At 39.0% G+C, this 288,358-nt stretch overlaps 11 protein-coding genes across 19 annotated transcripts; 7 read left to right on the top strand and 4 right to left on the bottom strand.

The window, feature by feature from the left end:
- Window positions 1-12,530: 12,530 nt before the first annotated feature.
- FBXO45 (F-box protein 45) lies at window positions 12,531-26,839 on the bottom strand. The gene is made up of 3 exons (XM_043473266.1): window positions 26,189-26,839; window positions 20,663-21,019; window positions 12,531-16,133 (listed from the first exon to the last, which is right to left on the bottom strand). Exons 1-3 carry the CDS (start codon window positions 26,489-26,491, stop codon window positions 15,948-15,950), a joined length of 846 nt encoding a protein of 281 aa, XP_043329201.1. The 5' UTR covers window positions 26,492-26,839; the 3' UTR covers window positions 12,531-15,947.
- Window positions 26,840-26,875: 36 nt separating this feature from the next.
- WDR53 (WD repeat domain 53) lies at window positions 26,876-36,711 on the top strand. 3 transcript variants are annotated; one of them, XM_043473263.1, is made up of 3 exons: window positions 26,876-26,958; window positions 32,598-33,093; window positions 36,088-36,711. In XM_043473263.1, the coding sequence occupies exons 2-3, from the start codon at window positions 32,614-32,616 to the stop codon at window positions 36,682-36,684; spliced, it is 1,077 nt and encodes a 358-aa protein (XP_043329198.1). In that variant the 5' UTR covers window positions 26,876-26,958; window positions 32,598-32,613; the 3' UTR covers window positions 36,685-36,711. The 3 variants fall into 3 exon arrangements, with proteins under 3 accessions (XP_043329198.1, XP_043329200.1, XP_043329199.1); XM_043473264.1 differs by lacking the exon at window positions 26,876-26,958 and adding an exon at window positions 27,542-27,581; XM_043473265.1 differs by lacking the exon at window positions 32,598-33,093.
- A 26,049-nt stretch (window positions 36,712-62,760) lies between these two features.
- On the top strand, window positions 62,761-68,944 carry SMCO1 (single-pass membrane protein with coiled-coil domains 1). The gene is made up of 3 exons (XM_043473261.1): window positions 62,761-62,926; window positions 65,688-65,837; window positions 68,026-68,944. Exons 1-3 carry the CDS (start codon window positions 62,877-62,879, stop codon window positions 68,468-68,470), a joined length of 645 nt encoding a protein of 214 aa, XP_043329196.1. The 5' UTR covers window positions 62,761-62,876; the 3' UTR covers window positions 68,471-68,944.
- RNF168 (ring finger protein 168) lies at window positions 65,729-91,700 on the top strand. Of its 3 annotated transcripts, none has more exons than XM_043473259.1 (7): window positions 65,729-65,837; window positions 70,953-71,289; window positions 74,849-74,925; window positions 77,655-77,834; window positions 80,179-80,300; window positions 82,031-82,112; window positions 86,305-91,700. In XM_043473259.1, the coding sequence occupies exons 2-7, from the start codon at window positions 70,989-70,991 to the stop codon at window positions 87,259-87,261; spliced, it is 1,719 nt and encodes a 572-aa protein (XP_043329194.1). In that variant the 5' UTR covers window positions 65,729-65,837; window positions 70,953-70,988; the 3' UTR covers window positions 87,262-91,700. The 3 variants fall into 3 exon arrangements, with proteins under 3 accessions (XP_043329194.1, XP_043329193.1, XP_043329195.1); XM_043473258.1 differs by lacking the exon at window positions 65,729-65,837 and adding an exon at window positions 70,471-70,638; XM_043473260.1 differs by lacking the exons at window positions 65,729-65,837; window positions 70,953-71,289 and adding an exon at window positions 73,167-73,390.
- A 2,379-nt stretch (window positions 91,701-94,079) lies between these two features.
- LOC122445289 (40S ribosomal protein S29-like) lies at window positions 94,080-94,628 on the bottom strand. The gene has a single exon (XM_043474324.1). It carries the CDS (start codon window positions 94,594-94,596, stop codon window positions 94,339-94,341), a length of 258 nt encoding a protein of 85 aa, XP_043330259.1. The 5' UTR covers window positions 94,597-94,628; the 3' UTR covers window positions 94,080-94,338.
- A 23,812-nt stretch (window positions 94,629-118,440) lies between these two features.
- Window positions 118,441-176,675, top strand: UBXN7 (UBX domain protein 7). Its single transcript, XM_043473257.1, has 11 exons — window positions 118,441-118,594; window positions 137,659-137,806; window positions 141,166-141,233; window positions 149,838-149,903; window positions 151,411-151,523; window positions 160,160-160,306; window positions 161,723-161,813; window positions 162,462-162,589; window positions 166,428-166,821; window positions 166,937-167,016; window positions 168,334-176,675. The coding sequence occupies exons 1-11, from the start codon at window positions 118,522-118,524 to the stop codon at window positions 168,493-168,495; spliced, it is 1,470 nt and encodes a 489-aa protein (XP_043329192.1). The 5' UTR covers window positions 118,441-118,521; the 3' UTR covers window positions 168,496-176,675.
- A 6,567-nt stretch (window positions 176,676-183,242) lies between these two features.
- TM4SF19 (transmembrane 4 L six family member 19) lies at window positions 183,243-192,753 on the top strand. 2 transcript variants are annotated; one of them, XM_043473255.1, is made up of 7 exons: window positions 183,243-184,060; window positions 186,910-186,991; window positions 188,348-188,549; window positions 188,958-189,035; window positions 190,952-191,121; window positions 191,373-191,556; window positions 192,702-192,753. In XM_043473255.1, the coding sequence occupies exons 3-6, from the start codon at window positions 188,370-188,372 to the stop codon at window positions 191,551-191,553; spliced, it is 609 nt and encodes a 202-aa protein (XP_043329190.1). In that variant the 5' UTR covers window positions 183,243-184,060; window positions 186,910-186,991; window positions 188,348-188,369; the 3' UTR covers window positions 191,554-191,556; window positions 192,702-192,753. The 2 variants fall into 2 exon arrangements, with proteins under 2 accessions (XP_043329190.1, XP_043329188.1); XM_043473253.1 differs by lacking the exon at window positions 192,702-192,753 and having other exon boundaries at window positions 183,411-184,060; window positions 191,373-192,468.
- A 3,909-nt stretch (window positions 192,754-196,662) lies between these two features.
- Window positions 196,663-219,966, top strand: DYNLT2B (dynein light chain Tctex-type 2B). The gene is made up of 5 exons (XM_043473256.1): window positions 196,663-196,938; window positions 199,638-199,771; window positions 204,516-204,585; window positions 211,984-212,047; window positions 219,820-219,966. The coding sequence occupies exons 1-5, from the start codon at window positions 196,796-196,798 to the stop codon at window positions 219,865-219,867; spliced, it is 459 nt and encodes a 152-aa protein (XP_043329191.1). The 5' UTR covers window positions 196,663-196,795; the 3' UTR covers window positions 219,868-219,966.
- A 1,365-nt stretch (window positions 219,967-221,331) lies between these two features.
- On the top strand, window positions 221,332-271,783 carry PCYT1A (phosphate cytidylyltransferase 1A, choline). Of its 4 annotated transcripts, XM_043473250.1 has the most exons (11): window positions 221,332-221,652; window positions 221,877-221,941; window positions 241,103-241,229; window positions 249,569-249,668; window positions 257,577-257,693; window positions 258,850-259,001; window positions 261,361-261,439; window positions 261,867-262,009; window positions 263,466-263,654; window positions 264,405-264,591; window positions 271,523-271,783. In XM_043473250.1, the coding sequence occupies exons 3-11, from the start codon at window positions 241,113-241,115 to the stop codon at window positions 271,657-271,659; spliced, it is 1,221 nt and encodes a 406-aa protein (XP_043329185.1). In that variant the 5' UTR covers window positions 221,332-221,652; window positions 221,877-221,941; window positions 241,103-241,112; the 3' UTR covers window positions 271,660-271,783. The 4 variants fall into 4 exon arrangements, with proteins under 4 accessions (XP_043329185.1, XP_043329182.1, XP_043329183.1 ...); XM_043473247.1 differs by lacking the exon at window positions 271,523-271,783 and having other exon boundaries at window positions 221,336-221,612; window positions 264,405-268,528; XM_043473248.1 differs by lacking the exons at window positions 221,877-221,941; window positions 271,523-271,783 and having other exon boundaries at window positions 221,336-221,652; window positions 264,405-268,528.
- Window positions 230,857-231,521, bottom strand: LOC122444671 (60S ribosomal protein L7-like). Its single transcript, XM_043473251.1, has one exon. It carries the CDS (start codon window positions 231,505-231,507, stop codon window positions 230,857-230,859), a length of 651 nt encoding a protein of 216 aa, XP_043329186.1. The 5' UTR covers window positions 231,508-231,521.
- A 1,987-nt stretch (window positions 271,784-273,770) lies between the features above and the next one.
- Window positions 273,771-284,841, bottom strand: SLC51A (solute carrier family 51 subunit alpha). The gene is made up of 4 exons (XM_043473252.1): window positions 284,619-284,841; window positions 283,971-284,065; window positions 274,312-274,466; window positions 273,771-273,893 (listed from the first exon to the last, which is right to left on the bottom strand). Exons 1-4 carry the CDS (start codon window positions 284,654-284,656, stop codon window positions 273,822-273,824), a joined length of 360 nt encoding a protein of 119 aa, XP_043329187.1. The 5' UTR covers window positions 284,657-284,841; the 3' UTR covers window positions 273,771-273,821.
- Window positions 284,842-288,358: the final 3,517 nt, after the last annotated feature.

Here is a 288,358-nt window from a genome sequence, read left to right as displayed (position 1 = left end):
AACAAACACTCCTAATTTCTCTGCCTCTTTACTTATTTTGCCTCTTGGAGTACTAAGTGTTATTAAGTAGTAAATTTAGGAAGAATAATCTGGACATGCTAGGTTCAGTTCTATTTTTCTTCTTCTTGGGGAGCAAATTGCTGACAGTGTTCTGTACATAGCTATATCTATGAGATCTTTTGTATAAATCTTTTGAATGCCTACTAATATTTAGTACCAAGAACTTGACTATCTGACCTAAAACTATCTTCTCTAATCTGGTCTCTATCAATGAAACATAGTATTTTTTGTCTCCTAAGTACTACTCCTTTATTTCTCAATTTTTTCCAAATCCAAGTGGAAAACCCTATCTAATTATCATACACTCAAAGATAATACTGAAGGTCATAAAAGATGACAAGATATACCATGATCATGGATGAGAATACACTTTATCATAAAGAATTTTTTAATATTAGTTCTTCCCTAATCTGTTAATTAAACATGTATATTGATTTATATTTTCTAACATCACAATAGAATTTTCAGGTAACTTGACAGGTTAGATATAACATTTACATGGAAGAACAAAGGACCAAGAAAAACCAAAACAATTCTTAAAAATCACAAGGTTAAAAAATAATAATAATAAAAATTTTAAAAAAATCACAAGGTTAAGGAACTTACTCTTTCAAAAATGAAGATTGACAATAAAGTAAGAGTAAGTATGAGTATATGGTATTAGCCTATTGTAGAGATATAAACCAAAGGAATAGAAGAGGGAGCCCTCAAACTCATTATGTATGTATGAAAACTTGGTAAGTGATGAAGGGGATATTATTGCAAATCAATGGAAGAAAGCATAAGCTATTTAATAAATAGGACTAGGATAATAAGTTAATCATATTTTTTAATAATAAAGTTTCTACTTTCTCCAAAACAAAAAATTCTCAATAAAGACCTATATTAAAAATGTTAAAACACTCTTTCTTCCTTTGAATTACAGATATGGACAAGAAGTCTGAAAATATCTTTTCTGTCTTTCATAGCCTTTGATGCGTGTTTGTGACAATGTTGTCAACCAATACCTTCCCTGTGTCAGGAGTCCTATGTTTAACAAGCCTTCGGGGCCAGAGGTGTAACAGAGAGAGAGAAACCGACCGTCCACTGGATGACTGCTGTAAGCCTCTTTCAGGTAGCCTACCAGTGAGCAGGCTCTCAGGGAGGACCACAAAGCCTGGTCTACAAATTTTCTGAATTATTGGACTGTTTTTGATGCATTACTCATGCCAGCAAGGCTAAAATCTTAATTATAAATACAGCTTGCTCAGATGATTCTGATTCCTCCATGCTCCTCTGCAAATGTGTGAGGTCACAGGAGTGTGCAGTCCCTCTCCTGTATACAATGCATAGTGTGCCCAGCTGTGCCTGGCCTGAGCACACTTCCTCAGGGAATGGTCAGCGTCTGTGGTTCCACATGCATAACCTGCATTCCCTTATACCTGCAGGGTGAAACACGCCTGTACCATTATCTGTGGGGTTTGACCTTCACTGCTTGATAAACAGAAATATTGCTAGTGAGAGTAAATTGGGCCAAATGTTTTGATAATTAATTAGGCAATACTTAACAAAGGTGAAGATGAGTATAACCCATAGAATGCCATTTCTAGTAATATATTCTAGATAGACTATAGCATATATACAGAACGCATTCAAGCTTTGTTTGTAATAATAAAAAATTGGAAATAACCCAAACATTCATCAACAGAAGAATGAATATATTGCAGTATATTTGCAAGATGAATACTGTAGAGTAATGTAAAATGAGTTAACATCTCTATGTTTAGGTATGGATAAATCATAAGGATATAACATTATAGAAGGATGTAAACAGTATTATATGTATGTACATACATATATAGTTTTTAAATATGCAAAACAATCCTAAACTTTCATGGAATCATGTATATGTAGATAAGTATAAAAATAAACATGGGAATGAGAAGTCTTAGATTCTGGAAAGGAAAGGAATCAAATCACAGGCAAGGGAACACAGGGGCTTCAACTGTATCTATAATATTTTGTCTCTGGGGAAAAATTATGTTAAGCACATATGGCAAAATGTTAAGATTTGTTAAAGCTAAACAGTGGGTGTTTGTTGTCATTCTTTTTATTATTCTGCTTATTTCAAAAATGTCAAAATTACACAGGAATAGTCATAAGATAGAGAAAGCTTCAAGCATGTGCCTGCAGAAAAGTGTGTGGGAATCAAGTCAGCAGAGACGCAGAAGCCCAAGGATATGAAGAAATGAATTTAAAATTGGTTGGAAGCTATTCATCAGAAAGGAGAAGGTTCAAAACAGTATTGTATCAAGATCCTGAACTCCCATCATCCCATGGGCGCAAGAGATCTACAACTTCATATGGAATAATTCACTCAGTAGGAGATCTGAAAACTGGATGAATAGAACTTATACAACAAAGGCTAAAATGACAGCATCAAGACAGGTCATAGAAGCAGAGAGATGGGCTCATCAAGGGAAAATGCACACCCCAGCTGCAGTGATCCTCACTCAGAGGGATCACAAAGGTATGAATCTTTTCCCCAAGGAGCAAGGGATTGCAGCTCCACATCAACCCTTAGATCCTACATTGGAGAGAAAGTCAGTCAAGCACCCCAAACACTTGGCTTTGAAAAACCAGTAGAGAATATGTTCAGGAAAACTATAGAAATGCAGGTAATGGAAAACCCACTTTTCTCCTGTTTTTTATTTAATTGAAGTATAGTTGATTTACAGTGTTAATTACTGCTATACAGCAAAGTGATTCAGTTATACAAATATATACACATTATTTTTAAAGTATTCTCTTCTGTTATATCAGAGGATATTGAATATATTTCTCTGTGCTATATAATAGGACCTTGTTGTTTATCCATTCTATTTATGAAAGCTTATATCTGCCAACCCTAACCTCCCACTCCACCTCTCCCCCAACCCCCTCCCACTTGGCAACCACCAATATGGACAGTGCATTTGTGTATGCTCAGTCATGTCTGACTATTTGTGACCACATGGACTGTAGCCCGCCAGGCTCTTCTGTCTGTGGAATTTTCCAGGCAAGAATACTGGAGTGGATTGCCATTTCCTTCTCCAGGGATCTTCCTGACACAGGGATCAAACTTGCATCTCCTGTGGCTCCTGCATTGGCAGGCAGATTCTTTACCACTGAGCCACCTGGGAAGCCCTCCAATCTGGAAAACCCATTTTTAAAGGGCTCATGCACAGACTCTACCCCAAAAACAGTGCAAAATTACCAGATTGAAAATCACATGAACCATAGATGATGGGGGTTCCACTTACTAATCTGCAAATTGGTATAGCCACTATGGAAAATAATATGGAAATTCACCAAAAAATTAGGAATAGAACCACTGTATGATGCAGCTATTCCATTTCTGGGTATTTATCTGACGAACATGAAAACACTAATTTGAAAAGACATGAAAGTTGCTCAGTCATGTCCGACTCTTTGCAACCCCATGGACTGTAGCTCCCCCCTGCTCCCAGCCTCCTTTGTCTATGGAATTCTCCACACAAGAATATTGGAGTGAGTAGCCATTCCCTTCTCCAAGTGATCTTCCTGACCCAGGGATCAAACCTGGGTCTCCTGCGTTGCAGGCAGATTCTTTACCATTTGAGTCACAAGGGAAACCCACACTGTATGACCCAGCTATTTCACTTTTGAGTATTTATCTAAAGAACCTGAAAACAAAAATTTGAAAAGATGTATGCACCACTAAGTTCATTGTAGCATTATTTACAACAGCCAAGACATGGAAACAAGTATTCGTTGATGGATGAATAGATAAAGAAGGTATGGTACATATACAATGGCATGCTATTCAGTCATAAAAAAAGAATGAAGTCTTGCCATTTGTGATAACATGAATGGGCCTTGAAAGTATTATGAAAAGTGAACTAGTCAGATGGAGAAAGACAAATATCATATGATTTCACTCATACGTGGAACCTAAAAAAAACAAAATGGGTGAACAAACAAGATGAAACAAGAATAGATTCACAGATAAAGAACAGATTGGTGATTAGCAGAGAAGGGGGCTCAGGGGAAGGCAAAACGAGTGAAGGGGGTCAACTGTGTGGTGATAGATTGCAGCTAGACTTGTGACAGTGATCACTTTGTAATGAATACGGATGTCGAATTATAATGCTATACACCTGAGGCTTATACAGTTTTAATACATTAAAAAAAGAAAATTGGGTGGAAGAGAGAAATCAACTTTATGATGTTTTTGACATCTTGGACATGAACATTGCCTGAGATGTTTTAAAATAATAATGAGCAATATTTGGAAGCCTTGGTAAAACACAATTTGATACATATTCTATAAACAGTTAAAACAAGATTTTAGTGAAGTGGTGGTTTGACAAACTGTAAATTTCTATTAATGAATTAGTGTTCAACAATTTGTTATTTAGTAAACTGAGAGATGTTTGAGTACTATTTATCCTTTGAGGGTATGTTCAAAAGACACCTCCTCCATGAAGGTGCTTGGGTTGAACCTCTCCCTCACCCACTTCTTCTAAAGTCCCACAGCTTTCTCTCTGCACTTCCCTCAGGTGTTATCATTTTCTACTGTACATTACAGCTATTTAAGCAGATCTTGGCTTCCTTGGTCGGTCATGAGATCCTTGAGGGCAAAGTTTAACTCATCTCTGCCTGCCTGATAGTGTGGTAATCATAGTAGGTCCTTAGTAAATATCTGAATAGGGGAAAGGATAAAGAGGGACCAGGAGTTCTAAATGAGGAAAGGATCAAGTAACCAAAAGCGCCTGCTTTTTGCAACCTACAAAGTGAAAGGTATTTATAACAATCTGTGCTTTGAGTTTAGGCCACAGACTTCCACTGTTCCAACATTTTCTCCTCTTGGGCCACGTCCTTTGAGATGAAGTTCTGCCAATTTCTACCTGCATGCTCTGCCTACTCTGCCAGCCTGCCAGTGTGGTGCCAGGGAAGTGCTATCAGAGGAAACAAAGCAAGAAAATATGATGAGAGCTTTTCTCTTCAGCAGTAGCAGACCCCACTCTCATGCTGGGGCATGTACAACAGCAGATGAGGAATGCTTGGGTGGAGCCCAGGGGCCCAGGGCCAGGCTGCCATCAGGATGCTACACAGAAAAGCCAAGAGATGAGAAAGGTATGGCTGCTGACAGTCAGGACTAAGCAAGAGGTCTGTAGATGGGTTTAAAGTTGTCAGATTTAGCAAATAAAAATGCAGGACATCCAGTGAAATTTGAATCTCAGATAAACAATGAATAATTCTTTAGCATAAGTATATCTTATGCAACATTGGGGCATACTTATACCAAATTATTCATTTATCTGAAATTCACATTTCATTGGGCACCCTGTATTTGATCTGGCAACCCAGATACAGGTCAAGGGTTATGTAGTTATTGCTGATCATAACTACCAGGGGATAGTTCATAGAGGCGAGAGAGGAAGCACAGATCCTGCATGTGGCTAGAGAGCACGGATGTGAGTTGTGCCCATTCCATCTCCTCCCCACCCGGGACCCCCACCGTCCTGACGAATAAAGCAGCTGTCAGAGTGTCTCTGCGATCTAGCCACCACCACTATTCGTGTCTGCCTCTTCAAGTATACTCACCTGGTTATAGGTTGTTTATCTTTTGACATGAACCTGCCTCTCCCCCTTGAGTGGAAAGCAATCAAGCTTTTGAGTCAGAGATCTGGGTCCAAATCCCAACTCTGAAACTTAGCGAGTCACTTATCCTCTGAGAGACTCGGGTCTCTCTTGGGAAAGGGCACCATTGAGATGTTGTGATAAATAAATGAGAGGATGAAGGGAAGGCACACCACAGGTGCTCAGAAGCATTGAGCACAACACCTGTGACGATGAAGCGTGCAGGGACGGAGTCCTAGCACAGCACCGTACAGGCGATGCAGGAGGCGCTCGACAGATGTGCGAGAGCTGAATGGACCTCCAAGTGAGGGGGGCAAGCCCCACATTAATTCCCTACGCTAGAGGCTCTTGGTATTTAATTCTTGCTTCTCGTCATGATTCTGATGGAAAAAGAGATAAGAAAGACGATCATAATTTTCCAACAGCCACCTCAGACAGGGCCCTGAATGAGAGATGCACAGAGGACAAGACTTTGTAATACACTCATCCTTTACCGTACATTTGTGCTTCCTCACAGGAGATGCAGCTGAGTGCTAATGAAGCCAGATCAGCCAAAGTAAAAGCAGATCCCAGAGCTTGCTTTCGCTTTGAATTTCAAACTTCACCAGCCTTTAGTCTCTCTTTAAAGCAGGGAACAGAAGCATGAGGCAAGAATCATAGTTTCTTTTTTCAAGATCCAAAAGACCTGAGCTTTTTATTCTTGCCCTCGGTTTAGCACACCAGCTCCTGCTAAGGTGCAGCCCCTGCTGCCCGGGCAGAGTCTGTTGCCTCTCAGGGCTGGGTCTGGCGTGGAGCCGCCTGTCCTCTCCCTCGGGTGCTATCTCACTGTGAGCCTCAGCCTCCCTACGGAGCTGCCCTGCTCTCTCTGTATCTCATTCTCCTCACCTCTTTCTGCCTCTTCTGTTTTCCCCCTCTCAGAATCCCTAAAAGTGCTACTCTTCATATGGCCAAAGCACATTTGTTAGTGTTTGTGTGGTATCCAACCTCTCTTCGCTGTGACCCTGCCCACCCTCCCAGCCATTGGATACAGAGTTGGGACCCTTGCAGCTTCCGGGGTATTAGTGAACCCCCTTCCCACCCACCACATGATCACAGCTGACTGGACACCTAGGAGTGGGAAGTGGAGTCCCTATCTTTGGGATTTGGTATTGGGACTAAGAGTCCCATCTAATTCTTGGAAGGAGCGACATGGGCAGCCATTTTCCACAAAGTGAACAATGCAGAAAAGAAAGAGACGTGAAGAGATGTCTCAGAGGCAAGGAAGAGGTGATACTGTCAAGCATCTAATTCTTTTCCCTTGCCTTGTCCAAGTCCCTTATGAAGTTCAACTGCCTTTTTGCAGTTGACCTCTTGAAATACCCCTGTATCTGTCTCATTAACTTCTTTTGCTTAAACTACCTGAAGTTTCTATTGATTTGAATATTTTATAATATTCCTTATTTTAGGGCAAAATGAGTTAAAAAAATTTTTTTACACACACACAGGAACACACAAAAATTGCTTTTCTCTTATGATTGACTCCTAATGTTATTTACCTATTATATAGTATAGAACAATAATGACAATGAGAAATGTACTCAATGCTTACTATAATATGTTCTTGGTGCTGTTCTAAAGCAGCTCAATATGTCTTTCATTTCAACCTCACAACATCCTTTAAAGCAGGAGTCCCCAACCTCCGGGATCTAATGCCTGGTGATTTGAGATGGAGCTGGTTTAATAATAATAGTAATAAAGTATACAATAAATGTAATGTGCTTGAATCATCTCGAAACCATTCCCCACTTCCTGGTCCATGGAAAAATTGTCTTCCACGAAACCAGTCCCTGGTGCCAAAAAGGTTGGGGACCACTGCTTTATAGGAGTTAGCACCCTCTTTTTACAGGGAAGAGAACTGGGGGCATAGAGAAATCAAATGTCTTCTCCAAAGTTACAGAGCTAGTAAACTGTAGAACTGGGGTTGAGTCCAGGTAGTCTTGACTCCAGAATTCATGCCCTTAACCACTATGCTATGTACTTTACAAACACTGAGTTACTAATGAAACCTGACAAAAGACCTTCCAACGAATCTATAACACCATCGAAAATAGTTCCTGGCCTTTTCCCTTGATCCAGTGAACAAGAGAATACAGCATCAAAGTTGCTCCCAAAGAGAAATAAGAAAATTGGTGGAGCAAAAACTTACCAAGTATATTAGTTTCCTAGGTCTGCCATAGCAAAATACCACACACTGGGTAACTTAGAAATTTATTTTCTCTCTGTTCTGGAGGCCAGAAGTCCAAGATCCAAGTGTGGGCGGAGCTGGTTCCTTCTAAAAGTTGGGAGGGAGGAATCTGTTCCAGGCCTCCTCTCTCCTAGCATCTGGTAGTTTTGCTGGCAATCTTTGACATCCCGTGACTTCTGCTGAATCACCTAATCTTTGCCTTTCTCTTCACGTGGTATTCTCCCTCTATGCATGTCTGTGTCCAAATATACCCTTTTAGGTAACAATCACAATGGTTTAGAAGCCCACCCTATTCCAGTATAATCTTAACTAATTACACCTGCAATAACCCTATTTCCAAATAAGGCCACATTCTGAGGCACCTGGATTTTGACATATGAATGTGGGGGGTGAGGTGGGACACAATGCAGCCCATAGCACCAGGTTTTATCATTTCTTTCCTGTAGCAATTTTCAGTGATTATATATACCTTTTTTCAGAGGTAAAAAGTTTGACTCTAACATGTGACAAACCACAGGTGCAGCTTTTCAGGTTTGGTTTAACACTCAAATTTCATGATCACTCTGATTCAGGAAGGATACTAAATCCACTGTCCCTGAAAGAATCCTACTAAGGATGCTGACCTCTTTTAAATGACTGCCTAAATTTGATTCACTAAAGATGACAGAAGGATCAACAGAAGATATTTTAGATGCCATAGCTCTAGCTCAGGGTCTGCCACTGACTTGTTCTCAGTATACGACTAGAGTTTTATAAATGCATACAACATAAGGGCTTCTCCAGTGGCTCAGTGGTAAAGAATCTGCCTGCAATACAGAAGACACGAGTTCAATCCCTGGGTTGGGAAGATCCCCTGGAGGGCATGGCAACCCACTCCAGTATTCTTGCCTGATAATCCCATAGACAGAGGAGCCTGGTGGGCTACACAATTCATGGGATCACAAGTCGGACATGACTGAAATGACTTAGCATGCACACATGCATACTACATAAATTATATAAACAAAAACTGTATCACATAAATTATATATTTTTTCCTGGTCATAAAAGAGATTTTGCCACCACTCTCAGTTTCTTCCAAAGTTGGTTGCAGACTTCCATGGTGGTACAGATAAGAATCCACCTGACAATGCAAGGGACATGGGTTCAATCCCTGGTCTAGGAAAATTCCACACGTCATGAAGCAACTAAGCCTGTGCTCAACTATAAACCTTCGTGATCTAGAGCCCATGAGACTCATCTACTGAGCCTGTGAGGTGCAACTACTAAAGCCTGTGCACCCTAGAGCCTGTGCCCAAAAACAGTAGAAGCCACGGCAATGAGAGGTCTGTGCACCAGGAAGGGTAGCTCCTGCTCACTGCAACTAGAGAAAGCCAACAACAACAAAGACCCAGCAACAAGGAAAGGCAACAACAAAGACCCAGCACAACCAAAAATAAACAAACAAACAAAAGAAAAAAGTCAGTCCTGAGTGGTGATTTCTAGTCAGGGGAGAATTACCTAGGAACTAAAGAAAAAGCAGGGGGATGACAGAGGACAAGTTGGTTGGATGGCATCACTGACTCAATGGACATGAGTTTGAGCAAGCTCTGGGAGATAGTGAAGGACAGGGAAGCCTAGTGTGCTGCAGTCCGTGGGGTCGCAAAGAGTCAGACAAGACTGAACGACTGAGCAACAATAACAAAAAAATCTAGTGATATTGATACCTGAGTGCATCCCTTGTCCATCTAATTTACTTGGGCATCTTATCATTTAGAAGTTTCCCAGGTATATATTATCTTGATGGTGATGGGTGTATACCTCTGTCAAAGTGCACACTTGAAATAAGTGTAGCTTACTGTATGTCAATTATATCTCAATAAAGTTGTTCAAAAAATTAAAAGCTTCCCAGGTACCTAGGAAATCTCATGGACAGAAGAGCCTGGTGGGTTACAGTTCATGGGTTGCAAAAGAATCGAACACGATTTAGTGATGAAACAACAACAGGTGATTCTACTGAACATCCCAAAGTGAGAACCATTGAGCTAGGTCAACCTCATCACTGAAGCACGTAAGGAAGCAGCCCTAAAGGAAAGAAATCTGCTCCAGAATCATGTCACAGCAAGCAGGACTGCCAGGACTCAGAGCTCGTGACTCCTGTATTATTTCAGTGTTCTGGACTTAAAACCAAGATGATAAAGCATTACCGAGCTCCTCAAAACATTTTAAAAGAGGCACTTGTAAAATCTGAAGTCCAGCAATTGTTACACAGAGATGTAAGCCATGAGTTAAAACCAAATAACCGTACCAGCCTTTACTTGGTGGTTCAGTTCAGTTCAGTCGCTCAGTTGTGTCCGATTCATTGTGACCGCATGAACCGCAGCACTCCAGGCCTCCCTGTCCATCACCAACTCCCAGAATCCACCCAAACCCATGTCCATTGAGTCGGTGATGCCATCCAACCATCTCATCCTCTGTTGTCCCCTTCTCCTCCTGCCCTCAATCTTTCCCAGCGTCAGGGTCTTTTCAAACGAGTCAGTTCTTTGCATCAGGTGGCCAAAGTATTGGAGCTTCAGCTTCAACATCAATCCTTGCAATGAACACTCAGGACTGATCTCCTTTAGGATGGACTGGTTGGATCTCCTCGCAGTCCAAGGGACTCTCAAGAGTCTTCTCCAACACCACAGGTAGAGTCACTATTTAAAAGCATAGTTGGTCCTTTCAGTCTACTCCAGGTATACATTCCCCTCACTCTGTCCACTCTGTTGTGAAGTCTAGCGGGGTTGGTAGAGCTCTGGACAATTTGGTTGTGAACTACATATATCACTCTCTGGACTGCCAAAGGGGGAGAGGAGTGATTGACCTCCCTCATTCCAACCCTAAGTATCCTTTCTTTCAAAAGTAAAGGTAACCAACAAAGGGCACAGATGAGTAACAGACCTTTTGAACATTGGTTGGAAAACATGAAACGTTAGCTACATTAAAGATATCTGGCCTACTTCTATTACAATATGTTTCTAATTAATCTAATTGGATATTAGCATTTTAATAAAATTATTTCAGGAGCCTTTCTCAAGGGAGATAGGACCTCACAACTATTCCCATTACTCAATTTTATCCTCCATTTCACTTATAAAGAAAAGGAGGAGCAGAAAGACAATACAGCTTCCTAGGTGTCTACCACAGAATAGACAGAACTTGATTTCCCTATCTTTCTCTTATGTTTTCTTCTTTAAAAAAAAAAAAACAGAAATTAAGGACTGTCAACAGAATGACCTAAGAAAAACTCCCTAAATGATTCTTGCTTCTTGAGTCACTCATTCATCGTGAAATCCTATACACACAAGCTGAATGATGACAATCTTAAATCTTGAGGGGCTAATTCTTTTAACAAACCATATTCTGAAAAACATAGAACATGTTGCTCTCAACAATTTTCTAATGAAGACATTAAATAAAAAGCAAATGGCTTGGGGGAAGATTCATAAAAGAAATTAAGACAACAGACTGGTTAAGCTGTTCTTGGTATCTCTTCCCACTAAACAAAAGGATAAATACAGAAGTTCTGCACCTACTGAATTTTCCTTTAGCAAATTAAAACCCTTTAATTGTAACATATTATTAATAATACATCAGAAAAAAAAAATACATCAGGCAACTTTTAGCAACATGATCAACTGATTCTTGTAAGCTTTTGGATCACAGGAGCCATTTGTTCAGCCATTCCTAACTCTTGGAGAACAACTGCATTATCAAACAGCTGTTAGCTGGGGGTGGAGGTGAGAGCAAACAGGACCCTAGTGCATTACTATTCCCTACTGTCTAGGCTCCATTTCAGATGGGAAATGCGGCTTCCACTGTTAAACACCATGGAATTTATAGGTAAATTCCATATGAAGGTATCCTGCTTTTCTTTCTGACCAAAGTATAAAAAAATTCCTTGTTTTAAATGTAAGCAATCACAAATAGTTAATGTTTGTTTAAACTTTTATTAAGAAACTAAAGCAAAGAAGAATTTCAAAAAATTAATATACAGAATTCTAATTTTAATTCTAAACAAATAAGAAATCTACACCAAGAACTAAATAGCAGAGTTTACCAATATTCAAGAATAAAGGGGAATGGCTAAAATGCATTCACAGTCACTATTTCTTCCTTCAAAGCCTCAGATTTGGACAGAATACAAAAATTTGGACAGGATACAAAAATTTTTCTCATCCATCTTTTGTTATTATAGCCTATAAATTCAGAGAAGGTGTTTTCTTCCTATAGCAAATATGCAATATGCAAAGCCTATAAATTCAGAGAAGGTGTTTTCTTCCTATAGCAAATATGCAATATGCAATTCCCTGCCTACTGGGTTTGATGACATGTGAGTCCATCAGAGATTCTTTCTTAATGTGTTTAGGTAAGATAAGATATCAACAAATAATAAATATAAATAAATTTATACAAGTTATAAAGTAATACAGCATGAGTTATGTATAGATAAATACAAAGACTAGGAAATTTCAAGGAGGAAGAGATTACATTCAGCTAGAGAAACTGAGGAATGCTTTACTAGAATAACATTTGGGTTGGGTACGGACTGTTCCTTCTCAGAAGGCTTTATAGTGGTTCTGACTGTGGTGGTCTTAATTTCTAGAAAGTAATCTCAATACTGATCTTTAAAACTCAAGTTTCTATCTTATCAAACTGTTCATTTTTTGAAGCGATCAAAAATGTAAACATTACAGTCTATATAAACAGCAGTTTGGGGACATAAATAAAAAGTTAATTATAATACCTACTATGTGGGTTAGGGCTCCATTATTTTCAAAACTCTCTTTCTCTGATCAAATCATATCTAAAAGGCAGAAGATGCTTAATCATAGAACGACAATTTTTAAGTATTCAACTGAGCAATACCTAATTGCTTTACATGCCTTATCAAATCTATATTCAAAATTACAGGAATAAGAATGAAGGAGATGAAATCAATGGTTTAACATTCAAAGGTCAGACAATGAAAAAATAATGGCAACTAAGAAATGATATATATTAACCACAGAACTCTTTGTATGAAAAGTTTTAATGAATTGTGAGCCATTGACCATTACAGACTTTAAACCTTAATATTTCTTCTTTCCTGTGTGAAACCAGATAATTAAACCAGTCTATCTCAAGTATGACAGAAGACCATAGTATGAATAAGAGTAATGTTTTCTTACCCATCCGCATGCTTCACTAAAGTTAAGAACCAAAGAGAGTGCTCCTGGTTTCCCAAGTCAACAGAGCAGATCCAATTACACATTTCTTCCCGATCACAGTTTCAGTTGAAATACAACAAATACAACTTTGCCTTTCAATAGCACTTTTTATCCACAGCACAAGCACTTTCCCATTATTTTCTTCTTTACCCTCAATATCCTTGTGAGGTAGTGAAGGGAGGGAGCAAGGATTTTTTTTTGCAGATGAGATAACTTAAGGTGAATTTTGATCAGTGGTTCTCAGCCTTGGCAACATACTGAAATCATCTAAGAAGTTTTTTAAAATCCTTATGGTCATGTCATACCCCAGACCAACAACAGAATCTTAGGGTATGGGACCCAAGTATCAATATTTTTCAAAATGCATATGACTCCAAAGTATAGCTAAGGTTGAAAACCACTGGTTTAGATTATTTGTATTTAATATTCAGATGCAACTGTCTTCTACTTAAGTGCTCTCTCAGTAGCAGTGAAAAAGAGACTCCATTTCCTCAAACACTGTAACAGTTTATCTTAGTATTCTATACAACTACTATTGGTATCCGTAACAATTTACCCGGTTATAAACAAAAGCTCCTTACTCCCCTGATGCTCATGCTAAATAAGAACCTCCATTTTATAAAATTTGCAAATCAGATATTAAAGAATTTAAATCTCTAAGAATGGCTTTTTGTTAAATATTTAGGCAATTATTTGATTCTAGGTTCAATATGCAATAACCATGTGTTTCTGTTTTCCATTCAGCACCTTCAAAACTTTGTTACAAATTAATGTTTACTAATAAGACAAAACATAAGATATAAAAAAAAACTCTGAGCAAAAGCTCTTGGAATTGTTCATATCCCAATCTAGTTTTCTAATTAGTTCAATATTTTTTTCCTGAATCAGATATCTTCTTTAGTTAAATTTTAAACTTTGCAAAACTGAGTTGTTCCACACCAAGAAAAAAAATGCATTTCTGTAGCAGCTATATTCTCTAATACATTTAACATATAATTTCACTCTAGTATTAAATATGGTTTCTAGGAAGTTTCTTCCTTGATATGGGTATCAAAAAGGATCTTTTACAGATTTCACCTTTAAGCAACATACCAAATATACAATAAATACTTGTGTACACCTTTCAGGTGGCAAAAATGAAATCATTGCTCATGACTGAAATCCCTTGCTTCATGAGAGTACTGATAATATTAACTCTCAAGGAGCAACCCAAGAACCCCAGCCAACTGCTTGCTGTCCCTAATTTTATTAGATGCAAAACAAAATATGCATACAGCAAAACCTAAAAAGTACAAAGATTCCACTTGCCTTAGTCAATTCTTATCACAAAGATGTATCTGAAACCATACAATTTATACTTTCATACAGAAAGATATTTGTTTCTGTTTCTTTTCTAACAAAAGAAAATTTCAGTTCATGTATGTTGAATTATTAATTTGAAAAAGTATTAGTGAAATCAGATTTATTAGTCAAAAATTCTGAATAGGAATTAATGTTAAACTCTTCTACAATGAAACCTTCAAAATATTGCCAACCTGAAGTTTCCAGCATAAGATGTTTTATTTCAAGTCCCATGGGGGCAATTATCTATAATGAGATTAAGAACATTCTTAAGCTGGGTTCAGGCTGGCACTGTTTCAGGTGGCTGAGTAAACATTTTCTTGACAACCCCAATGACAAGTTTGAGGCTTAGACTGTTGCATGATGTAAACAATATGAACTTAAAAAGATTATAATATCTACAGCATTATAAAGTTACAAAATAAAAGGGTCATTGATCCATTATTTTCTTAAGGTCTGTGACTAACAACTTTCATATCTGAGGCCTATAAGAACAAATGGCAATGTTCTTTATTCTTACAAGACACTTTCTCAGAAGGTCAAAAAAATAAAACCAGATGCACATTATTATTATTACTGATATATGTATGATTAGAAATAGATTTGCCTTCCCTCAATCTTAGCCTGGAGATGAGGGACATTTACAATAATTTTGATGGTTAAAAAAATAAATCAGACTGTAACAGCTATGGAAACTGTAAGCCAAATATAATACAAAACGAGCCAATACAACACATCTCTTAAAATCCTCTTCTTTGTAGTTACCAGACTGTCCCTAATGTTGTTCTAATTTTGTACCATGTAGTGGTTTTTAAGAAACTGAACTAGAACAAAGCAACTCCTTTGCCCTGTTTTTTTTTAAGTTTTTTTTTTTTTTTTTACACACATACTGTATATACAACTTTTAAAATAGCTGCACAATTTTATATCTCACTGTTAAGAGAAGTGCAGTCCAGGCAGACCATGCTTCTCAATATATTAAAAATATTAAATAAAACCCAACCAGTTTCATACTTTTCCAATAGTCAAGCTGGTTGGAAAAAAGGGTCTGGAGAAAAAACAGGCAGTTGTAAAACAGGATCAATCTTTCTTCACAAACACACTACTTAAAAACTCTTGCTAGTTCCTTATCTTATCCCTTTGACACCATCTCTATGATCTCACCTTAAAAGTTGGAAATAACACATTGCTAACTTAGAGACAAAATCTGTTGAAACATGCATATGTCAACTGCCCACTCAACCAACTGCAACCCTGAGGATTTTTCTGGCCCAGTAGAAAGAGGAAACACTAAGATCATCTCTGCTGTAGAGTTGCTTCTCCAGTTAACAATATCATGTGTTTTTCAGGATGTTTCTTGGGCATGCATGTATGACACTGTCACTTCATGATTCTACTTCCCACAAGCAGATATCTCCTCCACTCTGTCTTTCATCCCAAGAAAGCCACTGTCATCCATCCAAAGGTTTTCCAAGGTAAACCAAAGTCACTTCCGTGTTGCCATATACAGCAGAAACTGCTGGATATAAGCAGACCTTTGGAAGTCCTCTAAAGGCAACCCCCAGGAATTCATATCCACGTTCAAAAGCTAGAGTCTTATCTTCCATGTCCAAGATGACTCGAATTCTTTCTCCTATCTGCAAACAGACATCAAAAGAAGGTTAGAAGAAACCCATCAAAGGCATAATTAGAGGAAATCAAGTTGAAAATATTATTAAGAATATGCATCTCAAAAGTTATCTAGAAAAACCAACAAAGTTATTCGGTCAGGGAGAAACATCGAGAAAAAGAACACACATCAATTGCATCACAAATGTTTTGATAGTCTTTTTTTATTTTAATTTAATTTAATTTTATTTTTTTTGATGGTCTTTTTTAAACTTAAGACTTGTGTGGGATCAATATTTAATACTGACAATTTTAATATTCTTTCTGAACAGTCCCAAGATTTTATTTATTCTTTTTAAGGGCTTTTTAAAGAAGGTTACCTCTAAAACCTATAACTTGGCACATTTTACCAAAAAAAGGCACTCTAAATTTTCTCAAAAAATAAATAAATAAATAAATTTTCTCAAATTACTACAGTAAATGCATACAATGGAATGTTTTCCAACCTTAAAAAGAAATTTTAGTATGTGCTACAACATGAGTGGACTTTGAAAACATTATGCTAAGAGAAATAAGCTAGACACAAAAATACAAGTATTATACTATTCCACTTATACCAAGCACCTGGAATATTCAAATTCACATAGACAGAAAATTGAATAGAGGTTACCAGAGGCTGGGAGAGGAAGAAATGTGGAGTTATTGTTCAGTGGGCACAGAGTTTATGCTGGGGATGATGAAAAAGTTTTGGGTATATGTTGGGTATACATAGTGGGGATGGTTGCACAACACTGTGAATGTATTTAATGCCAATAAGTTATACACTTACAAATAGTTAATAATAAAGACTGTTGTGTATATTTCACCAAAATAAAAAAAAACACTATAATAAAACACTTAGCCATTAAATTATACAAAGCAGTTCTACATACAATATGGAAATTATATAATTATGAATTGTCAAATCTGGCTATAGGTTCTAAAGACACAAAATACACTTATTAAACAATCACTTTGTGGTCCACTAATCTGAAACACCTGTTTGTTAAAAAAGGAAAAAAAAGCAGCACTGATTGTTAAACTGAACATAAGCACAATTATCCAGTTCTTTTCACATATGGAAAAGTAAGCAAAGAAGTAGCATGCTATATCCTTATAACATGCATATGTTAGAGGTTGTTGCATCTATATACCTGGAGGCAGAGAGTCCTAACACTTTTCAATCACAAATCATAATTGAACACTTTCCGGTTATGATATCCCCCAACTGCTATCATTACCTTCCTTCATTGTATTTCCTATCACAAACAACTACAAATATCTTTTTCTCTCTCTCTGCCCAACTCACAGATTAATCCCATTTTATGGACCTAAGAACTTCCAAATTACCAACATCACTATTTTACGAACAAAGCACAGATAACAACAAAAATTAGAAACAAAAAGCTAATATTCTGATGAGTATTTGTTGAGTGATTTTATATTATCTCATTTAATTCTCACATCACTCCTAGGAGTTATCCCTATTTTACAGAAGATGAAAATAAGAAAACAGAACCACTCCCCATGAAATTTTCAAGTTTGCTTTATCTTTGAGCATATAGCATGCACACAGCACAAGGAGTAGAAAGGCCAAGTTTTAGGTGTCAGAGGACAAAATTTAGAGATAGCAGCACCATTAGAAACTTAGAGGAACACAAGAAGCAACAAAACCACAAAGAGGATGAGCCCCAAAATAAACTCTGCCCAAATCCTTGTGTGAGGACTGCATTACACAAACACAGGGAAAACCCTCAGCGAACCAGGCAGAAAAAGCAGCAGCTAGAAGCCAAAAAAACCGAACAAAGACATTAACTGCTATATACAGTTTCAGTCCAGGCAAGTTAACTGCCTACTAGAACAAGAAAACCCACAGTTTTCAGAACAAAGCAGTTTCTAAAGGAACAAAACATTCCAGAGTTATTGTATTGTCTACCAGGTCCAGTTTTCAGTTAAAAAAATGAATGGATATGGAAAGAAGCAGGAAAGTACAACTTATACACGTGGAGAAAAAAGAAGTCAGTAGAAACAGACTCCAAGTGGGCCCTAGATGTTGGATTTGGAAAAGACTTCAAAGTAGTTATTATAAAATATATACAAAGAACTAAAGAAAAACACAGTACTAATAAATAGACAGACAGAGATCTCAGTGGAGAAATGGAAACTATAAAATGAACCAAATGAAAGTTTTAGAGCGCAGGGGCACAATAACCAAAATTCACAGCCTGACTCAACAGTGTTGCAATGACCGTGGAGCTTAAATGACAAGAAGAAAAAAAAACTATGAACTTAAAGATAGAACAACAGAAATTAACAAATCCAAAAAACAGAGAGAAAAAGGGACATAGCTCCAGAGGCACAGAGACAAGGAGAATATCAAGCAGTCCAACAATTACATTAAATATAAATGGACTAACTACTCAAATCAAAAGATTGGGTTAGATAAAAAGAAAGATATAATTATATTTAAAATGAGTCCCCCAGACTGCTTATAAAGACAGAATAAATGTAAAAGGATGAGGGGAAAGAGGTACTCGACAATAGTAAACATAAGAAACTTGGACTGGCTGTACTGACATTAAGACAAAATAGACATAAACACAAGGAATATTACTAGAGTCAAAGAAGGTTATTTCGGGTTTCTCTGGTGGCTCAGTGTAAAGAATCTGCCTGCCAGTGCAGGAGATACGGGTTCAATCAATCCCTGATCCTGGAAGATCCCACATGCTGCAGAGCAACTAAGTCTGTGCACCACAACTATTGAGCCTGTACTCTGGAGCCCAGGAGCTGCAACTACTGAGCCCACGTGCCCCAACTACTGAGCCCACGCACCCTAGGGCCCGTGCTGCACAAGAGAAGCCACTGCAATGAGGAGTCCACACACCTCATCTAGAGAGTAGCTCCTGCTCGCTGAAACTAGAGAAACGTTTGTGCAGCAATGAAGACCCAGCATAGCCAGAAATAAATAATAAATTTTTTCTAAAAAAAGGTCATTTCATAATGATAAAAGAGTCAGCCACATAGGTAGATATAACAATTATAAATATGCACATAATAACAATTTCAAAACACATAAAGCAAAAACTCACAAAACTGAAAGTATAGATAAATCAACAATTACAGTTGGAGATTTTAATACTCCTTGGTAAATGACAGAACAGGTAGAAGAAAAACTTAGAAAGCAGAAGACATAAATATTGTTAACCAATTTGACCTAATTGTCTTTAATAGATTATTCCATCCAGCAACAGAAGATATTCAAGTACACATGGACATTCATCAGGATAAACCGTATGCTAGGAATAAAACATCTCTCAATAAATTTAAAAGGACTGAAATCATATAGAGTATGTTCTTTGAAAAACAAAAAATAAAGGACTTTCACTATAAAATCACGGGTAGTGACAGAACTTTATCTTCAATGATTATTAAGTCCAGACATCCTTCTCCTTAGTGTACCTGTATAGCCTGAAAGAACAGTAAGGAAAGGATTCTATGAAAGAAAACCTTCCCTACTTTTATACCTCAGGAAATGGGATATATTTTTAGTTCTTCTACTTTATTATGCTTGACTTGAGGTCAATAGTAAAGCTAGAGCTTTCAAACCACATGTTCCTCTAAAATGCGCAATCTATAATTCTTTAAAATTTCCAATTTATAAAAAAAAAAAAAAATTTCCAATTTATCAGATTATTATTTTTTAGATTCTGCTGAATCTATGGTGATCATATAGCTTTTACAAATAGGAACTATAATTTTGACCCTATAATAAAATGAATATGGCTGAAGGTTAAGATGAAAAGAATTTTAAAATGCAGTAGTTTGGTCCAGTGGTTAAGCTTCTGTGCTTCCACTGCAGGGAGCAGAGGTTTGATCCCTGGTCGGGGAACTAACATCCTACATGCCATGTGGTGGGGCCAAAAAACAAAAATTAAAATAAAAATGTAGTAGTTTGCCTGAACTTGCCTATCTTTATAGAAATCGTTGACACCTCCAGAGGCTTTGAATACAATCCACAGGTAAGTAGCAGAGAAAAAAGTATGTATATACTCGCACAAAGGTGCATTTGTGGGGGTGAGGTATATAGAAAAAGTAATTTAGATGTGCCATGTTGTAAGATTATAATCTAGAGTACAAGATGGCAAACTATGGCTCCTGGGCCAAATCTGGCTTGCAGTGTATAAATAAGTTTCTACTGGAATAATAAACAACAGAGTTGAACAGTTATGAGAGACAGTATGGACCACAAAGTCTAAACATTTACTATCTGACCCTGTACAGAAAAAGTGTGCCAACCCGATTTAAAGTAAAGACAGATTGCTCAGACTGAATATGTATAAGGAAAAAATATTAAGATACTAAAAGATAATCACAGTAGCCAAAAAAGGCCAGTTACACTATTTATTTAAAAATTACCAAAAAGACAAATAATGCTGCTATATAAAACTTTGTAAATTTAAAACAAATTAAGGCATGATTTAACAAAGGCTCACTTTTCAGAAAATACTTGGTTTCTCACCTGATATTTTGGTGCATTGTTGCACTGTGGAAAACTGCCATTGACTTCTCCATTATGTAGTAGATTATTGTCCACTAGATTCCAGCCCCAGCTCTGGTCATCACTGCCCAGCAATGCCACGTAACCTTGGCACTGCATGGGGGCTCGTTTTGTAGCAATTCCAATCACTGCCACAGTGCCCAGGGGGCCCTCCCACCACACTTCCCATGCATGGCGGCCCTCACTGAAACCAATCTTGGTCCTTGCACCATCAGTGCTCTGAGCGATGGGGTTTCGATGTAAAGTAAAACCATTCTTCTTAATGTAGACATTCCTGGAGCAGTCATTAGTGCTGAAAGCATGTTGGAAAGCACGTATCTGAAAAGATGAAAGACCAGAGAAAGAGAATTTTATTTTTCTTAAACATTAAAAAGTACCCAAACTTTAGGGTACATGTCTTTAAACAATAAAATTATATATTTTAAGTAATACAATAAGTATTTCTCAAAGATGGCTCATTTTTGGGATGAGACACTAACATAATAAATTATACAACATTAAAGATACAACTGCCAACTGTTTCATTATTGACCAAAATTCTAAATCGCTGTATAATTTAGTAGACTTCTTAAGACAGCAAAAGATATACAGAGAAATCCTTATATTTCAGAGAGAATACAGAGATGTTTTTGGGTGACATAATGATATTTGGGAATTGCTTTGAAATATCCAAGAGTGGAGTGGGAGATTGGACAGGGTAAACATGAAACTAGACTGCCCACGAGTTAACCACTGGTAAAGCCTGGTGATGGGTATAGGGAGGTTGTTTCCTCTACTCTGGTTTATATTTCATATTTTTACATTAAAAAGTTCAAATATGCACAGCTTTCATGTAGGCAATGCTGTCATCAAAAAGAACGGTATTTTAAGTAAAACAGGGAACTTAGTCACATTAGCTATGAAAAATTTTAATAACCACAAACTATCTTAGATCCTCTGGCCTCCTTGCTAGGTATTACTCATACACTAAGACATCACCACTCTTATTTTACCAAATCAAATAATCCCCTAGATAGCATCTAAATTCAACCACTAAAATTTATAAACAGATAGTCATTAACAGCAGCTACCATTAACAGGTTAGTTGACTTTCAGTAATCACTAGTCTTTTAAACTTCCAAAATAAAGACAGTAAGAAAATTGTTATTACTATACCATTTCTCATGTTTTAATAACTTATAGCTTTTTGGTCTGTATGTTTTTCAGAAAATCCCTTCTTTACTCAAACTGTGCAGAAGCAGTTGAAGGCTAGGACCTACTGCTTTAGTTAACCTGAGAAATCAATTCCAGAATCATAGAATTTCAGCATAGGAAAGACCTTAAGACCTTTACCTAGTTAAACTCAGGAATTAGGACACAGGCGTAAAAGTCATGTAGTTAGCATAAGAGCCTCAATAAGTCAAGCATCCAGTCCCCTCATCCAGTGTGCCCTCCCCTTTATCGTCAGTGAGTGCTTCACTGTTTAATTGTTGTACACCATCAGATCACAGATTAAAACGAAAACAAAAAACCTCTTTGGTTCAGGTGTCCCATGTTTTCATAAGGGGTATGTAAAACTGAAGTATATCTAATTTTTTTCTGTATCTATTCGTATTATAACAACCTGAAAGTGCTATACATATCCCAACCATTTGATTCTAGCTAAAAGTATCTTAAAAAAAATCTAATCTAATCTAAATTTATCAAACTTTTACAGGAAATACAGAGGACAGAGAACATGTTAAGCAAAACCATACGAATGAAGTCAGCAAAATCCAGACTGAGGATTACTCTCTACAGGGTAAACACCTGGGTTTCTTCAAGAAATAAAGTGCAGGGGTGAGAGGTGGGAGAGATGGAAGGTGTATCTGCAGACAAAATTAGCCTTAAGAGACATATCAACTGTCATGAGAACCTTATATAGATAGATCTTGCTTATATAAACTGAAAATTAAAGATACAACATTTGACATTTTTATGAAAAAACTGGAAATTTGAATGCCACACTTCGTATATTAAGGGGTTATTTATTTATACTACAGATGTAATAACGGTATTGGGATTAAGTGTCCTTATCTTTTAGAGATAATGTGAAAAATCAGATAAAATGGAAAATACACAAATAAAAACAGTCTATAGTTCTTGCTATGTAGTCTCATACACAATATGGATTTTGCATTATAGCAAACAGCTTTCAATCTCTAGTTTAGGATGTAAGTTTTAGATTTAGAGAATTACAATTAGATGTCAAGTATGACTGGAATAACTAATGTTACTTGGTAATATGTAAAATACGAACTTCTAAAAAGAAGTCAAATCCTAATTAGACTGACAACTCCAAATGCTTTCCAGTTTTACACTGGCCCAAGCCTGTTCTTATCCTTTTCTCAGCTACCCTCACTCCCTGGCAATCATATTTGACTGTTCCTTTTTCTTCATCCCAACTCTGCCAGTCAGTTGTCCATCTATGTGGACTTGTTTTCTTGCAATTTCTCTCCCAGTTATCCTCTTCTCTGCTCCATACACTTATTCTGGTCTTGAATACCTCTGGCATAGAAACCAACCCCTGCCTTCTTGAATTCATCTTATGGACTACTAGTTTTTCTAAAGCGCAGCTCTTACTTTGTCATTCCTTTGCTCAAATTTCTGTGGTTTCCAGCTGTAAAACAAAGCCTAAACTACAGACTGAAGCCTGTATGTCAAAGACCTCCATGATATCTCTAGTTTCTGCTTACCTTTACAATCATATACAATTACAACCAACTACAATTCAATCTAACTATTTTATATCTTTAGCCTTCCCTCTAAGCTACAAACCATAACAGATGCCTATCTGAAAACTCTTGATGTCTTAACACTGTAAATTCTGTGCTACCAAAACTGAACTCATTGTTATTCCTCCAAAATCTAGCCCAGGTAATCCCTATATTATGTAAGCCAGATACCTAGAAGTCATCCTGAGCACCTCCCTCTTCCTCATCCCGATTTCAAATCTACTGCCAAGTCCTGTAGCTTTTATTGCCTAAATTTCTCACCATCTCTTGTTCTACATACTTATGACTATATATATTTCCAAGGTTCCCCTCCAACTGGTTGTTCATTCTTAAGTCATAATAACCTCTTAAAAATGGAAAACTATCATATCACCAACCCCCAAACTCCTAACTCTCCTTTGCTTACAATTTAAAATGGCTTCCTTTCGTTTGGCTCCAGTCCACCTCTTCCATCTTTATCAAACTTGCCTCAATTTTGCTCTCTGTGGTCCAGTCACACTGATTATTTTCTGTCACTCATACTCACCAGGTTCCCTCCTGGAAGGCTCTTCTCTCTCTCTCTGGCCTATTTATCCTTTTTTCTGGTGGGGGGGGGGGGGGCGGGGTCGGGTCTCAGCATTATTTTCTCAGACAAAGCCTTTCCTGACCTCGCTGCTTAGGTCAAATTCTCCACTACTGACATTCAGAGGACCATGGATCTAACCTTCATAGGACTCATCACAAATGCAATTTTACAACTGTGTGACTATTTGATCAATACCCACTTCCCCCCACTAGATTAGTGCTATATGGGAAAGCATCCATAAGCGTTTGTGTTTTTATTCAGCATTGCATCTGCAAAACTGAGCATAGTACCTAACATGCATTTTTTTTTTAATAAAAATATATACTATTCAAATCCTCTGCTTTCCACTATCTTGCTTTTTGTTCAGGGTATTTCCTCTTAGTAAAATGTTCATATACTTCCCATCTTTAAAATTCAGCTCAAATACAATCTCAATCCTTCTAAAACTGTTCACTCAACTTGTGAATCTCTTTCACTAAACGTCTAGTTTCTAACTAGTAACCACTAGCTATTTCTATACATTTTCTTTCCTCTTCTCCTAGACTGAGAACTTTCCTACTAGGCTATGTATATCCTTTTGAATTAATCTTTTATCTTCAAGATATTCAAGAAAAGTCCTGCAACATCTGAATGCACAAGTCTATAACACCTACAGTGCAAGTAGTACAAAGGCATACAAAGTATTAAAATTTATAACCCTCTGCAAAGATAAAGAAAAACAGGTAACATAGGCTGCCTCCAATCTGGATGGTGGGGGTATAAGGACTAAAGGAAGACATTTTGCTTCTTTTGAACACTGACTCACATGAATAGATTATTTATTACATATTATTACATGAATCTTGAATCATGTGAACATGTCTATTACAGGCCAACTACAAAAATGTCTTAATTTAAAATAAGTAAAAATAATAAACTTTATGGAAAAATAAAAACTAAATAAGAGTCATGAAACCTATATGTTTATTAGGCACAGTGAGACAAAATTGCAATCTTCTGCCCTCTACTATATGAATTACAATTATTATCCACTGAGCATCTACTAACTGTCCTGGCGACTCAACATGTTATTTCACTTAATAGATAAACAATTTGACATATTTAAAAGTAGTAATCCTTATCCTAACCTTATTAAACTGAAGCCTATTTTATTACAGAAGAATATATTTTACATTTATTTCACATGGAAAAAAAATTTTCTCCTTACTCTGGCCCCACTGGCAGTCTAGCATTAAAAAGATATGCTTTCCCTCTTTTAGCTGTTAATGTATTTTTATGTTTACCATATTCTAGATCAGACTTTATCCTCTCTCATGTATACTCTTGGTGACTGCAATCCTAAATAGCTGTATCCATCCAAACTGAACTCAAGTTTACAGCCATTTGTTTACATTGCTTGAGGAATGCTCTCAGTCCTACCAAGATCTGCTACTTGACATTTTTATTTGTATATGAAGGCAAGACTAAGCACAAGAGTCTGGCAGCGGGGGTTAAAAGGCACCAAAAATGGAAACGGCATGTTGGATGACAAACAGAACAAAAGAGATACACCAGCAAGGTGGAACTATGAAAAAGTTGGCAAGGCAATAGCCAGTAATAGTGGGACATGGCAATATTATGACTGTTAAGTGGCGCCAATGGTACGATGTTCTATTCAAAGCCTTTATCTTTAAAGTTAGCAGGATGCCTTGGACCACACTTATTTATAAGCCTGTAACATAGCGGAGGGAATTCAAGGTACTTCGGCAAAAATAAAACATAGTTATAAATCAGAGCTTGGAAAACGTGAGGTGAAATCAAAAATCTTAGAAACTAAGTAAATAAGGCAGCCGAGATGATCTAATAAAGGACAGAGAGAAAAATAGGATTAGAGTATTGAAAGCTACAACAATGGCCTGTTTTTAAGGGGATAGGCGGTGGAAAGTAGAATGACTGATGGAAACCAAGGATGGAAAACCATCTGATCCTTTAAAAAGTGCATCACGGAAGTGGGGTGGGTTAAGGAGCAGAACTTCAACCCAGAGAGATCTTTATGGCGGGGGAGGCGAGGAAGGGTACTGACTGGAGCGGTGGAAAGGCACTTCTGACTCAGAAGCTTAGCTGAGAAACGCTGAGAGCTGCGCGGAGAAGCGGGACAGGGGGCAGCGGCGTGGCGCGGGGCTCCCTCACCTTGGCCTTGTAGCTGGGCAGGTTGCAGAGGATGTCCGTGCGCAGAGCCTCCTCTGCCAGGCTGCGGGCGCACAGGCTCCGCCACACCTCGCTGTTCTCATCGCCGTGCAGGCAGCGGTACCAGTGCTTGCACACCAGGGCGCAGCTCCGCAGCTCGGACAGCTCCAGGTAGGAGAACACCAACTCCAGCACCCGGCTGGGCAACCGGCCCCCGGCCCCAGAGCCCGAGCCGGCGCCCGCACCGCCGCCGCTACAGCCAGCGCCGCCCGAGGCTGCCCCAGCCCCCGGGGCCGGCGCCGCCATCGCCTCACCAGCCGGCCCGAGGGCCGCCGCCGCCGCCGCCGCTTCCCCCCGTCTCTGCTCCAGAGGCCAAGCCTCGCCTTGAGACCGGAGCAGCTCGCTCACCGCCCCTTTCACAGCTAACCGCCCGGCCCCTCCAAACCACTCCCGCCCCTGCCCGGGGGCGTCCGCCGCGCGCCCCGCCTCACTGAGGGCAGACGCACCGACTGCACGGGCGTCCCCCGCCCCTCCCCCGCGGCTCAGCGCGGTCGCCGGAACCGCCCGACTCGTACGGCCTCCCCGCGGCGCGCCCGTGGCTCCGCCATGCGGGTTGAGGGCACGAAGCAAGGACGCACGCCCAGCTCGCGCGGTTCCTCTCGGCCCCGGATGTGACTATTTGGCTGCGGCGCCTCCCGCCCTACGCTAGACGGGATTGGGCGCTCGCCGGTGAGGTCATCGCCAGGCGCCTAGGTGGGAAGCGGGAAGCGCAGGTATGAGGTTGGCGCGGGTGGGTTTCAGGCTATCCTCCCTTTTTCCCCCTTTTTGATATAGTGACCTCGCGTTGGCTTTTTTGGTCCCCTTTTCCTATAAGGTTTACCTGGGTCATTTGCGTCCCTGCTTGACCATTCCAACCTAACGCAGGAAGCTTCGCTCTCCTTACTAGCCAGTCCTAGCTCCGCCACCTTGAGTTTGAGTTAGATCTTCTTCCTTTTCCTTCGCCTGCTGAGGTCGTGTTTTCCTGGTCAGGCGTTCATGTTCTCCCTTAGTACCAGTGCTTATCAAAACGTGTGTGCTAGCCTGTATATAGCGTGTGAGGTCGCCACATCTGAATATCTCCCGCCCCCCTCCCATGTTTGGGTAACCTTAAAGTACTCTTTAAGTGCTACATTATTTTGGACAAAATATGGCCTTTCCCAGTCTTTCCTACTAACCCACCGATTAGTAGGCGAATTGAGGTGTGTTTTTAACTAATTAGACATTCTAGTAGGGAGAATGACATGGAGGCTATAATTAAGAAAACTTCTTGGAAGGGAAAGAATTTCAGCATTATTTAATCATACTACGTTTTCCTAGGTGGCCAGAACGTTTTCCGACAGCCTTTAAAGAATGCTTGGTAAGGGAAAATAACCGTCATGTGAGACAGGCAATCTACTGGGGCCCTTTACGGGAGAGTTTATATAACTCTCAAAGCAACACTGCGAAGTAATTGTTATAATAGTAGGGCTCACAGATTACCTTAGTAGTCAATGCCACTGTCTTTCCTTTATGTCGTAAGGAATCTTTTCGAAAGCTCTCCTACTGTGAATAATCCATTTCTTGTTTTCCAGTAAAAACAAAAGAACAGCACCTACCATCTGTTAAGTGGTGTTTGATTACTACTTGCCAGTCCCTTCTTAGATGTTTTTTCCTCCAAGCTTAGTCACTCAGATTCTTTTCTTTCTTACTAGTGTCAGTGCCACAGCCCTTCAACCACTCACTTTGGAAAACTGAAATGTGTGAAGAAAAGTTGACCAGTATACTTACTACAATGATAGTGACTATCATATTATTTAAACCTCAGGCTAGGGAATTTATTATTCATTTTTCAACTTTCAACCATCCCAGGAAGGCAGCCCATGTTTTGTCTGGAAAGGCACTGAAGTTTCTTTTACATCTTCAGGGATAGAGTTGGTCCATCCAAGAAGGTGACAAAGAAGAGACAGAATGAACAGCTTTAAAGGCACAGACCCTTGAAAAGTCAAGTGGATAATGGAGATATGACAGGAGCAAGAACTTAGCATTCAGTTATTAAAGACATTGGCCTCTATCCTGTCTGCCCTGGTATAAGTGAGGGAGAGCCTCTGAAGGATCTGATGAAGTAAATCTAGTCCAGTCAGTGAGGTAACTTTTTTTAAAAAAGTACCCCCAAGTGGCTGAGGTAGGATTTCAAAGTAGGAAAAGCTTTCCTTTATCACTACCTCCTTTTTTCTTTCTTGCCTGCTCATCACACTCAGGACCATGTCCCCTCCCCCCATGTTCAGTACTTTCTTTCTGCCCTTTGGCTGCTTAGAACTTCCATCTTGCACTCCACCCTTCATAAATATGTTTTCAAAGTACCCCACCTTCCTCATCCCCACACTCCATAATCTCATTAGGTGTTGGAAGGAAGGCATCTATTATCTAATTAAACTAATTCACAATAGGAAATGGTTAATTCCTGTGCTTGATTCTTTAGGCTTCTACCTTTGAGAAGAGAAGCTTGTTGACTTGATACCTGAGTGGAGATAGTGGCACTTAGCTACTTCCAGGTAGCTCTCCAGTCCCAGTGAAACAAAAACAAGAAATGGCAGATTGCCAACTCATTTCTAAAAGATTGTTTTGATTTAACCTATATGTAGTTAATTTTTCCCACTACCTTCTACCACAGCAGTCTGATTAATACTTTTTGATTGAATATTTCAAATAATAGCAAATAACTTCAATTTTGTAGATTCAGTAAACAAGTGATTTGGCTCGGGGTGGGTGGGGGGTACGCTGGTTGAATCCCTGATCAGTATTCTGTATGATTACATTAAATGCCTCGAAATGTATGGATTTCTGGAACTTTCCCAGCTCTTTTTCCTAATATTTCCTGTAATAGGTCTCTATTTTAATTTTTCTGACTAGCTGGGTAATCAGTGAATATTATCCATGTGGTGTAGAGATTAGAAGTTTCATTTATTCTTTACTCTGGTGGGTAGATATTAAGGTAGAGCTGACCTTGGACTTGTGGGGAATAACAGTCCAAGAGTTACTACTGCTTCCATTATGGAAAATTTTACAGGAACTGTATTGTTGTCTATAGTAGTCTCTTGAAGTGCAAAATTCATTTATTGCCTAACCTCTTACACTTTGGGGTGGAGTTTAACCATATTTATCTTTAAAATTGAATTAATCTTTTCTGGAAAAGAGTTACATTAGGAAGAAAACCAAAACTTTTGTCTGCAAGTCAACCTTTACTTAGGTCCTCTGTGGGTAGATGTGTGGTGGAGAAATAGAAGTACTAGAAACCCTGCTTTGTTTTTGTCTTAGTGAAAAACCTAATATTCCAACACAGATCCAAAACCTTTATGGACACAAAATCCTAAAACTATAGAGGGCAGACTTCTAGACTTTTAAAGTTAATTCACTGTAGAACAATTAAAACTCTGACTTAGGAATAAGTGATCTATACTCTAAAGATTCATGACATAGATAAACTGTTTGTAACTTAAGTAGCCTTTTCAATGATTAATTCAAAATTCATATTTTTAGTTAGGATATTGTCTTTATCATGTGAGTCAATAGTCATCACAAATGACAGTTCCTAAGCCTGAATATTAATACCTTTCATTTTAAATTGTGTTGTGTGTCCTTTTTCCTTGGTTTATCTGGAACGTTTGGCAGAAGTCCTTGTTATGGTTTGTTGTTGTTCAGTTGCTCAGTTGTGTCTGACTCTTTGCGACCCCATGGACTGCAGCATGCCAGGCTTCCCTGTTCTTCACTATCTCCCGGAGTCTGCTCAAACTCATGTCCTTTGAGTAGATGCTGCCATCCAGCCATCTCATCCTTTGTTGCCCTCTCCTCCTCCTGCCCTCAATCTTTCTCAGCATCACGATCTTTTCCTTCGAGTCGGCTCTTCGCATTAGGTGGCTAAAGTATTGGAGCTTCAGCTTCAGCATCAGTCCTTCCAATGTATATTCAGGGTTGATTTCCTTTAGGATTGACTGGTTTGATTATGGTAGAAAATTATTTAACTACTATGTCAGTACTTGTCAGCAAAAGTCAAATCACCAGAGTTCCCTGTCTTTATCTGCTGGAGTCGTTTCCTCTCCAAACCTCTCCTTTAAAATGTATTTGCTTCAGTCTCTATTTAATTAGTTTCTTCTGTTTACTGATTGAGTGCTTCTGCTAAAATTTTTTAAATGTATCTTTGTCTTTTTTTGTACTTTGTTTTGTATATGAAAATTGCTGTATCTGATTTTGTGATTATGTTTCTGTTACTTTGATTACTATTAGATCAGTGTTTGTTTTTTTTTTTTTTTTTTGGCAGCCTAGTTAGTGATTTTGTATGTGTGTGTGGCTAAAAGTGGGAGGAAACAAACTTGTGTTGGGAATAGAAACTTTAAGCAGATTAAATTATTCTTCAAAACAGTATTTGGAAATTTATCTTTGTACAATTGAACTAAATTCAGGTATTATATCTGAAAATAGTAAAGCAACTATTGCAGTTTCTTAGTAGATAAAACTCTCCTTTGTCTTGTGGAATGAAAAATATAATTTGTTCAGATAGATTTGTTTGCTTCCTTTTGTCTGATCATTTAATTGTATAAATTGCCCCAATTTCCTTTTTTGCTTTACCCAGGAGGTAATTGGGTTTCCAGGTGTCGATAGTGGTAAAGAACCCACCTGCCAATGCAGGAGACAACAGACACAGGTTCTATCCCTGGGTCGGGAAGATCTCCTGGAGGGGGGCATGACAGCCCACTCCATTATTCTTGCCTGGAGAATCCTATCCACAGAGGAGCCTAGTAGACTACAGCCCAGTTGGGGGAGGGGGGCGCAAAAGACACACATCTGAAGCAGATCATAGCACACATCATAGCAGCAGCAGCAGCAGCAGGAGACAGTTAAGGTAGGGGGTAGTATTATGTGGCAATTCCAGTTTAAAGAAACAGGCTGCCTAGCATATCAGGAATCTAAATAATTCACATAGATACTACTGTTATATAAGTGCAAGTAGGTGATAATGTGATTTTTTTTAATGTGAGTATATTTAGAAGCAGTAATGAATTATTAGTAGCTTTTGGTCATTTTCTGTACTTTCAAATACTAACAGGTTAAACCTGTTATTAAGTAGAATTGTTATAAAAAGGTCTTCATTATTTAGAAATTTAGGATTGTTTTATTCTAGATCCTAAGTACAAATCCTGAACGGGTGACTTTGGGAAAATTATTTTAAATTTCTGAGACTCAATTTAGTTATCTGTAAAATGGAATGATACCAATCAGAAATGTTGTTTTGAGAATAAAATTAAAGAATGGACTGAATTAGTCTCCAATGAGAAGACCCAAGGGTTTGCATTTTTAATCAGTTCCCCTCATGATTAGTGGTATAGTACAGGTTCTCAATGGCTTCCGTGGTGGCTTAGTGGTAAAGAACACATGTGTCATGCAGGAGATGCAGGTTCGATCCCTGGGTCAGAAAGATCCCCTAGACAAGGAACCTACTCCAGTATTCTTGCCTGGGAAATCCCATGGACAGAGGAGCCTGATGGGCTACAGTCCATGGGGACAAAAAAGAGCTGGACTCAGCTTTGCAACTAAAACAACAGGTTTTCAAATTCTAGCATACATCAGAATCACCTGGAGGACTTGTTAAACCACATTGTTGGGTGCTGACATCAGAGTTTCTGATTCAGTGGGCCTAGAGTGGGGTCCAACAATTTATATTTCTAAAAGTTCCTAGGTGATGCTAGTGCTGCTGGAGACCATACTTTGAGAACCATTGGTGTAATATATATGATGCCACTTTAGCCTAATAGAAGTAGCCAAAGTGACGATGATAATACTTTTGTTGAGTTCTCATTACATACCAGGCACTGTTACATGCATTTGACATTTATTATGTCATTTAATCTTTTCTGATCTCATGAAATGGATGTTATTATTACCCCCATTTTATCGAGACGAAAAGTGGGTCATAGATTCAGTAACTTGCCCAGCTGATAGGTAATAGAGCTATTCAAACCCAAAGAGTCTAATTCCAGTGCTCATTTTCCATAAACATTATTCAGATAAAGGATATAACCTGATGATTGTGTGGCCCTTTCTTAAAAAGGACTTTTCTTAATTTAAAATAAGTGTATTTATTGTTTATTCCTATGTGAGCCTCACATCAAAGGCTGGAGGACCAGACTTACCTCGGTACCTGATTGCAAGGAAAACACATGTAGGCATGTGCCAGCCACAGTTTTGTATTAACCAGGCTTTGTAGGCTTGATCTTCAAATGTCTTTTTTTATTGATTGAGTTTTTTAGATGTCTTTTATTTTTTAAATGAAATATTGAATTTGTGTCTTACGGAGTTCTTATGTAAAACATGAGATTATAGTTAACCCCCCTCTTCACAGAGTTACCTGGGTCATTATGGCAGTCAAGTGGACTGGTGGACATTCTTCTCCTATTCTCTGCCTGAATGCAAGTCAAGAAGGGCTCGTGGCTTCTGGAGCAGAAGGTGGAGATCTCACGGTTTGGGGTGAAGATGGGACTCTTTTAGGACACACGTGCTTCCAAGGGGCAGAGGATGTTACCAACGTCTTATTTTCTCCATCCTGCCCCACCAAACTCTATGCTTCACATGGAGAAACCATTAGCATACTGGATGTCAGGTCTCTTAAGGAACCCTTGGACGATTTTCATGTGAATGAAGAAGAAATCAACTGTCTTTCATTAAATGAAACTGAAAACCTGCTGGCTTCTGCTGATGACTCTGGAACAATCAAAATCCTAGACCTGGAAAATAAGAAAATTAGCAGATCACTGAAGAGACATTCTAATATCTGTTCTTCTGTAGCTTTTCGACCTCAAAGGCCTCAGAGCCTGGTGTCATGTGGACTGGATATGCAGGTGATGTCTTGCAGAGAGTACATGGGTAATTTCTAAATGGGATTTGCTAATAGAATCAAATTATTGATCGGGCTAAATATATCTTGGCATTTTCTGTTCTCTACAGACATGCCTTATGTATTTAGGAACTGTAAACTTTATGTCTACTGAGTGTTTAATGCTAACTTGACAAAGTCTAGTAGATTAACAAAGTAATTATTAATCTTTTACTTTTTCTCTATGCTTTAAGACATTCTTAAAACATGAGAATTTGAATATTTGATTCTAAACATCTGTTTAAACAAACCATACTAAAGACAGAGTTTATCACCCACCCACTCTCCATAAAGTTTGTAGTTTAAAAAAAAAAGTTAGAGGGCCTGGATCTATTATTGGTTTTACTCTAAATCACTGGAGTGAGAATAGGCATGGCTTCCCTTTGGTGATCACTTACCACTTTACACTGCTTTACATATATTAGTTTTCTTTCTAATCACACCCTGATCATACTGTTTCTTTTTTATAAATGAGGAAACTGAGATTCAAATTGAGTTTTCCCACAGATGTCTGAATTGGAATTCAAACCTCAATCTCTCTGACTTTAAAGCCTATATTTATTCTCTGTGACACCAAAGATATTTATTTAAATAGATGATACGTGTGCCCAACTCTGTTCTAGGCATTGATCTACTTTCTCAACTACTTATAGTATCTTATAAGACTCCTGGTCACTTCCAGGCCAGTGATCTTTACCACTTCTCTATCCTCCACACCTCCTTATAATTTAGAAATAAATGAGACTAATTTTAGTTGTTGTCACTCTGACTGCCACCCCGACCCCAAGCTACTGGTCTTTTTACTAGGAAGAATCAGTGGATGTCCTGCTGCACTGGGGCAGCCCCTAAACAATTAAAAATTTTCCTACCAAAAATTTGTAGTGCCTCTGTTGAGAATCATTTTACACCCACAGGGCACAGCGATCCCATGACATCAAAATTCCTTTTCTACTCCTAGGTCTTGCCCAAAACTTTAATAAATCTACATTTTTCTACACTAGTGAAGATAATCTGCTTACTTTGTTGGGCAGAAAGACCTACACAACCAGTCAGACATCTGTTTTAAGTAGGCTGATTGTACAGTGTCTCTTTGACTACTCATTCATTCATCCTTAAGCTATACCAGTTTTCAATCACTGGTTCATTAACTGTGTTAGGCACGGCAGTCAACCAGTTAAATGTATAGCAGTCACAGATTAGATAAGAAGCAGGCATCCAGAATTTACCATTTTACCTCCAGTTCTAGATGAGAAGGTTTAGTGCCAGGCAGGTGTTAGAGAATACTATAAGAAATAAATATATTGTGAAAAGAAGTCTTTTGCTTTTTGATTTGTCAAGAATTGCTAAAAATTCACTGTAGATTAACTGCTGCATTGGTTTGTGATATATAACAAAAGTGACTAAGATAGTACAGTCATTACTTCTAACTGAAATTACTTCTTTAACTGGAGTTGAAACTATAATTTCTTCCAGTTTGCTTCTTAAAATCTGGTTTTCTGGTATTTTTCTGAACTTTAAGAATAGCCAGCGTATGGAGGGGTCCAAGAATGTCGGTATGATAGTGGAAGGGAGTTTTTATCAGATTAATGAGAATAATTTATCTCTGAACAAGGTGTTTTATCTCAAGGCAGGAACTGAATTATTGCCACACATAATAGAGAAATTCAACATACCTATCTTTGTTATTAGAGAAATTATAAAAATTAGATCCTTTGATTTAGATAGGTTTAAATAGAAAAAGTGATAGTGAAAGGGCCTTTTTTTCCCCCTTGAAAATGAATCTTTTATGTGGAAAGAAATGTTTTTGTATGAGAAATTTTTTAGCAGGGTCACTTTGATATGCTTGCATTCACTTCTGAGTGTCACCTCTTTTGAAAGTAGGCTGAGTTGAAGGAAGTTACTTTGAATAGCAAACCAAACCTTAGTATAATCAGCAGTGGTAATATTGTCAGTTCAGATCTGTGCTTTTAACTAAACAAGGTCATGCTTATCCTAGTGTCCCTTTTAAATCATGAGTCATAATTTAGGGATGGTACTAGATGGTAAAATAAAGCTGTCTGTTCTCTCTGAAAGTATGAAGAATATTTTCTTTTTCAAGTTGGTTGCTAACAGGAAGACAGTTGCTGAAGTTTGGAGTGAAATCAATTCACAGAACTTACTGCTTTGTTTTAAATTTTTTTTTTCCTTTCTTATCACATTCTTTTTTAAATTAATTAATTAATTGATTTTAATTGGAGGCTAATTACTTTACAATATTGTGTACAATTACTATACAATATTGTGGTGGTTTTTGCCACACATTGACATGAATCAGCCATGGGTGTACATGGGTTTTTAAATCACATTTTATCTAAATCCACTTAGTAGGTCCAAGATCATGGTAGAGAACAACAGTAAAAAGCCAAGTATACCAGGATGTCAAATTAGCAGATTTGTTTAGAACTTCTGCTCTTTTCTCCAGGTACTATGCTAGGCATTAAGCTTCCCTGGTGGTGCAGACGGGAAAGAATCTGCCTCCATTGTGGGAGACCCAGGTTTGATCCTGGGTTTAGTGTATTTAGTTGATAGGTATTTCTACTTGTAACAAGCATAGGCTAAAATTAATAAATTTCCTCATTTTCAGTTTTACTCATAGCAGTTAGGGTAGGATGACTTAAAGAAATTGGCATCTGCTTAAGAGTTTGGGTTACACATTAAAGGGTTTGTTGATCCAGAGTTACTCAGGAGCTTGTTTTTAGATTATACCTTCCTTGCTGCCCATTGGCATTCTAGTCTTGGCACCAGGGTAGCATCCCACTGGCATGCTGTGGTGCCATGTGAATTTTTGTTTAATATTGCTGGGAATGTATCCTGCTAATCATTCTCAGACTACTTTGGTGATTTTGTTAGAAGCAGAATAAGCATGTTCGTGAAACAAACTGTTTAGAACTCTAACTGTGTAACTTCCTCTTATTTAAAGGTGATGCTGTGGAACCTTCGGAAAGCCCGGCCACTCTGGATTACAAATTTACAGGAGGATGAAACAGAAGAAATGGAAAGTCCACAATCACCTGGTCAGCTTTTAAACCCGGCCTTAGCCCACTCTGTGTCTGTGGCATCGTGTGGCAATGTTTTTAGTTGCGGTGCAGAAGATGGTAAGGTTCGAATCTTTAGGGTGATGGGAGTCAAGTGTGAACAGGAACTGGGATTTAAGGGCCATACTTTGGGGGTTTCCCAAGTCTGCTTTCTGCGAGAATCCTATTTGCTGCTTACTGGAGGGAATGATGGAAAGATAAAGCTGTGGGATGTAAGCAGTGAAATTGAAAAAAAACATAAGAGTCCAACCAAACATACTCACAGGAAGAAAACCAAAAGGGCAACTTACACCAAGCAAGGTAGAAACACTCATGCTTCAGTAACAGGTGAAGATGAACATGGCAAAATTTTACCAAAGTTAAGTATTGAACATGGAGAAAAAGTGAACTGGCTGTTAAGTACAAAAATAAAAGGGTACCAAAATATATTGGTAGCTGATCAAACTAGTTGTATATCAGTGTATCCCTTAAAAGAATTTTAAATCCAATAAAACATTTGAAAAACCACAGCGAAACATTTCGTAAATTAAAAATAAATCCACATTCTTTGTTTAAACTCTTTGTCATACATGGAATAATACCATTCCATAACATGTGAGCAAAAGGAGATAATTGGATAACACTTCATATGGTAAGTGACATATTAAAATTTGGGGAAAGAGAACAAATATTCACTGAGTCCTGATTGTACTCCAGCATTTTACATGTGTTTCATTTCATATTCCAGATTAATGAAGTGGGTGACTTCCTTCATTTTATTGCCACAGGAATCAAAACTCAGAGATGTTAAGTAACTTGAGGATCCAAGAAAATTGCAAGCACAATTACTTACCTGCAAAGGATCTTCATTGTCTTGTCAAGCCTCTTGGCTTAGGAAAGCCCACATCCTGATCCAAACGTGGTCACCACATTAGTTATAACATTAGTAATTCCAGGATGTCATAAGGATCTTTACCAAGTTGAAAGAGGAAACCTGTTCTTGCTTGTTCTGTGTAAAGCCCAGAATATTTTACTGACAATTGCCTTTTGCTATTTCTAAGAAAAGTGTTCCAGGGTCAAATCAGGTTAGGATATTATGCAGCCATCCAGGCTGTGATGCTGTTAGGACCAAGAATAAGCTGAAGTTATGAATAAGCAGAAACTCTGACTAAGCAGAAGATATGAGGTAAATAGAAGAGGTTGAGAATAGAAGCCAAGACATTGTGTCTAGAGTAAGTTTTCATCATGCCCTGGATTGCTGATTTTTCTGCATGTTCTTTCAGCTTCTGCTTTAACTGCCTACTCTTATATTCAGAGTTTTAAAGAGAGAATCTGATTAGTTACCATTATACTGGTTTGTGGAGAATTCTTTGATAAGCTCAATTTTAGAATGCTTGCTGCATATGACAGAAACCAAATTCAAATTGACTTAAGGAAATAAAAAGGAATTTTTCGGCTCATATAACAGAGAAGTCTAAGACTAATCAGGTTTTTACAGCTGAGGTAGTTAAGCTGATAGGATGTCTGTAGGTGCCTCACCTATGAAAAGTCTTGCCTAGGGATGGGGAGAGAGACTCCTCATAGTAATGTTGAGCCTAGAACCAGCTATGCCTGAAACAAGTATATTCCTAAAGCCTTTTTTTTAAAACTCGTTAACTATTAATAAAAGAGTCCTGACCAATTATGTGGGCAGTCAATAAATATTGCTTAATCTTACTTGAAATTTAAAGCAAGGAGACTACCATCTTGGCCCTGAAATATCCATTGACAGGACCTCGGTCTGACTATTGACAGAAACAAGTTTCTAATCCCAGAACTGGGCAAAATTCTTGGCCATTTTGGGCCTTGAGTTCCTTACTTGAAAGTATAGAGGTTGAATTAGACATTCCCTAAGGTCCCTTCCATGCTACTGTTTATGAAAGGAAACCAACATCATAGTAATATTGTGTTTGTCCAGTGATTCTAATATGTATTAAAATGTCAGGAATGACTAATAATCATGGGTCATCTCTGGAGATTTTAGAGAAATCTTTTGGGAAATTACCCAAGTGCAGCATTATTTTAGCTATTAAGCTTTAATAATGTTATGGGAACAAGGTGAGAAGTATTTAAACCAGGATTGAAACATTAATTTTAAACTTCTTTTGGTTGCTGATAACAGGTACCCATTGCCTCAGTGAAAAGGGAAATTTACTGTGGGGGGTAGAAGTGCAGAATTCACTCAACCCAGAACAAAAATGTAGCTTGACTCTCCATTTCTAAACAGGGAAGCCGTCAAGAACCAAAACACCTATACTTTCTGTCTCTCAGTCCCTGTGGTCACTTATCTCTGCTTCTTTCACCTGACAAAAGATGGCCTTCTAGGGCTACATCAGCAACCTTTTTCAATTCCAGAACCCGAGTGAGTAGTGTCTAAGTTCCAAGGCCCTGAAGATAATCTGATTGGTCTCACTTGTCATGGGCCTAACTCTGATACAGTCACCTCTGATCAGGAGGATGTTGTCATTTAGTATCAGTATTGCCAAAGGGGCCCCCACATGTAAGGGAGCTAGTTCTCAGGGAAGAAGAGTATGGGTTGAACTTATAGACCCCAAAGATCTACAACCAACTATTGATATTTTGGTAAATTTATGATATGAAAATTGAGTGCAAAGTGAACTCTTCTTAGGTCAGTCATTTTGCTACAGTTTGACTTACATTCTCAAGCAATAAGGTATAACTAGATTAGTTAATGAGAGCTTAAAGAAACACTGGTAAAGTAAGCAAAAGAAAGTGCCATAGAGAGAATCATACAGAGAATCAGGATACTTTTTTTTTTAACATGGTGCAGCGTGCAGGAAATTGGTTCTCCAACCACAGATTGAACCTGTGTCACCTAGTGGAAGCATGGAGTCTTAACCACTGGGCTCCAGGGAAGTCCCAGGATACCATTTTTAAATATTGCTTACCTTGATTAGCCAGCCAGCCCTCAGATAACTGAGTAAGAACTTAAGTGGCCTCACCTTCTAAGTGGGCTTCCAAAGTCCCCAAATCTATAGAAGGCTGAAAATGTGCCCCAAAATACCAGGTTCTAATCCCTGGAACCTGTAAATGTTACTTTATTTGGAAAAAGGTTATTTGCAGATAAACATTACAACTAGTAAAGGATTATGTTAAAGGAACATAATCAAGATAATTATATACTTACCTTTTTACTTTATTAGACTGTAAGATGCTTGGGGGCAAGGGTCTGCCTATTGAATTTCAGAACTTGTGGTTTGGCCTGTCCCAGATCCCCCAACTCACAAACAATAATCATTAAGTATTAAATGAATCAAGGGAGATCCAGAAGGTGAAAATGTTAAGAGATGTGGATAGAAAAAAATAAAAATAAAGGTCAGCTTGAAGGGAGCTGGCAGCAGGGTTGCCTGGCAACCAGACTGAACCCTTTGCTTATGCTTTAGGTTATTTTTAATAGCAGTTATGAGGGCTACACATAGCTCTCCCAACCAGTGCTCAATTTACAGATACCCAGCCATGCTCATTTCACATTTGATGTTCTCCCCAAATTACAGTCAGTTTGGAGTCTGGGATAGACAGTCCTGAAACTGATGCAGTGCCACCCAGTTGCTTCTCCCTGCCAAGAGCAGAAATACCTTCAGGATTAATCAATCATCCTCTGGCATAATTATGTATAATTCTGATGCCTTAACCTATGAATAGCTCTTCCATCATCTCAGTTTTCCTGTTTATAAGTAGAGAATTAATGAAAAACAGTATGGTACTGCACATGTGTTCAATGAGTGTATTTGGTTTTCTGAACTATTTGAAAGTGAAATACTATGACACTTGACCTCAAAATAATCAGCATGTATCTCCTAAAAAGGTCACTTTTCAACATAACCATATCACTGATACTATGTCTAAGAAACTTAGCAATAATTCACATTCTTGCTCTTAGCCAGCCAATTGTGACTAATATTCTTAACTAAAGTCTGATGGTGAGAGAGGGTAGCAACCAGGACTGCAGAAGATTAGCCTTGAGCAGGTCTCACAGAGATGAGAGGCAGAACAATAAGGATCTTGTGGCTCAGTCTGGAGTCTGAACAGAGGTAGGTCTCCTTCATAGCCAACCCTCTTCCTGTGGCACACTCCCAGTGAGGAATGTTGCCCCTTGCACTGGACTAAGGTTCATTTTAGAGACTAAGTTGTCAGACAAGAGGGAAATTGTGAGACATTAAGGACATGAGTCAACTGAAATGAACAAAACATGCTGTCACCACCACCACCACCTGGGCCATACTCCAACCAAAGAAGCAGGATTTAATCTAGCCCAGAAGAGGATGTGAGAGAATTCAGAACCCCTCATATACCTGGAGAGCCCCTGCTGTACCCTAGTACTCTTAGTGGAGAAAAGGACTGAGCTGAGGTTTGATAGAGCTCCATCAGGTCTTTTTCTCTAAAGCCATAAAAATGCTTGAGGAGAGTGACCCAAAGTTCACTTCAACATGATTTTCCTATAATCATTCTAGGCAGTGAATGAAGACTCATCCAAAGCATCCAGTGATCAAGTAAAAACGATAAATGTTGATAACAAAAGGTCAAAATAGGTAGTGACATGAAAGTTGAATGCATTTTTTTGTTATGAACAAGATTGTTAATCATGTTACAAACCAATGTGTGGCTCGATAAATGCAATGTTGATATTTTATTAAAAATCATTAAGATATAAAAGACTCAACTAGGGACTTACCTGATGGTCCAGTGGTTAAGATGCCATGCTTCCATTGCAGGGGGGTGTGGGTTTGATCCTTGGTCAGGGAACTAAGATGCTTCATGCTGTGGGGTGTGGCAAAAAAAAAAAAAAGACTCAACTAAAAAACTGTTGAATCAGTAAAGTTGAAGGGTTTAAAATCACTACGCCAAAATGAGTTGCTTTTCTGTACAGCAACACTACAACATCTGAAAACAGAAGTGTCTCCTATTCACAGTAGGATCAAAGCAATAAAACACATGGGAACAAGAAAGTGAAAGATCTGTAAAATGAAAACTACAAGACTTTGCTGAAAGAAGTCAAAGAAGACACAAACAAGTGGAGGGACATCCTGTGTTCACGGACTAGAAGAGAGTATTATTGTTAAAATGTACATGCTCCACAATGTCATCTATAGATTCAGTGTAATCCCTATCAAAATTTCAACAGCATTTTTCAAATAGCAAAAAATAATCCTAAAAATGTAGGGCACTACAAAAGGCCCCAAATAGCTAAAGCAACCCTAAGAAAGAAAGAAAGCCATCACATGTCCTGCTTTGGGACTATACAGTAAAGCTGTAGTAATTAAACCAGTATGGTACTGGCATAAAAATGGACACACAGACCAAAGAAGAAAATAGCCCAGAATTAAACTCCTACATATATGATCAGCTGTTACTTGATAAGTGGGGAAACAATAGTTTCTTCAGCAAATGGTGTTGGAAAAACTGGATAATCACATGCAGGAAAATTGGATCCCTATCTTACACTAGTCACAAAAAATTAAGTTGAAAGTCTTAAACATGAGACTTGAAACCATAAAACTTACCTCAACAGGAGGAAAGAAGCTCCTTGATACTACCCTTCACAATGATTTTTTGGACCAAAAGCACAAACAACGAAAAGCAAGCAGAACTCCATCCAATTTAAAAGCTTCCACACAACTAAAGAAACTACAAAATAAAAAGGTAACTATAGAATGAGAGAAATTTTTCTTCTAATCATGTATTGGATACAGAGTTAATATCCAAAATTTATAAAGAACTTGTACAACTCAATAGCGAAAAAAAAAAAAAACATGCAGAGGAATGAAATAGATATTTTTTCCAAAGAAGATATCTAACTGACTAACAGGCACATAAAAACGTGCTCAGCATCACTCCTCAAGAGATACCTCACCTGTAAGAATGACTATTATCAAGAAGAGGAAACAAGTGTTGACAGGGGTTTGGAAAAAAAGAGACCCCTTCTGCACTGTTGATGGGACTGTAAGTTGGTATGCAGAGTCCTCAAAAAACTAAAAATGAAACTAACATATAATCCAGTAATCCCACTTCTGAGTATATGTACAGAGGAATGAAAACTGGTTATTGAAAAGACATGTCTGACTCTGTGCGACCCCAGGGACTGTAGCCCACCAGGCTTCTCTGTCCATGGGATTCTCCAGGCAAGAATACTGAAGTGGATTGCCATTTCCTTCTCCACAAAGAGACATATAAACTCCGTATTTATTGCAGCATTATTCACAATAACAGAGAAACAACCTAAGTGTGTATCAAAGGATAAGTTAAGATGTGGTACATATATGCAATAGAATACTATTCAGCCAAGAGAAAAAGAAGTTCTGCCTTTTGTAACTGTGGATGGATCTTGAGAACAATTTGCTAAGTGAGATATGTCAGAGTAAGACAAATACTGTATAATATCTATTATATGTGGAACCTAAAAAAAACAAAAGAATAAGAGAGTAAAGTGGTGGCTACCAGAAGCCAGGGGTGGGGAGAAGGGGAGAGATGTTTAAGGGTACATATTTGCAGCTAGTGTATAAATAAGTCCTGGAGATCTAGTGCACAGAACAGTGATTACAGACAACAGGTTGTATTATAAACATTCAACTTGCTAAGAGACTATACCTTGGTTGTTCACAGTGGTGGAAGAGTTGATAACTATGATGAGGTTGAAATGTTAGCTATTGCTGCAGTGGCAATCATATTACAATATAAATGTATCAGATAAATGTGTTGCACACCTTAAACTTATACAATGTTATATGTCAAATGTAGCTCAATTTAAAAAAGAAAAAGTTGGGATTTCCCTGGTGGTCCAGTGGCTAAGTAACTGCCTTCCAATGCAGGGGGCGCAGGTTCCATCCCTGGTGCCAAGGGGCAACTAAGCCCATGTGCTGCAACTAGAGAGGCCCACACGCCCTGATGAAGAGCCCCCATGCCGAAATGAAGACCCAGCACAGCCAAAAATAAAGAAGAAAATTTTTTAAATTAAAAGAGAAAAAAAAAATTACTGGGACTTCACTGTAAGTCCAGTGGTTAAGACTCTGTGCTCCCAATGCAGGGGCATGGATTCGATCCCTGGTCAGGAAAACTAAGATCTTATTTGTCACATGACACAGCCAAAAGAAAAAAGGAAAAAATGATTAAGATGTAGTTGAATGTCATTATGTCAGATACAGTCTATATAACCATAGACTGATGAGGAGAGCCTTTTTTCTGTAGCTTTTTGTGTACTCATGAAAGAATGAAAATTGAATAAATTGGTATTTGAACTGAACATATTTTTCTGAAAGACTAAAGCAAACATCTGTGACACAGGATCCTGGCTTCATCTTGCCATTTGATGACACTTCTCTGGGATTCTATCCCTCCCTCTGAAAACAGGAAGTAATAGATGACACCCATACCTACCCAGGATCATTCTTGTATCTTGTGGTCCTTTCTCAGCCAAGCTCTGAGGCTGGCCGAAGTGTTCACAAGCACCCCAACTATACCTCTCAGATTCAGGAGCTAGACAGAGCTGCAAACGGTATAAGCATATGCAGACATATGCTGACATTATGAATTATAAAGACACAGGTGATGGCAATTTCCTCCCTTCTCGATTATTTCTTGATTATTGGTACATACACGTGTTTGGAAAGAGGAATTAAAGCTATGAAAAAATTTTGTTTCTAATATAAAAATACAGATATGCAAGGAGAATTTGGAAGGTCACAAGGCTAAAGTCCTGTAATGTGAAGGGTTTGGGGAAGCAGCAGGCCATGTTCTAACTGGTCAGGTGGTACCCATGTAGCAGGAGGAAAACCAGAGAGCGAAACTGAGGTCTGACTGCATTCCCAGTGATCTGCAATTCTCCATTATACTTTCTGTTTACTTTAGCTGCTTTGGCTTATGTAATTGACATCAGTAAAACTAAACTTTTTTTTTTGTCTTAATGTGCTTTTGTGTGTTTTGTAACTAGAAAAAATTTTATTCTAACCATGTAAGAGAGGAGACAGCTACTCTTTCAAACACTGGAAGTAATTGTTTTATGGCACCAGTAGAAACAAGAATATAGCCTTAGAGAGCAAAAATTTTAAATCCATAATTTTGAGGGGAGTTTTAAAAAAAAAAATTAAGGTATAATTCAAACTATATAATTCACCCAATTAAAATGTACAATGGAATGGTTTGTATTAAATTGTAACACCATCACCACAACCTGATTTTAGAAAATTTCTCTCCCTCCCTCCCTCCAAAGGAAGCCCTGTACCCATTAGCAGTTACTCCCCATTTCTCCTTAAACCACTGTAGGCAATCATTAACCTACTTCCCATTTCTGTAGCTTTGCCAATTCTGGACAGTTCATATAAATGAAATAATATGTGGTCTGTATGACTGGCTTCTTTCACCTAGCATAATGTTTCCAAGATTCATTCATGTTATAGCATGTATCAATACGTCATTACTTTTTATAGCCAAATAATATTCCATTATATGTGTTTGTATACAAGTATATACATACACACAAATATATGTATATATATCACATTTTTTATTCATCAGTTGATAGATGTGTAAGGTAGTTTCCACTTCGGGGCTACTGTGATTAATGGACTCAGTAGTAAAGAATCTGCCTGCCAGTGCAGACGCAAGAGACTTGGGTTCAATCCCTGGGTCGGGAAGATCCCCTGGAGGTGGAAATGGGAACCCACTCTAGTATTCTTGCCTGGAAAATCCCATGGACTGGACAGAGGAGGCTGGCAGGCTACAGTCCTTAGAGTCTCAAAGAGTCGGACACAACTGTGCAGACATACATACACACACACAGTAACTATGTATTTAATATTTTGAAGAATTGCCCAATTGTTTTCCAGAGTTACTGCAACATTTTATATTCTGAGCAGTAAATTATGAAGATTCCCATTTTTCCACATCCTCACCAACATTTGTTTTTTCTTTTTATTGTAGCCATTGGAATCAGTGTGAATTATTTCATTGTAGTTTTGATTTGCATTTCCTAACAACTTCTGATCTTGAGCATCCTTTTATGCACTTATGGTCTTGCATGTTTATGGCAAACATTTTCAGCAAAGTAATTCAATGTGGTATTTCCAATATCATCATCCAACATGGGACACAATCTAATTATGGTCTTTCCAACAAATATTGCTGGAACAATTGGATGTTATATGCCAAAAAATGAACCTCAGCCATTACTTTATACCATAAACAATGGATCATAAGAGCTAATACTGTCAGTTCAGTTCAGTAACTCAGTTATGTCCAAGTCTTTGTGATCCCAGGGCCTGCAGCATGCCAGGCTTCCCTGTCCATCACCAACTCCTGGAGCCTGCTCAAATTCATGTCCATTGGGTTGGTGATGCCATCCAATCATCTCATCCTCTGTCGTCCCCTTCTCCTCCTGCCTTCAATCTTTCCCAGCATCAGGGTCTTTTCCAATGAGTTAGTTCTTTGCATCAGGTGGTCAGAGTGTTGGAGCTTCAGCATCAGTCTTTCCAATGAACATTCAGGACTGATTTCCTTTAGGATGGACTGGTTGGATCTCCTTGCAGTCCAAGGGACTCTCAAGAGTCCTCTCCAACACCACAGTTCAAAAACATTAATTCTTCTGCACTTGACTTTCTTTATAGTCCAACTGTTACATCCATACATGACTACTGGAAAAACCATAGTTTTGACTAGATGGACCTTTGTTGGAAAAGTAGTGACTTTGCTTTTTAATATGCTATCTAGGTTGGTCATAGCTTTTCTTCCAAGGAGTAAGCATCTTTTAATTTCATGGCTTCATTCACTATCTGCAGTGATTTGGAGCCCAAAAAACTAGTCTGTCACTGTTTCCATTGTTTTCCCATCTATTTGCCATGAAGTGATGGGACCAGATGCCATGATTTTAGTTTTCTGAATGTTGAGTTTTAAGCCAACTTTTTCACTCTCCTCTTTCACTTTCATCAAGAGGCTCTTTAGTTCTTCGCTTTCTGCCATAAGGGTGGTGTCATCTGCATATCTGAGGTTATTGATATTTCTCCCCGCAATCTTGATTCCAGCTTGTGCTTCATCCAGCCCAGCATTTCGCATGATGCTAATGCTATAAAAAAGTAGGAAATATAGAAAAAGATCTTGTGGCTTTCAGTTAGACAAAGGTTTCTTAGGACACAAAAAGCATGAACCATAAAAGAAAAAAATGAAGTCCAAGTTGGACCTCACCAAAATGGAACACTTCTGCTCTTCCCCCCTCCTCAAAAAAAAAAAATTTATGAAAATAAAAAGGCAAGCCATAAACTGGGAGAAAATATTTGTAGAACACATATCTGTTAAAGGACTTACATACATATTCGTTAAGTTCTTACAACTTAATGAAAAGACAATCCAGTTTAAAAATGAACAAAGAATTTGAACAGACACTTCACCAAAGTGAATTTACAAATAGCTAATAAGTACATGCTAAGGTAAGAAGATATGGGCTTCCCTCGTAGTTCAGTTGGTAGAGAATCCGCCTGCAATGCGGGAGACCCTGGTTTGATTTCTGGGTCAGGAAGATCTGCTGGAAAAGAGAAAGGCTACCCACTCCAGTATTCTTGGGCTTTCCTTGTGGCTCAGCTGGTAAAGAATCTGCCTGCAATGCCAGAGACCTGTGTTTGATCCCTGGGTTGGGAAGAGACCCTGGAAAAGATAAAGGCTACCCACTCCAGTATTCTGGCCTAGAGAATTCCATGGACTGTATAATCCATGGGGTCGCAAAGAGTTGGACACGACTGAGTGACTTTCACCTCACATGAGAAGGCAGCTGATATCAGTAGTCACTAGGTAAACACAATATCACAAGGTTATATCTATACGTATCCATCAGAATAGCTAAAATCAAAAAGACTGACAATGTTGGAAAGGATGCAGAGCAACTGGAACTCTCTTATATTGTTAAGAATAAAAAATGGATCAGCCATTTTGGAAGAAAAGTTTGGCAGTTTTTATGAAGTCAAACATACTTACCCATGACCCACCAAGTCCACTCCTAGATATTTGCCCAAGAGAAATAAAAACTTAGGTCTATACAAAGGTCCCTACTCAAATGTTTATAGCTACTTATTCATTATAGCCAAATTGAAAACAAACCAAATGTCCATCAACTGGTAACTATTTAAGTACATTATAGTATGTCCATATCAGTGGAATATTATTGAGAAGAGGAACAAACTTGATACATGCAAGAAAATTTCAAAAGCATTATGATACCTAAAGGAAGTCAGACCAAAATACTGTTATCATTCTACTTATGTGACACTCTAGAAAAGGCAAAGCAGAATGCAGATCAGAGGTTACCAGAGGTCAGAGGTGGGTATAGAATTGATTGCAAATAAGGGAACTTTTGGGAGTAGTAGGGGTGATGTTCTGTGAGGTTTACCATGATTGTGGGGGTGGTCACATGACTATAAACATTTGTCAAAACACAACTATCTGTGCTTCTCAAAAAATTATTTTATTAAAAAAAAAGTTTATATTTTTTTATTTTGTCTGCTCTGGGTCTTCACTGCTGTGCGCAGGCTTCCTCTGGTTGAGGAGAGCACGGGCTGCTCTCTAGCTGCAGTGAGCAGGCTTCTCATCGTGGTGGCTTCTCTTGTTGAGGAGCACAGGCTCTAGAGCCTGCAGGCAGCCGTGGTACACGGGCTTAGTTGCCCCACAGCAATATGGAATCTTCCCAGACCAGGGATTGAACCTGTGTCCCCTACATTAGCAGGCAGATTCTTCACCATGAGACCACCAGGGGTGTTCCTGTATTTTTTTAAATTTTTGAATTTTATTGTACATAAATTATATCTCAAAACTGATGTTTTAAAGATTGCTTGCTATAAAAAGTACATTTTCAAGACAAGTTTCTTAGTGTTCTTTTCAAACCTATTACTTAATAACTAGTGTCCTTGTACATAGAACATTTGAAGCTTTCATGCCTCTGAGGTTTGTCTTTCATTGAGTTATCACTAATTTTTCACTTAAAATTAGAATTTTTTCCCCATAGATTTTACATACTTTTTACATGCTTTCTTTTTCTGGTTTGAAAGTTGTGTTAGAAATAATAGTACAAACAAGGGTTTAAACTGGGCACATTTTCAACAGAAACAGTTTGGTTGTTCAGCAGGCACAGGTCCCCCAGAATCAAAAAAGTCACTCAATATGTGTCAATAAATCCCCTCCCCAATCTTCCATCATCATTGCTCCACTCATCAACAGCAGTAGCAGAAGTAACAGGAAAAACATAGCTTCTAAATCATGTTGTTAACAAGGGTTCAAAGAATGGAGACCTAGTGGAGGCAGAAAAAAAAAGAAAAGCTTTTATTTGGGGTTTGTTAGGACTACAGCCTGGGAAGCACAAATCTAAGAAAGCACTTGAAATGTGTTCTTCTGGACTACAAAGGAAGCTTATACAGGCAAAAGCTGCAACGTCACAGCTAGTTACGTAAATTGTCAAGAATCACGATTGGAGCTGGCAAGAAGTAAGGGTGCTTGTTAAGCAAGGATTAGTTTGGGTTCAAGACGATTACGTAGTTGCTAAGTAGAGCTGGGGGGCTTTGAAACTACAAGGTTGCATCTAGGAGCTGCTAGTAGATATTATTTTGAAAATGGCTGATGGTGTCCGAGTTATATACAATTCAGAAGGTTCAAGTTCTCAGTGATACAGGAACATGTCTAAAACCACATCCACAATGGCCACCCAGCTCCATCTTGGATGCCTGAACCATAGTTACTCCCATTTTAATTTTTAAATGACCTTAAATATGTCATCAGTGTCATGAGTATCTTTGCCTTGGAAAAAACTCATAAAATCTAAAAATGTTTCAAAATACATGGCAGGTGTAAATATTCAGGTTATTGTGTTTCTTTCCATCTAAAATTCACGAACTAAGAATGCATGCACTAAGTGAGGGATGTAGTTCAATTACAGAAATGTTTTGTAATTGAGTCATTACTCTGCCCAAGGTAGTATCCATTTGCCAAATGCAAAAATATCTCCTCTAAAGCAGTTAGTGCCAAATCCATGGTATTAGAGGTGATTTAGTTTCAGCAAAATAGCATCAGCCATCGTAATAAGTTAATACTGGCAATTTTATTAGTTGTGATTTGGTTTGTGTTCAATATGTAGGTTTGTTTTGATTTTGTAGTTACGTAAGAGTTGTAAGAATCTCATACCTAATATTGGATTTGGACAAACAATTTTGGTATGATAATTAAATAATTAATAATCAATCATAGAAGTCTAATAAGTTTTCTCTTTTGAAAGTGGACAGTAATCAAACCTGAATGCATTGGCTTGTACACAGAGTCCTGAAAATCCTCTTGAATGGTCTTTGGCATCTCTAGGTAAGATTAAATCAGTAAGGTTGCTGGGGAAGGTGGGGAAATAGCAAAGTTAGAACCCACAGTGTGTTCTGAAGAGCGTGTTCTGAAGGAGCACTTTTCAGTATAAATTCTAAGGTAGCCAAGTAGAATAACTAGTCACATTTTCAGTAAGAGATTTGGAGTCAAGAAGGAAGCCCAGGTTTCCGGTTTCGGTGACTGGGTGGATCCTAATGTCATAAATCTAGGTAAGGAGCACAGGAGGGTGAACAAGTTTGACTGCTTAGACCTGATCTGCCCTGACTTGCCCTGACGAGCACTTCTGGTGTCGTTACCATCAGTTCTCCAAAATGACACATAGCCACAATTATCTGTCAGTACTCTTTGGCTGCACAAGACAGAATTGCACTGGAGAGGCAGGGGTGGTTTGGGGTCTGTTACCGGAATAAGCCAGAGAGAGGACTAAGCAGACACTTCTGTTTCTCTTTGTTTCCTTTAAACCTCTTACTCCTAGACTTGCTCCCTTTTGAATAACATATTCTAATTTTCTGATTGATGTTACTGATTTTCATGAGGCATTACTTTCTTGGTTCTAAGAATTTTCAATATTTTCCCTTGCTGCATTGCTCTACAGAGATTTAGCTCCCCCTAGAGACACAATCCTGTGGCTGCAGTCCCCGGGGTCGCAGGGAGTCGGACACTTTCTCCTTTCTGGGTCAACCTAGTTGGAGCAAATCAAACTGTTTTCCCTATTTCTTTCATACATCATCATTTAAGATCATCAAGAATTCGAGTTCCAGAATCTGCCCTTGTCTCCTTTTACAATATCTGTTTATTTCTGGACAGCTTTCAGAAAGGAGAACACTTTTGGCAGGTTAATCAGGGAAACTGCACAGGCTGACAGCAACAGCAATGAAAGTCTCAGGAACATGCATGCGATTGGCTTCTGCATGGAATTACATGCAAAATCGTGGAGCTCTGAGTCACCTTATTTGTAAAGCTTGAAACAAACGGAAACAGCTATTTGATGTTTCCCTTGAAGACACTTCCAGCTCTGGTTTCTGTTTCCCAGAGGCCTAATGTTACAATCCTCATGGTGTCTATGATGTTTATACTACCACCAAAGGTCAAACAAGAGGTAAACAGACATTTTAGTAGGTTTACTGCTATTTTGTCTCTTCTTTGTTACCCACAGTACTTTTATAATAATCCTATGAAAAAAAAAAGAAGAAGAAGAAGAGGGGAGGGAGAGAGGAAGGGAGAAGGAAGGAAGGCAGGCTGGCTCTTTCTTTGTAGGATGCCATTTCCTTCAAAGCTTGTGTCTTTTGAGACCAAGGTATCACCATAATTTTGTTTGCAAATCAGATTCACCAATGATTATTTTTAAAATATTTAGATGCCTGTACCCTATCTCTCAAATAACTGATTCAGTACCAATTTCTATTTCATTAGTTCCTTTATTATTCCCTTCATTCTACTATCTTTAGGTTTGATTTGCTCTTTTTCAGACATCTTGAGATGGATACTTAGAGCTCACTGATTTTCCTTCTAAGTGTGGTGTTAGCGGCATCCTTTCAGCTACATGTCACACTTTCATTATTGTTCCAATACAACATTTTAAATTCCACCGTGATTTCTTCTTTGAGATATGGATTATTTAGAAACATAGTAAAATATTAACATGTTTTCCCCTGACGTTGGGAACAAGATAAGAGAAGGATATGTCCATCCTTCATTTCTCTTTGACATCCTCTGGAAGGTCCTTAATAGTATAAGGCAAATAAAAGAAAAAAAAGGCTTAAGAATTAGAAAGTAAGAAGTAAAATGGTCACTCACAGACAATATGGTTGTGCATGTAGAAAATCAAAAGGATCTACAGATGAATTACTAAAATTAAAAATAAATTTAGGGTGCTGAATAAAAGGATAAATTTATAAAAATTGCCAATATTCCTATATAACAGCAGCAATAGGGAAAAATTTTTAAATGCCATTTACAATAGCATCAAAAAACATCAAATACTTAGTATTAAGTCTAAAGAAATACATGCAAAAGGTCTATAGAGAAAAGTGCAAGACGTGATTGAGAAAAACTGAAGAAAATTTAAGTTTTTCTCATATTTATGAATTAGATGACTAGATATTATAAAGATATCAATGTAATCCTAATCAACATCCCAGCTAGTATTATTATAAGAATTAGTAAACTTGTTGTAAATTTTATATGAAAATGCAAATTGTTCAGAACAGCCCAGATATTCGTGAAGAACAGACGTAGGAGACTCACTATATGATATTAAGGCTTATTATATAAAGCTACAATAACTAAGACTCTGGTATGGGCACAAGAGTAGATAAACAGATAAATGGGACAGAACAGAGGACAGAAATAGATGCTTATAAATATGGAAACTTGATTAATGACAAAGGTGCACTGCAGACTAGTGAGAACAGGACAGTCTTGGTAATAAATGGAATTGGGTCAACTGCATATCCATATGAAGAAAAAATGAGTCTTGATCCCTTCTTCAGACTCATCAAAAAGCTATTTCTAGGTGCGTTGCAAATCTAAATGTGATAGATAATGTAATAAAGCTTCTAAAGAGAAAAAGAAAAAAAAAGAAAGAGAAAAAGAACATTTTCATAACCCTGGGAAAAGGAAAGATTTAATATGTAAGATGAAATGAAAACATTGATAAATTGGACTACATTAAAATTAAAAGCATCTGTTCATCAAAACATCATTAAGAGGGCAAAAAGGCAAGCCACAGAGTGGAATAAGATATTTGCAATGTGTATAACTGACAAAGGACTCTGAGTAAATAATTAACTGATCAATCAATAAGATAAAAAAGCAAATCCAATAGTAAAATGGGCAAAAGATGTGAATGGGCCAGTAGATATCCAAAAGAGCAACAATTATATGAAAAAGTGATCAGTTTCATGGAAACTAGAAAACAAAATAAAACACACCCACCAGAATGGCAAGCATCTTAAAAACTGACAATATGAGGTGCTGATGATGTATGGAACAACGAGACTCTCATACACTGCACCTGGGTCCCCTATATTGGCAGGCAGACTCAACCACTGGACCAACAGTGAAGTCCAAGCTAGTAAATTTTAAATTTAGATTTTGCATTTTTCAGCTCTAGGAATTCCATTCGGTTCATGCATTAGTCTACTGGGGCTGCCATAATAGAATATCACAGATTGGATGGCTTAAACAGCAGAAAATTATGTGTCACATTTCTGGAGGCCAGAAGTCCGATAACAAGGTGTTGATAGGTTTGGTTATCCCCTGGAACATCTCCCCTTTGCCTGCAGATGGCGGCCTTCTCTCCGTCCTCACATGGACTTTTCTCTCCTGTGTGTGCCTCCCTGATGATTCTTCTCCCTGTAATGACAGTAGTCACATTGGATTAGGGCTCCACCCTTATAACACTGTCATAAAATTGTAATGATCTCTTTAAAGTTCCTATTTCCAAATCACATTGGGTGTTAAGGCTTCAACATGTGAATTTACAGTGGGAGTAGGGGAAACAATTCAGTCCGTAACATTGTATAGTGGAATATTATTTGGCAATAAAGAGGGAATGAAATAGAAATACAGGCTATAATATGGGTGAACCTTGGAAACATTATGCTAAGTAAATGAAGCCAGTTGCAAAAGAGTACATATTGTATGATCCCATTTATATGAAATGTCTAGAACAGGCAAATCTACAGAGTCTGAAGATAAACAGTTGCTCATGCTGGGGGCAATGGGGTGAAGGATTGGGAAGGAACAGGTAGTGACTGCTGAGAGATATAGGGCTTCTTTTTGTGGTGATGTAAATGTTCAAAATTGATGTAATGATAGTTGCACAACTCTGAATATGCTAAAAACTCGTGAATTGTACATTTAAAATGAGTCACTTGTATGATATATGAATTACATCTCAGTAAAGCATTACAAATACATACTGTATGATTCCATTTGTTAAAAGTTCAAAAATAAGCAAAACTAATGTTTAATGAGAGATTGTGGTTATCTTTTAGAGAGAGAGGAAAAGCAATAAATGAGAGGGGCCACAAAGGCCATGACAAATCTGGCATGTTAGCAATATTCTTTTTTTTTTTTTTATTTAGCTTAAGGTTACATGAGTGTGTTCACTTTGTGATAAATCACTAAAAGGAAAAACACCATTTCCTCTCTATATGCAATTCTTCTGACATCAGATGTTTGGGGTTTTCCACACCAAACAATTCTCCAGTTCTTGGCAGACACTGGCTGGATGTCCTACAATTTAACTCAGTTCTAAAACCAACTGCCTGGAGTTGGCACAGACTCACAGTTAAGAGCTGAGTCACACAAGATTGTCCCCACTTCAGATGCCAATCAAAAGTCCCAAAGTGTAACTTGTACTTCTGAATAACTGGCTATATATCAGGGGTTCCTGTGACCCCCTCAAGTTTGGCGATTTGCTAGAATGGCTCACAGAACCCCGGAAAACAGTTTACTTACTGTTGCCAATTTATTGGGGTTTCCCAGGTGGCGTTAGTGGCAAAGAACCTGGCTGCCTATACAGGAGATGTAAGAGACGTGGTTTCAATCCCTGGGCTGGAAAGATCCTCTGGAGGAGGGCATGACAACCCACTCCAGTATTCTTGCCTGGAGACTCCCATAGACAGAGGAGCCTGGTGGGCTCCATAGGGTCGCAGAGAGTTGGACATGACTGAAGTGATTTAGCACGCATACACGCACCAATTTATTACAAAGAATAAATTAAAGAATACAAATAAATAGCCAGATGAAGAGATACATAGTGTGAAGGGTCCTGAGCATAGGATCTTTTGTCCCTGCAGAGTTTGGGGTGCACCACCCTACTGGCATATCGATGGTGTTCTTGTTCACCAAACTGGAAACTCCCCAAACCCTTTGATTAGAATTTTTATGAAGGCTTCATTTCATTGGCATCAGTGATTGCCTTAACATTTAACCACTTTTCCTTCCCCAGAGGTTGAGGGGTGGAGCTGAAAATTCCAACCCTCTAATCACATGGTTGAGTCTCCTGGTAACCAGCCCCACATCCTTAGGGGCTTTCTAAAACTTGCCTCACTAACATAAACTTGGGTACTGTTGAAAGTGACTTGCCATGAACAACAATGGACACTCCTTTCACTTTTATCACTCTGGAACCATTTCAATAACTGGGAATAAAACCAAATATTATAATAAAAGATGCTTCTTTTACCTGTTTTAGGACCTAAGGACAAAAAACAATTATAACAAGAGATGTTCTGTTACTCTTACCACTTAGGAAGTTATAAGAGTTTTAGAAGCTCTGTGCCAAGAACCAGGACAAAGACCCAATAAGTATTTCTTATTATATCATAACATCACAGTCATCAAGCATACTGATCTTAAAAATAAAAGTTATTTTACTAGCAAAAAATGGGTTTAGTTGGGAATAACAGAGAGCTGCAGTTCAAGACAAACAAGCCACAGCAAAAACTAAAAGCAAGTTCAACAAACAAAGGAGAAGAATATTATTTTATACAGAAAAAGGAGGAAGTAGAAGATTATTACCATGAATGAAAGCCCATTGGAGAAAACTGGGAGTTCAGGGTGATGACAGTTTCTCATTGGTTAAGTTGCTGGGGTAGCTGATTTCTTGTAGGATACTCAACATACACCTTGTCTGTTTAGGGCCTGTAATTGACGATTCTTTCCTGTTGGTGATTCTTCTATTGGGGTCTGTAATTGACAGTTTTCCTGTAGTTAACTGACTTTGAGTGGTACTGCATAAAAGCTCCCCGCTTCCAGCCTCTCAATGCCATTTTAGTGACAATTCCCTTTATTAATTTTCACAAACTTATGATACACAGTGTTCTCTGTGTGTTACACTTCAATGTTTTAAAAACACTTATTCATTTAAAAAATACCAATATATTCGAAGTGGGTAAACTATTTGTATGTTTTTCACAAGTTCCTTAATGGAAGTTTCTGTAAGAACCCCACTGTCTATGAGTATGCCTATCACACTGACACATTTGGAGATCAGTAGCCAATCTAGCAAGGAGGGTCTGCTAAGATTCTTTGAGATTAATATTTGAACAAGAAATGTCATACAAAAAATAAAAAATAAAGAAATGTCATACAGGTATAGAGGTGTATTCTTAATTTGGTATTCCCCAGAGCAGGACCTAAGATGAGAATTGCATTTGGCGTGTGAGATGATTCTGTTACCTAACTCAGGTTCGGCTGCAAATGGCTCAAGAATCCCAGAGAGAGAGAGAAGTTCTGGGTAAAAGGAAAGATAGGTTGATGGAGGAAGCTGGCAATCCTGGGAAAGAAGTAGACTCATGTCCAAATAAACCAACTCCCTACTCCCCAAAAATTATTTAGGGAAAAGAGGAGGATACATGCTAAGAGGGGTTGTGGGATGTGTGATCAGCTCATTGACATTCTTTTGATTGGTTGGTGGTGAGATACTCAGGAGTCAACATCATCAACCTTCTGGTTCCAACCAGTCTGGAGTGTACGTGCTTGTGGACAGGATGTAATTCACTTCTTCCATCTGGTGGGGGCTTCAGTGTCTGTAAAATAACTCAAAGAATATGGCTCAGAATATTATCTAAGTCCTCGAGAAGGAACTAAAGTTCCTTGACTTTGCTTGATGGCTAAACTATTATTATTTTGTCTTGTTTGTCTGTTTTCCTTTGTTTCTGCGTTTTCTCACTTCTCTGATTAAATTTATTCTTCAGAATTCATGGAAGGCCTAGGAGGCTAAAATTTTTCTACAAACAATAGACAGGCAGGGGACCTCCCTGGTGGTCCAGTGGTTAAGAACCTGCCTGCCAATGCAAGGCACATGGGTTCTATCCCTGGTCAGGGAAGATCCCACATTCTGCAGAGCAACTAAGCCCATGTGTGACAACTACTGAACCAAAGTGCTGCAACTATTGAAGCCCGCATACCTAGAACCCGTGCTTCACAATGAGAGAAGCCACCACAGTCAGAAGCCTGAGACTGCAACTAGAGAGTAGCCCCTGTTTGCCACAACTAGAGAAAGCCCACTTGTAGCAATGAAGACCCAGTGCAGCCATAAACAAATAAATAAAAAGGCAAGTGTATGGGGGCATGGGTAGTGCTGTGTCCTGGGAAGGCCCCTTAGGGTCCTACTCAGTTATAATTCCAGGAAGCGACCATAGTACAGAAGTAGGAAAGTGAGACAGAGAAGGGAAGGAAGCCGGGCACAGAGTACAGGTTCCCTCTATGGGTAATTAAGGGTCAATCCCTCTAAAGTCCTTTGATAATGGCCTCTATTTTAAAATACAGAAATAGGGGCTGAGAGATATTAAGTAACCTGCACAAGCTCACAGATCTAATTTGAAGTGGTAGAATAAGAATTTGTACCAATCTGATCAGAGCCCAAGGACAGTTTGGCCTGAAGGACACCAAGGTTTTAGAAACTGGGATTTAGAAATAAGAGGAAAGAAAACCAAGCAGACTGCAAGCAGATGGAATGATTGCCTGGAATCAATGCTGTTGTCTGGATCTTGCTTTTATCCAATGACTGGGCCAGGTGAAAGGTTGAGTCTGGTCATGGACACGATAAAATGTATGGAATTCTCTTTCTAGAATATGAACTCAGACATACTCAATGAATACTTTTTGTAATCTTTATAAATTTGCAAGTTAAAGAAATCTTCTTCTGATGTACATCTGTAGGCAAATATCTGGACTGAATGCACTTCCCTGAAGTTTATACAGTGAGCAATCTAAAAATGTGGGAAAAATCAGGTTGGCAGCCCCCTGATAAAGTGTTTGATATCATTTTAACAAGTCCTATTTCCATCCACATGTACTACTCTTACAAGAACTTGTAGAGCAAGGAGGCTATTAGCAAACTTTATGGTAACTTAATATCTGGCAAAAACTCCTGGGTCTTTTCCGTGAGTCAGAAATAACATTACTCACTTAGCATCTGTACTTTGAGTTCAGTACTCAAAGATAGTACTCAAAGTATTCAATTGTTAGTACTTGATTCAGCTCTAGGATAAACAACAAAAACCTGCTGCTTCTTTAGATGCTTATTTCTCAGATGCTTGTTTTCACCGACCAAAATACTATTTACTTCTCAGCACTGCTGTTTAGTTCTTGAATACAGTGTTCTTTCAAAGATCTGTACCCTGCAACAGAAAGCAGGTAGGAATCTAGGTTGCAACTTTGCTATAAAAAAGGTTTGTGGAAAAAAAATTTTTTTAAGATACAATTGATAAAGAACTATTGTTCAAAATATACAAAGAGCTTTTAAAACTCAACAATAAGGAAACAATCTGACTTTTAACAAGGCAAAACCATTGGACAGACATTTTACCAAAGATGGCAAGTAAGCACAAGAAAAGATATTCAGCATCATTTGTCATTAGGGAATTGCAAAGTAAAATAATGATATACCACTATACACTTATTAGAATTGCCAAAATCCAAAACAATGATGACACCAAATCCTGGCAAGAATGTGGATCAACGAGAACCCTGATTGCATTGCCGGTAGAAGTACAAAATAGTACAACCACTTTGGAAGACAGTTTAGTTGTTTCTTACAAAACTAAACAGACTCTTACAATGTAATCCAGCAATCAAGATCTTGGTATTTACTCAAATAAACTGAAAACCTATGTCCACACAAAAACCTGCACATTATTTATAGCAGCTTTATTCATAGAGACCAAAACTTAGAAGTATCCAAGATTCTTTCATAGGTGAAAGGATAAAAGAACTGTGATGCAGACAGTGGAATACTGTTCAGAGCTAAAAAGAAATGAGCTATCAAGCCATGAAAAGACATGAAGAAAATTTAAATGCATATTACTAAGTAAAAATAAGTCAATCTGAAAAGACTACATACTGTATGATTCCAGCCATATGATATTCTGGGAAAGGCAAAATTATGGAGACAGTGAAAAGATCAGTGGCTGCCAGAGGTTTGTGGGAAGAGAGAGAAGAATAGACAGAGCATACAGTGAAACTATTCTGTATGACATTCCAATGGTGAATACCTATACTGTATTTGTCAAAAACCATAAACTAGACAAGCCACCAGGGGGTTTCCCTGGTGGCTCAGACTGTAAAGAATCTGCCTGCAATGCAGGAGACCTGGGTTTGATCCCTGGGTCTGGAATATCCCCTGGAGAAGGGAATGGCTGCCCACTCCAGTACTCTTGTCTGGAGAATTCCATGGACAAAGGAGTCTGGCAGGATACAGTCCATGGGGTTGCAAAGAGTTGGACACAACTGAGCAACTTGGCACACACACAGACTGGACAACACTTAGAGTGAACCTAATGTAAACTAGAGACTTTGGGTGATAAAGAGGTGTCAGTGTAGGTTCATCCCTTATAACAGATATACACTATGGTACAGGTTGTCTATCATGGCGGGGGGTGGGGGCGGGCAGGTGTGGTTAAGTCTGTGTGAGGGCAGGGATATATAAATTTTATCTCTGAACCTAAAACTGCTATAAAAAAATAAAGTTCACTAGCTAAAAAAAGTTTGAAAGCCAATATGACAGGGGACAAGGAGGGTGCAGAAGGTGAGCCTGGCAGAAGAGATCAGGAAATTCAAAATATTGGGCAGACAACAGGCCAAATAGCAGAGAGGCAATCCAGGATGGAGTGATCAGCAGGTCCTGTTTAGGTGTGCATAGACAAGAAGCGTCAATGCAAGTGTGAGAAGGGGACAAGTATTGCATCTGGATAGGCAGGCAGCATCCTGGAGGAAGCGGCACTGTGGGTGGAATTGCCAGGCTCTGATCCCACAGCAGAACCGTTTGACCTCGACCCTGTTTTAAACGTTCTTCCAGGGCCTGGGGGTTGGTTCCCCAACAGCTTATTCTGAGTGATCTGAGGACAGAGATGCCAGGTTACGTCAGTTTCCACCCATTCCTCTCTTCCTTCCCTGTTTTATTTCCTTGTCAAGATACCAGCCACAGGTCTACCCGTAAGAAAACTAATGTTAGCTCTAGAGAAATGAAGTGCTTCTGAAGAAACCCCAGCAAAGAAGAATCTGATATATAAGGTCTCCTTCACAGAAATCCCTGACTTCCAGTGGTTAGGACGCCACACTTCCACTGCAGGGGGCCTGGGTTCAATCCTTGCTCAGAGAACTAAGATCCTGAACGCTATATGATGGGCACCCCCCCCCCCCCGCCCGACACACACACACACACAGTCTCCTTCATTTGCTGAATTCCTTAAGGACCAAGTCTGAACTATAAAAGGCTTAATCAATAAGGCAAAGTCATTACTCCTCATAATAAGCATACTAGCAATGAAACAGTTCTAGGGGAGATTAATTCAGTGAAGCGTCTTTCTTCTTTTTTATTTAACTTTACCCTTTTCCCAGTCTCTTTCTTCCCCTGACTCCAAGTCCCTGGCAACCACTTTTCTACTGTTTCTATGAGTTGAACTTTTTATTTATTAATAAATTCCACATATAAATGATACCGTGCAGTACTTGTCCTCTCTGTCTGGCATTTCATTTAGCATAATGCCCTCAAGGTCCATCCATGTTGTTGCAAACATCAGGATTTCCTTCTTTCTTGGACACTTAGCTTGTTTCCATATCTTGGCTATTGTGAATAATGCTGCAGTGATCATAGGCATGCAGGTCTCTCGTGGACACCCTCTTTTCATTTCCTTTGGATATGTATATCCAGAAGTGGGATTGCTGGATCATACAGTAGTAGCTCTATTTTTAATTTTTGAGGAAGTCCCTGAGCCAGTTCCCCTCATGGCTGTTATAGCTTGGATGCTGCAGTCCTAGGCATCACGTGAAGGAAGACCCAACAATATTGAGGGGTTAAGAGAGCATTTTCTTCCATGTATTTCTTTTTATCTGGGAAAACTTTCTTTTTTATCTGGGAAAAACTCTTCTCCCAGTCACAAGAGGACATGATTCCCCTTATATAAGGAGCTAGAGTAGTCAAAATCATAGAGATGAAAAGTAGAATGGTGGTTTCAGGGGTTAAGAAGAGGGGAGAATGTGAAGCTGGTATTTAACAGGGGCAGAGTTTCAGCTGGGGAAGATGAAAAAGTTCTGGAGATGGGTGGTGGTGATGTTTGGACAACAGTGTAAGTGTTCTTAATGTCACAGAACTGTACACTTAAAATGGTCAAAAATGGTTAAACTTTTAAATGGAGATATAACTGACATATAATATTGTATTAGTTTCAGGTGTAAAACATAATGATTCAATATATGTATGTTTACATAATAATCACCACATTGAGTCTAGTTAACTCCATCACCATAAATAGTTACCATTTTTTTTTCCAGCGATAAGAGCTTTTAAGATCAACTCCTAGCAGCTTTCAAAAATACAAAACAGTGTTATTAGCTATAGTCACCATGCTGTACATTACATTCCTAGACTTATTTTATTATAACTAGAAGTTTGTAACTTTTGACTACTCTCCTCCATTTTTCCCACCGCTCTCCATCAAAAAAATGGTAAATTTTATATTATGTGTATTTTATCACAAGTTAAAAAAAAAAGTTTTTTCTCAGAAGCCCCACAGTAAACCTCCTCTCACATTTCATAGGCCAGAATTCTGCCATCTGCCGCTTCCTAAACCAATGATAATGGCAACATTAATGAAATTACTGATTGGCTTGTTCTTATCAAGATTTACCCTCCTTGTGACTGGATAGGGTGGATCTCAGAGTCCCCTGAAGCACACAGTTGCCCAATACTTGAACAATATTTGGATTTAGATTCTGTTAATAAGGAAAAAATAGCGGAGGTGGGGAGATGTTGGGGACAATGGCTACTAGGTAGGACACAAGATCCTGGCAAGGTTTTCCCACTGAGGCAAGGAAGGACTTGATTCCTTCAGGACACCCAAGCTTTTCTGAAGATTCACATGAGACTTACTGACTCCAACCCCCAGGGGTCCTTGAGCAGTTATATTGTCTCTCAGATCTGCCTCTTTGCTGAGGACAGACATTGTAATCTCATCACCTCACAGCTGACTGTGATATCAGTCTCCTGAGGGACATCTCTGCCTCCGGTTTTATTCCTATTTGGATCCATCTTAAACATCCATACTAGAATAATTTGCAGAACCAAAACATATGTCCAGACTCCTTACCAGGCTATCTGGAACCATCCACTTTTTTGCAATCCTTGTTTTCAGTCTCCCTACGAGTATGCTTCTTAGGGTAAGGATTCTGCCTTACTCTTCATTTTATTCACAGTACCTAGACTAGTGCTGGTCAATCATGCATAGGTTTTGTCCATCCAACTGGAATTTATGGCATTCAGCAACTATTGAATAAATGAGTAAGTTATTCAATGAAGGAATACATCCATGACCTGACTCTTAATCAGTTTATAAATGCTGTTGTTTTTCTTTCTCTCACATGAATTTTTTGCTTGAGAGACACTCACTCATTGTTCCCTGACCACATCACGTAACCTTGCCACCCACACGTGTAATTTTATCCAGTTTCTCCGGTTTGTAATACTCTTCTCTCTCTTCTCTGATAATCAATGACCTACATTTCCTCTAAGGCCAAAACCAAATTTCACCTTCAATGTGAGTGATAATCAATTATCCAAGGCTTCAGTGACATACTCTCTCATCATATATGATTTTTATGGTCTGTATCTACTCAGCACACAGTACTTTCATATATTTTTTTTCTTTTCAATATATTTATCTTTTAAATACCTCCTCAGTTAGTATTTAAACCCCTTGAATTCAGAAATCCTGTTTTATGCCTGTTTTTATTTCTAATATCTAATCTAATACTATAAGCTTAATAAATATTTATTAGTTTCTAAGGACGGTTAGATTTTTTCGCATTGATATAATTCATCATAAAAGGTCTGAAGCTTCTTTAAAACTAATTTAAGTTCTAAGTGAATAATTAAGCTCTTAAAATTTGAGAGTAGTATTTCCATCAAATTTAATCCTAGTTTATGTATACATTTGTGTACCTATATATCCATTTACCAGAATATACACTGAGTCACATCTGGTTGTTTTACTATGGGTCATTTACATAGTACATCTATTTGATGTACTATGGGTCATTTTTCAAAGGCAAATATTATAGTGCATCCCAGGACACCTGTGTTCACACGATCAGTTCTTTGAAACTATATTTGGATGTACAAGCTATTAAAAGCTTCTTGTACTGAGTGACCTTTCAGGCAGAATTTAGATCGAATACTCACACTGCTGCTGCCTGTTGCTGAGTGGATAGCAGCAGAAAACCCTGGATTCAAATCTCTGTGGGGCTTTTGTTTTGCTTATTTTGTTTCTTTTCATTTTGCCTTAAGAAGATGAACAATGAAACCACAACCCTGATATCCTTGAAGGAGGCAATGAAAAGGTTGCTAAGGGCTACAGGGAGGGAGCAAGCATGGGTCGGCTTTTCTGGGAAGATGGGTAGGAGAAGAATGAAGAATAAAAACAGGCAAAGAACTACAGGCATGCTAATTAGAATTCTTTTTCTGTTAATGTGTTCAGGTTCAAAAATTGTGTCCATTAATAATAAAGAAAAATCTCCTCCTAGGTGCTATATTCCATTCGATTAATGCATGCGCTATATGCTGGGTTTACAAAAATAAGTAAAATGTGGTTTCTCTGCTCAAGGAGCTCACAGCCTTTGGAATAACAGACTTATTAAAAAATGTTTACAATTTAACGTGACTGACCTTATAATGGTGATGCCCCTAAAGGGCTATGAGACATGAAGAGAGGAATGAATTTTGCCTTTGATATTAGGAAAAGGAACCCTTCAGAAAGGGACATTTAGACTGGATCTGAAAGTGTGAGTAGGAGTTTGCAAGAAATAAAAATATGGGAAGGAATTCTAGGGTGAGGAAACAGTACATGTAAACCACAGATGCTTGGACTCATACCCTATTCAGTCAGCAGCTAGATGTCTCATGTGACTGGTGACTAAGTTGTGCAAGAGGACTGGCAGAGGATAGGGGCAAAGGTTAAAGAGTCTACAATTCCTGCTGAGGAGTCCAACTTGACTCCAGCAGTATCACTAGGCAAGTCAGGGCAGCATAAGATGTATATAAAGTCAAGTTATGAGAACAGAATTGTGTTTTAGAAGAATAGCTCTCGGGGATGGATTGGAGGTGAAAAGCAGAAATCTGGTTAGACTACTGTAATCCTAGGTCGAAGTGAAAGATGGTGATTAACTGACTTACTAGAGATAGAGAGGAGGGAATAGATTAGAGACATGTTGATGGAAAGAAAGGGGGAAAATAGTGAGTTATTTTGAGATTTCTAGTTCAAGGAATTGGGTGGATGGTGATCCCATTCACTGAGCTGGACAACTGTCACAGAAATGCAAATTTGCAGACATGTTCCTTAGGATTTATTTGAAACGATCTAGGAATGCCTTTTGGTGAAAGGATTCCAAATAATTGCTTCAATTTATATAAACCTTTATACTGATGGACAAGCTAGAGTTTATCTCTAGAGTTCAAGCTGGAGATGACTTATAAGAAGTATGTTCTTAAAGGTCTAAAAGTTAATACAAAGAGTTTATCAGATACAGTAGTTTTGACATGTGGACAGAATGCTGGCATATTAGGTCATGTAGGCCTATGTTCCTATGAAAATGCATATACAGAACCTTGAAAAAAAGTGAAAATGTTAGTTGCTCAGTTGTATCTGACTTTTTGCAACCCCATGGTCTCTACACTGCCAGGCTCCTCTGTCCCTGGAATTCTCCAGGCAAGAATATTGCAGTGTAGCCATTCCCATCTCCAGGGATCAAACCCAGGTCTCTCGCACTGCAGGCATATTCTTTACCATCTGATCCACTAGGGAAGCCCAAGAATATTGGAGTGGATAACCATTCCCTTCTCCAGGGGATCTTCCCAATGAAAATGCACATTTCATACAGAGCTTTATCTATATGCGTATAGAATCCAGAACAATGAGAAAAATCCATTGCTGAAATTTCTGAAGATAGAGTGCAAGGGGAGGGGTTTACTTAGTAAATTCAGCTTAAGACAGTTGAGTCTGATACCACCATCTAAGTGGAGATGTACAAAACATAGTTGAAAATTCAGCTCTAGAGCTTAGGAGAGGGGTGGTACCTGAAGCTAATTAACCTTGGAATAAAGTGAAGACCAAGAAGAGAAGATGGTCAAGGACAGAACCCTAGGCAACCACAACAGTATTCAGGTCACTGGGGACATAGAAACTCAGGGAACTGGCTGTGTATCACTTCATGAAAGACAGTGTGGGTGACTTCAAACAAGTGAGCTGTGGGATTTCAGTTCTTTGTGGTTCAGTTAGACGTAATTTTGGTGCCACAGCGCCCTCTAATGATCAGGGTTGTTCAGAGCAACTCAGGTCCCCCTTTTGTTGTTACACTGCCTAGCGTTTCACTAATAATGTCATAGAAGACATGTTTTATTACTTCTGTGTAAGACCTCTGCTAGATATTGGGGGACAAGCATAAAGATGTTCAAGAAATAGTCTATGATCCTTTCTCTTCAAGAGTTTACAATTTAGATCACGAAAAGCTAACTCTAAAAATAAAGGAAGAGATGGGAGTGACAAGTAATAGAGACAGTGTCTGTGACAGAGAAGCAGGCAAAGAGCAGATCTCCAGATAGAAAGGCTGAGGGATTCAAGCAGGCATGGAATGAGCTTATCCTTGATGGATAAGACTTTGATAGTCAGAGTAAGGTAGAGAAAGCCACCTTAATAAATATGGGTCTCAGCACTTGTTAATAGCTATATGATGGTTAAATCTTGATCTTTTTGAGACTCAATTTCTTTATCTGTAAAATAGTAAAAATGACTGCTTCATTACTTATGGTTATTGTGAGAATCAAATTAAAGTTTGTATAAAATACTTCTTAAAGTATGAGGTACAATATATTAATAAAGATGAGGCAGATAGTTGAGATAGACAATTCACATGTTCGGCAATATAAGGAATGCAAGAACTAGGATGATGACTAGAGAGAATGGCAAATGGGAACATCTATCCATAATTGTAAAATTTAAGTAGCTACTGATAGTGACTGTAAATAGTGTATTGTAGGTTTATCTTCAGGCGAAATCTTAGTTTTGTACTCTGACCCAAATTAACCTTTGATTCTGTTATCCTGTAGAGTAGACCACAAACTCCAAGCTTTAGAAGCACACTTTAAAGAACTGGACTTCATCAAGGATAATCTGACACAGAAATTTGAAGATCATAGCAAGACTTTGGCAAACCAGGGAGCCCAAGATGAGCTATGGACAGCAGTTCTGTCACTCAAGTGAGTATCTAATCAGAAATCAGTGGAATTATGTAGTTTCATGAGAGCTTGCAGTGGTCATTCTAAAACTGGGTTTCTTAATATGGTTCCAACAATGGGTTGTGAAGAAATCACATTTTCTCAGGTTCATTCACTCAAAAAAGATTGATTTGAGTGCTGGTTTACTTGCCATACTGTGGTACACATCTCAGAGTCCCTTGCTTGGCAAAGTTTTAATAACACAGAGATGCATAATATAAGTGCTTTGCCATTGAAAAATTTGTAGTATGAGTGGCCTGAGATCTAAGCTATCCAGTTGAGTGCAAACCCTATTTCTTTTCTTTTTTAAAAAAATTCTTTTAATAGTATGTATCTGTTAATTCTAAATTCCTAACTTTCCTATGGTAATCATAAAATTATTTTCTGTGTCTATGAATCTATTTCATAAGTAAGTTCATTTGTACTGTTTTCTTAGATTCCACATATAAGTGATATTGTGATGTTTGTCTGTCTTACTTCACTTAGTATTATAACCTCTAGGTCCATCCTTGTTGCTGCAAGGACATTATTTCACTCTTTTTTATTGCTGAGTAACATTCCATTGTAGATATACACCACACCTTCTTTAGCCATTCGTCTGCTGATGGGCACTTAGGTTGCTTTCACGTCCTGGCTTTTGTAATAGGACAGGCCCTATTTCTAAAGTATTTCCTAAACTACAACAGCTGTTTCTGTTCCGAACCCAAAAGCTGGGTTGGCCTCTTGGTGGGTGTTGGGCCAAAAGACACAGCCAAGCCAAAGATTTGGACAAGGAAGGATTTATTACTTGCAGCAAGTAAGGAGAACAGCAGGGATCTTTCCCTAAGCAGTGTCTTCCCAAATATCCAAATCAGGAAGTTTTAAGTTAAGGATAGATGCATATTCATGAAGGAGCTTGAACAGAGACGACCAGCACAGAACTGGGGCAAAGGTTGACAGAATTCAAGCTTTAGTGATTGAAGTCAAAAGGGTCAGAAAAGGTCAATATCATCATTCTACCCTCCACTCGGGCTCCACCTGTGGATGGTGACTGCAGCCATGAAATGAAGACACTTGCTCCTTGGAAGAAAAGCTATGACAAACCTAGACAGTGTGTTAAAAAGCAGAGACAATACTTTGCTCACAAAGATCTGTCTAGTCAAAGCTATGTGACAGTTGGACCATAAAGAAGGATGAGCACCAAAGAACTGAGGCTTTCGAACTGTGGTGCTGGAGAAGACTCCTGAGAGTTCTTTGGATAGCAAGAAGATCAAACCAGTCAATCCTAAAGGAAATCAATCCTGAATATTCATTGGAAGAACTGATACCAAAGCTGAAGCTCCAGTACTTTGGCCACCTGATGCAAAGAGCTGACTCATTGGAAAAGACCCTGATGCTGGTAAAGATTGAAGGCAGGAGAAGAAGGGGTGACAGAGGATGAGATAATTGGATGACATCATCAACTCAATGGACATGAGTTTGAGCAAATTCTGGGAGATAGTGAAGGACAGGGATGCCTGGCGTGCTCCAGTCCATGGAGTTGCAAAGAGCTGGACATGACTGAGTGAGTGAACAACCACCACCGCGACCACCTGGGTGGGGCCTTAGTTCCTGCAGAACTCTAAGATACATATCAGATTGTTACCTATATCCTTTTAGGAAGAACTGGGCTTCCCTGGTGGCTCAGATGGTTAAGAATCTGCCTACAATGCAGGAGACCCAGGTTCAATCCCGGAGTCAGGAAGATCCCCTGGAGAAGGAAATGGCAATCCATTCCAGGATTCTTGCCTGGAGAATCCCAGGGACAAAGGAGTCTGGTGGGTGACAGTCCATGGGGTCAGGAAGAGCTGGATACAACTACGCAACTAACACTTATCACTGATCTATTGTTTCTTGATGGCCTTTCCTTTGTTCCAACATTCCATCACTTCCCTTAAGATCATGAATTACTGAGGCCTGTTCCAGGGCAAGCATTGTGGCCAGGCTTAGATCACAAAACTGCTTAGATAAACAATGGCTTTTCTTATGTCAAGAGATTCAAGTCTTGTTCTCTTTCTCTGGAGACCTCTAACCCAATCTGTTTAAAGTTCTCCTAGTATGTTTATAATTCTTTGAATTATCCTAATAAAATTCACTTTATGGCTGTACATAGAGAGTTCTACTGCTTAAGAAGTGCCCACATTTTTTGTAGGTTCACTTCAATGGAACTGAATATTTTATACAGCTACGTCATTGAAGTACTTGTCCACTTGCACACTCGTGTGCTTGAGAAGCTGCCAGATCTGGTGAGAAGTCTTCCCACCTTAGCCTCCATCCTTAGACGAAAAGTCAAGAACAAGCGCATCAGAGTTGTATGGGAGTCTGTTCTGGAGGAGTATGGGTTGCAAGAAGGAGATATCACAGCACTGTGTATCTTCTTTGTAGCACATGGTAACAAGGCAGAACACTACATTGCTAAAGTAAGGCAGATGTATATAAGAGATATCAATTTCATGATCTCTAATATGGTAAAGAACCAGGCTCTGCAGGATGGTTTGCTGAAGGCTGTTCAGATCATTGAGAAGGGGAAAGCAGAGACGGCCCCCAAAGATAAAAAGTCACCCCTAAAAGAGTTGATACCACCAGTCAAAAGCTAATCTGTTACACTGGTCTCAGAGATTCCATGTCTAGTATAATTTATCTTGCAAATGGGAAGCAATACATATATACAATTTATTACAAGCTTATTTTTATAGCAAAAGTGAGAAGAGTATTAAATTATAATACATTGACACAATGGATACTTTCTGTGTAGCAATATAAGAGAATGAAAAAGCTTTCATGTAACTGTATAGTAACACAGAGTAATCACCAAGATGTGTTTAAAAATATTTCCAACATTATTGCTCAATGGGAAAAAAAGGGCAAAAATAAATACATAGGCTACTATATCTATAAACTTCTGAAGAAATACATTAAAGAGTGGTAGCATTGGTTGTTTTAGGGAAGAAAACTAATTCGAGGCTAGGGATCAAAGGTAGGAAGAAGTCTTTTCACTGTTAATTCATTTTGTACTTTATGAATTTTTAAACATGTGAATGTATGATGTAGTAAAGCAAAAAAAAACCCCGGCTATATTTTGTATGTTGATGTGCATTTTCTCTCTGGTACAGTTCCACAGATTATTTTATACTAGAAAGGGAATTCCCACACAGTGATCATATATTTTATAATCTTTTTTGAACAAATGCCATGCAATATGTAGTGTCAATAACAGAAACATTTTAAAATGTGGATCCTGCCCTACAGGCAAAAGTTACTTTATTTGGAAGGTACAAATTCAGGACAACCAGAATGAGTAACACCTTGGAGGGAAGTTAGGTAGAGAAGGATGAGAAGTAATAGAAGGTGTGTTACCTTGCTGGTTCCTTCTTGAAAATAGGTTGGTTGCCAGATATATGCACTCAGTCTTATCCTTCTCCAGACACATTGTTTAGAGAAACCATGCCACAAAAGAGAGAGAGACTGGAACTGTGTCTTGGAAGTGTTACTAAACCAAACGTGGGTCTGCAACAAAGCGAATCTACTGACATGCAGTTGTGTTAAGGGAAAGTACAGCATTTATTGCAGGGCACCAAATAAAGAGAACAGGCAGCTTGGGCTTGAACAGACAGCATTACCAAGTCCCAGCTGGTTTTAGTCACTGACCAAGAAGATGGCAAACTAATGTCTCAAAATAATCATCTTATCTGGGTCTGGATGCCAGGTTCTTTTATAGAACGTGTAGGTGGAGGGGCTGGGGTGAGGAAGAGAAGTAAAAAGCCCCTTCATCTTGCAAATATCTCCTAGAATGGCAAGCCTGGGGGAAGGGATGTGTCAATTTCTTCCTGTAGCCATCCACAGGTGAACAGGGTCCTGAACAAAGGTCCTGATTTAACAGTCAGGCAGAGGGGCAAGGTTCCCTGAGGCAGGCCATCATGTATGAACAGTACAGAAGGGTACTACAGAAAGGCAGGCTGAGGAGTATGGAGGGAAGAATTTTCAAGTTACCGCTCGGTTCTTAGTCTGTTTTGAGGTTTCCCTTTTTCCGCCCAGAGACCAATCTTGCGACACTGCCCGGTTTCCGCAGTCCCCGGGAGCAGGAATCGAGCGGGAAAATTAGAGCCACAACGGCCCGAGGGGGGCGGTGGCTCACCAGTAAGAGAACCCGGCAATGCAGGAGCCGCAAGAGACGGGGGTTCCATCCCTGGTTTGGGAAGATCACCTGGAGAAGGGCATGACAACCCACTCCAGTATTCTGGCCTCAAGAATCCCATAGACAGAGGAATCTTCCGGGCCACAAACGATAGTGTCGCAGAGTTCAAAAGGACTGGACCAACTCAACACGCAAGCACACACGCCCGCGAGGGGAGGGGCGGGCTCTCTCTCGGGCCAGAGGGGCGGGGCCAGCGGGTGGGCAGTGCGCGCGCAGGCCCGGAAGTCCCATCCCGCGGAATGTTAGCGCTCTGTATCCTTTGTCGGTTTTCTATGGTGGGTGGGGCCGTTTTGGCGGGCAGTCGTGACGCCACTAGCCCTTGCGGGATTCTAAGGCACCGCCGCTAAGATTAGGCTTTCTGGCTGACTTTAGAGAGAGGAAGGGGTGGGCTCAGAATCCGGGTAAGGCGCGAGCGCGGACCCACAGCAGCGGTGAAACGGAAGTCCCGCTCCAACGGAGCCCGCGTCCAGGGCGGGGGAGCTGCAGTCTTCTTCGAGCGATGGCCCGAGGGCTGTGCGCCGCGGGGGCCTCCGGCTTGGCTGCCGGGAGCTAAGGGAGCGTCCTCACCTGGTAAGAGGAAGGAGGGGAACTTGGCGCGTGGCTCCGGCCGCGCCGGAGAACTGGAGCCCACCTTCCGCCCTGCTGCAATAGTTGTTAATGCCTGGGAGCAGCGAAGATTCATTTGTTTTCTTTCCGGATGTTCATCTTAAGCATGGATAATACACCGCCTTCCAGGGTCGTACTGTTTACCTGACCTTACTTCTAGACATCTGATGCGTTCAATCTCTGAATTCTGCCAGGCTGCTGGGCATAATATTTAAAACGCGAAACTGTTACTTTGCTTTTTCCTACTCGGACCGGAAACAAGATTCTTTCTCTTTCAGGTGTTGATGTTGAATATGCCTTATTAGCATATTAAAATGGCTGTACCCAAAGACGCCATCCCTTCCTTGTTAGAATGTCAGTGCCAGATCTGTGTGGAAATCCTCTTTGAGCCTGTGACTCTGCCTTGTAACCACACGCTCTGTAAACCATGCTTCGAATCGACTGTCGAAAAGGCAAATTTGTGCTGTCCCTTCTGTCGCCGCCGTGTCTCTTCGTGGGCTCGGTACCGTACCCGAACAAATTCTCTTGTTAATATGGAACTGTGGGAGATAATTCAAAAACACTATCCAAAGGAATGCAAGCTAAGAGCCGCTGGGCAAGAATCAGAGGAAATTGGTGAGTAGAACCCAGCGCGTTTGTTGCCTAAAAACCAAGATCATTTTGAAAGCCAACCGCCACTAATCCATTTTTAAAAGGATAAAACAGAGAGCCAGTTACTAAAATTTGTCCAAAATTTTCAGAGGTGTTTGGGTTTTTTTGGCCTCAAAATATTGATTAAGGTCAATGGCAATATTTTGTTCATTGTTATAATGCCCAGCCTGTGTTCACTTGGTGTTTGTTCAATTAAAAATTGAAAAGGAAAACCCCAAAAGAAAGAATTGCCCGATAGAGTCTTCAGTCATGAAAAGTTACATAAATAGTCGCAGAGGAGCCACAATCGCAGTATAGCAACAGCAGAAGTAAGGAGACTACTGGATTCTTGTGTTAATGTCTTTTTCACTTTCAATTACTTTCTCAACTTGCTTGCCTGTACATTGCCATTCATTTAATTCTTAAGTTTGCAGGGAGCCTAAAATAGGTTTCTGTGGCCATCTAGCTCAGCCGTTTTTATTCAGAGGTCCTCCACAGTGTGGACTCCTCTTTTTGCCCCAAACTGAACACTTGACTCTAGCAGCTTGATCATTTATGTGCTCAATAAGTCATGTGATGTTTCTTGTTTAGGCTTTGAATGTGATGCTTAATGCTGTGGTGTACTTTTTTTGGAATTCTTTTTACTTAGTGTCAATTCGTTCACTCAGTCATGTCTGACGCTGTGACCCCAGGGACTGCAGCACGCCAGGCTTCCCTGCCCATCACCAACTCCTGGAGCTTGCTCAGACTCATGTCCATGGAGTCAGTGATGCCATCCAACAATCTCATCCTCTGTCATCCCCTTCCCCTGCCTTCAGTCTTTCCCAGCATCAGGGTCTTTTCCAATGAGTCAGTTCTTCTCATCAGGTGGCCAAAGTATTGGAGTTCAGCTTCAGCATCAGTCCTTCCAGTGAATATCCAGGACTGATTTCCTGTAGGATGGACTGGTTGGATCTCCTTGCAGTCCAAGGGACTCTCAAGAGTCTTCTCCAACACCACAGTTCAAAACCATCAGTTCTTCAGCGCTCAGCTTTCTTTATAGTCCAACTTTCACATCTATACCTGACTCCTGGGAAAACCTTTGACTCTACAGACCTTTATCAGCAAAGTAATGTCTCTGCTTTTTAATATGCTGTCTAGGTTGGTCATAGATTTGCCATTTTAACCATTTTTAAGTGGACGCGGTAGTGTTAATTACATTCACAATGTTTTGCAACCATCACCACTATGTTTCCAAAACTTTTTCATCACTCCAGACAGACTCTTTAACCATTAAGCTATGACTCCCATTCTTCCCCTCCCCCTTTCCAGAGTTCTCTGTGAATTTGCTTGGTTTTTTTAATTTCTGTGAAGCCCCAGTAAAACACACACACCACCTGTTTAGCAGAATTAAACATCATAGACATCATTTACCACAGAATTAGCTCATAAAATGTTCCCATAAACCCCAAAAGATACCAGGACAAATCACCAAAATCAGATCTCCATGGTATAAGCAGAAGGAAGCATCTGGGCTGTTTGATAGATCTGAGAACAAAAGAACTTCAGAATAAGCAATAGGTATTCATTGGGAAGGGCTTCCTAGGTGCCTGGGCAGTAAAGAATCTACCTGCCAATGCAGGAGATGCAGGCTCAATCCCTGCATCAGAAAGATCCCCTGGAGAAGGAAATGGCAACCCACTCCAGTGTTCTTGCCTGGGAAATCCCGTAGACAGAGGAGCCTGGCAGGCTACAGTCCATGGGGTCCCCCCAAAAATTAGACACAACTTAGCGACTCAACAACAGCAACAAAGATAATATAAGTGTATTCATAAAATATGTGATCTGTTGTGTCTGGCTTCTTTCACTTAGCATAATGTTTCCAAGGTTCATACAAGGTTCTATTATGTATTAGTACTTCATTCCTTTTTAGGGCTGAATAATTTTTATGTATATATTTTTTTCATTCATTCATCGATGAACATTTGGGTAGTTTTCACCTTTTGGCTGTTTGAATAGGTGCTGATATGAATACTCATGTACAAGTATTTGTTTGAATATGTTTTCATTTTTTGTGTTTGTGGGAGTGGAGTTGCTGGATCATATGGTAATTCTGTTTAGCCTTCTGAGGAACTGCCAAACTTTTTCACAGATCTGCATCATTTTACATTCCCTTCACAATGTGTAATGGTTTCAATTTCTGCATATCCTAAGCAACACTAGTTCTTTCTGCTTTTTAAAAAAAAATTTTTATAGCCATCCTAGGAGGTGTTAACTGGTATCTTAGTATGTTTTTTAAATTGTGGTAAAGTATACATTACAAAATTTACCATTTTAACCATTTTTAGATGTTCAATTCAAGGCATTGAGTACATTCACATAGGTGTGCAAGCATCACCATCATCCCTTTCCAGAACTTTTTCATCTTCAAAAACTGAAACTCTATACCCATTAAACAATAATTCCTCAGTTCCTCTCCATCCAGCCCTTGGCTACCACCACTGTTACTTCTTGTCTCTGTGATTTAACTACTTTATGTACCTTATAGAAGTAGAATCATAGTAGCTATTTGTAGCTTTTTTTGTCCCTTCCCTCCTTCCCTCCCTTTCTCTTTTTCTCCCCTCTTTTTCCCAGTATGGGCAATTTGGCGCCTTCATTAAAAAAAAATAATCCAAGTATAATTACCTTACAATATTATATTAGGTTCACTATTTCACAACAGTAATTCAGTAATTTTACATAGTACAAAATGATCACCACCTTCTTTCACTTAACATAAAGTCAGACTTTATGTTGTAGCATGTGAATGAATTTCATTTCTTTTTATGGCTAATATTTTATTGTATGTGTTTACCGTGTTTGTTTAACCTTTCATCTGTCAATGGATCATTGGGTTACTTCCATCTTTGCCTTCCACCTTTTGGCTATCGTGAATTAACATTGGTGTACAAGTGTCTGTCCCTGCTTTCAACTCTTTTGAGTATGTATCTGAAAAGAAATTGCTGGATCATGTGGTAATTCTGTGTTTTAATTTTTTGAGGAACTGCTGTACTCTTCCATAACAGCTGTACAATCTTAAATACTCCCGCCAGCAAGGGCAAGAGTTCCTTTCTATGTATTTGTTAGCATTTGCTACTTTCTGGTTTTGTTTTTTTTTGTTTGATGGGGTAGGGGGGAGTTGCTGTCTCATTGTGGTTTTGATTTATATTTCCCTAATGACTAGTAATGATGAGCATCTTTCCATGTGCTTGCTGGCCATTTGTATATATCTTTTTTGGAGAACTATCTGTTCACTATTATTGTGGGATTGCTTTTTTAAAATTCCTTTACTGTTATTTTAATGGTTTCTAGAGAAAGAGCTAAGTATACGTATTTGTGTGCCATTTTGAACCAGAAAACCTCTGGCCTTTTTTAAAATGGAATTCCATATTCCTATAGCTGTTAATAATTGTACACTTATTTTAATTTTGCATTTTATATTAATATGGGTTTAATGGAAGCTCAAAGCTAGCTATAGAATTCTGTAATTGCCTGTAATGTAATTTTCTCTCTTGATCTGAAACAGTTGATGACTATCAGCCAGTCCGCTTATTAAGTAAACCTGGGGAATTAAGGAGAGAATATGAAGAGGAGATAAGCAAGGTAGGTCGTAAATGTTCTTTTTTGGAAAAATTTTCTGCTGTGGTTTTGCATACAGTTTTATGTGCCTATATAAATAAATAATAATATATACTGAAATGTTAATGATTTTAATATAGTTTATAAAGGCTTCAGTTTTTTTTTTTTTTAAATGTGGACCATTTTTTAAAGTCTTTATTGAAACACTTACAGTATTGTTTCTGTTTTATGTTTTGCTTTTTGGCTGCAAGTCATGTGGGATCTTAGCTTCCTGACCAGGGGCTCAAACCCTCACCCTCTGCTTTGGAAGGCAAAGTCTTAATCTCTGAACCTCTAGGGACATCCCACAGCTCCAGTTTTTACATGTGTTCAAAATAGTTAAAATTAGCTTTAGTTTATTTATACGTGTTTGGTGCTCTTCCTATGTGATAGTGATCTGTAAGCATTTAAGTGTGAAAGAGACTTTAAATTTCCCTGAAGCTTTAAGCATAAAGGATGGGAAAACAGTGGTAGTTTATGGTGTCTTAAGTTCATTTAGGCTCAAAAACACCATAGACTGGGTGAATGAAGCAACAAACATTGATTTCTCACAGTTCTGGATCTGGTGTTGGGCAAGGGTCAAGGGTCAGTTTCCTGGCTTCTCAACAGCTGCCTTCTCACTGTGTTCTTAAATGGCAAAGAGAGGGAGGGAGAGATGGATCATCTCTCTTGTGTCTCTTCTTCTAAGGCTACTAGTCCCTTTCATGAGGACTCCACCCTCATGATCCTATTACCTCCTGAAGGCCCCACCTCTAAATGTTACATTGAGGAGTTAGGGCTTCAGTATATGAATTTTAGAGGCACAAACAATGCTTTTAGATGAGGAAAGCATAAAGGGCTAATTGTGAAGTTGTTTTTCAGTCTTTCAGTCATGTCCGACTCTGACATCATGGACTGCAGCACACCAGGCTTCCCTGTCCTTCACCATCTTCTGGAGCTTGCTCAAACTCATGTCCATTGAGTCAATGATGCCATCCAACCATCGTCCTCTGTCATCCCCTTCTCCAGCCTTCAGTCTTTCACAGCAACAGGGTCTTTTCCAGTGAGTCTGCTCTTTGCATCAGATAGCCAAAGTATTGGAGTTTCAGCTTCAGCATTGATCCTTCCAATGAATATTCAGGGTCGATTTCCTTTAGGATCGACTGGTTTGATCTCCTTGTTGTCCAAGAGACGCTCAAGAGTCTCGCCAGCACCACAGTTCAAAAGCATCAATTCTTTGGTGCTCAGTCTACTTTCTTTGTCAAGTACCTAATTAGGAAAAGAGGGCTCTTTGGATTTCACTAGTACTAGGAGAACCTTAGTACTCCTCCTACCCTGATTAGTCTAGAGCAATGTTGTCCAATAGAAATATGATGTGGGTTCATACATAGTTTCCTATTAGTCACATTTTTTATTTTTTAAAAAACATGAAATTAATTTTTATAGATATTGTATCTAAAATATTTTATTATGTAGTCAATATAGAAAGTATTGATTATTCTTATTTGGTCTTCAACTGTGTATTTTGTACTTATACTACATCTCAATTTGGACTAGTCACATTTCAATGGCCACATGTAGCTAGTGGCTACTGTATTAGACCATGTGAGCTCTACAAGAGCTAGTAAATAAACATAGTAGTTAATTGTAAGCATGTTGTCTAAACAGTGTCTTTAAGTAAGGGTTTAAGGAATAATTTAATGTTCACAACAATGTAGTGAGAACAGGTTTTATCAGGATGATTTTGGGTACAGGTGAAAAAAACTGTAATTTATTGGAATTCCAGAGATTAGTAGGGACTTCAGGGTTGGTTTTCTCCAGAGCTCTAGTTCCATTTCTTTACTGACTTCTGTCACCTGGCTTTATCCTCAGGCTAATAGCAAGACCGCTGCACATTTCTGAACCTCGGTTTCATATACAATGATACGCAGAGGAAGAAACAGCAGTCTCTTCCAATGGCTTTCCTTTAAGAGCAAGAAAACAACAAATCTTTCCTCCTGTTTCCTTCACTTGAATTGAGTCAAGGACTTATTTTCGAGTCAGGTCCTTTGAATTTCTAAAGTAGTTCTTCTTAACATTATTTCTTTCAGGAAGTATAGTTTAAATGCCCACAAGCATGGTCTTAGGTCCAGAAAGCTGAGTTTGAGCCCCCACTTTTCCACTTACTGAGCTAAGAAAGTTAGACCACTTACTGATCTATTAAAAGTTTTTCTGTGTCTTTCCTCATCTGTAGATCATATAATGACCATTGTTGTTTTTTCAGCAACTACTGCACCCCTGCCCACTGTGTTTGGAGATTCATCCCAACTTCAGGGAGAGACCCTGATTTAGTTTAATTCAGTTTTTATCATTCCATTCCCTTGCTAGTGTTTGGTTCAGAAACCTATGCCAAAGTTAGTCAGAACGTGACCTTCTATTACCTAAGGAAAAATATCCCCTAGGAAGACTTCCAAAACTGTATTATAGTGTAATAGAAACTGTGATAAGGACTGAAACAAGGAGGGATGAGGCTTTGATCAAGGTTTCATTGGACTAACTGGGGAGGCTTCCTAAAGGAGACTTCCTAAACTACAGGAAATCGCCTCTCCAGATTTGGCCTTCATTTGAGGGATTTTAATTCCTGCCAATTTGTTGTTGTTTCTTTTTCTTTTTTTTTTTTACTATTCTTATTAAGAAATATTGCAAGTGTACTCAAAAGTTCAGAGAAGGATTGTACTGTATTAATCATCTTTAAGGTAGAGGCAGAGCGGCGAGCCTGTGAGGAAGAAGAAAACAAAGCCAGTGAAGAATACATTCAGAGATTACTGGCAGAGGAGGAAGCGGAAGAAAAGAGACAGGCAGAAAAAAGGCACAGAGAAATGGAAGAACAACTGAAAAGTGATGAAGAACTGGCAAGAAGACTAAGCCTTGATATTGTAAGTTTCAAGAAAGAACTTTGAAGTATTTCCATTACTGTTGCTTTGTTTTATTTTGAACAGTCTAAAGAGGAAGCATTCACCATGTTATTTTCATGTTTTGTTTTTTTGCCATGAGGCATGTGGAATCTTAGCTCCCTGACCAGGAATCGAACCCATACTCCCTCATTGGAAAGCAAAGTCTTAACTACTGGACCATTGGGGAAGTCCACCAAGTATTCTATAAAAAACTTATTTTTTATAAGTAAATTTAGTTATGTAGGAAGCTGTTCAGTGGAAAATGAAAACTCCATTTCCCCCTCCCACTTCTCCACTCCTATTCTTATTCCATTACATCATGCTCTTTCCCCAAAGGTTAGCACTATTAATGGTTTCTTTCTTATAACTTTTTTTTTCACCTAAAAATGATACATGAATCACACTGGGTTTTTGGGTTTTTTTTTCTGACCCTTTTTTTTTCTTTTGAATGTTGGTTTAGTTAGTATTTTATGTTCACAAACTTCTCCTTTATCATTTTACATGTAAATGGGAAATGGCATCAGTCAGCATTGCAGAGGTAACAGATGATCCCCATATCTCAGAGGCTTTTAACCACCCACATTTATGACTTGCTCACAATTCATGTCAGCTGATTTGGTGGTGTTCCATGTGAAGAGGGAGTCCTCTTTAGGCCATGCCGTTCTTAACGGAAGAGGAAAGAGAATAAAAGCCAACCCTGCAGTGGCTCCTAACGCTTCTGTTTAAACATCATAATAGTTTACATGCCATTTAATAAAATCACTTGACTTGGTCCAACATCAAGGGGCAGGAAGACATTTAGCCTCAGAAGAAACTATTTCCTGACTTTTTTCACTTGATATTTCATAAGAGATTTTTCATATTGCTACATATAGTCTATAATTCTTTTGTAATAGAGGTAAAATATTCCATTGTATGGATGCCAATCACTTTTTGAAAGTGAAGCACATTAAATTCTTTTTTGTCCATGCTGAGCGGCTTGTAGGATCTTAGTTACCTAATCAGTGATTGAACCCATGCCCCCTGTGTGGAAGAATGGAGTCTTAAACGCTGGACTACAAGGGAAGTCCGTAAATTCTTACATAACATATTAAACCTGGATTTTGTTATCTTGCCATGGTTAAAAATTACTGCCTAGGGGACAATGAATTAAGGGAAGGATGATAGAACACATACTGTAAGACCAAAGGATACAGTGAGACCCAGTGATTTGAGAGGACCTGGCAGAATCACTTGAAGTTCTTTTAAAATACAAAATCTCTGGGGATGGGATTTAGGGAATACCACTCCCCTCTGGGGATATGTGTGCAGCTTTGAGAGCCTCTAAAAACAATTCTTCTGCTTTCAAACAACAGATACCTTAAAATATACTTACCAAAGTAAAGTATATCCAGAATTGATATTTTTCCCCCATTTTTTGAGAGGCTTGCCATTCATAATATAACTGAGTTCTACAATGTACACCCTTTTAAAAAATTATATTTCCTTTTAAAATTTAAGTGAAATAGCTTCAGAACTTTACACAATTGAGAAATTAAGTAAAAGACATAGACCATGGAACTTCCCTGGCAGTTCAATGATTATAACTCAGCACTTTCACTGCCATGGCCCTGGGTTCAATCCTTGATTGGGGAACTAAGATCCTGCTAGCTGAGCTGCAAGGCCAAAAAAAAAGACCAATAGAATAACAAATGGGTAGGAAAGAAAATATATCAAAGAAGAAACCCTGGGGTCAACTTTGTCTTTCAAGAATTATTGTTCTAATTCTTGTTTTCACATGGGATTATAAGAGCAGATCTATTGATATTTTAGAATAAAAGTTTGGTGGTTCAAGGCCAAATGTCAACCACCACCAAGTATGTTAATTTTTCCAATGACATAGTAGGAAACTTATGGGTCTGTCATGAGATAGGAAGTAAATATTCGTGCTATTTATTGGTATGCCCTTAAATTCCCAAATTAAATTATTTTACATAAAATAACTTTTATTCCAGGTATAGCCCCAGCTTTTTCAATGTTCCCCTATAGGTTAAAGTAGTTATAAATAAATGAAATTATTCATTAGAAAAATATAAAAATGATCAGTTAATGAGATTAGTATCATTATGCTCTTTGTGTTTATCTAACGTAGGGTAATAATGCAATTTACACCAACTTAGAGAAACTTAATCTTGTTTATACTAATTTTTGCATGGTCAGTATTATTTCACAGGATATATAGAATTTAAGCATAATGAGCATAATTCCTGAAAAATTCTATTGTGGATTCTGAGTTAATAGCATATTTTATTTAAAGAGGTTTTTTATGCTTTTTCTGTTGTCGAAGAACAATTTCTGTGAGGGAAGTGTTTTGGCTTCGCCTTTGAATTCCAGAAAATCTGATCCGGTCACAACCAAATCACAAAAGAAAAGTAAGAACAAACAAACAAACACTGGAGATATTCAGAAGTAAGTGACTATAGATTACTGCTGTATCAATATTTGGCCCATCAGCTCTGCATGAAAACCCTCCAGATGGTCTGAGATTGATGTAAAGTGCAAATAAGAGAGATGCTCACATAGCTTAGATTCCTGGCTAGCATGAAGAGAGATGTGAAGCCTTTTTTTATCTTGACTGCTCAGGATTTCCATGTTGGTCCCATTTTCTCAAAATCAAATAGTTGGATTCCTTCTTCTCTTGGTTTAGATTCAAGTGGAAAACAAAAAAACAACTAGTCCAGTATAAGGTCATCGTCATTGAAAGAGTTTACAGTTTGGCATCTAGATCTTATCCCACTTTGTTTTTCCCAGTTTATATATTACGTTTCTTCCCTACTGTGCAAAAAGCATGAGTCAGGTAGTCAACAATGGAGTGAGTTTAGTTGCCCCACTGTGCCCCTCTTAGCAGCAAGATGAGTTGATAAGCTTTCCCAGAGTAATTCGTAATCGAAGAAGTTTATCAACTACAATCTAGACTTCAAAAACATGTAAGGGCTTTTGGTTCAACTAGATAAATATGTGCAGGTGATTTACCCCCTTCCAAAATTCATAGAAATTTAGGATTTGAGATGGTGGAAATTTGGGACAGGGAGATGAAGATTTATGGGGAGAGGGCAGCGTTACAAGAGGTGGTTGCTATTAAGAGAAAAAGCAGACATGTAGCATCAATATTATTAATGTTGATATTATGTAAAGTAGAAATCAAGAGAGCCATTAAAACAGAAAAGCGGGGATATTTCAAATTGATATATTATTATTCTGCATAAAGGATATAGGGGGCTTCCCAGGTGGTGCTGTTGGTGAGAGAACCCACCAGCCAATGCAGAGACATAAAAATGGATAGGCTCGATCCTTGGGTCAGGAAGATCCCCTGGAGAAGGAAATGGCAACCCACTCCAGTATTCTTGCCTGAAGAATCCCTTGGACACAGGAGCCTGAGAGGCTATAGTCCATAGGGTCACAAAGAGTTGGACATGAGTTTGAGAAGCGACTTAGCATGCACACACATAAAGGATATAACTGTCATTAAATCTCTGTGAATCTAAATATATACTTTGAAATATATAAACATAAAAATTTATCAGAAATACAAGATTAAACTGATGCTTAGATAGAGATGTGCTCTTACGCTAACATATTGATAAATCTTTTTTGTCTCTAATCAGATAGTTGATACAAATTTGTATGTAATAAAATCTCTAAACCAAAATGGTAAAGAATCTGATCATGGACCATTTTTCAGAGACTAAAAATTTAGAATTTCTGACATTAAAAAGAAACTAACATATTCCTTCTCCTGATTTAAAATGTCATTTCCATTACTTTTGGAAAGACTACACAGCCTTAGGTTGTTTTGATGCCAGGACCTACCTACTTAGATTCTTTTGAGAATTAAGGAATAATTTAGATTTGACTTTTGCTTCCTTTTCTTCTGTTTTTCACTAAATATCAATACTCGGACTTTTAAGTTTTGTTCCAGAGCTAGACCAAAATACCTGAGACAGGGAGATAAAATAACACTTTTTCTGAGAAATCAGCCAAGTAGCAAGCTGGACAACTTTCAGCATAAATAGCTAACCTGGCTTTATTTCATTGGATACATGCCACTTGTGTTTCAAAGATTCAAATTTTGGCAAACTTTTTTTAAATATATATATTTTATTGAAGTGTAATTGGCTTCAAACTCTTTTTTTCTAAAGGTATTTGTCACCTAAATCTCAACTTGGGTCAGCATCACAGTCTGAAGTTGTGCAGGAAGATGGAAAAAACTCCATGTCTAAGGTTTGTGGATGCTAAAGTATTCTTGACTTGGCAAGTTTATTAATGCTATAGATCGTTAATACTTGTAGTTTCCTAACTTTTTTTTTAAAAAGTCACTGTAGTAAATGGAATACACCTTCTTAATCAGCTTAGTCTCACCTAACTTAGGAGTCAGCAGATTTTTTCTCTAAAAAGCCAGACAGTAAATATTTTAGGCTTTGTGGCCCAGGTAGTCTCAGTCAACTATTCAGTGATTTGTTTTCACGTGGAAGCATCCAGAATAAAATGTAAACAAATGAGCTTTTTTTGTTCCAGTAAAACTGTTTACAAGAAAAGACACCAAGCTGAATTTTGTCCATTGTGGGGGAGGAGCTAAGATGGCGGAGGAATAGGACGGGGAGACCACTTTCTCCCCTACTAATTCATCGAAAGGACATTTGAACGCTGAGCAAACTGCACAAAACAACTTCTGATCGCTAGCAGAGAACATCAGGTGCCCAGAAAAGCAGCCCACTGTCTTCGAAAGGAGGTAGGACAAAATATAAAAGATAAAAAGAATTTTGTCCATGGGCAAAATTTGTAGATCCCTGACCCAGATAATCATGATGGTATGATCACTCACCTAGAGCCAGACATCCTGGAATGTGAAGTCAAGTGGGCTTTAGGAAGCATCACTACAAACAAAGCTAGTGGAGGTGATGGAATTCCAGTAGAGCTATTTCAAATCCTGAAAGATGATGCTGTGAAAGTGCTAAACTCAATATGCCAGCAAATTTGGAAAACTCAGCAGTGGCCACAGGACTGAAAAAGGTCCGTTTTCATTCCAATCCCAAAGAAAGGCAATGCCAGAGAATGCTCAAACTGCCACACAGTTGCACTCATCTCACACGCTAGTAAAGTAATGCTCAGAATTCTCCAAGCCAGGTTTCAGCAATACGTGAACCGTGAACTTCCTGATGTTCAAGCTGGTTTTAGGAAAGGCAGAGGAACCAGAGATCAAATTGCCAACATCTATTGGATCATCAAAAAAGCAAGAGAGTTCCAGAAAAACATCTATTTCTGCTTTATTGACTATGTCAAAGTCTTTGACTGTGTGGATCACAATAAACTGTGGAAAATTCTGAAAGAGATGGGAATACCAGACCACCTGACCCACCTCTTGAGAAACCTATATGCAGGTCAGGAAGCAACAGTTAGAGCTGGACATGAAACAACAGACTAGCTCCAAATAGGAAAAGGAGTATGTCAAGGCTGTATATTGTCACCCTCCTTATTTAACTTACATGCAGAGTTCATCATGAGAATTGCTGGGCTGGAAGAAGCACAGGCTGGAGTCAAGATTGCCGGGAGAAATATCAATAACCTCAGATATGCAGATGACACCACCCTTATGGCAGAAAGTGAAGAGGAACTAAAAAGTCTCTTGATGAAAGTGAAAGAGGAGAGTGAAAAAGTTGGCTTAAAGCTCAACATTCAGAAAACTAAGATCATGGCATCCGGTCCCATTACTTCATGGGAAATAGACGGGGAAACAGTGGAAACTGTCGGACTTTATTTTTTGGGGCTCCAGAATCACTGCAGATGGTGATTGCAGCCATGAAATTAAAAGACGCTTACTCCTTGGAAGGAAAGTTATGACCAACCTAGATAGCATATTAAAAAGCAGAGACATTACTTTGCCAACAAAGGTCCGTCTAGTCAAGGCTATGGTTTTTCCGGTGGTCACGTATGGATGTGAGAGTTGACTGTGAAGAAAGCTGAGCACTGAAAAATTGATGCTTTTGAACTTTCGTGTTGGAGAAGACTCTTGAGAGTCCTTGGACTGCAGGGAGATCCAACCAGTCCATCCTAAAGGAGATCAGTTCTGGGTGTTCATTGGAAGGACTGATGCTGAAGCTGAAACTCCAATACTTTGGCCACCTCATGCGAAGGGTTGACTCATTGGAAAAGACCCTGATGCTGGGAGGGATTGGAGGTGGGAGGAGAAGGGGACGACAGAGGATGAGATGGCTGGATGGCATTACCGACTCGATAGACATGAGTTTGAGTAAACTCCGGGAGTTGGTGATGGAGAGGGAGGCCTGGCGTGCTGCGATTCATGGTGTCGCAAAGAGTCGGACACGACTGAACTGAACTAACTGACCCAGATCATCAGACTCACAAAACTAAATAGGCTACCCCTGGTACCAGCTTCACTTAAAAGATAGTAGAATGGGAAATAAAGCGTACTAGTAGGGCAGCATCAGGCATATCTGTTCAGCAAGAATCCTCACTGCAGAGCTTCTAAGTGATGGCCTGGAAGTGAGACCATGCAGAGGAGTGTAGTCACCACGAAGATTTAGAAGTCCCATGCCCCATAAGAGTTGATTATTTACTGTAACAACTCATGGGTGTAGCTTCCAGAGGTCCTGGTAAAGAACACAGCCAGTCAGAGTTGTAAGTCATTTACCAAAGCCCTGAACTTTGGCTTCCTATAGGGGGTTAAAGATCCCTCCTAGGTTTCCTAGTACAGATGCAGTTCAACAATAAGGGTCATTTTTATCATAAACTATGAGGCCTAGTAATACAAGTGACATTCTACCTCTATCATATTTGCAGGAAAATAGCACTAGAAAAAGTGAGCTGACACCAAGATCAATGTCCTACATAGAAGTTTTGTTAACCAAAGTTTTGTTAATAGGTTCCTAAATTTTTTTCAATTCACATTGGTGGTTTTATAGTACCTAACACTTAATGGACATTTATGTGCCCCAAATGCACATACATAGATTTATGTGCCCAAAATGTATGTATTTTCTTTAATCTTCATCACAACCACCAATTTTGTAAGGTATCCTTGTATCCAATTATAATTGAGAGAACCGAGGCATGCAGAGGCAAGACAATTGCTCAGAGTCCTATAAAAGTGAAAGTCACTTAGCTATGTCCAACTCTTTGTGGCCCGGTGGACTGTACAGTCCATGGAATTCTCCAGGCCAGAATACTGGAGTGGGTAGCCATTCCCTTCTCCAGAGGATCTTCCCAACTCAGGGATCTAACCCAGGCCTCCCACATTGCAGGCAGATTCTTTACCAGCTGAGCCACAAAGTTAGTCCGTTAAGTAAAGGTAATAGAGGAAAATTCAAGTCCAGATAGTCTGGCTTATGCTGGGACTAAAGATTGATGGAAGAAGGCACTGAAGCCTGGGATTTTTTTCCCCCATCCTGATATTAATACTCACAGCAAAACGTGGTAGGCAACTTAGAATTTGTCCAACCCCGACTACATTGGTTCACAAGAAATGTTATGAGGAACAATAAATGCAAAGCAAAGTAGGTAAAATAACAGAGTTAAGATCTTGAACAAGAAATAATTTTTGTCTTGAAGCAAATTCTCACTGAAGCCTTTCTTAAGGCTTTCCCATGGTCAAAACTAATCCTAGATCTTAACATACCCAAGACCTGTAAGTGAGAAGAATTATACTGGTTAAAGCAAGGGTTCTTAACCTAAGGTCCTGTGGGTAGAATCCATAGAGTAAATAAGAACCTGGATAGAAGAAAAGGTTTATCTTCTGCCTGACCTCTCATTTTAGTTGCCTTTAGTCATGAATATAAGCAGCAAACCATAATACTGTCAACAGTACCTGTGTCTTTGTCACCAATAACATATTACATTTGTTGCAGATCTCTTGAAACATTATTTATACTCATCCCTCCTTCAGTGTTACAAATTACTAGACTTGTCACCAGATCTTATTATTTAATGTATTAATGATACACATTATTATAAGATTTTAATAATTGTGTTTTAATATAAATTGATACCTATGTATTTACTTTTATGTTTTAAAATATTATTCTCAGAAGAGATCTGTCAGCTTCACAAAAATGCCAAAAGGAGGAGGGTTTGTGACACAAAAAGGGATTAAAAGTCCCTGGGTTGGCGGAAGTTTATCAGATGAGAGGTCAAGTCCTGGTGCCAGCTGCTGGCCATACGTAAAACTGGCCTGTGGGTTTTCATGGGAGTGAAAATGAAGAAATACCTTAAGTTGGCACACAGAACAAAAATACTATTAAGAACTAATATATCTTAGTAGTAATAATCAGGTAATTATAGTATATAGTGACAACTCAGTTTTGGTGTCAGACTTATATGACTTATATGTTAATAAGACTTATATGTTATAACTTGATGGTTTCCCTTGGTTCGTTCAATCTTTTTCTGTTTTCTACAGGAAACTGACGACAACAGTGATGTGAAGAGCCCTACATGGCAAGACACAGACATTGAGGAAGACATGCCGACGCTTTCTCCTCAAATACGCCTTCCGATTCAGGAACAAGGTGCAGAATCTTCAGTGGAGTCACCTATGCCTCAGTTATGTACCAGTGCTGGAGAATGGTGCCTTGAAGGAAAAGTTGAAACAGGACCAAGCAGTCGTGAAAAAGGGTTATGTGTCATAAATCATGAGGAACCTAAAGCCAGATTTCCCTACTCTGGAGATGCTGCCACTAAGCCTTATGGTGAAACAGAGAGTGGGTGCACTGTATCAGGTATGACACAGTTCATTAGAAACAACATGGCTGAGACAGAAAATGAAGAGTCTCACCTACCGCTCAATAAAGATACCTCCAAAAGAAGAAACCTAGAACCTCTGTCTGAAGCAATTAGAGAGCCATGCTTTTCTACAAAAAGAAGAAAAATGTTCCCCAAAGCCTCCTCAGACCAAGAGGAAACAGAAATCAGCTTTACCCAAAAACTGATAGATTTGGAACATCTACTTTTTGAGAGACATACGCAAGAAAAGCAGGACAGGTTATTAGCATTACAACTTCAGAAAGAGGTGGATCAAGAGCAAATGAGGCCAGACAGGCAAAAAGGATCCCCAGATGGGTATCAGTTACGGACTGTGTCCTCACCTCCAGACAAATTACTCAATGGACAGAGAAAGAATTCCAGAGACAGAAACTCCAAAAGACAAACCGAGCTAAAGCAGCCAAAACCTCGGACAGACTCAAAAAATGAAAATCAGCAACCTTCTTTTAAGATCCAGTTGAAATGTTCGGTTAATGGAAGAAAGATAGCAAATTCTACTAGAGAAAATTCTAATGTACCTAAAACTGCTCATTCCCTACAGCCTAGTAAGTCACAGAAAAGTATTTTTCAGATGTTTCAGAGATTCACAAAGTAATGCTTGAGTAAGAAGAGTATTTTATAATCCAATAAGGCTGGGTTGTGAAGCTTTCTATCATAGGTTCTTTATAAATTTTTCATTAGCTCTGCACTGTGGACACAGTCATTGTCTCTAACTAAAGGACCATGTGATTACAAAGGAGGAATATACAAATGTGTTTCTGCTGGACTCAGTTGTAAGCAAGAGTCCCACTCCTTTCCCGTTTTTTTCTTTTTTCCTTCCCTTTTTCAATAACTGATGTACTAAGTATAGGCTGACAGTCTTTACAGATATAAAATTGCATTTGCCAACTCCCAGGAAATCTTCAGTTCTGTGCATTTCCCCAAAATGCATATTTATGGTCTTTGAGTTTCTTTTTGTCCTGACTAGTAATCAAAGCAACATTAGTACCAAGTAGCTGAGGGATCCAGGCAGAGTTTAAAAGCTGTTTTCTTGCAGCTTTCCCATATATTTGCAGAGCGCTTGACATACGTCTTTCATAACACTAATTTCCATCTCTGCTTTAATTACTTTAAGTATTACAATATTTTCTTTGACTTAAAATGGGTTGGGGTCAGTGTGAAATCAGAAAAATCTGGGTTTTCTGGAAAACTAGGACTTAGTTGACAGAGGAAACCAGACTTGATGCAAAGGAGCTTGTCTTGGGATGAGGCTGAGGGGGGTAGATGGACAGTGAGGGATGATCAGACGGCTGAATCTATGGAGTAGCAGGTGTAGTCTGGCAGAGTGTTCTTCCTCATCCTTTCTTTGCTGAATGTCACAAGAAACATTCAGACTTTATAGTTTTACACACCATACTATCTAATCGACTATTCCAGAGGAAAAAATGGAAAGTTATGTCACAGTATCCTATATCGTAGAACCTGACTAACCATGTGTTTATTTCCTTAGGTTATCATACTGACTTATTTTGTGTTTATGGACAAAAATAGAAAGTATGATACTTGGGTTTTGCCCTGTCTTACCCCTGAAAGTTAAATAGGAAGGCAGCAATTTCATTTTATGAAATTTAACTTAGAGATCTTTTGTTTCAGTAGTATGAACAACTTTGAGCAAGTAACAGGTTTAACAGCATTTCTGATGGATGTCTAGTTAACCATCCTGTTAAGGTAATAACATAATAAAATGTCCTAGAGTTAATAATTGTAGCTTAAATTTATCAGTGCTTTTGGACATTGATTTTTTTTTTCCTCCAAATTTTGTAACCAGAATTCTGTAATCTGCATAATGATGGCATCTCCTTCAATATTGATTAATTATGGGTAGAATCCTGATGCTAACTTAAAATTTAGTTTGCCCTTTCTCAAAAATGATTGTCTCCTGAGTAATGATTGTGCTGAAATGAAGTGAGTGTACTTAGAAACTAACCAAATTTGTCTAAAGTAGACTAAAATATTTTCATCAAACCAATATTTTTTTAAGACCAATTTTGCTTTACATTTTAGGGATTCCTCAAATAAAAGTTGCGCAGTTAAATATTCCTGGAATAGTCCATGACCAAAAAGGGAGAAAAATAGTATAATGTATTTAGGATTTACGTATATAACCACTTATTTGTCTGTGAAAAGTCTTCCTGACTAAAATTGGCTTTAACACAAATTTTAACTTCTTAGTCTTTCTGATACTCCTACCGTGTATGCATCTTTGTGAGAAACTAATAAATATTTTGTGTCATTAGAATGTATTGATACTTTTCCGTCCATTTTTATGGAAGGGATATGAGAGTGTTTAATTTCTCAAGGAGTGCTAGAACTGTGCAGAGCCTGAGAATCTGAAAATTAATTGTTAAAAATTAAAATGGACTATATGTTTTATCACAGTTAAAACATGAAAATAAGTTCTGTGTAAAAACTACCATAAAGGAAAATTGGAAGCCATGGAAGACTAGGGAAAAAGTAGATACAGTTCACCATGAAAAGCTAATTTCTTTTTATAAAGTGTCTGCCAATACATTAAGAAAAAGACTAATAACTCAAAAGAAAAATTAGAAAAGTTTATGTTCCTAAGAAACAGTTCCCAGGAAAGGAAATATAAATGGCTCTTGAATGTGTGAAAAGATGCATAATATCATTTACACCAATGCTCATATGTTTTTCCATCCTTCATTAGTAAAGATAAAGGAGCTTTTTTGGTTTTGTTTTTATGTGCGTATGGGTTTTGGTTTTGTTTTTGTTTTTTCCAGTCTTGGCAAAAGTGTAGGGAAATAGGCACTCTTATATGTTGCTTGATATGAATAGAAAATTTTAAAGTTTTAAAGCCCTGGAGAGGTAACCTTGGCAATTTACCTCTAGTGATTTCTTACTGTTTTACATATATGTAGAATGGCATGCACAAAAGATTTTTGTATGGTATTGTTTGTAATAACAAGTTAGAAACAACCTTAAGCATATCAAGAGACAATAAATGATGGTAAAATGGAATACTATACAGCAGTTAAACAAAAAAACCCACTTTACTGATATGAAAAGCACTATAAGATATAGAGTAAACAAAAAATACAAGTGTAGAATAGTATGCAATTTATCCAAAGAAGAGAAATATATATCTATGTAAGAGAGAGAAAAACAGTATTGCCAGCAGGGAGAGAAACTGGGTGGCTGGGAGACAGAAGTGGAAAAATGAGTTTATGTTTTTATACTTTTTGAATTTTCAATCATGTTGAATGTATCATCTACTCAAAACTTAAATGTTCCTAAAATATTATAAGATTAATGATATGTATGCATCTAACTAAGCCTATACCACTCTAGACAGTCCTTTTTTGCCTTTAAATTCTAAGAATCATAATTTAGGAAGATTTTTCAGTGTGAAAAAAAAGTAACTGAGTTTTTGCAAATAGCATTGTGAATGAATATGCTTAGCTTTAATGTACTATTTTTAAATTATCTGCAAAGTAAAGCTTATGCTTTTCAGGTAGCAGTGCTGTAGACCTGCAGTCCTGCTGAAGACAATGAGAAGAGCCAGATAAAAGTATAAAATTTTCTACTTAAAAACATCAGAAAGCTACTGAAACAATGAGGACTAATTTAGGGGCTAAGATTCTAGAGGGGAGATGTGAGAGGTGGATTGATGTTCACAACCCCTCTTCCACTTGTAACATGTGCCTATTCTGAATGCAGAATGAGAATGAGGACTTCTGCTGGTGAACAGGTCTGCTCTACTGGCAGAACTCTTGGCCAGCTCATGAAGCTGGAGTTTTTAGAGACTTGAAGGTCATCAGACACAAGTTCCACTTTCTCATCAAGATAACTACAGTTTTGAAACTGTTAAGAGCCGAGGCTAAAAGGCTGAAAACCTCTGAAAAGCAGAGAGGAGTTGTCATCAGGCTCACACTGCAGATGAGATAAGAACAGAATTCAGGACCTACCAGGGGAAGGAAGCTTGTTGAAGCCTCAACTGAAAGGACCCCAGCACAGAAGTCTGCAAACTAAATCCCAGGAGTCAAATCTGCACTCTGCGATACTTGTAGAACATGTGAATGGCTTTAAACAGACTCTTAGAGGGACTTATCTGGTGGTCCAGAGGCTAAGACTCCATGTTCCCAATGCAGGGCGCCTGGATTCGATCCCTGGTCAGGGGACTAGACCCTGCATGCTGCAACTAAGGAGTTCACATACCACAACTGAAAGATCTCACATGCTGAAACAAAGTTCCAAGAGCCCGTGTGCTACAACCAAGACCTGGCGTAGCCACATAAAGAAAGAAAAATAAATAAATACTTAAACTAAATAGCTCTTAGATTCCTTAGTTCACATATAAGGAACAGAACTGTGGGGGTAGTAATTTGTGCATGAGTTTTGGACCACTAAGGGGCATGTGGTGTAGGAGGGAAGAAAATAATGTCCTCCTTAACTTGGTCTCTGCCTGTATGACCTTAGGCGAGCTACTTAATCTCTCTTAATTTGTAAACAGGAATCAATGTAACCAAGAGTTGCTATGGAGAATTAAGGGAAGTAATAGAGCAACTGGCACAGGCCCTGACTCAACAAAGAACCTTAAATGATAGTGTCTCTCCTGGCTCTCCTCCAGTCCCACTACCCCATCTGATCCCACTTTTGGGAGAGTCACTTATCCAGTGACTTCGTGTCCCGTAAGTGCCCATGTGTATCATCCAGTAAAGTGCAGTGGCCTTCTGTCTACTCATAAACACTAGGCACCTCTCCCCTACCGGATATATTTTTAGCTCTGTGTCACAAGAGACCCCTGACCGTGAGTTTCCCTGTGTTACAGTTCCCAGATCACAGGTGACTTCAGCCTCAGAATAAACCATTCCTCAAATATCTTGTGGCTTCTTCAAATTCCTCTACAAGTTCTATACATTTGGTATGCATAAAGGTGTGTAAAACAAACTGCAACAGGGAGGTGAGTGTCTACTGTATGTTTACCCATATCTTGATTCCTGTGTAAAGATCTTAATAAATAATCATTACTTTAAATTTTGTCTGTTTTTTTTTTAACCCTTCAATGTAAGTTGCCTTGTGGCAGGACTTGGAGCAACATGGACCCTGAACTCAACTGAGAGGACCCTTCCTTCTCTTACTTTACATTTCACTTTACATTTCTCTTCAACTTGGCTTTTGTGGTCCCAGGCTGCTGCATTTAGGCTCTGTCTGTGATACTAGTTCAGTCCAGGTTTTCACTCAGGGATCATAAATTGAGTTTATCCACTGTTTGTATCATTCCTCTTCATCTCTTAAAACCCATAAAAGGTTTGGGTGTCTGTTTTTTACTACAGGATTAGAATCCCACTTTCTGGTCAGTTTATACTAGACAGATGTAGGTTATACTGGGTTTATGGGTCACAGTCCACTGAAGAAGAAAACTAATAGGTATTTGAACAGAGTATGCAGTATAGAAAAATGGTTCGACAGGTGTTGGAACAAAAGGGAACACAGATAGCCCAAAAATGATCACTGGGAAGTGGCTACCACCCTCAAAGCTGGGAAACACATGGGAAGGATTCTGGTTACTAGAATGGAGGTGCTCAGGATGTGCGGGAAAGTGAATTCTGCAGACTTGGTGTTCAGATTTTTGAGAAACACCTCCCAGCTACTGCTGGGGCTCTGAAAGGGTTCTAGAGGAGTTGAAGGCATTTGGAAGCTGGGATCAACTGCCAACACTGAGAGGAGCCGCAAAGAAATGTCCCCTTTCCCCTTTCCTCCTAGTTACCTCTTAGTAGCACTTAACAGGAAGCTTGTGGTGAAGGAGTCTGGAAAAGTGGGGTTGGGGGTTTTTGTCCTTTGTTTCTTCAGCCTGGCAGCATGTGGGATCGCTTGAAACCTCACCCACTGGACTGCCAGAGAAGTCCCTGGAAATGGTGTTTTTTATATCCCAGGAGAGTTTGGAATGACAGGCTTCAGAAAACAGGCAGGAGATAAGCAATAAGAGGAGGGAAAACAAGCACAACAGTTTTCCTTTAATGGGTTCTGGGACAAAAACGTCTTGAAATCTCTAAGGCACGAAATTGGAAAGCTATCCTGACAAGATGGAGTAATGCGTATGGGAAATGATGCTCAAACACAAATACCTAGGAGAGGAAAAACCTCATTAAGAATGTATGGAGGTAAACTGGAGAAACTTCCCAAGCACCTGTAGAAAGCCCTGCCGGTTGTTCAGTACCTATTGCTCTGATTATACTTGAGTGTCCTTATCTCAACCAGAACTGATGATTAGAGAGTAAGGTTTCTCAAGTCTGTTATACACAGACTAACAATCACCTGAAGCCACCACTGTCCTGAGTCCCTACAAGCTTTCTGATTCTTCACCCACAGGAATACCAAGAACCCCTCTCTGAAATTTCCTCTACAGAAAATTAAGGCCATCAGACATCATCACTAAATTTCTATAGCTCTTAGGAGGATATCCTAGAAATAATAGAACACCAGGATAAGATTTAAAGGAGGGCATTTTAGTAATCGAAATAGATCATAATGAAGTAACTCTCCAGAGTAATTCTAGACTGCAAAAAAAAATTAGATGACAAGAATTGTGTAATAATCTTAGCAAGAGGCACTAAAATAATATTAAATCAATTTGCTTTTAATGTGAGAGAATCTACTTCCAAAGAGCTTGATGTGCTATAGTTTATGCAACTGCATTCTAAGTTCACTGACTTGAAAACAGTGTTCAAAAATCTCAAGATCTCAAAAACGATTCTGCTTGGAAAAGCACGTTGTAAACAAAAAATGTACTTGATTCTATTGGAAAATGCTTAGAAACGTACATTTAAAGCTTTTACTTGTATAAAGCTAAAAATAACATGAATTTAACTAGTTTATTTTTAGAAGTTTCTTTTTTTTTTTTTTGGTGCTGATAGTAGGTCACACACCAAAAAGTAGAGAAGAGGTCTAGTGACCTAAGACTCAGGTCTCTGGTTGGGAAGAAGTGGTCATTTTAATTTTGCATAATAGCAAAAGCTACCATGGGAGCTGAAACACAATCATGCCTCTTTTGGCTTAAAAAAATAATTCATGCATTACGTATTTTATACTGAAACATTTATTCCAAATTTAGTGGCTTCTTGGGCAGAAGGATAAATTAGAGGCTGGGGTTAACACATACACACTACTATATATGAAACAGACAGGCAACAAGGACCTACTATATAGCACAGGGAACTCCACTCAATATTTTATAATACACTATATGGGAAAAGAACTTGAAAAAGTATATATATAATATATATTAAAAATATATAACTGTTCTGTACACCTGAATCCAACACCACATTATAAATCAGCTACACTTACTAACATTTTAAAAAATAAATTAAAAAAAATTAAATTTAGTGGCTTCTGCATTAAATTGTCTCTAAATGTCAAAAGTTATTTTGACAGTTTAATTTTACGGAATGTGGTTGTGTTTTTCTCCAGAGTCTTGACAGCAGTTGCTACAGGAAACATTTCTTTTTTTTTCATTTATTTTTATTAGTTGGAGGCTAATTACTTTACAGAAAACATTTATTTTAAGTGAGATTGAGGTTTTTTTTTTAAGTTTTTAAAACTTCTATTTTATATACAAAGAGCTAGTATTGTTAAGGTAGATGTGCTGGATGATCCATTTAAGGAAGTTCACTTAGTCCAACTTAATGAAGCCAATGTCCTTCACATACTGGTGGAAACACTGGCAGCACATATTGAGGCTGTATTTCCGGATCAGATGGTGCCGGTTTGAGCAGACCCGGCAAGAGCGAGAACCCTGGACGAATTTTCTCAGATGGCTCCAGTAGAGCTGCTGGTGACCTATGTTGCTTTCTCGGCTGCAAGGAGGCAAGAGGGAGGGGTTTTTTTCTTCAGTGTTCCAAGACCATTTGTATTTATTTTCTGTTTGCATTTTTTGCTTATTTTTCTATTGGTTGTTAGACTTTCTTCTCCATTCCTATGGGCTCTTAATGTAATTAAGAAGATTGACCTTTTCTTAGTAATTAGTTACAAAAAATTTCTCTATAGAAATGAGTCCTCCTGCACAGGTAGGAAAAGATTGATTGTTTGATAGTCATGGTAATAAGTAACCACCAGAACCGGTTATAAACCTGTCTAATCAATCAATGACAACTTGGTTCATTGAATACATATCTGAAAACCAACCAATCAGTGACAGCCTCATGCTTTGAAAGTCAGCTAATCATCAGTGGTCTCAGGCCAGTAAACACTTCCTGCACAGACATCACCATCACACTTCCCTATTTGCTTCGAGCAATGCTAATCACCTGACCACCGTGACACCGGTATGTACTAACCACCGGACTGCCAGAGAATCCCCAGGTCTTGTATTTTGACACCAGTTTGCCATTTATCATTTGACTTTAATTACAAGGCTTTTTTTTTTTTTGCCATGCTAAAGTTTTTGACTTTCAGATAGTTTAATTTTTCAGACATTTGAAAAAGTGGATTGATTTTTTTGTTGTTGAAAGAATTTTCTTCACCCTATAAAAATGTTACCTTTCCCCATTAATACATGTATATTTTATACGGTTTTATTTTTTTACATTTCAATATTTGACTCATTAGATGTTTAACCTGGTGTAGGGAGTATTGTCCAACTTCACTATTTTTTTTCACTGTCTATTCAATCTCCCCAACACCATATTTTAAAAACCCATTATTAAAAAAAAAACAAAACCATTATTGCCACTAATCTGAGAACCTACTTATAAGCTAAGTTTCCATACACATTAGAATCTATATCCAGATTTCCTGTTTAGTTTCACAGGCATGCTATCCACTCAGGCCTTGATAGCACATTATTTTAGTCACTGAAGTTTTATGATAGAGTAAGGCACCTCCCATGGCTCTTTTTTTCTCTCACAATATTCCAGCTACTCTTATTTTTCCCTATCAACTCTAGAATCTCATTCTGTTTCTGGTAGTCTCTTACCCCTTTCATGTCCTTCCTTTCCTTGCTCACCAGCAGCTGCTCCCAAGAAATACTGCCTCTGCTTTCTAAAGGGATTCCCTCTCTTAAATCTGCCACCACTGAGCCTATGTAATTTTTTGACCTTTCCACCTCCCCCTGCCACCCTCTCCAACGCTCTTGCCTTTGCCCTTCTCTATTTGTTCTGGGATCCACTCATGAGGCTTCCAACTCAGAGTGGGCCCTCACCTTCTACAGATGAACACTTGCTGATGTTTTTCTGGGATCTGCTACTTCTGAGACCCCTTAGTACTTCTCATTGTTCCCCTTTGTACCTTTTTGACTTCCCAGATTGATTATTCTGGTTAAAAAAAGTGTTTGAGGCCACGCCTCACGTGGCAGGGAACTGTGAATGGGCTCCAGAAGCTGAGGGCACCCTCCTTCCAAGAGTCAGCAAAAAATCTCAAGTTCTCTGTACCACAACTGCAAGGGATGGAAAGCTGCCAACAACCATGCAAGCAGCGGAGTGGATACTTCTCCCAGTGGAGCCTCCAAACGAGATGAGCCCTGGCCAACACACTGACTGCAGCCTGGTGAGACCCTAGCAGAAAACACAGCCATGCCCAAGCTCCTGGCTGAGATAATATAGGTGTGTCATATCAAGACACTAGGGTTATGTTATTATTCATCAGGTTAATTAATAGGGGTCCTATGGCATGTTTTGGCGGGCTATGCCTCTCAACTGAAAGTCATAGTTCCTGTGAGGGCACACCCTTCACACCGTCTCCCTCACACCAGAGCCTCTTCCTGGGTTCTGGTGGCTGCTTCCTCCTTTCTGCCGAGCAAATGGAGTGGGAACAGCTGTCTGGCCTTGCTACACGGAACCATCTTGTGCCTTCCCTACACCACGCCCACGCCTTGGTAAACAATCCCTCTTCTCAAATTATCCAGTGTAACTGGCCATCTATTTCTTGCCAGGCCGCTGACTGGTACTGTTAGCTATACTAGGAAACATACCAGATATTAAAAGTCATGTAAATGTTCAAATATCTTGAAAACTCATTAAACAGTACTCCTAAAATGGATGCACTATTATTGCATGTAAATTACACCTCAGTAGATTTTTTAAAAATTAGCCCACAAAATGGACCCGTGCCCGCTGGTTCCCATGGCTCTCTGGATGATCTTTTGCATATTTCCCATGACACAAGGGAGCCCACCTACATGCTCCCCGCGACTCAGGAGACCCCTGAATCACAGAGAAAATTAGTTAACAGAGGAGGAAAAATCATTCATGGCTTGCTCAAGTTGTTAGACTAGCTTCAAATATTTGTTCTAAATAAAGATGTGTATATGTGTGTGTGTGTACATATATATATATAATTTTTAGTTGGAGTATAGTTGATTTACAATGTTGTGTTAGTTTCAGGTGTATAGCAAAGTGATTTAGTTATATATAGTCTTTTTTAGATTTAAATAGACCTTAGGAAAAGGTAAATTTTTTAAAGTTTGTAATCTGAAAGTACTAAGAGAACTGAACCTCAGCTGCACGGGTGCTTCTCTATTTCTTCTTCCTGCCTGCAGATCTTAGGAAATGACAGTCTTTAAGTTTGGAGACTGTCATTTGTTTCCTTTGCCTGCTAAGTCGCTTCGGTCGTGTCTGACTCTTTGCAACCCTATGGACCGTAGCCTGCCAGGCTCCTCTGTCCATGGGATTCTCCAGGTAAAGATTGGAGTGGGTTGCCATTGCCTTCTCCAGGGGATCTTCCCGACCCAGGGATCGAACCTGCATCTCTTATATCGGCAGTCAGGTTCTTTACCAGTAGCACCACCTATTTCCTTTACTCTATTAACTCTCATTTTAGCTATTTTCAGTCAGTAGTTAGGAGAAAAAGACACCTATCCCTATGCACTGTTATGTAACTACCTACTGTATTCAAAATATTATTTATTAATTTCAGTGACAGGCATTTGAAGAAAAGTTAAAATTCAGACCATTTCTGGAAATGTGTTGAAAAATGACCTTGCCTGGGATGCTACCAGTATCTGCTTTCCCTCTCAAGCCACTTTCTCCAGAATTTCAGCTTTTCTAAACACCTCTTGCATTTGTGCATCCCTGGGCTCTCATAAATGTCCAGCAGTGCTTACTATGGTAACAGGGCTGTAGCTGAGGGGCCTGCAGGAGCAGTATCAAGGAAGAAAGAGACTGCGTGGTCTTTTGTGTTTTATAACTTGGACATTAGCCAAAGACTGCACTATTAATATCACATACATTTTGATATAAATATAAGAATGTTAATTAAATTTAAAAATTACTAAATTTCTCTGCCTCCTTTCTAAAGAAAATAAATCAACTTAACATTATGTATATTTTTTAAAGTATTTGTTTGGCTGCACCTGGTCTTAGTTGCAGCATGAGGGAATTACAGACTTCGTTGTGACATGCGAGTTCTTTAGTTATGAGCTCTTTATATGCTCTTTAGCATATGAGCTCTTCACTGCAGCATGTGGGGTCTAGCTCCCTGGCTAGGGATTGAACCCAGGCCCCCTGCATTGGGAGTATGCAGTCTTAGCCCCTGGAACACCAGGGAAGTCCCTCACCACATATTGTTAAAATCCCAATTGCAGGCATCAAATGTCTGGGTTTGGGATTAAGATACTGTTATGAATCACACGCAGGATTCTAGTTTATTCTGATATTATTATTGTTGTTGTTTAGTCACTAGGTCTTGTTTGACTCTTACGCAACCTCATGATCTATAGCCCACCAGACTCCTCTGTCCATGGGGTTTTCTAGGCAAGATTATGGAGTGGGTTGCCATTTCCTTCTCCAGATCTTTGTGACCCAGGGGTCAAACCCGAATCTACTGCATTGGCAGGCAGGTTCTTTACCAATGAGCCACCAATGATGCCCATTCTGATACTAGCCTTGGTAAAATATGTGCCAAGAACCTCAAGCTATTCAATTTCATTCTAAATTATGCCTTGCTTGGGGAAAACTGGAGAGCTTCAACTAATTAAAATTGAAATATGACTGCATAAAGGTGTGAGATGATCATGTTCCCAAGAGTTAACATTTAGTGAAAACTAATTATGGACTAGGCAAGGGCACTGAGTGCTGAATTTCTCATTTAATCCTTCACCATTTCTGCTAAGGAGACACTATTACTGTGCCTATTTTACAGGTGAAGGAAACCAAAACTCGGATTTGCCCAAGCAAGAATGAGGCCAAGTCAGGATTTAAACACAGAACTATTTGACTCTGGAGACTGAACTCAGACTACTCACTGTTCTATTCTGTTCAGAAAGGAAGTAAGCTAGGATCTGATTTATAAGAAAAAAGGAAGGACTTGTATGCAGTTTTAGACACATTTTTAGACAGTTCCCATTTTAGTCTCCCATTTCACATTCCACACAGTTTTAGAAACTTCCCATTTTATAGAAGAAGAGATCACGGCAGGTGTCACTGCCCAAGGGTATTTTGACAGTAAGTGGAAAAGGCCAGGATTTGTATCCAGATTAGAGTCTAAAGGCCATGTTCTTTCAAGCAAAATGTGCTGCCTTGTCAAATATAAATTATATAAGGATTAAATGTACTTATTTAACACCTGAAATTTGTAAATCTTATCTATTTCTGATTATTAGAACTGAGGGTATGGTAAGAAAGAGAGGTGGCCCTGGGCAAGTCTTAGGACACAGTGAATGGCTGATAGAGAGGAATAAGCTGCAGAAGAGGGGAGGATCAGGAAGATAGGACAAAAATCAGCAGTTGTGGCCCCAGGAAGTCAAGAGTGAGACTGTTTTAAGAAGGTGTAATAAGGAAATGCCAAATTCTATTGAAAAGTCAATTGAGATAAAGACTGATACATGTCTATAGGAATTAGCGTTGAGGTATTGGGGGACCTCAGTAAAAGTGGACTGGTGCATTGTGAGCAGAAATCATATTAGAGTGTGTTCTGAAGTGAGCAGGAGGGGGAAAAATGGAGAATATTCTAGAATCAGATAGATGTGGATTTGAATTTTGCTTCAATCTTAACCGCTGTTTCTTCAACTGCAAAAGAGAAACAAAAAGACCTTCTTAAGAGTTGTTGAGATGAAATGACATGGCAAATGTGTGTCAGGATAGGTTTTTGGAATATTAACCAATGTTTTACCTGGTCCTTGCATTATTTGGTCCTTTCCAAATAATGAAAATAAGCCCATAGTCAGATGGGCTATTGGACATTCATTCTTTCGGGAATGATTCAGCTAGGAAAAAGCAGAGGAAAAAGAAGTTCTACAGAGTCTCAAAATCTACTCCCCAGAGAGAACTCAACACAAGAAGAATACATTTGTAAAAATACCTGATGTTGAGTGAAGGAATCAGAATTTGCCACCCCAAAATATGCTATTTGGTATAAAGATTATTTTAAGCTGAAAACATTTGAGATTTAACAGATGCAGAAAAATAGATTTCTCAAAGCCTCCTTATGTGACTCAAAGCAATAATATTTTGGAAATAAGGCTGCCATAAGTTACTCTTCAGGGCAGATCTATTCGTGAAAGGGAAAATGAGAATAAAATCTACCCCAAATTCCTTCTCCAGGGCAATTTTATGGCCCTGAAGGGGACAGGAACACTCATACCTATATAAATGTAATAAAGATTATTATGACTTTCTTATATCCTGTTTATTCTCCTAAAACCCCCAACTTTAAAAATCTTTCCAAAAAGTCATTTATCTTGCTATAATTCCCTTTCCCCACCCCCATGTTTACTTACCTGGATGCTATCTAAGCTCCCAATTCTAACTACTCCTCCTCTGAGTTACTCATCACTGAGTTTTCCTACATGTATGTGCACTGCATGTGAAAAAGAAACATTTTTTCTTCTGTTAACCTGTCTTTGTGAGTTTAATTTGCATGACCTCAATGACTGAACTTAAGGATAGGGGGAAAGGTTTTTTCTTCCCCTACATGATTAAGCTAAGATTCCCTGACCTCAGCCCAAATAAAGACTGTCTGGGCTGGCAAAAGGGAGGAGAAGTGTGACATGTTCAGGCACAGTATGCCTCTAGAGAGGGAAACTTTGTCCATGTACATGCTTGTCTCAGAAACATGTTGTTTTGGCCCCTTGTGGAATAGAAGCGGTAGGGCATTTCTTGTTTGCTCAAGAGTGACACAGACATGTGGCCCTAAGAGCTTTCAGACTCAAAGGAATCCTGCAGATGGGAATGAGGGAGAACCACATGGTGCTTGGGGGCCACTGAAGAGCACATGGACTGTGCCAATATCTCAAAGATGCTGTATGAAATGGATGACAACCAAGGACCACGTATATCCCCCAAGGGAACCAATCAAGACACCCTAGAACTTACGAACAATTCGGGTAAGGCAATAGGAAACCAACTTAACTGAAACTTGCCATCCCAGATGACAAGGGCTCAGTAGAAATTAAATTGAATTATAGAAAACTAAGGCAATTCATGGGTTTCCCAGGTGGCATAGTGGTAAAGAATCTGTCTGCCAATACAAAAAAAACAGGAGATGCATGTTCAGTCCCTGTGTCAGGAAGATCTCCTAGAGTAGCAAATGGTAATCCACTCTAGTATTCTTGCCTGGAGAATCCCATGGACAGAGAAGCCTGGAGGGCTACAGGCCACAGGGTAGCAAAGAGTCGGACAAAACTGAGTGACTGAGCATGCATGCAGTACACACACAAGGCTATTCTACAACTACTTCTTGTTCAAGATTAGTATCAGCTATTTGTGGGGCTCATCCAGGATGTCTTACAATTCTGGGGTAAACCGTATCTGCTTGAAGACTGAGTATTAACCCTAGAGTAGGACTAGAACTGAGCCATCCTGAGACAAAAACCATGATCTGGTTGGAAATTTGATGTAGAGGTGGTGTGACCTCTCAGAAGTGTTTGTTGATTTCAGAAGTACCACTGGACAGTGATGAGACCAAGCATTAAAGAATCCTAGAGAATGATTAAATTCCCTAGACAGACATAGGGTGATTAATAAAAGAGGGTGATGGAGTTTGTGTTTATGATTAAATTTTCTAAATCAGCGATGAGTGAGGTCCTTGTTATTGATTGAATTATGCGGCCTCCCAAAATACTTATATGCTGAAGTCCTAAACCCCCAGTACCTCAAAATGTGACCTTATTTGGAAATAGGGTCATTGCAGACATAATTAGTTAAGATGAGGTCATACTGGATTATTTCAAATCCCTAATCCAATGTCACTGGTTTCTTTACAAGAAGACAGCCATAAGAAAATGAAGAGACACATAGGAAGACTGTCATTTGCTGGCAGAGGCAGACATTAGTGTTATATAGCTCTAAATCAAGGAATGCCACAGATTGCTGGTGAAGCCAGAAACTAAGAGATAGGCAAGGAGTAAATTCTGCCCTAGAACCTTCAAGAGAGCATGGTCCTGCTGACATCTTGAACTTCCAGTCTCCAAAACTGTGAGAGAATAAATTTCTGTTGTTTTAAGCCACCCAGTTTACGGTTATTTGCTGCAGCAGCCCTAGGAAACTATTACAGTTATTATAGTTCCCTTCTCCCAGGATGTCCTGAACCTCTTTTTAGGTAAAGAATAGCTATTTCAATGGCACTAACCCCAGTTTCCAGAGCAGAGAGGCACTCAAAACCCTTCCAAAACTGGTGTATCTCTTAATCTGCTGTAAAACTGGTGACCTGGATATGTGTAAGAAAACGAGTTTTGAAGGATGAAGCTAGTCTCTATAGCACTGTCCAGCCCCTGGCTGGAATTATTTAGGACCTTAATATTTCTGCTAAGAGTTTAGTAAAGTGCAAACATTTCTCTCCCCACCCCCTGCTATTGCTACTTTGTGATAAAAATAGACTATTCCTAATTTCACAAAGAGAATCTATTTAAGCAAAAGCTAAGAGTCATCAGCCCTGACTTCACTGAACCAGGACCAGTCTGCTTACCCCTGGACATCTTGGTATGTAAGAGAAACAACTCTTTATTAAGCCAGTGATATTCAAGCTTTCTGTTATTGATAGCCATTACTAACTATAGTGCCAATAACAAAGTAGAAAACAGGAAAAAGAAAGTAGTCAATTCTTGTCTTTTGAATTTTAAAACCTAGATGTCAGGGTGGTAAAAAACCACTAACAGCCTCAGGCTATGGGCAATAGGTTTGGAAGATTAAATGATGGCTACTCAACCCCCAGGCCACATAAATATTCCTTGGTCTGGAAATAATAAAAAATAAATTGAGTTATGGAAAATATAAAATTGCATTTCTTGTGACATGAGTTTGTACACTAAGATTTATACTTACCATATGGTAACTCTCATTTGACTGAAAATGTTATTCCCGTCTTACCCTATGAAGTCTTACTACCACTCAGAACAGTACTCATGGTCGTTATAAAAAATGCACTTCTATTCTATACTTCTTAATAGAAATCACCATTCTTTCTCTTCCCAGACTTGAAGACTTGAGGTTGTCCTTCACTTTTCCATCTTTTTTGTCTCAGAATAGATCCATTATTTCTTGCCTTTTCTTCTATTTCTCTTTCCTTCTCCCTCTCTCCCACTCTCTCCCCTCCCTCTTAGTCCACTTGCCTCCCTCTCTCTCCCCATTTTCTTCTTGAGGACTTCCATTATTGGGACTGCTGACATTTTTAGTACATTAACTCTTTCCCCTAAATGGAACTTCAGCTCCAGCAAAGCTGAAGCTGTGGAGGGAGGTGTTCAGGTACACTGACCCACAGAAAACAACTAAAAATGCTGGATACTATTTTAAAACAAACAAAACTTCTTAAAACCATTAAAGAGAAGACAAGATAATAAGAAACCATTGGGCCAAAGTCAATGTGGAATCTCAGAAACAGAAAGGGAGCACAGAAATCTCTTCTCTTTGAGGATGTATGACAGATCCAGCAAACATGAGCTGCCATTTTCACAGCCCCTTGGGGTCTGGAGTAAAGAAAAAAGCCAGGGTCATGCAATGTGGGTAGTGGTACTGGTAGGGCTGCCATTACCAAGTACCACAAACAAGGCAGCTTGAACAACAGAACTGTATTTTCTTCACAGTTTTGGAGGCAACAAGTCCAAGATCAAGGTGTCCACAGGTTTAGTTTAACTCTGAGGCCTCTCTCCTTGGCTTACAGATGGCTATATTTTCTCTGTGTCTTCACTTGGTCTTTCATCTGTGCATGCACACCCCTGGTGTCTTCTTTTGTGTCCACATTTCCTCTTAATGAAGACACCAGTCAGGGAATTCCCTGGAAGTCCACTGGCTAGGACTCGGTGCTTTCACTGACAGGGCCTGGATTCAGGCCCTGGTCGGGAAAATGGGATCCTGCATGTCACGCAGCATGGGCAAGGGTAAGATGGTAAATTGTTCTGTGTATTAAAAAAAAAAAAAAAGGAAAACACCAGTCAGAATGTTTTACAATCACCCTAAGGACCCAGTTTTAACTAACCATCTCTTTCAAGTCCCTGTCTCCAATTACAGTCACATTCTAAGGTGCTAGATATTAGACCTTCACATGCAAATCTGAGAGTAACACAATTTAGCTCATAAAAAAGAATACAGTATAAAACACCCCCCATGCATTTGACCCCTCTAATGACAGAGAACCAGAAGTAAATAACCCTTCCACCCTCTGTCACCATGGAGATGCATGCATAATGAGGGGTGAGGGCTCTTTCTGAGAAGCTGTAGTCCCAGACCTGCTCTCACTAGTTGATTAGCAACCCCAGTTCATTGGTTCAGAAAGTCTCATGAGCTTAATTCAAATTGGTCCTGCTGTAGTTGGTAGTGCTGGCCTAAAGCAAACAAACTGCCAGGTATTTCTCCAGCAAAGATGGGTTTTTGCAATTGGGGGCCTACAAATGTGATGAGCCATGTGCAAGTTCCCACACAGCACGGGAAGGAACAGCTTTTATAGAGAGGAAAAGGAAGTTGGGGGGGCTAGAGTAATTGAAGAGCCCATGGCTTCTCATTGGTTGAGTCCTCACCATGAAAGAAGTTCTTCTTCTTCCTGTTGGAATCTGCTATGGCATGGGACATGAGTGCTCCCCCTTTTGGTTTCCAGACTCTTACTCAACTGAGATTTCTATTTATTAATTTTTAAATAGCAGTGCCTTTAGATGGTTGACAGGATCAAAATAAATCTCTAGAGAAATGTAACTTCAATCTTAAATTTTGAAGAATTTTTAAAAGTCATTTTGCAAAAAATAAGCACCTCAGGGTAAAAAAAATAAATAAACTAAGCAAAGTGCTGCACTCAATATGCCAGCAAATTTGGAAAACTCAGCAGTGGCCACAGGACTGGAAAAGGTCAGTTTTCATTCCAACCCCAAAGAAAGGCAATGCCAAAGAATGCTCAAACTACCACACGATTGCACTCATCTCACATGCTAGTAAAGTAATGCTCAAAATCCTCCAAGCCAGGCTTCAGCAATACGTGAACCATGAACTTCCAGAACCATGAACTTAAAGCTGGTTTTAGAAAAGGCAGAGGAACCAGAGATCAAATTGCCAACATCTGCTGGATCATCGAAAAGGCAAGAGAATTCTAGAAAAACATCTACTTCTGCTTTATTGACTATACCAAAGCCTTTGACTGTGTGGATCACAATGAACTGTGCAAAATTCTGAAAGAGATGGGAATACCAGACCACCTGACCTGCCTCTTGAGAAACCTGTATGCAGGTCAGGAAGCAACAGTTGGAACTGGACATGGAACAATACACTGGTTCCAAATAGGAAAAGGAATAGGTCAAGGCTGTATATTGTCACTCTGCTTATTTAACTTATATGCAGAGTTCATCATGAGAAATGCTGGGCTGGATGAAGCACAGGCTGGAATCAAGATTTCCAGGAGAAATATCAATAACCTCAGATATGCAGATGACACCACCCTTATGGCAGAAAGTGAAGAGGAACTAAAAATCCTCTTGATGGAAGTGAAAAAGTTGGCTTAAAGCTTAACATTCAGAAAACTAAGATCATGGCATCTGGTCCCATCACTTCATGGGAAATAGATGGGGAAACAGTGGAAACAGTGGCTGACTTTATTTTTCTGGGCTCCAAAATCACTAGAGATGGTGACTGCAGCCATGAATTAAAAGACGCTTACTCCTTGGAAGAAAAGTTATGACCAACCTAGACAGCACATTAAAAAGCAAAGACATTATTTTGTCAGCAAAGGTCCATCTAGTTTAAGCTATGGTTTTTCCAATAGTCATGTATAGATGTTAGAGTTGGACTATAAAGAAAGCTGAGCGCTGAAGAATTGATGGTTTTGAACTGTGGTGTTGGAGAAGACTCTTGAGAGTCCCTTGGACTACAAGGAGATCCAACCAGTCCATCCTAGAGATCAGTCCTGGATGTTCATTAGAAGGACTGATGCTGAAGCTGAAACTCCAATACTCGGCCACCTGATGCGAAGAGCTGATTCATGTGAAAAGACCCTGATGCTGGGAAAGATTGAAGGCAGGAGGAGAAGGGGATGACAGGGGATGAGATGGTTGGATGGCATCACCGACTCAATGGACGTAAGTTTGGGTAAACTCCGGGAGCTAGTGATGGACAGGGAAGCCTGGCATGCTGCAGTCCATGGGGTCACCAAGAGTCGGATACAACTGAGCGACTGAACTGAACTGAACTGAAGCACACACAGAGAGATTCAGGCATCCTGTATAAGAAGCAGGATAAATAACAGTGAACGAACATGCAATGTCTTCAGATACTGAATTTACCAGACAAGGATTAAAAATAACTGCGACTACCATGTTTAAAGAAATAAAATGAAAGTTTGAAAGCACCTGCAAGTAACAAGAAATTTTTTAAATACCTAATCAGATTTGAAATACAAATAGAACTTATAGAAATAAAAAATACAATAATTAGATTTTTTCCAGCTATTTCATACATTTTAAACAAACACAAAATCTGAAAGAACAGCTGTACACTACTACTTATATTCAATAATTGTTAACATTTTATCATAGCTATGTTTCATATTTTTAAATTTGCTGAACCATTAAAAAGTAAATTGCAGACATCATATAGTTTACCCCAAAATATGTTAGAATGTACCTCTGTGAAATAAAAACATTTTTTCATAACTACAATGTCATTATCTTATTTAAGAAAATTAATAATTGCCAAATGTCATCTCATATTGAGTCCATATTAAAATTTTCAGTTTGCAAAAATTTTTTTATAGCTACTTTATTTTTTGTTATTTTATAACTAGCATCCAATGAAGGCATTGATTTTGGTGGTTTCCTTTTCGTTCCCTTTTCATCTAGAACAATCCTCTTGCCTGTTCCCACCCATGACACTGATTCTTTTGAAGAGACTAGCATGGTGAATGCTTACATTCTGGATTTACCTGAGTGCTTCCTTATAGAATTCTTTATTTTTTGATCTTTCTTATAGTCTGGAAATTAAGCCTGGAGGTTTAAGTTTTGCCAAGAATATGTCACAGGTGATGCTCATTTATTTCTTAACATATCACATTAGGAACTTCCCTAGCAGTCCAGGGGTTAAGACTGTACTTCCCTTGCCAGAGGCATGGGTTCCATCCCTAGTCGGGGAACTAAGGTCTCACATGCTGTGCAGTCAAAAGAAAAACGAATACAATATATTATTCTGTCCCATTCTTAGTAATATTAATTAACTTTAATGATTTGGTTGAGGGGATGACTGCCAGACATCTTCCCTGAAGTGAAATTTTAAAAATATCTGGACAGTTTATCAATTTCTTATAAAGTTAAACATACCTTCACTATATGACCCAGCAATTCTACACCCAAGTATTTCCCAAGAGAAGTGAAAACTTATGTTCCCACAAAAACTTCTACATGAGTTGGTAGTAGCTTTATTCATAATAACAACTGGAAACAACCCAAATACCCTTCAACTGATGAGTTGTACCCTTACAACTGAATCCTATTTAGCAGTAAAAAGGAATGAAATACTGATATAGACAACATATGGGTGACTCTTTTTAAAATTTATTTCTTTATTTTTGGCTGCATTGGGTCTTTATTGCTGCGCGCGCGTTTTCTCTAGTTGCAGCCAGTGGGGGCAACTCTTCATTTGATGTGCAGGCTTCTCATTGCAGGGGCTTCTCCTGGTGCGAGGCCTGGGCTCTAGAGTGCGGGCTTAGTAGTCGTGGTGCACAGTGTTAGTTGTTCTGTGGCATGTGGGATCTTCCTGGATCAGGGATTGAAGGATCAAATTCATGTTCTCTGCATTGGCAGGTGGATTCTTAACCACTGGACCACCAGGGAAGTTCTGCATGAATCTTAAATGCATTATGCTAAGTGCAAGATGCCAGACTCAAAAGGCTCCACCGTGTATATTCTAGGTACATAACATTCTGGAAATAACAAAAAAAGTAGGAACAGAAAACTCTAACCCTAAACCAAAATACCAGTTTTTAAATCTCATATTGAGAGACAGAAGTTTCCAATGACCAACATACTCACACATTCCTGGTATGAAGGAACCTAGAAAGGTAAAGTATCATTGGGAAGGATTCCAGGTAAAGGTAAAATCAGAGCAAAGGAGTACAGGGGTAATTCACCAGGCTCAGAGTGAAGCTTTATGAATGGAACAGATTCTGACAATTGCCTAATTAACACCCATTCCCCTCCTTCTTCCTAAAAGGACCAGACTTCAGGGAGGTATCCACCTTCCTCCACAAAGCCATATGCTTTACTAAAAACCAGTTATGTTTATCTCACATTCTTTGGCAGGGACAGCTTTAGGAACAGAACTGTGACTCAATTCAGACCGATGAAATCTGAAGGAAAGTCTCTCAAGGGACTTCTAGGAAATGTTTCCTTTCTCAATTAAAAAAAAAGAGAAAAAGGCAGAAGAGATGAGCTGGCTCTTCTTCCTCTGGATGTTATTGTATCTGGATGTGATGCTTGCAAACAGGTGGATTCTCAACCACTGGACCACCAGAGAAGTCCAGACATTTCTAGTTATAGTATAGTCAAATTTATCACTTTTTACCTTCATAGTTTGCAATTTTATGTTTTAATAATTTTTTCACTTCTTTGATCAAAACCTGCTGATCCACAACTTTAGGGCACTAAAGCCTCTTGATGAAAGTGAAAGAGGAGAGTGAAAAAGTTGACTTAAAGCTCAACATTCAGAAAACTAAGATCATGGCATCTGGTCCCATCACTTCTTGGCAAATAGATGGGGAAACAGTGGAAACAGTGTCGGACTTTATTTTTTTCGGCTCCAAAAACACTGCAGATGGTGATTGCAGCCATGAAATTAAAAGACGCTTACTCCTTGGAAGGAAAGTTATGACCAACCTAGATCACATATTAAAAAGCAGAGACATTACTTTGCCAACAAAGATCCGTCTAGTCAAGGCTATGGTTTTTTCAGTGGTCATGTACGGATGTGAGAGTTGAACTGTGAAGAAAGCTGAGTGCTTAAGAATTGATGGTTTTGAACTGTGGTGTTGGAGAAGACTCTTGAGAGTCCCTTGGACTGCAAGGAGATCCAACCAGTCCATCCTAAAGGAAATCAGTCCTGGGTGTTCATTGGAAGGACTGATATTGAAGCTGAAACTCCAATAGTTTGGCCACCTTATGCGAAGAGCTGACTCACTGGAAAAGACCCTGATGCTGGGAGGGATCAGGGGCAGGAGGAGAAGGGGACGACAGAGGATGAGATGGCTGGATGGCATCACCGACTCGACGGACAGGACTTTGAGTAGACTCCGGGAGTTGGTGATGGAGAGGGAGGCCTGGCGTGCTGCGATTCATGGGGTTGCAAAGAGTCGGACACGACTGATCGACTGAACTGAACCGAACTGAAACTGAATCACCCTCTGGCCTATGTGAATGACGCCCCCTGGAGCACTAAGTACATGGCATCCCTTTCTTAAGTTTTGCAAGGCAGTCTGACCTTAAGTCATTAGGAGAAGCCCCTATAAATATGCTATCATGAAAGTTGCAAAGCTTTGCTCCTCTTACTTAAATCTTGAATGAATCTATCATCTATTTTTGTCTCTAAGGTTAGAATCTAATCATATTTAGGTCCCAGGGTTATTGATTGGTTAGTCCATCCTTTCCCTCACTGGTCACCATGACCTCACTTCTGTCATGGTGTCCATATACGTTTGTGTACGGACTCTTTGTTGTGTATTCTGTCTATCCCCCACCCATACCATACAGTCTTAGTTACTGTACCTTATGTCTGGATATCTCGTAGGCAAAACTTCCACCTGTTCTACTTAAAAAGTGTCTTGATTATTACTGATTCTTTGGTTTTGAATTTTAAAATCACCTTATTAAAATGTTGGAGACATTCTGTGGGATTTTGATTGGAATTACATTGAATTTATTGATTATTGTATAGAAAATTAGCATCTTTATAACACTGGGTCTTCCTACACATCAATAAACTTTATCATTTTCTTTATAAAACCTTTTGCATTTTTGTTAAACCTATACTTAAACATATTTTATATTTTTAGTCGCTCATGAATGGGATATTTTTAAAATTACATTTCCAAACTATTTGCTGTTCATCTTTAGGAATACAGTTTTAAAATATGCATTTTGGTTTTATATCCAGAAAAATCCTTGAACTTTTCTGTTGGTTTTGAAATTTGTCAGTTTGCCTAGATTTTCTGTGCAAATAATCATATAATATACAATAACAATTTTTTCTTATTTAAAAAAAATTTTAATATATTCTTTCTTGTCTTACTACTATGGCTAGGACTTCTCATATATCACTGAATAGAAATAATGTTAGAGTGCATACTTACCTTGTTTTTGACTTGAAATGTTTTATTATTAGTTATAATACTGTTTACTCTGTGCTTTTAGTAAATATACTTCATTAGGTTAAGGAAGCTTTTTTTTCTACCTAGAACATTAAGGATGTTTTTAGTTTTGTTTTGTGGAAGGATACTGATTTACATTAATGTTTTTTCTGTGTCTGATCAAATGGATCAAATGGTTTCTTATATTTAATTTATTCTACTATTGAAATTACATAGAAAAAATTTTGTTATAAAATTATACCCGCATTCCTGAATAAATCTAGTTAAAAAGCAATGCATATATATGTGCGTGTTATTGGATTTCTAAATTTTGGTTTAGTATAACATTTTTATCTTGATTAACCATGAGTAAGGCTGAGTTTTCATTTATTGCTTTGTTCTCAGAAGGAGTTATTTGTCCCTATTGTTCCTTTTCTGGAATAATCTGCATAAGTTTAGGACCACCTGTTTCTCGTCTTCTTTTTTTTTCCTATTCTTTTTTCTTTCTTTCTTTTTGGTAGAAATCACCTGTAAAGTCATCTGGGTCTGGTTGTTTATTTGTGTAGTTAAGTCAATTTTATCAATTGTCATAAGTCTACTCACAGTTGAGTCAATTTTGGTAAATTATATTTTTCCAGGAAACTACCATCTATTTCCTAATTCATTGGCATAATGTTGTTCATAATATTCTCTTATTTTAAAAATCACTGCTCTATCTGCTATGTCCCTTTTTTTCTTAATCTAATTCGTAAAAGGATTTCAATTTTACTTGCTATTTCAGAGAACTAGCTTTTGTATTTTGTTTTCTATTTTATTGATTTCTGCATTTTCCCCTTTAAATTTCCCTGGGTTAATTCTGTTGTTCCTTTATTAACCTCTTGATTATTGAGGCGCTCATTTTCTAACCTTCTCTAATATACCCATTAAGGTTGCAAACTTCTCCTTTAGGTACTCTTAAAACTGTATTTCAGAAATTCTGCTATGTATTTTCTCGACAATTCAGTTTTAAATATTTTTCACTTTCCATTTGTGCCTATCAACTTGCCTTTGGCTCTCCAGACCCACTCACTGTCTTCCCTCTTCACTCTACTTTCTGCCCCACAGGCTGTTGTGTCCTGTGTCTTCCAGTTGAGTCTCTCAGAGCTATCTGAGATCTGCCTCCAGGGCTGCAGCCCTCATTTTGCCCCAAATAAAACTTAACTCAACTCTCAAGTTGTACATCTTTTTTTAGTCGACATTCTCATCAACTAGATTTAAGAGTTCCATTTGCTTTACATACTCTCTAACACTTGGTATAGTAAGTCATTTAAATTGTAATCATTCTGATAAGTGTGGCATGGTATTTTACTGCATTTTTAATTTGTATTTGCCACAGGGAGGCCTGGCGTGCTGCAGTTCACGGGGTCACAAAGAGTTATACACGACTGAGCGACTGAACTGAACTGAATGACTAACAGGGTTTCTTTGGTGGCTCAGACTAAAGAATCTGCTTATGATGCAGGAGATGTGGATTCAATCCCCGGGTCCCTGGGTTCAATCCCTGTGTCCAGAAAATCCCCTGAGAAGGAAATGGCAACCCACTCCAGTATTCTTGCCTGGGAAATCCCATAGACAGAGGAGGCTGGCAGGCTACAGTCCATGGGGTCACAAAGAGTCGGACACAACCAAGCAACTTCACTTCACTTCACTTCACTCTCACATCCATACATGACTATTGGAAAAACCATAGCTTTGACTCTACGGACCCTTGTCAGCAAAGTAGTCTTTGCTTTTTAAAACGCTGTCTAGCTTGGGCATAGCTTTTCTTCCAAGGAGCAAGCGTCTTTTACTTTCATGGCTGCAGTCACCATCTGCAGTGATTTTGGAGCTCAAGAAAATAGTCTGTCACTGTTTTCACTGTTTTATCATGTATTTGCCATGAAGTGATGGGACAGGATGCCATGATCTTCATTTTCTGAATGCTGAGCTTTAAGCCAGCTTTTTCACTCTCCTCTTTCACTTTCATCAAGAGGCTCTTTAGTTCTTCTTTGCTTTCTGCCATAAGGCTGGTGTCATCTGCATATCTGACGCTATTGATAGTTCGCCAGGGATTCTTGATTCTAGCTGCGCTTCATCCAGCCTGGCATTTCCCACGATGTACTCTACATATAAGTTAAATAAGCAGGGTGACAATATACAGCCTTGAAATACTCCTTTCCCATCTGGAACCAGTCCGATCTGCCATGTCCAGTTCTAACTGTTGCTTATTGACCTGCATACAGATTTCTCAGGAGGCAGGTAAAGGTGGTCTGGTATTCCCATCTCTTGAAGAATTTCCCATAGTTTGTTGTGATCCACACAGTCAAAGGCTTTGGTGTAGTCAATAAAGCAGAAGTAGATGTTTTTCTGGAATTCTCTTGCTTTTTTGATGATGCAACAGATGTTGGCAATTTGATCTTTGGTTCCTCTGCCTTTTCTAAATCCAGCTTGAACACCTGTAAGTTCTCGGTTCATGCACTGTTGAAGCCTCACCTGTTGAATTTTGAGCATTTGCTTTGCTAGCGTGTGAGATGAGTGCAATTGTGTGGTTGTTTGAACATTTTTTGGCATTGCCTTTCTTTGGAACTGGAATGAAAACGGACCTTTTCCAGTCCTGTGGCCACTGCAGAGTTTTCCAAATTTGCTGGCATACTGAGTGCAGCACTTCCATAGCATCACCTTTTAGGACTTGAAATAGCTCAACTGGAATTCCATCACCTCCACTAGCTTTGTTCATAGTGAAGCTTCCTAAGGCCCACTTGACTTCAGACTCCAGGATGTCTGGCTCTAGGTGAGTGATCACACCATCGTGGTTATCTATTCATTAAGATCTTTTTTGTATAGTTCTTCCATGTATTCTTGCCACCTTTTCTTAATATCTTCTCCTTCTGTTAGGTCCATACCGTTTCTGTCCTTTATTGTGCCCATCTTTGCATGAAATGTTCCCTTGGTATCTCTAATTTTCTTGAAGAGACCTCTAGTCTTTCCCATTCTATTGTTTTCCTCTACTTCTTTGCATTGGTCTCTGAGGAAGGCTTTCTTATCTCTCCTTGCTATTCTTTGGAAATCTGCATTCAGATGGGTATAACTTTCCTTTTCTCCTTTGCCTTTTACTTCTCTTTTCTCAGCTATTTGGAAGGCCTCCTCAGACAGCCATTTTGCCTTTTTGCATTTCTTTTTCTTGGGGACGGTCTGGATCACTGCCTCCTGTACAATGTCATGAACCTCTGTCTATAGTTCTTTAGGCACTCTGTCTGTAAGATCTAATCCCTTGAATCTATTTGTCACTTCCACTGTATAATCGTAAGGGCTTTGATTTAGGTCATACATGAATGGTCTAGGGTTTTCCCTACTTTCTTCAATTCAATTTTCTTGAATTTGGCAATAAGAAGTTCATGATCTGAGCCACAGTCAGCTTCCAGTCTTGTTTTTGCTGACTGTATAAAGTTTCTCCATCTTTGGCTGCAAAGAATATAATCAATCTGATTTCAGTACTGACCATCTGGTGACGTCCATGTGTAGAGTAGTCTCTTGTGTTGTTGGAAGGGATTGTTTGCTATGACCAGTGTGTTCTCTTGGCAAAACTCTGTTAGCCTTTGCCCTGCTTCATTTTGTTCTCCAAGGCCAAACTTGCCTGCTCCTCCAGGTATCTCTTGACTTCCTATTTTTGCATTCCAGTCCCTTATGATGAAAAGGACATCTTTTTTTGGTGTTAGTTCTAGAAGGTCTTGTATATCATAGAACCATTGAACTTCAGTCTGTTTGGCATTAGTGGCTGGGGCATAGACTTGCATTACTGTGATATTGAATGGTTTGCCTTGGAAATGAACAGAGATCATTCTGTCATTTTTGAGACTGCACCCAAGTATTGCATTTTGGACTCTTTTGTTGACTGTGAGGGCTACTCCATTTCTTCTAAGGTATTCTTGCCCACAGTAGTAGATATAAGGGTCATCGGAATTAAATTCGCCCATTCCAGTCCATTTAGTTCACTGATTCCTAGAACGTTGATATTCACTCTTGCCATCTCCTGTTTGACTACTTCCAATTTACCTTGATTCATGGACCTAACATTCCAGGTTCCTATGCAATACTGGCACCGGATATTTACAGCATCGGACTTTACTTTCATTACCAGTCACATCTACACCTGGGTGTTGTTTTTACTTTGGCTCCATCTCTTCATTCTTTCTGGAGTTATTTCTCCACTCTTCTCCAGTAGCATACTGGGCACCTACTGACCTGGGGAGTTCGTCTTTCAGTGTCATATCTTTTTGCCTTTTCATACTGATGTTTAAGTTTGGGATAGTTGCTCTTTGTCATCTAAAACTTTAATTTTCCATTATTCAATGTACAATATTTTTGCAATTTAATTTCCTGAGCATAATCCATATTTTTTAAAGAACATATTTTCTTGTGATTCTAAAGAACTTTCATATTCTTTAACAATCCAAAAAAACTGTCAAGGTTTTGTTATTAATTTCCTGTCTCCTTTCTTTTAGTTTATTTTTTAAAATCTTTCCTAGAGTCGTGGATACCACAGTCTTTACCACTTTTTCATAAGATTTATTTAAAAATGACATCATGATATCTGAACTCTAAGACTTAGGAAATAAACCTACAGATGTCATTGTTAGCCTCTCCATTTAATGAGGATACAGGAATAATTGCACATAGTTTTTGTAGTCAGTTGTGTTAGACTATCTTATTTGGAATCTGATTTTGCATGGTGGCTTCAGGGACACAGACTTTAGGATTAAGGCCTTTAGGAAGGAAGGGTCACACTGTTCTTGCTCTGGTTTTTCCTCTCCTTTTTTTGCACCTCTGTGTGAACGTGAACCAGTTTCCCAAATCCACGACTGGTTCCTGGGCTTCCTCAACCCACCTAGAAACTGCAGCAACCTGGAAGGTGTGTCATTTAACTGACAATACTCTTGATTAGGACTACAGGCCAATTATATAACCCTATGGTTACTTTGATTTGACTTGTTTTTAAAATTCATCTCAATAGCGCATTTACAGACTGTTCAGTTCAGTTCAGTCGCTCAGTTGTGTCCGACTCTTTGCGACCCCATGAATCGCAGCACACCAGGCCTCCCTGTCCATCACCAGCTCCTGTAGTTTACTCAAACTCATGCCCATTGAGTAGGTGATGCCATCCAGCCACCTGTTGTCCCCTTCTCCTCCTGCCCCTAATCCCTCCCAGCATCAGGGTCTTTTCCAATAAGTCAACTCTTCGCATGAGCTGGCCAAAGTACTGGAGTTTCAGCTTCAGCATCAGTCCTTCCAATGAACACCCAGGACTGATCTCCTTTAGGATGGACTGGTTGGATCTCCTTGCAGTCTGAGGGACTCTCAAGAGTCTTCTCCAACACCACAGTTCAAAACCATCAATTCTTCAGCGCTCAGCTTTCTTTACAGACTGTTAGAATGGGTCAATTCTCCAGATGACTCATCTCCTCTTTAATTGGGCCATTTTTCTGTGTAGATGCAAAATATGTAGTTGGGAGGTAGGTTAAGAGCCTAAATTGAGTCTCTTTAACTTTATTTTCAAGGTAAGGGATCACCAGATTTAAGCATACTCCTATAAAGTTTTTAAACATACTTTGAATCATATAATTAACATAATATATTACCTTTGCTTAAAAATAAAGGATGCAGAGTACATCATGAGAAATGCCAGGCTGATGAAGCACAAGCTGGAATCAAGATTGTCAAGAGAAATATCAATAATCTCAGATATGCAGATGACACCACCCTTAAGGCAGAAAGTGAAGAGGAACTGAAGAGCGTCTTGAAGAATGTGAAAGGGGAGAGTGAAAAAGCTGGCTTGAAACTCAACATTCAAAAAATGAAGATCACGGCTTCCGGCCCCATCACTTCATGGCAAATAGATGGCGAAACAATGGAAACAGTGACAGACTTTATTTTCTTGAGCTCCAAAATCACTGCCGATGGTGACTGCAGCCATGAAATTAAAAGACGCTTGCTCTTTGGAAGAAAAGCTATGCCCAAGCTAGACAGCATTTTAAAAAGCAGAGACATTACTTTGCTGACAAGGGTCTGTAGAGTCAAAGCTATGATTCTTCCAGTAGTCACATATGGATGTGAGAGTTGAACCACAAAGAAAGCTGAGCACCGAAGAATTGATGGTTTTGAACTGTGGTGTTGGAGAAGACTCTTCAGAGTCCCTTGGACTGCAAAGAGATCCAACCAGTGAATCCTAAAAGAAATTAATCCTGAATATTCATTGGAAGGACTGATGCTGAATCTGAAGCTCCAAGACTTTGGCCACCTGATTCAAAGAACGTATTCATTAGAAAAGACCCTGAAGCTGGGCAAGATTGAAGGCAGGAAGAGAAGGGGACAACAGAGGATGAGATGGTTAGATGGCATCATCGACTCAATGGACATGAGTTTGAGCAAGCTGGGGTAGATGGTGAGGGACAGGGAAGCCTGGCCTGCTGCAATCCATAGGGTTGAAAAGAGTCAGACATAACTGAGTGACTGAAGAAAAAGAAAGGGTTGATAAAGACCCTCAAAGTCCCCTTTCACCATGCCCTCCATTCCTCCTCTCCAGAGGTAACTATTATCATTCTGACCTTTCCAGTGACCTTTCTACACATTTCTTTTCTATTCTACTCATTCTATTCTATTCTTTTCTACACAAATACACACTTTTTTTCCCTTGCATGAGGAAACTGCGACCTTGAGGGGAGACATGTTGCAAATTTATTGAAGGAAAGCAGACTGGACAATCGTTTATTAAAACCTACAATGTATGAGAAGGAAGAGGAGGAAGAAGAAGATGCTGCCGCTGGCCAGGCCAAGGATGAGCTGTAGGGGCCACCTCTGCTTCCAGGGCTGGACTGAGGCCTGAGCGCTCCTGCCGCAGAGCCGGCCGCGCCAAATAATGTCTCTATGAGACTGGAGAACTTTCATTTTTTTCCAGGCGGGTTCCAATTTGGGGTGGATTTTGTTTTTGGCTCCTCCCTCCCCCCCTTTTAAAATTTATGTTTCTTTTTTTTTTACTGGCATTTTGTCTCTGATTGTCCTGTAGCCCTCACCCCTGGCCTTCATCTGTCCTGATTGACATCTTTGCTTTCTTCTGTCTCCTTCACTCCAGATCCCTAAGTTCCCTTCCAGCTTGGGGACTCAGGGTGGGATGTGGTGTGGAGGAGAAGCCCCAGGCCCAAAGTTCCATCTGTTCTCCTTCCTGGATCCCAGAGGGTGGGGTAGGAGAAGAGGGTGACATCCCCAGCCCCCCAGCACTGAGGAAGAATGAGGCTCCTAAGGCCTTAGCTCTGATCCCTTCCCCTTTCTCCCTGCCCCCAGGACTGGGCCACTTTTGAGTGGGGCGGTGGGTTCTAGCTCAGCTCATGCTGAGAATGTAAGAGCTACAAACAAAATTTCTATTAAATTAAGTTTTGTGTCTTCAAAAAAAGAAAAAATAAAAAAAATAAAAAAAAAATAAAAAAAAACAAAACCTACAATGTGTCAGACTCTGCGCCCAGAATTTTATTTGCACTAATGAACCTGGTATTTTACTTCTGCTGGATGGGCTGTCGCACTAATCAGTTTGAAAGTTGGGAAGCAGGTGCAAAAGTCGCTTCAGTGTAGTTATACAGGATATGGGTTTTGTTTGTTTTTTTTCAGGATATGTATTTTGATGTCAGTTGCAGGAAACCTAGCAGAGGGCTCCAGAGTTGCAAAAACAACAAAATACACTGTCATCCGAAGTTGGGTCTGTCAAAAAAAAAAAGCTTGTGAAGTTGAAAAGCGAAACGTCTACTACTTACCAAGACTTTCGGAAACTTATGAAGCGATAACGCATCTATGAGATTAGTCTTGGAGCTCAAAGAAGGCACCAGAGGTCGCAAAGGATGCGGTGGCAGGCAGCAACAGAGCAGCCAACCGGGAGAGCCGAGAGCGTTCCCGGACCGGTCTGGAAGTGCGCCTGCGCTGATCGCCGCGGGGAGGCGGGGCGGGGGGGCGGAGCTTGGGGTGGTCAATGAGCCTGCGCAAGCCGTGAGGCGAGTTGGGGGAGGGCGTTCCGTGTGTGTCTGTGTTGTTGTTCGGCGGCGGCGGCGGCGGCGGTAAGATGGCTGCCCACGGGGGCTCCGCGGCGTCGTCGGCGCTGAAGGGGTTAATTCAGCAGTTCACCGCCATCACCGGTAAGAGACGCGGTTACCGGAAGGTGGAGAGTGGGGTCTGGAGCGGGCGGCCGGTGTGCCCAGGGCTTCTCTTTACCTTCATGCATTCTTCCCTCGGGCTTTACCCACAGCTCCCGTCCTCCCTCCTGAGGAAGAAGCGACGACGGCGTCGGGTCTCCGGGTTCAGGCGGGAGACACCCCCCCCCCAATCCCCGCGCACCCCACACCTTCATTCTCGGTCTTCTCGCAGTATGGAGGAGATCTCCCCACCCCCTTTCAGCCTAGACTCGGAATGGGCCGAGCCCATCCGCCCCCGCCGGCCCGGGGACCTGGGGGCGGGAGAGGTGGGGGGCCGCACCCGGGCCACCGCCCTCCTTCATCATCATCTCCTCTTCTGTGTGCAGCCTTGGGGTGCAGCGCATCCTCTCACCCCTTTTCCCCTTTTTTCCATGGCCAGGTCATTCTTCACCCGTCCCTGGCCTGCCCTTCCCCTTTCTGGGCCCCTCGGAGCCATCGCTGTGGCCCTGGCGTGTTCGGGCCCTCCCGCCTTAACGGCGAGGCTGGTGGGTTCGGCAGCGCCTTTACCGATCTCGGGGGATAGGCCGCCAGAAAGCCGGGGGTGCTGAGGAGTACCCTCCAGACTGAGGTTTTAAGAGAAGAATGAGGGGGAACCCCCCAACCTTAGTTGGAAAGACCTGGAGGAATCCTTGGTGGCGTTTCCCACCTCCCCATAATAAAATAATAAAGACTGAAACGATGGCGCCCAGGCCTCTTGCTGATAAAATAGGAATGACGGCAAAAACTTCTTTGAGACAAAATCGGTTTTTGGATGTCAGTATCCCATAAATCCTCGGTTTTTCTTTTCGTTTGGACCCCTGCGAAGGGCACACGCAGATCCTCTTACTGCCTGGAGGAAAGGCCCTAAGCCATTCTATGAATTCTCTGTGTCTTGTTCTCTCTGATGGTGCTGAACTTTTTTTGCATGAGTTATTAGAGGGCGGAGCAAATGATGAAGTTCTCTGTGGAGTGATTTGAGAGAAGAGTACTCCATGTGCCTGAGTGTAATTTTGCCGTTCTAGTTTGTCCTTTTGGAAGGAGGTCAGAATGTTAGCAGATCTATACTTTATCTGGTAGTTTGTTAGATGCAGAGAACATTGCCATTTTTAGTGTATCCAGGGTTTGATATGCAGGATGGTTAAGTGAAATTTCATATTTTAACCACTGCCGGTTGTTTGCGAGCTGCCGTTCCATGGTTAAAGCTAGTTTTATTTTTTGCTTTGCAAGGATAACTAGATGTTCGATGCATTGTCTGGCTTGTGGGCATGAAGCATCAGGTCAAAGTTGATAAACTAAAATTTGTAACAAAATTGGGATGAAGAATGGAATGATAACTTTTCTTAATATTTTAAAATTGTGTTTGGAGTGTTATATTAGAGATATAATGCATTTCCCAGTGTGTAAGCAGTTCATCATTGGGAAACTTAAAAAATGATTGTGTATATAATACATTGTGTTTATACAGAAAAATCTTTGTAGTGAATCAGATATAAAGGTGATTATTGTTATCGTTTCTTTAGATTTTCTAGAGATGGTTTAAGATACCACCTATTTAATTCCAGTTTTTTGGCTAACTGCTAACTACCACTTCAGGAATTCAGATTGTGTTAGACTTAAATTATTTTTTCTAATGCAACATTTTTGGTAGGTGTAGACAAAACCCAAATGTGGTGAGGTGAAGTGACTCACATAATTGCTTTAATTCTGTTTCTGTCTGCTAGTCTTCATGGCTCCTTTCCTGGTCACAGGCCTTTCTCCTCCTGAATCAAGTTGGAGACCCTCAGTAGACAGTGGTATCTGGAATTCTGCAAAAAGGATAATACCTTAGATTGTTCTTAATGTATTATGGATTTCTAATAATAATTTTTTACAAGATTGTAATTAATTATTAGAAACACATAATTGACCCCTTTAGTCCATTTCATATATCTTAAAAAAATTGGTGGGATCTGCCCACATATATTTTAGATTGTAATATTCATGACAAAAAGGTATTTGAAATTTATTTATTGCTAGATGAATGAAACTGACCTTAAGAACTTATACTCTATTTCAGAAAGATTTTACTTATTTGGAAGCCCAACATTCTGATAAAAGCAATGCATTTTCAAAAATGTGAGTCTTACCTCTTCTGTGGCATTTAGAAGTAGAAGAGAAAATTGAAAGAATTTTAAGTTTTATTTCTCACTAAATAGACCAGATTTCTCCCTAGGATATGTGAGTATGAAATAGTGATTCTGACTTTTAAAAAGTACTAAAAAGACATCTAACATGAACTAATTTTGAAAAAAAAAAAAAATCCATTCTCACAATAGCAATATTATTTCACATATTATCTTCCAGTTCTTACATACTAATTTTATGTCTTAAATTACTTTAAAATTATTCTTACATTGTGGATCAAAATATATATAATTTAGAATCCTGAAACTTGATTAACATTACATCCTAAACATTTTTCCTATTATTAAACTGTTTTATAAGCAAATAGCCAGGGAAATGATGGTCTTCAAAGTGATCACACTGAGCAGTTTTGTACCTTTACTTTGATGCCATTTGTATTATTTCAGGCTACATAGAAAACCATCCACTTATTTATTTATAGTCTACCACATTTTATAGTATTGCACAGTTTGATCTCCCTTAATATTCTCATACATGGCTTTGAATGACTGCTGACTACTTTCAGAAGTTATATCAATTCTCAAAACCTGAGGAATGAATGTGTCACTGGATCTGAAGGTAATTCCAAAAGAACAGTTTTTGAAAATTTTTTTGAATCATGGCAGTATCCCATTAATACCAACTTGGGCTGAGATCCAGCCATACATACACAGAATGCATAGATGTAACTGGAATAAATCATGAGATGAAGGATACATAGATGCTATATAGTGGGTAAAAATAAATACACAATCAGAAAGTAAGACTGAAATGTGAGGGAATAGAAAGTGAGACTGAGAAGAGTACAGGTGGTTGCTAGTATAGCATTCCTTCATAAGGCGTGGTGTATAGTAGGCATTAACCAACCTTATGAAATTATAGAACCACTTTCCTTTACTCTTTCTTTAAAATTGTTGAATGAATCCATATTTGTTAAAGAAATTAGAAACTCGTATTATTTGGATTTGTGGTCCATTTCCATTCATATTCTGTGCAATATATTTTTCTGGTTAGTATTTGAGTTCTCTGAAGAAAGGTGGTTGCCAGTGTTCTAGATATAAAATTTTGGAATTTTAAGAACTATTTCAAAGAATGTTAATGAAGTTTGAGTAGAAATTTAGGGAGGGAATATATTTTTTTGAGTTGTGAATAGACTCTTACTAGTAAACTCAGTGTTTATTAATAGCCTACTATGTGCCAGGCATGGTTCACGTCTTGGGGATACTGCCATGAAAAAGAACGTGGTGAGGCTGTCCTGAAAAAAAGCTTGATAGTTAATGGGAATACAGACACATAAATAGGTATTGTAATAACCTATTGAAATATTGAATACATATTGAAATTATGGTAAGGAGCAGTTAAGGTAGCACAAAATAAGGCGGTCAGGAAAGGCTTCCTAGAAGAAATAATTTCTTAGCTAAAATCTGGAGGAGAGATAAACATGTGCAGAGACCTGGATGAGAGCGGCACAGATATACATATAGAGACAAGAAAGGAGAGACAATAGGTTGAGGGAATTGATGAGAATTCCCGATGAAGCGAGCATAGCTCGTGGGAGATGCAGTAAATAGGGTTGAAAGGTAAGAGGGTACCAGATTAGGTAGGGCCTTACAACTCATGTTAAGAAATCTTGGCTTTATTCAAAATGTTGTGGGAAGTTAGTGAAAAGTTTTAATTAGGGGAGTGACACAGTCAGATTTGAGTTTTTTCAAAAGTGCTTGGCTATAGTGGAAAAGAGGTTAGGCATAGAGATCAGTAGAAGACTGTTAAAATAATTGAAGATACTGATGTCCTGAAATAAGATAAGGAAAGAAGTCAGGGGAGTCAGAATGAAGTTTAGGATTCTGTTTTCTACATCTAAGCATATATAGTACAATTTGTGAAGATATAGAATAGTGGAAGAGGTTTAGGGAGATGATTAGTTCAGATTTAGGTAAGTTGCTGTCTCTGGGACTTCCAAATGGGGCTGTTCAGTAAGGAAATGAATATTTGGATCCAGAAAGAAGAGTGACATCTAATTAGTCATGTTGATGGCAACTGAAGCTATAAAAGTGGATGGCATCTTGCAGGGAGAGTGTCGTGTGAGACTATAACAGGCTATAAAGCTAAAGAAACTCATCAAACAGACAGTAAAAAAGAAAGTGCAAAGACTAGAAGAAACTAAAGATGTAGGAGGAAAACCAGGAGACTGTGGTGGTATTTCAAACATCAGGAGTAGAGTAATACCTCAGATAGTACGTAGGCACTTCAGGAAACTAGAAATTATAGATTTTTCTTGGTTAGGGTTGGAAGACATCTTTGTAAACATGCTGACCCATTTCTGAGTTAAAATGAGGAATGAAGGCCCAGAGAAGTAAAACAATTTAAGGTTATATGTCTAGGTCAGTGTGTCTCAAACTTATTTGTAGGAAGAATCCCCTCCTTTAAAAAAAATCTTTATAAAACAATGTAAATTTTTGGCCATGCCACATGTGGCTTGTGGGATCTCAGTTCTCTGACCAGGGATCAAACCCAGGCCCTCAGCAGTGAAAGTGTAGAGTCTTAACCACTGGACTGCCAGAGAGTTCCCCATTGACCAATACTTTTGTAAAACTGCAACAAAACTTAATTGCTTAAAAATTGAAATAAAAAGAACACATAAAAAGTATAAGCCTAAATTATGTTTTTTTTTAAAAAGGTATAATTTGCATGCAGTAAAATTTAATGTTTTTAGTGTATGATGTTTTAATAAGTGCATACAGTCGTAAAACCACGATCAAGATGCACAACAGTTCTGTGCTCAGGAATTTCCTCCTGCCCTTTGTAGTCAGTCCCTCTTCTTACCTGTAACCTAATGTTTTTGCCTATCGTCTTCTTTTCCAGAATGTCATATAAATCAGTGGTCCCCAACTTTTTTTTTAGCACCAGGGACTGGTTTTGTGGAAGTCAATTTTTGCACAGACCAGGGGAGCAGGAGATGGTTTGGGGATGATTCAAGCATGTTACATTTACTGTGCACTATATTTCTGATCTCATGCTTATGGCCTGGAGATTGGGGACCCCTGACATAAATAGGATCACCATGTGTGGTCAGGTTTCTTTTGAGTCTGGCTTCTTTTACTTAGGATACTGCATTTGAGACTCATTCATGTCATTGTGGTATGAGTGGTTCCTTTTTATTGTGAATAATATGCCATTGTATGGATATACTGCACTTTGTTTATGCAGTGATTAAATGAATGGATAATTGTTTCTTGTTTGGGAGATTATATAAATAAAGCTGCTAAAAATGTTAGTGTACAGTGTATGAATATAAGTTTTCATTTCCTTTGGATAAATAACTAGGAGTGGGATTGTATGATAGGTGTGTAATTTTAAGGAATTGCCGTACTATTTTCCTGAGTCTTAACCATTTTACGTTCCTGTCAGCAGCGTATAAGAGTTCCAGCTGCCTTTCTGGTATTTTTAATTTTCTATAACTATTTTAATAGATGTGTTATTGTATGGCATTGTGGTTTTTTTTTAAATTTTTTAATTTTTATTATTATTTTTTTTATTATTATTATTTTTTTCCAGTGGGTTTTGTCATACATTGATATGAATCAGCCATGGATTTACATGTATTCCCAATCCCGATCCCCCCTCCCACCTCCCTCTCCACCCGATTCCTCTGGGTCTTCCCAGTGCACCAGGCCGGAGCACTTGTCTCATGCATCCCACCTGGGCTGGTGATCTGTTTCACCATAGATAGTATACATGCTGTTCTTTTGAAATATCCCACCCTCACATTCTCCCACAAAGTTCAAAAGTCTGTTCTGTATTTCTGTGTCTCTTTTTCTGTTTTGCATATAGGGTTATCGTTATCACCTTTCTAAATTCCATATATATGTGTTAGTATGCTGTAATGTTCTTTATCTTTCTGGCTTACTTCACTCTGTAGGCATTGTGGTTTTAATTTGCATTTCCTTAGTGACTAATAATAATTCTTTTTTCATATGATAGTTTGCCATCCAAACATCTTTCAAGCCCAACTTTATTTTATTAGAGACAACAAACATAAAATTACTCTTAATCAGATTGCTATGAAAGTTTCCATGTCCCCCTGCATTGTAAGGTGTATTACTAACCACCAGGGAAGTCCCTATATTCATTCTTTTTTAGATTCTTTTCTCATACTGGTTATCACAGAATATTGAGTATAGAGTTCCCTGTGCTATACAGTAGGCCCTTGTTGGTTATCTGTCTTATATATAGTAGTGTGTGTATGTTTATCCCAAGCTCCTGATTTATTCCCTGCTCCCCGCCAGCCCACATTTCTGCTTTGGTAACCATATGTTTGTTTTCAGTATCTGTTTCTATTTTGTAAATATGTTCCTTTGTATTGTTTTTTTTTTTTTTTAATTAGATTCTACACCTGAATGATACCTTATGATATTTGTCTTTCTCTGCCCAACTACTTCACTTAGTATGATAATCTCTAGGTCCATCCTTGTTACTGCAAATGGCATTATTTCGTTCTTTTTTATTGCTGAGTAATATTCCATTGTATGTGTGTGTGTGTGACGTATCTTCTTTATCCACTGCTCTGTCAGTGGGTATTTAGGTTGCTTCCGTGTCTTGGCTCCTATAAACAGCACTGCAATGAACATTGGGGTGCATGTATCCTTTCAGATTATTGTTTTCTCTGGATATATGCCCACGAGTGGAACTGCTGTATCATATAGCAGTTCTGTTTTTAAGGAACCTCCATACTGTTCTCCACAGTGATCGTATATAAAATTTTAAAAAATATTTTCTATTCCTCAATGCTTAAAAACTCCTGGATGGAAACTGATGAGGAGGTTGAACTTGCATTTTACTTCTTGCAACTATCACAGACTCTCATTTCCTTGGTAGATTGTCTCGCTTACTTTGTTATCATTTCTAAGGGAAATGTAGAACCAAAAAGTAATCACTTTGTGTCCCTGTCATTTCTGTGCTCTAACCCTTTGGGCAAGAAAAGGTCTATAGCGGGAATTTTTTTTTTTTTTTTTCCTTTTAAAAAGTCTCTGTGACTGCCATACTTAGGTTCCTTGATAATAGTGAAGAGACTATTTGGGCATTGAAAATAGTGTAGAGAATAGGTATAAGGGACTACTAAAGTTTGGAATGTCTCTTGATCCTTCCAGCTGTGGTATAGACATAGACTACATTATATATTTGGCGCTCTTTCCTATATTATGTCATTAATAGAGAAAGTGTGAATTAAGAGGCAGCAAGCAACAAGGAGATGGCCGCTGATAAATTGTGTACCAAAGCTGGGTTAATGCCCTTTGGTGCCATTAGCAAGCTAAAGCATATGGAAAAGGTAATGGATAGGTAAAAAGAGTACATGTGGTGAGAAACAGTAAAGTGAGACTCCTGCTGTAGATATGATTACTGGGTTTTATGGGCTGAATTTTTGTGTCCTTCCCAAAATTCATATTTTCCTGATTACCCTCTTGCCCAGTGTCATGGTATTAGGAGGTGGGGCCTTTGAAAAGTGGTTAGTTCATGAAGGTGGTGGGGTCCTTATGAATGGTACTAGTCCTTAACAAAGAAGGAAATGGCAACCCACTCCAGCATTCTTGCCTGGAAAATCCCATGGACAGAGGAGCCCTACAGTCCATGGGATCACAAAGAGTCGGACATGACTTAGCAACTAAACCATCACCACTAGTGTCCTGAAAATAGAGACCCCAGAGAGTGTCTGGCCCCTTCCACCGTGCAGGTACACACTGTGAGCAGAACTGTCTTATCAACCAGGAAGCGGGTCTGCACTACACACCAAATCTGCTGGAGGCTGACCTTTGACTTCCCAGCCTCCAGAACTGTGGGAAATAAATGCATGTTGTTTAAGCTACCTGATTTATGATATTTTTGTTACAGCAGCCTGAACAAACTAAGACACAGCAGGATTAAGCCATCCTGCTGCTACCTATAATATTGAGACCTCAAACTAAGCCCAGAACAACTTTATAGATAGTTTGAATCTACAAGCTTCTTTGTTGTTGTTTTTGTTTTTTTTGCCACAATATAGATCATGTGGGATCTTAATTTCCCAACCAGGGATTGAACCCATGCTCCCTGCAGTGGAAGGGCAAAGTCTTAACCACTGGACCACCAGGAAGACCCTGCAATCTTCTTTTAAAGGTTCCCCCCTTCCCCTATTAAAAAAGATTTGTTCTTCATTCTGAATGTAATAAGAAGTTAAAATTTTTTACTGCTGACTCATCAAAAATTGTTACTACCTCTTAAGTATATAGGTAAAATTTGTAACTTGATTAAATTTGTCTTATTGCTGTTCCTTTCCTCTATATCATTTAGTCCTCCTCACTTTTCCTCTGCCCTCTCAGTTAACTTTCTGTTCATTGTTTAGCTAAGTGGAAGTATTGTTGGCATTTTGGCTAGAACAGTGTTTTGTTCTATAGGTCTGTTCTATTCATTGCAGAAGATTTAGCATTTGTATTAGCATCCTGTGGCTGCTATAACACATTAATACAGACTACATTGCTTAGAATAGTTACTCTCGAAGTTCTAGAGGCCAGAATTCTGAAATGAAGATGTGAGCAGTCCTTAGGGGAGGAGGGACATTTTCCAATCTTCTGAGGCACACCTGGCTTCTCTAGTAAACGCCAGTAGTGCCCCCAGGCCCCTGCTCATGAAACATTAAAAATGGTGTCTCACATTCCTAGATGCCTCTGGTACTTCCTGACGTTAAGAGCCACTAGAACCTTTAATTATCCTTCAGTTATCTTTTGTTTCTAAAAGGATACACTTTGTGACACAGCAAGTGATAAAACTTAGAATGCTTGATTATACAAGCACAGATGGCTCAGATAATAGGACTTTATTTTAAAAAGTGAATTGTGTACTTTGCTTCTTGAGTCCCTCTCTAATACTGCCTTCTTCAGTCATGCCAGGATTTAGCATGTGCTTCTTTTTGAAAAAATCTAATAGGTAGAGACTCTTTCTTTGGGAAAGCTCTTAGGTCATCCTGACAAGCTCCAGTGTTGGAAGTTACCCTGTCAAATTGTCAACAGATATACAATAGGGCCCTCTCTAGGATATGCTGCCTAGATTCTAGCACTAAATGGTCAAGTGAGGATTACAGAAAGAAACGGCAGTTCCGAGCCCTGAGTGTTGACACCTTCTGTCCACAAATGTCACAGTTATTATTTCCTTTATTATAGTTTTAGTGTCTTCAAGTCATTCCTGGTATAATCCCTTTTAATAAATTCTGTTTTAATCTGTAGTTCAATAGATCTATGAAATGCTCACTTACATGTTTATTACAGTTTCCTCTGTCTCTACATCCGCTTTTTTTTTTTTTTTTGCCGCACTGGCTTGTGGGATCTTAGTTTCCCTACCAGGGATTGAACCTGGGCTCAGGGCAGTGAAAACCCCAAGTCTTAACCACTAGACTGCCAGGAAACTCCCTGCATCAGCTCTTAATGGCTTCTCAGTCACACTGGTATGCTGTCTAGTTGTTACAGATTTTTTTCAGAGCAGATCCCTTTTGTGTATTGTTTTATTCTTTATCCATAGCATTCATTTTTTTAGAGTAATGTTTTTACTTCCTCTGTTACACTGCTTTAAAAAAAATGAATGTTTAACATGAATGAAACATATGTTCATAGCAGCAGATGAACGAGGGAAAGAAAACAGTGAAATGTCTTACTCTGCCTATTTACTCTCTGATGTAATGTGGTTCTCCATAGCTATAAATAAATGCTTCATACTTCCAATATCTTTCATTTTATTTCATTGATGTATAGCTTTGACTGGTGACTCAGATAGTAAAGAATTCGCCTGCAGTGCGGGAGACCTGGATTCGATCCCTGGGTTGGGAAGATCCCCTGGAGGAGGGCATGGCAGCCCTCTCCAGTATTCTTGCCTGAAGAATCCCCATGGCCAGAGGAGCGTGGCAGGTTACAGTCTGTGGGGTCACAGAGAGTCAGACACGACTGAGCGACTAAGCACACGGCACACATCATATAACTTGAGACAATCTACTGCATCTACTGCAGCCCACTAGGCTCCTCTGTCCGTGGGATTTTCCAGGCAAGAGTACTGGAGTGGGTTGCTGTTTCCTTCAGGGGATCTTTCCAACCCAGGGATCGAACCTGGGTCTCCCGAGTTGCAGGCAGATGCTTTTTTTTTTTTTTTTTTTAAACCATCTGAGCAACCAGGGAAGCCTAGAGTCTTGGGGTCGCAAAGAGTTTGACACAACTAAGCAACTAACACACTTTTTTTTTTTTCCAATCATGCTTGCGTTAATCCGCATTCTAAAATAATGGTGGTTGTTCACTCCCTAAGTTGAGTCTGACTCTTTGCAACCCCATGGACTGCAGTGTGTCAGGATTCCGTTCCTTCATTATCTCCTGGAGTTTGCTCATACTCATGTCCCTTGGATCGATGATGCTATCCAGCCATCTCAACCTCTGTCACCCGCTTCTGCCCTCAATCTTTCCGAGCATCAGAGGCTTTTCCAACAAATTAGTCCTTCACATCAGGTGGCAAGAGTATTGGAGCTTCAGCATCAGTCCTTCCAATTAATATTCAGGACTGATTTCATTTAGGATTGACTAGTTTGATCTCCTTGCAGTCCAGGCGACTCTCAAGAGTCTTCTCCAGCAACACAATTCAAAAGCATCAATTCTTTGATCCTCAGCCTTCTTTATGGTCCAACTCTCACATCTGTACACAACTATTGGAAAAACCGTAGCTTTGACTATATGGACTTTTGTCGACTAAGTGATGTCTCTGCTTTTTATTACTCTGTCCAGGTTTGTTATAGCTTTCCTTCCAAGGAGTAAGCATCTTTTAGTTTCTTGGCTGCAGTCATCAAATGCAGTGATTTTGGAGTACAAGAAAATAAAATTTGTCACTGTTTCCACAAATAATTGATACATCCTTAACTCTTCGGTTAAGTGTTTATACTTTCAAAAAGGATGTTTGTTTACCCAAGTTAATCTCTTAGGTGGTAGTGTTTTAGGCAGCATCATAAAGTGAAAAAATTTTTAGGTGTTTAGGAAAAGACTTTTGGGATAGGCAGACCATATTTTGATGGGCCAACTTGCCTGAGGATTGGTTTTAAAGCTCCTGATTTTCATGGCATCTTCTATTTTACTTCAGAACTCACAGGTTCTCTAAATGGTTTCCATAACAGGGATATTGAAATTCAGATAGTTGAAGAGTGATGAGAAGGATGACAACAACCATTTGAATGCAGTGGTCATTTTTATTTGTTTGTTTATGCTTTGCTATGCCTCGAAGCTTGTGCGACCTCAGTTCCCTAACCAGGGATTGAACCCCTGTCCCAGTATTGAAAGGGCTGAGTCCTAGCCACTGGACTGCCAGGGAATTCCCAGCAGTGATCATTTTTAAGATGAATTTCCTTATGAAAAATTTCAAAAGGAGTGAAAGCAGCCAGGATTGGTTGCTGTTGTAGTAGAAGAGAATTCCCCATCAGCATGTTCTTTGTGCTTTTTGTGGTGCTTTAGTGCAATGTGGTGAGCACCTCGAGACAAGAGCCACAGTGGTATAAATTTCAGCCACTTAATTCTCTGAAAAGAAAAAGATCAGTAGATGTCATTCAGAAACTAGTTTTATGAGGCAAAGGTTACAGTTCATTTATCTCTTGCTAGAGTAAACAACCAGAGTAGTTTACCTATGTGAACCTTTTAATTTTCAGAAACTGCTGTGTAGATGAGTAAATTAAAATGGCGGAGTACAACAGACACTGAACTTTTAGACTAGCATTTAAGAAATTTAATAACATAACCCAGTATACCTGGACACAATGTAAAAATGCTAGAAAAGCACTGAAACAAAGCCTTAGGTTTTATGAGTAATAATATGGAAAATTTTCATCAAATTTGTGCTGTTTATGCCCCCAGTGAAAGTGAAAGTTGCTCAGTCGTGTCCAACTCTTTGTGACCCCATGGACTGACATATACAGTCCATGGAATTCTCCAGGCCAGAATATTGGAGTGGAACTGGAGTGGAGTTTGTATGTAATTATCTAACTTACAGTTGTCTACTAGAATATTTGAACTCCTCTTTTCCTTCAAAAAGTTGAATTTGTTTTTGTTTTGAGACTTCATTTTTTAAAGTGTTTTCTAATGGTGAGAATGTAAATCTATGCATATTAGAACTTGAGAACTTATTTAAAAATTACTTTATTGAAATATAGTTAATTTTTACATAGTGTACAGCAAAATGATTCAGTTATACATATTCTTTTTTCATATTCTCTTCCATTATGTTTATTACAAGATATTGAATTTCCTATGCTATACGGTAAGGCCTATTGTTTATTTTATATGTAGTTTAGAACTTGAGAACTTTTGGTTTAGCCTGACTGAGAATTTAAGGAGAGAGCTGGTTTGAGAAAAGTAAGAACTGGCCAGTTGAGTGAGTATCTAAAGGCTGTAAGATAGAAGAACTAGCAGAGGCAAGGATAGCAATAAAGCCTTGTGGAAAAGTAGTGTCTGTTCCTATATCTACTTCAGAGTGAGGAAGGGGGGTCACAACTTAGCAGGTGCGTATTTGGCATATTGTCAGGAAAAATGAGGGGGACTGATTTGACTGCTCTCCCTCTCCATATCATGCAAAGACATGGCACTATAAAGTGCCACCGAAGGATCTGCCTTGGTTACAAAGACATCTGCAGCCGGAGGAAATGGTACAGAGGGCTTAGTTACTCTGTGGCATGTGGGATCCTTCCAGACCAGGGATTGAACCTGTGTCCCCTGCACTGGCAGGTGGACTCTTAACCACTGGACCACCAGGGAAAGTGAAAGTGTTAGTTGCTCAGTTGTGTCCGACTCTGTGACTCCTTGGACTGTAGCCCCCTCAGGCCCTTCTGTCCTTGGGATTTCCTGGGCAAGAGTCCTGGAGTGGGTAGCCATCCCCTGCTCCAGGGGATCTTCCTAACTCAGAGATTGAACCCGGGTCTCCTGCACTGCAGGTGAATTCTTTACTGTCTGAGCCACCAGGGAAGTTCTTTTTTTTTTTTTAAGCTAGCATCTTAGATGTGTATTTGTCAGCTTTGTGACAGAGCTTTAGCTACTCTATCATCTGATGATTTTTTGTAGCTTATGATTATCACTTTATTTTGAGATAACACCATTTTAAAAATTTGTATGTGATGCTTTAAGTGGAAGTTTTAAGTTCATTTTTCCTAAATACCCACTTGCTATTAGTAATTTCCACAGTGTAACCATATCACTTTTATAAGGGAAGTTTAAAACATAAATATATGTGGTTTAAAATTCAAAGAATAGAGGGATTCTCTGGCAGTCCGGTGGTTAGCATCCAGTGCTTTCACTGCCAGGGCCCTGGTTCAGTCCCTGGTTGGGGAACTTAGATCCTGCAAACATTTGGCTTGGCCACGAAAAAAAAAAATTCAAAGGGTATAGAAGGCTTTTTTTGACTGAAGTCTGGCACTTCTTTCCCAGTGTACTAACTGGTTAGCTGAAGTACTATGAGATAGTTCCGAGCCTACTGGATGTTGGTAACATGGAAGCAAACAACAATGCTAGGGCTGGGGATACCAAGACAGAAACGAATCCCTGTGTTCAAGAAGCTCCTGTTCTTCTGGAGGAAAAAGAAAGTAAACCAGCATTTAGTGCTTAGTAGTATATCCACGTCGGAGAAAGCAATGGCACCCCACTCCAGTACTCTTGCCTGGACAATCCCATGGGCAGAGGAGCCTGGTGGCTGCAGTCCATGGGGTCGTGAAGAGTCGGACATGACTGAGCGACTTCACTTTCAGTTTTCACTTTCATGCATTGGAGAAGGAAATGGCAACCCACTCCAGTATTCTTGCCTGGAGAATCCCAGGGACAGCGGAGCCTGGTAGGCTGCTGTCTAAGGGGTCGAACAGAGTCGGACACGACTGAAGTGACTTAGCAGCAGCAGCAGTATATCCACATATGTAGTAGAGTATCACAGCGGTGAGAGTGGGGAGGAGGTAGTATAGAGAATGCTCAGCATGGGAATTGACAAAAGTAATGCTTACAGTGATTCTTGAGCATGCATGAACTGGATGAAGGGGGAGATAAGGAGAATAAAGACTTTCCAAACATGTAATTTGGTGTGGCAATACTGAATTTGTAGTATGGTGAAGAGGAGAGGCAAAGCCAGAGAGATAGGCTGAGGTCTCATCATAAAGGACTTGCCAGATCATAAGGACTTTGAAATTTATACTATAGGTATCAGAGAGCCATTAAAGAATTTTAAGCCATTTGTGTGTATTTGTGTTTGTATTTATGTGTGATAATTGCACTTGTATTTTAGAACATAACCTCAGCAGCAAGGTGGAAGATGGAATGATGATCAGTTAGGAGTTGAGAGTTAAAGACTTGACTTAAATATTTATTTTTAAAAATCTTTGAATATCCCTCACTGGGCTGGCAAGGAAATAAAGAATATTCAGAAGCTAAATATTAAATGAAATTGGGAATGAGACATTAGCTAGGTTTAAACTTTCACCCTGGTTGAATTTGCCCAAACTGGATGGCTTTGAATTTCTCTTTTGATAGCCTCATAGGGCACAGGAAACAAGCCTGTTGCCTTCCTAAGGAGAAGAATCTGCAAGGAGACCCCTCCCTCATGACACTGGGACCTTCGCATTTGGGGAGTGGTAGGAGAAATCTTCACTGAGAATTTATAGCAAGGGTTCTTACAAGGTCACATTTCCCCTGTGATCATATAAAACTTCAGGTCAAGAATGTATTTTAAATAGCCCCTGTTTGGTAGTGCCCTCAGGTACTTTACAAAATCTGTTAAATCATTTTCTCTGAGAAGGAGTGTACCTTCAACCCAGGCTTTATAAATCTACAGATCTTCATAAATCTATAGATTAAAATTCTGAGCCACTTGAAATCACAGTCAGAAAAGTCACAAAATGCACAAGAAACCATGGCACAGTGGGCAAGAGCCAGCAGAAACAAGAGACAGTGACCACTAGAGACTGCAGATAGTTTATCTTTTGTCTTTGTAATTCCTGTAGGTTTGATTATATATTAGAATAAATGAAAAAGATCGAAGTAAGAGTATGAAGTAAGGGTCTCTGAAACATGACCAAGCAGATTAGAAAAACCCAGAACTTCTAGTTATAAAAAATTAAAACTAAAAGTTCAGGAGGGCTTCCCAGGTGGCACTATGGTAAAGAATCTGCCTGCAATGCATGAGACGCAAGATTGATCCCTGGGTCAGGAAGATCCCCTGGAGAAGGAAATTGCAACCCACTCCAATATTCTTGCCTGAAAAATCCCATGGACAGAGGAGCCTGGCGGTCTACAGTCCAGGGGGTTGCAAAGAGGCAGATGCAGCTGGTCATAGCACAACACAAAAGCTCGTGAACAGGTGAAAGACAAATTGGCAGGGACTTCCCTGGTCCAGTGGTTAAGAAATCCGTCTTCCAGTGCAGGGGACACTGCAACAGAAGGTTGATGCATGCCTCAACTAAGACCCTTAAAAGAAAATGTCTGAGAATTTGTCAGAATTGGTAAAAGATAAGTCTATGGTTGAAGTCCAATGAATCCTAAGAAGGATAAATAGAGTCAGCAAATCAGAGTGAAACTGCTGAAGACCAAAGACAGAGAAGATCTTAAAAGCAACTAGAGAGAAACAACAGATTGCTATAAAAATGTTTTTCTTTAGTCTGGCAGCTTACTTCCCACAAGCAGTAGCAGAAGCCAGAAGACACCGGAATGCTATCTTCAGTGTACTGGGAGAAAATAACTGTCAGCCTTAAAATAGAATATCCACTGAAACTGTCTTTCAGGAACAATGGCAAAATAAAAGGCGTTATCAGATCAAAAACAAAAAACCAACACACCATCAGTCTTGGCTGGAGGAGACTCTAAGGGACAAAATTCAGGTAGAAAGAAAATCATCTCAAATGGAAAGTCTGAGATGCTTTTTTTTTTCTTTTCCATTGTGGTTTATTATAGGATATTGAATATAGTTCCTTGTGACCTGAGATGCTTTTTAATGCTCACAGAATGTCCCACCAAATAGATTTACAATTTAGATTCTACTGCTGTTAGCCATTTATGTTGTCCAGTTTTTCAGTATTAACTGAAGTTATATTGGACATGTATATAGACATGGTTATGCATGTATTTTATATAGATTTATTTAGACTAGATTTATATAGATTATTTAGACTTCTGTAGGTTTATTTAGACTACAAGTCCAAATTACTGGGTCAAAAATTGTAAAGGGTATTTTTATGTTTCCTGATAACATCTTATAAAATTGATTTCTTAGGACTTCCCTGGTGGTCCACTGGCTAAGACTCTGTGCTCCCAATGTAGGGGGCCCAGGTTCGATCCCTGGTCAGGGAACTAGATCCCAAATGCTGCAATTAAGAGTTCATATACTTCAACTAAAGATTCTGCATGCTACAACAAAGATCGAAGATTTCATGTCACACAACTCAGACCCAGTGCAGCCAAATAAATAAATATTTTTTAAAAATTGATTTCTTAAAGGGCTTTACCAGTTTACATTGCATCAGACAGATTATGTTTGCTACAAATAAATGAGTAACTGTGTGATAGGACCAGTTTTAAATGATGAAGAGTGACATTTTGTAGCAGATTTTTATTTAATTATATCTTTGACAAAAAATGTAGCATTTCTCTTCTCTCCCATTATTATGAAAATGCTTCCTTTCTGATAGAAATAGAAACTGCTAACTGAACTGCATTCTTTCTAATGAAGTAGTTCTAACTTTCTAGGATATAGTGTTTCATTTTATTTTTCAGTTTATTAACAAATATTGAATATATAGTTGATTTATTTAAAGAAATGGCAAATAAATGCTTTATTTAGTTTTTGTTTTATTATGAAGGAAGACTACTATTTTAATGCTGCTGCTTTCTTTTCTAGTTTTATATATTTCACACTAATCAGACAACAGTGTAGAATTAAATAATTATTTAAAAAAGAAAGCAAGATCCTCTATGACTCATCTCCTAGAATAATGGAAATAAACAAGTGGAACCTGATTAAACTTAAAAGATTTTGCACAACAAAGGAAACTATAAGCAAGGTTTAAAGACAACTTTCAGAATAACAAACACATGAAAAGATGCTCAATATCGCCCATTATTAGAAAAGTGCAAATCAAAACTACAATGAGATATCACCTCTCACCGGTCAGAATTAGTCGGTTAGTCGTGTCTGATTTGTGACCCCATGGACTACAGCATGCCAGGCTTCCCTGTCCATCACCAACTCTTGGAGCTTGCTCAAACTCAATGTCCATTGAGTCAGTGATGCCATCCTACCGTATCATCCTTTGTTGTCCCCTTCTCCTCCTGCCTTCAGGCTTTCTCAGCATCAGAGTCTTTTCCAATGAGTCAGTTTTTCGCATAGCGGGCCAAAGTATTGGAGTTAGCTTCAGCATCAGTCCTTCCAGTGAGTATTCAGGACTGATCTCCTTTAGGATGGACTGGTTGGATCTCCTTGCAGTCCAAGGGACTCTCTAGAGTCTTCTCCAACACCATGGTTCAAAAGCATCAATTCTTTGGTGCTCAGCTTTCTTTATGGTCCTACTCTCACATCTATACATGACTACTGGAAAAACCATAGCTTTTGTCTAGACGGACCTTTGTTGGCAAAGTAATGTCTCTGCTTTTTAATATGCTGTCTAGGTTGGTCATAGCTTTTCTTCCAAGGAGCAAGTGTCTTAATTTCATAGCTGCAATCACCATCTGTAGTGATTTTGGAGCCCAAGAAAATAAAAGTCTCTCACTGTTTCCATTGTTTCCCCATCTATTTGCCATGAAGTGATCGGACAGGATGCCATGATCTTAGTTTTCTGAATGTTGAGTTTTAAGCCAACTTTTTCACTCCCCTCTTTTACTTTCATCAAGAGGCTTTAGTTCTTCTTTGCTTTCTGCCATAATGGTCATTCTCCCATAATGGTCATTCTCCCGGTCAGAATGACCATCATCAAAAGGTCTAGAAGCAGTACATGCTGGAGAGGCTGTGGGGCAAAGGGAACCCTCTTGCACTGTTGGTGGGAGTGTAAACTGATACAGCCACTATGGAAGACAATATGGAGATTCCTTAAAAAACTAGGAATAAAGCCACCATATGACCCAGCAATACCATTCCTAGGTATATATGCTGAGGAAACCAAAATTGAAAAAGACACATCAATGTTCATTGCAGCACAGTTTATAGTAGCTAGAACATGGGAGCAACCTAGATGTCCATTGACAGATAAATAGATACAGCAGTTGTACATACACACAATGGAATATTACTCAGCCATAAAAAGGAACTTGTTTGAGTCAGTTCTAATGAGGTAGATGAACCTAGAGCCTGTTATACAGAGTGAAGTAAGTCAGAAAGAGAAAGATGAATATCATATACTAATGCATATATGTGAAATCTAGAAAGATGGTACCAAAGACTTTATTTGCAGGGCAGCAGTGGAGAAACAGACATAGAGAATAGACTTAAGGACATGGGAAAGGGGAGGAGAGGGTGAGATTTATGGTGAGAGTAAAACAGGTAGCCAGTGGGAATTTGCTGTATGTCTCAGGGAACTCAAACAGAGTCTCTGTATCAACCTAGAGGGGTGGGATGGGAAGGGAGATGGGAGGGAGGTTCAAGAGGGCAGGGACACATGTATACCTATGGCTGATTCATGTTGAGGTTTGACAGAAAACAACAAAATTCTGTAAAGCAATTATTCTTCAATTTAAAAATAATTATAAAAACATTCATTCTAAAGAGGGAAAAGTACTATTCCTTGGGCATTCTGTCTTCTGATGTGAATTGAATGTAAGAAAATGTCTTTGTTTAACTTTTTTCTTGTTTTTATACTATTTCAGGTGCAAGTGAAAGTGTAGGGAAACATATGCTTGAAGCCTGCAACAATAATCTGGAGATGGCAGTCACTATGTTTTTGGATGGTGGAGGAATCGCTGAAGAGCCCAGTACCAGTTCAGCAAGTGTCTCCACTGTCAGACCACACACAGAGTATGAATTTAATATTTATTATTAGGAGCTACCTGCTGCCAACATTGAGCAGTTAACGTTTTTGTCAATTAGGTTAATTCTCTATTTTGAACAAATAAAAAGTTGAAAGCATCTGAACGTGTCAGGTGACAATTTTTATGCTATGTGCTTTAAGTTCTCTAGAGCACTGTCAATTCTCAGAAGAATCCTATAGGTGGGTATTATTATCCACGTTTTATAGAGGAAGCTGAAGAATAGCCATTTCCCCAAGCTATGCAGCAATTAAGTAGCAGATATGCAAGTAGAGCCCAGTAAAGGTCAGATTTCCCATTTTTAGATTTTCCTACATTGTCCCAGGAAAGTTTTGAGTTGTCATGAAAAAGTTTTGAAAAAAATTCTAATTCTTTATACCTTAGATAACTATAAGTATCTAATCTTTAGAAGCACCTTCAGCATATAGAACTGTAATATATGAAGAATAGTAACAAATGATAAGTACATTGATGTTTTCTGCCCTTTACATTTGATACCAATGAGAGTTTAAAATGAATATCTATTAGGCAAAATTCCAGTAGTCTTTGGAAAGTATTAGAGGTGAATGATCCTCAAATGAAAAACATTGATTTTTGAGTCAAAATTTCAAAGATCCTTAAATAAGATTTTAATACAGATAGCCCTTTATAACTCTTTAATGTTTACAACATGAGATGCTAAACAAGAGGGAGCCCCTTAAATAGAATAGGCCAAAGGTGCAGATTTTATATTTACTAAATTAGATATAAAAAGCCACAGAAACATTCCAGGACATGTTGCTTTTTTTTTTTAAATCTAGTTCCAGATTCTAGATTCCCCACAACCTGTGAACTTTAAAGGTTTTTATCTGTATCTTACAAAGTTCTTTCCATCTGTATTGGCTGTGTATTTCAAGTTCAGTAATCCAATCTCCACCAACATAACTCAAATCTTTAATGGAAATAAATATGAAAATATGATTTAGTTTATAACAGGTATTCATAGCTGACTTGGGGGGACATATCAGTCTTCACTGTTTAAAACAGGTTTTCTTAATTGTACTTAAAAATACTTTGATTAATGAATGTCTTTTCCTACTGAATTACATTATAATTTGACTTAGATTATTTGTATTACTAATTGATTAACCTTTGATAGTGGCATCTACTTCCTAAGCCAGTGTCAGTGGCTCAAATGGTAAAGAATCTGCCTGCAGTGCAGGAGACCCAGGTTTGATCCCTGGGTGGGAAAGATCCTCTGGAGAAGGGAATAGCAGTCCACTCCAGTATTCTTGCCTGGAGAATCCTCTGAACAGATGAGCCTGGTGTGGTCCATGGGGTTGCCAAGAGTCAGACACAACTGAGTGACTAACACCATAGCCTGCTTTATCTAAACAGGTTTTCTTTCTATACAGTTCACCTTCTGTTCCATTCTTCCATTTCATTAGGTAGCCAGCAGTCTTGGAATAGATGACCTAAAATGTGTCTTTCTGTATGAGGACTGCTAATTAGCAATGACCTTAATTGGTGTATTTCATCAGATTTAAGACTTGTTTCTTGAGTAATTAAATTGCCTTCTGTGTGAAAGTTGCTCAGTTTTGTCCAACTCTTTGTGACCTCATGGACTGTGCAGTCTGTGGAATTCTCCAGGTCAGAATACTGGAGTGGGTAGCTGTTTTCTTTTTCCGGGTATCTTCCAATCCAGGGATCAAACCCAGGTCTCCTGCATTGCAAGCAGATTCTTTTTTTTTTTTTTGCAAGCAGATTCTTTACCAGCCTAGCCACCAGGGACGCCCAAGAATACTGGAGTGGGTAGCTATCCCTTCTCCAGGGGATCTTCCTGACCCAGGAATCAAACCGGGGTCTCCTGCATTGCAGGCAGATTCACCAGCTGAGCTATCAGGAAAGCCTTGGATTGAGATAATTCTGTACATGCACACACATTCACATAAAATGTAAAGTGGAGTATACCAATAATGGAAAGATCTATTCAGGTAAAAGTTGTCTGTTAAGATATCTTTTTCTTAAGATAATGGCCTGTTCTTCTTTGGTGAAAGAGATTTAATAGAGCTTCTTCTTAGAGACACATGTCTATTTCTTCAGAGTATTGCAGTTCTGTTTGTGAGCAGTGACTGAAATCCAGTAAGAAAGAGTTCTTAGTGTAATATTGAGTTATCATCATTTATGCTTCACTCATTTGGCTTATTATAGTTTTCTTTGTCTGACTAGTTCTTCTTTATTTACAGTATGTTAGTTTTTATTGACAAATGAGTATTGATACTTTATTAAATAAAGCATGTTTTGATGTTTCAACTTTTAGGTGTCAAAAACAGAGCCTTAAGCTCAGTTATTACTATTAGAAACACCTGAATGAAAAACATTGGCCTAAGTTAAATTAACATTTATTTTAAGAGCAACATATTAAATTTGGAACCTACTACATGCTATGAACATTAATCAGCAGTTTTGTATTTGAGTTAAAGCTAAAATAACTAAATGGTATATAAAGAGATGTATCATTTTTACAGCATATCTAAATGAGTATTGTTCACTAGAAGAGACGGATTATTAGTAAACCCTCTGGAGGTAAACTCTGAAGAATTTATAGGCTTTTAAAAGATGAGTTTTTTCCTGTTATTAGTGTCTCTTTAATGAAGAATCCAATAGTACTGCTTAGGTTGGACTTCCCTGGTGACTCAGTGGTAAAGAATCGCCTGCTAACGCAGGACATGCAGTTTGATCCCTGGGTCAGGAAGATCCCCTGGAGAAGAAAATGACAACCTACTCCAGTATTCTTGCCGGGAAATCTCATGGATGGAGGAACCTGGCAGGCTGCAGTCCATGGGGTCACTAAAGAGTTGGACATGACTTAGTGACTAAACAACAAAACAGCAACTACTTTAGTTCTTGTCATAACTAGCATAAAATTAACTGCCTGTTTAAACTTATATTAATATATCTGTGTTTTAATTCTGTATTTGATGTAGTGGTAATGTAATATTGCTTTCATTAAGCTCATATTTTTCCATTAATTTATTCCTGAATTTTTTGTGTGTGTGTATAAATTGCCTATCTTTTTTTTCCTTAAGAATTTAGGGGAGGGAACTTAAGAGGGAAGACACAGTATTTTTTATTTTTATGTTTGTTCTCTTTCCTTAAGCCCATTTGCTCTATCTGTGCCAGGTACCTTGTCCCAGTTGATCTCTATTTGGAAATCACTTGTCATAATTTAATGTGGTTCCTTAAAGTCACTAAGTCTGTTGTTCATTTTACTTGTTAATTTGAATGTATTCATAATAATTACAGTGAGAATAGGTAGCAGAAAACAGTTTTCATTTGGATATTTTCCCACTTATTTCTTCTTAATAGAGAGGAAGTTCGTGCCCCAATTCCTCAAAAGCAAGAAATACTGGTGGAACCAGAACCTTTGTTTGGTGGTAAGTTTACCTTTTTTTCCTAGCTTTATTTGCCTTTATTGTTGTCTTCAGGATTTTAATAAAGCTATCAAAAGATGTGAAGACTTGCTCAGATTATTATATCAAGTACAGTCAGTTCTTATCTTGTAATTCCATACTCCACTGAGGCAAGTTGCACAGTTGCCTCTTCTGAGGAGTGAATGAGATTAAAAAGTTGATAACTATTTCAGAAGGCCAAAAAGAGGAAAATAAGCAAAAGGAATTGCTGCCTTATAATGGAAACAAATCTATCATTAGATAAAAGACTCTGATTGTTTTTTTTTAATACCCACTTGACCGCCATGTCCTTACTGTCTTGATACACTATATCTTCACTCTTTTTTTTTAAATGTATTTATTTATTTGGCTGTACCAGGTCTTAGTTGGCACATGTGGGATCTAGTTCCCTGACCAGGGATTGAACCTGGGTCCCCTGCATTGGGAGCGGAAAGTCGTAGCCACTGAACTACCAGGGAACTCTTATTTAATTTTTAGAAGTGTTATTCCTGTATTGAAAAATGGAAAAAATAATCTCTATTCCATGCAAAAAATTATGGTATCAGTCTGAGGTGCATAGAGAAGATGGTAGGAAATAGAACATTTAATCAGATTTAAAGAAAATCTATAGTTTTATTGTATTTTATTAAAATAAATATTTATTTATTTGGCTGCATTAGGTCTTAGTTGCCCTGAGGCATGTGGGATCTTAGTTCCCCAACTAAGGACAGAACTTTTGTCCCCTGCATTGGAAGGCAGATCGTTATTCTTTAAAAATTTGGGGTGAGGGGGATAATTGCTTTACAGTATTGTACTGGTGTCTGCCATATATCATGAATCAGCCACAGATATACATACGTCTCCTTTCTCTTGAGCCTTTCTGTCTCCTACCCCATCCCATCCCTCTAGGTAGTTACGGAGCCCTGGGTTGAGCTCCCTGTGTCACACAGCAAATTCCCACCAGCTAATTATTTTACATATGGTGATATGCATGTTTCCATGCTGCTCTCAATTCGTCCTACCCTCTTCTACTGTGTCTACAAGTCTGTCCCGCGTGTCTGTGTCTCCATTGCTGCCCTGCAAATAGGTTCATCAGTAACATCTAGATTCCATATGCATGCGTTAATATACAATATCTGTCTTTCTCTTTCTGACTTAATTCACTCTGAACATTGGGGTACATGTGTCTCTTTCAGTTATGGTTTTCTCAGGGTGTATATTCAGTAGTAGGATTGCTGGGTCACATGATAGTTCTGTTCCTAGTTTTTTTAAGGAATCTGTACTGTTCTCCATAGTGGCTGTATCAGTCTACATTCCCACCAGCAGTGCACAAGGGTGCCCTTTTCTTTGCTTCTTCTCCAGCATTTATTGTTTGTAGATTTTTTAATGATGACCATTCTGACCAGTGTGAGGTGATACCTCATTATAGTTTTGACTTGCATTACTATAAAGCTCTTAGAGGAAAACATCAGCAGTACAGTCTTTGACACACATCATAGCAAGAGCCTCTTTGAGCCACCTCCTGGAGTAATGGAAATAAAAACAAAAGCAAAATGGAAATATACAAATGGGATTTAATTAAACTTAAAAGCTTTTACACAACAAAGGAAACAAACAAGATTAAAAGACAACCCTTAGAATGAGAGAAAATAATTGTAAACAAGATAGCTGACAAAGGATTAGTCTCCAAAATATACTACAGCTCATGCAGCTCAGTACCAGAAAAACAAATAACACAATCAAAAATGGGCGAAAAACCTAAACAGACATTTCTCCAAAGAAGACATACAGATTGCCAACAAATGCATGAAAAGATGCTCAACATTGCCTATAATTTTATTTTAACAAGCACTTACTTACCTTTTGTGAGCCAGATATTTTAGGCATTAAGAGGTATATTAAAACTGCAGAAGATAAGGAACTTTGCTGCCAGTCCAGTGGTTAAGACTCTGCACTTCCCACTGTTAGAGGCACAGGTTCCATCACTGGTTGAGAAACTAAAATTTTGCCTGCCATGTAGTGTGGCCAAAAAAACTTAAAAAAAAAACAAAACCCCAAAACCCAGAAGAGGAACTTGTGATTTGGTTGGGTATACAGAGTCATAGAAACATGTATATTTACATATGTATATGTACACATGTATATGTGTATGTTGAGAATAACGATGCCAAAACATAAATCTATAAGAAGTTTTGTAGGCAGGCTAAAAGAAGAAATAAGTTGTAAGAAAAAGATGAAGAAAATTACATAAACCATGTCTTTTGATTTGAAAAAGCAAGTTAGTTGAGAGTTTTAAGATTGATCTTTAACCTGGCAGCTTTGTAGTTTACTGTAGAAAGAAATAAAGATGTCCAGAGTCAGAAATAAAGATGGGAGAAAGAGCACTATAAGGTCTGAATATTGAAGAATAATACGTGCTTTCTGCTTTTTTTTTTCTTCATATAAATGTAACAGAGCTCAGGAATAATGCCCTTGGAAGCTTTCTCTTTCCTTTATTGCAAGAAATAAAGGCAGAATCTTTGCATGGGGAAGACAACAGCAAATGGGTTCTATGCTGTTTTACTGTTTGAGGCAAAAGAGTTTCCATCTGAAACATCACTTTCTTTTACCTCTGGTTTGATGAGGGTAGGGTTGTAAGAATGACTTTATACAGTTGGTAAGTCAGTCTGAACTTTCATTAGTAGACCTTATTATAACTTTGAAAAGGTTTTTGGAGAACTATTTTCTTAGGAGTAGTATCGAATTAAAGTATGTTTCTCAAAGTGTGGTCTGAGAGTCCCTGATACTCTTTCAGTGGGTCTGTAAGAACAGAACCATTTTCATAATAATACTAACAAGTTATTTGCCTTTTTCACAGTGTTGACATTTGGGCTGATAATTGAGAAGCAATGGTCAAATTACTGCCATCTTAATTAAATCAGGATAGTGACACCAAACTGCTGCTACTTGTTGAATTCTTCACTGATACACACTTGCAGTTTAAAAACAAAAAAAGCCAATTTTACTTATTAATGTTCTTGGCAAAGCAGTAAAAATTCATTTCATTTAATCTTGACCCACATTTTTAAACTATTGTTTTTGATGAAATAGAATGTGTACATAAGGCACTTCCACATACTGAAGTAAGTACTCTGGTTACTTTTAAGGAAAAACACTTGTACAGGTGTTTGAGTTGAAACCTAAACTAGCTGCTTTTCTTATGGAACACTATTTTTCTTGAAAGATTACTGACAAACTAGTTATTTAGAATTAGGCATTTGGCAGACATTTTCTTAAATGTGAACAAAGCCTGTTAACTGCTTCAAGGCAAACAACTGACATTAATTGTTGCCATTCATTTAAGGAAATAAAGGCTTTCATGCAGAACTTAGAATTTTAGAAAGTCTATGTCCATGATTGTGATCTTGTTAGCTTCCTAGTACTTAAAGGCTTTCTAATGAGATTCAGTCCAGTTCAGTCGCTCAGTCGTGTCTGACTCTTTGCAACCCCATGAAATGCAGCATGCCAGGCCTCCCTCTCCATCACCAACTCCCGGAGTCCACCCAAACCCATGTCCATTGAGTCGGTGATGCCATCCAACCATCTTATCCTCTGTCGTCCCCTTCTCCTGTCCTCAATCTTTTCCAGCATCAAGGTCTTTTCATTCTAATGCTCTCCTAACTGAGCTATTCTGGCTCCTTATTAGGGTCTTTTCAAATGAGTCAGCTCTTCGCATCAGGTGGCCAAAGTATTGGAGTTTCAGCTTCAACATCAGTCCTTCCAATGAACACCCGGAACTGATCTCCTTTAGGATGCACTGGTTGGATCTCCTTGCAGTCCAAGGGACTCTCAAGAGTCTTCTCCAACACCACAGTTCAAAACCATCAATTCTTTGGTGCTCAGCTTTCTTTATAGTCCAACTCTCACATCCATACATGACCACTGGAAAAACCATAGCCTTGACTAGACAGACCTTTGTTGACAAAGTAATGTCTCTGCTTTTTAATATGCTATCTAGGTTGGTCATAACTTTCCTTCCAAGGGAAGCGTCTTTTAATTTCATGGCTGCAGTCACCATCTGCAGTGATTCTGGAGCCCAGAAAAATAAAGTCAGCCACTGTTTCCACTATTTCCCCATCTATTTGCCAAGAAGTGATGGGACCGGATGCCATGATCTTAGTTTTCTGAATGCTGAGCTTTAAGTCAACTTTTTCACTCTCCTCTTTCACTTTCATCAAGAGGCTCTTTAGTTCTTCTTCACTTTCTTCCATAAGAGTGGTGTCATCTGCATATCTGAGGTTATTGATATTTCTCCCGGCAGTCTTGATTCCAGCTTGTGGTTCTTCCAGCCCAGCGTTTCTCATGATGTACTCTGCATATAAGTTAAATAAGCAGGGTGACAATATACAGCCTTGACGTACTCCTTTTCCTATTTGGAACCAGTCTGTTGTTCCATGTCCAGTTGTAACTGTTGCTTCCTGACCTGCATATAGGTTTCTCAAGAGGTGGGTCAGGTGGTCTGGTATTCCCATCTCTTTCAGAATTTTCCACAGTTCATTGTGATCCACACAAAGGCTTTGGCATAGTCAATAAAGCAGAAATAGATGTTTTTCTGGAACTCTCTTGCTTTTTTGATGATCTAGCAGATGTTGGCAATTTGATCTCTGGTTCCTCTGCCTTTTCTAAAACATACTTGAACATCTGGTTCACGTATTGCTGAAGCCTGGCTTGGAGAATTTTTTTTTTTTTTTTTGGCTTGGAGAATTTTAAGCATCACTTTACTAGTGTGTGAGATGAGTGCAATTGTGTGGTAGTTTGAGCATTTTGGGGGATTGCCTTTCTTTGGGATTGGAATGAAAACTGACCTTTTCCAGTCCTGTGGCCACTGCTGAGTTTTCCAAATTTGCTGCCATATTGAGTGTAGCACTTTCACAGCATCATCTTTCAGGATTTGAAATAGCTCAACTGGAATTCCATCACCTCCACTAGCTTTGTTTGTAGTGATGCTGCCTAAGGCCCACTTGACTTCACATTCCAGGATGTCTGGCTTTAGGTGAGTGATCACACCATGAAGATTATCTGGGTCGTGAAGATCTTTTTTGTACAGTTCTTCTGTGTATTCTTGCCACCTCTTCTTAGTATCTTCTGCTTCTGTTAGGTCCATACCATTTCTGTCCTTTATTGAGCCCATCTTTGCATGAAATGTTCCCTTGGTATCTCTAATTTTCTTGAAGAGATCTCTAGTCTTTCCCATTCTGTTGTTTTCCTCTATTTTTTTGCATTGATTGCTGAGGAAGGCTTTCTTATATCTCTTTGTTGTTTGGAACTCTGCATTCAAATGGGTATATCTTTCCTTTTCTCCTTTGCTTTTCGCTTCCCTTCTTTTCAAATCTTCCAATAATAATAATCTTCTAATGAGATTAGTGGTGACATTAACAGCTAGTTATTATTTTTTTAATATTGTATAATGAAGTGGTCAATATTTGGAATGTTTTGCATAACTCTGAACAATATTTTCAAACCACCAAAGCACACTGTTAGAAAATTGTGCGTAGTTGAAAGATTTGTTCAGATCAATATGTATTTGTATATTCAATATATATTAGATATCTGCTGCTGTTTAACAAATTGTTTCAAAGTTTGACTTCCTGAAACAACAAACGTTTGTTATATCATCATTTCTGTGTGTTAGGAATCCAGGTGTGGCTTAGTCGGGTCCCTCTGTTTATGGTCTCTCAAAGGTATAATCAAGGTGTCAGCCAGGGCTACAGGCATCCCAAAGCATGACTAGAGGAAGAGTCTAAATTCACTTATGTGGCTGGTGGTTGACTGGAGACATCATCAGTTCCTTACCACAGAGCAAATGAGAGAGCCAGAGAGGACAGCTCAGGATGGAAGCCACCATCTTTTTGTAACCTAATTATTGGAAGTGACATCCTGTCACCTCTGCCTCATTCTGTTTGATCCTGCCCATACTCAAGATGTTCATGCACAGGTCATGAGATAGGGATAATTGGGTGCTGTCACAGAGCCTGCCTACCACATAGACTAGTAGATTTCAATGGAGCAGAGTATGAAAAGTTCATTGATAATATTTTAGATTCCATGTTGCTACCAACCTTTTAAGAAATTACCACTGATTGAGTTTGGTATAGCAGCCAAGGAAAATGTTCACAGTTACCTTAAAACTGTTAAAATACTCTTCCCTTTTACAGCTACATGTCTGTGTGAAGTTAAATTTTATTTTTCTTCATATACTTGAATTAAAAGAATAGCAGATTGAATGCAGAAGCAGATCTAAAAATTCAGGTGTCTTCTCTTATGCCAGTTATTAACAGAGATTTGTGAAAATGTGAAACGGTGCTACTTTTCTCATAAAATTTTGTTTTCTCTGTTTCTCCCCTATTCTGACTCTGAAGCTCCAAGTGAATCTCTTTTAGCTCTTTGCAGCTTAATTTCTTTGACCTCAGTGACCAGTACTCTTACTTTGTGGTTAGTAGAGTAAGAATAAAGAGGACTGATGTTTACTTTTAGCATATGGTTTGGAAGAGTCTGGAAACCATGTATGAAGAGGCAGGCAGCAGTAATAATGGTCCTGAAGCTAGAGGTGTAGTGGCTTGAGGAGAGGTTCTTGCTTAGACTTAGGGTAAATAAGGGGGAAACAAATGGGAATAGGTCATGAGTCCAAGAAATATGAGGGTAGTTGGAAAGCTAGCAATAAGGGCCTACGATGAACCTCCAGGAGGTTGAGAAGGGCTAAATTGGAGGCAGGGTGGGGGGAGTGAATATGTATGTGTGTAAAGAACGTAGAATATTGATTGGCCTGCCATTGGTAATTTAAAAATAGAAAAAAAGCTACCAAAATTTTATATATTATGTACTACCTCTCCAATAATAATATGCTTTCTTAAGCAGCTGTTCAATGTCTTACCCTAAGATAATTCCTAATTGTTATGGTTAACAATTGGTTAAAACTTTCTTAATTGTTACGGTTAAATAGTACTTAATAATGAGTTTTAAGAAAGCATTGAGAAATTATTACTGCTAGAAACATACATATTTAAGATAGGAACTCTCAAATAAAAATAGTTCCAAGATTGAAGAGAATATTTCTTGCTGCTTCTGTATAAAGGGAGAGAGAGAGAAATAAGGCAATATTTAAATTTTATAAGTTTAATAAAATTTAAAATAAATTTGCATAATTTATTCGATAAAATAAAACAATTTATATGTAAAATTCAAGTTAAATTTGAAATTCAATGCAAAGTTAACATATAGAAGCCTCTCATTTTTATCAAATTCCTTTTCCTAGAGATAATATTGTGATTCTTCAATGTAAATACTGATATGCATAAGTGCATAAATGATATGTGCTAAATCGCTTCAGTTGTGTCCAACTCTTTGCAACTCCGTGGACTGTAGCCCACCAGGCTCCTCTGTCCATGGGATTCTCCAGGCAAGAATCCTGGAGTGGGTTGCCTTGCCTTTCTCCAGGGGAATCTTCCAAATGATATGCTGACAGATAATGCTTTAAACAAATAAGTAATTTTTTAACATGTGGTTCTGCATTTTTTTGTTATTTTTTTGTTTTGCTTTTTACTCAGTAGTTCTTAGACTTAAAGAATTACCCTATATAGTGGAAAATGCAGGCTATTGTGAAGGATGCTTTGAAAAAAATGGGATTGGGGGACTTTTATAGTTTCTATCTAATCTTACTATCTAATCATCATTTCTTATGGAATATTGTTCTAGTACATGCTTGCTGGGCTTGCCATAAGCCAACTTAATAACTGTCACCCATATTGAAAGAATCATTAAATGTCCTTATTTAATGTATTATTTAATGTATATAAAGACCTGGTAATTAAAAAAATATATTGTATATTATAGTTGATTTACAGTTGTGTGTTAGTTTTAGGTGTACAATAAAGTGATTTAGTTATACATAATATACATGTATCTGTCCTTTTTCACATTCTTTTCCCATTTAAGACCTGGTAAATTTTTAGGTTTAAGAACATACAGGAAGATAACATTTTGATGATTGCTTTTGAAACTTTATCTGTACAACACTTAAGGATTGGGTAATAGACCCTATTCAGCAGTATCAGAAGACATTGGTTCTGTTTATTTCTCTCTAATTATAGGAAAAATTTATACTCTAAAATTGTTTTTTTGGTGTTCATAATTCTACATGTGTGCAAAAGTAGTTCTTAAATATTATGATTTAAAATTTACTCAATTATTGCACTGAAGGGTAGGCAGATTTTTTAGGATAACCTGAATTTGGTATTTGGAGCATATGTAAGATTCATCTCCATGTGGAATCATCCTCACAATCTTTCTTCCTGTCGTTTTACACAAGTTTGGCCAAGTCTTGACTGGACCTTAATTTTCTTTTTTATATAACAAAATGTTGGTCTGAAGATGGTTATGTTAATTATATATGAATGACTTGAAGGTTTTAAAAATATTTTATTTTTTGGAAGAGGACACTATTATCAATCTGAGTGTCTTGAAATAAGAAATTCTTATAGATAAAGACATTTTAGAATTGTTACAAAATTAATGTTTAAGCTTTTGTGTCAATCCTGTTTTTTTCTCCTAAAGCTCCTAAAAGACGACGGCCTGCACGTTCAATATTTGATGGTTTCCGGGATTTTCAAACTGAAACTAGTAGGTATCTATGGATCAGTTTATCATCTTCTTTTCTCTTCCTCCTTCCCTCTGCCTCCATTCTTGTCTTTCTCTCTCTCCCTGTCTCCCGCAGATAAAACCACAAAGTGGAAAAGCAGCCATACACTTCCCTTCAGGTCAAGATCCTGGTTTATTTGATATAATTTTTTTCTTAAAAAGAAAAAAATGATTAATATTAGGCCTAATAACTTTGAGGATTCATCTTACTTAAAAAAGTAAATTATTAATTCAGTCTGTGATTGTTATTAATTCCCCCTTGCTGCTGCTGCTGCCAAGTTGCTTCAGTCGTGTCCGACTCTGTGTGACCCTAGAGACGGCAGCCCACCAGGCTCCTCTGTCCCTGGGATTCTCCAGGCAAGAATACTGGAGTGGGTTGCCATTTCCTTCTCCAGTGCATGAAAGTGAAAAGTGAAAGTGAAGTCGCTCAGTCATGTCTGACTCTTCCAACCCCATGGACTGTAGCCTACTAGGCCCCTCCGTCCATGGGATTTTCCAGGCAAGAGTACTGGAGTGGGTTACCATGCCCTTCTCCACCCATTGAGCTGAATTATTCTAAATTCTAACCTACTTGATCATAGAAGAGTAAGAGAGGTGGATATATTAGAAATCTGATAATGTACGAACTTAATCCATTTCTGAATGAGCACTTAAATGCTGACTATAATAAAATAAAAACTGATTTTCCTCAGGAACCTGATACATGTCAATTAAAGGAATGACTACAATGAAAATGATTATTGTAGGGATTGAAAAATAGAAGAAAAAGCCATATTACCCCATGCAGCCATTATTAACATTTTGGCTACAGCTGTTTGAAATAGGTTTATGTCTTTCTGTGGAATAAATTAGAACGAGAATCTTGACCATCTACTTTTAGTGGATTTAGTACTGATTTAGTAATGGAGTCCTAAAGAAAAGGACAGATGTGTTTAGAGAAAATGTGAGGAACTTTTGGACCATGTTTGATTTTGTAGTGATTTATAATGAGTTCATTGAAGCTCAGATAGATCTTACAACTTGAGAGAGTGGAATCCAGACTGACTTAAGTCATCTAGGGAATCCTGTGCCCTTCCAGGAGTAGATGACAGCAGCAGTCATTGTCTCTCACTGGCAGAATCTTTCAAGATTGGGAATGTTGCTAGAAACAACTGGAATGTAGCTAGATAAATTAGGATGACTTGTAGAACTAGATAAATGGAGATGAAAGTTTTCTTGTATGCTCAAGTTCATTTTGCGTACGTGAAGGAGATATTTTGAATAGTGACTCTGAGATAATATTTGCCTTTATCCCTACCTTTAGATAGAACTAAGTCTTAAGACTTTCTCCCCAACTTACTTTGTAATTTTTTTCAGAGTCAGCCTTAGATATTTGCATTTGAGATCAAGCACATTGTTCATTAGTTCTTGCAGTTGATACATTTTTTTAATTGGGAGATTTCATGACTTTTATGGCTAATTGAAACTTTCTTATCCTCCTGTGTTGCAGTTCGGCAAGAACAGGAATTAAGAAATGGAGGAGCGATAGATAAGAAACTAACTACCCTTGCAGATCTTTTCCGGCCGCCCATTGATTTGATGCATAAAGGCAGTTTTGAAACAGTAAGTTGTTGGAGATTCTAAACCCAGCCTGTGAATCCTTTTGCAGTTTTTAATGGCATTTTTCTAAGAGCAAAAAATAGTTTTCAACATACAGAGGAATTGGCGTCTTAATGAGATATCTAGAAAGTTACATTGATTTATATTTCTGCCACCAGTAACCTAATAAAATCACTTTACTGTGTAGCATCATTTTAGAATCTGCCATTTTTATTATTTTTTTAAAATCTTTTAAAGTTTATATGTCTTTGACTACTACTGAGAATAGTCTCTCTGTGTATTTTGCCCATTTGTGAATTGTTTATAGTTACCTTTTACTCATTTTTATGAGGATGCAAGTGTGTTTGAAAAGAGTTTCTCTGTAGTTGCAAAATATGTTCTTCAGTTCTTGGTTTTAATTTAGCTGAAACCAAAGGAAAACCTTCTGGAGCAGGTTTATTTGATTGTCTGCTAAATTATAAGCTCAAAGAGAGCAGGGGAACCATGTTTCTTTTTTTGGGTGGTGGGGGGGAGTAGGGAGCAGTTGGTTAAGTATCATGCCCATGTGTAGGTAGCTAGTAAAAGGAAATAAAATAATTTGAACTCAGGGATGAGCATGAGCTTCTTACTGTTCATGTTTTTATCAGATTTAAAAGTGAATGCACACAGATAAAACATAAAAAATAGTACCTGACACTTAGGATTTAGTAAATATTAGCTATCAAGTGGAGTTATTTGCTTTTTTTCATTGTATTTAAATAAGTAAATGCAATAATTTAGAAAAATATAAAATCAAACGAGTAAATGATAAAAATAAAATCATGAACAACTTCACCATTAGGAGATAAATTGCTTTTGAACTTTTTGTATGTTCTTTCACATGCTCTATTTATATAACTTTTTATTTTTTATTTATTTTTTCATTTATTTTTATTAGTTGGAGGCTAATTATTACAATATTGTAGTGGTTTTTGTCATACATTGACATGAATCAGCCATGGATTTACAAGTATTCCCCATCCCGATCTCCTCTCCCACCTCCCTCTCCACCCGATTCCTCTGGGTCTTCCCAGTGCACCAGGCCCGAGCACTTGTCTCATGGATCCAGCCTGGGCTGGTGATAATATACATGTTTCAATACTGTTCTCTTGAAACATCCCACCCTCGCCTTCTCCCACAGAGTCCAAAATTCTGTTCTGTACATCTGTGTCTCTTTTTCTGTTTTGCATGTAGGGTTATCATTACCATTTTTCTAAATCCCATATATATGTGTTAGTATGCTGTAATGTTCTTTATCTTTCTGGCTTACTTCACTCTGTATAATGGGCTCCAGTTTCATCCATCTCATTAGAACTGATTCAAATGAATTCTTTTTAATGGCTGAGTAATATTCCATGGTGTATATGTACCATAGCTTCCTTATCCATTCGTCTGCATGTTTCTTTTTATTTTGGTAATCCTTTGGATTCAGTCTCTAGCATTTAATAGGAACATAATATTTGTTAAATGAATGAGTTTAGTTGGGATTTTAAATATTCTTCTGTTGGTGTTCAAACAGATTGATTTTGTGTGTTGACTGGCATGTTAATGCTCTGTTGAATCAGAAGAGCATTTCTGTAGCTGTATGTCACTTATATTTCAGGTAAGCCTATTAGGATAAAGTAGAGCAAACACTTAACTACAAAAATGACATTTAGTTCAGTTCAGTCACTCAGTCGTGTCCGAGTCTTTGCGACCCCATGAATCGCAGAACGCCAGGTCTCCCTGTCCATCACCAATTCCCGGGGTTTACTCAAACTCATGTCTATCGAGTCAGTGATGCCATCCAGACATCTCATCCTCTTTTGTCCCCTTCTCCTTCTGCCCCCAATCCCTCCCAGCATCAGGGTCTTTTCCAATGAGTCAACTCTTCACATCAGGTGGCCAAAGTATTGGAGTTTCAATTCAGCATCAGTCCTTCCAATGAACACCCAGAACTGATCTCCTTTAGGATGGACTGGTTGGATCTCCTTGCAGTCCAAGGGACTCTCAAGAGTCTTCTCCAACACCACAGTTCAAAACCATCAATTTTTCAGTGCTCAGCTGTCTTCACAGTCCGACTCTCACATCCATACATGACCACTGGAAAAACCATAGCCTTGACTAGATGGACCTTTGTTGGCAAAGTAATGTCTCTGCTTTTTAATATGCTATCTAGGTTGGTCATAACTTTCCTTCCAAGGGGTAAGCGTCTTTTAATTTCATGGCTGCAGTCACCATCTGCAGTGATTTTTGGAGCCCCCAAAAATAAAGTCTGACACTGCTTCCACTGTTTCCCCATCTGTTTCCCATGAAGTGATGGGACCGGATGCCATGATCTTAGTTTTCTGAATGTTGAGCTTTAAGCCAACTTTTTCACTCTCCTCTTTCACTTTCATCAAGAGGCTTTTTAGTTCCTCTTCACTTTCTGCCATAAGGGTGGTGTCATCTGCATATCTGAGGTTATTGACATTTCTCCCAGCAATCTTGACTCCAGCTTGTGCTTCTTCCAGCCCAGCGTTTCTCATGATGTACTCTGCATATAAGTTAAATAAGCAGGGTGACAATATACAGCCTTGACGTACTCCTTTTCCTATTTGGAACCAGTCTGTTGTTCCATGTCCAGTTGTAACTGTTGCTTCCTGACCTGCATATAGGTTTCTCAAGAGGTGGGTCAGGTGGTCTGGTATTCCCATCTCTTTCAGAATTTTCCACAGTTTATTGTGATCCACACAGTCAAAGGCTTTGGCATAGTCAATAAAGCAGAAATAGATGTTTTTCTGGAACTCTCTTGCTTTTTTGATGATCTAGCAGATGTTGGCAATTTGATCTCTGGTTCCTCTGCCTTTTCTAAAACATACTTGAACATCTGGAAGTTCACGGTTCACGTATTGCTGAAGCCTGGCTTGGAGAATTTTGAGCATCATTTTACTAGTATGTGAGATGAGTGCAATTGTGTGGTAGTTTGAGCATTTTGGGGGATTGCCTTTCTTTGGGATTGGAATGAAAACTGACCTTTTCCAGTCCTGTGGCCACTGCTGAGTTTTCCAAATTTGCTGCCATATTGAGTGTAGCACTTTCACAGCATCATCTTTCAGGATTTGAAATAGCTCAACTGGAATTCCATCACCTCCACTAGCTTTGTTTGTAGTGATGCTGCCTAAGGCCCACTTGACTTCACATTCCAGGATGTCTGGCTTTAGGTGAGTGATCACACCATGAAGATTATCTGGGTCGTGAAGATCTTTTTTGTACAGTTCTTCTGTGTATTCTTGCCACCTCTTCTTAGTATCTTCTGCTTCTGTTAGGTCCATACCATTTCTGTCCTTTATTGAGCCCATCTTTGCATGAAATGTTCCCTTGGTATCTCTAATTTTCTTGAAGAGATCTCTAGTCTTTCCCATTCTGTTGTTTTCCTCTATTTCTTTGCATTTATCATTGAGGAAGACTTTCTTATCTCTCCTTGCTATTCTTTGGAACTCTGCATTCAAATGGGAATATCTCTCCTTTTCTCCTTTGCTTTTTGCTTCTCTTCTTTTCACAGCTATTTGTAAGGCCTCCTCAGACAGCCATTTTGCCTTTTGGTATTTCTTTTCCATGGGGATGGTCTTGATCCCTGTCTCCTGTACAGTGATATGAACCTCCGTCCATAGTTCATCAGGCACTCTGTTTATGAGATCTAGTCCCTTAAATCTATTTCTCACTTCCACTGTATAGTCATGAGGGATTTGATTTAGGTCATACCTGAATGGTCTAGTGGTTTTTTTCCCAGTTTCTTCAATTTCAGTCTGAATTTGGCAATAAGGGGTTCATGATCTGAGCCACAGTCAGCTCCCAGTCTTGTTTTTGCTGACTGTATAGAGCTTGTCCATCTTTGGCTGCAAAGAATATAATCAATCTGATTTCTGTGTTGACTATCTGGTGATGTCCATGTGCAGAGTCTTCTCTTGTGTTGTTGGAAGAGGGTGTTTACTATGACTGGTGTGTTCTCTTGGCAAAACTCTTATTAGCCTTTGCCCTGCTTTATTCCATACTCCAAGGCCAAATTTGCCTGTTACTCTAGGTGTTTCTTGACTTCCTACTTTTGCATTCCAGTCCACCCCAACCAGTAACACTGAAGAAGCAGAAGTTGAAGGGTTCTATGAAGACGTATAAGACCTTTTAGAACTAACACCCCCCCCCCCAAAAATAAAAATGACATTAGTAGTTACATATGTGGAAGTGAATTATGATTGTGTTTTTAAAAACATTTTTTCCTTTAACGTAACACTTATACTAGCCTAAGTGAAATATTTAGGTTAAGAAATTTAATTATAAGCTTATTCTTTCTGCATTCTTTAATTTTCTGAATTGTAAAACCTGAAAGTGTTCGGTTGCATGTAACAAAATCCAAATAATGAAGGTTTGACCAGATGTGTTTCTTTCTGTTGTGTAAATAAAGTTCAGGGAGACTGATGTCAATTTATCAGCTCAAAAATGTCAGGATAGATGTCTCCTCACTTCTTTCACTCGTGATCTTTAACGTGACAACTGCCTATCCTTTCTAATAACCATTGACAGAGAATAACATAATATGTAAGAAAAAAAGGATCTGAGTTTGTTTTGATGTGCTGTCTATTTTCATTAGCTTCTGTGTTGCTCAGGGGCTTAGTGAAGTAACTCTGAATTTGACTTAATTTGGACACTTTGGACTCACAAAAAACAGTTAGTCTGCTGCTTATTCATTAAGGGAAAATCAGTCTTTCAATATTGTCATCTGGAGTTTGATTCAATTTGTTATATCACCTTTTATTCTTTGTATTTTGTGGCCTATGTTGTTTTCAGCAATGTATTTTTTCATTGATAATACTCAAGTTTATCATTTACAACTCTTTAAATGATATAAATAAATATTCCCAGAAAAAGGAGGCATTTCATTATGACTAATGATATATCCGTTAGTTTTATAAAAATTAGGGAAGCAATATGCAAAATTAAGTCGCTGAAACTTAAGAGAGATGAATGTTAAACATTAAAAGAATAATGAGGTCGCAGAGAGTCAGACACGACTAAGCTGCTTTCACTTTCACTTTCTTTGGTTGCTCAGGCAGGACCCATAGGTTTGGATTAGATGCAGATCTGAGCTACAGTTTTACAAATTTAGAAACTAGACTTTGTTGTTCCTTCGTGTAACTAGAAGGGAGACCGGGTTCAAGGGTTCTGGTTCATGCCTGTGAAGTTCGTTCAGTATTTAACAAGGCCTCCTGCTGGAAGGCCTTGTTCTAGGGGATGGCGATTGCACTTAACGGAATAAAGATTTAACTCCATGTGAGAGAGACCAGGAATGAAACAATAGCTTAAACAAGATAGGGGACCATGCTTTTAGGATGGTTCTAGTCTGTGAAGTTATTAGGATTGCAGCTTTTCCTGTCCTATTCTGCTGTTCTTTAGGCCTTGCTTGCCCTTGTCTGCATGATTCAAGGTGGCTAACCACCATGTTTGCTTTTCAGTTTGCATGAAGGAGGGAAGTGACTGAGAAGGGTACACCTTTTCCATTTAAAGGAACAACTTAGAAGTCACACACATCACTTCTCATATTCCATCGATCAGAACTTAGCAATGTGGCTACACCTAGTTGCAAAGGATACTAGGAAATTAAGATGCTTAGCTGAAAGTTGGAGATTCTGTTACTAAGGTGAAGGGAAAAATGGGTATTTGTTACCTGTAAGCAGTTTCTGCTACTGGAAGGTAGTGGTAAACAAATTACACAAAGTCCTTTGACATCAAAAAATTTATAATCTAGAGGGAGAAGCAGACTAAACAAAAACCAAATACAATACCTATATAACATATTTAATGTATATATATATGTTTTATGTATGTTTGACACACAGAAATTTCAGGTTACAGTATGCTGGGAGAAAGTATAAAATAATATAAAGGAAGAAGAGAGAGGACTTTTGTTTGGGGACAAAGTGACGGAATGTAAACCATAGAAGGATCTTAGGGAAGAGTAGAAAAACAGTTAAGTGTAAAGATACTAATGTTGGAAAGAGTTCAGGTGTATTTTTGGTACAGCCAAGGAAATTCATGTAGCTGGAGCTGAGTGAGCAAGGCACTTAGGGTGAGTTATCTGACCTGGGCAAGGAAACATTTCTTAGGTTTTCCTCTTTCCCTCTTAGCATGTAAGTTTCTTCTTTCCCCATTGGCATGAATACAGGGATTTTGTTCTATTTACTGTTCTGTGTCCGTGGTGCCTAGAAGGGTATCTGGCACACAGTTGCCGTCCATAAATTACCTAGTGACATAATCTAGAGTATATTGTACAGAAAGGATCAGAACAGTTTCCATAAAATATTTCTTATTTTCATAACAAATGCATGTTTATTTGTAAAATTGCCATTCAGTTGGACATCCATTTGGTTCTTCTAAGAGTATTTTAATTTTCAAAGTACTTGCTGTAAATGCAAATAAAAATATTTTAATTAAAATGCAAAGAACTGACTCAGTAACAAAATACATAAGATAAAGTTTTTTCTAAGTAAACTTTATACATGCTTATATTTTTATTCAAATTAGGCAAAAATTAGAGAAAAATTAAAAACCAACAAGGAGGGACTTGTTAAGACCGCACTGCCAATGTAGATGTGGGTTTGATCCCTGCTTGATCCCATATGCCGTGAGGCACAGCCAAAACAAAGCAACAAGGAAAAGTAATAGTAGTTTCCATTTCCATAAGAAAGTACAGTGCATATTTTAGTAGATTTCCTTTTCAACTTTATGCATATATATTTATTAAAATAGATTCATTTTTCCTCTATATCCTCTTTACATACTTTTCCAACAGTGTAAGAGGGTTCCCTTTTTTATACACCCTCTCCAGCATTTGTTTTTTGTAGATTTTTTATTGATGGCCATCCTTACTGGTGTGAGGTGATACCTCATTGTAGTTTTGATTTTTGATTTGCATTAAAAGTAATTTCTTAACATCTTTCAGTTTCTTTTGCTTGTATAAGGTTTCTCCCATTGTAAGCTTGTGCAGGCAGGGATTTTTTGGTTTGGTAACTGGTATAACTCCAGTATCTATAGCTGTACCTGAAACATGGTAGGTACTCAAATATCTATTGAATGAATGAATATGAATGAATGAAAGCATGACCGTGAATAGATGAATTTTTAAAAACAGTAGCAGATAGCTCTTACTGTTTTTGAACTCTGCATTTTTTTTATTTTTCAGTGTTACACGGGGTTTTTTTTGTTTTTGTGTTTTTTGGTTTTTTTGGTCAATGTTGCAGTTAAGGCAGACTTAGTAAATTTACCTTATAGGGATGTATACTATTTAGTCTGTCCCTCTAGAATGTTTTTTCTTTTTTCTCAAATACTTTTCTTCCGTTAAAGCAGTATAATTACTTACCACCCAATTTTTTAAATCCATGTGCTTGCTATAGGAGAGGGATTAAGTGGAATACTATTACTTCCTAGAAGCAAGGAGTTAATTAGATCTTGTATACTTAAAAATAAGCTTTTGGCTAGTTAATTGTAGCTTTCTGGCTCATTATAAGGCTACTTCCTTTTAGAACTTTGATTTTCACCTTTGGAATCAGTAGTGAATATTATAAAATTATTTTCTCTGGGAGATTTGTATAGAGAAGTAGAATAACAATTTTCGTAAGATTGTGTAAGCCTGCTTATTAAACAGAACATATTCTTAGTCTTACATTTTCCAATACCTCCAAAATGATATATGTTCTTTAGATATTATTAATCTGAGTTTTAGCTGATTCTTAAGATTTTCCCATGTCACGCTGATTTGGGAAAAAAATATATTGTTCCAGGACAAAATCATTTAAAAGCTGTGACTTCCATTTTATTGTTTCTATAAGAGGGTTTGAGGTAGCTTTTGCTCATTTGGCTTTTCTGCCTCCTTTTCCAGTTCAGTAATATTTCTTAGATCATTGTGGTGATAAGGCAATGTAAGGGGGAAAAAAAAGAAGTACACACTCAAAATTGATAACTTGTGCTGTAAATTGGGGAGTCTTTTGGAGATCATTCTGAAACATCGTTTCATCTGTAGTTTCAGTTTTTAAATACACGCCTAGGAAAACAACCCTGAGAGAAAAAATGCTCAGCAACTTCCAGTGAAAGATTTAGGGTGAATCTATAAAATGCCATGTGCCTAATAATTAAGATGAATATGATATTTGGAAATGTGTGTAAAATGATGTTGAAAAAATAACATAATACACACATACTGGTTACAGTTATTAAAAAGAAGAGGTATATTTTTGGATAGGGATTAGTAGAGACAGCACAATAGAATTGTGCCCTTGTTTATGGAATCTTTTTCAGGAAAAGAGGTTTACATGTTTACCAGTGCAATAAAAATCCAGCCACTCTAATAAATAACAATCGATAAAAGGAAAACAATTCATTTAAATGTGAAAAATGCTTGCAAATGGACTGTATAGTTATACATATCTATATACATGTATATATAAGCAAAAAATGTAATTAATGTTTATACACAGAAAACTCTAGGCATCATACTTGAGGGAAAAAAGTTAGTATTTATATGGAAAGAGGATAACTTCTGAATTCTGAAACATATCTGTTACCAAGTGGAAACTGTTTCTAATAATTGTTATGTAACTTTATTCTTACAGGCCAAAGAGTGTGGCCAGATGCAAAATAAGTGGTTGATGATAAACATTCAAAATGTACAAGACTTTGCATGCCAGTGCCTCAACCGTGATGTATGGAGCAATGAAGCTGTGAAGAATATTATCCGGGAACATTTCATTTTCTGGCAGGTGGGGAGAGTTAATCAAACATTTTATAGCATTTTACTTTGGTAGTGTGGGGTGTCTAGGAGGAGGAAGCAGGTTATAAGCTGAAAAAAAAAAACTGAATTAAATTATGACATGAAAAAATAAAGCCACCTGTAGTGGCTAAGATAGTAAAGACAAAAGAAAATTAGGGCATCAGTGAAGAGAAGGAGGAAAAAACAGAACCAAGCCAAAAAAAAAAAGAGCCAAGCCATATAACCATATAGTACGCATACTTCAGAAGAATTTTAACATCATATTTTAAGCATCTTGATAAGAGTGTATAGCTGTACTGTTTAACAGAAATGTAATATGATTAAAATTTTATTGTAGCCACGTTTTTAAAAGTCAAAAGAAACAGGTGATTGATTCTAATATATTTTAAAAATCAGTATCTGTAATATAAAACTAATGTTAAAATATTTATTGAGGCGTTTGAGTGGTGGTTTTTTTGGTATTTTGGGAGGGTGTTAGCTTTCAGGATCTGGTATGTATTTTACATTTACAATATAGCTGTTAGGATTAGTCACATTTCAAATGCTTCAGTAGCACATGTTCTGGTGGCTACTATAATTGATTGTGTAGATGTAGAAGATTTGAAGGAATTGAGAAACCTTTGTTTAGTATGTTGATTTTAGCTTGAGTTTGGTACTCTTTAACTGTATGTCCTTAAATTTGTCACTTAGTCTTTCTGGCTCTGGTTTCTTTTTATATAAATTACCATGCTAACAGTAGGTGATCTTGCTCCAATTTTTTATATTATGAAAAATTATAAAGGAAAATTATAGGGAAAAACTCCCATAGTCCAGTCTTAGGACTCTGAGACTTCCACTGGGGACACGGGTTCAATCTCTGGTCAGGGAACTAAGATCCTACATGCTGTGCAATGCAGCAAAAAAAAAAAATTTATAAAAAATAAAAACTTCTGAATTAATTTTTTCCCCATTCTAAGATGTTAGTAATTTGCCAGTTTGTTCTTTACAGGCCCCTGAATTCAGGAAGTTTTTTTCTGAACGGTAACCTTTTATTCAACAACTATTGATTGAGCATCTGTTTGCCTAGCAGTATGCTGGGCACTTGAGTTGATAATCTTAACATATTGTGATTTATTAAGATGTTTGTAGTTGAGAGTCAGAAGTGACATAGATGGACAGATGACTTGAAAAGGAAAAACTGGGTAAAGGAGGAAGGATGGATTGCTGTATTTATGTAGGTGTCAGAAGTGACTCTGAAGGCAGGAGGTGAAGAGTTCACATTAGGTGACCTTCATTTTCTCTGTAGGCAGTGAGAACCTAACATGCCGAAGGTGCTTTGGGAGAATTAATAGCTGTTGGTATATAACAAGGTACTTTTGTAAGAGGCTGATTTTTTTTTTTTTAATATGTATCAATGACTTAACAGGTCTATCACGACAGTGAGGAAGGTCAGAGATACATACAGTTTTATAAGCTAGGGGATTTCCCCTATGTTTCCATCTTGGATCCACGGACAGGTAAGGTGTATTTCAGCTTACGGCCTTTAACCTATCGTGTATCTTTCAATTATCTAAATAATTAATCTGTAATTTTATCTTGGGTCCAGTTTCAAGATTGTCTGTGGTAATGTATATGAAAGGTTCTTGTTCATGTGCCTCAGAATTACTTACAAATCTATTGATGTGTGTATTAAGGGAGTTTGTTAGGAAACAACTTTGGGAGATGGTAGTATTTTAAATTTGCAGTTCTGTTCTTTCAAAGAATAACAGTTTATCTTATCATTTTTAAGGATCCCCTTAGGTCATTTATTTAAGATTGTTCAGATACTCGTAGTCCCACCAAAGAAGCAGAGGGTAGAGCTAGTTTCATTATTAACTGATTGAGTTTTGTGTATGTATTGCTTTGTCTGAATCTCTTTTTCTAAATAGCAATAAATTATACCAGCAGATAAAGTAGTTGTTCTATCATGAAGGCTGGGAATCTCTTAAGTTGGTTATAATTAATGTATCTTCTAGATTATGAAGACACTGTAACTTAAGTGGTGATGGGTGGGGATATGTTCCCAGTAAATTTTAATTGTGTGTATGCTGAAAGAAATACTTAGTGAGAATTCAGAAAGAATGTTGGTTTTATTATATTTCTATATCCTGGTTTTTAATCTTTAGGTCAGAAGCTTGTAGAGTGGCACCAGTTAGATGTATCTTCTTTCTTGGACCAAGTAACAGGATTTCTGGGTGAACATGGGCAATTGGATGGACTTTCTAGCAGTCCCCCCAAAAAATGTGCCCGTTCAGTAAGTATGACTGAGAAGTGGTGATGGGCAATTAAGTGTAATTGTATAGAAGTGCCTTGTGTAAAATGTTTGAGGTTAAGATGGTAAAGATAATAATGTAAGTGGCAGACAGTTAAAATATGTGGCTGTACAACATCTTACATTTTGATAGTTTCCCACATAAGGGTTCTTTCTTATCAGTGAAATTGCAAGATTGATATTTCCAGTCTCACTTGCTGCCAGGGTCGGGCATGGGACCTAAGGCCTGGATTTAGAAGTGAACAATGTGAATGTGTAACAGTGAGCAGGAGGGCTCACCTGTGAGCCCAGTAACAGAGAAACCCACTTTTTGGAAGGCAGTACTGTTTGGACTTTTGGAATCCAGGTCTAAGCAGCAGCAGAAATGGTATTTTTTTGCTAGAACATCTCTCATGGTGTAGTTGGGCATTATTTCTGATTACATAGCTTTAGGCCCTAGCTCTCAGGCCCACCTAAAGATTATTTCTATATTTAATTCTATAATATGCTATTACTAGGCAGACCTACTTGATAAGTGATAGCAAAATTAGTTTTAAATAAGAGACCTTCAAAGTTGTGGGAATCTCTTATTGATTATGGGAACTATTATGGCAAACTATTTGGTTTGATGGCAGTGAGGATGAAATTAATTATAGAGGATCTGACTTTAGTAGTCCAGTACCATGCGGTAATGAAACAGTTCCTGTTTCATTATTACTGAAAATAAAGTGCACATTTAAGGAGAGGCTATGAGTACTTGCCAAGGGTTTGTATAGAATTCATTTTTCCACTTCCATTACTCATGAATTTTACTTAAGTAGAATTCTTTTTTAAGACATTAAAAAATCCAGGAAGTTTTTATGATTTCCCTGAGAAAGTTTTCTCATCTTTTGCAATCATAGGCTGAAATTGTCAAAATCCAGAGCCTGAGCTTTCGAGTTGCTGAATTACAACATAAATTTGGTTTAATATTTCACCAGATGTCTTATAAAAGTTAAGGAACTTGGTAGGGAAAAGAGTGGGGCCATAAAACTGGACAGTTACATAGGGCTTATTTGGGTGACTAGTACCTCAGACCCCACTTCTGAACTAAATAATTCTCTGACTTAACAAATTCTAATCAACTCTGTACAAGAGAAACTGCAACACATAATAGCTTAAACAAGGAAGACATCTTTTCTTAACAAGAAGTTCAGAGGGAAGCAGTCTAGGACGTGACTGCTGTGGATGTCATCAAGGAACCAGGTTCCTTCTCTTTTTTTTTGCCCCCACTTCCATCCTTAGTTTTGGCCTTTATCCTCATGGTTATGGTATAGATGCTGTGCTCCCAGTAGTACAGTCTAATGGACAAGGAGAAAGGAGGTGATATCTTTATTACAAAGATAAACAGCCACAGATAAAGAATTCTGCCTATTTTAGCTGGACACAGTTGCTTGTACAAGCACAGTTGAGGTATCTTTTAATAAGCAAAGATCCTAATTATGTCTATAAAAGGAAGCATGCCTAAAAAATTCCATTTGCCAGTTTCCCTTGCAGCTAAAAAAAAATTGGAGCTAAAGCATCACTTACAGAGAAAGTAAATAACTGAATGCCTGTATTTAAAAAGAAAGCCTCAAATTAATGACTTAAGTTTCCATCTTAAATGAAATGAAAAAGGACCCACACAGGAAAAATTAAATCAAACCCAAACTACACAGAAGGAAAAGGGGAAAGAACAGAGATCAACCAGTAACTTAGAAAATAAAAGAAAAAATTAAATGAAGCCAGAAGCTTATTTTTTAAAAAGTCAATAAAATTGGTAAGCCTCTAGTCAGATGGTCAGGGGGAGAAAGCCACAAATTACCAATTCCAGGGTTGGGAGAGGGGCCATCCATATAGATATTACAGTTATTGAAGAAATAATAAGTAATACATTGAATAATTACATCAAATACTTGACCCTTTAGGTAAAAAGGACAAATTCCTAGAAAGACACAACCTACTAAAGTTCATTAAAGGAAAGACAGATACTCGAATAGTCCTATTAATATATCTATTAATTAAATTGAATTTGTAGTTTAAAACTTCGCACAAAGAAAACTATGCCCGGGTGGCTTCCCTGGTAAATGTCTTTAATTATTAAGGAAGAAATAATGCTAATTCTACACAGACTCTTCCAGGAAACCAAAGAGGAAGAAATACTGCCTAGTTCATTGTGAGGCCAGCATTAACTTGATATCAAAACCAAAACCAAAAACTGAGCTTTGTTTTACAAGGGAAACAAGAGACAAAGAAACTAAACTAATAACCCTCATTAACAGAGATACAAAAATTCTTGACAGAATTTTCATAAATCAGACTCAACAGTTTATAAAAAAGCAGTGCATCTTAACCAAGTGGGTTTTAAAACCGCTCAGGAATGCAAGGTTGGTTTAATGTTAGACAACCAACCAATGGAATTCACTAATAAGAAAACCATATTATCCGCCTCGAGTACAAAGTTAAATAGAAGTAGGATCTTGTAAGTAAGGAATCAGAGGAGAATGAATGTTGGCTAGGAAGCCAGCAGTATCTACTATGGTGGCAGTCTTTAAAATCAAGCTGCATGCTGTGTAATATCATTATTATAAACCTACAGTTCACCTAAGCCATTGCCGGTCACATGGGTACATCTACTTGCCTTTTTATTTATTTATTTATTTTTTGATGCTAAATTAGTCTTAAGTTGCCTTAAAATTAAAAAAAAAAAAAAGGTTTTTTTTTGTTATGTTATTGGCAGATAGGGTAAGCCAAATTGAAACTCCTTTAGTTTTTTGTTAGCAACCTGCACTTTTTATTGTGGAAAATTTTAGAATAGAAGGAGTTTATTGAGCCTCTATGTGTCCATTAACTAATTTCAGTCATTAACAACTTGTGGTGAGTCTTGTTTCAGCTATACCCTATCCTTTGAAGCAAATTATTTTGACGCAAATCTCAGAATTCATTGTTTCATTCATTAATTCTTTGGCATGTATCTTTAAAAGATAAAAGATTCTTTTTATTTTTTAAAAATAATCACAGTATCCCTAACACACCTGCAAAAAATTAACTGTAGTTCCTTTATATCATAAAATATCCAGTGTTCAGCTTTTGGCTATCATAAAAAATCTTTTTGTATAGTTTGGATTCACTCTAGTAATGCCTATTTTGTGACTCAACAAGTTTAGTGAAATCTATGACATTAGGACTTTTCCATGGGGAGAACTATTGAAAGTTGCTTTTCATGATCACAGTGAGAACCTTCATTGAAATTAAGTTTGGAAAAATATAGTTGTTTTTTCATATTTTTTATACAGTATTTTGTTTTGAATGTTAAAGATCTGACTGTTAGATTTTTTTGTAAAATGATCATTACTGAGTTATTTATTTACTGAGAGCATTCTGTCTGCCAAAGCAGTGCTGGTTAGTGAGCAAGACAGACATCTTTCTTTGTGCTTAGTCATGTTAAAGACTAATGTTTCAACTTTTATATTTAAAACCTTAATTCATGGCTTGTTCTGGGCAAGGAATAAGTTGTTTTCTTGATTTTATTCACTTTGATTTCCCCCACCCCACATCCTGCCAAATCCTGTGCTTGCAGTCATTGTGCCAGATGGTGTGACAGTTTTTATTTTTGTGTTTAAAATGACATTCCAACTTGGCTGTTTAAGACAAAGTTGTTGCCCTCAAATAGCTTAAAATTTAGTAGAAGAGATACATCCAGCAGACAATAATAACGGCAAGCTGACTGTTTCATTTCCCATGCCCTATTTGACTTGATTATTTTTTTGGTTTAACTGTTTTCTTTTTCTTTCTACCCATGTTGTATGACTGCATCTTGCAGGAGAGCCTTATAGATGCAAGTGAAGACAGTCAGCTAGAAGCTGCCATCAGAGCCTCCTTACAAGAGACACATTTTGATTCCACACAGACAAAACAGGATAGCCGCTCAGATGAAGAATCTGAATCTGAACTTTTTTCTGGCAGTGAGGAGTTCATATCTGTTTGTGGCTCTGATGAAGAGGAGGAGATAGAGAATCTTGCGAAGTCTAGAAAGTCTCCCCACAAAGATTTGGGGCATAGAAAAGAGGAGAACAGAAGGTCACTGACTGAGCCCCCTGCCAGAACTGAGCCTGGAACAGCCACAAACCACCAAGGATTGCCAGTTGTGGATTCAGAAATATTGGAGATGTCACCTGAAAAATCAGATGGAATAGTGGAGGGCATTGATGTAAATGGTGGGTCACATTTTAAACTTCCTTTACTTAAAACTTAAATATTACTGAAGAGAATTATTTGTTTAAATTAGTCTTCTGTCACACAGCTATATATTTTTTTTAACCCTTCCTTTAGGACCAAAAGCACAGCTGATGTTGCGGTATCCAGATGGAAAAAGGGAACAAATCACTCTTCCAGAGCAAGCTAAACTACTAGTAAGTAAATCTAATTTACTTGAAGCAGAGAAACTAATTGGTATAATTAGCTTGATGATTCTTTGATATGGGTGTTAGTTAGGTCTTACCTCTAACTGGAAACTTCACTGTGGTGAATCTTTTAATTCTCACTGCTTTGTTTCCTTCCCACCTTATCTTGGGCAACTTGCATAGTCTGTTCTAGTCAAGGCTTCTCTGTTCCATAGCTCCTTGCAATAGAAACCCAACTGAAATTATTACCTGGAAAAGGAGTGAGGTTTATTTGATGACTGTAGTGGGGCCTCCTGGGTTTCCTAGTAGCTGGAATTGAAAAGTAGTTAAAAACCATGACTGTTTTTCTGTGTGTTTCTCTTGTGGGGCCTGTTGAGTTTCCCCCTGGTGATTCTCTGCTTCATACCATTCTTCTCTCTGTATTCTGGTGACCGTTGTTTGGAAAACAGCTTGTACATAATCCGTAATAGGGATATATTGAGAGCTTTTCCTCTAGAGTCCACAGCTGATAATCCTTCCCTCTGTGTTTTTCAACTCCTGGAAAAGAGAATGAATCTGACTTGTTTAGATTAGCCTATGAATGAATCCTCCTTGGGTCAAGTGTTTATACCTGGCCATTTCCTGTGGCTGAAAATAATTAAGACTCTTGAAGACTGTGACAAATGCAGGCAGACTCTGGCCTCTGGCGTTAATACCTAGAATGTCTCCCTAGTCTAGTAATTGGAAAGGAATGGGAAATGAAACAATGAATACAAGTATAGACCACTTTTTCGAGAAGATTGGTTTTGAATCTAGAGTGGGAAATGAGCAGCAGTCAGAGAGAGAAACATGATTGAAGGAGAGACTAAGCATGTTTAAGTCTGATGGGAAGCATCTGTAGAAAAGATGTTGAAGATACATGTAAAAGAACTTGGTTTGTGGTGGTGGCATGGCTTCTGAGAAGGCAAGAAAGGATTCAGTGCACTACTGACAAGATAGGATGAAGGACGTATCTTCCCTGATAAATAGAAGGAAGGAAAACTACTGAAATGTTTAAAAATGAGGATAATAATCTTATAAACAGAAATTGGGTTTGTTTATTGGTGAGACAGTAATAACCCTGAACATTTCAATGTCATTTACTGGCTATTAATTATTGAGTACAGGTTTATTATCTCCCCATGCAAAGTGTTATATTGCCACTTCTACAAGAGTGAGCTTCAGTTTTTATAACTTAAACTTACATCTTATCTGATATAAAAATGAATATTATATTTTTTAATTCTTCATTATGGTCTGTCTTTTGTTTTCATTTAACAACTTTGTCTTTTCTCTTGTTTTTCATAGGCTTTGGTGAAGCATGTCCAGTCTAAAGGATATCCAAATGAACGTTTTGAACTTCTCACCAACTTCCCTCGGAGGAAACTCTCTCATCTGGACTATGACATTACATTACAGGAGGCAGGCCTTTGTCCTCAAGAGACTGTCTTTGTACAGGAAAGAAATTAACATCACGGCCTGACCTCTCTCAGCTTACCCCTTTTCCCTTTTTCTGTGAGATACCATGTCACTGAGTATGCATTTTGGCTCATAGGACCATAGAGCCAAAGTTGGGCAAGCAAGTCACCTGCCTTCTCTTCTGTTTCTTGTTCTCTCCTGTAATCAACCTCACCTTCCCCCTTTTTTTTCCTCCTCTCCCATTTTCTTCCTTTTCCTACTTTTCTCTCTCTTTCTTACCTAATCTGGTGACCAAATGGAAGTGTTAGGATAAGACCTCCTAGTACTGGCAGCAGGAAATGTGTGTTCCAATAAGTGGTCTCTTACACAGCACTTTTAGGGGATCAAATGAAATGTTACTCCTCAGACTCCTTTGGTAAAGGAATGGCTAGATTCAGAATAAGAACAGCCTCTCTGTTTTGTGAGCCCTTTTTTAGTAGGGAGAAGAAATTCTCTAACACATGTTTTGTTTTGTTGTTCATGTAGGAAATACCACGTAACAAAGTGCCCAGGCTTTTGTTTACATGGAAAAAGCATCCTTTATAATTACTGCTCATTATATTTAATGTTTTTATCAAAGAACTCCCATCTAGAATTATTTCCATGATATGTGTTATTGACAGAGTGTTAAATTAGGGTGAGTAGCATGGAGTGGCTTTCAGTATCCTAGCCTGAGACAGCTTTCTTCATTATTACTCTGTAAACTATCTTGATCCTGCTAATCTTGGGATGGACATTTTGTGAGCACGTTGTGATGACTAGGATAGGAAGGTACTTTGCTGTTTTTGCCAGTACAGCATATTAGTTCCTTTGGCCCTTCCATTGTTTGGGTCCACAAGTGATCTATAGGAAGGCAGCTGTTAAGTAATCATGAGTACAATGGCTTGTAGTTGTAACCACTATGGTTATTGATTGTCCTATGTGCTTTAAGGCATACTTAATGTATGCCCTAGGGGAAAAAGAAGAAGATGCAGCTGAGAGTTGCTAACCATGTTCCTTTGGTTAGAAATAATGATTTATCTTTTACCATTGGTTGGAACTGTCTCTGAAAAGCTCTGGTGATTGAATGAGCTTAATTCCTCATGCAGTTTTTTACAAAAGGTATCAAAACTGAAAACTTAGCTCTAAGGGGAGGACCCTTAAAATCAATTCCTAAGACAACATTTAGTAACGGAAGTGGGGAAGATTACCTGTAATTTTCGGGTGTGGGTTTTTTCTGCCAACAGAAGCCACATTCAAATTGTAGTTGGTGAGCACTTTTTTCAGTATTATTTAGAAGAGGTCATCTTGAATCTATTTAATACGATTAGACTTACCAGCTTCACATTATGCTCAGTTCTTATTTTGAGCTTTAGAGTCCTCTGAACGGGTAGCAGTAATTCTGGTGGCAAAATCAGAACTTTAACTTGTTATAAAATCATAATACAGAGTGAACCTATTTTGTTGATTGGGATTTAGATTGATTGATTCTTCTACTTGAGGAACATAAATTGCTATTACTCAGAGACCTTTAGGTTCCCATCTATTTTAAGATCACTCTCTTGGCAACTGGGGGATTTAAAAAGAAAAAAGATGCTTGTGTGTTGCTAGTACACAATTAGAGAATACGGTTTCTAATGGTTGGACTTTGAGGGACCCTCCCTAAAGAATGAGTTATGTATGTCCTCAAGGAAATCATGGAAAATTCTGTTTATTCTTCAGTGAGTCCTTTTGAATTGATGTTCTTACATTTTTTTCTAAGTCTGTGTAAGTGCTTATGTATAAGTATATAATTGTATAAATATTTATAAATATATTTATATAATTACAATTTCATTTATACCTTGAGTCAAAGTTCTCTCTTTAGATTGGTGACTGAGTAATACCACTTTGGTGTATTTTCATAGGCTCTCGAGGCTAACTAGCAACTTCTGATTCACTGAGGAAGCATGGTTTTCATGTTAATTCCTCAATTGTTTCTCTGAACTTGGATAATATACTTGCTGTCTGAAGAACAGAGCTATATACAAAGGTGCATTAGGGGGTAAAAAAACTATTGGTCATAGACAAGGTCAAAAATCTGACAATTCAGGGAGGCACAGGGTAAGAGGTGAGGTTATGCTCAGCTTTGGTGCTGTGGTGGCACCTGTCTCCACTCTCAGCAGAGTCACAGCTAAAGTCCAAATCTGTTAAAAATATGAAGTCAAGAATTTTCCCCATAGGATTCTGTTTCATTCTTTTACCTACTAGTTTCTCTTTGTAAAACATATCTAGAAACCTTAAGACAACATGTTCATTAATGATAAGATGTAGTTCTTTCTGATAAGCTCAGCTCTGGCATATCCACATATAAGAAACCAAAGTAACTTTTTCAACTTTGATTACTATGAGATGACCACATCAAAGTGATACAAGTAAGCATATCAAAGAGATGGGGCATGAGATATTGATCCAACTTAAATAAAACAGGGGTTTTTAGAGTTCAAGATGTAGAGGATTTTATTTTGAGGCAGGAGTGTAATTATCCTGGGTTTGGTGTACAGGCCCACAAGAAAGGCATTATGAATTGTACACAGGAAGAGTATAGATTGTGCTTTGTGCAAGAACTTAATCCACTTTATTAGTAAGTCTTATTTCCTCTGCAAATTCCTTAGCTCTTTGGAAGAGAGGTTTTATTGAATAGATAAAATGAAGTTAGTAAGATTAGGTAAAAATAGTCACTCCTCTTAGGTATTAGAAATAGCTTGAAAGAGACCTTAAAAGGTAGGAAGGAAAAGAACAAGATAGAGTTTGATGAGAATAAATGACAGAAGACAAATATAGGGAGATGAAATGAAAATTAGTAGGGAGGAAGGTAACAGGAAATCATTTGAATTTGATTTATGAAGGGACCAGAGAAGAGAATAGCCAAACGGGGGAAGAACAGGAAAGTAATTTTTAGTAACTAACAAGTACTAAGTATTTCATGTGCATTTTCTCCTTTAATCTCCCTAAGAACTCCACAAAATGCATATTTTCCCCATTTTATAGATAAGGAAGAAAATTGAAGTTTAGAGAACTTGTTCAGGATGTCACAGCTAGTAAGTGGCAAAATCAGAGTTGGCATTCATGCTTTTTTTTCACTCCCGTGCTGTGGTCTCCAACAGAAGTCAATTTGTTCAAAAGGTTATCTTCTCATTGTTTGGCTCTGTAAGTTATTTGGTTTTGTTTCCTTAAAGCTCGTGAGATTTGTACTATGCCTATATAGTCTTATTTACACCATTATTTCAGGGGCTGATTACTAATTGTTTTTTAAAAATGATGCACTGATGAAAATGTGAAAGGAAAATAACTATGGCACTATTTGCCAAGAAAAAAATGGAAAGGATAAAAAAGAATTTTATCAACTTTTTTTTTTTTTTAACCATTTTTCAGAAAAGATACAATTATCTTTTCTATATCCCATCTATATTAGATTGTTGAACATTCTGTGTGTGTATTTTCAAATCTTCTATAAAATTCTACTTCCTTGACTCTGTAAGTTAACAGTTATTTGAGTCCTTAATCAAAGTTGGAAAAATCTTAATCTAAGATCTGCTTCCTGCCTGTTTTATCCAGTTGGAGAGACACACTACACATGAGATAATAGAACATGTAAACACTTACTTTCCTGAGTCTGAACCATAATTATAATAGAAGTTTAGAAAAGGTAAAGAATAGTGTAAGTTTTATTTAGGGAAATAAAACTGAAAAGTGGCAAACACTTGCTCACATTTTCTTTTGATTCCCCTGTATTCTTTAGTACCAGCTTTTGAAACTGCTAGATTTAGGGTGTGACATTTAACAATAAGGCATAACTAGGAAAGAATTATTGATCCCAGGATTAAAGATTTAAGCCAGCAGGGATCTCATTTGGACATTTAGGAAAATACCAGAGGGAGCCACTTCCTACTGGAAAGGGAAGATTTAATTTCTCTTCCCAGGTACACATTAAATGTATTATATATTATATGCAGAAGGGGCACTGTATTAGGTATAAAGTATACTTGGGTTACATCTGTGCTTCTAATTCTCTGTTGAGAATTGGACTAGATCAATAGCTCTTAGTCTGTTCAAGTAAAAGGGCTTGTAACGTTAAAATCCGGCAGTGGTGGGGAGTTGTGGGGTTAAGTATTAAAATCCTTAATTCCTTAGGTAGAGAAAATGTAAGTGTGCATGTGGAATTGCAGGTCCTTTCCAGAGACTCTGGGAACCCACAGATTGTAGACCACTGAATTATATTATCTCTGAATCCTCTCCACTCCAAAATTTAATGCTCTGAGTCTCTTCCTTTTATTTATATATTATCCCTAGAGTAATTAAAAGTACTCTTGTTAATCAGTTCTTGCTTTTTTCCCTGTGTCCGGGTTTCATTTGTCCAGTAACTTGATCTACCCATACTGTGATGATTGAAATCTCCAGAAGGAGAGTATAATAGTTTCAGGTTTACTAACGATCCTTTAATAGAATTCATTACTTTTAATTAAAACTTAATGCTGTTTTCCTAATCAGCGCTGAGTGTAACTAAAATGTAATAAGAACCAATTATTTCACTGACAGCCAGAGTTAAATTTAATTCTGTGTGTTTGCTTAAACAAAGCAGTTTACTGACTAAGCAGTTGTTAGGAAATTGATTTGTGTAAATTGTAGAATTCACTTGGTTTTGACAGAAACAAGTTTTTCAGGATCGAATTAGATTGACTTTTTAAAATATTTCTTATCCCATAGAGTGTATCTCCATGGTGTCATTCTGTCTTTCTGGATCTCTTTCATTTAGAGCCAGAGAGAGAGAGTAAATAGTACTCAGAAGTATTACTCAATAGTAAATTATGAAATGGGGGTTGATGAGTAAGTAAAGTCTTGTGTAAAACTAAATGAGAGTAAGAAGAACCCACCCTTCTGGTGAACATAGCAATTTTCCAATAAACATAAGCCTTGATGAAAAGGCCACTTAAGGACAGCTGTGTACTATGAATATTTAACTTCATTTATTTGCCTTGCTTAGCATTTTACTTACTGTCTTGCCATGAAACTTAGTATTGCACTGTATACATTTTAGAATAGTGGTAAAAATGTTCTGTAGTACTGAAAATAACCAACAGAGAACACCAAGGCAGTGTGGTGATTTCTCCTGATAGGTCAAAATTCTATATTTCAGTGATGGCTGTTTCAGTCTTTGATTCACCTATGTGTCAGTCCTGCTAGAGAGACAGATTAGAATCTTAGCCTTTTTTTTTAATAGAGATTATGATGACCTTGGTAGTTTTCCCATGAAGTAATCGTGTGATTAAATTATTGAATGTAATGAGACCCTTAATTAGAAAATCTTTTAATACAACTTTCTCTTTTACGTTTCCATTCTGTTCTTGATTTTTGACATCTATTCTCAGAAAATGTCATAATTTTTAATGAAATTGGATATGTTTAAGAAATTCAATTTCTGACTTTTAATAACTTTTCATTTTTTATAAATTAATATACCAGGAAAGAATTTGAGGCAAACATCATTTTTTATAACTCTCTCTCTAACTAAGAATCCTTATTCCAAATATAGAATAGCTAGTCCATAACACCCTTCCCTCTTCTTTAGCTTATGGAATGCTGTTGTATTGCTTAGAATCTCAGTCTTTCTCATAAACATAATAGTTTTGGTACAGGCTTTTCTTTGACATATGATCTCAAAGTAGAGTTGAGCAATCTAATATGAACTACCTTAATAAAACATAATTTAGTATTTCTTTTTTTTTTTTTTAATTTAGTATTTCTGTAAAGCATTTTCAAAAGATAACCAGACTTACTTGTAGGATTAGAGATATAAATACTGATGGTAGTATTTTGCCTGAGAACAATCACATATTAATCTATAAATATGGACATTTGCCTTGCTATACTTAATTCTGTTGCACCAAACAACAAGTTTTTGTTGTTTGCTTAATAGTGTTTCCTCTACAGAGATCAAAATGCCCTAAGATTTTATATCCCTTATAAAGTCACTTGGGTTTATAGATTGGATGAATAAGCTCTACTTAATGTAAGAAAAATTTTATCTCCATTGAAAGAAATTATTAATCTAACTCAGCCACCATGAATCACTCATTTATTAGACATGGTAGATAAAATGGGAAACATTTCAAATCATTAGATAAATTCTGACTTGGAATTGAATTCTCCCCTCCTTAAAGTCTTTTCTGTTTTTTTCTTAGACTCAATATGGGCATCTTAACTGATAAGGGAGAGAAATTCTTGATCTGAAACCATTCCCTGCCATTCTGCTTTTTTTTTTATTTTCCTCTGTCAAGGTTGCTGATTCTAGTATGTGTCACCAGGACATATTCAAGTTAATGACATTGGAATGTTGATGCTCAGTTGGATATCTTTCTGTTTTCAACAAAATGGTTTTATAGTATGCTTTTCTCAAGCTTCTGTGTTCTTACTAATGAAAAATATCAATAAATGGTGTGATTCAAAATATAAATAGGTTTTTGACACTAATCATATGCTCTTAACAGTAGCTTTTTGATAATTTACTGCCCTGTAAGTTAAACCTCTGATGGAGTGACCACTGCCACCAGAAAATCCCCTTACCTGCTAATTAGAATGAAAGTAGTATGTGACCTCCACATTTCAGCTAATTAGTACTAAGCTTGTAGTGGCTGTTTATCTTACCTATTTGGGGACTTGGGCCTTGTTCCTTTCCTAGGTTTGTCCCTTAGATTTGGAAAGACTATTTAAAACTTGCTGGGAGACAGACAGTAAAGATGTGAGATAATCCTCTAGTCTTAGTTGTAGAGAAATGAGTACCAGTTGATGCTAATATGATACTTGGATTTTGAGGGGCTTCCAGCCAAGCTTTGGCATGAATCTTAGAAATAATTTTATTCACTCCTTTAAGAATCTTTTTTTTTTTTTAAGAACGGTTTTCCTTTTGATTGTTAACAACTTCTAAGCATCTGGTGTCTTTATTATTATTTTAACCCTTTAAGAAAGAAAGTAGGTATTGATTGTTCCATGGAAACTCTCAGGAGTGTTTGTAGGCTTCTCTGCATGCTTTGTATGAGTTCAGTTTTAACTGCATTTTGAATCATCTGGAATGTCCAATTCTGGTGTCCTCACTATTGTGTTTTTTCAACATTTTTCATGTCATTTTCCAAACCTCACTTCCCATCTTATTCGGAGAAGTTAATCAAGGAATGGAATTTGGGGATAGGGACGGGGGTGGGTTGGGGACTTGAGTGAAGTCAACTTAGGGTATTTGCTTTAGTGTTCTCAAGCAGTTTCTAACGGTATTTAGAAATTCCCTGGGATGTTTGTATACTCAACTTATTCTGGATAAAGTGGTGGTCTCAGTGAGATTTGCATTCTTAATGCAGGACAAGCTCTAAATTTAATCTGTAGTGTAATTTGGTTATTGAATCCAAGAAGGTAATGGACAGAGACAGTGCTCCTATTGTAGTGTTTCTGGCAAGTGCTCCCTAAAATGCACATAACATATAGTTCTCAATTTTCAGGGCTTTAATCCCATGGTGCTAGGAGAGATCATTTGTTTCTGCAGTTCTCAAGAGTGGGAAGAAGGCTTTGGGACCAGTGAGAAAGGGGCGACAGGATCATCCACTAAATTTTTTTGTTCAAGACACTTGAAAGACCCTCTTGTATATCTAGTAAGAGATAATAAAGGTGCTAGGGAAAGCCTTAAATTTGAAGACATAAGGAGACCATAGAAAATATACACTTGTAGGAGGAGAAAAACATGCTGTTAGATAAAGCAGAGCTGTAACTGCTGGCTAAGACTCAATGGAACTTCCACTTGCTCTAAAACCAGGGAAATCTTAAATAACTGGGTGTGATATATCTATAGATACACGTAGTCTATAGGTAAATAATTTCTAAAATGAGGATCTTTCTCTTGGTGATCCTCTGGTTTTGGCTGTACCAAATTGTGAATATTCTTGCTGTGTTGTACCCAGTTACTTTATATTGATACTGCAACTTGAATTGGGGAGGGGGCGGTGGGACATTTGGGGTGGGGGAGGGAGGGGAGTCTTTCAAAGACATCAGCTCACTGTGCTGAGAGAGGGACCAAACTCAAGGAAACCTCTGATCTATAAATTCAACTGCTGCATTTTTTTATAAATACATGTAAATGTCCTGTTGTAATATTTGATCTTGGAAATAAAATCAAAAACTTTTCAGTATTAGTTTTTTTGCATTACTGTTTTTGTGAGGTAAGACTGGGTACTGTTGATACTTTTGTTAGTACAATTCAGGTTTGCTTGCCCTCATGTTCTCATGTTGAGGACACTAGTGTTTACTGACAAAGGTTAGTTCATCATTCCATTATCAAGGGTGACGTTTGTTAGCTTCTTCTCTACTCTTAGTTATATGTTGAACATTCATGATAAAAGCTCTATGAACGTTGGCTGAACTGTTCATGAAATTGTTGGGTTGGCTAGCCTTGTAAGGAAAGTAAGGTTCTATATTTGACGTTGGCAGTCCAACGAATACGTCACAGTAGTTCAGTTGCTCAGTCGTGTCTGACTCTTTGTGACCCCATGAACCACAGCACGCCAGGCCTCCCTGTCCAACACCAACTCCTGGAGTCCACCCAAACCCATGTCCATCAAGTCGGTGATGCCATCCAACCGTCTCATCCTCTGTTGTCCCCTTCTCCTCCTGCCCTCAATGTTTCCCAGCATCAGTTCAGTTCAGTCGCTCAGTCGTGTCCAACTCTTTGCGACCCCGTGAACCATAGCACGCCAGGCCTCCCTGTCCATCACCAACTCCAGGAGTCCACCCAAACCATGTCCATTGAGTCGGTGATGCCATCCAACCATCTCAACCTCAGTCGTCCCCTTCTCCTGCCCTCAATCTTTCCCAGCATCAGGGTCTTTTCCAATGAGTCAGCTCTTTTCATCAGGTGGCCAAAGTATTGGAGTTTCAGCTTCAACATCAGTCCTTGCAATGAACACCCAGGACTGATCTCCTTTAGGATGGACTGGTTGGATCTCCTTGCAGTCCAAGGGACTCTCAAGAGTCTTCTCCAACACTACAGGTCAAAAGCATCAATTCTTCAGCTCTCAGCCGCCTTTATAGTCTAACTCACATTCATACATGACCACTGGAAAAACCATAGCATTGACTACATGCACCTTTATTGGTAAAGTAATGTCACCACTTTTTAATATACTATCTAGTTTGGTCATAACTTTCCTTCCAAGGAGTAAGCATCTTTTAATTTCATGGCTGCAGTCAACATCTGCAGTGATTTTGGAGCCCAGAAAAATTAAAGTCAGCCGCTGTTTCCCCATCTATCTGCCATGAAGTGATGGGACTGGATGCCATGATCTTAGTTTTCTGAATGCTGAGCTTTAAGCCAACTTTTTCACTCTCCTCTTTCACTTTCTTCAGGAGGCTCTTTAGTTCTTCCCTTTCTGCCATAAGTGTGGTGTCATCTGCATATCTGAGGTTATTGATATTTCCCCTGGCAATCTTGATTCCAGCCTGTGCTTCCTCCAGCCCAGCATTTCTCATTATGTACTCTGCATATAAGTTAAATAAGCAGAGTGACAATATACAGCCTTGACATACTCCTTTTCCTCTTTGCAACCAGTCTGTTGTTCCATGTCTAGTTCTAACTGTTGCTTCCTGACCTGCATACAGATTTCTCAAGAGGCAGGTCAGGTGGTCTGGTATTCCCATCTCTTTCAGAATTTTCCACAGTGTATTGTGATCCACACAGTCAAAGGATTTGGCATAGTCAATAAAGCAGAAATAGATGTTTTTCTGGAACTCTTGCTTTTTTGATGATCCAGCGAATGTTGGCATTTTGATCTCTGGTTCCTCTGCCTTTTCTAAAACCAGCTTGAACATCTGGAAGTTCACGGTTCATGTATTGCTGAAGCCTGACTTGGAGAATTTTAAGCATCATTTTACTAGCGTGTGAGATGAGTGCAATTGTGTGGTAGTTTGAGCATTCTTTGGGATTGCCTTTCTTTGGGACTGGAATGAAAACTGACCTTTTCAAGTCCTGTGGCCACTGCTGAGTTTTCCAAATTTGCTGGCATATTAAGTGCAGCACTTTCACAGCATCATCTTTCAGGATTTGAAATAGCTCAACTGGAATTCCATCACCTCCACTAGCTTTGCTTGTAGTGATGACCCACTTGACTTCACATTCCAGGATATCTAACTCTAGGTGAGTGATCACACCATGGTGATTATCTGGGTCGTGAAGATCTTTTTTGTACAGTTCTTCTGTGTATTCTTGCCACCTCTTCTTAATATCTTCTGCTTCTGTCAGGTCCCTATGATTTTTTTCCTTTATTGAGCCCATCTTTGAATGAAATATTCCCTTGGTATCTCTAATTTTCTTGAAGAGATCTCTAGTCTTTCCCATTCTATTGTTTTCCTCTATTTTTTTGCATTGATCGCTGAGGAAGGCTTTCTTATCTCTTCTTTGGAACTCTGCATTCAAATGGGTATATCTTTCTTTTTCTCCTTTGCTTTTCGCTTCCCTTCTTTTCACAGCTATTTGTAAGGCCTCCTCAGACAGCCATTTTGCTTTTTTGCATTTCTTTTTCTTGGGGATGGTCTTGATTCCTGTCTCCTGTACAATGTCACAAACCTCCATCCATAGTTCAGCAGGCAATCTCTCTATGAGATCTAGTCCCTTAAATCTATTTCTCACTTCCACTGTATAGTCATAAGGGATGTGATTTAGGTCATACCTGAATGGTCTAGTGGTTTTTTCCACTTTCTTCAATTTCAGTCTGAATTTGGCAATAAGGGGTTCATGATCTGAGCCACAGTCAGCTCTTGGTCTTATTTTTGTGACTGTATAGAGCGTCTCTATATTTGGCTGCAAAGAATATAATCAATCTGATTTCAGTGTTGACCATCTGGTGATGTCCATGTGTAGAGTCTTCTCTTGTGTTGTTGGAAGAGTCTTTTCAAATGAGTCAGCTCTTCTCATCAGGTGGCCAGAGTATTGGAGTTTCAGCTTCAGCATCAGTCTCTCCAATGAACACCCAGGACTGATCTCCTTTAGGATGGACTGGTTGGATCTCCTTGTAGTCCAAGGGACTGTCAGGAGTCTTCTCCAACACCACAGTTCAAAAGCATCAATACTTTGGCACTCAGCCTTCTTTGTAGTCCAGCTGTCACATCCATACATAGCCACTGGAAAAACCATAGCCTTGACTAGACGGATCTTTGTTGGCAAAGTAATGTCTCTGCTTTTTAATATGCTGTCTAGGTTGGTCATAACTTTCCTCCAAGGAGCAAGTGTCTTTTAATTTCATGACTGCAATCACCATCTGCAGTGATTTTGGAGCCCAGAAAAATAAAGCCAGCCACTGTGTCCACTGTTTCCCCATCTATCTGCCATGAAATGATGGGACCAGATGCCATGATCTTAGTTTTCTGAATGTTGAGCTTTAAGCCAACTTTTTCACTCTCCTCTTGCACTTTCTTCAAGAGGCTCTTTAGTTCTCCCTCACTTTCTGCCATAAGGGTGGTACATTTGTATATCTGATGTTATTGATATTTCTCCTGGCAATCTTGATTCCAGCTTGTGCTTCCTCCAGCCCAGTATTTCTCATGATGTACTCTGCATATAAGTTAAATAAGTAGAGTGACAATATACAGCTTTGACAATATTCAGGGCAGTGGGTAGGTAGGGATGTCATTTCTGAGACAGAAAGACTGGTGGATCAAGCAGATTTTGTGGAAAAGTCATTTTGGATGTGTTCACTGTGGCACTTCCAAGTGCAGGTGTAGTACAGCATGTTGAACACATGATTCTGATGCTTGAGGAGAGGTGAACCGAACTGAAGAGATTTTAGAAATCATCAGCATTACAGATGAAGTTTAGAGCCAAGAGAAAGAATGAGGTCACTAGGGAGAAAGAGAAGATGGCCCAGAACCCAGGCCTAGAGATTACCAACATGAAGAGGCCCAGTCTAGGCGGTGTGACCCGTGAAGGAGGAGAAACACCAGAGTGAACTGTCAAGTGAGCCAAGAGTGAGAATGTTCAAAAAGCATCTAGTCACCAACTGTCTAGTTCTGTCTAGGGTCACGTTTTCAATAGACAAGAAATCATTGGAGACTAAGAACAGTTTCAGTGTGGTGTTGGAGATGGAAGGTTAATTTGAGTCTTTGTTACATTTTTATACTAATGAAGAAAAAAGGGGGGAAAAATCCCAAATTTCCTCTTCAGTGAACTGGTATAAATGGCAACTCTTTCAACATTTCTTATCTTCCTTTTTTTCCTCCCTCTCCAATTAAGGAAAATGTGCTTCCTTATTTAGTCAGCTGTCAGTGGAGGCTGGTACCCACCCACAAGGAAGCTGATGAGTCTGTCACTCTTATTTGGGAAAGACTGGCCTGATTGTAATCTTTTCCTTTTCCCTTCTACCAGTGAATTGCATCTTCTCAACTTCCTCTATTCCTTGCTCAAATCCCACATCCAATCGAGGATGGAACATCTATTCTGTTTTCGAAAGCCTTTCAGCCTTGGGAAGCCTTTTATGGCATTAGGCAAATAGTTTTCCCACCCAGGCCCCATTAATTTGTGCCCTCCCTGGATTCCCCTTTGCTGCTCCGTAGAAGTATCACCAACCAAGGAATAATTAGTAGCTCTGCCTCTAATAGAACCAGCTTCAAATATCATTAACATATCTGCAAAAAGATGTTTAGTTCTGTCATGGCAGTGACCAGGACTCTGTGACCATAGAGGTCTTACCAAAAGGGAATGAAGAATTTGACCTAAGCTGGCCTTAGTATAATTGTTTATAGCAAGTATATAGTTTCTAAAAGGAGGGTCTTGTTCATAAGATTAATCATTGAATTATTTGTCACAAATTTACCCAAAGGAACAAAGACTTAAACTGCCCTCACCAGCCCAAACTTAGGTGTTTAGGTTAGTTTAAGTTTAAGGTGTTAAAGTCAAATTCCAGCATTTTCCTTTGGGAATACCTAGGATGGGAATTGCTATGTCATAGTGTAGGTGAATATTTCATTTGGTAAATGATATTGCCAAACAGTTAACCAAAGTGGTCATACTAATTTACACTCCCACCAGCAAAGTTCCATTCCAATTGCTTCACATTCTTACCAATATTTTTAATTTAAGCCATTCCAGTAGGTGTTTGGTAGTATCCATTGTGGTTTTAATTTGCCTTTTCTTAGTGAGTTAGAGCTTTTCATATACTAATTGGCCATTGGTGATCCTTTTTGAGAAGTGTCTGCTCAAGTCATTTGCCCAGTTTTTACTGGTTTTTGTCATTTTCTTCACTGGTTTGTAGGAATTCTTTATAATTCCAGGCATGAGACGTTTGTCAGATATATATATTGGAAGTTTTTTCCTATCTGTAGTTTGCTTTTTCACTCTCTTAATGTCTTTTAAAAAGTGGTTCTTAAGATTTTAAGTTCCATTTATCAGTCTTTTTCTTCATGGTCCCTGCTTTTCATGTCCTGTTTAAAAAATCTTTGCCACTTCCCACTTCATTTTTACTTACCTATGCTATTTATATGCCTCTTCCCCCACAGCTGAGATGCATGAGGGCAGGGGCTGCTGTATCTTACTCTGCTCTGTAGACTCAGAATCTAGCATAGAACTTGGAACATGGTAGGAACTCAGGAGTCACTTGATTAATGAATTAATTCATGCACTGGCTGGAGTAACTGCACAGAGTTTCTACTAATGATGAAAACAATACTAAGAAAACCCTTGGTGCATATGTATGAGAAGAAAAATTATGTTATTAATATTCCTTTAAACTGTATATGAGCTTTCTATGCTTTCTATGAAATTTCTGCGCATGCAGATGTATATGTGCCTGACACAAAAGCTGGTAAACCACTCTGGGAAAGTTCATTAAATAGGATCCAGTTTCCATTTTCATGATAAAAGGGAATCATTTAGAGCCCAAGTGAATTCTTATGTCACCCAGAGAATTGAATTCTGATAGAAGATACTAGGCTGAGGACTCACAAAGCTTTATATTAAGAACAAGCATTATTCACCTTATAAAACACATTCACAAACTATCTCATTAGATCTTTACAACAGACCTAAAGCAAGTAAAATAAGTATTAGATTAGCTTCATCATGCATATGAAGAGATTATAGCCCAGAGAAATTTGACTTGCTCAGAGTAACAGTGAGTGAGTTTGGGGAAATGATCCTATGTCATCTAACTACACTCTATAGCCCCACACATTGATGTTTGAGATTTTTTTTTCCCCAACCCAACTAGCTTCTTGGAGTCAATGCTAAAGTGCTTCGGCATCTAAAAGATCTGGGTCTCAATTTCTGCTATAAATACCTATTAGCCATGTGAACTTGCATAGTTCACTGATCCTTAGTAATAATCTGGGCCTCAGTTTCTCATTTACAAAATACCTATCTCACAAGTTTATTTTGAGAAATAAGAGGCAAGATTCCTCTCATGGCATAAGATGCAAGCCCTCTCCTTTTCTTGGATTTCAGCAAAAGGATTTTACATACAGTGTCTGTTAGGACATTTCATGAAAGAAAGTGAAAGTTATTCAGTCCTGTCCGACTCTTTGGGAAACCATGGCCTGTAGCCTGCCAGGCTCCTCTGTCCATGGAATTCTCCAGGCAAGAATACTGGAGTGGGCAGCGGTTCCCTTCTCCAGGGAATCTTCCGAACCCAGGGATCAAACCCAGGTCTCCCGCATTGCGGGCCTATTCTTTACCATCTGAGCCACCAGGGAAGCCCACGAAAACCAGAGTGGGTAGCTTATCCCTTCTCTGGGGATCTTCCCAAGCCAGGGATCAAACTGGGGTCTCCTGCATTACAGGCGCTGAGCTACCAGAACATTTCATAGTTAGGCAATTAAAATGATTTGATGGCAGACTGTCAGATATCATTCAGATTTTAGAAGGTATTTCTGTTCCGAACCAAATGGCTTATCTAACAGCAAACACTCTGTTATATTATTAAAATGGTGGTACAAGATGATGGTGGCCTGGAGCTTGAAAATTGGAAGGTTAAAAAGCTATTAAAGGAAGCACAGCAAAGAGCAAAGTATGGAAGGTGATAAGGAAAAAAATGATGGCTGCCCTGCTTGGTGCTGTTTTTTTTCAAAGAGCCCAAACTTTGCAGAGAGTGAAACAAATATGGGCAGATAGTGTGTGAAACACTGTTGCTGCTTGGGAAAGAGGGGAGGCTAAGATATTTCTCATGGGTACCATCCTCTGACTCACTAAGATATTTTAGCTCACGAGGCCATGCCTCCTGGTTCCTTTCTTAGTGTCACATGAAAATGAGCAGAGGGTGGGTCATCAGGAGAGGGCTCTTCAGGAAGAGGAAAGCTTCCTTTATGGAGACCTGTAGGCGGTGTTGAGGGGGCATGTCTCCACACCATGCACCCGCCTGGGTGACCTCCACATATAAACAGTGCCTCCCTGGCCCTCTGTAGGAGTCCTGAAAGAACAGCCTGCAGTCCAACCCTGCAGGAGTCCCAGCTGAGGCCACAGGAGTTTAAGCCCACTCTGAACACGGAGCCCTTTTCCAGGTTCTCTCTCTCTCATCCTGATTCTTGCCACTGGAAGCAGGTAAGCAGAAATGAAAGGGCCCAGTGAGGGGGTGGCCAGCTAATAGTTTGGTCTAGCTTTTAAGAGCACGAACTTCTAATCCAGAGGATACCTGCCTCAGCTGCTAAGCTCTGTGTGACTTCAGGCAATTTAACATCTCTTTGCCTCAGTCTATCAACTTCAGACCTTTACACATGCTTAGAATACTTTTCCCTTCCCAACTTTGCCCATCTAATACCTTGTTGTCAAGTTTTAGCTTGGATAGCACTTCCTCCAGGAGGCTGTGCATTGCGTCTGCAGGCAGGATCAAGCAATCCTCTGGTGCTTCCATCACACCTTCAGTTGGACAGTTCTGCACAGTACTTGCTCATTGCCTGGTTAGTGTCCCCACAGACTTTAAGTTAGTCAAGAGAAGAGGTTGTCTCTGGCTCACCAGTGTGAATAGTGCCTTGGCAGACAGTGGTCACTTAATGTAATATTTGACTGATGAAAGAATGATAAAAAAGGCTGGCTAAGTAGTAAGGTAGATCTAAAGACACACAGAATTTACAAGCTCTTCTATATGACTTAACTGATCACTTAAAACTGTTACCCAGACATCTAGTTAATGAGTTGTTCACTTACTCCAGATCTCACTTTAGATCAGGGCCTCTCCTAAAGCCTGGTTGTAAAGTTTTACCTTATGACCCAGCTTGTCTCTTCACATACCAAATTAGCCAAACTCTTTGCTAATCTCCTGGCTCACATTTGTGGAAGCATTTCTAAAAATTTTATGATTTCTAGAGGAACAAAGTCAGAGGGAGGAAGTGAAATTGAAACTGAGCCACTGCCCTGTGAGATGCAGCAGCAGCACAAGTGCTTTTAGCAGAGAAGTAGGACATCCAGGATCCTCTGAATCCCACTCATCCCAAAGGCCATGCTCAATTTAGTTTTCCTCTGCATGTTCATATCTCTTCCTTTCCCTTATTTATTTATTTAGCTGCACCGGGTCTTAGTTGCAGCACGTGGGACCTTTGATCTTCCTTGTGGCATGAGGGATCTTTTCAGTTGGCCTGTGGGGTCTAGTTCCCTGATCAGAGATGGAACCTGGGTCCCCTTCATTGGTAGCACGAGGTCTGAGCCACTGGACCACCGGGGAAGCCCCTAGTTTCCCTTCTAAAACTCCAGATTGGAAATATGGCCATGGAAGAGATTAGGGGTTTGTCCATGTCAGTGATCTATGTCTAGACAGGCCTTACTACTCATAGCTGGAATGATTCAAAGGCAGCTGAAGGCATTCCTGAGCAGAAGTTTCTCCCAGCCAAAGAGCGTGCCTCCAAGTCCAGCCACACACCAGTCCTTTCTTGGGCCGCTAACAAAACGTCAGTCATCTGGGAGGTGCGTAGGGTAACTTGCTAACAGCCTGGATTGGTTAGTTCACCCTGGATTGGAGACACATACTGAGAGCCCGGCGGGAGGCTGCATCACAAGCTGTTGGGGGTGAGGAGTTGTTACTTTACAGGTGCCCTGTCTCCTGACCACAAACCTAGAGAGGAAATAGCTGGTACCATATCAGCTTGGAGGACTACTTCAGGAAAAGATGGCTCTGTGGTGGTCCGCTGGGGGACGGCGGAGGGGAAGGGACACACCATCCCTCCTGATCCCTGGTGCGCCCCCCCGCCAGGCCCTTTGTATCTCTGGGGAAACGGCCACTGTTCCTCCATATCCTACCCCCAACTGCTCCAACATGTGCCCCCCCTCCACAGAGATCTGAACTTGCTTTCATCACGGACAAGTTATTTGGCTCACCGTGAGAAACATGGCTTACAGAGCAAAAACCCAGTGGAGAGGGCACATGGTGAAGGCAACTCATCCCAATAAAATATTAGCAATTGCACTGGGAAATTCCCTGCTGGGAGGAGCTGCTGAGATGTTTGGGCTCTTAGATTAGGGGAAGTAAAGATCACCAAGGCCTGTGGAGGCTAGGGAATGTGAGAGGTGGGGGCTGACAGCACAAGAGCACCCCACCCCTTCAGCCCCACCCAAATGGCCTTCTCAATGCTGTGTCTAACACCAGTCTCTATAAAAGATGAAGTCTGGACAAAAAAAAAATCCTAGGCTAATTAAGGTGGTTTATTTTTATTAAGTTCATAATTTGTAAAACCATTTTAAAAAAGGTATGATAAAATTAAAATTTAGGATAGTCCTTCCCAGGAAGTACTGGAAGATGATAGTAATATTTCTTAGCGGCAAGGATCCATTTTATAAACCAGACGTGTTTACATGGATGTTGTTCAATTATTCCACACAATTAGTAAGGGCAAATATATACATTATGCTTAATTCTTTAATTCTGAAATATTATATATTTGATTATATGTTTATATGTAAAAGAGAGATTGGGGTGGAGACTCTGATCCACACATATTTTCTGATTATGGGCAAAGTTGTCTGTTAGGAGAGGAGTGTCCAGAGCCTTGAGACAGACATTTAACTGAATTGCAAAGTGGCAACAAACCACTTCTTGGAGATGTCATGGTATAGGTTTTTTCAGATTCACACTGACCTGAGTCTACCAAATACTACTAGTCCTATTCTAATTCATATACATAAAAAGTTCACAGATCAGCGAAAACTTAAAAAGGAGAAATGGCTAAAAGTAACGGTATAGAGGAGGCATTTTTCAACCTATCTGGACACAACATTTTAATTTTTAATCAATTTTATTGATATATAATTGAAATATAAAATTCACAAATTTTAAGAGTAATTTGGTGAGTTTTGTCAATATATGTAGTTGTGGCATTCACCAGAATCTGGATATAGAACATTTCTGTCACCTCAAAAAGTTTCCTTGTGTCCCTTATATTAATCCCCTCTTTTGTTCCCAGGACCTGGCAACCACTGATCCACTTCTCATCACTAGACTATAGTTCTGCCTTTTCTAGAAGTCCACATAAACAGAATCATACAGTGAGTAGTTTTCTGGCTTCATTCATTTAGCATGATGCCTTTGAGATTCGATGCTATTGCATGTATCAGTAGCTTATTGTGTTTTTGTTTTGGGGGGATTTTGGCCATGCCGCATGGCTTGTGGAGGAGTCTCAGTACCTTGACCAGGGATTGAACCCAGGCCACAGAAGTGAAAGCTCAGAATCCTTAACCACTAGGCCACCAGGGAACTCCCCTGAATGGTAGTTTTGAGGAACAAAAATTTTTAATTTTGAAGTCGTTTTTCACTTTTTATAGATTGTACTTTTTGTATTCTATCTAATAAATTCTTTATCTAATCCGAAATCCCAATGATTTTCTCCATTTTTTTTTTTTTTTGGTAAAATTTGAATTAGGTTTTAGATCCATGGTCCATTTCAAGTTAAATGTTGAATAAGGTTTCCAGTAATAGGCAAAATACATATTTTTGTTTTACATATGGATTATTCCAGGATCATTTGTTGAAGAGACTCTCCTTTTCCCACTAAAATATCTTTTTCAAAAATCATTTGATCGTATGTGTATAACTCTATTTCTGAATTCTCCAGTCTGTCCCAGTGGTCCATATGTCTGTGTATACGATTACTTCACTGTGGGATTACTACCACTTTATTTGTCTTAAAATCACATAAGTCCTCCAACTATGTTCTTTTTTTCAAAATTGTTTTGAAAAATCTAGGTTCTTTGCTTTTCCACATAAATTTAGGTTCAGCTTGCCAATTTCTACAACAAAACTCTAGTAGGATTTTGACTAAGGTTACATTGATATTGAGTCTTTTGATTTGTGAACATGTTATATCTCAGCATTTATTTGGGTTTTCTTTTTCTCAGCAATTTTTATAATTTTTATAACTTTTATAATTTTTAGTGTACAGGTCTTACACAGATTTTATTAAATTTATCTGTATTTTCTATTAATATTTTATGCTATTGTAAATGTTCTTTTAAATTTTATAATTTATCATTGCTTATATATAGAAATATAATTGATTTTTGTGTATTTAATTTTTTATTTGGTAACCTTGCTAAACTCACCTATTCATTCTAGTAACTTTTTAATAGATTCCTTATAATTTTCCATGCAGATAATCATGTTACCTGTGACTAATAACATTCTTACTTCTTTCTTTTGTATCTGTGGCTTTTGCTGCTTTTTATTTTCTTATTGCACTGGAAAAGATCCCCTGTACAATGCTGAATGAAAGTAGTGACAGTGGACACCTTGAAAATGACAACTTTTAAAGCGAGAGGATGACACCCTGCCCTGTGCTCTGGGGGTTTCCCCTACCTGTCAGTCCCAGTAACAGAGCTACATGACCCTCCTTCCATTGGTTCCAGGACACTATCCTCTCCCTGTGTGATGGCATGCTCACGGACCTGCTCCCGCATTCTGGGGCTGAGCCTCGGGACTACAGCCCTGTTTGCTGCTGTGGCCAACACACTGCTCCTGTTTCCTAACTGGGATGTGACCTACCTGTTGAGGGGCCTCATTGGCAGGCATGCCATGCTGGGCTCTGGGCTCTGGGGAGGAGGCCTCATGGTAAGTGTCCAGGGTTCCCTGAGTGTGAATTCCCAAAGTGTCCCCCAGGAGTGGAGCAACGAAGTCGGGGTGAGGGAAGGAGTTTTGTAATTTCTTGAAAACAAGTTTGAACTAACAAACTGATTGTGAATCTATAGCAACTCCAAGGGATAGAAGACCCTAGGAAGACTGATCAAAGTTTGCTGGATTTTGGACTAGGTAGGCTGGGTGTGAATGCTGCCGTCCATAGAATCATATCAGGCTAGTCATTCAAAATTGGGTCCTGACAGCCAAAGCCAAACCCTCTGGGAAATACAGGATAACTAAGTCCAGGTGAGATGTCCAACCACTCCGTTTCAACAGCCTTAGGTGGCAGTTAGAGATGTAAATTACCTAATCTCTTCTTAACACACATCCCTCTTCTCCTAGGTGCTCACTGCAGCTACCCTCATCTCCCTGATGGGCTGGAGATATGGCTGCTTCAGTAAGATCGGGCCCTGCCGTAGGGTAAGAACCCATTCTACTCTTCTAAGAGCTAGAATGTCCCCACATTCTACAACTTTAGAGGCAGAGTGATGAGGCAATTTCAGTTTTGGGGTATGAAGTCAGGTTCTGACCATACTTCTTAAAAGTCCTAAGCTCTTGGGCAAGGTTTCTGAACCTGAGGTCCTTCTGTTAAAATGAGAGTTAAGAGAATCAAGTCCAGGGAGTGTTAATGAACCATGAATGTCTACACATTTGTGGGGAACTGTTCTTTTAAAATTTATTTTATTGAAGTATGGTTGTTTACAATGTCCTGTTAATTTCTGTAGTACAGCAAAGTGATTCAGTTATATATGAGCTGTTCTTATTATTAGTTTTAGCCTGTTGAACAATACGGACATGAATTACGTTCTTTGTAGTCATATGTCACTGATAGAAAATTTCCTGGCTATTTTAATTTTTTTTAGGGCTGAAAGTCTCTCCAGAGATTTGATGACTAGATTCTAGTCTAACGTCTCCATTTCACAGAAAATGAAACTGAGGCCCAGAATAAATGTGCACTTTATTAATTACAGCAGCATCTATATATATTTGAAATATCTCAGTACATAAGTGTATAAGGTGTATTGCTCATTCAGCCTCAGACACATGAATCTGTGTCCTTTTTACAGTAAATCTACAGTCTGCTTTGATATCTACAACCCACATAATGGAAACCCCGCTGATTTAGAATTACAGTTAAAGAATTAAATATAAACACCCATATATCTCATTCACTATCTGTTCTCAGTCATGTCTGGTTTTCCCCTAGGCAAGTGGCCCTTAGACTTGAATGCGTGCATCAGAATCCCTGCAGGCTGTGCTAAAACACAGATTGCTGGCACCCCCCACCCTGAGTGTTTCTGACTCCATAGGACTGGGTTGGGGGAGGAGAATTTGCATTTCTAACAAGTTTCCAGGTGATGTGATGTTGCTAGGACAGGGACCATATTTCCAGAACCACCATCCTAGGCTTATGTCAGACTAATTCATCTTGAATCTTTTAATTTAAGAGTCAAAACCTAGTATGCACCTTTCTTTGGCCCCTCCTGAGTTTTAAACCAGCTTGACATCAGTGGGAAAATGACTCTATGATTCTACATAAAAACTATATATGGTTTTTGTATATATATATGTGTGTGTGTGTGTATATACATATATACACATATATATATGTTTTATTTAAACTTTTAACATATGTTCTTTTGGAAGGTGAAAAAAAAATCTAGTACTCTCAGAAAGAAACCAATTTGGAAGTTAGAATCCTGCCAAGGAAATAAACACGTTACTATCTTTTGGGAGGGAAATGAGTGGTGCACAGACTAGAAAAGTACAATGACAGAACTCAAGTCATTTTAGTGTAAGCTCTGACTTGGTCTCCCCATCTCTCTGTCTCTGTCTCCCTCCCTCCCTCCTTTCCTTTCTTCTTCTCCCTCTTCCTCCCTTCCTTCCTTGATTAGACAAAGAGAGGAATCATGGATGGCAGCTTGGAACTTTTGAAAAAATATAGCCTTCCCTTAAAAGGGTTGGAGTGGGGCTTGGATAACCAGCCTGACCCTTTAAACCAGAGACTGAATGACTGCAGCCTGAGTGTACAATTTTTGATGCCAATCTGCTGAGAAGCTCTGAAGAGCCTGCTGCCTGGTCCAGGTGCCAGTGTCTCCCCCTCCCGCCTCCTGTTCTTTCTTTCCCACCCCTTCCTGGCTCTACTCAGTGACCCCTTGTCAACCAACCCTACCTTGGTTATGTTTTCAAGGAGGTGCTGTGGGTAGAATTATCCCCATGACTGGGGAAAGCCTGAGCACCAGAGAAGTGAGACTTGTCCAGATCACCCCACAAGTCACCTAGTCACTGAGTCATGACCCCATCTCAGGCTCACTGTTTCTTCTCTCCTTGTGTAGATGCTTACCGCTCTGTTGTCAAGTGGCCTGGCTTTGCTTGGAGCCTTCATTTGCTTTATCACTTCTGGAGTAGCCCTGAAAGATGGTCCTTTTTGCATGTTCGATGTCTCACCCTTCAATCAGACACAGGCTTGGGAACATGGTTACCCATTCAAAGACCTGCATAACAGGTAAATGGATGGAAACTTGGATTTGCAGTTTTTCGGAAAGAGAAAGACACACACATGGGCTACAAACCCCTTTTGGTCATGCACTCTAGCATCCTGCTTCTCTGATTCTTAGAAAATTGCAAATACAAAAAGAGTCACCCTCAAAAGTCTAATCCTACGACCTGAGCTGAGGGTGAACCCAGGTTTCTATTGAGGTTGCTTGGACTTTTCTTACTTATTCCAACCCCTGGTCTCCTTATTTTTGGGGACAGGAATTATTTGTATGAACATTCACTCTGGAACTCTGTCTGCCTGGAGCCTTCTAAAGCTGTCGTTTGGCACGTGTGCTTCTTCTCCACCCTTCTGTGCATCAGCCTCCTCCAGATTCTCCTGGTGGTCATTCATTTCATCAACAGCTTCCTGGGCCTTTTCTGCAGCCTCTGTGAGAAGTGACAGGTAATGCCCTCTCATACATAAGTGTTTTCATCATGTGCTGCCTTGAACCTTTCCTGCAAGAGAGGGTACAAATTATAAACAAATTTCCCTTTAGGAAGTCATGTGGTAATAATAACAATGATTCCTTGCATATATATTGACTGATACAATGAATTTAAAATCAATTACTACAAGATGATATAGTAAGAGAAGAAATAGTTAAATCATTATTATTGTGTAGGAACTTATAGTCCATGAAATGTCCTCCAGCCATGATCTCATTTCAGCTTCTCAACAGCCCTGTAAAACTGGCCACATGTTAGAGATGAAGTTGAGGCTCCTAGAGGATAATGGACTTGCCGCCCAAAAGCACTTAATTAGGTTCAGGAAAAGTCAGTACCGGAGCCCCTACCTTCCAAATTCAAGTTCACCAGCTTATTAATAAGACTGAATTTTGTGGCTCCCAAATTCATAGGTTGATGCTCTAGCCTTCAATGTGACTTTGGAGATAGGACCTTTAAGAAGCTAACTCAGGCTGAGTGAGTGATAGATGCTCAGTCATGTCCGACTCTCTGTGACCCCATGGACTGTAGCCTTCCAGGTTCCTCTGTCCATGGGGATTCTCCAGGCAAGAATGCTGGAGTGGATTGCCATGCCCCCCTCCAGGGGATCTTCCCAACCAAGGGATCAAACCCAGGTCTCCTGCATTGCAGGCGAATTCTTTACTGAATGAGCCCCCAGGGAAGCCCTAAGCCTTAACTTCGGTTAGATGGGGTCATAAGAGTGGGACCCTAATCCAGTAAGACTGGCATCCTTATAAGAAGAGGATGAGACAACAAGTACATGAAAAGATGCTTAATATTACTAATCATCAGGGAAATGCAAATGCAAACCATAATGAGATATCACCTTATATCTGTTAGAATGGCTATTATCAAAAAGGAAAGAAAGAACAAATGTTAGTGAGGATGTGGAGAAAAAAGAATTCGTGCCCTGTTGATGTGAATGTAAACTGGTGTAACCACTATGGAAAACAGTATGGAGGTTCCTCAAAAAATTTAAAAAAGGACTACCACATTATCCAGCAATACCACTTTTGGGTATTTATCTGAAGCAAACAGTAATACTAATTCAAAAAGATATCTGCACCCTCATGTTTGTTGCAGCATTATTTTCAATAGCCAAGACATGGAAACAATTTAAGTGTCTATCAACAAGTGAATGGAGGGCTTTCTTGGTGGCTCAGTGGTAAAGAATCTGCTGGCAAATGCAGGAGACACCGGTTTGACCCCTAGTCCTGGAAGATCCCACATGCCCAGGAGCATCTAAGTTCATCGGCACAACTATTGAGCCTGTGCTCTAGAGCCTGGGAGCCCCAACTATTGAGCCCATGTGCTGCTACTACTGAAGCCCAGGTGCCCTGGAGTCCATGCTCTGCAATAAGAGAAGGACCACAATAAGAAGCCAGCACACTGCAATTAAAGAGTAGCCTCCACTCATCACAACTAGAGAAAAGCCCACACAGCAACAAAGACCCAGCACAACCAAAAAATAAATAAATAGATGAATGGATAAAGAAGTTATAGTACACACACGCAATGGAATATTCTTCAGACATAAAAAAAAAGAAATATTGCCATTTGTGACAACATGGATGGACCTAAGTGAAATAAGTCACACAAAGACAGAGACCATATGATCTCATTTATATGTGGAATTTTAAAACAATAGCCACCAAACCAAGTTTATAGATACAATGACAGACAAGTGGTTGCCAGACATGGGGTTGGGGAGTGAGAGAAATGGATGAAGTGAGTCAAAAGGTACAAACTTCTAATTATAAAACAGTTAAGTTATGGGTATGTAATGTACAACATGTGACTACTAATAATATGTATTACATATTTAAAGTTGCTAAGAGATCTTTAAAAAGTTTTTTGTAACTAATATATGGTGCCAATGTTAACTAGAATTATTGTGGTGATCATTTTGCAATATATACAAATATCAAATCATTATGTTGTACACTTGAAACAAACATAATGTCATATGTCAATTCTATAAAAATGACAATGTAGTATATTTCCAGAATAAAAGCATGATTAAGCTTCAGAAAGTTTATTCACTTATAATAATAGATTTAAGAAGGAAAAAATCCTAATGATTTTCTTCATAAAGTCTGAAAAGGCATTTGATAAAATTCAACATACATTCTTTACATCCCTTTTCTTTTCTTAATTAAAAAAAAATATTTATTTGACTGCACTGAGTCTTAGCTACAACCCAAGGATCTTTGTTGTAACATGCATATTCTTAACTGCGGCATGCAGGATGCAGTTCACTGACCAGGGATCAAACCCTGGCCCCCTGCATTGGGAACACAGAGTCTTAACCACTGGACCATCATGCAAGCCCCTCAACATACATTCTTAATAAAACTCAAGAAAATGAGAAGACAGCTCCCTCTTTATCATAATACAACATAACTATCTCAACTTAAAAGTCAGCATCATGCTTAATGGAGGAATACTAGAAGCAATCTCACTAAAGTTCTTAATAGATGATACTCACTATCATCATTATCATTTAATACAGTTCTTGAGGTATTAGTCCAAGCAAGTATTCAAAGGGCAATTAACAGATATAAAATAGGAAAGACGGTGAAGTTCTCATTATATTTGGACAATATGATTGCACATCTAGAGTACTCAAATTATATTACAAAGAATAAGAATTTCATACATCTAGGTATAAAATAAATATACAGAATGAAAAATCTTCATGTACACAAACAGCAAACAGTTAACAGACATGGAGATGGGGAAATCCCATTTATATTAAAAACAAAAAGAAAAAAAAACCTAGCTACCAACATAACAAGAATGTGAAACACTTTTTTATCTTTCAGTTTCTCTTTATTTACTTACCCTTTGGCTGCACCATACCGTGTGGCTGCGAGAACCTCATTTCCTGTCCAGAGAGAAAACCTAGGCCCTTGACAGTGAAAGTGAGGAGTCCTAACCACTGGGTCGCCAGAGAATTCCCAAGAATGTGAAATATTTATTGAAGAAAACTTTAAAATATTACTGAAGGACACAAACTTGCATATAAATGTATACCATGAACTTCAATAGGAAGACTTAACATCATAAAATATGAATGCCCTTTAATCTATAAATTTAACAAGATTAATAAAGTCACCAATGACATTTGGTGGAAAAGGATATGGAATTAGATAAGCTGGTTTTAAAGTTCACATGAAAAATGAACAATCTAAGATAGCCAGGAAACTTCTGAAGGAGAAGGCAATGAGGTGGGACTATACTAGATATTAAAAGCTAATGTAAAACTACAGTAATTAAAACAGTGTGGTACACTAAACGAAGTCCAGAGATAGAACTAAATATTTTTGAGCATTTAGTATATGCTAAAAAAAGATGTGGGAAAAAAAGAAAGTAGATGATAAACCAGATCTGTCTCTCCATGGGAGCACAGAGGAAAAGGCCATGTGAGGACACAGCCAGAAGGTAACCATCTGCAAGACAAGGAGAAAGGTCTCAGTAGAAATCAACCTTGTTGGCACCTTGATCTTGGATTTCTAGCCTCCAGAAAATAAATTTCCATTGTTTAAGCCACCCAGTCTGTGACATTTTGTTATGGCAGCCTGATCTGACTGATCCACCAGTGTTCAGTGCATTTCGGTAAGTGGTATATACTGAGTAACCACTGTTATCCTTGCCTTTGGGCCTGTTCCTGTCCTTGAAGAGTTCATTGTCAGGTTAGGGAAACACATCGACTAATAATTTGAATGTCATATGGTAAGGACCATGTTAGAGGTCAACCCAGGAGTAATGAGAGATTGAGGCAATCTGTCAAGAGATGAAGGCAGGCTTCAGTCATGTCTGAACTGATTCTTGAAATGGTTAGCCCATTAAAGAGTGAAGGGAGCGTTTTCTCAGCTGAGGAAATAGAATGCTCAAAAGCATGGAGGTGAGACACATGATGGTGAGGGTGGAGACCTGTGATGCCACAGCTCCTTCAATGTGAAATGCAGAAAGCAGAAGACCTCCATATCTCCCATTTTGGGACCTTTGGTCAGTATGGTATTGGGGGAACTTCTTCTCTTAGTTTTTGAAGCTGACAGGATAATACAGCTTTCTAAAACAGGACCAGGACTGGTGCACTCATAAGCAGAAAATGCATCCTAAGTCTGCTCCTTCCTGACTTTTGCCCTGGAGCAGCAGTGTGGTGAGGCTGGGGGATCTGTAGGTCGACAGTTATGGATTAAAGCAGGACACTGCAAAACATTTCTGTAAAGGCTCAGCTAATATTTCAGACTTTGAGAGCCATATGGTTTCTATTTGCAACTGCTTCCTTCTGCCAATACAGCAGAATGCCAACCTACTGGCTGGGCTGTGGTGAAGGAAACTACAGCATTTACTGCAGAACAACAAGCAAGGAGAATGGACAGCTTATGCTCACAATATTCATATTCCCCAATGGCTTTCAGGGCAACATTACGGGTGACGGTCCCAGGGTAATTGATCAGCTCCTGAAACTTCTTGACTGGTTCTTGGTGAGGTAACAGGGCAAAGTTACAGGAATCTCAATCATCAAAACTCTGGCTCTAGGCAGTCTATGGTCTAGTGCTTGTGGTCAGCGGTTTCCATCTGGTAAGATCCTGATTTTTGTAAAAACAATTTAAGAACGTGCAACAGAGGTCACCTATATTCCTCAAGGGGAAAAAAAATCCCTGTAACTTTTTATAGCTGACCTACTATTTATTATTACTCTCTAACTCAGAAAGGCCTAGGAGGCGAAAGATTTTTTTCACTTGTAAAAAAGTCAGGAATGCATCAGATCTGTCACTGAAACCGCTAACCCTGCCCTGCTCCAGCTCGGTTTTCCTTGCCCATACTACCTGTGTATCCCTGGGCCTCTACGGGCCCCAGGCTCTGTGTCACTTCCTAAGATTGCGACGCCTGTGGAAGTGTTTTGTAAATCGGACAAAAAGAGCCCAGTCTTCGCCGAAGTTATTCTCACTGTACCCCCACACACTTCTGGTCCAGCATCCGATGCGCAGGCGCAGGGGGGAGGGCGGCGCGAGCACGCTAAGAAGGGCGGGTCCCACGGCGCAGAGCGCGGACTGCTGCACGCAGGGTCAAAGGCGGCGTTGTCGCCCTGGAGACGGCTTACCAGCTGCCCGCGGCTACCGACTCAGCTTTCTTTGCGGAAAACGCGGAACCAAGAAGCTGAGGCTATGTCGGTTGCCGCCACCTTCCCTAAGCACACGTCCTTCTCTATGCGCGCATCCTTTGCTCCAGCGGACGGCTTGCCTGAGACTGAGAACAACGCTGGGGAGCCGGAGAATACCTATATTCTGCGGCCCATTTTCCAGCAAAGGCGGGTAGAAGACGGGTTGTGGCGGAGGCGACCCGCGAGACTCCTGCCGGCCCCAGGCAGAGCTCGCCTAATAGCTAGGGTGTCAGGAAGGAGCGAGGTGGCGGGGGGCGGGGCTATGGAGGATGGGGCGGGGCTAGAGGCGGAGGGGCGGGCAGGGGAGGAGCCCGGGTGTCGGCGGAGGAACTTGAGAGGGAGGAAGGGGCGTGACCGGGAAGGGAAGGACTGGGCGGGAGAGGATGCGGTGCTGTTCTTCTTGGCCTTCCGGCTGCAGGGAACAGCAGAGGACCGGACCAGCTATTGCAGGGTTAGAACGCTCGGAGGTAGTCCCTTAGAGTAGTGCAGTAGGGGTAGTTGACTCTAGGAGTTTCAGAAAGTGGACACAGAGGAATTGAGACGGTTAGATGGCAGAAAACAAACGGCTTGCTTTGAATACCATTCAGTTTTGAGGGTTCATGGTGCATAAGTGTGCCCAGAATGCGCTTACTCCTCTGCACAAGACCTGTATATGTTCATATTATAGTCTTACCCAAGTAGTATCCAGAGGCTTTTGACCTGCCACCCTGATACCTTCCCGGAATTAAGGCACAAAGTCTTGTGTAGAGGACGGTCAGGGTTGTAGGATCCAATAACTTCATTTTCCCAAGATTAAAAAAAAAAAAGACTTTCCCAAGCCCCTCCTCTGTTACTTGAAATTAAATTCCCAAATCAAGTGCTTGGTGAATACTAGAAGCCAGGAACGTTACTTATAATGTGATAAAAAGATTTCATGTAGCAATTTTCTGGTGGGTAGGGTGTGTGTGTAAAGTCACCTCAGTCATGTCCAAGTCTATGCAACCCTATGGACTGTAGCGTGCCAGGCTCCTCTGTCTATGGGATTCTCCAGGCAAGAATGTTTGAGTGGGTTGCCATGTCCTCCCCCAGGGCATCTTCCTAACCCAGGGATCCAACACGAGTCTTTTAAGTATCCTGCGCTGGCAGGCGAATTCTTCACCACTAGCGCACCTGGGAAGTCCCTGCTGGTTTAGAAGGGACATTAAAAAAATATGCTGTTATCTTGGTTAAACAACAGAGCAAGATTAACACCAAGTATGTATTATGTAGAAATAACACTATGAGATTATTTGTGACTTGCAGAATGCCTTTGACATTTCCTGAGAGTGGAAAGAACTTAAAGGAAAAGCCAGATATAGTATGCTTGTTGATAGGAAAACCACATTTTGAACAGATCAAGTCCTGTAAATTTATCCATGATTCAAAATTTGCCTTTGAGAATAAGCAGCCAAGAGACCAAAGAAAATACTATTAAAAAGTAGTAAGGGGCTACTAGTACTACCAAATACTAAGCTGCATTATAAGCTCAAAACTTAAAACATTCTGGTAACTTGGCACGTGATAAACAAATCAACTGAGAGACTATATAGCCCAGAAAAGGAACCTAGTGTTGTAATATGTAATAAATGCAACTAAAATGCTAATAGTATTGTTAGGGTGGCTAAATTAGGGGAGACATTTTTTTCTCTGTCTTCATTTATTCAGTAATTCATTTCTTCAAATATTTGTCTACTGTGTGCTGGATGCTATTCTAGAATTGGGATATAACAATGAACAAAACAGATAAAAATTCTGCTCTATGGAGCTTGTGTTGTAGTTGGGTTGGACCACAAACAAGATAATTGCATAAGTGAACCATATAGTGTATCAGATAGTAATAAGTACTTGGAAGGGAGATATATAAAGTGATATAGTAGGAGGGTGGTTTGAAGTTTTAGAGAGGGTGGCTAGGGAAAGAGACTTTTGAATAAAGACTTGAAAGAAGTGAAGGAGCTAGGTATGCATATAAAGAGAGGAACTGAACCTCTTACAGAGGTTAACATCAAGTGCAGAAGCACTGAAGTTTGCATGTCTGGTGTGGTCCAAGAACATACGGAAGGCTGGTGTGACCTGAGTGGAGAGAACTAGGGGCAAAGTAGTAGAAAACAAGGTCAGAGAGTTTGCTAGGGTAGATCGAATGGGACCTTGCAAGTCACAGAATGTTGCTTTTACTCTGAGTGAGGGGGGAAATATTTGGGTATTTTAATCAGAGGAGTGTCATGATCTGACACATATTTTAATAGCACCAGTCTAGTTACTATGTTGAGAACAGGATTTGGGGGCAAAGGCAGACACACAGACTTGTGAGGAGGTCATGGTAATCAGAAAAGAAGCAGTGGTAGCTTGGAGCAGGGTGGTGGTAGTTGACTGGTGAGTGATTGAATTTTAGGTTATTTTGAAGGTAGAATTGATAAGATTTGCTCATGAATGGGATGAGGGCTCTGAGAAAGGCAACCACACTGACTCCAGGGTGTTTGGCGTGAACAACTGGAAGAATGGAGTTACCATTGACTGAGATAACCTAGTTTTGGTGAGAAATGATCAGAAGCTCAGTATTGGATGTACTAAATCTGAGTTGCCTCCTAGTCAACTGGATGGAGTCCTGGTGGGAATATGTGGTCTGAAGTTTAGGGGAATGGTCCAGGCTGGAGATATAAGTTTGCAATATGACTTGTTTTCTTAATTTGTTTTTATTACTTTTATAATAAAAATATGAAAAAGAAGGATCGAATGATTGTAATGACAAAAAACTGGAGGAAGTTGCGCTGTGAAGTTCAACTTTAAGATTTTGGAGTTACCAATTAGATGTTTTGAACTGATTCATTTAGGTTCAGACCCTCTGTGGTTAAAGACTGTATCCATGCTATACTCAAGGAGGAACTGGCCAATGCTGAATACTCTCCAGAAGAAATGCCTCAGCTCACAAAACGTTTATCAGAAAATATTAAAGATAAATTAAAAGGTAATGGTGATGGTAATTGGAAACGACTTGTTCCCTTCAAAAGCCAATTTTACCAATTTATCTCCTTTATTTTTAAACAAGGGACAGAGCTTAGCTGTGGATTCTGTTAAACGCAAATTTTTCTTTGGTGTTGGTCTTCTCAGTTATTTGGTAGATTTCACTCATGCAGGTTTTTGCATATGGTGGGAAAGAGCAAAGGTGTGAGATACCTAGTTGTACTGAACAACTATCCAAGAAATCCCAGTATGCAGAAAGATCAGAAAGTACAGAGGCTCCTTTCCTCCATAACTTCTGATATCTGCTCAGATATCAAGTCCTCAGCTTCTTATCATATCCTCCCAGATGGACCTCAGTCTATCTCTCTGGCCGAATCCTTAACCACTTGCCCTCCTCAGCTCTCCACTCCTGCCTCACTCTACACGTGCAGGGCTGATCTCATGCTTTTCCTCCTTGTTCTTTGTCTTTATCTCCCTTACTGTCTTTTGTTAATAATGTCATGCCATCTGAAAAGTCCTTTCTGTCTACCCTTTAAAAACTGTTTATTTTGGCTGCACCTCATGGCTTGTGGAATCTTAGTTCCCCAGCTGGGGATTGAACGCAGGCCATGTCAGTGAAAGCCTGGAGTCATAACTAGGCCACCAGGAACCTCCCTACCTACCCTTTTTAAAATATTCTTTTGAATGGAAGAAATGTCTTTGTAATCGTGATACATTTTCATTGTAATAAACCTGGAAAATATATATAATGTGTTTTTTAAAGTTATGTAAAACCTGTTAACCATGATAGTTTTTATTTAATACTTTGATATATTTTCTTATTTTTAGTAACATGTCTTAATTTTTAGAAATATAAAAAAATACAAAGAAGAAAATTGCAATTCTATTCCATCATCCAAATTAACTGTTAATATATTAGCATTGTTTTCAGATTTTTAATGAAATTCTGTTAAAATTATTGCAAAAAATACATGCTTGCTATTTAAAAGTTAAAGTGTAGAAAGATAATTAAAATTAGAATGATTACTTCAAATGCCTACACCCATGAAGAACTGTTAGTATTACATGAACATCATACCAGACCTCTTTTCTATGTATGCATGCATGCATGCTTAGTTGCTTCAGTTGTGTCTGACTCTTTGTGACCCCATGAACTGTAGCCTGCCAGGCATCTCTGTCCATGAGATTCTCCAGGCAAGAATATTGGAGTGGGTTGCCATTTCCTCCTCCGGGATATCTTCCTGACCCAGCTATTGAACCCTGGTCTCCTGCACTGGAGGCATATTCTTTACCCACTGAGCCACCTGGGAAGCCCCTTTTCTATGTATCAGTTCAGTTCAGTTAAGTCGCTCAGTCGTGTCTGACTCTTTGCGACCCCATGAATCGCAGCACGCCAGGCCTCTCTGTCCATCACCAACTCCCAGAGTTTACTCAAACTCATGTCCATCGAGTTGGTGATGCCATCCAGCCATCTCATCCTCTGTCGTCCCCTTCTCCTCCTGCCCCCAATCCCTCCCAACATCAGGGTCTTTTCCAATGAGTCAACTCTTCGCATGAGGTGGCCAGAGTATTGGAGTTTCAGCCTCAGCATCAGTCCTTCCAATGAACACCCAGGACTGATCTCCTTTAGGATGGACTGGTTGGATCTCCTTGCAGTCTGAGGGACTCTCAAGAGTCTTCTCCAACACCACAGTTCAAAACCATCAATTTCTTGATGTTCAGCTTTCTTCACAGTCCAACTCTCACATCCATACATAACCACTGGAAAAACCATAGCCTTGACTAGACGGACCTTTGTTGGCAAAGTAGTCTCTGCTTTTTAATATGCTATCTAGGTTGGTCATAACTTTCCTTCCAAGGGGTAAGCGTCTTTTAATTTCATGACTGCAATCACCATCTGCAGTGATTTTGGAGCCCCCAAAAATAAAGTCTGCCACTGTTTCCCCATATATTTGCCATGAAGTGATGGGACCAGATGCCATGATCTTAGTTTTCTGAATGTTGAGCTTTAAGCCAACATTTTTACTCTTCTCTTTCACTTTCATCAAGAGGCACTTTAGTTCTTCACTTTCGGCCATAAGGGTAGTGTCATCTGCATATCTGAGGTTATTGATATTTCTCCTGGCTCTTGATTCCAGCTTGTGCTTCATCCAGCCCAGCGTTTCTCATGATATACTCTCCATACAAGTTAAATAAGCAGGGTGACAATATACAGCCTTGATGTACTCCTTTTCCTATTTCTATGTATATGTATGGATAAATACTTTAAAAGCAATGATATACTATAGACTATTTCCCATAGCATTGTAGCATTTATTCTGTATTTATTTTTTTCCCCAATTATTTTTATTAGTTGGAGGCTAATCATTTTACAATATTGTAGTGGTTTTTGCCATACATTAACATGAATCAGCCATGGATTTACATGTGTTCCCCATCCTGAACCCCCCTCCCACCTCCCTATTTTGTATTTAAATAGTCCCTTCACCATGCTATTTCCATCACTGAGTTCTTTTTTCTGGTTCATTTCTTACCTAATAAAATTTTGTTGTAAGGTTTTTCAGGAAAGGCTCAGAAATGCTTTATTCCCTAGATTCTTTCATGTTTGAGAATGCCTTTAAACCAAAATATATTTTGGATGAATGTAATATTTTGAGTTAATTTTTTTGAGAATCTTATAGATAATTGCTTCACTGTCTTCTTGCATTAAATGTTATCATGGAGAAATCCGAGGCCTGTCTGATGTTCTCTGCAGAAAGAATCCTGTCCTTAACCTTGATGCTCAATAGCTTTTCTAGAGTATGGTTTGATATTAAGCATTTTATGTCTATTAATCTGTGGATTTTATTCTTTCCATATTGGAGAAATTGTATCTTTTTTTTTCTTGTACATTTCCAGCTCCATTTGTTAGATTATCTTCTTCAGGACACCAGATATTGATGTGTTGAATCACCTCTGTCTACCACATTTATTATCTTTGCTGTAATCTCTTCCTTTTTCTTTGACATATACTTCTGATTATCTTAAGTCAGTAATTCAATTTTCATTTGTATCTGTCCTGTCTCTTGCCATTTTTAAGTGATTCGTTCTGCACTGATAGATTTGGGTATTCAGTTTATTTCCTAGGCCTATACTCTCCCTTTTCATCTTTCTGTTGTTTTGTAATCTGATTGAGTTCTTATTTTATTGAATTTGTAATCTGAGTTCTTATTGAATTTGTAAGCTTATATTATGAATCAGCTATGAGGAATTTCTCTTTGTTCCTTGATTTATGTTATCTCCTGGGTTGAGTTTTTTGATCTTTTAAACAGTAAATTTCTTTTCTTGCTAGTTCTTTGGCTTGCTTTTGCTGTTTTCCTTTTCCTTATTACCATTCAGCTTCTTTTCATTTTTGCTTTGATGTGGTGTTGGTGTTTTTGTTTTATTTTAGCTTTTTTTTTTTTTACCCTCCTCCCACTGTATCTAAGACTATATTATTTTTCCTTCAGAACTATGTTTTAAGCTCTGGGCATTTAATATTCTAGCCACATTTCTAAAGCATGGGTATGAGAAAACGAGGAAGAGGAATGGATAGAGAAGTAGGAAGCTCAGTTGAGCTGTGTGCAGTGTTTTTAAAAAATAACTTGGGCTCTGTCTCCTTCTGAGACTTTGTTAAGTAACATGACTTCAAGTTCATGTCCTTCAATGGAAGGGTACCTGTAAGTGTTCAGATTATTTGCCTAATTTACCATATGATCCTGGAGCTTTTACTTTCATAAAAAAAGAATTGGCTCTGTCTCAATTTTGCCTATTTAACTTTTCCTTTTTAAAAAAAATTTTACTGTTTCCATTTTTCTTTGGTCAGAAAAGAGGGAAGATAAAGATGCCCATTCAGTTTTCTGTCCCCAAAATTTGGTGTTGGAGAGAATTTTCAGGATTTTGCTGCTTTAGCAGTATAGTTTTGGGGGAAGTAGCCAAGTTGTCCTTGGCTATTCCATATACTCCAGAATCTTTTGGTTTCTTTTCTATCTTACTGAACAGCTTGTAGTTTTCTAAAGATCCCACACACTATGTCTTTGCATGTGCTATGCCCCTCAATAGAATGGAGAGACATTGTTCATTTGATAAAATCTCACTCGTCTTTCAGGACCCAGCTCACTTATCACATCCTCCAAGAAGTCTTTTTCTGGTCATTCCTTCCCCATTGCCCAGTCAAAGGGAGGAACCCCAGCCCTAGCCCTGTGTTCCTAATGTACCTTGTACATACCACTCTTTGAATCACTACTCTATGGCATTTTCATCTTATTTTCTGTGTTTGCCTTCCCAACTACTATGAGTTCTTTAAGGCAAGAAGGATGTCTTATTTACTTCTGTGTCTCCAGGGCCTAGCTCAGTACCCGACTTAGAGCAAGAAAGGAAGGAAGCAAAGACCTATTGAGAGACCGCTGTGGAAGAGAAATGGGTAGAGTCAGGAGGAAACTTGTCTCTTCTAACCTCACAACACTTCCAGGAGGAAGGTAGTGATACTCCCATTTAACAGTTGAGGGAGACTTAAACGGAAAAGTTAAATAACTTGTCTAAAGTTACACACTTATTAAGCTTACTGTTAGAATTTGTCCTCAAATCTCTCTGATTCCCAGACTTAGAATCATACTCACTAAGTGTATAGACCAAATGCTTGTGTTCGTTAGCAGGTAAATTTGTCTTCATTAAGTAATTTTGCCATATATTTGCTTATATATAACTTTCTTTTTTGTTTTTCTTTCCAGAAATGGGATTTGACCGATATAAAATGGTGGTACAAGTAGTGATTGGAGAACAAAGAGGAGAAGGTGTATTGTGAGTAGTTGGTTTTTCCTTTTGTTTTTATTTTTATAAATTTCTTATTGGGTATTCATCTTCTTGACAATTCAGTAAGATCCTGTCTTTTGAACGGTGTGAGGAAAGGACAGTGTAATAAAATGCATGTGTGAACTGAAGAGATCCTGGTACTGAGCGGTGAGGTTGACAGTCTGGGTAAGTTCCATGGGGTAACTCACTTTTCATAGTATCTGCAGGCTAATAAACCTTTGAGAGTTTATGTTTATATGCTCCTAAGATAGTGTAGGATTATGTATATATGTTGCCTTGGTCCTGCCATTCTCCTAAATTAATTTCTTTAAAATTGTCTGAGGGACAATTTTCATAGCTATTGCTATTGACCTGGGCTTCTGTTTCTTAAAGTTCACTCTATTTTTTTTTTTTTTTTCTGGTCCTGATGTCAGTTACCTAAGTTGTTTCTCTTATGTTTTTCTAACTGATTATTCTCTCCTTCACTGGTTCCTCTTTCCTGGCTATACCTGCAGCTATGAACTTTCTTCAAGGCTCAGGTTTTATTCCATTGCTCTTCTCTGTGCTTTTCAATGAGGTCATTCATTTTCATGATATCAAACTGTCATTCCCATACTGACAAGTTCAAAATCTGTACTTGTTGTTTTTTCCTGTGCCCAAGTGTTAATCTCCTGTTTTCCTTTATAAATAGGAAACAGTGCCTAGTTTAGTATTTTGTAAGACAGTGTGAAAATATTTGCTGGATGAATTTTAAAAAATACCCTGTAAATACTATCACTGAGACTTTTCACTGTAGATTATTAGATTGGGAAAGGACTACAGATTTTTTCCAGTGTCCAGTCCCCTTATTTTATGTTGACACTTATGAGGTTCAGCATGATTTGCCCCAAATTATGTATCTGGCTGACGTCAGGGTCACTGTACTCTTTACCATGGTGTCATCTTCCATTTGGTCAAAAGGCTTCAGGAGATTTCTTCACCACAGAGAAACTAGGAAATACTTTATTATTCTGTCACCTCAGATTCAGTGTGTTCAAATAGAGTTCCATATTTCTCTTTCCTTCCTCTTCCTAAATCAGTCAGACATTTTCATTTCACTGTCTCCTGCAGTATCACCCAGGTCCCCCTGCTTAAAGTGTGGAGTCCTCTTTTATGTAGCCCTGACTGTCTGATTGCACACACTGTAACCTGGATGCCAGGGTTGCTTAGCTTCCCCTTATCAACACTTCTAGACTGATCTCTCTCCTCTGCAATTCACACACCAGACTAGTGTCCCTGAAGTATGCCCTTACTTTTCTTAAACTCTGTAGCGTTTGTTTCAAATCTTGTAAAGCATAAACTCCTCAAACTTGTCCTGACTGACTGTTAAATGTGATCAGGCCAAATTCTAAAGCATGGCATATAAGGCCTCCCTTACCTCCTGTTAAAACTTTCATCATCTGAAATTTCGGGCATGTGCAAAACTGCAGACATCGAGGAACTTCCACGTGTCTGTTACTTAGCTTTAAGGTTGTCAACCACACACTCATGTTGTTTCATTCATACCTCCACCTACTCTCCCTGCCTCCACCAGATTATTTTGAAGGAAATTCTAGTCATCATATAATTTCATCTGTAAATACAACAATATTTATCTCTAAAATATAAGGGCCTTTTTAAACATAATAGAATAGCACATTTAAACATTGAAGGTCCTTAATATTATAAAACATTCAGTTGGCTTTTTTTCTCTTCTTAAAACACACCAGGTAAGAGTCCGTGCCTGGTGAGGTGCCTCGCTGGCGTCAAGGATACGGGCCCTCCTGTCTTGCACTGATATGTCCTCATCTGTATCGTTGAAGGCGGCTCAGTGCTACATTTATCCACATTCCTGAAGAGAAAGAGATAGAAGGAAAACATAAATGCCTTTCCATTTTCAACACTTTAAGCTTATGATTACACTCTTCTGATTTCAGTTGTTTCTGTTGAGAAATCAGCTCTTAGTCTTACTTTTGTTGATGTGTCTTTTTTCCTAGCTACTTTAAAATGTTTTCCTCATTGCCTTTTTAGTATGATATATATGGTTTTCTTTGTATTTATTCTACTTGAGGTTCTTAGGACTTCTTGAATTTGTGGGCTCTTGAATCTTGTTGTATCAGCTTGAACAAAGTCTTAGCCATTTTTTCTTTTTTTTAAATAAGTCTTTCATCTTAGAATAGTTTAGATTTATAGAAAAGTTTCAGAGAAACTTTTAGAAAAGTACAGAGAGTTCTTAAATATTTCACATCCAGTTTCTTCTCTTATTAATATCTTCTATTAGTTTGGTACGTTTGTCACAATTAATGAACCAATATTGATGCATTATTATTAACTAAAGCTCATACCCTGCCCTTGGGGGGGTTTTGAGCACATCCTTATTTACTGGCACTAAAAGATGTCTCATCTTACCCATTCCCTGCCCCAGCCCTAGAATCAGCCACTTCTCTAAGGAACCTTGATTCATTTTATTGGATAATGGCATTAGATACTAAGATCTGGGTGCTATATATGGCTATTATCTTTTAAAATATTGCCTCTGCTTCCTTGCTGTCGGCTGTCCTTTATGGACTCCAGTTACAAATATTTAGATCTTTTTACAGTAATAGACATATCTCTTATGATGCTATTTTCTGATTTTTTTGTTCTCTGTTCTTCAGTTTGGATATTTTTCTATTGACTTGTCCCTCAGTTCACTAATCCTCTTTTCTATTCTGTCTAATCTGATATTAATAAACCCACCAGCTGAATTCCTAATTTGTTATTATATTTTCAAGTCTAGGATTTCCATTTAAAATCTTTTTTCATAGATTCTAATTGTCTAATGAAATTATTTTTTAATCTATGTTCTCCATCCTCCCTTTCTCCTCTCTTTTTACATTTTGGTCTTAGCAGTGCTTACGCTTTTCTCTGAATTATGTGTTAGCCTGTTTTATTTTACTATTTTTTTTGTCTTATTAATCTTTCATATGGCTCTGTCTCTTGACATGCCTACTTTGAGTCCTGGATATTGTGTTAAAAAATTGTAAAACTTGCAGATATATTATTTTCCTCCAGGAAGGTTTTAGCTTTCCTTTATTATTCAGGGAGAATATGGTCTACTTCCCTTAATCCAATCAGATACTGAGCTGATGTTGGTTTGTTGCTGTTTTGATAAGGCTTTCTCCATCTTTACCTCACCCTTCTTTCTTGAATGTAGCCCTCCAGATCTTTCAACCAAGAACCTGGAGTGTTCATTGGAACCCAATCTACTGACTTTTAGTCCTTTTCTTCTGAGTGTTAAACTCCTCTTCATTCCAAAGGCTTTTTCTGTAACGAATTGGTTTCCTAGAAAACAAAAATATGTTCTTTTACAGTTCTGGAGATCCTATATTCAGAATGGGTTTTGTTGAGCTAAAATCAAGGTGTTGGCAGGGCTGTATTCCTCTTGGAGGCTCTGGGGGAGTGTTCACTCCCTCGCCTATTCCATCTTCTAGAGGCCACCTGCATTCCTCAGCTCAGAACCCTTCCTCCATCTTCAATGCCAGTATTGCGTCTTCAAATGTCTCTCTGACCCTGACCCTCCTGCCTCCCTCTTTCTTTATAAGGACTAGTGATTACATGGAACCCACCTGGATAATCTCTCCATCTTATATCCTTAGTTATACATCTGTAAAACCATTTTTGCCATGTAATATCGCATTCACAGGTTCTAGGGCTTAGGACACAGACATATTTGGCCATTATTTTGCCTACCACATTTAGCTTTTTAGGTTCCTATGTGCACAGTTTCAGAATGTAACACACGTCTTAAGGGGAAACCTACCACGTGACAGGCTCAGTTCTACTGTCTCCTTTTTCACAGGGATCTTGGTCCCTTCAAGTCTCCAGTTTTCTGCCACCCCCAACTCTCCAGCCCTGCGAGACTGCCAGCAGTCCTGCTGATTTTTTTTCCCTCAGTAATTGGTCCTTTTCCTGGACAAAGCCCAGGCTCTCAACCTCTAGCTCTGTGCTTAGAGTTGGCAAGTGCCCCAGGGAGAACTTTGCTTCAGAGTTTCAGCTTACTTTATGTGGTTCACCTTTCTCTGGAATTTTGGCTCTCCTAGTCTTTATTTCCTTCAGCGGCTCTCTGATTCATTTTATTTATTTTTTCTAGTTGACTTGGTGGGAGCATTTGGCCACCTACAAACTGTTCCATCATATTTCTTCTAAGTCTTTTGACATAATTTTATAAATATATATATACATAAATATATATAAATGTGTATATATATATATATTTAAATGAATATAACATTCTTTTTGATATAGCCAAGGGTTTTGAAATGACTCAAGTGTCCCAGGTTTATCTTGTACATTTTCAGCCACAGTCTTAGAGCTGGCCATTTTTCCTAGGAGCTCTGGTTCCTTTTTTTGGGAAATTGTGTAAAGAGACTGCAATTCGAAAGTAAGGATTGTGTTTTGTGCATCGGTGTATCATTTACACCTAGCACTTTGCTTATATATAATACTCAACAAATACTGGTTAAATACATTTTTATATTCATGCTTTCACTTGGTTCTACTCAGCTTAAGTACTGCTTCCTTCATGAAATCTTCTTTGACTTTTTGTCCGCTCTAAATTCTCTAAAATTCTTCAGCACTTCTACAGATTTAATTCAACTATTGTGCAACTTGGACTTGGAGGCTTGGCCTAGATAGACAATAAAATCCCTTTTAATCCTAAATAACCTATAAATCAGCACCAACAATACATTATCTTATTCTTTTGGTGAGTATTAATTTTTTTTCACCGAATTAAGTTGAGAATTGTTTGAGGACATAGCCAGGTTTTACTCTTTCTGGACATATGATACTTGCTAAATAAATACTTGATTGATTTGTTAAGTATATTAATTTGATTTCATCCTGTTACAGTTTCGAAATAGGTAGAACTTTTTGGATTTAAGAATGTGTGAAATATTAGGCTGGGGGGAGCTATTCTGTGTAAAACTCAGGGAAAAAAGGCTTTTAAAATTGAACGAATATAGTATGATATGTGTATATCTTTCTCTACAGACTTGAAGCTGAACTGCCTAGGTTCAAAGCCAAGCTTTGTCACTTACTATATATTATAAATGACTTTAGACAAATTTGTTAATTTCTCAGTTTCCCTGTTTGTTAATGGGTATATTAATAGTACCTATCTCATAGGATTAAGTAAGTTAATATAAAACACTTAGACCAATGAGGCACAAAGTAGTGTTCAATAAATGTTAATGATGAATCATATACATACATTTAATAAAAAATAGAACATTTAAAATTACTTCTTAAAACTTATTATATTGTGAATATCTTTTCATGTTCTTAAAAGTTTTTTTTTTGTAAAAAATCATTAATGGCTGCACAGAATTTCATTATTAAGAAATACCATTCTGGGAAGACCCAGAGGAATCGGGTGGAGAGGGAGGTGGGAGGGGGGATCAGGATGGGGAATACGTGTAAATCTATGGCTGATTCATATCAATGTATGACAAAACCCACTGAAATGTTGTGAAGTAATTAGAAAAAAATAAAAAAATAAAAATAAAAAAAAAAGAAATACCATAATCTCATTTAGTAATCTAATACTTCTTCATATTTGTTTCCATTTTCAAATACTTTTATTTTGACTGACATTTTTTCTTATCCATTAACTGGGGAGAGGAGAATGGCTAATTTTAGAATTTAGAGGTAGCATAGCATCCTGTAGAGATAATACTGGATAGAATTAGTTAGAAGATTGAATTCTAGTTTAGAATTGTCCCTTTCTTCTCTAGGATCCTATACAGTGATCAGTTCAGTCACTCAGTTGTGTCTGACTTTTTGCAACCCCATGGACTGCAGCACGCCAGGCCTTCCTGTCCATCACAAAATCCTGGAGTTTACTCAAACTCATGCCCATTGAGTCGGTGATGCCATCCAACCATCTCATCCTCTGTCGTCCCCTTCTCCTGCCTTCAATCTTTGCCAGCATCAAGGTCTTTTCCAATGAGTCAGTTCTTTGCATCAGGTGGCCAAAGTATTGGAGTTTCAGCTTCAGCATCAATCTTTCCAATGAATATTCAGGACTGATTTCCTTTAGGATGGACTGGTTGGATCTCCTTGCAGTCCAAGAGACTCTCAAGAGTCTTCTCCAACACCACAGTTCAAAACCATCAATTCTTCAGCACTCACTTTCTTTATAGTCCAACTCTCACAGCCATACATGACTACTGGAAAAACCATAGTTTTGACTAGATTGACCTTTGTTGGCAAAGTAATGTCTCTCCTTTTTAATATGCTGTCTAGGTTGGTGATAGCTTTTCTTCCAAGGAGCAAGTGTCTTTTAATTTCATGGCGGCAATCACCATCTGCAGTGATTTTGGAGCCCACTGTTTCCACTCTTTCCCCAGCTATTTGCCATGAAGTGATGGGACCAGATGCCATGATCTTAGTTTTCTGAATGTTGAGCTTTAAGCCAACTTTTTCACTCTCCTCTTTCGCTTTCATCAAGAGGCTCTTTAGTTCTTCACTTTCTGCCATAAGGGTGGTGTCATCTGCATATCTGAGGTTATTGATATTTCTCCGGGCTCTTGATTCCAGCTTGTGCCTCATCCAGCCCAGCGTTTCTCATGATGTACTCTGCATATAAGTTAAATAAGCAGGGTGACAATATACAGCCTTGATGTACACCTTTTCCTATTTGGAACCAGTCTGTTGTTCCATGTCCAGTTCTAACTGTTGCTTCCTGACCTGCATACAGGTTTCTCAAGAGGCAGGTCAGGTGGTCTGGTATTCCCATCTCTTTCAGAATTTTCCACAGTTTATCGTGATCCACACAGTCAAAGGCTTTTGCATAGTCAATAAAGCAGAAATAGATGTTTTCCTGGAACTCTCTTGTTTTTTTTATCATCCTGTGGATGTTGGCAATTTGATCTCTGGTTCCTAGAACAGGTTGGACTAAATAATTTGTTTGGTCCTTTCCAGACCTACTTTCTCATATTATTGTGCAGGAATTGAGCCCATTTTATTAGCCATAAGTCTAAGTATTATTTCCTTTAAAAGTCTGACCTGAAATAATCTTTAACAGAGCTTTCTACCCTGACTACCAAAGACTTCAAGGTATCTACCTCTTCAGCCATTGGGCAACCAGTCAGAGTCTGAGGCTGCTAGACCCCTGGGCCTGTTACCTCCAGCTGGGAGCAGCCTCATCTGACTGCAGTCCCTTCTAGTGTACCCAGGATCTTCTGCTATACAAATATGATTTTCTATATGTCATCTCATTCTGTTAAAAGATTTGGAAGCACTGATATGTAAGAATGTATCATGGAAAAGTTTTGCTTATGGCAGGTATATGTGGTTCAGATCTTTGTTATATTGTTGATAATTCTCTACTCTTTGACTTTTTAGCATGTCTGCTCGCTGTTTCTGGGATGCTGACACTGACAACTGTACTCATGATGTTTTCATGAATGTAAGTCTATTGGAAACCTTTTTTGCCTATCTTAAGGACACGTGGGCATTCCAGATCAAATCCCTTAATATTTGTTAATTGTGGGGATACTTTATTTATTTATTTTGGCTTCACAGCATGTGGGATTTTAGTTCCCCAACCAGGGATTAAACCCATGCCTCCTGCATTGGCAGTGTGGAGTCTTAACCACCAAACTGCCAGAGAAGTTCCTGAGGCCACTTTAGTTTTGGACATTTGTCTGAGACGACTTCTAGATAAGACGATTTTACTGTCCATTTGTGTTATTAAAGCAGAAGCCTGTGTGCTGCTTATAGATAAGGACACTTTTATATCTACTGATGATGTAACTCTTCACAAGTTTGAATGTAGAAATCGCGTACTACTTATTTGGTGCTAACAGACAGCAGTTTGTTAAGCTGCAAAGAAATTTGGGTGGCAGGGATTCCATGAGCAAAGGTGATTTTTCTTTCAGTAATAAAATTAATTACTTTATCTTAAAGCTATTTAGTAAAACTAAGCAAAAGTACAGAGGAATTTTTATAAAGAAGTTTTATTTAAACACTGGGACATGATTGACATGAACGTTTCATATATTTTAAACATATGTTGTTATTTTATGCTTATTTCCAGAAAGGATCCTGTCTTCTATCCAAATGCTCTCAGGTTGTGAGTTAGTAGAGTTAGACTTAAAGTATAGTAGAGTAGAAGAGAAGAACTAGATTGAATGAATTGGGAGAGGTTCCATTTCTAGTGCTGTAACTTTCTAATTGAATGACTTTAGGTAAGTCATTGAGCTTTTCTATGATTGTATCAGTAATATTAGAAAGCTATACTAGATATTCCTAAAGACTGGCTGTGGGTGACTAAGAGTAATTTGAGGAACTTATTTAAAATACAGGTGCCAGGGCTCTGCTCAATAAATTCTGATCAAATAAGCCAGGGGTTGGATCAGGGAATCTGAATCTTTAAAAAGAGTTCTCCACATGATTATCTTACTGTCGGGTATAGAAGCTGCTGGTGCAGATGATCCTAAGGTACCTTTTAGCTCTAAAATTCTATGGTCCTACCAAAGTTTTATTTTATGCTCAACTAACCTGGGAATCACAGGATGGACAGTGGGAAAGGGTTAATTGCTCAGTTGTGTCTGACTCATATGGACTGTAGCCCTCCAGGCTTCTCATCCATGGAATTCTCCAGGTAAGAATACTGGAGTGGGTAGCCATTCCCTTCTACAGGGGCTCTTCCTGACCTGGGGATCGAACCCTGGAACCCAGGTCTCCTGCATTGCAGGTAGATTCTTTTCCGTCTGAGCCACCAGGGCAGTGGGAAGTACTATGCAAATCTTCAAATATCAGCTCTCTGGGGGAAGTGTCAAACCCAGGTGGTGGTTTTCCCTGCTCTTTGAAAACTACATATTTCCCTGAGTCCTTATATGATATAATTCATTCATTCAAAAATAATCCTGAGCTCCTATTATGTGCTTTATATTTTAATGTTTTGATTTTGTTATAATCTGTTACTACATTTAGAAAGCAGAGAAGAAAGTAGGGGATAACTCGTAACTCAATTCCTTTATTGCTAGGAATAAAATGGTGAATAAGACAGTCATGCTTTCAGCTGGTCAAGAGCTTATAAACCCATGAAGACTAGACAATACTCATATTAACCAATATGGAATTTAAAATTTTATTTATTAATTATTACTTAGTAAAGATGATCAGGATCTGGATTTAGAATATGGGATTAATGGGGTAAGTGTCTAAATGTCATTTTTGAGAGCCTGGTCTAGGTTGCTGACTTTAGTCTACTATATCTTTAGTTCACTTTATTGAGTATTTAGGCTTCATTTTTCAGTGCTTAAAGTATTTTGTTTATTTGGGAGAAAATCCCAGGAAGGGCCAGTAGGGTTGAGGAAATGAGAGAGGGGAGAGAGAAGCATATTATTGAACTGATTACTGTGGATAGCCAGGGCTCAGTTCCTGTGAAGAACTCTGGGTGGCACTGGAAGAACAGTGCCAATCAAAGGTGGGGTCTATAAGACCAGTGCCAGTCTACGGATTGTTTGGTATAGGTCTTCAAAAAGATAAGCACATAAGTTATGTGTAAGAGTTTAGAAACTCGCATGGAATTTGACAGAGTAATTTCATGTTCATTGAATCTAATTAATAAGAAGTTTAGGTTGTATTTGTATGTTTCTTTTTTCATTTCATTTTCTTAGTTAATAATTTTTATTGTATTTTATGAAAGTATCATTCATAAGGGATTGGAAATTAAAACAAACCAAAAATAGGTGCTCCTCACCACAGACAGTACTATTTTATTTTATTTTAGCAATACATATTTTATTGAAGTATGGTTGACTTATAATGTTACAGATGCACAGCAAGGTGATTCAGTTATACATATACACATATATTATTTTTTAAATTATTTGACATTATAGGTTATTACAAGATATTGACTATAGTTCCCTGTGCTATACAGTAAACCTTTGTTGCTTATTGCATATCTATTTAGTTAAATTAGGAATCTGACATTCTATTCATACTAAGTCAAACAAGTGGAATCAAATATAATTTTTTTAGTTAGGCAAAAATTCATGTTTTCTAAAATATATATATTATACATATTATTTGTATGATATGAAAACTTCTACTATGCTTGAGAAAGAACATCAAAAGAAAAAAGGAAATGGAGTAATTGGTAAACATAAACTAAATGAAACGGGAGTGCTGAATATGAAATAGAAAAAGTGAAACAAACTAGATAGAAATAAAGATAATCATATAGTCCAGTTGTTTTTAAACATGACTGCTCATTAGAAACATATTTGGAGCTCTGGAGAAAGAAAAAGCAATACCTGGGCATTTGTATTTTTTAAAAAATTCCAAGATGTTTCTGATATGCATCTGGATTTTAAAAAGTGATTACAGGATATAGAGTGCTATTATTTTCCTGTTGACCAATCATGATACAATGGTATTAAGTGAATAATAGTTACATAAACACAATAGTAAAAGATGTTTATCAGTTTTTACACTCAGTAGCCAGACAAAAATTAAAAGCCAGCCATTATGGCAACATGATTAACCTACCAATATAAAATAATTACATACAATTTGGGGGGGTCAAGCAGAATGATGTGTTAAGTAGAAGTACATCCATGCACATGTTTTCATCTGCCAAGCAAGTCTATGTCTTTTGGTTAGTGCATTTAATCCTATTACCATTTTCTTAACTGTTTCAGGTTTATTTTCTGTAGGTCTTTGCCTTCTCTGTGTTTCCTGCCTAGAGAAGTTCCTTTAGCATTTGTTGTAAAGTTGGTGGTGCTGAATTCTCTTAACTTTTGCTGGAAAGCTTTTGGTTTCTCCATCAAATCTGGATGAGAGGCTTGCGGGGTAGAGTCTTCTTGGTTGTAGGTTCTTCTCTTTCATCACTTTAAATATATCATGCCATTCCCTTCTGGCTTGTAGAGTTTTTGCTGAGAAATCAGCTGATAGCCTAATTGGAGTTCCCTTGTATGTTATTTGTCCTTTTTCCTTTGTTGCTTTTATTATTTTGTCTTTGTCTTTAATTTTTGTCAGTTTGATTACTGTGTGTCTTGGTGTGTTCCTCCTTGGGTTTATCCTGCCTGGGACTCTCTGTGCTTTCTGGATCTGGTTGATTATTTCCTTTCCCATGTTATGGAAGTTTTCAGCTATTATCTCTTCGAATGTTTTCTCAGGGCCTTTTTCTCTCTCTTCTCCTTCTGGGAGCCCTGTAACGTGAATGTTGGTGAGCTTACTGTTGTCCCAGAGGTCTCTTAGACTGTCTTCATTTCTTTTCATTCTTTTTTCTATATTTTGTTCTGTGGCAGTGATTTCCACCATTCTGTCCTCCCAGTCACTTATTTATTCTTCTGCCTCAGTTATTCTGCTGTTGGTTCCTTCTAGTATATTATTCATCTCTGTTTGTTTGTTCTTTAGTTCTTCTAGGTCTTTGGTAAACATTTCTTGCATTTTCTCCATTGTTTTCCTGAGATTCTGGATCATCTTGACTATCATTATTCTGAATTCTTTTTCTGGAATGTTGCTATGTCCACTTCATTTAGTTGTTTTTCTGGGTTTTGATCTTGTCCCTTCATCTGAGACAAAACTTTCTGTTTTTTCATCCTGATTAACTTTATGTAATGTGGTTTTTGTTTGAACTGCTGTGGGTCTGTGGTTCTTCCTGCTTCTTCTGTCTGCCCTCTGATGGAGGAGGCAAAGAGGTTTGTGTAAGCTCCCTGATGGGAGGGGCTGGCAGTGGGAAGAACTGGGTCTTGCTCTAGTGAGACAGAGCCTTGCTCAGTAAAGCTTTAATCCAATTATCTGCTGATGGGTGAGATTGCACTGCCTCCCTAGTAGTTGTTTGGCCTGAGGCAACCCAGTCCTGGTCTGTGGGCTCTATGGTAGGGTTAATGGCTCCAAGAGGGTTTATGCCAAGGGGGACTTTCCTGGCCTGCTGCTTTCAGTGCCCCCATCCCTGTGGTGAGCTTGTTCCAACCCATGCCTCCACAGGAGACCCTCCAACACTAGCAGTCTCCTATGGGGTCACTGCTCCTTTCCTCTGGGTCTTGGTGCACACAAGATCTTGTTTGTGCCTTCCAAGACTGGTGTCTCTGTTTCCCCCAGTCCTATGGAAGTCGTATAATAAGATGCCACTGGCCTGGAGGTCAAATTCCCTGGGGATTCCTAATTCCTTTGTCAGATCTGAAAGCTGGTAAGCCTGACTTGGGCTTCAGAACCTTGACAACAATGGGAGAACTTTTTGGGATTATTGTTCTCCAGTTTGTGAGTCACCTACCTGGTGAGTATGGGATTTGATTTTATAATGATTGTGCCCTTCCTACCATCTAGCTGAGGTAGAAATTGCTAGGCAGTGAGTGTAGGACTCTGAGACCTCAGTCTTGTTTTCATAAACATCTGGCTCTATTAGCATAAAGTTATACCCTTTCTCCCAATTCCTGGAATGTATGCTGGGTGTGATAAATTATCAGCACTCAGATCCAGGGATGGGAAGTAACTAACTTCTGTTCCATATGCCTGAGGGAAAAACAACTGATGATCATTAATCTTAAGCCCATACATCAAAGTCAGTTCAGTGGCTCAGTTGCTCAGTCCTGTCCGACTCTTTGAGACCCCATGAATCGCAGCATGCCAGGCCCCCCTGTCCATCACCAACTCCCAGAGTTTACTCAAATTCATGTCCATCGAGTCGGTGATGCCATCCAACCATCTCATCCTCTGTCGTCCCCTTCTCCTCCTGCCTTCAATCTTTGCCAGCACAAGGTCTTTTCCAGTGAGTCAGTTCTTCGCATCAGGTGGCCAAAGTATTGGAGTTTCAGGTTCAGCATCAGTCCTTCCAATGAATATTCAGGACTGATTTCCTTTAGGATGGACTGGTTGGATCTCCTTGCAGTCCAAGAGACTCTCAAGAGTCTTCTCCAACACCACAGTTTAAAAGCATCGATTCTTTGGCATTCAGCTTTCTATATAGTCCAACTCTCACATCCATACATGACCACTGGAAGAACCATAGCTTTGACTAGATTGACCTTTGTTAGCAAAGTAATGTCTCTACTTTTTAATATGCTGTCTAGGATAGTCATAGTTTTTCTTCCAAGGAGCAAGCATCTTTTAATTTCATGGCTGCAGTCATCAATCTGCAGTGATTTTGGAGCCACTCAAAATAAAGTCTCACACTGTTTCTATTGTTTCCGCATCTATTTGCCATGAAGTGATGCCATGATCTTAGTTTTCTGAATGTTGAGTTTTAAGCCAACTTTTTTACTTTTCTCTTTCACTTTCATCAAGAGGCTCTTTAGTTCTTCTTTGCTTTCTGCCATAAGGGTGGTGTCATCTGTATATCTGTGGTTAGTGGTATTTCTCCCAGCAGTCTTGATTCCAGCTTGTGCTTCATTCAGCCCAGCGTTTCCCATGATGTAATTTGCATAGAAGTTAAATAAGCAGGGTGACAATATACTGCTTTGAAGTACTCCTTTCCCAATTTGGAACCAGTCTGTTGTTCTATGTCCAGTTCTAACTGTTGCTTCTTGACCTGCATACAGATTTCTCAGGAGGCAGGTCACGTGGTCTGGTATTCCCATTTCTTTAAGAATTTTCCACAATTTGCTGTGATCCACACAGTCAAAGGCTTTGGTGTAATCAATAAAGCAGAAATAGATGTTTTTCTGGAATTCTCTTGCTTTTCCTATAATCCAACAGACGTTGGCAGTTAGAGATCTGGTTCCTCTGCCTTTTCTAAATCCAGGTTGAACATCTGGAAGTTCACAGTTCATGAACTATTGAAGTCTGGCTTGGAGAATTTTGAGCATTACTTTGCTAGCATGTGAGATGAGTGCAATTGTGTGGTAGTTTGAACATTCTTTGGCATTGCTCTTCTCTGGGATGGTAATGAAAACTGACCTTGTCAAGTTCTGTGGCCACTGCTGAGTTTTCCAGACTTGCTGGCATATTGAGTGCAGCACTTTAACAGCATCATCTTTCAGGATTTGAAATAATTCAACTGGAATTCCATTACCTCCACTAGCTTTGTTTGTTGTGAAACACAACTGATGATTATTAATCTTAAGTCCATACATCTGATCCATTGTAAAATGACCAGGGGGCGTGAAAAATGGTAACAAATTAATCCAAGGATCAAGAGAAGCCATAAAGATGTTAAGTTAAGCATCTTGACCTTTAAGGACAGGAGCCAACCAAAAATGTACAGATTAAGGATATAAATACTGCTGTAATTCCCACCTTTGGGTGACTCTCTACCCCCTCTCAGTGTCTATGCTAAGAGCTTTGTACTTTCCTTCTCTTTAATAAATCCTGTTTGCTTGCTACCCTGAGTGTTTGCATGTTCATGAAGTTCATTCTTCAGCTCCAGAAACAAGAACTCTGATTCCCATTTCGTCTCTACAGCTTCTTCTTTGTCTTTGATGTGGGGTACCTTTTTTTCGGTGGGTTCCAGTGTCCTCCTGTCTATGGTTGTTCAGCAGTTAGGTGCCAGATAGCATTATTTTAGAACACAATAATCCCACCCAAGGAGCCAGGAAACTGGGCTAACTGAAGAATTTGCTTTTAGTTAATAATCACGTACTTGAACTCATATTTTCTTGCATCATTGCCAGGATGGAGGTGAGATTGATGGGTTAGGAGGTACTGAGGTATGTTGAACACCTCTAATAAGTACCTAAAATGTATTTTAACAAATTTATTAGGATATGAAGCACATTTTGAGATTCTGAGCTAAAACGTGGACAAATATATTTTATCAATTAAGAACAAACAACCAGACATCATTTGTCCTTATCCAGAATTTATGACAAGGTGCTGTATTTTCATTATCTGTGATACTATAATATGCTTGGATTTGGTAATGTATATACTTTAAGAAACTCAAAGCATTTTAATTATATTATTTCTTTGATAAATCAGGAAAAATGGGAATACTTATTTTAAGAATAAACATTGCATAAAGTACATTAGCTTGCATTATGTTTCTTCATTCAGAAAATCTATTAACCATCCTACCCTTTTAGTTAGCAACTTTGTAGCTATCTTGAGGCAAGAAAATCTATAGCTATACTCTGGAAAATCTGTTTCTTGAATAAAGGAGTCTTCACGATTGAAAACTGGTAAAGATCTGAGATGATGTTAATTTCACATCTGTGCTGTCCTTTGGTACCTACTGAAATACTAACAGTGGATTCGTGTTTGCTTTCTGTTTTTTTTTTTTTTTAGGACAGTTTATTCTGTGTTGTAGCGGCATTTGGCTGTTTCTACTATTGAATCTTTGAAAGCTGGAAAAAGATACGACTATGAAGAAATATGAACTTTCTTACATTGTTAAATATCTTGACAAAATAAAGTGAACAGTTTGGCAACTGAGTCTGTTGAGTTTTAGGTCTTATTTTAATGTTTCAATTTCATTATAACATGTTACTACATTTAGAAGGTATAGGAAAAAGTAGGAACAGTCTGTAATGCAGTTGTTCAAACATAACCAGTGTTTTTTTACTTACAGGGTTAAAAACATCATATATACAGTTTTGTAACCTGGTTTTTCACTTATAATGTTGTGTACAATTTTTATATCATTTTGTTTGATTATAATTTTCATTAGCCTACATTAATAGTTGTGATTCCATTAGGCTATACACCATTGGTTATTTTTGCCATGTCCTTATTGTGGGATTGATTATTTATAATTTTTCACTATAACTAACTCTGAGATCAGCTTACTTGTGCATAAAGTTTTATTCCTGCATTTTAAATTATTGCCTTTATCTTTCACCTAGTATTTTTACTCAACTCTTGCCACTCTACACTTTCCACAGCTTGTTAGTTTAAACCTGTATTTGTTTTATCCAGGGTTTGCCCAGTGTCATGATTGAAGAGTTTCTAGGCTGTATATGAAATTAGCTTCCCTTAAGACTCTCAGAGGTTATGATGGTACTATCCCAACTTCCACTGTCTTTGTAGTAATTTTCCCCTTACATGTCTTCTCCAGCTAACTGTCCTTATTTCAAGCACCTTAGTCTATCTGCCCTGTTCAAATAACTATTTGAAACTCAAAAGGGAAGGGTCACAATATAAATCCTTTATTTTCCCCTGGTAGCTCCTCAGCAGCTGCTTACCCACCATATTTCTTCTCAGCCGCTTTCAAGATAAGCATGTAAACAAAAATAAGTAAATACATGTAAAAGTTCTTTTACATACTTATTCTGTAACATTGGCTATTTACTTGCCTTGTTGAAAGTTAAAGTGTTAGTCACTCACTCCTGTCCACTGTGTGACCGCATGGAGTGTAGCCAACCAGGCTCCTCTGTCCATGGAATTGCCCAGGCAATAACACTGAAGTGGGTTGCCATTCCCTTCTCCAGGGGATCTTCCCCACCTAGTGATGAAACCTGGGTCTCTTGCATTGCAGGCAAATTCTTTTTTTTTTTTTTTTTTTCAGGCAAATTCTTTATTGTCTCAGCCACCAGGGAAGCCCATCTACAAGGGACTCCTCCAAAGAGGTTTGCTAGTTTCTTTCTAGCAAAGGAAAACATTTCTTTTCACCAGTCACCCTGCTGTGTGATTTCCTACCAGTGGCCACCAATTCAAGAATTGTTCCTGCTCAGATGGCCCCCAGTTGATACCTAGGGATCATCTCTTGGTGAGCCAATCTGGGTTAGAAACAATCGGAACACAGAGGGCTTTTCACAGGACTTGGTTGGCGGACGTGCGTCTCTTCACGTCACCCAGTAGGGAAAGGTTGGCGCTGTGTGAAGCAGTTGCAGACCATGGTGTGGAGGTAGGGGGTGTCAAGGTTGGAAGGTGTCGCGGCCATCTGCATTGTGAATGTGCTGGTATACGAGTGCCTGGCACCGCGTCAGGCGCTGGGATAGAGCAGGAAGGACTAAAGCGGACAGGTCCGCCTGGGAGGGACTAAACCCGGAGCTGGGCAAAAGGCGAGCCACCACGTTAACGCTTCTTGACGGACTGCCAGCAAGCAAGAGTGACAAGCCACAGACCTGTCTTATTACAAGGTACATCCCATTTCTTCACCGCATAGTCCAATTTAGCAAGGTAAGTGACCCTTTGCCATTTTTTGTTGGCTCTTGGTGAGTTCTGCTCATAGAGGCCCCTGGGGCCTCTATGGAGGCGGAACCACTGTGTCAGAGGTGGTTTTCGAAGAGAAGTCGTGGTCGGAGTGATAAGAGGGCGGGCAATAGGCGGGATTTCCGGTCCGCGCTTCCGTCAGCTGCCTTTCCCGGGCGTCTCCCCGCAACCTCCTCAATTTCCCTTGTCAGTGACGCGGCGCTCTGAAGAAATTCGACGGGACAGTGACCAGGGGCCGGGGAAACGTGAGCTGCAGGTAAGGACCGGGTGTGTGTATATCCTTGCGGCTCTGTTTGAGAGGAGAAACTGTGGTGCTGGGACCGCCAGGAGGAGTGACTGAAAGAAGAGTGGGTCAGTGACAGCGAGAGGAGTGTGAGGCTACGACTCCGAGGCTACTGTGACCCAGGGGCATTGACAACGAGGGGACTGTGGCTGAGACGTAGCTGCTTGCGAGGGGTCTGTGACCCAGCAGAAGTGAATACTAAGGGGCTCTGACCTCGGAGAACACGAGGCAGAGGCTGTGTTAGGATTATGACCGAGGAAGTATGAAGCAGTGACAGCGGGGAACTGTGACCAAGGGCCAACGACTCGGAGGAGACTGATCGATGGATAGTAACTGTGAGAGGACTCTGACCTAAGGGAACATGAAGCAACAGCTGCGAGGGGACTCTAATCAAGGAGCAGTAACTTTGAGGGGGCTGAGTTGGAGAAGACTGTGGGATCAGTGAGTGGACAGGGTACTGTAGCGTTTTGTTTGAGTAGGGGGTGTGGTGACTGGGTGGAGAAAGTTAGACAGACCTGAGTTTAATTTGATGGACAGACTTCTTGTGGCTGGGAGGCTTACCTCACCGTTGAGCTACAGTTTCTTCCGCCGTGAGTGGGAAGTTTGGATTAGATGAATGTTTCCTAAATTGTGGGTTCTGTCCTGTTATTAGGTTGTGTAGTCCATTTAGTGGAGGGAACCTAAAATTTACAAAAAAAAAAAAAAGAAATAGACCTGAAATTTTCACATAATAATAGTATTATTTCATGAAACTTGTTTCAGTTATGTATGTGTGAGGTTATGATGCAAAATGAATTTCATGTATCTTAAAATGTAGTAAAAAGTTGGAAAAACATTGGACCAGATTATTTCTGAGTTTTCCTTCTGGCCTAAAATGTCATGATTCTACAGTGAGGGGACTATTTGGAAATACCAAGATGCAATTAGGAAGATCTGGGGCTGGGGCACATCCTCCACCAGATTGACTTAACTGAAGAAGGCTTCCCAAATAAAATTGGAGTAGTTTTAACTGAAGACTGAAACTCAGGTCCTCAGTTGGGAGAACCAGTACTTATATATTGAAATAGGGACAGTGATATTTAGAAAGGCAGTGAGGATATAGGGTTTTATGATGGGAAAAACTGTTAGGAATAGACACTGAGTAAGGGGGAAGCTTTGAAGAGGGTAGAAACAAGGCTTAGAAAGGGAACTGAAGATAGAGACAGAAAAGATTCTGCTGAGAATAAAGTGACCTTCAGGGTCCTTTTCAATCTTAATATTTAATGATTCTGTAAACACAGAGAATTGCTAGTAAAAAGGCACTGGTTGAGAATGAAATTTGGTGCAGTAATCTGTGGTGAACAGATGATCATCATGGAGAAGACAGGATGACCTGGAGAGGTCAACAGTGGTGACTAGAATGTCACAGAGGAGAAGCTTTAATGTATTTAGCTATCCAGCTCAATGATTTTTGTACTTTGGAGGCCAAAACTGGCCTACATGCTGTGGATAATTCAACTGATGTTTTAGCATGGGTTTATTTCCTACTGATGCCCTTTCATCAGGTCTGTTAGTGATGCAGATGAAACTGAAGTGAGTTTCACTACTTCCTCTTCTTTTACAGCCCTTTGTAGAAGGTGCTACTTATTGATTGTGTCACTTAGTGTTTTTAAAAAATATATCTAATAGAAGCTTGAGACAGTTTTAACTTACCAGACACTGTATTTATCTGATTACCTGATAGTCACTCCCACCCTTTATACACATATACACTGTCATAGTGGAAGAGATTTCAGAACGATACTCAAACAGGAATCAGTTGAGAATGGTGAGGGATAGCCTTTTTTTGGCAGCACCAGTCTTAGTTGCAGCACAAGGGATCTTCAATCTTCCTTGTAGTATGTAGGATCTTTAGTTTGGCTTCTGTGATCTAGTACCCTGATCCAGCCCCCTGCATTGGGAGTGTGGAGTCTTAGCCACCAGACCACCAGGGAAGTCCCAGGGAGAGCCTTTGTTTAGCTAAAATTGTCTGTTTCTAGAATATTATATGTTTACTAGGCTTACATTCTATATAACTAAAAGGAACTACTCAAGAATTTGTTCCTAGAACAGAATATACTACTTAAAGGTTACTCATCACCAAAGGGAAGACGTTCAGGCTTGGGGACTGCAGCACTGCCTCTGGGGTTATTTGTGTTTGCTGAATGAAATGATTCTTTTTGATTTGACCTGCTTTGTAAATTCCTTTTGGAAACAAATATAATGGCCTAATTGATTAAGAAAGAACATTATTCCTTCCTCAGCCTATGATGTCTTCTCTCATAAACAGGTGAGGTTTTATTTTTCTTGGGGATCTCCTTTTTCGATATGCGATTCCATAAGGAGAATCTAGTCAGAGCCTTGGATTCCTGGTGACTTTATCTGATGTTAACACTGACTATGGGAAGAATTATTGCTTTCTTTTGCTTTAGATTTCCTTATTGTGGCAGAGAAAGCTGTTCTTCTGGTTAAATGGTCCTTTAATAATCTGAAAAATATGCATACTAACCACATTTAGTATACAATCTCATGGAGTTTGTTAACCATCTGCCCTCATTCATGATTTTCCTGTGGAGCTATCTAATCTGTAGGTTAGACGTGATTCCCCTTGGGAACTGAATAGCCTCTTTGTGTTATAAACTCTGATTAATTTATGAAGTATTCATAGAAAAAGCAAGCATAATAATGATGGATAAGGACAAAATAATAATAATTGTAATTTTCTTATGTTTTTCTTTCACAGTATTTGCATAACTCTCATCTGAAGCCAGATCTTCTGACTTTCCTAATAGAGATAATTCCTCCTACTGAATCAAACAGAAGTTCTTACACTAACATTTATGTTCTCCTGAAATAAATTAGAAAGAATAAATTTTTCTAAAAGTCATGATTTAGGGCGAATTTTTTCAGTTAGAGAAATCCTAAAGTCAGGCTACTTCCCAGTCATCACTGGACTGTGAGAGCTCCTTTTTATTCAAGATTGTGGCTGATTCTACATCTTTTACTTATGTCTACATAAGTCACATTAGAAAATAATAGGAAGAAGAGAGTGAGAACAGGGCTCAACTTTCTTGCTTATCTGCCTAGAGAGTAACTTCTAGCACTTTCTCTTTCCTAAGCTTAAACCTTTCTGTTTCTAGTCCTAAACTTTTCTTTTCACAATATTCCTGTCAAATAGGTACCTGAACACATGTATGACATATAATTTGTTAATTGTTTATGAATGGTTTGTGACAAAATTTAAATTCTAACTCCCTTCCTCTGTAATTTAATCAGTAAATTCAGGGAATATACATTTTTACATACTTTTATTTTGCAGTATATACCAGGGCACCATTCTAGAAGGAGAAAAAACAAACCGTGAGTCTCTAGTATATATTTGGCACTGTGTTAGGTTTGTTTACATACTTCATTAATATAAATAAGTGAATTTCCTGTATTTTCCTGTTTGCAGATCACATAAGTAGATAGATATATAGCAGGATTGGAGGGAGATTTGTTTGTTTTTCTGTCTTTTTTTCCTCCCTTTCTGTTGGTAACTCTCTTGTTGAAAGTTTAGTTTGAAGCTTTCTGCATTTGGACTAGAATGTCTGTCAGGGGAACCCATGGATTTGCTACGCTGTTATATCACATTCACAACTATTTGCAAACCAGTTTGAAGTGAAGGCTGCTAAAAATAGTGATTTATAATCTTTGTTCTATATTAGAGAACAGAATGAGTGTATGGCACTTAATAGAAACTGGGTGATTCTGGTTGGTTTGTTTGTTTTTTTGGCCCCTAAGTCTTAATCTTTTTTGTTCCATGGAACACTTTGGCATTGTGGTGAAACCTTGTGAACTCCTTTTTTTGATTAATGTTTTTATATGCAAAAAATACATAAATTATAAAGAAAACAAATTGTATTGATAGGTAGTTATCAAAATATTTTTTAAATGTGTGAAATAGCACATGTAGTTTTTAACATAGTAAATAAAGCTTGCTGTCTATCAGTGGGACTTATAACTATGATAATTTTTAAATGATCATGTGTTTAAATAGTATTTCAAGATATTTGTACCAAGTGTAATATTATATTAAAATATCTATGATATCTATTGGTGACAAAGTCTATTTTACTGAGTCTACTATTACTGTTGTGGCTTACATTCATAATTGAAAGATGGTGGATTTGCCAGAGGCTAGTGAAAATAAAGATATACTTTTTTTAGTCTAAATCCCAGATTCCCTGAATCTGTCATAGACCCTGCGTTAGAGATGTAACCCAGTTTAGGGAGAACAAAATTTAAACAGAGGGTTTATACACTGATTCTTCCAGTAGGATAGTGGCAGAGCACATTGTTCAACTGTAAGAACTGTTACAAGTTTCTGGTTTTTTAGGATAATCTCTGTCCTGAAATCCAACCCTCTGTGGTCAGGCCTAAGCACAAACTTTATTTTGGTCCATGACTAACCCAGAGTCTGACAGAGTAAGTGCCCACTCAGTGTTTGTTGAATAAGTGTTTCTCTGGAGAAATTAGAGGGAGAGATCAAGTTCAAAGCGTAGATCTTAGATGTGGCCATTTACTGATCCTAAATATTGAGGAGTAACATTGAGCCCTGACTTAAGACTAATCTGTCTGTGCAGATAATGTTGTGAAATCACCTTTACATTTAGAATTTCCCAAAGCAGGCATTCTTTTGACTTATTCTATGTGGTGTAGTGATATATACTGGTTAGTGACGTTGTTACTGTTGTAGTCGCTAAGTGATGTCCGACTCTTTGCGATCCCATGGACTTTTTAGCATGCCAGGCTCCTTTGTCTTCCACTGTCTCCTGGAGTTTCCTCAAATTTATGTCTATTGAGTCAGTGATGGTATCTAACCATCTCATCCACTGTTGCCCCCTTCTGTCCCTGCCTTCAGTCTTTCCGAGCATCAGGGTCTTTTCCAGTGAGTCGGCTCCTCACGTCAGGTGGCCAAAGTATTGGAGCTTCAGCTTCATCATCAGTCCTTCCAATGACTATTCAGGGTTGATTTCCTTTAGGATTGACTGGTTTGATCTCCCTGTAGTCTAAAGGGACTCTCAAGAGTCTTCTCCAGCACCACAATTCAAAAGCATGCATTTTTCAGTGCTCAGCCTTCTTTATGATCCAATTCTAACATCTCTACAGGATTACTGGAAAAACCATTGCTTTGACTAGACAGACCTTTTTGACAAAGTGATGTCTCAGCCTTTTAATACTCTAAGTTAGCTATTCTTCCAAGGAGCAAGCACCTTTTAATTTTATGGTTAGTGACATAAATTGCCATAATCCTGTATCAGAAAGTTATATGCGAGGACTTCCCTGGCTAAGACTCCAAGCTCCCTAATTCAGGGGTCCCAGGTTTGATCCCTGATCAGAGAACTAGATCCCACATGCTGCAACTAAGATCTGGTGCAGCCAAATAAATTGTTTGTTTTAAATAAAGTTATGGTACAGTTTCTTGAAATAATTCTATTTCTAGCACTGTCCTCCACATTGGAACTGTTTACATAATCTAGGTACAGTTTGCTACCAAGTTATTAATAAAACTGATCTTGTTTTCATTTCGAATAGAGTTGGCAAACTTCTTAGGTAAAGGGCCTGATAGTAAATACTCAGCTCTGCGGGTCATACAGTCTCTGTTGCAACTACTCAACTCTGCAGTTGTAGCACAAAAATGGCCATAGGCAGTACATAAGTGAATGAACATGGCTGTGTTTCAGAAAAACTTTAATTATAAAAACAGACTCTGGGCCATTTTTGACTTGTAAGCTGTAGTTTGCTGACCCTTGCTGTAGGAATTCTGCTGGTTCTTGAATCCAGCCCTTCCTCCCACTGTGGGCTAGATATATACTCCCTCAAGCTTCAAAGATCTTTACACAAAGGGTGATGTGGCTGCACTGTTATCTGTGGGAAGGCCTAATGTACAGCAAATGACATGATTAATGCCAACAATATTTGATTCACTTTAACCTAGAAGTTCATAGAGCTTGCCTCTTAGAGCACTACTTTATTAAACTCCACAGTAGTAGAAGCAGATAAAGATAACAAATATGAAGTATGCTTGCTCATTTAGCTTTGGAACTGGGCATAGTATGCCAGTAGAAAATTGCTGTTATTGTTCAGTCACTGAGTTGTGTCTGACTCTTTGTGACCACATGGACTGCAGTGTGCCAGCCTTCCCTGTCCTTCACTATTTCCCAGAGTTTGCTCAAACTCATGTCCATTAAGTCGATGATGCCATCCAACCATCTCATCCTGAGTATAGGGTTGTTTTGAGGGAAATTATTGTAGGCCCAGGGATGAGGGGAAGCAGGAATAGAAGGCAAAGGAAAAATTCTTGTCTCCTTTTTTTTTTTTTTCACTCAGATAGTTCCTGTAGTACTCAGTCAAATTTGAGTTAGATTTTTGAAACTTGAAGAGTTTATATGATTGCAGCTTCTACTATTTAGGTTGTTGCATAGCTTAAGAAGCAGTGTCCATCTCCTCTTTCACCCTGGGGTGCTTAGTAAATCTACCAGCAATAACGGAGTAGAATAGAAGGGAATTGAGTAGGAGTTTCTAAAACTGCACTTCTAGGAGACTTTCATCTTTAAAACACTAGCATGTGAATACCAGCACCCAGATATTGTCTCCTTCAAGACATTCATGTTGGAAAAACACTTGATTAGATTTATCCTCCATATCTCCGTCCTGCCACCCCTTCCCGCTGACACACATTTCCACTTCTTTTGTGTGCTTCCTTAATAGCAGAGTTGATCTCTCCAAGCAGGCATCTACTGGAACACTGAAGAACAAGGCTAGCAGTGTGTACTGGGAGGTGAGTCAGCAGAAATGGAGCCAGATTTTGTGAATCTGGGTAAAAATCACAGGAGCAGATACTACATTCTATATCTTGAAAGCAGTTTGAAGACACTAAGGCACTTACTAGCCAGGGTGGTGGTAGTGTGGGTATTTATGTCTATATTTAGATTCTGTGTTTGAATGGGGAATTTGAGTGACTAAGATGAAGTGACTTATCTGGGACTGAATATGTAGCAGTGTTGGAAAAATTACAAATGTTGCATTCTAAATACCAGCTCTATTTTCCTCTTTTTGTTACAGCTTCTTTTGACATAGAAACTTTTGGGAAGGATAAACAGCTAAGGAAATAGGAGGTTTTGGCCCACCCTGATGGGCTCAATAGGGAGGCACTGTATTTTGTCTCCAGCTGTTTTCATTCTGACTCAGCTTAATTAATGTGGGTGCTGTGGCTGGAAACCAGGATCTGTCTGCAAATTATTAGGCAATCTCCTGCTCCCCGTCCTCATTTTGCTCTTGTAACTCTATTGGCTCTGAGGAGGTGCCATCTTTCCCCAGCCCTACTACCCACTGTCAAGTAGATATTAAGGCAGCCACTGTGTGTGTGCGTGTGTTTTCACTCTGGAATGTAGATATTTAAAGTCTCCTCCTTTTCCGGGGACATCACTCATTTTACTTGAATAGCATTAGTTGATTACAAAGGGGCAGTTATCATAAACAGAGAGTTTGGGAAGTATTGTTCCTCATTGTTGGAGATATTCAGTGATTACTGGGCAGTTGTAAGTATAATGAAGGTGGTATAGTTTTAGGTAAAGCTATAAAAGTTTTATATAGTTTATATAGTTTTATAAAAGTTTTAGGTAAAGTATAGTTTTCAGTATAATGAACAGAAAAGCCAGAATGTATTTGCTACCCTCAGTACACTCTCATCCTCTCACATACCTTTTCTCAGTATGTTCTGGCAAATTCGATATGTTCTGGCAGCTGTCTGTTGGAACTTTAGCGAAACTGGGGGTAATTTTTTTCATCAGTTTAGGCACTGGTTATTAATTTTTCTATATACTTTCAAGGTGTGTAAGTTAGTAGATATGAGGAACATGATCTAAGAGAGCCAGTGAAAAATGAAAAACATGGGCGACCTATAAAGTCAAAGTTTAAAAATAGCTTTAGTAATAGTTCCAGAGGAAAGGCGTGAGAGTTAATCTCTTTATAATTTCTAAATTCTTTTAGGCTTATTATGGAATGTCTGGGGTCTTGGTGTTTTCTTGCCTCCTAAAAAAGTGGAATTATACAGACGTATTTTACACTATAAAACAAAAAATATTAGTTGTATTTGTTCTAAATCCAAAGGATCTTTAGACTTCAGTTTGTCTGATGCATAATGTTCAGTTTAAAGTATAGTGTAAAATACAGCATAGGACACAAAAGTCATCTTTGGGAAATAAAAGAACTATATGTAAGCAGATAAGGAAAAGTACTTTTGACAGGATGAGAGCTTTATTTTACCATCTTTGATACACTTCTAAATTGACAAGTAGTTGACATCTTTCCATCAAAACAAAATACTGAGATGTGTAGTGTTTTTAAAAATTTCAAAGGAGTTTTTTTTTTAGTTAAATTTATTCAAATAGTTATTGAGCATCTGCTGTGTGCTAGGGCTCATTGCCAGGTATCGGATGCATCAATTATGATTTTGTGGTTCTAAGTGATAAGAAACCCAACTTACCTGAGTTTCAGCAAAAAGGGAAGTGCATTAGATGGCAGAATTAGGCAATTCAGGATCTGGCTCCTCTCCATCATCATTATTGCTTTCTCTGTGTTGTCTACTTTGAGAAGGACTCTTCCTGGTTATAGGATGACCACTAGATTGTCATAGATGGTTCCTAGGGTCGTGTCTCCAGGTTTTTTTGTTTGTTTGTTTCAATTGTTTATTAATGGACCAGATTACAAAAATAATCCTGATAGATATCTTAGTTCATCCTTCTAATAAGCCTGTTGATCTGGTCTTCCCTGTTGCCAGCATCTCCACCTTCTACAAAATGGGTGGTCTTTTTCTTCATTCCACCTCATGGAGAAGACAATTTAAAGGGCCACAGGAAGTTGTTTGCCTCTTTGAAATGTTTTCCAACGGTATAGATCTCATGAATCAGATCCTCCATGCAGATGATTCCGTATTTCCCAAGAGATCGAGCAATCAATGCGTTGTCTGTCAGGGCAATTCGCTTTTTGTTGATTTTGCCATAACCACGCTTGTAGATCAGTTCATTTACAGACTTCAGATTTGGGTACCCCCATGCAATGTATGGCTCCACAATTCTCAGCATGTTAATTGATGCCTTGTTGAGCTTCACAAAGGTGTTATTGAAGATCTGCCGGAGGCGAAGGAGCTGCAGCACCTTTCGAACCTTTGGGCTCACACCGTTGATACCTCTGATCCTGATGACAAATGCCAATTTGGGTTCCGCGGGTACATAGAAGTTGCCAGCTTTTCGTGCCATCCTAGCCATTCGAATTTCAGTTCTGTACACCTGCCTGTATTCCTTGTGGTAATGCTTAGCTTTTTCATAAATAAGCTTCCTCCTTGCCTTTCGAAGCATCTTTTGGGCAAACTTCTTTCTTAGGCACTTGATCTTAAGCTCTGTGAAATTCTTTCGCTTTTTCTTAAGGGTTTCTGGCACAGCAGGAACCTTCTTTTTCTTCTCTTCTGCACCCTCCATCGTTCCAGCCGGGAAAGAGCGTGTCTCCAGGTTTAAATTCACAAATCTTTGTCCAAGCATTTCCATCTGACAAGTCCTGGGATTCACTCTGATTGGACTATCTTAAGTCACCTATCAGTGCCTTTCCTATCCCCCTCTTCCCCAGTCTGTGGCCTGGGAGAGTGATGTGCTAATTGGTTCAGGTTAGGCATGTGGTATCTGATGGTATGAAGGGTGAAGATCACACAGGCCAAATGATACTGACTCTCCAAATGAAAATGGTCCCTGTCCAGAGCAGGAGATTGCACAGTGGAAAGACAAACAACATTAGGGAGTTTGTTTTCGAATCTCTCATTTGATCCTTACCATAACTTAGAAATTAAGTATTAGAAAGTTCCTTAATCTCATGAAGAATCTCTTAGTGTCAGTGCATTCACCTTAACTTAGAGTTAAGGTACAAGTACAAGGAGGAGCTAAAAAAATATTTTTTTGGCTAATTTTTTTTTTTTTTTTTGGCCAGGCCACACAATTTGTGGGATTTTAGTTCCCTGACCAGGGATCGAACCTGTGCCCCCTGCAGCAGAAGCATGAATCCTAACCACTGGACCGCCAGGAAGTCCCTGGGAGCAGCTAGAATTAACTCCCCTTATATGTGATATGATTCTTGGTCTAGTGAATACTCTACTCTTCTACTCTAGCCCAAATCAAAACCTAAGTAGTCTGTCCAGTGATATGCCCAGTAAGAAGGAGTTCAGTCTTTATGAAAGATGAAATTAAATCCCTGCCTGGCACAGTGTACTGCATGGCCAGGGTGGAAGAAGTGGTTTTGTTTAAATTCAGGTATGACCATTTTATACACTAGGTAACATAATGTTGTCATTAAGTGCACAGATCTAGAGCCAGAATGCCTCAGTTCAAATCCTGTTTTTGCCCTGTCCCAGACGTGTCATCTCAGTCAAGTCATTTAACCCAGTTGTGCCTCAGTTTCTTCATCTGCAAAATAGAGTTAATAATATTATCTACCTCATAAGATTGTTGTTATTTAATATATACAGAAGGTTTAGGACTTCCCTGGTGGTCCAGTGGCTTAGACTTCATGCTCCTAATGGAGCTGGCCCAGGTTTGATCCATGATCAGGGAACTAGATCCCACGTGCTGCAACTAAGAGTTCATATGCCACAACTAAGAGATCCCACATGCTGCAGCGGAGATCAAAGATTCTATGTACTACAACTAAATAAATAAAAAATATTTTAAAAATATATAATATATGCAAAAAGTTTATAACTTTCTGGCACATAGGAAGTACTCTGTGTTAGTTTTGCATGCATGCATGCTAAGTCGCTTCAGTCATATCCTACTCTTTGTGACCCATGGACCGTATCCCTCCAGGCTCCTCGGCCCATGGGATTCTCCAAGCAAGAATACTGGAGTGTGTTGCCATTCCCTTCTCTAGGGGATTTTCCCAACCCAGGGATCGAACCCATGTCTCTTAGGTCTCCTACATTGGCAGGCAAGTTCCTTACAACTAGCGCCACCTGGGAAGCCCACATTGGTTATAATTTTTATCATCACTATTATCATCATCATCTTTGGGACAGTGATAGAGAAATGTGGATTATGTAATAGTATGATGAAAGAGGTCTACATCTGATTGAATACTGTAATATTAAGAATGCTAAATATATTTTTTATTCTGTTTTCTAAAGATAAACTCTCGTATGTTTTATGTTGTACTAATGTAGAGTATTACGAGTGGATCTCAATAAGGAGAAAGGTTTCTAGTGGTGTGTTACCTTGGTATATGGTGACATCTATTCTGATCAGTATTTTCAGTACTAATGTGGATGGAGACATAAAAACCATGTTTTTCAAGTTTATAGATTACATAAAATTGTTAATGCAAAGTGATAGATGGCAGTCACAGTTTGAAATTATTTTAACAGATTAGAATAAACAGATCAACAAGATGGACTTTTGTAAAGTGATTATCCTTCAATAAAAAAATTTTAAAAAAGACTTAACAGGATTATGACCAATAAAATGAATAAATATATTTCTGTACAATCTTTACTTGAATGACCTGGTATGCTAAAATGAAATGCCTCTTAAGGTCACCTAGTCCCTTTTCAGATACTCTCATTCCTCAAAAGTGTTTTATTATGTTTAGTTAAAATTTGTGTCTCTGCATCTTTCAACTAGTGATTCATTTTCTATTATCTAGAGTGTCACGTCTGCCGTATCCAACATGACAGGCATTCAGATATTTAGAGACAGGTATTAGGTACCTTCTTGTATAGTAAAAACAGTGTCATATTTTACCATATACTATAGTGGTTAAGAGTATGTAGTCTGCAGCCAGGCTGACTGAATTTGATTCCTAGCACCACTTACTAGTTGTGTGACTTATTTTCTGCACCTCAGTTTCAGTAATGATAAAAATAATACATGTAAGAGGGTTGTGAATGTTAAGAGAGTTTTAATATTTAAAAAAAATTTTGACATACAGATGTTATATAAATGCTGACGGTAGTAGTAATAATATTTTTTTTCTTCATCATTGCTTTACATCAGACTCTAGAAGAGTTCTTGCTACAACAATGATTCTTTAATGGGGTAGGGATAGAATGGGGAAGATGCAGCGAGCATACCTCATGTTTTATCATAATTTTACATGAAAAGTACACTTTTTACAGTTGTAATCATGGAGGAAAACTTGACAAAATCTTTTGGCTATAGAGGATACATAGGAAATAGACAAAGGCAGATGATGGCAACTACTACTATATGAAATAATAACAGTAGCTGATGTTTACAAAGTAATGCTCAAAATTCTCCAAGCTAGGCTTCAGCAATACGTGAACTGTGAACTTCCAGATGTTTAAGCTGGTTTTAGAAAAGGCAGAGGAGCCAGAGATCAAATTGCCAATATCCGCTGGATCATCGAAAAAGCAAGAGAGTTCCAGAAAAATATCTATTTCTGCTTTATTGACTGTGCAAAAGCCTTTGACTGTGTGGATCACAATACACTGTGGAAAATTCTGAAAGAGATGGGAATACCAGACCACCTGACCTGCCTCTTGAGAAACCTGTATGCAGGTCAGGAAGCAACAGTTAGAACTGGACATGGACCAACAGACTGGTTCCAAATAGGAAAAGGAGTATGTCAAGGCTGTATATTGTCACCCTGCTTATTTAACTTATATGCAGAGTACATCATGAGAAATGCTGGGCTGGAGGAAGCACAAGCTGGAATCAAGATTGCTGGGAGAAATAACAATAACCTCAGATATGCAGATGACACCACCCTTATGGCAGAAAGTGAAGAACTAAAGAGCTTCTTGATGAAAGCGAAAGAGGAGAGTGAAAAAGTTGGCTTAAAGCTCAACATTCAGAAAACTAAGATCATGGCATCTGGTCCCATCACTTCATGGCAAATGGATGGGGAAACAGTAGAAACAGTGGCTGACTTTATTTTTCTGGGCTCTAAAATCACTGCAGATGGTGATTGCAGCTATGAAATTAAAAGACGCTTACTCCTTGGAAGGAAAGTTATGACCAACCTAGACAGTATATTAAAAAGCAGAGACATTACTTTGTTAACAAAGGTCCGTCTAGTCAAGGCTATGGTTTTTCCAGTGGTTATGTATTGATGTGAAAGTTGGAGTGTGAAGAAAGCTGAGCGCCGAAAAATTGATGGTTTTGAACTGTGGTGTTGGTAAAGACTCTTGAGAGTCCCTTGGACTGCAAGGAAATCCAAGCAGTCCATCCTAAAGATCAGTCCTGGGTGTTCATTGGAAGGACTGATGTTGAAGCTGAAACTCCAATACTTTGGCCACCTGATGTGAAGAGCTGACTCATTTGAAAAGACCCTGATGCTGGGAAAGATTGAGGACAGGAGGAGAAGGGGATGACAGAGGATGAGATGGTTGGATGGCATCACCGACTCAATGAACATGGGTTTGGGTGAACTCTCGGAGTTGGTGATGGACAGGGAGGCCTGGTGTGCTGCAGTGCCTGGGGTCGCAAGGAGTCGGACACGACTGAGTGACTGAACTGAACTGATGTTACAAGCACATACTGTATACACAGACATTGAGCTAAGGCTTTACATAGATTATTCCTTTTTTTTTTTTGGTGCTCTTAAGACAACTTTATTCAAAGCAGGTCTGCCAATGCCAACTCCTACACCAGGTTCCAGTGATGGCTATGATCCTTAGGTTTTGTGTTCAAGACTGCCACTTTTTTTTTTTTTTTTTTTTAGTTTTACCACTTTATTGCTACCAACCCATCTCCCTCCACCCTCGTGCACACATGCTCAGTCATGTGACCCCATGGACTGCAGCCCGCCAGGCTCCGCTGTCCATGGACTTTTCCAGGCAAGAAATTGGAATGGGTTGCCATTTCCTTCTCCAAGATTATTCCTTTTAAACCTAACTTGTTAGATGATGAAACTGAGACTTGGAGAGATAAAGAATTTGCCTAAATTTTCATGGCTAGTAAGTGGTAGAAATGGACTTCATCCTTACATAATATGATTTTAGGGTCTCATCTCCTTTTAATCACTACAGTATGCAAACAGTGTATGGTTTAAGATTTTTACTTTTCTCAAAATGGAACGTGACTAAAAAAACTATTGAGAAACACTGCCTTAGACATTTGGTTAGAAGTGTTTATATAAGGCAGATGGAGAGATTTTATTGAAGAATGTATTTGCTCAACTGAAATACAGGTAAAATATGTTAGTATTACTGTTATTTACCAATGCGCTTTGTAATGTGTCAATACTAATACTAATGGTTGCCTTGATTCTTACTCTGTTCATAAATTTTATATTAGCTTTAAATAGCTAGTCAGATATCCTTTCTCCTGCCTCAAGTTCTCTCTCTGATATTTTATGTGTGATTTTTTTAATCTAGTGGAATAGATTCAGTGTCACAGTATGTAGTGACCCCAGATATCAGTTTGACTTTAAAATATCTTTAGAACTTCCCTGGTGGTCCATTGGTTATGAATCCACCCGCCAGTGCAGGGGACATGGGTTCGATCCCTGGTCCAGGAAGATTCCACATGCTGCACTCAGGACAGCTAAGCCTGTGTGCCACAACCGCTGAGCCCACGCGCTCTAGAGCCCTTGCTCTACAACAAGAGAAGCCACCACAATGAGAAGCCTGCTTACCACAACTGGAGAAAGCCCTTGCGCAGCAACAAAAACCCAGCGCAATCAAAAGGCAACCAAAAAAGACTGAATGTCTTAAACAACAGAAATTTTTGAAAACTCTAAAATCACAATGGCAGTATTTACCTCCTTTGCTTCTTTCTAATATGATGATATCTACCATGTGTTTGGCTGGTTAAGCTGAATCATACAAGATGGTTCAGTACTTCAAGAATTAAGCAGTTAAAAGCAAAGCAGAATTTATGTTATGTATATTTACCACAACGTAAACAAAACAAACAAAAAGCAAAGCAAAATCAGAGTGGGGAGGGAGAGATGGATTATAAAGTGGTATGAGGAAACGAGAGTAAATGATATGTTAATCTTAATTTTGATGATTTCACAAGGGTATAATGTTAAAACTCATTAAATTACACACTTTAAGTATACATTTATTGTATGTCAATTATATGTCATTCAGTAAAGCTGAAAATATAGCCCACATATCCCCTCTGCCCCCGACCCCTGCATACACAGAGCAAAGACTTCTGAGAAGTTCCTATAAACATGTCTTTGGATGTGTTAAGTATTATTCTATTAAACTTTAAGGAATTTTAACTTGAAGTCATGGAAAGTAGCTGGTGAGAATATAGTATGACATTTATCCCCTTGATTTATTATGGCATCTTTAAAAAACTCTACTTTGTATCATGAATGAAAAGTACAGCTGACTTAAACGCCACCTATTTGTAATGTCAGAAGAGAGAGGAACAGAGAAATAAAGAATTTTTTTATTGCTTAAGTTGAAAGCTTATCAGGAAATCCTAGTAAAACTTTTCCGACAGGAAAGATCTATACAGCTGGCAAATCAGGCAGCTTTGGAATCAGGCCAATAACCATGTCAGTTCTATTTGATTGGTACTTGGACCTTGCTACTTGCAGTATCTGACCTTTTTATTTCACTGTTCATTTAGGCTGGTCTGACTTAAGCTTGCAAAAACTTAAGGAACCTATGCTGTGGAAAGAATGTTCTTAATTGAAGGAAGAAGCAGCAGTAATAATGAGAGTTTCTTTTACTAAAAATTTGTGGATTTCTGGGAGATAGCATTCTGGTTTTCCCACTTACTAGCTGTGTGACCTCCGGATAGGTTGCTTAACCTGCCTGATCCTTAGTTTTCTCACTTGTATATTGAAACTAAAAATACCTGCTTCTCAGGTTATATGGGTTAAATAAGAATAATGTATATAAAGTATCCATCACGGTGTCTGTCACTGGTAATATTGAAGAAAAATAGTTATTATTATGATTGTTACTATTACTATATTACCTCCTTGCAACACATTTAGATTGCTAACACATACTTCTTAGAATATATGTATCATCTACACTGATTCAGAGTTAGGAAGGAGAGAGAATCTATTTTTAGAGATCTGAAAGACAACCTTTGATGAGGGCCTGTCTGTGTAGAAAATGATTATTGGACATTTTTTAAAAATACATTTATTAGGCTTGTATTAGGTCTTAGTTGTGGCATGTGGGGTCTTCATTGCAGTCTGTGGGCTTCTCTTGTTGAGGCCCTTGGGCTTAGTAGTTGGCTGCTCCAGCTCAGTTGCCCAATGGCATGTGCGATCTTAGTTCCCCAGCCAGGGATCAAACCCTCTTCCCTTCCATTGGAAGGCAGATTCTTAAGCACTGGACCACCAGGCAAATCCCCAAACATGTTTAAAAGTAAACTTTTTATCTTGAAAAAGAAAAGTAAAACTTTCAAAAAAGGAATATTAAAATGAAGCCGTTTATGACCCACTCAGTTTCATTTGGGCTTCCCTGGTGGCTCAGTGGTAAAGAATCCACCTGCAGTGCTGGAGACGCAGGAGACGTGGGGAAGATCCCTGGGTGGGGAACATCCCCTGGAGGAGGGAATGGTAACCCACTCCGGTATTCTTGCCTGGAGAATCTCGTGGACAGAGGAGCCTGGTGGGCTACAGTCCATAGGATTGCAAAGAGTCAGACACAACTGAAGCGACTGAGCACGCGCTCACGCAGCTTTATACATTGATGAAATTTTGCCATATTTGCTTTACCTTTTTGTATGTAATATAAATTCTTTTCTTTGTTTGCTAAGGAAGTTTCTTTTTTTTGCTAAGGATAAGTTGCAGCAATTAGAGATCATAACCCTTTGTCCCTAGATACTTCAGCATTAAAAAAAAGGACAGTCTTTTATGTAACAGTGTAATTATCAACCTCAGGAAGTTTATTTTAACATTGATACTTACTATTTTCTGATACAACCCATATTTTAATTTTACTGGTTGTCCTAATAACTATCTTTTATAACGATTTCTCCTCCAATCTAGAATTATGCATTACATTTAGTTGTCATTTCTTTGGTCTTTCAACCTGGAACAGTCCTTCAGCCTTTCATTATTTTTCATGATTGACATTTTTTTGAAGAATACAGGCTTGTTTTGTAGAACGTCTTTTAGTTGAGGTTTGTCTAATTGTTCCTCATAAACACATATAGGTTATGTGTTTTTGGCAGATAATATGACCCTGGTGCCTTGTATCAGGAGGCATTATTGGTGACGTTAATTAGCTGTAATTATTTAGGTAAGAGGTTTTTTTTTTCACTTTAAAGGTAACTCGCTTTACTTTGTAATTAATAAGTCACTGATGGAGAGAGAGTTTGAAACTGTGTAAACTCCTGTTCCCAAACAAAATTTCCCCCAGTGGTTTTAGAATCTTAAGGAGCATTTTTGTATCATAAACATGGCATCCTCACATTGATTGAAGAAGTCTTCTTGAGAAAATAGCTTTTACTGTAAAAATTATAATACCTTGTACACAATACACGCTCAATATTATTGACTGCCTGATCTTTGAGCTACCTGACACCATTTGCTGATTATATTTCTCATAATGGATTTTGTCTGCCTACTCTGAGAATTTAACAGATATTTGCAGCAAAATCTTGTTTGCAAATTAGAAATGGTCATTAATTGATTGATCAGGCGTTCTTAGCAGGCCACTTTTTATTTTAATTTGTGATGAAAGGACATTTGAATTTGAATATGCAATGAAAGGAAGTTTCTGTGTGGTATTCATCTTTCACTTTAGACTCTGACATTTTTTTCATATCAGGCTAATAGTTAGCCATGACTCATGAGGTGTCTCCTTCAGTCTCTGGGTTTCTTGTAGATCTTGTCACATTGCTCTTTGGAATTTAGCCAGAGCAAAGAAAGTAAGGCACGATTGCAACTGTTTAGATAAATATCTTATTCAGGAGGGCTTATTAGAGGCAGAGAGACAGGGTAGAAAGTCCTCATTCTGTCTAGTATTTTGTTTTGTTTACCACTTCTGTTCTGAGGATCTTTTTTCCATCTGTCATTGTATCTTGGACAGAGGTGACAGGATCATTGAAGTTCCTCTCTCTCCAGTTCCTGGCTGATACCTAAAACTTTATCATTATCAAGAAATAAATTTATTTGTGAAAATTATGTCACCTAAACATAAAACATCAAATATTCAGAACTTTTCTGTAATAGTTGCTAAATGCTTTCTTCTAAATGAGACAACAATAAATAAATTTTCCTTGGGGGAAGAAGCCTGGATGGGGTTTTAGTAGTTGGGGATTGTGAACAAGTTTAAGGTGCTAAGACTCTGAAAGAGGAAGGGGAAATGAGTATTTAAAAAGGAAAGACATTTAAAAGTTACAAGTATGTTTGTTGTTTAGTTGCTAAGTTGTTTCTGACTCTGAGACCCCCTGGGCTATAACAGCTTGCCAGGCTCAGCTATCCTGGGATTTTCCAGTCAGGAATACTGGGGTGGGTTGCCATTTCCTTTTCTAGGCATCTTCCCAAACCAAGGATCAAACCCGAGTCTCCTGCATTAGCAGGCAGATTATTTACTGCTGAGCTACTAGAGAAGCTCACAAGTATACTTACTCTACAATATTCATACCTCTAACTCTGGACAAGTAGTCTTTGAAATATACAGAACATTTAGAGTTAAGAAATCCAGACTTTGTTAACTAGTAATTGCTGATGGCCCTCTTTTTTTCTTTTTTAAAAAAAGACTCTTTTCTCCATCTGTATCAAAGACATACCTTTTACATTTCCTTGCACCTGTCAGACCTCTAGGTGTCCTAGGGATGTGATGTAAGGGTAATGAAAGTCTGTATAACTAACTTTCTCAGTCAGGTTCTTCCAGTGTTTTGCATGCAATCGGTATGAAATAAATAGTATTGTTTGTGCGGTAATTTCCAAGGTCCAGGTGATTAATTGTGGCCATTGTTCCACAGAGAGGCATTTCAGTGTTTATACTAGAGCCTGGTTTTTGTGACACTTTGCTCTTTTTTACTAGATGCATTTGGTTCATCTTTGTGAAGTGTGTGCTTTTCCTTGTCATTGAGAAATTTTCTCCCCAGTGAGAAAAAAATTCTTTTCACTTTCTATGACCAGTTAAAAGAAGATGGATGCACAGAATTCAGCCAAAGTCAACACAAGGAAGAGGAGGAAAGAGACACCTGGACCCAATGGGGCGACAGAAGAAGATGGAATTCCTTTAAAAATGCCACGCTGTGCAATTGTAAGTAAGGAAGAGATTTCTTTGTTGAACTCTTAACCTTGCAAGGGGAAGGTAGAAAGTGATATAACATTGATGATATCAACATTACTTCTTATCAAGTCTTCTTAAATAATGGAAAGAATGAATAGTAAGTGTGAATAGTGACTTTCCAACAGTTGCTGGAAATCTTATGCAGATTATAATTCACAGTTCAGTTGTAAGAACTTTACAAACTAATGAAATAGAGAAATTGCAGCTCCAGGCAGTGATCTGATCTTGGTATCATCTCTTGTTTAGTTTTCTGTGTCTTATTGTCTTTTCTGTCATATCACTGCTCCACTCCGTTACTAGTTATATCTTAAATGAGAACCTTTTTCTTCTACTGCCTACCTCATGTTCCTTTTTCTCTGAAGTGTTATCTTTGTATTTCCTAACCTCTTACAAACATTTGATGAAAGACTGCTTTCCAAACTCTTCATCCTGTTTCAGGTTGGTACCCTTCCTGAAGCTTCCCCTGGAAAGCATATCAAAGTATATTTATAGATAATTGGAGTTATTATGGGTACACAGTGTTACTATGAAATCCATGTTTTAAAATCCCAGTAACAGAATTACATGTTTCTGTATTTTTTGTACCTGTATTAACCACTAGCCATTGATTAAGCTGCAGTTTCCACTGGTTACTTTTGGAACTTCATAACCCAGAAGGAAAAACATTTCTACTCTGACATGCTGCTGCTGCTAAGTCACTTCAGTCGTGTCTGACTCTGTGCGACTCCATAGACAGCAGCCCACCAGGCTCCCCCGTCCCTGGGATTCTCCAGGCAAGAACACTGGAGTGGGTTGCCATTTACTTCTCCAGTGCATGAAAGTGAAAAGTGAAAGTGAAGTCGCTCAGTCTGACAAGATAGTGTATTGGCTTGGAATAACTGTTATTCCAAGCCAATACACTATCTTGAGCAGTAAAAGCAACTGGACTTCACAAATGGGAGGTTTATGCTCCAGGACTGATGTTAATGATGATGCTAAGGGCAAGTGTATTCATTTCCTGTTTCTCTGTAACAAATTACCACAAATTTAATGAATGGTCTAAAACAATACAGATGTATTATCTTATAGTTTTGGGGATTAGAAGTCTGAAATGGGTCTCAGAAAGCCAAAGTCAAGTGTTGGTAGGGCTGGAGGTTCTAGGGGAAAACTGTTTGCTTATATTTTCCAGCTTCTGGAGGTTGCCCATATTGCTTTGCTCAGGGGACCAGCTAGCAGTCACAACACTCTGACCACTGCTTCTGTCATCACATCTCCTTGTGAATCTCCTGCCTCTTTCTTTCACTTGTAAAGACTTGTGATTACATTGGATGGGCGTACTTAGCTATTCCAGGACAACATATCTCAGAATCCTTTAATCACATTTGCAAAGCCCATGTTGCCATGTAAGATAGCATAGTCACAGGTTCAAGAACATAAAATGTACACATCCTTAGGAGAACATTATTCTTTATACCACAGCAGGTAAACTCAGAAAATGACTCAGCAGTCCACAAAACAGGGCATTGTTAATTTCTGAATGTTTCTTAGAGAATTCAGGTTAAGGAGATGGTGGTAGGCACAAATTCAGCATTCTCACTTGTAGTAGGGACAGGCTATAACCAAGAAGGTAATACTCTGAGCTGATCACCGGAGCCAGGAATAGACCTAAGAAGATGATTCTTAGTGGAATGGGCTCTGAGAAGAGTTAAATCTCTTGGTTTTTAGAATCTGAGGAATCTCAGTGTTTTTAGTTACTCTGCTTCATATATTCATGTCACAAATCAGAAATGGCTTGCTACCTATTTCACATTCCTCTCTGGTATACACTGGCTATTTATCAAGGGCTAATGAGCAAAGATTCACTCACCCAACAGGCTGGACTGACTCTAATGAGGAGTGTCTGCTAAATAAACTTGTATGTAATCTCTGCTGTACACATATGCTTTCTATCTCTTAATCTCTTTCAACTCTGTAGAAAAAACAAGATTTTTTTCTTTTTTTCTTTACTGAGATCATGTAAACTGTACAACTCAATGGTTTTTAATATATTCATAGAGTTGTGCTACCATCACCACAACCAATTTTAGAATATTCTTATCCCTAAAATAAACCCCATACCCATTAACAGTCACTCCCCATTTCTTCCCGAGTTCTCACCTCTAGAAACCACTAATCTACGTTATTCTTATAGATTTGCCTATTCTGGACATTGCAGGCAAATGGCAGTACATAATAGCTGGTCTTTTGTGGCTGGCTTCTTTTACTGAATGTGTTTTCACGATTCATTAATGTGGCATATTCAGTACTGAATTTGTTTTTATTGACAAGTAATATTCCATTGTATATCACACACTACATTTTATTTATCCTCTCATTAGTTGATATTTGGGTTGAACAAACAAGATTTTATGACATACTTAACACTGTGCCTGCATGGCAGTGGTTACTGGGAGTGTTAAATAAGACCTTCCCTTTGAGAGATGTGAACATAGTATAGAGCTCTGTAACTCAAATCTCAGCTAGCTTTAAAAAAAAGTGCTTTCCTTGAGAGCAGGGAAAGGAATAGGATGTGTCACCAAGTATTTGGTAGCTGGGTTTGTATGTCATGATAGAATGGATATAAAAGAGAGAAAAGAATTAAGGAGGAAAAATTAAAGGATAACTTTATGGCTAGTTTGTCTTTAAGTATAAAGAATTTGTGCTTCCTGTGTGGCTCAATGATAAAGAATCCACCTGCCAAGCAGGAGACATGGGTTTGATCCCTGGGTCAGAAGATTCCCTGGAGAAGGAAATGGCAACCCACTCCAGTATTCTTGCCTGGGAAATCCATGGACAAAGGAGCCTGGTGGGCTACAGTCCGTGGGGTTGCAAAAGAGTTGGACATGACTTAGCCACTAAAAAACAACAACAGTCAGGAGAGTTTTTATGAAAGCAGTATTGCATTTAGAAGTTCTTTCATAATTTGGAAGATAATGATGATCATTGTAAGTTTTAATTTTTAGTTATAATATTATTAGTTATAGTATTATACTGTAGTAGTATATACTGTTGGGCTTCCCAGGTGGCCCTAGTGGCAAAGAATCTGCTTGACAATGCAGGAGACATGAGACACGGGTTTGATCCCTGAGTTGGGAAGATACCTTGGAGGAAAAAATGGTAACCCACTCCAGTATTCTTGCTTGGAGAATCCCATAGACAGAGGAGCCTGGTGGACTGTGGTCCATAGGGTTGAAAAGAGTCGGACACAACTGAAGTGATTCAGCATGCATGCATGCAGTGTATACTATTAGTTATGGACTTCCCAGGTGGGGCTAGTGGTTAAGAACCCATCTGCCAGTGTAGAAGACATAAGAGACACGGATTTGATTCCTGGGTCAGGAAGATCCCCTGGAAGAGGGCATGCAACTCAGTCCAGTATTCTTGCCTGGAGAATCCCATGGACAGAGGAACCTGGTGGGCTACAGTCCCTAGGGTCACAAAGAGTTGGACATGACTGAAGAGACTTAGCACGCACTGTTAGTTATAATTTGCATAGACTTAGAAATTGTATATAACATTTAGAAGCTAACCTCTTAGATTAATACAGATTAGTTAATTTTGTTGGCATAAAGAAACCTGTGTTCCATAACATGGAAGAGAGAATGAGCTAATGTTGTAGACTTGTTGAGTGACTACTTGTATGTGAAACACTTATACTAGTTACTTTGCATATGCTATTTTATTTAATCCTCATAACAAACTTGTGGAGCAGGTATTACTGTCTTCCATTTTATAGATGAAAGCTTTAGAAGCTTGCCATGATTTCACTGCTATTAAGTGATAGGGCTGGAATTTAGACCTAACGATTTTCAGGTCCTAAAGGCTTGCCCTTTCATTTGTACTTTGCTACCAGAGAATCAGAAGACTTGAAAGCTGTAATATTCTATAGGATTCATTTGAGGTTAAAATAAAGGAGATTTGTTTTAGGAGAACATAGGTAGAAAGAAATACTTGGTCCTACTTTTATAAACTTTAGCTTTTAGTGACACTTTCCTGAAAGAATAATAGGGTGTTTTTTGTTTGTTGGTTTGTTTGTTTGTTTTTTAAATACTACTCATTCTAACTGGAGGCAGCTCTAGACAGTTAAAGGTTTTTCTGATCTGCTGTAGCTGAAGAACCTTAGGTTTCATTCTCTATACTTAGGAGGAATCGATTCAGCACAAACTCTAGCCAGAAGGGACAGCTGCATTGCCTTCTACAAGGGGGACTGAAGAAACAGAGTTATGAAAGATAGAATACTTAATGTACCTTTTAAAATTAAGGTAAAAGTCACATAGCATAAAGTTCACCATTTTGTGCTATGCTTAGTCACTCAGTTGTATCCAACTCTTTGCCATCCTTTGGATTGTAGCCCTCCAGACTCCTCTTGTCCATGGGATTTTTCGGGCAAGAATACTGGAGTGGGTTGCTATTTTCTCCTTTGGGGATCTTCCCAACCCAGGGATCGAACCCGTGTCTTCTGATTGTAGGCAGATTCTTTACCTTCTGAGACATCGGGGGAGCCCAAAGTTCACCATTTTAATCATTTTAAAGTGTACAATTCAGTGGTTTTTAACACTAAAAATTCACAGTGGTTTTTTACACTAAATCACCACTGTCTAATTCCAGAATATTTTTACTACCAGGGAAAGAAATCCCATACCCATTAGCAATCATTCCCTCATTCTCCCCTCCCTCTATACCCTGGCAACCGCTAATCTACTTTCTCTCTCTAGGGATTTGCCTGTTACAGACATTTGGTATAATCACACAATATGTGGCCTTTTTTATGTCTGGCTTCTTTTATTTGGCACAATGTTTTCAAGGTCCATCCAGGTGATAGTGCTTATCAGTACTTCATTCCTTTTTAAAAATGAATCCATATAGACATACTACTTTGTTTATCCATTCATCAGTTGTTGGACATTTGAATTATTTCAGAAAACACAGTAAGGCTGTCTTTCATCTACATGTACTAATGTTAATAAGCATAATTTTTTCTACTTCTTTCATATATTTTATATATAAGCATTTATTTATATAAACAGCTTCATTGTGATAATTCTTATACCATTATAATTCACACACACACTTAGAGTGTGCAATTCAAAGTTTCTTAGAATGTTCACAGAGCTGTGTAGCCATCATCATAATACATTTTAGTACATTTTCATTACTCTAGAGAGAAACCCTGTACCCGTTAGCAGTCACTCTCCATTTCTCCCCAACCCTTCCAGCCCATTGTAACCAGTAATTTATTTTCTATCTATGAATTTTCCAATTCTGAACATTGCAGATAAATGGAATCATATAATAAGAGGTCTTTTGTGGCTGGTTCTTTCACTTAGCATTTTTTCAAGGTTCGTCCATGTTGTAGCAGGTATCAGTATTGCATTCCTTTTTATGTCTGAATGGCATTTGTTTTTTGAGGTATAACTTACATACAGTGGAATGCATAAACCTTAGGTGTACAGGTCAATAAATGTTTATATGTGTACATATCCATGTAATAACTAGTACTTCCAGAGACCTCCTCACACCCCTGCTAGTCAGTATCCACTTTTCCTAGACAGTTTTTTTGTTCTGTGGTTTCTATTCACCATAGATTAGTTTTGCCTGTTTTTGACCTTTATATAGGTGGAATCATAGAATATGTCTTATTTTGTGACTAGCATATACTTTTAGAAATACAAATTACTGTCAGGTATCTCTTTGAGTACTAACTTTTAGAGGATAGATTGTGTTTGTCAATTTAATCTGTAAGTAAATCTCTACTTCAGAAAATCACACATTTTGGGTCCTTGGTCTGTTCTTTTTTTTCCTTATGATCTTTGTCTTTTTACTCCTTTTTAAAAATTTTATTTTATTTTTGGCTGTGCTGGGTCTTTGTTGCTGTGTGTGGGCCTTGTTGTGTTGAGTGGGAGCTCACTCTCTAGTTGTGATGCTTGGGCTTTTCATTGTGGTGGCTTCTCTTGTTGTGGAGCACAGGCTTGAGGTGCATGGGCTTCAGTAGTTGTGACACATGGGCTTAGTTGCCCCACAGCATGTGGGATCTTCTAGGACCAGGGATTGAACTGGTTCCCTTGCATTGCAAGGCAGATTCTTAACCATTGGACCACCAGGGAAGCCCTCCCTCATCTTTTCTTAACCTCTTTTTAAAAACATCTAAAAAAAGATAACACACAAATTTCCTAAAAATGACTGTTTTTCTTATAGCTTAAGCATATTTTAAATTAAGCTTATATAAGTGATCTCGAAAAGAAATATATTTTCATTTTAAAACCTTATTTTAAAAATATATCCTTATCTGAAATTAAGTGTCTTCCCAGTTTCTGAATATAGCCCAGTCATGATGTGATCTGTGTAGAATTTAAAATTCTAAGTGAGCATCACTATAGCCCACCAGAAATTTTAAAAATTGTAAGGGAATATTATGAACAACTCCATGCCAACAAATATGACAATTCAGGTGAAACAGACTTATTCCTAGAAAGAGCTGAATTGCTAAAACTGACCCAAGAAAAAAATAAAATGTGAATAGACCTGTCCCAATTAGAAATATTGCATTGTCTTTAAGAAAATCTTCCCACAAAAATAAAGCTGGACACAGATGACTTCACTGGTGAATTCTGTCAAACATTTGAGGAAGAAGTAATACCAACCCTATACACTTTCAGAAAATAAAGGAGATAACATTTCATAATCCATTTTATGAGACCAGTTAGCAAAGCCAGGCAAAAACAGGACAAGAAAAGAAAATTATAGTTCAAAATCCCTCATAAACTTAGATGCAAAGATTCCTAGTAATATATTAACAAATTGAATCCCAGAACATATGAAAAGATTTATACAAGTGTGATCAAGAAGAATCTCACTCAAGAATGAAAGATTGGCTTAACATTCTAAAATCAGTGCATCTAATACACCATAATTAATTTAAAAAACCATAATATGATTGTCCCAATATTGTATAAAAGGCATGTGACAAAATCCAACATTTGTTCATTTAAAAACTTTCAACAAGGAATTATTTCACTGGTGGCCCAGTGATTAGGACTCAGTACTTTCATTGCTGTGTCCCTCGTTCTATCCCTTGTTGGCAAACTAAAATCCTGCAAACTGCTTGACATGGCCAAAAACACAAAACCCAAAATACCTCTCAACAAACTACAAAAGGAAGAGAGATTTCTCAATCTGATAAAGGACATCTAAGAAAAACCTACAGCTAACTTAATATTTGATGTTGAAAGATTTCATGCTTCTCTTCTAAGACTGGGAATAAGGCAAGAATGTTTGTCCTTGCAATCTCTATTCACCATTGTATTAGAGGTTTCAACTAGTGCAATAAGGGATAATGAAAGGAAATTAAAGACATTCAGGTTGGAAAGGAATAACTAAAACTGTCTTTATTCACATATAACATGGTCTCATATGTAGACAGTCCTAAGGAATCTATCAGACAAACTGCTCAAACTGATAATTGAGTTTAACAAAGCCACAGGAGATGAGAATCAACTGAACTTACCCATACCAATATACATACAAACTTACAAGCCAATTGCGTTTCCCTACACTGGCAAGGAACAACCCAAAAATAAAATGAAGAAAACAGTTACAAAAGCATCAAATAGAATAAAATATTTAGAAATAAATTTAACAAAAACTCCTAAGTAAGACTTTCCTCCAAAGAGGAAAAGAGCATACCTGTATTCATATTTCAGCTTTGCCTCTGAGTAATTACATGCAATTCGTATAACTTCTCTGAACCTCACTTCCCTCATCTTTAAATTGAGGGTATTAACTATCATAATACTTGCCTCACAGGGCTGTAAATGAGAATTAGAACATATTTACAGTATAAAGCATTACACAGTGATGATTCTACTTAAAGAACATGGCGGCTGTTTGCCTTCCCAGTTCCGTACCATTTAAACTAAGTGGTAAGAAAATGCACTTGTGAACTTTGGCAATTTCATCACACAGTTCAGGGTTGGCTCTTCTACCATCTGGTAGAGGAGCTGTCATTCTGGACTTAGTTAGTTGGGACTATGTGTAGCTTCCCAGCCACTGTCTACCATAGTGGCTGAAATCACCATCAAGACATTTATCTTTCATGCCATGATTTGTCCATTTGGTAAAAGGTTGTATTTTCACTTGTCATTTTGGAATGCTTATATCTTTTTCCTTTTTAAAGTTATGAAGATTTAGGAAAAATTTTAATCACAGCATGTTTAATAACTGTTCTGTCAAGCTACCATTTTTTTTTAGTATTTTATTGAATTTATCTTTTCCTTCATTTTCTTCTTCCTAAGGGTTTACGGCAGCCAGCGCCTTTTTCTGATGAAATTGAAGTAGACTTCAGTAAGCCCTATGTCAGGGTAACTATGGAAGAAGCCAGCAGAGGAACTCCTTGTAAGTAAATGATGAATTATGTTTTTGTTTAACTATTGTTTTTAACATTCAGTTGTATTTATGAAATATATACCTACTTTATATTCTTCCCTCAGTTTACCTGGAAAAGCTAGTTGAGAGAGGTGTTCCTCCCATCTCCCTTGCTGTTCTATTTGAGAAGATAATGTACCCCATAAAATTTCATTTTTTTCTTCTTACTGTATACTTATTTCCCAGTATTTTTGTCACAGCTAGGAGATATAGTGATACACATTTAGGGCTTTTATCATCATAGCTGGAGATACAGAGGAACAAAGAGGATAAAATATTAACTTGAGCTGGTGTATAATCTTGTCTGTTTTTTTCAGAGGCCAGATGATGTCAGACTGTCACATTTTTAATAGTCTTCAGCATTTCCCCCAAGTTTTCCTTTCTATCAGTCTGTACACTAGCTATGATACTACTGATTGATATAGAACAAAAATACCCCAAGTTGGGAGATGCTCTTCACTTAATTTTATCTTTATTGATATTATAGTTTTCCAAGTTTTTCAAAGAAGAGTGTTCTTTATTATTTTCAAAGCCCATACTCTTTATTTGTATACTTAGTTTACATCATTAATTAGCAGTTTTTGGCCTCATAAATTATTAATATGTATCCTAGATACTTTCCCTGTTTTGGGCAGTTGGTTTTAGAGATTGTCAAATCCTAGTGTTCATTGCAACACTGTTTACAATAGTAGAACTTGGAAGTAATCTAAATGTCCATCAACAGAGGAATGGATAAAGATGATGTGGTACATCTATACAATGGAGTATTACTCAGCCATAAAAAGGAATGAAATAGTACCATTTGCAGAGACATGGATATAGACCTAGAGATTGTCATACAGTGTGAAGTAAATCAGAAAGAGAAAAACAAACATCGTATAGTATTGCTTATATGTGGAACCGAGAAAAATGTTATAGATGGACTTATTTGCAAAGCAGAAATAGAGACACAGATGTAGAGAACAAATTTTATGAATACCTGGTGGGGAGGAGAGAGTGGAATGAATTGGGAGATTGGGGTTGATTTATATACACTATATATGTATAAAATAGATAACTCATGAGAACCTGTTGTATAGCAGAGAAAACCCTACTCATTGCTCTCTGGTGATCTAAATGGGAAGGAAATCTTAAAAAAAGAGGGGATGTATGTATAACTGATTCTCTTTGCTGTATAGCAGAAACTAACAACATTAACTGTCCTTCAATAAAAATTAAAAAGAATAAAACAAAGTGCACGAGCATTTGTTATGAATACAAAGTCTTGTTGGCATCTGTTCTTACTTCTCTTTAAGTTCTCCAATTCTCCTTTTTTCCCCAGTCCTTTTTCATTTCTTTCTTTATTACTATGGTTTTTATTCTGTAAATGTAGGGCTGGACTCAACCTAGGCAAGCTCTCAGGAATAAGAGGTGGTTATAGCCTCAAATCTATATACATTTTCAGTATATAGAAGATATTTATAGTTACTTATTAATTGTGTTAGTATGTTTCCTCTCTGTTGTAACTTAGAAGTAGTGAAATGAGTGCTGGACAGTGTCAGGCTAGGATCCTAATACTCCTTGGCTGTATCTTATCCATGTATAGTATGGTTTTGAGGTCCTCAAAATTCCAGAGAATGTGGTCCTTTTGGAAGAATGTTTAGATATAGCTCATGTTGATCACAACCCTTCTGATTTATGACGTGATTTTTTGGGGGTTTGGCTCCTCTTACTTCAATAATAACTAGGCTAATGAGGCAGAGTAAAATGACACCAAGTAAAGACAGGCTGTATGTGATAGAGTAGTGGTGGCAGGTTAGACTTAAGAATGCTACTGGACAGTTCAGGGATCACATTCAGATGTGATAGTAGAGCCTGTTGAGGGCAAAGATTTTTACTTGCTAATGACGCACATTGAGAATGCAGTACCTCACCAGATCTGATCATATTAGTTATGTTACCCTCGGTGCTAATCTAGCCACATACCACTTGTGGAAGATAAAAATGTATGTATATATATGTATACTGTTTCCAAGTTTTGACACTTACAATTAACAAATGCTAAATAGTAAATCTAATTTCTAAAAGTTTTATAATAGTAGAATTTTACAGGTAAGTCATTTTTGAGATTATATACTTTATAGTCTCTTCATTATATACATGAATAAAGGTCCATAGAAATTAAGAAGTGAAGTTTCCCCTACAGTGAAACAAATAATTAGTGATAGAATTGGAACTAAAACCTAAGTTTTTCCATCTTTGTGTTCTCTTCACCCTGGAGTGTTGTTATTCTTTGTAGACATCAGTTATAAATAATAGAAGACCATCAGCAAACTGATTATATCTTGGGTGGAACAAATAGTCCCAAATTGGCCTATAAAGTTTGCCAATTTGACCTCTGGTTTTTCCTTTATCTTATTCTCTCTGTTCAGTGTTATTCTGTAAATAAATACCTGTTAAATAACCAGGTAATCGATTGTCTTCATGCCGGTGCCAGATGAGGAATAAACCAATAAAGAATCTACACATGCCATCATTAGTGAATTTTAAACCAATAACTGGTTCAAGAGGCATCCCTCCCCTGCCCCCAGCTTTTCATTTAGGGAGGTTAAAGGAGAGTACAAGAGGGAAGTTTGTGTAATCTTGGAGTAAATGCACTACTTAGAAATAAAAGGAGTATGACTTGAGAGATGAGAAGATTGTCTCTTTTCAGTTCAGTTCTGTTGCTCAGTCGTATCTGACTCTGAGACCCCATGGACTGCAGCACACCAGGCTTCCCGCTCCATCACCAACTCCTGAAGCTTGCTCAGACCTCATGTCCATTGAGTCAGTAATGCCATCCAACCATCTCATCCTCTGTCATCCTCTTCTGCCTTCATTCTTTCCCAGCATCAGGGTCTTTTCTAATGAGTCAGTTCTTCATATCGGGTGACCAAAGTATTGGAGCTTCAGCTTCAGCATCAGTCCTTCCAATGAATATTCAGGACTAATTTCCTTTAGAATTGACTAGTTGGGTCTCCTTGAAGTCCAAGGGACTCTTAAGAGTCTTTTTAGCACCGTGGTTCAAAAGCATCAATTCTTTGGTGCTCAACTTTATGGTCCAACTCTCACATCCATACATGATTACTGGAAAAACCGTAGCTTTTACTAGATGGACCTTGGTTGGAAAAGTAATGTCTCTGTTTTTAAATATGCTGTCTAGGTTGGTCATAGCTTTTCTTCCAAGGAGCAAGCGTCTTTTAATTTCATGGCTGCAGGCACTATCTGCAGTGATTTTAGTGGTGAAGAAAATAAAGTCTGTCACTGTTTCCATTGTTTCCCATCTATTTGCCAAGAAGTGATGGTACTGGATGCCTTGATCTTAGTTTTCTGAATATTGAGTTTAAAGCCAGCTTTTTCACTCCCCTCTTTCACTTTCATCAAGAGGCTCTTTAGTTCCTCTTTGCTTTCTGCCGTAAGGAGGTTATTGTTATTTCTCCCGGCAATCTTGATTCCAGCTTGTGCTTCGTTCAGCCCAGCGTTTCTCATGATGTACTCTGCATATAAGTTAAATAAGCAGGGTGACAATACAGCCTTGACATACTCCTTTCCTAATTTGGAACCAGTCCATTCCATGTCCAGTGCTAACTGTTGCTTCTTGACCTGCATACAGATTTCTCAGGAGGCAGGTCACGTGGCCTGATATTCCCATGTCTTTAAGAATTTTCCACAGTTTGTTGTGATCCATACAGTCAAAGGCTTTGGCGTCATCAATAAAGCAGTAGATGTTTTTCTGGAATTCTCTTGCTTTTTTGATGATCCAGCGGATATTGGCAATTTGATCTCTGGTTCCTCTGCCTTTTCTATATTTTTTTGTCCTACCTCCTTTCGAAGACAATGGGCTGCTTTTCTGGGCGCCTGATGACCTCAGCTAGCGATCAGAAGTTGTTTTGTGAAGTTTGCTCTGCGTTCAGATATTGTTTTTTTGTTTGTTTGTTTGTTTGTTTTTTTCAGATATTGTTTTGATGAATTTGTAGGAGAGAAAGTGGTTTCCCTGTCGTACTCCTCCGCCATCTTGGCTCCTCCCTCTCCTCTGCCTTTTCTAAATCCAGCTTGAGCATCTGGAAGTTCATGTACCGTTGAAGCCTGGCTTGGAGAATTTTGAGCATTACTTTGCTAGCATGTGAGATGAGTGCAATTGTGTGGTAGTTTGAGCATTCTTTGGCAATGCCTTTCTTTGGGATTGGAATGAAAACTGACCTTGTTGAGTCCTGTGACCACTGCTGAGTTTTCCAAATTTGCTGGCATATTGAGTGCAGCACTTTCACAGCATCATCTTTTAGGATTTGAAATAGCTCAGCTGGAATTCCATCACCTCCACTAGCTTTGTTGTCAGTGATGCTTCCTAAGGCCCACTTGATTTTGCATTCCAGGATGTCTGGCTGTAGGTGAGTGATCACACCATTGTGGTTATCTGGGTCATTAAGATCTTTTTTTGTATAGTGCCTCTGTGTATTCTTGCCACCTCTTCTTAATATCGTCTGCTTCTGTTAGATCAATACCGTTTCTGTCCTATATTGTTCCCATCTTTGCATGAAATGTTCCCTTGTTATCTCTACTTTTCTTAAAGAGATCTCTAGTCTTCCCCATTCTGTTGTTTTCCTCTGTTTCTTTGCATTGATCACTTAGGAAGGCTTTCTTATCTCTCCTTGCTATTCTTTGGAACTCTGCATTCAGATGGGTATCTCTTTCCTTTTCTCCTTTACCTTTCGCTTCTCTTTTCTCAGCTATTTGTAAGACCTCCTCAGACAACCATTTTACCTTTTTGTGTTTCTTTTTCTCGGGGATGGTTTTGACCACCACCTCCTGTACAGTGTCAAAAACCTTCATCCACAGTTCTTCAGGCACTCTGTCAGATCTAATCCCTTGAATCTGTTTGTCACTTGCACTGTATAATCGTAAAGGATTTGATTTAGGTCTACCTGCATGGTCTAGGGTTTTTCCTACTTTCTTTAGTTTAAGTCTGAATTTTCATTAAGGAGTCACAGTCAGCTCCTGGTCTTGTTTTTGCTGATGGTATAGAACTTTTCCATCTTTGACTGCAAAGAATATAATCATTCTGATTGTGGTATTGTCCATTTGGTGATGTCCATATGTAGAGTCATCTCATGTGTTGTTGGAAGAGGGTGTTTACTATGACCAGTGAGTTCTCTTGGCAAACTCTGTTAGCCTTTGTCCTGCTTCATTTTGTATTCCAAGGCCAAACTTGCCTGATACTCTAGGTATCTCTTGACTTCCTATTCTTGTCTCTTTTAGAAGCTGAAAGGACTTTTTTCTCTTTTAGAAAAGAAGAAAAAGGCAAGAGTCTGAAGGGCAATGGAAATCTGTTAAAGATGGAATGTTTCAATGGTAGCTATTGAGAGAATATATCAAAAGAAATAATAAATTGAAACCCAGGTCTTTTCTGTTTAAAGGAGAACATCTAGTTACTTAGTCTAGAAGTAGTGCGAAGACTATAATTTATAATCCAAATCAAGACCATTTTTGAAAGTGAAAGCAGTTGCTCTTGATAATGTGCTGGAACTGCAGATGTAGGTCAAAGGGTATAGTCATCCTGGCCAGTAGCCACTTGGTAAAAGAATGCAAAACACATTCTTTCTCCCTAGATTTTTAGTTCAACAGTGGCCCCTTCTGGTCAATTGATTGATACACAGGCCTGGATTTTCCAAAGACTTGGGGCTAAGACATAGAGAATTGAGAGGTTGGGGTGCTGGGGAAATGCTGAAGAGAGCAAGAGGCACATCTGGGGCTAATCCAAGAAAGTTCAGAGTGATTTGGCCTAATATGGATGTTTAACTGCTGGCAAATAGCCACTCAGTTAACAGCATTCTGTCCTACTGCCACTATCCAGGAAATGTGTTTACTGAGGTAAATCTCCCTCATCTCACTTTGCCCTTGTTATATACTAATGGCAAAGAAACACCAGTACAATATTCTCAAGTTTTATATTCTATCTGTTGTCTTTTAGGATCAAATAAAGTGAGATCATAACTACTCTGGACTTGTTCAGAAAAGAAAGTGTGTTGGTTACTTCATGGTCATGATTTCCAGGATGTTGAAGAGAGATTATACTACTCAGATTGGGCGGGGGGTTGCTTTGTTTTGTAGGTGAGGAAATTGATACTTAAAGAGATTAAGATTACATAGCAATGTAGCTTGTTGGCAAGCTTAAGCTATAACTTTTTCCTACTCCTAAATCCATCATATTACTTCTCTGTTTTTTGTTGTATTGGTGTATTTATTCTTTTACAAATTTTACTTCCTATAAAATCAAGGTGTTCCCATGACCTAACATTGAAAAAGGACACAGAGTGAAATGTCTTCCATCTCACTACTAGCTCACATCCACCTAGTATCCCTTTTGCAGTCAACCAGTATTACCAATTTCCTATGGATATCTAAGCAAATAATGTAAGCAAAGTCTTCCCACAGTTTTAGTGGGTGGATCATGTCATAGTCAGTCTTCCAATGAAGTTTAGGTTGTTTCCAAATTTTTGCTATTACAAACAGTGCTGCAATGAATAATGCAATCTGCATACATATTTACAAACATATCCATGAGATAAATTCCTAGAATTGGAATAGCTGAGCTAAAGGGTATAAACATTTGTCCTTTGTCTTTTGACAGATATTGCCTAATTTCCTTTCTTAAAAGTTATACCAGTTTATATTTCTATCAGCAGTGTATGATTTCTCAGTTTAAAAACTATTCATTTATGGATAAAGCTATCTATAAAGAAAAGTCCATAAGCTTCCTGAGAACCAGTTTCCTCTCTTGATTCATTGTCCTCAAGGCAGGAAGGAGATGTATCTTACCCCTACCTTCAGTATGGTGTATTTGATAAGGCTCTGACCCTTCTTTCCAAAAATAATGCAGATGCTCCTACTGTTCTTTTTTGCTGCTACAGTGAAACAACTCTTCTTTTATTCATGTAGTGGAAATAGGTTGCCTAGGACTCATTAGATTTATCATTTGAAGCATGATGAACCACTATATCAATTTCTTTCTCAGTGTGTTTACTTGACTTTAGAATTAGTCTTGTACCCCAGGATATCATTTCCTGCCTTTTCTTTCACAGTCTACTACCACTAAAAATAAGTTGACAGTCATTTATTATTTTCAGTAATGGACAGGAGAAGAGGAAAAGCTCTAATATAAAGTCCTAAAGTATTTATATATGATTTTCAAGTATTTTCTATATCACCCTATACTGAGAAGGTGTAACATATTCACTATCAAGGAGAAATGCTTGAAGAAATTCCATCTGTTACCATAGAGCAGATGGTGAGGGTGAATCTGGGACTGAGAAGCAATAGATTGATATGGTGCTTACCTTGCCTCTTTTTCAGTCTCACTCCTCTGGATCACTCTTTACTTTCAAAGCAAAGTATTTTATTTTCAAAGCAAAGTGTTAGTCATTAGTAATCACAACAGCTTGAAAATGAGAGAGCAGGCAGCCAGAGTATAGTTTAATTATAGTCTGTTTAAACATAACTGAAGTTTAAATATAAGCCAAAAATGATGATTTTAAAGTTTCAGATATGTCTCTTGTATAACTCTTCCCTTCACTTCTTAAATAACTTCAAGAAAAAATAATCAAGAAACCCAATTACCTGATCAATTTGATAAACCCAGGCTGACAAAGAGAGTTAGTGGCTATGATGCCAAGAGGGTCTGTGGAATTCTGTGATGTTACTCCTTACAATCCCCAAACACCCCAAATTAAGGTGAATAGCCAGAGAACACCTTAAAAGGGAGTTGTGCAAGAATGGAACAGTCACACAGTGCCATTTCCATTTGTTAAATATGAGGTATTGAGTCAGTGTGTTTGTCTGATAAATTCTTTCCTTTGGATATAGGTGAACGGCCTGTGAGAGTTTATGCAGATGGAATATTTGACTTATTTCATTCTGGTCATGCCCGGGCTCTAATGCAAGCAAAGAACCTTTTCCCTAATACATACCTCATTGTGGGAGGTAAGAAAACACCTGCTGACTTAGGTGCTGTCCAGAAAAAAATTATAGTAGCCTTTTTTCTCCTGTCTTTATAACCTGAGTACATTGACTCTTATTTTGGTTTTTAAATGAGGGCTATAGTGTAGCCTCTTTAAAATGTGAAGCATATGAAGAATATGAAGTAACTAAAACCTGAACTGTATAAATCTGGAGAGAGACACTGTAAGCTCATTGACTTGAGATGTCTAGGATTTATCTCACTGGTTTTGGCTGGTTACTGCAGTCTGATCCCCTAGTGCCTACTTAAAAATAGCATTTACTTTAGATTTCAGTTTATCATCCTAACATGACTCTGTATGTTTGTATGTGTACTGTGCATGCTTGGTTGTGTGACTTCGTGACCCTGTGGACTCTAGCCCACCAGGCTCCTCTGTCCATGAAATTTTACAGGCAACTGGAGTGGGTTGCCATGCCCTTCTCCAGGGGATCTTCCCAACCCAGGGATCGAACCCACATCTCTTGCATCTCCTGGCATTGGCAGACAGATTTTTTACCACTGCACCACCTGAGAAGCCCCTCAGTTTATCATTCTGAATCAGCTGAAGTACAAAAGTCTTTTAAGCAAATGTTATGTGGTCCAATTCAAGCTAATAGGGCTTCACTGGTGGCTCAGATAATAAAGAAGCTGCCTGCAATGTGGGAGACCCAGCTTTGATCCCTGGATCGGGCAGATCCCTTGGAGAAGGGAATGACAACTCATGCCAGTATTCTTGCTTAGAGAATCCCATGGACAGAGGAGCAGCCTGGTGGGCTACAGTCCATGGGGTCACAATGAGTCGGACATGACTGAGCAACTGACACTTTCCAGTCTAATAGGAAAACATTTTTTTAAAACTGTTCATTGATGCAGAAATGTACAGTAGGTTCATTTCAAGCCAAAGATCTTATTCTTCTGTTGTATCCTCTCCTTTCCAAAGTGTGAACATATTGAGTGTTGCTCCCGAAGGTGTATCTTGGATTAGGGAAAGCATTGTTATCCAGACTGAGCTACATTTAAAGTACTGTTATCCAAGTGGGGTGATTGGTTACAATCCTAGGAAATGGTAGCGGTTGGTGACCAAGGTGTGGTTAAGCAGAGGGGACTTTGACTTATAACCTTATGATGTGGTGAACTCAGTTTGCAGTGATGAGCTAACACACAACTTCAAAGGCTTCACCGTGATGAATGAAAATGAGCGCTATGATGCAGTGCAGCACTGCCGCTATGTGGATGAGGTGGTGAGGAATGCCCCCTGGACCCTGACACCAGAGTTCCTGGCAGAACACCGGGTAAGAAACTGAGTATATGTTCCCATTCCCTGTTTTATAATCCCCTCAACTTTGAAGGCTTCTGGTACTTGGGCTAGTTTTCCACTAGCTTTATTTTACTTCTACCTTCTCTGTAAATTTAATATAGAAGAGATGATGATGTTATTACTTCTAATAATAGTCATCCCTGACATTTTTATTGGATTTGATAGTTTAGAGGTGCTTTTACATCCATTATATTTCATTTGTTCCCCACAAAAGTCCTATTGCGTAGTTATTAGTTATTTCCACTTTACATATGAGAACAGGGCCAGAGAGGTCAAATAACCAGGTTATACTCTAGCAGGGCTAGAAATTGAACCTCTTCAGCTTTGGAGTCTACGCACCCCCACCCTTTCCCCCATAGGTGTGTCCATCCTCATAGCATACCAGCCTCTTTAGAGCACAGCCATGCTCTCAGTTCAGTTCAGTCATTTAGTTGTGTCTGACTCTTCGCGACCCCAGGGACTGCAACATACCAGGCCTCCCTGTCCATCACCAACTCCCAGAGTTTACTCAGACTCATGTCCATTGAGTCGGTGATGCCATCCAACCATCTCATCCTCTGTCGTCCCCTTCTCCTCCCGCCTTCAATCTTTCCCAGCATCAGGGTGTTTTCAGATGAGTCCGTTCTTCTCATCAGGTAGCCAAAGTATTGGAGTTTCAGCTTCAGCATCAGTCCTGTCAGTGAATATTTAGGACTGATTTCCTTTAGGATGCACTGGTTTGATCTCCTTACTGTAGTCCAAGGGATTTTCAAGAGTCTTCTCCAACACCACAGTTCAAAAGCATCAATTCTTCGGTGCTCAGCTTTCTTTATAGTCCAACTCTCACATCCATACATGACTACTGGAAAAACCATAGCTTTGAGTAGACAGACCTTTGTTGGCAAAGTAATGTCTCTGCTTTTTAATATGCTATCTAGGTTGGTCATAACTTTTCTTCCATGCTCTCAAGGAGCTCACATTCCAGGAAGTAAAATATAGAAACATGGACTTATCTTGTATTGGCTTAAATTTAGTTTCAAGACTTTTAATTTCAGGCTAGAAATTATGTGGGGTCAGAAACCAGGGAGGTTTCTCACTTTGTCTCAGTGAGTTGATATTATAAAAATCCTTATCTCCTTTTTATTTTCCCACATTAAAAAAGCAGATTTCCTACAAAAGATGGGATTATAGCTGAGAAGAACTTACCAGGTCAGGTTGGAGGCCCTCAAGCTTGAGGAGCCAGCAAGCATGTTGTCAGTTGTCTACAGTGGTGTGTAGAATGTTGAAAGTAAATTGTCCAGTGAGACAGGAAAGAACAAAGGTAGCCAAAGTGCTCCAAAAGCAGTATTTGGGTAGGCCTGAAGCTAAGGGATATTTGTTACAACTATTTAGGATTAGGACAGACCTTTTATAGTTCTGTAGCTTTTCTGCATCATCATTTAGCAGCCAGTGGTACCAAAGGTGAAGAGCAAGATTATTCTCAGCAACATAGCCAGGCAGGCCCAGGCAGAAGAGGTTAGAGGGACTCCCAGATTCCCTTTTCTCTCCTTGTTAGTAGTATATCGTCAGTCACGAGTCTGTCTCGCTCACCATTCTTATTTTCACTTTGCTGCCTTTGTGTCCCTGACAAATTGTTCATGGGTAATTAATATGTTAGCTGAGAGTTCCTGACATAGTCCTGATGAGCATAACATTACAATGGCTTCTGGGAGCTGGGTATGGTGGTATTAGCAATTATATTAACAAAAGAGATATGGCCTATTCAGGAAGGAGTAAATAAATGAAGTTTAGAAATATTGTTGATCCCAGTGCAAGAGGTATTGACAGTAGTAAATAGATCTGAGACCTAAAGGTCTTTTATGGGGCTCTTGGTTGCTATTTTTATATTCCCACTTATCTCACAGACTTAGAGAAAAACCAGTTAACAAAGAAGTGACTTCTTTCTCATATTTTTAGAAACCCTGTTTGACCAGTTCTTGTAGAGCCAGGAGGATAGGGAGGTTTCTTTTCTTCTTTTCTTGACTCCTTCCACTAGCTAGCATACCAGAAAATCCTCCAGGCCTATTTCCCACCCATGGTGACTGGTATTCAGTGTGAGGGTAGCACTTCCAGGAACCAGGAGGAGCAACTAGAAAAGAAACTGGCTAGCTTCATGTTTATGATCCATAAACAGTTAGGTTGGATCACTTGTAAAAGAATCGTGAAATTTATGAGCTGAGCAAGGAGAGACAAAGAGAAAAGTTCATTTGAGGCCTGGCTTCACCTTGTGGTCCTTTTTCTGGGCCACAGAGTGTTGCCTGGTTCTTTCTAAGTAGCAGTTATCCTGAGTTTTAATGATGTTTCCTTATTTTCAGATTGATTTTGTGGCTCACGATGACATCCCTTATTCTTCTGCTGGGAGTGATGATGTTTATAAGCACATCAAGGAAGCAGGTGAGTAAGCTGATGTGCATCCTCATTTTATGGAGTCTTGGGAACAATGACATATTCAATCATATCACTACAGAGGAAAATTTATACAGTGAGAAATTCAACATCCGCTTTTAGGTCACACTTTGGATAAGAGGTTAAAGTGAGCATAGCGTCATATCCATCAGTTCTCAGTCTAAACATCTACTTTTGTTATCTCTTTTAATTTCAAGAAACCCTTCTTCAGCCCCATTCTTTTCTTAATATTAGGACCTTTCCTTACTCCTAACCCTTGATTCAGTCTTCCCTTTGTATGTCAGCATCTCACACTGTGCTTAGTAATAGCAGACTCTGCTTTTTGAGGATAGGAAAGGACTGTGGCTCCCAGTTTCCATCTAGTCCTACTGCCTGAGCTATTCAGAGTATCACAGTGTTTGTGTTTTTGGGTTAGGCATGTTTGCTCCAACACAGAGGACAGAAGGTATCTCCACATCAGACATCATCACTCGAATTGTCCGTGACTATGATGTGTATGCCAGGCGGAACCTCCAGAGGGGCTACACAGCAAAGGAACTCAATGTCAGCTTTATCAATGTAAGTTCTAACCTCATCCCAGAGTTCCCTGGCCCTGTAGCACATGTTGCCTCTCACTTTGTCTAAGTTAAACTTGCTCTTCAATCTACTCTTATTATCACCTCCAAAAGCTCAGTGGATACCTCTTTGCACATAGTACTATGCCAGGCTTTTTACAAAGAGCATTTGGATGTATCTGTTCTATAAAAAGAAGCATTATCTGCCTTTATGGTCTAGTATCACAACATTGATATAAGGACATACAACCAATTAAATAAGAATGTGTAACTTACAAAGTACAGTGTTTATATCAAATACATTTAAAACAGTGGTTCTTAACTTTTTTTTTTTTTGGTATGGTCTTTATAAATCTGATGAAAACTATGGATCTTCTCCCTGTGTGGATAGTAACACACAACATTTTGCATGCAACTTCTCAAGGCACATGGAACTAACTTTTAAAATTTGATTTATGAAAGCAAGTTTATCTTAACTAACATTGCCCTTAGAAACAAACTGCTATACATTTTGTATATAAATTATACCTCAGTAAAGTTGATTTAAAAAGAAGAAAGCTGCTGTGTCTTCTATACGTGAGTAATTTACCATGCTCCCTCATTTGTTCCCAGCTCTGTGAATTATGAATGGGTAAAATGGTTTCATCTAAATTGACTTATCTGTGCAGATAAATGCTGGCTACTGTTAACAACCTAGCTGTTGTTACACTGCAGAATTTATTTTCAGGTGTTTAAGAATCCTAAACATACTCCCTTTCCCCTTTATGATCTGAAAATGAGAACACTTTTCATTTGGCTAAAGACTCCTTCCCTCCCTTTGGGATAGTTCATACCATTTTTCCCTTATTTTTAGGGAAGCTGACAGGACCAATGAGTATCATCCTTATTTTGTGAATGAGCAAACAGACCTTCAGATGTTTAAAAAAAAAAAACGAAACGTCTCTGTAGTCATAGAATAAGCCAGTGATGGAGGGAAAATTTTAGCATAATAAATGAATTAAGTAAAAGGTCTGCTACTTTCTTTTTCAACCTGTTAGAGTTGACTTGTTGTTGGCAATACTGTACAGTGATCTTGTTGCTCCCTCCCTATACATATACATCTCCATCTAGAATGGGGTTTTGGGTTTTGTTGGGCATGTTTATCTTCCAAGTTAATGTTTTGTCTTAAAAAATCTGAGTTTGTTTTGTATATGCCAGTCTGTTACTGGGCTTACCCTGGCATTTAGTTTAGTCCTGGGCTCTACAACCTTAGAATTATTACATTTTTACATAGGATGACCATCCAGAGCATATTGTTTCTGTTACAATGCTAGGGAAGTATGAGATATATTAAAGTAAAGTGAAATTCTCAAGACCGAAAGGAGTGTCTAAATAGACTACCAAACCAAGTCTTTTTCTTCCCCTTGGTATGGATGGTCAGAGTGAGTATTATTTCTCAAAACAGTTATTTCTTTATCCAGGAGAAGAAATACCACTTGCAGGAACGAGTTGACAAAGTAAAGAAGAAAGTGAAAGATGTGGAGGAAAAGTCAAAAGAATTTGTTCAGAAGGTGGAAGAGAAAAGCATTGACCTCATTCAAAAATGGGAAGAGAAATCCCGAGAATTCATTGGAAGTTTCCTGGAAATGTTTGGTCCAGAAGGAGCACTGGTATGTTCCTTCCTGCTGGGCAATTTAGGGAAATTCAGGAAAATCTTATGCTGTGAAAGGAACTATAGAATCCTTGAGCAGAAAGGGACATTGACAATAAGAAGTTATCTAATATGTTCCCTTTATTGGGCAGAACTATATTTCAACTATCCCCAGAAAGGTTTTAAAAATCTTTACAGAAAGTGGTTATACATTCTCCTAATTTTGCCAGCTCTCTGTAAACCTCCAAATATGGTGACAAGTGAGTAACCTTGCCTAGCTTGCTTCTACATTACAACTTTGGATAGAAGGAAAGGAAAGAGCAAAGAACAATTTAAAAAAAAAAAAAAAACTGCCTCCACTACAAGCAGCCACTGCAGGATTCCTGGGTAAGGTGGGAATTCTGTCCTTGAGGAATAGGAATATAGAATTTTCAGAGAACCCCCAAAACAAGGGTAGGTACTCTTTTGTCTGAGTTAATTCCTTTGTTTTTGCCTAGAACCTAGACTACAGACCAACAAGTAGCCTTTTAAGAATTCCTTTGACATAGAAGTCAAAGATTGGGTGACAGTGGATAGCAGGTGGGAACCCTTAGACATATAGTATAGCGTAACCACTTTGACTGAGAAATTGCTTAGAATTGTATCTGTGGCTTACTTGGTCACTTTTGACATTACAGAGGGCACTCACGATAATTTGAAGTCTCAGATCTCCTCCATTGGTTAGTAGGATCCATAGGTTTCTTCTAACTCTTCCTTTTGGTCTCCCCAGAAACATATGCTGAAAGAGGGGAAAGGCCGGATGCTGCAGGCCATCAGTCCAAGGCAGAGTCCCAGCAACAGCCCCACTCGTGAACGTTCCCCCTCTCCCTCTTTCCGGTGGCCCTTCTCTGGCAAGACTTCCCCGCCTTCCTCCCCAACAAACCTCTCCAGACACAAGTCTGCAGCCTATGATATCAGTGAGGATGAAGAAGACTAAATTTTCATCTCTCCTTTCTCCTCCCCTCCCTCTGTCCCATCACCTTCAGAAGCTCTCTGTTGAATTCCAGATTGTGATCCCAACACTAATCCTAAGGACAGCTACAAAGGAAAGACAGTTGGGGCAAGAGGACTTAGGATGGGGGGACCAGACAGCCTATCCTCGGAGAGACATCACCCACCCCACCAAGAAGGAGGCTAACTACATCTTAGACGCCTGTTCTGCATTCATATACCCTCCCCGTGGACTTTGCTTTACTGTTTATGTTCATGTGCTCTTGACAGGGAACTTGTCATTTTTATTAATTTTTAAAAAATTAGTCTTTCAAATGTAGTAAGTAGAACTAATTTTTTGCCCCTGAGGAGTGGGCAGAAGGAAGTGGTCTAATACCCAGAGGCCTTTTCTTCCTGATATACCATAGTGTTTGCCTTCTAGTCTCAGGCAAACTGTCTTGCCAACTCCTTCAGGCTGTGAGCCATGGGTGCCTGATGGGTGATTTGGAGGGGAAATACCATAATCTTGGTTTCCTTTTTAAACAGAAGCTAAAAGCTGAGTAATAGCCACAAATCCCCAGTGTATACTGCTGGCACGTGTGTCCGTGTGGCTTAGGGAAGAAGGAGATCTGAGTCTGACTTTTCTTACTCCCTGAGGAGTTTCTTGTTGGACCCAATGGGGTCCATGAAGACACTGATGGGGATGGAACCAGACCACATGGCATCAGCTGCGGTTTCTACACTGTGTTCATCTCTCAGAAAACTCTGTTGCCCAGTTATTTGGGAGCTCTTGTCAATCTCTTTTTTGTAATCTTTAAATTCTTCCTACCTTTAAAGGGAGGAACACTTTCAGGTTTACTCTGATTGAGGAGGGGAGTTGGACAATACTCATCTATACAGAGTCAGTTTAATTTTCCTCTGGGAGTAAGTCCCTGGCCCTACTACTCCTATCTTAATACTCATTTCCTAGCTTTTTACAAAAGATACTTTGTAAATGTCTGCAGTTTGAACATGATCTGTTAATCCATGTTGCTCATAACCATATTGAATATTGAGAGAGATTTGCAGAGAACATAGGTGCAAATGCATATGGAAACGCACCCCTTTTTAAAGCCTTATCTTGACCTCTTCCCCTTGTAATAGTATCCTTGACTGGAACCAGTGCTTCATGAGGTGTTTCTTTTCCCTAGGGAGTTGGCATCTGGCAGGGACTCCCGTCACTGCCCCTCTAGCAAGTCACCAGTGGCTCACATTACAAGAGTGTGGTAGATTCCCTCCCTCTCCCTCTACCTGCTCCCATCTCCCCTGTTATGTTGCCCAGGGGATTCACCACTTAAATTTCACATCAAAGAATGCTGAAGCTTAAGCACTTGCTGTTGAGCATGAGCTCCTTTTCAACTTGTAGCATCCTACAGCACATGACCTAGCAGATCATTATCTATCATAATCCTAATCCTTATCATATCATAAGGTTCAGGGGAAATTTGCATCTGTCCAGGGCCCATCTCATCACTCATAAATACCCCTTGTAGGGGTGGAGTTTTAGTGTTTTGAGCTAAGAGAACCACATTTTATCTTTCCTTGCCCCTCTGCTAAGGTTGTGAGCATCTCATAGTCCCCTTCCTGAACACTTTCTGGTAAAACTTGCTCTTATGCCTGAGGGCCAGTGGCTCGAGTTACTGCCTGCCTGCACAGCAGGACTACCTAGGTTCTTAAAACTCAGATTATCCAGAGAAGCAGAGCGCAGCAGAGTAGAGGAATAAACAGGGTGAACCTCTTGCTGTCCTGATGGCCCATGAAAATAACATTTCTAACTCTTCTCATGAAGTGCTATTTTTACTATCAAATCTAGTTTACACAGGCTTTGGCTTGGAATCCTTTTTTTGGAACTGTTGAGGTTAATGTTTTCCTACAATACCCAGCTTTGTAGGGTCACATATTTTAACTTTTCTGCTTCATTCTTCCCTTTTTGGGAATTCTGCCCATTTCTGTTGATAGAAAAACGTGAAATCACCACTGAAACCCACCTACATTTTCTCTCAAAATACATGTTGTCCAAGTATATTTGGAAAGGGAGGCAATCAGAATGTGATTTTCCTCCATGTAGTCACTCCTCACAGGTATTGTCTGGGTCCCAAGTGTTTGGCCTTCCTCCTCTGCTGTGTAGATGGGCTGCTTTTGGCATATCCTGTCCTTGGAGTATGACCTCTAGGCTAACAAGCTCCATGGCATGCTAGCCTGGCATGTGCATGTATTGTCGGAAAACTCTCACCCCTTCTGGTGAGCCTCTCTGGCCTCGGTCTCCTAACACAGTATATCTCCATGAAGTTTTGACTGAAAGCAAAAAACTTTATGGCATGGCATACTAGGTACTTTGGGATAAATGTGATCCTACGTGCTGGACAATGGTGGGTGGGTGGAGGAAGTTGCTGGGATGATGCATTATTTGATCATTTGTGCCTAATTACATGAGGTTAGAGGTTCGCATTCCACAACCATGTGTGTGATCTGTAAATCTTTAAATATTGTTGTTAATATTAACTTGTGACATTAATTTTAATAATACTTAAACCCTAAATTGCACAAGCAAAGCTGTCAGCCTGAATAGGCCAAATGTGGCAGAAATGGGAGAGCCTTAAAAGTTGGTTGGCTTTATAGCCTCTCTCTGTAATAGAAGGAGAAGGGAGACAGAAGCCTTGTAGCCAGTGCTGAGGAGGTGCCATTTCATCAGTTACCTTGAGATGAGCTGGGCAGAAAGTTTGTTTTTTTCATACACTAGACTCTGCAGCACTGAAGGGTAGAGGTTGAAATTTTAGAGGAATAGAAATGGGTCATTTGTACTGTTTCAGCTGCTTCTGATCACTAGAGCCAAAGACCATTATTTTGCTGAGGCTTGGGTAAGAAGGTTGGGTAAGAAGGTGAGGAGGTTGAAAGTCGTGAATAAGAGAAAAAATTTGAGGGAGGTCAAGAGAGCTTTTGACCTTTTCTGATCACTGATAACATCGCAGGCAGCATCTGAGTTACATTTTTCTTATTTGTGACCACACAGCTGTCCAGAAAGTCTTTGAATATTCCCTCCACAATGATTCTTCACAGTGCTTTTTATTCTTTCTTGATTTATGGGCAGTTTTTGTTTTTCTCGAGCTCATTGCCTTATTAATCCTCTTTCAGACCCTATATCTAAAATCTTTCCAAATCAAGTCTATTTTGCTGCTTTTGTTTAAATTTCCTAAAAGCCATAGCTTTTACATGTTCTGTCAGCAAACTACCACCAGAAGTTGAACCAATGCAGGTAGGAGAAAAGCTCCCTTAACAGTGTTTTTAACTAATGGTATTTTTTTCAAGCTTATCAATATAAGTATTTTTAAAGTTATATTTTTCAAGGTCATACAATGATTGTTCTTGTTTTCTCTCATGGAATAGATTGTCATGGGATAAAGACTGGTCCCTAGCTATTATTTTTGCAAATAAGTAGAACATGTTTTGGGGATTATACAGTTAAATGTTAATTTTCTTTAAAAGAAAGAAGAAAGATATTCTGTCTGCCAAAGTTTAATGTTAGTACTTAGATTGGGGTAGAAAACAAAAGTAGTTGGTTTAACATTAAAATGACTCCAGTTCTGTTTTCTTAGCTTTCAAGTGGGCTTTCCCACCATTCTTAGGGAGACACTGACTGTTTTGAACACAGAGACTTGATTGGTTGAGTTGTTTTGTATTGTGGATCCTGAGAAGAAAGAGTGTTGGAAAGAAATACTGGCCTTGGCATGAATGTTGGCCCCATCACCAGTGCTGGTGTCCACAAGGACGTTTTCCTCAATTGGTGTTCAGTTTATTTTTTTCCTGTCTGAGTGTTATTAAATTGTTATTGTTCAGTTATTTTGGCTTTTGTCATTAGCCAAATAAAGGCAAAGTGATTTTACCTAATGTTCCATTTTATATGTTTTGAGCTGGTATACATGTGTATGATATATTTTATGTATTTGAGACTTTTTACCTGTATGATCAATTCCTTTACTTTTGCATCCTAATTTGTCTCCTCAGAGTCACTGCATGACCATATCATTGCAATTCCTTTTGCCGCTTGGTACAGAAGACTCAAAAAGCCATTGGCCCACAAAGGGAGGCTGATCTAGATCTCCCAGGTCTAATGTCAACAGTGCCCTACTGACACATCTGTAAGGGAAAAAAACAACTTCCGTCTGTTCTTCAGAAGCCTGGTTTCTTTGAGACTTTGGGTTCATACTGTTTTGCCTGGCTGAGTTCTATTCCTGTTACTATACCAAGAAAACTGTCATACACTCTTCCCCCTTTCATTTGCTTTGGGAAAGCTCAGAGTAACCTTTTAATATACAATCTTGATGGGCTAATAGTGGCACCCATGGAGGCAATGTGCCCAGTTGTAGAAAATCAAACTCCATCCTGTTTATTAAGCTTAAAATACCTTCCTCAGGCAAGATCCAAAACAATTTAATCCTATTGCATAGTTCTCATTCATCTCTACAGTCAAGCATACATCATTTGCCAGCTTGCACTGACGATAGAATTGGTCCCCATTTGGTCAAGGTTGAAGAACAGTAAAGAAACCTTGTGCCCGTCTAATGAATACAGTGTCTCTTCCATTGTCCAAGCCATTCACCTCAGGCTTTGAGGTTCACATCCCGGTCTGGAGAAGAGAAAGGCTCATATCCAACCTTGTCATCTTTCCTTCGGTAGTATATTCGTGTCAGCACAGTGATCAGAAAACTCTCGAGGATGAGGAGGTGGCAGTTCATCACTGCAGCATGGGACAAAATATAGGTTATTCTAACTTACAGAGGTGGTATCCCACTAGCAGTCCTGGCATATGAGTTGGACAGCAGTTTCTCTTAATTTATCCTCAAACCAGGACCTAGAGATATTAAGTTGTTACCAGTAACATGGCAAGTTAACAGTAGAGCCAGAACCGGAACTTGGCTCTCTACCTCCTGAACTTTGAGGCTAGCATTAAACATTTCTTTTGCATGTTTTATCATGACCCTCTGCTTCCTAACCACACCTGTTCCTCTTCAGGAGCTGAGGATTGAACCTGGCTTCCTGGGTTGATCATCAGGGCTGGGCCTCAAGCAGCAGGATTGCAGCTGTCTGTGTGATCAGAGAGGTCATAGACTCAGAGCCTCTGCCACGTTTCTTGGAGGTCTCTTTCTCAGTACTCTGAGCAGAATACTCTGATTATTCTGAGAGTGGCTAGCCCTACTTCTAATCTAAGATCCTCTCTTCTCGGACCTGCCCCTCCTGCCCATCCTGCAATAGGCTAGGAACCCCCATGAGCTTACCTTGAGACCTGGTTTTAGAAGAAAAGGGAGGCGAACAAGCAATCTGCCCACCATTGGCCAAGACTGAGAAGATGGATGGTTGCAGGGCAGACAGAATAAGGAGTGCCTGCAGAACAGAAAAGAGGAGTGAGGGTGGGGGCTTTGCATCCCTGGCATGAGGCTGGCTGGCCTACTGCTGTGTTTGAAATGTGTCTCAGCGCCTGCCCTCTCTGAGTACACTTTTCTGATGCACAGCCTCTTCAGGGTAGACTTGGCTTGTCCAGGCTTCCCTCCAATAATCATGGGCAGATTCATTAATCACAAGGCTTTTATTCTGTGGCCTGACCTGAAGTGCTTCTGGAGCCCAGATCTTTTCTGTGCCCTGTCAGTCCCTTATTCCATGGTAGGCTCTTCTGTCTTCTGTCTTCATACAGACCCTCCACTTCTGCCTATCATGTGCCTGTGAGCAGCATCTGCTTAGGTCAAATGAGAATTTATGTGAAATCAATCTGTTAACTATAAAGGAATCATTGTGCCTTGGGAATAGGAGAAGGGGCCCAGCAAGAAGACAGACAGAATGGAGAGAGAAGAGAAACAATATGGGGCTAGAAGTCATTGCATTTGGTGGAAAGGTTATCTCTTGGCTTAGAGAATGGAAAGTGTAAGAAGTGAACAAATGTGCCTTTGAGAGAATTCTCAGGAAAGATGTGATGATGCAGAGGCAGTGAGATGAGAAGAAGGGATGTGGGTTTGGGAGTAGACAGTTATACATTTAAATTCCAGTCCCATCCCTTACGTACCTTTGAGCAAACCCCAAAACACCTCAGTTTCTCATTTGTAAAATAGAAAAAACAATGATTCTGAAGATTATAGTGAACTTTAATTAATGTATGAAAAGTGCCTAATATGTAGTACTGGTCATTCATAGTTGTAACTGTGATAATGCTGATGTTTCTAGTGGTGATGAATTGCAAGATTTTTAGAAGTAATGGGTAGTGAAGAAAAGAAAACAGCAAAGGTATAAGAATTAAAGGTTTAAAAATATGTGTTATGGGCTTCATTGTGTCCCCCTAAAAGATGCATTGAAGTCCTAATGCACAGGACCTCAGAATGTGACCATCATTGTCTTGGTAACTGATTAGATGTAATTAGTTAAGACAAGGTCATACTGAAGTAGGGTGGGTCCTTATTCCAATATGACCGATGTCCTTATCAGAAAAAGAGACACAGACATGAGGAGAGAATGCCCTGTGATGAGCCAAGGATGCCAAGGATTGCTGCAAACAATCAGAAGCCAGGAATAGTCAAGGAAGGGTTCGCCCCAACAGTGTTCAGTGGGCAAGTGGGCTGCTGACAGCTTGGTTTTGGACTTCCAACCTCCAGAACTGTGAGGCAATGCATTTCTGTGGTTTTAAGCCACCAAGTTTGTGCTATTTTGCTCCAGCAACCTTAGGAAACTGTTATAGCACAGAAAAGCAACAACTGTGGAAGGGCAGGGATTCTTTTCCAAATCTCACAGGAAACCTAAGGCTTAAGAAGATTCCCAGACCCACTACTAGCCTTTATTAGTCTCAGCTCCTAACCCCTATGATTTGTGGCTCATTATTAACCATCTTTTCTCTCCCAGGATATAGTTACCTGGAACAGAACAAATTTGGCTCCTATGTTCTGCTCGCCCAGGTGCAGCCTGGCTTGACGAAAAATGATGCCTATGGTCCACAGAGCCGACAGGGTGGACACACCGAGGAAAGTGTTGATCCATAGAGCTGTGCTCCCCTCAGAAATCTGGTGGCAGGCCAGAAAGCAGTCAGTGAGGAAGCAAGCCCCTTTCTCCTTTTTTTCCCTTTCTCCCATGGTGGGGAAAATAAAAAAGCTTCTTCTCTCCCCATTAGAGTCCCTGAGCCTCTGCTTTTCCACGGTCGCCCTGTACCTGGGGCTATGCCAACCCTGGGGCCCTGAATCAGGGGATATTGGCTCCAGCTATTCCTTCTAGAGCTCAAAGGAATTAAACTCATCTTGGCCTCTGCTGCCCCTTACTCTGGACTTACGTCTGATGGGTCAAAGATGCCATCAGGGATGAGAAACAGGCCCACCAGGCTCAGTGATATCTTGAAGAAGGCGTACTGGATGGGGCCCAACAGCAGCAGCTGAAGTCTCTTCCTGAAGTGGGAAGAGGGTTAGGAACACAGACCTGCAAATCACCCATCCCAAGCAGAACTTCCAGCTCTCTCATTGGGTTCCTGGCAAGGCTTGGCCACCATCATAGACACCAACATAGTCAAGTGGGTGGGGACTCAGGAAGAGCATTGGGAACCATTATTATTGCCTCCCACTCACCCTCAGACCACAATGATGCCTTTTGAGCAACAACTATCTGAGGATTGACCCCAACCTCATTAACTGAAATGGATGGAAGGGGAAAGTAAATAGCCCAAAATGCAGTTTGTTCTCTGTGATAAAGTTTGTAGGGGACAGTGAGCATAAGTGATGGGAACTCTGGAGTTCTCCTTCCTCTGTTCCTCCTACCCCTGTGTGGGTGCCCAGTGTGTGGGTCCTGGCTGTGGGATGCCCACCCTTTCATCACTGGCTTTGTTCTATTCAAGCCAAATCCCATGAAGCTTGAAGCAGGACTGAGAGAGCCAGCAGAGGCTCTTGAGAGAGTGCAGAAGAGGCCAATCTGCTCTTCCAGGCAGACTCTCCCTCCCACCTCACCTGGTCATCTTGATTCGGGGGCAGCAGGGGCAGCAGCAGCAGCAGGGGCCTGTATGGATCATCACCGGGGTGTCCTTCAGTGTCCTCAGTACTGCCTCCTTCCCACCAAAGCCTTCCACCATGGCCTGCATCAGCAGGTAAAAGCACATTGCGTAAAACCTGGAGTTGGGGGAGAGGTGGGAGGTGGGCCTGAGAGCACACAGAAGGGGAGGCGGCAGCAGCTAGTGGGATACCACTTGCTGCCAAAGAAAAGCAGACTGCAAAAGGACAGGAAGAAGGGGGCTTCCTGAAGGGATCAGCTAGGATCTAGGCATTTTGAGTGTGTGACTCAAGAGAAGTGAGAGAGAGGACAGGTGGAAGAGAGCAGGCTGTGAGAACAAAATGGTGCCCGAGATGCACTAGAAGTTCAGGAGACAAGTTGGGAAGGGCTCGATTTGTGATCAGTTTGTTTGCATGGATTTATGGAGGGGGCAGGGGGTAAAAAAAAGACAAACTCTGGATTCCCCCGGCTGAGAGGAGCAGAAGGGGGACCCCAGAGGGTTATCAAGTTCAGCTGGGGGCTGGGCAGGACACTCACGCAGTTATGGCCATTTCCACAAGTGTGAGGGCACGAGGAATCCAGAGACCAAAGCAGCAGAATGCGGACACTATCTGCTTGGAGAAGAACCAGGAGCTGCTTAGGGTAAGGAAGGAGACTGCATGCTCACCTTTTGTGGCAAGAGCTCAAGGAAGCAAAAGCTAAACACCTGAGGCACCATTACTTAAAAGTGACCAACTGGGGACTTTCCTCGTGGTCCAGTGGCTAAGACTCCAAGCTCCCAAGGCAAGTGGCCTGGGTTCATTCCCTGGTCAGGGAACTAGATCCCACATGCCACAACTAACACTTGGCACAGCCAAACAAATGTTTAAAAAAAAAAAAAAAAAGTGACCGGTTGGAAAAAGAGCTAGTTAAATCAACTAATTCTAAAAAAATGCTTTTAAATTCAGCTGTCAGTTTATTCCTTGTCTAGGGTTAGAGACAGCAAGTCACCTTGAGTCAGAGGCTCTTTTGAAGACTATCTCTCAACATACGTCACTGGAGTAGGAATAGGTCAGTTCATCTTTAAGAGTACGTAGATCAAGATCCAACCCTTCCTTTTCAACATCCCATGTTATCAGAGCACCTCTGATGTCTTGAGATGGCCCAGGCAGATGTCATCTGGCAGAAAAGGACCTCAAGGGCTTTGTTCTTCACCCGAAACAGACACAGAGCTCACCACACGGAAAGAGGAACCCCATCTTGTGGCCTGCGAGCATGCCAAAGAGCTATCAAATGGCTGTAAGAGTGAGTTAGAAGGACTTACAACGCAAGGGTAGAGTGAACATGACCCCATGGGAAAAAATTACTCTCCTCCTACCCTCTGAGGACTGCTGGTCTGTGCAGGAAGCAGCTTATTTTAACAGCAACATAGTAGCAGGGGAGTAGTGAGTGGGATAGCTGGTGGGCTCAGACCATTCTCCAGCTGTTCTTAGAGCTGTTTCTGTGGCTCTAAGATTTCAAACACTCCACCCCACTGACTGTGACCTCCCAAGCATGCGATCTTGACTGCAGATAGCAGACTAAAACCCCCACCCTAAAGTAGTAGAGGAAGGCAACTTGAATTACTGAGTTGAAAGGAATCCTCCTCTTCAGCCCCTCCCCAAAGGCAGCTGCAGGACCCTCACCGTGGGTGAAGAGCTGCACCAGAGCAGGGTCTTCCTCTTGATAGGGCAGCGAGTGTTCTTGTACACGTAGACAGCAGCCTCCAGGAAGATGGCTATTGAGCCCAGGACAAACAGGGTCATGATGACCATGAGGGAAATTTCCATAGGGCCCAATGCTTGAGTGGAAAGAGAGGACAGAGTCCAGTAAGCTGAAGACCAGGGCTGAGGAGCAGAAGATGTGGGCTTCCTCATACGCATCTAAATTGCTTTACCACATCTAGAATTACCTGGTCTCGGCTTCCCTTCATGCAGAAGATGAGCTTTTTCTTAGACCTAGAATTTCCAACATGTGACTAAGAAATAGTCATTCTTCTTGCATTCATGAGAGACTAGACCAGATCAGTCTAAGTATGGTAAGGCTTACTTGAATCGGAATATAGACACCAGACAAGTTTGCACATAATGAACAAAAATTCTAAGTTCGGAGGTCAACAGGGCCTTTTCACTTTTCTCAGTGTCAGGGGTTATGCTAGCAGATGGACCAGTTAACATTATAATTAAAGCAGAATATATGCTTCTGATATGTATCAGAATATATACTGATATACTTCAGTCGCTCAGTCATGTCCGACTCTTTGTGACCCCATGGACTGAAGCATGCCAGGCTTCCCTGTCCATCACCAACTCTTGAAGCTTGCTCAGACTGATGTCCATTGAGTTGGTGATGCCATCCAATCATCTCATTCTCTGTTGTCCCCTTCTCCTCCTGCCTTCAATCTTTCCCGGCATCAGGGTCTTTTCAAATGAGTCAGCTCTTTGCATCAGGTGGCCAAAGTATTGGAGTTTTGGCTTCGGCACCAGTCCTTCCAATGGCGAAGGCAATGGCAAACCTCTTCAGTATTCTTGCCTTGAGAACCCCATGAACAGTATGAACTTGATATACTTAGAGATGTTTAAATTTGATTTAGAAAATTTTGTCACTTTACTGGGACACACAAAGGGACTTTTACAAAAGAAGTGGACCCCAGTAAAGACTCCAAGGATATTTGACCTATGCTGGCCCCAAGTACACTTATTCTCACATTAAATGTAATCCAGTAGCTGTCTTCAGTGTTTATTGAAATCATTTGAGGAGTTGTTAAAAAGTAGCTGTCCAGACCCCCACTCCCTATACCCCCTGCCACCATCATGCTGTTCCCATAGATCTGGGATGTAATCTATGTTTTAAACAAGCTCACCTGATAATAGAAGACAAACATTTTAACAAACACCAGTGAAGATCCTCTGGCCTCACCCTTGCTGACAGGAAAACACTAATATAGTCACAATATTTGTTTCTGAGGATGTTCTAATCAGTGCAACAATGTTTTAAACGAAGAGTTCCATGTCCTCAGTGACTAAGCCTGGACCCTCATTTATCTAAGTCTCTTCCCTAGTTGGCAGACTCTTTACTTTTAGCCTCCCAACTGGCTAGATGACAGAAGAAGCAGGGGAAGACTGGCAGAGTCCAGCCACTGTCCTATTGCTTTGGGAGTAAAGGAAATCAACCCTGAATACTCATTGGAAGGATTGATGCTGAAGCTCAAATACTTTGGTCACCTGATGCAATCAACTGACTCATTGGAAGAAACCCTGAAGCTGGAAAAGATTGAAGGCAGAAGAAGAGGAATGGGTGACAGAGGACGAGATGGCTGGATGGTATCACTGATGCAATGGACATGAACTTGGACAAACTCCAGGAGATGGTGAGAGACAGGGGGGCCTGGCGTAATGCAGTCCATGGGGTCGCGAAGAGTCTGACATGACTGGGTGACTGAGCAACAGTGAGAGGGTATTGGCTGGGCTGCCCTGTTTTGGTGACTGAGGGCAGCTCAGAGCTGCTGACACCACAACAAGGAAGAAGGAGACTACATCCCAGTGAAGACTTGAGTTGTCATCTGGATCAGTCATACTTGATGACATCACAAGGAGCAACCAGGACAAAGGTGAATTTGTCAAAAACTACTTTGATGCTTTTTTTTGGGGGGGGGGGATATTGTCAAAATGTACTTTTTTTTTTCATTTATTTTTATTAGCTGGAAGCTAATTACTTTACAATATTGTAGTGGTTTTTGCCATACATTGACATGAATCAGCCATGGAGTTACATGTGTTCCCCATCCTGATCCCCCCTCCCACCTCCTTCCCCATCCCATCCCTCTGGGTCTTCCCAGTGCACCAGCCCTGAGCACTTATCTCATACATCCAACCTGGGCTGGCGATCTGTTTCACACTTGATAATATACATGTTTCAATGATGTTCTCTCAGATCATCCCACCCTCGCCTTCTCCCCCAGAGTCCAAAAGTCTGTTCTATACATCTGTGTCTCTTTTTCTGTCCTGCATATAGGGTTATCGTTACCATCTTTTAAAATTCCATATATATGTGTTAGTATACTGTATTAGTGTTTATCTTTCTGGCTTACTTCACTCTGTATAATGGGATGTTCTTGAACTGTAGTGTTGGAGAAGACTCCTGAGAGTCCCTTGGACTGCAAGGAGATCCAACCAGCCAATCCTAAAGGAAATCAGTCCTGGATATTCATTGGAAGGACTAATGCTGAAGCTGAAACTCCAATACTTTGGCCACCTGATGCGAAGAACTGACTCATTGGAAAACATCCTGATGCTGGGAAAGATTGAAGATGGGAGGAGAAAGGGACAACAGAGGATGAGATGGTTGGATGGCATCATCAACTTGACAGACATGAGTTTGAGTAAGCTCCAGGAGTTAGCGATGGACAGGAAAGCCTGGCGTGCTGCAGTCCATGGGGTTGCAATCCATGGAGTCGGACACGACTGAGTGAACTGAACTGAACCTTGATCCTGGTTGTTCTTATTTCAGGGCACGTGTTTTTCTTTTTGTTTGCTTTCTCCAAGAGGCCCTTTATCTCTGACCACAGTTAGGTCTGTGATCAATCCAGAGGACCTGCTGCAGGGAAGGCGGTCCTTGGACAATCTCCCAGCCTATACTTCTGAAGTCAGTGGTAAGATTTTCCTTTCTGCTACAGGCCTCAAAAGACAGGACTGTGCTGTTCTTCCCTCCTCCCCATTCCTATCTCCACCTGCTTCCACTTAATTAGGATGCAGCCCACTATGTGACCAAATTACTGGCTTGGTGTTGCTATTTAGTTCTGCAGGTTTTAAACATTAACAAAATAAAACAAGCAAAAAACCACCTGGCTGCAGTCCTTAATTAAAAAGAGACTTTACCTCCCTTCCTTGATATTTTAAAGATATAACCGAGGGCCTTTTTTTCTGACACAATTTTATCCTTATACAATAAAAATATGGATTTAAAACAGTTGCCATTGTTTTATCATGATATACACATAAAGCCTTCCATGTATCAAAATAATTCCAGGTAGATTAAAAAGATGAATCTTTAATAAACAACAAGGATCTACTGTATAGCACATGGAACTCTGTTCAATATGTGCCAGCCTGGATGGGAGCGGGCTGGGGCTTGGGGGAAGAATGGATACATCTATATGTATGGCTGAGTCCCCTCTCTGTTCATCTGAAAGTATCACAACATTGTTAATCAGCTATACCTCAATATATTTTTTAAAAAATGTTTTAAAAAAAAGATTTTTAAAAAAGAGGTATTTATTTAAAAATAAAACAGGGAAAATTGAGAGAAGGAAAAAAAAGAGAGAACTATTTTCATCAAAACCTGAGGGAAGACCTTCCTAAGCTTTGGTGTAATCCAAGAAATCACAAAGAGAAGGATGGTCAAATTTGATATAAAGAGTTCAAACTTCTGAATGTTAAAAAAAAGTATAGGCAGTAAGGTGGTGATTTCACAGATGCACACTTGGGTAAAAATCCATCAAACTATATACATAAAATCATTGCCCTTTACTGAATGTAATTTATAACTGAAACAAACAAACCTTAATATGAACAAAGCAGAAAGCAAAATTACCACAGGAAATTCCCTGGCTCTCAGGTGTGTTCACTCCTGGCAACCAGGGTTTGATCCCTGATTGGGGAACTAAGATCCCAAAAGCCACATGGTGTGACCAGAAAGAAATAAAAATAAATTAAAAAAAATAAATAGCATAGTAAAACTATAGCCATGTAAAGGATTTGGCTGAAGAGAAGGATAGAAAAGAGTTGAAGGAAAAGAGTGGGGCCCTAATATCTTTATCATATAAAATGGAAAGTGAAGAAGTACTGTCCATAGTTGGCAGAATAAGAAATAAACTATAGGTATAGTATATACAGCTATAAAGATAACCAACTAAAAATAATGATGAAACCATGTGGAATGAGTAGAAATTTGGTACTAAGTGAATTAAATCTTTATGTATTATAGAGGCAGCCACAGATAATATACAAAACTGATACCACATGAAATAATGGTAATTTGAAGGTAACTATAAAAAGAGTCATCAGTTAAAAAAGTAGAATGAAGATTAAAAATGAGAATAAATAGGGCAGGGGAGTGTTAATTTTCATTAGTAGCCCTTTTGTACTATTTAAAATTTTACACCATGTTCATGTGGGTTAAGATAAAAACATTAAAAACCATTGCCTAGGAATAAATTAGCAGCGCCATCTTTGGGTGATGAGACTGTGGGTGGTCTTTGTCTTCTTTCTTTTCTAATTATTCTATAACAAATATGCATTTTATAACAAATAAGCTTTTTTAAAGACATACTTTGCCAAATATGTAGTAATGTGAAAAAATTCATATGATGTCATGCTTGTAAAAACAGTATATAAAATTATAGTATAGTATGATTTCCACTACTGTTAAATAAAAGCACAGAAAACAGAGCTTATGCTATGATATTTGCAGTGCTGGTCTTGAGTGGTGGGACCATATGCAGTTTTTCTTTTTCATACTTTTCTCTATTTTCGTATTGACTTTACTGAATTATTTTTACAATGGAAATGTTTAGTTAAAAAAAAAAAAAACCAGACAAAATATTAAAGTCCAGATAGGCAGAAACCAAAATTAATTCAGTAGATTTCTAAAAACCAATGTCCTTTTTGGGGAAGGGGAATACCGCTGGAGGCCCCTCCTTGAGGGACTCCCCCAGCCCCTGCTTGACTCTTGTCCTCATCAGCTCACTGAGAACTGAGAGTGGAAATAGGCCCTCCAGAAGCCATCATGTCAAAGCCTTTCTCAATCTTCACTGTCCCTGACTATTCCCTTCTCCTTGAAAATCTCTCCCATCCCGCTTGACTCCAGTAACCACAGTTCTGGCTCCTCTCCTGGAGACCCTAAGTCTCCTCTACTTATTCCTCATCCTCTCCCACACCCTGTGTTCTCCAGACTCAACCACTGCATCTCACCTCTTCTGTGTATTGAGGTTTAGGATTTCCCTACCATCCCTCAGCCACCTAAAAACCACCTGAGCCTTTTCTACCTCCAGGACTTCATAGTGCTTGGCTGCTGCCTGTTCAGTGTTTCTTCCTGAGCTCCCCGTGTCTGGCTCATTCTCATCACTGAGCTCTCTGCTCAAATGCCCCTCCGCAGTCAGCAACCCTTGAGTCTCCAGTGTGGTGTTATCTCTCTCTCCCAAGTTGCCCTCACAGTGAGGTTATTTACATATTTATTGCTTGTCCCCATAGAGTGATGGTAGTGTGAACTCCACAAAGGCAGGGACTTTGTCAAGCTTATTTTCTGTTCTATCTCCAAGTGCATGCAACAGTAGCTGTGACTATTTGTTCGATGGAAGAAATGACCACATGAGGATTCTTACTGTCATCTCCAGTTACAAGCTTTTCCAGGAAACTAGGCTTAGAGTTGAGCACCTCACCCATGATCACACAGCCTGAAAGTGACAGAGCTGGGATTTAAACCCAAGGGTTGCTGATCCTAACTAAGCCCGTTCTTTTCACCATTACACATGCTGACTCTTGGTGTGTGTTCACATAACTATGGGAAGAAATTTGGAATAATATTAACCATCAAAAGTTGCTTAAGTTGATGAAGGTGGAGGTGAGGCATATTCCGGCTATTCAGTATGGAAGTGCTTTTGCAGTTTCTTGTATCTGCTGCCTTTTGTGCTCTGTTCTTTCTCATGCTTGCAGTATCTACAGGCTCTCACATTCACTTCCACAGGGCAAAAGCTAGGAGGGAGAACTTCCTTAGCATCCATAGCCAACACCACTACTCTACCTCAAACTCATTTATCTCCTTAGAAGATTGTCCTCTATCTTATTTTTCTGTATCTTAACAGATATTATGAAACAAAAGTTTCTGATGGCTCAAGGATTTTTGGAAACACGTTTAACAAAGTTAAACGTGTTTCTTTCCTGCAGAGTATAAGTTTTAAATCTGATTTATATTGTTAATTTCCAAAAGGAGGATACAGAATACAGCTTTTACAGAACTGATTTTTCTACAGGCTCTGTTTTCATGGAGCACTCCCTGGGATTAGGATTCCAAGGAACACACTTTGGGAATTACTTGTCTAACTGACCTGTAGAATACAACTATACTTTAGCAACTAGCAAATTCCCATTGTATCTGTAACAATGAAGATTACTTTTTAAAATAATAAAAACAATATAAGAAGATTAAAACTTTGGGAAAAAAAGCTTTACCCATAATCCTAGCTAGTTCCTAATCAAAAATTATTCTCCTTTTGCACATATTTCCATGGAGGTGAAGAGCATAGGCTCTAAGCTCAAAGTAAAATTCCATTTACTTCTTGCTCTTTAATCGTGGGTAGATTATTATCCTCCAATTAAACCTCTTAGCATGACTCAATGGTAGTATTTGCTCAATAAAAAGTAGCTTTAAAAAACATCCTGGTTAAAGTGTATACATATTGTATTACTGCAATCATACTGTAAAATTTTGCATTCTGTTTTTTCCACCTAACATTTCACCACAGCCTATTAAAAATTATTTTTATAATTATTTTACAATTATAAAGATTTTTAAAATAAAGAGAATAATAGAGCTGCATTAATATATCCATAATCCATTTTGAAGAGTTATGATATTGCCAGTTTTGCTTCAAAAGTTATTCTTAGAAAAATAAAACATTACAGGTGTACTTGAAGGCCCTGTATATATCTCCAGGGTCCTTTTCCCTTCACTTACTTCACCTCCCAGGGTTAACTACTATTCTGAAATTGGTGTGTATCTTTTCCTTTATGTTTTAATTTTTTTACAACGTATGTACACGCTCAACATATTATATTGCTTTGCATTAAAAAAACTATATAAATGTTTTCCACTCAACATTGTTTTCATGGTTGTTATTATTTTCATTGTGACAAACAAATGCTACCGTAAGCATTCTTAGATGTGTCTCCTCGGCACGTATAGGAGAGCTCCTCTATTCCTCCCCGTCTAAGATCCTGCAAACCGCGTGGTATGGCCAAAAAGAAAAAAACAACAACACACAAACAGTGGGTTTAAGTCCCAGGCTGGGTTGTGTGGTTGCAGTTATTATATTATTGCTTCAATTACTCTAGTCTTCTAATATATAACCTTTAATATCTGGTAGGGCACATATCCTCCTTACTCTTTTTCAAAATTGTCTTGGCTTTTCTTGGCCCTTCACTCCCCCCAAATAAAAGTTTGGATCAGTCCATTAATAAGAAAATCCTCTAGGGATTATAACTGTAGTCATATCACAGGCATTTCAAAAACAAATTATTGAAATTTTCAATGGTTCTTTCAGAATAGCTCTTTCTTAAATAGCACTTAAGAAACAAAGAGTTTATAAATGAAGGAGGAAGGGGTTTCACCACATTGTCCAATGGGCACCTCTTCCTGACTGTCCTATTTCTGTCAGTGTCATCACCACTGTTGAGATTCTCGGAGTCATCATTAGAGTTTCTTTTTCTTTCACTTACCTTGTCTAAATATTTACCAGATTGCCTGCTATTTCTTTGGATTGCCTGTATTTTCCAATCTGCCCTTCCTTTCCCTGACACTGCTCTGGTGCAGGCTCTTACCCTTCCTGTTAGGCTGGGGCACTGACCTCCAATTTATATCCCTGCTTCTTAAGGCCCTTACTCTCCAAAGTCTATCTTGATTACTAATTAATGGTCCTGAAATACTATCCGGCTCCTCCCAATCTCAGAGCCCTCATCTATTCCTACCTGCAGGATAAAGTACAACTCCTCTGCCTGACACTCAGCAGGCCCCACCTTACCTGCCCAGCCCTCTCAACTGTCCCCTGCTTCCTCACCAGTAACCTTGAATCTCCCCAGTGCCTGGAGAGCCTGCCTACTCATTCTTTCTCCACTCCAGCTCCCTACTTTCCAACTGTTACTCACTCCAACAGTTCAATGGGGGATCAAGGTAGATCCCCAGAATACCAGACCCAGAATGGTGTACCTACTTTGAATATCCTCAGTGCTTCTATTTGCATATTTTGCAGCAAAGCAATGTGTGATCCATTTTCACTGTGTGAGATAGGGTTTCTCAATCTCAGCACTATTGACCCCTTGCCCCAGCTAATTCCTTGGTTGTGGGGACTTTCCTTTGTTTCCAGGGCAAATTCCCTGACCTCTACCCCAGTAGATGCCAGTTAGCACCCTCTACTTGTGGTGACTGGAATTGCCTCCAGACATTGCCAAAAGTATCCTGTGGGACAAAGTTGCCTCTGGTTGACAGCACCGGTGTGTGAGAAGACTCGTGTCACCATCCGCGCTCTCTGAACAAGAAATCCCTGGAGTTGGATGTAGCATCTGCCTACTTGCATGAACCACAGAGCAGCTACAAGGCACCCCTGGACCTCCTCTGGCAGTTGGTATTCACTCTAGTTCAGAGCATCTGAAATGAAGACATGCCCATATCTGCCTGCTGACCACACCCTACTGTTTAGGAAGAGTCTCCTCCTTGAGGTAACAATGTCAGGAAGGAGAATGGAAAAAGCATTAAGGATAGAGACACAGATTCCTACTCATCAATGTCTAAGAGATGGTTGATCATACAGTAAGAAAACAAAATACAGTGTGGATGGGAGCCACATTTGCTATCAAGATGCTAGGGTCATTTGATTGCCATGTTTTAGGTGTCCAGGGAATAAATAGAGTCCTATCCTATGCCTTTCACTTTCAAAACCAATTCGGTAATAAGAGCTAGTTGGCCAACACTGTCAGAATACTTTTACAGGTTCACCTAAGTTTTAAGAATATTATTCATAATAACCACTCTCCAGAGTGGTATAGACTCATTTTAAGGAGGATGTTGTGCAGGCCTCAAAGGGATTCTGTGGGGCTTTGGGCACACACGTGAGTCCCTCGGTGGCCCTAGGGTCTGAAAAATGCTCCAGCTCAGTATTCCCCATATGAATCGGGGAGTCCCAACATGCAGGCCACACAGCCGTGCCCCACTTTTGAATTTTTGGCTCCTCCAGAGTTGTACTTTCCCCAGCTTTTAAATTTTTTTGACTGTACTACGCAGCATGTAGGATCTTACTTCCCTAACCAGGGATCAAACCTGCACCCCACCCTGCATAAACTCTGGACCACTAGAGAAGTTCCCTAAAAGGTTTTTACCAAGATTGACACTGGGTTAGCCATCCTCCCAGGCACTCCCTCTATGCTGGTCAGCTCAGGACCACCTCCCCTCAGCTCCTCTCAGCTGTTTTGACTTCTGCCTTGGGATGCTCATTTTTCCTTCTTTCGGTTCCCTCTGGGGAGGGTCCCTGACTCACCTCTCAGAAGCTGGGCTGCAGTGGGAGGGTAAGAGAAGCAGGCAGAGGGAACGCTGTAATTGGTTTTCAGAATCTCCAGAAGATCTGCCGTGTACCTGGAGAGACACCAGCCTGTGTTCAGAATATGGGGACTTGGGGTGGGCAGGTGGGTAGCAGAAGGGACACCAGCAACTTGACACTCCCTCGAACACTCCTAGGTTCATGGAGCATCTCCATTTCCCCTCAAGCCCCAAGTGACAGTCTGCAGGTCTGGCTGCAGTGCTCAAAAAGCCCACAGTCCATCCCCTCCACTTCCATAAGGGCAGCAGCCCAGGGGTTGGCTAGGGAGAAAAAGCAGGGTCCCAGAGAAAGAATGGACCCTTAGCACCAGGAATGGGTCCCCAGCTGGGCAGAGCTCTATGCATGTCCCTCATGCCCCTTCCACCTCTGGGATCTTCCTCTGCCTGGTTGGGAGCCAAAGCTAAGGCTCTGAGGGGTCATACACTCACCCTTCCCCACAGTGTCCCTGAGGACCTTCCGGAATGACCAGACCATTGTCAGTCCTGTTTCATTCTTGTGCTGAGAGGGAGGTAGGGACAGGCCAGAGTGAGAGGGCCCCCTGCTGCTTAGCAACTGGCTCCTGGCTTGGGGCCTGCCTCCCTCACTCACCTGGGATCGAGCCTTATCTGAGTCCTGCCTGGCTCCATCGTCTTCTTGCTCTATCCGGCAGGCACTGAGGGCCAAGGAGAGACAGGCAAGCTGGGGCCCTGAGGGGAGGAGGCTTCAGCTGACTGCGGCTTCCAAGACTGGCCGTGGGTTGGCGGAGTGGCTGGGTCTTCCCCTCTGGCTCTTTCCCTCCTCAGGCCTCCTGTGCCCACAGGTTCCTTTCTCAGAGTTCACCTCAGAGGAATTTGAACCCCTCAGCTGGCTGAGTTCCCTGGTTCCTGACTCCTCCCTGACCGTAGGTGTGGTCCCTCTTTCTTCCCTCCCATGAATGCCTCTGGCTACGCCTTGACCCCAGTCCACCTTCACTCTCCATCCCTCCTGAGGAGACTCCCAGGGCCCTGTAGAGAAAAAGTCCTTGATCCCCCCACAATCCCCCCCTCCCCTTCAGAACCCGGCAGGAACTCAGGCTCTGTCCCCGCTGAAGATGGAAGTCAAGGCCAAGGCTTTGACTGTATTGGTGCTATTGGCTGGGTGTGCAGAAGGGAGGGCAGCTGGGAAATCCAGATGAGGCCCAGCTTAGAGCATCCTGATGACAGGCTCATCCAGCCAACAGCTCTAAAGGTGCAGCAAATGGGTGGAGGGGAGTATTTAAGAGGCACTTATGGAGTGGGATCTCTGGGCATTTTGACAGATTTTGAAAAACTGCCAAATGTTATGCTTACGAACTATTTTATTGATTGGTGATGTCTCTTCTTGCTTTCTCCTTAAACGTATTTAAGGCCAAACATAGTACCCTAAGTTCCCAGCACAGGGCCTCACACACACCTAAGTGCTCCTTAAAATCAGTTGCGTGACAGACAAAATAATGAAATCACCGCACAGTAGCTAACACCTGTGGAGTGTTTATGCAACAGGTGGTACAGGAATTGCTGCATATTCTTTCTCTCATTTAAACTTCACAAGTACTCTTACAAGGTAAATGCTTTTTTAAAATGTTTTTTAATTGGAGGATAATTGCTTTGCAGTGTTGTGTTGGTTTCTGCTGTACAACAAAGACAATCAGCCACTGTTATATATACATATGTATACATATACATTTACATCCGCTCCCTCTTGAGCCTCCCTCCCCCCTCCCATCCCACCCCTCTAGGTCCTCAGAGCCCCGGGCTGGGCTCCCTGTGTTACATAGAAGCTTCCCAGTAGCTATCTATTTTACACATGATAGTGTATATATGTCAATGCTGCTTTCTCAGTTCATTAAAGGTAAACGTTATCTTTGTTCTCATGTTACAGATAAGGAAACTGAGGATCAGAGGGGTGATGACACCACACTAAGTTGGATACATGGTGATATGGAGAGAGGCAGAAGGGACCTGGGTTAGGGGCTCTGTTGAGGCCTAGATGAAGTTCTTGATAGTAGAACAACAATAGCAACAAAAGCCCAGTAGAGGGTCAAGAGAGTCCATTTTGGGAAGGCAGAAAAGTTCCCCCTGCTCTGGGTTGGTGGGTAGATGTGGTCAGAGGAAGCAGTTACTGATGTACCAAGAAGACTCCCTACTCCTGTCCCAAAGTAGCGCCTCAAAATATCTCCTGAGGATCAAGAAGAGTCCTCCCTTTTCGTTACCCTTTTCCTAAAGTACAGTTCTCTGGACAGGACAATGCAGTGATCTAGGAGTCTCAGGGGCCAATGACCTCCTGAAGTGGACATAAGGGCACAACCCGTAAGACAAGGGCACTGACCTCCAGAGGGTCAGTTGCCTGGGTCCCGCCCTAGCAAAGACCCAGGCTGACTCAGCTTCCTCAAACCATTTCCACAGGAATGCTTCCCGCTCCCTGGGTCATTCATCCCTACCCTGGTGAGAAGCCTTGAGCTTAATCACCCAAAGCCCTGAACTTTAGACTTCCTTAGAGCAGAACACAGGGCTTCCCCAGTGGCTCGGTAATAAAGAATCCACCAGCCAATGCAGAAGACGCAAGTTTGATCCCTGGGTCGAGGAGACCCCCTGGAGAAGGAAGTGGCTACCCACTCCAATATTCTTGCCTAGAAAATCCCATGGACAGAGGAGGAGCCTGACATGCTGTAATCCATAGGGTGGCAAAGAGTCAAACATGACTAAAGCAACTGAACAACAAAAAACACCAGAGCAGAACACAGGATGCTGAGGATGTTCCCTGAAACTTCTCTGGGACAGAACTGTGGGGCAGAGGTGGGGGAGGCAGGAGAGGAGGTCTGAAGAGCAGGAGGGACGGCCGCTGGGCAGGGGCTGGCAGGCCCAGGGGAGACTGGCTAATCCTCAGGATGGATGGTGACGCAAGGAAGAGGGGCAGGTGATCGGGGAGAGGGAAGGCTTTAGCTCGCAAGTGGTGCTCCTGCCTCACCCAGAGCCCCTCAGTGGCTATCTTTATACAGTGGGACCCATGGATTAGTTAAGGCCAGTCTGTCCATAGCTAACGTGTGGCTAGAAGATGAGGTGGGCCAGCCAATCAGATTCTTCTCTTGCTAATTTAAGACTGTGGAACCTTGATTTTTAGAATCAAGAAGAATGAAGTCTTTATTTATTTATTTTTGTTTAATTTCCTCCACAAAATCATATGGTAACATAAGACATCTATTACTTCAGTTCTGGCTTCTCAGTGTAAGGGTCATTTTTGAAAAATACAAACTGATCATAAATTTCATCAGTTTTTCCCTAGGGCTCTTAAATCATTTGATATTCAAAGGCCAGTCTTTCTCTTTTAAAATACTTCTTACTGAGATAAAATTCACATAATATTCACTACCTCAGTCATTTTAAAGTAATTCAGTGCATTGTAGTATATTCATAATGTTGTGCATCCATCATCATTAATTTAATTGCAGAATATTTTTATCCCCCAAAGAAACTTCATGCTTCTCAATTATTCTTTCCTCTCACCCCTTGGCAACCATTAGTCTACTTTCTCTCTATGAATTTGCCAGTTCTGGACATTTCATCTAAATAAAATAATAAAATATGTGGCTTTTTGTATTTGAATCCTTTCATCTAACATAATGTTTTCAAGATTTATCCATATTGTAGCATGTATCAGTGCTCATTCCTTTTAATGGCTAAATAATATTCCATTGTCAGAGAAGGCAATGGCAACCCACTCCAGTACTCTTGCCGGGTAAATCCCATGGATGGAGGAGCCTGGTAGGCTGCAGTCCATGGGGTCACTAAGAGTTGGACATGACTGAGCGACTTTACTTTCTTTTTTTTTCTTCTCATTTATTTTTATTAGTTGGAGGCTAATTACTTTACAATATTGTAGTGGTTTTTGTCATACATTGACATGAATCAGCCATGGATTTACATGTATTCCCCATCCCGATCCCCCCTCCCACCTCCCTCTCTACGCGATCCCTCTGGGTCTTCCCAGTGCACCAGGCCCGAGCACTTGTCTCATGCATCCAACCTGGGCTGGTGATCTGTTTCACCCTAGATGATATACATGTTTCGATGCTGTTCTCTCGGAACATCCCACCCTCGCCTTCTCCCACAGAGTCCAAACAGAAAGATAAAGACCATTACAGTTTACTAACACATATATATGGAATTTAGAAAGATGGTAATGATAACCCTATATGCAAAACAGAAAAAGGGACACAGATATACAGAGCAGACTTTTGGACTCTGTGGGAGAAGGCAACTTTACTTTCACTTTTCACTTTCATGCATTGGAGAAGGAAATGGCAAGCCACGCCAGTATTCTTGCCTGGAGAA

The sequence above is a fragment of the Cervus canadensis genome, chromosome 7 (genome assembly GCF_019320065.1).
Source record: "Cervus canadensis isolate Bull #8, Minnesota chromosome 7, ASM1932006v1, whole genome shotgun sequence".
In the NCBI taxonomy this organism is placed as follows: Eukaryota; Metazoa; Chordata; class Mammalia; order Artiodactyla; family Cervidae; genus Cervus; species Cervus canadensis.
Note: the sequence above shows the minus strand (reverse complement) of the source record. Positions and strands in the feature narration are given on the sequence as shown.

Bases quoted from the DNA above. Each gene is read 5' to 3' on its own strand.
- SLC51A (XM_043473252.1), bottom strand. From the start codon at position 284,656: ATGGAGCCAGGCAGGACTCAGATAAGGCTCGATCCCAG. The intron at 284,066-284,618 runs GTGAGTGAGGGA...GTGTCTCTCCAG, and splicing joins CAGATAAGGCTCGATCCCAG to GTACACGGCAGATCTTCTGG. The intron at 274,467-283,970 runs GTGAGTCAGGGA...TTTCCACTCAAG, and splicing joins TGCAGCCCAGCTTCTGAGAG to CATTGGGCCCTATGGAAATT.
- LOC122445289 (XM_043474324.1), bottom strand. From the start codon at position 94,596: ATGCAAACAGAAAATAAATACAAATGGTCTTGGAACACTGAAGAAAAA.
- FBXO45 (XM_043473266.1), bottom strand. From the start codon at position 26,491: ATGGCGGCGCCGGCCCCGGGGGCTGGGGCAGCCTCGGGCGGCGCTGGC. The intron at 21,020-26,188 runs GTGAGGGAGCCC...TCATCTTTTCAG, and splicing joins TGCCCAGCTACAAGGCCAAG to ATACGTGCTTTCCAACATGC. The intron at 16,134-20,662 runs GTGAGAAACCAA...GTCTGTTTGCAG, and splicing joins ACAATGCACCAAAATATCAG to ATAGGAGAAAGAATTCGAGT.
- DYNLT2B (XM_043473256.1), top strand. From the start codon at position 196,796: ATGTCGGTTGCCGCCACCTTCCCTAAGCACACGTCCTTCTCTATGCGC. The intron at 199,772-204,515 runs GTAATGGTGATG...TTTTCTTTCCAG, and splicing joins TATTAAAGATAAATTAAAAG to AAATGGGATTTGACCGATAT. The intron at 204,586-211,983 runs GTGAGTAGTTGG...TTGACTTTTTAG, and splicing joins CAAAGAGGAGAAGGTGTATT to CATGTCTGCTCGCTGTTTCT.
- WDR53 (XM_043473263.1), top strand. From the start codon at position 32,614: ATGGCAGTCAAGTGGACTGGTGGACATTCTTCTCCTATTCTCTGCCTG. The intron at 33,094-36,087 runs GTGATGTCTTGC...TCTTATTTAAAG, and splicing joins CATGTGGACTGGATATGCAG to GTGATGCTGTGGAACCTTCG.
- RNF168 (XM_043473259.1), top strand. From the start codon at position 70,989: ATGGCTGTACCCAAAGACGCCATCCCTTCCTTGTTAGAATGTCAGTGC. The intron at 71,290-74,848 runs GTGAGTAGAACC...GATCTGAAACAG, and splicing joins GCAAGAATCAGAGGAAATTG to TTGATGACTATCAGCCAGTC. The intron at 82,113-86,304 runs GTTTGTGGATGC...TGTTTTCTACAG, and splicing joins GAAAAAACTCCATGTCTAAG to GAAACTGACGACAACAGTGA.
- TM4SF19 (XM_043473255.1), top strand. From the start codon at position 188,370: ATGGCATGCTCACGGACCTGCTCCCGCATTCTGGGGCTGAGCCTCGGG. The intron at 188,550-188,957 runs GTAAGTGTCCAG...CTCTTCTCCTAG, and splicing joins TCTGGGGAGGAGGCCTCATG to GTGCTCACTGCAGCTACCCT. The intron at 191,122-191,372 runs GTAAATGGATGG...TTTTGGGGACAG, and splicing joins TTCAAAGACCTGCATAACAG to GAATTATTTGTATGAACATT.
- SMCO1 (XM_043473261.1), top strand. From the start codon at position 62,877: ATGAACAATGAAACCACAACCCTGATATCCTTGAAGGAGGCAATGAAA. The intron at 62,927-65,687 runs GTTGCTAAGGGC...GTTATCCTGTAG, and splicing joins TTGAAGGAGGCAATGAAAAG to AGTAGACCACAAACTCCAAG. The intron at 65,838-68,025 runs GTGAGTATCTAA...CATTTTTTGTAG, and splicing joins ACAGCAGTTCTGTCACTCAA to GTTCACTTCAATGGAACTGA.
- PCYT1A (XM_043473250.1), top strand. From the start codon at position 241,113: ATGGATGCACAGAATTCAGCCAAAGTCAACACAAGGAAGAGGAGGAAA. The intron at 261,440-261,866 runs GTGAGTAAGCTG...TTTTTGGGTTAG, and splicing joins TAAGCACATCAAGGAAGCAG to GCATGTTTGCTCCAACACAG. The intron at 263,655-264,404 runs GTATGTTCCTTC...TGGTCTCCCCAG, and splicing joins TTGGTCCAGAAGGAGCACTG to AAACATATGCTGAAAGAGGG.
- UBXN7 (XM_043473257.1), top strand. From the start codon at position 118,522: ATGGCTGCCCACGGGGGCTCCGCGGCGTCGTCGGCGCTGAAGGGGTTA. The intron at 141,234-149,837 runs GTAAGTTTACCT...TTTCTCCTAAAG, and splicing joins ACCAGAACCTTTGTTTGGTG to CTCCTAAAAGACGACGGCCT. The intron at 166,822-166,936 runs GTGGGTCACATT...CCCTTCCTTTAG, and splicing joins GGAGGGCATTGATGTAAATG to GACCAAAAGCACAGCTGATG.
- LOC122444671 (XM_043473251.1), bottom strand. From the start codon at position 231,507: ATGGAGGGTGCAGAAGAGAAGAAAAAGAAGGTTCCTGCTGTGCCAGAA.